This window comes from Myotis nattereri (assembly GCF_964212035.1).
Source record: "Myotis nattereri genome assembly, chromosome: 2".
NCBI lineage: Eukaryota > Metazoa > Chordata > Mammalia > Chiroptera > Vespertilionidae > Myotis > Myotis nattereri.
Window position 1 is genome coordinate 184,000,459 of NC_138076.1, and position 288,358 is coordinate 184,288,816.

The window sequence follows — 288,358 nt, forward strand, 5'->3', positions numbered from 1 at the left end:
TGTGTCATATCCTGTACATACACATTATTCTAATTCTTAAAATATAAAACTAGCTGGGTGGCATTATCTCCATTTTGGTACGAACAATTGTATACTCAGCAGAGGCCCAGGCTGATTTCTAGGAAAGCCGGAGTTTCCTTAACCACTCAGGGTTTACAATCAGCTCACACAAAGATTGGCTCCTTCCAGAAAAGCTACTGTTACCTGTGTCTCAGGAGCTGCTGTTGTTTCCTTTTGTGTGGATTCTCGAGAGAGACATGATCATTTAAAGCAGATGCACTGGGAATACAAGGCAGCTTACAGTATTTACAGTGTACCTCATCTCATTCCTTCTTCATTGCTGCTCCAAAGGTAAACTACACAATCTCAATACTTTGTTTTCTACACTCGCTATCCTACTTCCTTCACCTCCTGTTCTTTCATAATCCATGACCATCTGGCTTTCATCTCCTGATCTGCCCCTGAATTTGAACATGCCAATGATACAAGTATTGGATTGCAGTATTGGATATCTGGCAAGATTTTTTTATGCATATACGTAATTATTTTATACTTTTTTTTACATTTTTTCTTAATCCTCACTCAAGGACTTGTTTTCCATTGATTTTTAAAGAGAGAGGGAGAGACAGAGAGAAACACCTAAGTGAGAGAGACACATTGATTGGTTGCCTCCTGCATGGTCCCAACCAGGGCAGGGAGCCTGCAACCGAGGTATGTGCCCTTGACCGGAATTGTACCTGGGACCCTTCAGTCCACAGGCCGATGCTCTATCCACTGAGCAAAACCTGCTAGGGCCATAATTATTTTATAAATGCATAAATGGGATCATACATTTTTAAATAGTTTTACTTTTTTACCTGTTTCTCCTTACCCATTATATGCCTCCCAATCCAATGTTAATAATCTAGCATGTATTCTTGCATATAAAAAATTTGCTAATGAGGTATAATGTTTATTCAATAAAATTAATCTATTTTATTTATTTATATTTTTTTATTAAATCTTTATTGTTCAGATTATTACATTTGTTCCTCTTTTTTTCCCCCCCATAACTCCCCTCCTCCCAGTTCCCGCCCCACCCTCCACCCTCACTCCCCACCCACTGTCCTCATCCATAGGTGCACGATTTTTGTCCAGTCTCTTCCTGCATCTCCCACACCCCTTTCCCCCCCAAGAATAGTCAGTCCATTCCCTTTCTATGTCCCTGATTCTATTATAATCAACAGTTCATTCTGATCATCAGATTATTTATTCACTTGATTCTTAGATTCACTTGTTGATAGATGCATATTTGTTGTTCATAATTTGTATCTTTACCTTTTTCTTCCTCTTCCTCTTCTTAAAGGATACCTTTCAGCATTTCATATAATCCTGGTTTGGTGGTGATGAACTCCTTTAGCTTTTCCTTATCTGTGAAGCTCTTTATCTGACCTTCAATTCTGAATGATAGCTTTGCTGGATAAAGTAATCTTGGTTGTAGGTTCTTGGTATTCATCACTTTGAATATTTCTTGCCACTCCCTTCTGGCCTGCAAAGTTTCTGTTGAGAAATCAGCTGACAGTCGTATGGGTATTCCCTTGTAGGTAACTGAGTTTCTTTCTCTTGCTGTTTTTAAGATTCTCTCTTTATCTTTTGCTCTTGGCATTTTAATGATGATGTGTCTTGGTGTGGTCCTCTTTGGATTCCTTTTGTTTGGGGTTCTCCGCGCTTCTTGGACCTGTAAGTCCATTTCTTTCACCAGGTGGGGGAAGTTTTCTGTCATTATTTCTTCAAATAGGTTTTCAATATCTTGCTCTCTCTCATCTTCTGGCACCCCTATAATTCTGATGTTGGTACGCCTGAAGCTGTCCCAGAGGCTCCTTACACTATCCTTGCATTTTTGGATTCTTTTTTCATTTTGCTTTTCCGGTTGGGTGTTTTTTGCTTCCTCGCATTTCATATCATTGACTTGATTCTTGCGCTCCTCTGGTCTGCTGTCGGGAGTCTGTATAATATTCGTTATTTCAGTCCGTGTATGCTTAATTTCTAGTTGGTTCCCCAATATAAGATCGAGGGTCTCATTAGTTTTCTTGTAGATCTCCTTAAGTTTATTGGCGGCTTCTAAACAGTTCTTGAGAGACCTTAAAAGTGTGGTTCTGAACTCTATATCTTCCATTGACAATTTTGTCCTGCTTCTTTGTCTCCGCATTTTGTTATGCTTCCTTGGTGCACCCCCTAGTGGTCTTTGTGTGCAATCTTATAGCTAAACCTTGATTGTTGTAGCTAATTCCAGGGAGGGTTTGACCTCCAGGCCAAGTGGCTGTGAGAATCAGCTGTGTCAGAAGTGAGAGAACTTCTGTCCTCTAGGGAGGTGCTAATCTGGCGTTTGCCTGAGGCTATCCGGCAAATGCCTCTGTGCAGGGCTTGGGCGGGGCGGGTCGCACAGGATCAATAGGGTGGGCCGGAGAGAGCAGTTATGGCGGCTCTCAGTCCTGTCCCCAGGGGCTCTGCCTCTCTGAGTCCCAGCAATGGCTGCAAACCTTGGAGAGAAAGCTGCACTCGCTCTGACCAAAGCCAGACAGTCTTGCTTCTCCCGTTTGAGTCTGGGTCCCTAAGGACTTGCCTGTATCTGGAGCTCAGAGTCTGCAACTCCCTCCCGATTGAAAACGCCAACCGCGCCCTCTGCCGCCAGCCCGCTCCGCGCACTCCGCACCTCAGAATTTGACTTCAGCACTGCGCCTCCTCTGAGTGTCCGTATGCGTTTCTCTTTCCTCCTAGTTGTAGGACTTCCACTCAGCCAGCGTTCCTGTGGTTCTGGGTGATGTCCCTTCCGTTTTTTGGTTTCACTTTTGAAGTAATTGTTCAAAGCAGCAAATCCGGCGTTAACCTATGCCGCCATCTTGGTTCTCAATAAAATTAATCTATTTTAAGTGTATGCATCAAGGAGGTTTTTTTTGGAATTTACTTAAATTCTTCTTAATTTTCTCATGCAAAAGTTATTTTTTTTTCTTTCTTTTCTTTTTTTTTTGCATCAAGGAGTTTTGACAAATAGACTCGGTCATGTAACCAAGGTAACATTTCCATCTCCTCAAGAGTTCCCTTGTGTCCTTTGTTAGTCAGTCTATCTCCTCTACCATGTAAATGGGATCTTGTGCTTGTAACTTTCACTTACTCTCAGTGGCTCCGCATCAAATTTGCTACTCTTCATTATTTCTTATTAGATAAATTTCATCACTAATTAGCCAGTTTTAGTTTAAGTCAGATACTGCGGGAGATCCAAAGCCTATATATACTCATTCCACTACACCAGCCAGTCTCACAGAACAAGATGCATAAAAATGGGGAAATAAGAAAATGTATGTTGTGTGAAAGCAACTATTTACAAACACTGTTGTAGTTTTTTTCTTTTTTTTTCCAGGGTGGGATCTTTTCACAGAGTACTTTGAGAATCTGTTCCAAGCTCTGGAGCTTTCCTCCAGAAAAATAAGCAAACACATAAAATTTTGCACACTGCTTCAGGAGGTTTATTGAAATCCTTCATTGACCTCAGGTTAAATCAAGTATAAGATGAATGAAGGCGGGGGATAAGGAACCAGGCCAAAGGAAATGTTAGGAATTATTGGGTGGCTCTTTCAGTGACTGAGCCTAAAAGGCAGCCAGCAGGCAGAGGAGGATCTCTGGGTGCCTGGGACCTTTTGCTGACCTGCCCCTGGGCTTGGTGCTGGTGGAAGCCAGCCTTGGTGCACTGCTTGGTCCTTCCCACACACATCCAGGCCCAGCAGAGGCAGCCAAAAACTGGGTTGCTTTGTAGCTACAAACAGGTTGCCCAGGGCCAGTCATAGGCAACGTGTGACATTGACTTGCACCAGAGACACACCCAGTGACCAGGTTCAAATAACATCAGAGCAGGATCCAATTAGTTTCACAAAATGGCAAAGGTTAAAGACAGGCAACAGACCCTGCTGAGGCAAATTTCACTTCATGTGGTCAGCACCTACACAGCAGCTTGTATATGTGGTCAGGGTCAACTCTCACCATCAACTAGCCCGAGGGTCAATCCCACACACAAACGGGCCAATAGCAATCAAGACTCAGTTATAGTAGGAGGTGTCACATACACCACATAAGGGACATTCCTGAAGCACCCAGCTCAGGTAATCAAGGAGACTGTGCCACTGGGTTCCATACGACACCTACTACATAAGGCCACCCTACCAAGACTGGGAGATCTGCCTAATACATAGAAACAAACACAAAGAGGCAGCCAAAATGGGGAGACAAAGAAACATGCCCCAAATGAAAAAAAATAAATCTCATTAAAAAAATAAGTAAAAAGGAGCTAAATGAAATGGAGGCAAGCAATTTACCAGATACAGAGTTCAAAAATATGCTTATAAGAATGCTGAAGAAACTTAGTGAGAATTTCAATAGCATGGAAAAGGACATAGAAACCATAAAAAAGAGCAAGTCAGAAATGAAGAATACAATCTCTGAATTGAATACACTAGAAGGAATAAACAGTAGGTCGGAAGAAGCAAAGGATCAAATCAGTAATTTGGAAGACAAGGTTGCAGGAGAAACCCAATCAGAGAAGCAAAAATAAAGAAAAGAAATGAGGATAGTTTAAGGGATATGTGGGACAACATGAAGCGTAACAATATCTGCATTGCAGGGGTACCAGAAAGAGAAGAGAGGGAGCAAGGGATCAAGAACCTAATAGAAAAAATAATGGCTAAACACTTACTTAACCTGGTGAAGAAAAAAGACATGCAAATTCAGGAGGTGCAGAGAGTCCCAAACAAGATGTATCCAATAAGGTCCATACCAAGACACATAATTAAAATGGCAAAGGTTAAAGACAAAGAGAGAATCTTAAAGCTGCAAGAGAAAGACAGTTAATTACCTACAAGGGAGCTCCCATAAAACTGTCAGCTGATTTCTCAATAGAAACATTTCAGGCCAGAAGGGAGTGGCAAGAAATATTCAAAGTGATGAAAAGCAAGAACCTACAACCAAGACTACTTTACCCAGCAAAGCTATCATTTAATATTGAAGGAGAAATAAAGACCTTTCCAGACAATAAAAAGCGAAAGGAGTTCATTCCACAAAACCAGTATTATAAAAAATGTTAAAGTTCTTCTTAAAGAAGGAGGAGAAGGAAGAGGAAAAGGAGGAGGAGGAGGAGGAGGAGAGGAGGAAGTGGAGGAGAAGGACAAAAAGGAGCAGAAAATAGAACATAGTTATAAAGAATAACATGGCAATAAATACCTACCTATCAATAATCACTTTAGATTTAAATGGCTTAAATGCTCCAATTGAAAGACATAGCGTTGCTGAATGGATAAGAAAACAAGACTATCTATATATATATACTCTCTATAAGAGACCCACCTCAGAATGAAAGATTAAAGAAACTGAAAGGGATGTCTCTGGCTGGGTGGCTTGGCCAAGGCACATACTTATGTTGAAGGTTTGACCCCAGTTGGGGCATGTGTGGGAGGCGACTGATCACTATAAACATATCCCCGGATGAGGATTAAAAAAAAAAAGTAAAGGGATGGAAAAAATATTTCATGCAAATGGAAATGAAAAAAAGCAGAGATAGCAATGCTTATATCTGACAAAATATACTTTAAAACAAAAGCTATAGTAAGATACAAAGAAGGACATTATATAAAATTCTTATAAATTTAAACTCGAGATATATCAAGTTACAATATAGTTATGCTATTTATGGTGTCATTGAATATGAAATGTTTCCATAAACTTGGGATACAAGTACAGTCTTATTTCTTTTATTTTTTCAATTAATTTTTTCAATACCCATGCGACTAATTTAGCAGAAATCCAGAATCTCCTTCCTTTGAGGTTACCTACACTTAGAATTGTCCATTAACTCTAGGGGCTCAATGCAGTCCCCAGAAGTTAAATTTAGCTTTCACACCCAAGCTGTGACAATACGGGAACCTATTGCATTTGCTTCCCATTGCCACATGGTGTCGCTGTTGGAATGGGTTCCACACAGTAGAACAGAAAATGCTGGTCTTCAGCAGTTATGACCCCACACTGACCATGACTCACACAGGTTTTCAGGATTTTTTAGCAGGTAGACTGATTTTCTCCCTGCCTATTCCATCCAACGAAGCCTGGCAAGTTCAGGTCTTAGTACTCAACGTAACTGTCAATTGAATTGTGATGAAAATAAAATTCTAGTTTTTTCATATAAATTTTAGAATAGCTTATTAATTTTTATATGAAAAACTGCTGGCATATATACTTTTTAAAATTGAGGTTGTGTTGAATCTGTAGATAAATTTAGGGAGCATTCACAGCTTAACTTTTATTTATTTATTTATTTTTAGTCCTAATAAAATTTTATTGAGAACCAGTAAGTCAAATCCTTTACAGAACATAGAAATACATATGATCCCAGCTCTTCCCAATAAATGGCAATGTAACATTGGGGTGGGTTCCCTGAATATCCCAAACACTTAGTTTTATACCTATGGAGAGAAACAGTTCTACAGCTTAGTTCACAGCTTAATATTGACTCTTCCAATCCATGAATATGCTTCTCTATTTATGGCTTGTTTGATTAACTTTATTTTGTAGTTTTCAGTATACAAATATTGAAAACTTTTTTTGGGGGGGGGGTACTTTATACTAAGTACTTCCTGTTTTTTTATTCTATTTATAAATGGGTACTCTTTAATTTCCAGTAGTTATTAATTTTTAGTGTATACAAATACAACTGATTTTTCACATCGATCTTGTTTCCTGTAGCCACATATTGATTCCAATCCGTTTCCTTTGGTGATTTGGGAGGGGTTTTATGTAGACATTTATTGTCATGATTGTGCATAATTATGGTTTTATTTCTTCCTTTACAATCTGAACGACTTATTTTTCCTTACTAAATTGGCTTTATTAATGATTACCATATTGAACTATTAAATACAATGTAGAGTAGTAGGAGTGGACATCCTAGCTTTGTTCCAGATCTCAAGGGGAAGGCATTCAGTCAGCCTTTCAGTATTAAATATGATGTTATCTGTGGGTATTTCAAAGAAGCGCTAGGTCAGCGGTTCTCAACCTGTGGGTCGCGACCCCTTTGGGGGTCAAATGACCCTTTCACAGGGGTCGCCTAAGACCATCAGAAAACACATATATAATTACACATTGTTTTTGTGATTAATCACGATGCTTTAATTATGTTCAATTTGTAACAATGAAAATATATCCTGCATATTCGATATTTACATTACAATTCATAACAGTAGCAAAATTACAGTTGTGAAGTAGCAACAAAAATAATTTTATGGTTGGGGTCACCACAACATGAGGGACTGTATTAAAGGGTCGCGGCATTAGGAAGGTTGAGAACCACTGCTCTAGGTGATGGTATAATTCTTGACTCACCACTACATATATATGCATATATTTATACCTGGAAAATCCCTAAATATTTGAAAATTATACAACATTCTTTTAAGTACACCATTATAAAAAGAGGAGATGAAAGCTGAAGCATTATTTCATAATGGGTGGAAGGATGTGGGAAGCTGCTGGGTTTAGCAGACTGATTGTTGTTTGTCCTCTTAGGCATTTTCCAGAAAGGCCTTTCATATCTCTTCTCATGTTCCAGAGGCATGAGCCTAAGTAAGGGATTGCTACTTAATGGTCCGAACTAGGGAGCAATTTTCTCTAATACTGAATAGCATGGACTAGGTATTACTTTACCCTCAAATTTTAGTTCTTAAACTATTTTTTAAAAAATATATATTTTATTGATTTTTTTACAGAGAGTAAGGGAAAGGGATAGAGAGTTAGAAACATCGATGAGAGAGAAACATCGATCAGCTGCCTCCTGCACACTCCCTACTGGGGATGTGCCTGCAACCAAGGTACATGCCCTTGACCAGAATCGAACCCGGGACCCTTCAGTCCGCAGGCCGACGCTCTATCCACTGAGCCAAACCAGTCAGGGCAAGTTCTTAAACTATTAATAACCTGTTTACATTGCTTTTATATTGCTTCAGCTGATCTGGGCATGTTAAGAAGTGTTCTGTCACCACCAGCACAGTGATTGTACATTATAAGGGCACAGTAAATATTTATTACAGGTAAAATGAATAAATGCTTTTATTTCTTCCTTAAAAAACTCAAAATGCTATTGGTTAGGGTCCAAGATAAGCTTTTAAGTATAAATCTGTTTAAGCTAAAAACCAGTTAATTCCTCTTAGTGTTTATGTGTCCCTAAAAGCTTATTACCACTTTAGTATCATAAGTTTTAATCTATTTCAGGAGTTACCTTGTATGTCTTTTTTATTAACATTTCATTATTCTTTGATTCCAACATTTTAGGATGTTTCTGAACGTCATTACTTCTTTCACAGGCTTGTTTTTGGAATCTCAACCTGGTACCTTAAAATAGGTCACTGGCCAAGAACCTTTTAGATAATCATAATAATAAAGAGCTAATATGCAAATGGTTGTGACACCCTCACGTGCAACGACCAATCAGGAGGCTGCATGCACAGCAGGAGCAGGTGGGTGAGGACTTGCGCGAGGCTCGCGTCCCTGCTCCTGGCGCCGGCCCCAGGGACATGAGGCTTGCAGAGGCCTGTCTCTTTGGGGTGATGGATTGCGAGGCTCCCGCACTGTGACAGAGCACAGGCCAGGCTGGGGGACCCCCCCACCCTCCCAGTGCACAAAATTGGTGCACCCGGCCACTAGTCTATATTATAAAAGGCCTGTGGCCCTAATGCCATAACAACCAAAGACTGCACCCTAACCAGTTTGGCTCAGTGGATAGAGGTCCCAGGTTCGATTCCGGTCAAGGACATGTACCTTGGTTTTGGGCACATCCCCAGTAGGGAGTGTGCAGGAGGCAGCTGGTCGATGTTTCTCTCTCATCGATGTTTCTAACTCTCTATCCCTCTCCCTTCCTCTCTTTAAAAAATCAATAAAATATATTTTTTAAAAAAAGACTGGTGTGGGTGGGCGGGGCTGTGAGTGTGGCGAGGCATGCATGGGTGGGCTGGGCTGCAAGTGGGGAGGGACGGTGGGTGGGGTGCATGCAGGTGGGTGGGGCCGCACAATTTCACACACTGGGCTTCTAGTTCTTTTATAAACACCCTGGTTTTGTATACTTGCTATATAAACAACAATCAATCAGGAAAACAATAAAAAAGCCAGTTAGGTCAAATATCCCTTTACTCAAACTCAGAATTGATACCTTCAGTTCTGATAGTGGTTTTCTCTAATTATGTAAAGCTTTGGCAAAGGTTTTGATGAGTAAGAATGTTGACCTTGTCTTCTTTCCTTCTTTCTCTCCTCCTTCCTTCTCCTCCTCCTCCTGCTTCTGCTTGCATTTCACAGGCTTTTCAAGATTTATCCTCCCAATGTCACTTATTGCATCAAAAGTTGAATGTGTTTTATTGCATAAAATACCACCTATCTAAGGTAGTTGTGTTTCCTCTTAAAATGACCAGATAAAGGAGTAGTTTGCTCTAAAGTCCACATTCACTTTGAAATAAAAATTATGCCACCAGTGTGAAATGAAGAACTGTGAGTAGACTTTTGGCACAATAATGCTATCACCAGGCTGCGGAGATGTGTTGGCCAGAGCTGGTATTCAGGAGACTACTCTAGTCTTGGCTCTTGCACCCATCTAGCAATATTACTTCTTCAGCTTAGAGTCACCTCCAGGAAGAGAGAAACCTGATCATTTAATGAAGCCACTCAGTCCTCACTACCACCTTACCTAATTCTAATTCCCTACACAGCTCTTATCACTCACTACTTGATATTTTGTTTGTTTCTTTTGATTACGCTCCTAGAATTTAAGCTTTAGAGACTTTATCCATCTTTTTTCATTGCTGAATATCCAGTATTTAGAAGAGAGCCAGGAATGTACCATATCACATGGAATCCAAGATGACATCAATTGTAGGATACACCATCAATGTATGTACATATAAAAAAAAGTAAATGCCACCATTTAAGCTATGGGACATTGCCTTCTTGTCACTTTAGACTTTTTATTTATGGAAGAGCTCTTTTAGATTCCTTTCGAAACAACATGGATTTATCATTTATCTTACTGTGCATTCTAAAAATGAGAATATAAGCAAAATAAAATGGTTAAGCAATTTCCGAAACAACTTTCACTCCGAGTCCAACTCTTCAATATCAATTTTCAGTGAAAAGTTGCCAATAAACACCATTTTCCACAGTGTCATTGTCTGTCCCATCAAGAGTGTTGGTGAAGCAATATTGCTTAAAAGATTGCTCCGATTTTGTCTTTGAGATTCCTCCACGCCCCCCGCCCCCCTCCTGCCACACACACACCAGATAGTGACATCTTCTCTGCAGGTTTTGATGTGCATGGGCCGTCAGTGTCTGGCCAACAGCAATTCTAAGGCTCACCCTGATTTCAGAGATGTCAAAATGTGAAAATTACACATCTTAAAGTCACAAAAATAGGGTTGTAGGGACTCGATAAATAAATGATTTTTGAATGCTTAAATAAATGGCTGTTGTCAACTCTGTGTCCTTAGGCAAGCCATTTTACTCCTCGAGCTTTATTTTTCTCATTTGGAAAACTAGTGCCCTCTAAAATCCTTTTTTGCGAAAAGAAAACCATCGCAGGTGTTTTGTAAGTGGCTGAAGTTGTATAAACGCCAGGCAATATACTTTTAGAGAACTATTACAAAATAATCTGTCCAATCTGCTCTTCACGGGTCCAGGGTTCCAAGTCAAACATTGAGAATCCCACCCAGCGTCCTTTCAGATCATTGGAGAGAGGTGCAGGAGCTCAGCGCAGAAGGTGTAAGTTATGTGACGTGCAGGGATTTTTGTCACACGGCTGGCCCCATCTCTCTCTCCTGGGTTGTCTCGGATTAGTATACATCCCACACAGCACTGCCATTAGAGAGAGAAAAACTAATCAATGAGGGGATTTACAAACAGGAAGGAATGTATGCTTGGCTTTACATTATGCTAGATGACTCAGTTCCCAGGGTGTAGGGAAGGGATCACCTCTGGACTCTTTTCTCAAGTTAGAAAGTATTTGGAGGCACCAGGCCAAGGCCAGGCCCCTGTTTGAAGCCACGGTGGCCTCTCTAGCCAACATCTGGCCTGGCTGCAGGGGAGTCTGTGGGCAGAAGTTAAATATTCTTAGTTGGCAAGTTAAGACCTGTCTATACACAGCTCTCAGGGTCCTGTATCTCTAGGTGTGTCTGAATTTCCACTTTGTACACACAGAATTGTTTTTTTATCAGCCTGAAGTCAATGCCTACGAATTTGGGGAGCACACCCATAATCCACCAGATGTCGAGTGTCAGTGCACACCATTCAGCTAAAGATGGCTAAAGGCCCTGCCCAAGGTGGCTACCTACACCAGTTAATCTCTATGGCCTGAAACTTGTTATACATCTCACTGTGTCTCAAGAGGTCTGACCTTGGAGACCATGTTTTCCCACACATCAGTGAAAAGACTGAACTAGAATAAGAAAAATTGGGATTGGTTTCTACTGTTTCTTCTATTACTGAAAGTATCTGACTAAAGTATAATTAATAGCTCCCTGCCTGTTTCTTTCCTTCAGTTATGAGATATTTCCCCAGAGAACTGAGGAAGAACAATGGAGTCCATTAGCTAAAATCATCACATCCCTTTTTTATACCCATCATGGATCAAGTAAGTTATCATAGTGTGATGCCTCAGGAATCATCCCATTTGGTTACGTGACAGGGAGAGAAGCTTGTCTTAAACTTCCCTCACAGACTCCTTTGGATACTAGGCATGATGCTAATGTTTCACACTGGGGTGGGAATCTTCTCTCCCCAGCGTAATTTAAATTTCTACTTCTAGGTCAGAGTCAAAGAAGAATCAGAAAGCAGTTCATTTCAAGATTTAACGACCACCATATTCTACCAATTATGCATGCATTACATTTACTAAAAATTGCTAAGTACGCTGCCACTTTTTTGTTAATGTGATAATCAAAGATAGTAACTAGTATTGGCATTTTTGCAGCCACTGACAATGCCATGCAATTATAGAGAGAATATATTTTCTCCTTTGAAACAGCAAAGCCCAGAGGTTCAGACTAATGGCCGTGCTCTTCCAGATATATTTATTATTCATTATAAATGAGAACCCTACATTATGGAAAACTAATTACCTGTCATAGTTCCAGAATCTTATATTATGGAAAACTAATCACCTGTCACATTTTCAGCCACATGTATGCTATTTTATATTAGGAGCATTTGGAACAATCTTTCACTCCTGGTCAACTGTTGTTTTTTAATAGTAAAGGTACTGAACATTTTTTGGTAAAGCTTAAAATATAAGAAAAATAACACATTAGGGAAATTTGACTAACAAAGGATTTGACACAACTCACTCTTAGATGCATGATAAACAAGTAAAATGGAAGATGGATACAAGATTTATGTTCTGCCCTGGTCGGTTTGGCTCAGTGGATAGAACATTGGTCTGAGGACTAAAAGGTCCTGGGTTTGATTCTAGTCAAGGGCACATAACTCAGTTGTAGGGTTGATTCTCTCTCTTTCTCCCTTCTCCCTTCTCCCTTCTCCCTTCTCCCTTCTCCCTTCTCCCTTCTCCTTTCTCCCTCTCGCTCTCCCTCTTCCTCTCCCTTTCTCTCTGAAATTAATAAAAATACATTTTAAAAATAAAAAAATTAAAAGATTTGTGTTCAGAGTAAACTGTTAAAATGTGTTTTTATTGCTTATGATTCTGTGTAAATTAGGCCTGAAATGGAGGTGATGGGAGATGTGTCTCCTGAGACATGAAAGACACCACTTACCAGTTACAGGCAACACTTAGCGAGGATCGGACGGGATGCTTTTGCCAGGTGCCCTGCTTCCCACCCAAGGAAGTTTCCCAAAGGATAATGGATGGAATTATATGCCTGGAGGAAGCTGTTAGGTCATCCAGACCAATCTCCTGTCCATTAAGTTCATCCTTTGCTACAGGTTTTAGGGAAAGATGGTTAAAACTAGTCTCAAATATAAATGTTCAAAACCCTGGGAAATCCTAAAATGTTATCATATACAGAACAAATATAGCAAAAAGTTAAATAACAACAAAAAAATGGGTACAATTGTAATAGTGACATCTAGAGCACAGAGCTGCTCCAGTCAAGCTCTCTCCATCAACCCCCTCACTCTGCTCTGACGTCTCATCATACTTAGGGTGCAGTTAAAATCCTGCAACATTCTATAAGAATTGTCCCGACACTCTCTCTGACATCAGCTCCTGCCACTCTCCTCCCATACTTCCTGCTTCCTCTGCTTCAACTACCAAAGGTCCCTCGCAAAATAAGTATTTAATAAATATTTATACAACTCTACAAAAAAATGAAAAAGTTTTATATATGTAAAATATGTTTATAGGCACATATATGTATGTTATTATTTAAATAGAGATGCTTTATAGTTTTCAAAGTACCTTTACTTTTTTCTGATTTCTATCTTCTTTCCAGAAACTTTCCACCAGATTCTATTAGTTTTTTAAAAACTCCCATATTCCTCTTTTTTTAAAAAATTAATCCTCACCCGAGGATATTTTTCTATTGACTTTTAGAGAGAGTGGACGGGAAGGGAGAGAGAGAGAGAGGAAAACATTGATGTGAGACAGACACATCAGTTGGTTGCCTCCTGCACTAGCCCTGATGGGGGCGTGGGATCGAGCCTGCAATAGAGGTACGTGACCTGGACAAGAGCCTGGGACCCTTCAGTCCTTGGGCCAATGCTCTATCTGCTGAGTCAAATCAGCTAGGACTCCCATATTCTTTCTTTTTTTAATACTCATCCGAGGATATCTTTCCATTGATTTTTAGAGAAAGTGGAAGAGAGAGGGAGAGACTAGAGAAATATTGATGTGAGAGACATACATCGATTGGTTGCCTCCTGCACATGCCCTGACCAGGGCCTGGGTCGGGGAGGAGCCTGCTACTTAGGTACATGCCTTTGACTGGAATCGAACCCAGGACCATTTTGGTCCACAGTCTGACGCTTTATCCACTGAGTCAAACTGGCTAGGCTAGGGTTCCCATATTCTTGATATTAGATTATTAGGACATTAGCAGTTGGTAGAAGTAATTGATAAAATAAACGAGTCAATCGATGTGGCCTGTTGGAGGCCTTGAAAAAATTAATTGGTACAAAATTAGGTGGGAAAGGTGTGTTTATTGCTGTCAGAAAAGATAAAAAAGTCAGTGGCTCCACTTAGTCTGAAAGTGAGAATTTTAGCACCATCCTTCTGAAAGCAAGGTAACGGAGTGCCTCAGTCAGCCAAGATTCAGTTAGTGTAAGGTAAAGAAGCCGTGTTTAGGGACACCTGGTGACTCACTGACATCTTCAAACTAGGGCAAAGTTTCACACATCCTTAGATTGGAAAGTCTGTGATGTCCTTAAGTCTCACTTGTATGCAGGTGGTGTGATCGCATATTCTCTCACACACCACTGAATGAGATTAGAAAACCCAGGCTGGTGTGCCGTCAACAGGAAGAATAACTAACCTGTGTGTTCAGATTTTGTTTGTGCTTCTCCCATGAGGGGAAGTCACTTTCTAGGTCGAATGGAAACAACCTTACCTGCTTCATCCTGGCTCCAGTTCCAGCCTCTGAGGGAGCGGGGTATTGACCACAGGGGCTGTGCTCCCTTGCTCAGCGTGAGCGTTCCCCTCTTCACAGGTGATATGGCAAAACACCAACAGAAAGTACTTCTGTGCATTTGGCTTTTCTCTGATGGTGAGGTGTGAAAGTCAATGGTTTGGTGTAAAAGCCAGATCACTGTTTGAAGAATGTTCAATGGAGGGACTATAAATAAACAGGAGGGTGAGACACCGTCCTCACTCTCCCACCAAGTTTAATAAAAGGTATGTTTCTGGCTCATCATGGGACTAGTCTGCCATGAGTTATTGTGTGGCAGGTTTTATTTCCCAACATGGACACTATAATATTTCCAGTTCCACATGCTCTTCAGAACATTGCCTTTCCCTACCAAGAAGTGAAGTATTTCTTTTCCACTTGAAATTAGAAATAGAATCAAAGGAATAAAGAAAGCAGAGAAGACAACTTTTAAAAATACATTATAAAAAGGTGATATAGTCCGTTCCTACCCCCTCCCACACCCCCACTCTTTCTCTCAATATTCAGCCTTGGAATCAAAGGCACCATGTTTTGAAGATGCTCAAATGGGCCATCTGAAGAGACCATAAAAAGAGGCCACCAACCCCGGACAGCCAGCATAACTCCCAGATATAGGAGTTGATCTCAGACCTCAGTTTGTTAAGCAGTAATCGATAACGAATAGAGATTTCATGCTCTCTGTTCGTTTTGGAAGCTTGCCATAGCCAAATTCTACATCATTTGCTTTGGGCTTCTGAGTACGTCATACACTCCACATGGACTGTTATTTTCCTCTTATTCTAAGCAAATACACATTCTTCATTTTTATTCCCTAACAAAATTCGAAATCTCTCCTATAGGGACTAGTGCTATTCTCTTTACTCTGCGCATCTCTATGAACAATGAGCTCCTTTATACTGTATTTGTCTTCATTCATGTATGCTTTGTTTGTTTTTCCCCACAGGGCCAAGTCTTGAATATTCAGTTTGACTGGAATTTACTTACAGGAGGGGCAGTGTGGGATGGTGGGTTAAGAGCACTGGTTTAAGGCTCAGACCACCCAGGTCAGAATAGTAGCTCTACCACTTACTGGCAGTGTACCATTGAGTAAGCTACATAACGTCTGTATCAGCCAGAGTCCTACCAGAGAAACCAAACCACTAGGATACATGTCTATGTCTATGTCGTCTGTATCTATGTCTACACACACACACACACACACACACACACTTATTTCAAGGAATTATCTGAGTGTGTGGTCTGGCTGGGCAAGTCTAAAGTCTGTCTTCTTGCCATAGCAGCTGACAAGTTCCCAATTCTGGACCATTCTGGCTCTCTACACTTTTCTTGCAAATTGCTGGAGCAATTTCAGCTGGACAGTGAGCATTTCACAGGAGACCTCGTCCTGTCTCTGGCCCACTCTCTTTCCCCTTCCACCCAGTAGCAATTTCAAACCTTACCTGTCTCTCCTCTTTTCTCACCCTAGTTTCTGTGTTTCAACCTTGAATTTTAAGTCACATCCATGCAGTTCCCTCCTAAAACTCCTCTTAATTCTAGTCCATCTGTTTTATAGTCAAGATTTCCTGTCTAGTTCTTCTTAATCTCAACATACAAACATGCTCCCACTCTTCCCTAGGTCAGTCTTTAGCTACTGGGTTTCCTTTTGTCGAACAAACGTCTTCAGAAAAATAGTATATTTTGCTCTCTTTATTTCCTCACTTGCCATTTAGCCTTTCCTTCATTGAACTCTGACTTCTACCTCTGAAACTGTGCTCACAAGGTTGATGACCTAAACCATAGGTCCGCGAGATGGCGAAAGCATCTTTCACAATCTTGTTCAAATCTCAATAGCTCTGGACACTGTTGACCACTATGCTCTGCTTGAACCCCTCTCTTTTCTTGGCTTCCATGGCACTGTCTTCTCATAAGAATTATCTCCTTTAATCTTCACAGTAATTTCTCAGTCACCCATTTGCTCAAATTAGCAGGACTTCATGCATTTCTCTCCTATTCTCCCATCACCTGTGTAAGAACTAAGGCTTACTTAGTCCGACAGGGCCAGTCCTATGTCCAAGTGCTAGGTGAGGAAGGACCCGAAGACTCAAATGGATCCATTGGGAGACTCATTTTTCAGCTGCTATTACTTCTGTTGCTGCCACTCAGCATCCCTGTGGAAAGCCTGTGAGATGTGGAGCCTTGAACAACAACAACAAAAATGCTGAACAAGTTGAAAAAGTGGGTTCACCTAGAGAGAAAAGAAGTTGGAAATTTTAAATGGCCAGTTTTTTTTTTAAAATCCTGCCTAATTGGGCATCATCACATGTCACATAGAAATTAGTTCTTAATTACGTGAAAATATAAATATTTCTCAAAATATAGCCACTTTATATAGTTTGGATATGTAATATATATAATTATATATATGTATATATACATATATAATTGTTATATATATATATAATTTTATATTTTGGGGATGTGGTCAAGCAAATTCTATTAGCATGAACTCCTTTGGCTATTATTTATTGACTGTGATTTGGGCAGTTCCTGGCTTATGCAGTGTTATTAGTGTTAAATTCGTGGGCTGTAACCTTCGGGTATAAATTTTATAATCCACCATCTGCTATGAATATATGAGATGAGTTTCAGGGATGTGAAATGACCAAGTCTAGAGTAGAGAAAGCTATCGTCTGTCTAATAATTACCTCCTCTGGCTGATGGGTAGCTATGAAGAAAAGGCAATCAATGAAAAGGGGAATGCGGAGGCCTTGAGGTGAATAGAGGGAGTCGGGAGTCTTTCTGAAGGTCAAATAGGAAGAAATACACTATGGTCCTCATAGAAGGTAGGACACCAGCTTCACCTTTCTTGTCCTTTATTTCTACCTGAACAAAACACAGCAAGAATAGCTGGCATTTATATCATGCTTGTTATATACATTCACTACTCTGAATTCTTTACATCTAGGAACTTTCTTATCCTCACAACAATTCTAGGAGGGAGGAGTTTTACTCTCCTTGTTTTTTTTTAATTTTTTTTATTTCATGTGCTCCATGAAACACAAAGAAATTAATCATTTTTCCTAAAGTACCACAACCAGTAATGGCAAAATTATCATTTCAATTTAAACTCTCTGAGTTCATCATTGCCATAAAGACTGAGCAAAGTTCTATGGCTCCATTTTACCAATGTGAGTGACCACAGCTACCTCTGTTTTTATTTTAATATCCTTTTATATTGCTTTCTCTTATGCTACAAGGAAAAGAAAAAGGCCAAGTGATACAATAGAACAAGCAAGTTCTTCTCCCCTGGGATACCAACTCGATACCCAAAAAGCAAAAGAACAAGAAGTTACTGATGCTACTCCAGGGGCATGGAGTTGAGAGAGGAAGGAGGTGGCTCGCCTAGGGGGGTGGGGGAGGGAGTCAGGGGTCGGGGGAGGGTGGATGGAAATGCAAGAGGGCTGGAGGGTTTCCAGGGCATCTGCAGTTCTCCGGAATCAGTGGCATTTCAGATATCTATAATTCTTTCAAAACAAAGATGCACACTGGCGCCTATTCCACATTAGATCATCGGAAGCTAAAACAAATTGCTGTGAATGCTCAGCAGATGTGGAAAAAAGTCTTCTGACAGCCTCTTACTGGCTACATACAAATTAACTTCTTGTTGGTACTCTTTGTGGAGGCCAAGGTGCTCTGATGTTTGTGTTGTTGGGTTATAAAAATAAAGGCTTGGGGAAATGTTATGAGGAACTAACAAGAGCACTTCTTAACTATTGAATAATATCTTTCCATTCTTTTTTTTTTAAATATATTTTATTGATTTTTTACAGGGAGGAAGGGAGAGGGATAGAGAGCTAGAAACATCCATCAGCTGCCTCCTGCACACCCCCTACTGGGGATGTGCCCACAACCAAGGTACATGCCCTTGACCGGAATCGAACCTGGGACCCTTGAGTCTGCAGGCCGACGCTCTATCCACTGAGCCAAACCAGTCAGGGCTATCTTTTCATTCTTAAGAGCAAAACTCTTTTAGAATGACATGATTTTTTTCTTTTTTTTTAAATATCCAAAGCACTTATTTTGTCCTTTTGCTCTTTTGGATTGAGATCCCACAGGGCTATAGATCTTGTAAAATGTACATTAACAAGGAATCTATTTTCATATTTCAACAGCCTCTGTTTGAATACTTCCCGTGACAAGAAAGTTATTACTCAGAGGCAGCTAAAAATATAGCTCAAAGAATCAGAACGTTGGTATTAGGTAAGTGTCAGAAAAAGTTTTCATGACATGTAAGTACAAAATATTCCTCATGGTTCGTGGCTAAGCAAACGTTTATTTGACAAAGGTGTAGTGAGGATGTTGTTTCAGATCTTTAACTACCAGTTTAGAGGTCTCCTCATCTCCTCCCTTTCTCCTCACACCCACTGTTTGACCCCGCGGTTGCCCAACCACTTCTGCTCACTCGAGACTGGGACGTGGACACTGGACACTTCCGTGCAGTCAGCGACACTGCCCTGCCGAGTTCCAGCACAGAACAATTCTTCACAGTAGAATTTAGAATAGCAAACCGCTACAATGATGTTTCCTAATTTTCTAACTGAGATTGCTTTTTAAACTCTAGTAACATTGGTTAATAACATTATGTAAATTTCAGGTATACAAAAAGAAACTCATAGATTCAGACAACAGATTGGTGGTTATCCGAGGGGAAGCGGGGGGGGGGGGGCGCGGAGGCAAAATAGGTTAAGAGGAGTCAAATCCATGTAGGAAGTTTTTAGTTTTTCTGTTCTTAAGAGCCAGACTTCTAGCAAAAGAGCAGGCTCATTTCAGAAATCCCATTAAGAAATCATACTGGTAAACAAGAAAATGTGACCATGTGACCTCTTAGTTGTGATACTGACATAAACAAGTTAACATTCTAGTAAGGCAAGGGCTCTCTTTTTCTGTATATATAGAAAATAACCAAACTCATGCTCTCAGTGTGGCTCCAAGACAATGGACACTACTCAACACTTACCTGGGAAAAAGGGCCAGAGAAGTAATTATGGGACGTTGATTGTGTTATATTGGATTTGATAGCCATCCAAGATGCTAGCCTTGTCCTGGAGGGGAAAGTTAATGATATCCCCAAATACCAACGATAACATCTGTTACAAGTGGTACTGGGAGAACATGTGTGGGAATGAAACATCATCAATACTTTTAGCCGTTTTCCTTAAGAGTGAAATAGATATGCATTTGAAACAGTGACATTGTGTATCTTCCTTCCCTTACAATGTCTGTCACCTAAGAACCAGGGTTTCAATGCTTCCGAGGAAGGACAGAACAAGCTATTCATTGCACGGACACCTTTAGGGCTCTGGTAAAAGCGGGCTCCTGAGAGGCAAGGGTTGTTGAGAGACAACAGGGTTTCTACATCTTCAAACTCCTTCAGATTGAAGCTCTGACATTTAATCATTCTAGGATCTCAGGAAGAGAGAGGATACAGGCAGTGAGGTCGGAAGGCTGCTGTTTGTGTAGGAAAGAATGAGCGATCTCCAGGGTAAGTGCCGAAGAGGAAAGAAAGAGAATGTGCTTGGATCTATGCCTTCCTCCTCCCTGCTTCAGGGCAAGCCCTGGGGTGAGAGGCGTGAAAGACAAGAAAAGGTTCTGGTACAGAAGAGAAGAGGGGCTTTCTGCTCATTTCCCTGGGCACAGGCTGGGGTTTCAAGCCCTCTCGGAGGAACAACCAACAGGGTGCATCCCAGGTGGCAGGCTGCAAGGGTTAAGGGAGGCTCCCAGCGGAAAAGTTCCTCTGCTACCCAACCAAGACCAAGTTCAGTTCAACACTGAGCAACACTAGCTATCAGTGTTCTCATCCTGGGACAGTGTGATATCACAGAGAAATTCTTCTGTCACTGCTCAGCTCAACCATCATATATTCTCAATCCTCAATTGCCATTTGTATTATTACATTTTTTTCCAGTCCCCTTGAATTAGAGTGTCTCTGTTAGTGGTTTCTAAGAGCCTGTTTATGACTAAAGATGTTAAGCATTTCTCATGAATACCATGTGTTTTTTTTGTTTGTTTGTTGTTATTATTAGTTTCCCTTCCTGTGGGTTTCAGCAGCAGATACCAGAAAAATGCCCAGTGCCCAGACAGGATGAGAAACAGCGTCACATGCCCAGCCAACGTGGCTCCGTGGTTGAATGTTGACCTATGAACCAGGAGGTCACATGCCCAGGTTGGGGGCTCGGTCCCCTGGGGGAGGAGAGGCATGCAGGAGGCAGCCGATCAATGATTCAGAGAGAATCATTGAGGTTTTTCTCTCTCTTGTTCCCTCTTCCTTCCTCTCTGAAATCAATAAAAACGTATTTAAAAAGAAAGAAAAGAAACAGCCTCACAGAGGTCAGGGAGGGCCAGGCACACAGTGCAGGACCCACGCCCAGAGCCCCTCCCCCAAGTTCTTCTTCAACTCCACACTCAGACACCTTCTGACAAAGGAGACAATATGAATGACTGAGCAATTATGGGAAATAAAGTTAAACCTAAATAGACTGAAAAGGAAAGGGAGCCTAAGTTACCTTCCATTGGTGAGTTTAGTTTCACGTTTGCTTCCAGCCTTTACAGGAGAAGGCCTTCTTTATTTTCTAGAGAAATAGAGAATGCTCCATCTTCTTTCTTATTATTTCACTTGTCTGACAATCTTGTGGAAATGCTGCTTCCTTCACACAAAACCCCCACAAAACTCGAAGTATTTGCTGATGTTATTTGGTCCGGGCACTAACTCCCATCGAGTCCATTCTAGTTCTAAAAATTTTTTATTTTACTTATCAGACCTACATGAGGAACATCACTATATCCTCTCCAAGACCTGTTTTCTTTTTTCGTGGCCACACAGTTAAGTTATATTTAAATTAAACTTCAGCCTCCCTAGTAGTTAGGTGGGGTAATATGACTATATTCTAGGCAATGGAATGTGGATGGAGGAATAGATACTTCTCCCAGGCTTGGCCTCTAGAAACCTCAGTACAGTCCATGTTGGTCCTTCCCTCACCTGTCAACTTAGGGGCCTGTTACTAATAAATTCTTTTTTGCATCCATTTCCTGATGGCTGTAGCTGAAGGGCATCAGCTATGCTAATCAGAACCACAAGGGCCAGTCCAGTTGTAACGTTGGTTTAGGAAGAAGTGAAGTCTGTGGGAAGCTAAACCCAACCAGGTCAGTGCCTCCAGGCATTTCTCGCTGATAACATAACTCCTCATAAGCTGAGACCCACCCAAAATAGTAATGCCTTGTGCCATGACTTTAGGACACAGCCATCACTGGGGGATAGGATATTTTTCCTCTCCAGGATAATCTTATGGGACCACCGTGGTTTCGGTGGTCCTTTGTTGACTGAAACATCGCTGTGCAGCACATGACGATATTACTACTATTATTTACTTTAAAAGTTATTCCTTTTACTCACAATGGAAAAGTCAAGTGCTAAAAATATTGTGATGACAAGTGTTATGGAAAAGAACTAACAGTATGATGTTTTGTAATCTCCAGGGCAAGCTAGCAAGATCATTAGAACATATTTCTTCTTCATGAGCTACTATGGTGAGTTCTTTCAATGTTTAATGCTGAACTAGACAAATTCAAAAGAAGACAGTTTTCGTTTCCTTCCTTCCTTCCTTCCTTCCTTCCTTCCTTCCTTCCTTCCTTCCTTCCTTTTTTCCTTCCTTCCTTCCTTCATTCCTTACTTCCTTTTTTAAGTTGGTGGGGTGGCTCAGTTGGAGGAGAGGTTATCTATAGCGGCGAAACCAGAGCCAGATATTAAGCAGCCAGAATGCTACAGTAATTGAACATATGACCGTCTCTCTGTTAGCACGTTCTTTGTTCTCCTCTTCTATAAGTTGTAGACGTCGATTGAGTTTGATTATCTGTCGTCTTAATGAAGCTGCACGTACAACAGTCATGTCATCTAAAGTTCCTTCAATTGTGTCTGTATTTGAGATGCCATACCTGACACACTCATTGTGAGGACTGGAAATGATGGCCACAGACCCATCAGTCAACACAGGGCTTTGACCATGTATTTCAGTTAGTCTTCTTACGGTGTACCCTGGTGCAGAATTCAGTGCCTGAAACCTTGAAATCTTATTTCTTGGGACAAAATCTGACCTGTGACACATGGAGTCAGTTCTGACCAGCTGTCTGTTTGGAGAAGCAGCATTTTCACTCATTGAGCGCTCTCTTTTTAGCCTGCCAACTGCATGGATTTCTTCATTTTGAGGGTTTGGAGGAGGTCTTTCTGAATCCAGAATATTTAGTGGTCTTCCACTTACGTCAATTATAGGAGGTGGTGTTCTTAGTGCCAGGAGTTTAAAGATTCTTAGTGCCAGAGGTCAAGACCTGCTGGTCTTGAAAATGGAATGTCTTCATTATTCCCTCTCTGGAACCTACATAATCATAGTAGCATTTGGAACTCCTCTTTGGAATTCTTGTTTCAGGTCAGCATTTGGTGGTGTCGTTTTTAATTTTAATGGATTCACATTGGCTGACCAATACCTTACTAGTAGGTGTATTTCATTTTATACTGAATTCCTCTAATTCCCACCATCTCAGCAGCAGTGTGAGAATAAAATGCTGCCCCATTCACTCTTCCTGTTGGTGTGTCCCTTGGTTTTCTTTTACTCGTTTTTTTTCTTACTTATTTTTAAATCTTCGCCCAAGGATATTTTTCCATTGATTTTCAGAGAGCAGAAGAGAAAGGGAAAGACAGAGAGAAACATTGATGTGAGAGAGACACATCGATTGGTTGCCTCCTGCACTTGCCCAACCAGGGCCTGGCGGATGAGGAGCCTGCACTGAGGTACGTGCCCTTGACTGGAATCGAACTCTGGACCCTTCAATCCACAGGCCAACGCTTTATCCACTGAGCCAAACCAGCTAGGGCTACTCATTTTTTTAATATAGTAAATACGCGTCTATAATAGCTATTAAAATTCTGCTCCCCTGTAGTTCACTTTACACAACAATTCCCCTACAGATCTGAACTTCTGGGGAGGTGTACATAATAACACGGAAATTGCTTTTCCAGAAATGTGTACCATTACTACTTGATATTTGGCCTTATTTGCTTCTGTGCTTCATATGAAGTCCTTTAATTTGCTTCAATGTACACATACTGGATTTAGAGCTACTTTTGATCCCTTGGGCCAATTGGAGGGTCCCTGGTGAGGGCCACTGACCACAGGCTCCAGCAGGAGGTATTGGGGGCAAAGGAGCATCAGCAGGGAGCAAGGAGGGATGCAAGAATGGTGGGGGAGCTGGAGGAGTTCGTGGTCAGGTGAGAAAGGAAGACAGACCAAGACAGTATTCGATAGAAAATAGTGGGAGGTAAGCTATTATTAGGTCCTACGTGGTATCTCTATCTCATATCAAAAGCAAAACAGCAGGTAAGATTCTTGAAATAATATTTAACATTTTTCCCCCCACTGATAGGAGTTACAGGGATCTTCTGTGTTCGTAATGATTGGCTCTCTTTCATTTCCAAAATGACTCTACTGACCTGCCATCTGCAGAATAAGCCATTTGAGTAGCTTTCCAGCAATAGAGATAGATTTATTGTCATATTTGAGGGCAAATTTACAACATTGGCTGAAAACAAACAGACAAATGAACATTGGCCTACCAAAGGATTCAGCATATAACTTTTGGTCTCATTATTGGTCCCTCCGTGCAGTATCATTTTCTACTCAGAAGGGTAACTGTCACAGCTTCCGTGTACCTGCCACTGTGACAAGTATGTTTTTCATCAATGTTCTGTTTTCACAGGGCTCCATGCAGCCTGCACTGTGACTGCTGCACACTGAGCTATATTTCCTCTATATTTCAAATATAGAGGAAAATTTTATTTTTTTTCCCCTAGAACTGGTCATTCTGAGATCTTACATTTTATAAAAACAGGAATTTCCTATCTGTTTTTCTGGATGACTTACTTAATTTATGGCTATTGTACCAACTTCAATGACTGATATCCACTGTGGCAAAACTAGTGACTGAGTGCTGTATGGACGGATGCTATTCCTGAAGTGATTTGTTGGTGTTTGTTTCCCCAGCAGATTTATGGTGCCTATTAAGTCTTCCACCACCATCTGGTATAATTAATGACTTGTGATACTCGCCTCTTGTAGCACAAAACCCATCGCCTGGCAGAAAATGCAGATGGGCATTCTATGAGATGAGCCAAGATTTTGAACACAAAGGCTTCCTCTGCAGCTGAAAGCAAATACATGAAAAGCCCTTGCCACCTGGAATTTCTCTTCTTCCTCCTTCATGGTCCCAGGACATAGGACAGCAGCTAGAATGTCACTGGGACTGAAACTAAAGCTTCCGTTAGCAACAGTGGGAGCCTAGCCCACTACGGCATCATCCAGATGTTGACTTCAGATTTTATTATTGGCCAGAGCCTTTGTTTCCTTGTTCTTCATTCACAGCTCTTTCTTTTATTCAGTTCTCTGTTCTCCCTTTTATCTCTCCCTTGACCTGAGAAATCACCATTTTCTTTTTTTCACCACTTTTTAAAAAAATTTAAATTCTTTATTGTTTAAAGTATTACGTGTCTTCTTTTCCCCCATTGACCTCTCCCTGGCTGCTCCCACTCCCCAGCATATGCCCTCCCCCCTCCCCCCTACTGTCTGTGTCCATTGGTTATGCTCATATGCATGCATATATGTTCTTTGGTTGATCTCTTACCCCCCTCTCCAGCTCTCCCCAGACTTCCCTCTGAGGTTTGATGGTCTGTTCAATGCTTCTGTCTCTGGATCTATTTTTGTTCATCAGTCCACCTCTTTTTTCCGGAAGTAATACTTGCTCATGATAAAAACATTCAAACATAGAAAAGTAATATAAAGCAAAAGTTGGATATGCGAAAAAGTAAACTTTGTTAAGTTATTTTTTCTTTGAATAATTTTTCTATGCATATTGCAATGTAATATACATATGTGTGTGTATATAATATATCAATTTTAAAATCTTAAGAAAAAACTGGAGTAGAAAGAGTAATAATGTGTAGACAGATGGCCTTTTATTGGTATTTGATTGGTGCCTGCTTTTAAGTGTAAAAGCTGAGAAGGCAAATCATGCAAATCTAATATGCAGGTAATAAAACAAAGTGAGACTCCAAACCCACTATGTTGCAATAGTTCTAGATGCACTGCTAAAAGAGGTTCATAGATATTGGCATGAAATCACTAGGAGAAAGACCACCATGGCCTCCAATGGTGTGGGGGGAAAAGAAACATACAGAAGAAACCTTCAAGGGTGGGATCCGAAGACGGGAGAGATCTGGAGTATAGGCAGAGGAAAGGAGACACAATTTCAAATGAAGAGGCTTAGGTAAGTGGAGCAAGGAAAAGAAAGGTAGGGACGTGGGTGGAATGACTTGGTTGGAGGCACTTGTTTGCATGGGGATGTACGACTGCGCATAAGGATTGCTGAAATTGTGGTACATCCTGCTTGCTAAGCTATGGGTTTTAGATACATATATGAGGGTAACTGGGAGTCCTTATTTAAGAGCAGGATGGTATGATTAAAAGAGTTTCTTATAAAGATAAATATGTCAGTGGTACACAAGACGTATGAATGAAAAGATTGTGGGCAAGGACTATGTTAGGAGACCAAAAGAAATCAGAAGCAGAATTGAGATGGTAACAAAAGGGAAGATTAGATTCTAAAGACATGCAAAGAAATGCGTGGGATGCCGGAACAGACTTGCTTCTGTCACCACCTGAAACACCCGCCAGCCAGGCTTCAGAGCGGCCCAGAGGTGCCTCTTGGGCGTGGCCATGGACACTCCCTGCCAGCCTGACAGGAGTGAGCGCTCGTGTCCAAGGTGACCCAGCGGGGGATGGCGAGAACTGTAAGCAGCATGTTGACTGTTGTCCTTGTTGCTGTGGGACTGGCACCAGGAGATGGAAAGCTGGAGACCTTAATCCCGAAGGTGATTTCTCCATAGCCCTGGCAACTATGCAAAAGGTTTCCCGTGTCTCCATCTCCCTTCTATTTCCAGAGCAGAAGAGGTTGGGCTGGTTAGTAGTACTTTGCAGGACTTCAGGTGATATTCATTTCAAAGAATCTTTATTAGGTTCCACGGTGGTTAAGAACCTAACCACTGACTTACCTACAGAAGAGAGATTTCTGGGTCGTGCTTCAGGTGGAGGGCAGTGGGCTGTGTGGGAGGGGATAGTTTCCCCCTTCCTCTCTTGGTTCTTAAGACTGGCCCAACAATTAAAATGACTTAAGACAGATTAACAGGAGAAAAATCAATTTTAATACGCACAGGAATTCACATAAGCGTGAGAATACAAAGCCAGTAAGGCAAGATGAGGCATATATGTCATTCCAGACTAAGGAGACGAAGGCAGGGGTCATAGGAAGGTGAACTACGGTCTGGGGTGGTAGTTCTTTCCTAAAGCCTGGTATCAGACTTCCATCTTAAATTCGTTTAGGAAGGTTAAAAGTTCTTCACAGAGCTTTCTGGGCCTTAAAAAGAACCAGCTTAAAATAATCACTATCCCAAAGAGGCATATTTTTTGGTTGCAGACTTCTGCTTTTCAGTGTCATGCTCCTGAGAGAGCATGGTAGTGCTGGAAGAATGAATCGAAGATGGCTGGTTTTGTTGGTAATTAACTTTATTAAGTTCCACTTGTTTGTGGTGAAAGGTGCTGGGGAAAGAGAGCAGGCCACACAGCTGTCAGTGCAGGTTGCACTGGGCGCTGCAAACTGGTGGGCTGCGCCAATGGACCTCAGGCGTTAGATTTTGGTTTCGTGATGACGAAGCCAACCTGGTTAGTAGGCAGCCGCCTTTCTCCTTTGTCCTTGCACACTTTGCGCTCCACAAGATGCTTAACCAAATGACATAAGCAACCGCTAGGAGGTATCCGAGCTGTGCGTCGGCCGCCGAGGCAAGCATAAATGGCTCACGTTGGGTCCCTCCGCTCCGCGGGTCCAGGCGGGTGGCACTTTTCCAAGGTGGCGATGAACTAGTGCGTGGAGTGAGAAAGACATCTGAAAGCAAGGGACCTTTCATCCAAAAGGTGGAGTTGACGGCCGCGCCTCCAAAGCATCGTCGCGTCGGGAGGTCTGCGTGCGTGGGCACCAGCTGCCTGCACATCTGGATGCAGCAGCGCTTTCCCCTGCAGGGCGGAGGCGAGGCGGAGGACCGCGCCGTGCACGCACCTCCTCGTGCGCGCGCGCGCGGGCCCGGGAGCGTCGGTGTGTGTCTGTGTGCACGCGCGCGCGCACGGTTGCTGATTGTAGCTGCGGCTCCCGGACCCGGTACCGGGGGTGGGAGCACAGGAGGGGATAAATCTCCGCCGGCCTTCTCGAATCTCACTGCGGGTATATAACCAACCAGGTAGAGAGAGAGAGACCAGGGTGACAGTTCCTGCAGTAGCGGCTGCGTGTCCAAGGGTCAGATTGTCAGACCTTCTCTGTCACACTGAGGGATATTTATATATTTTGGGGGGCAGTGTTTTTTTAAATGTAATTTTTATTTTTATTTTTTTTTGTTTGCCTCTATCTCCAGAGAGCAAGGGCGGGAGAGGGGCGCGCGCTCCAGCCGGGCGTCGCGGATCTGAGCGGGTCGGAGACGGCAATTTGGCGAGTGGGGGAGGGAGGGGACCTTGATTTCCACCAATCCCCGGGCGTCTGTCTGCGAAGTCCGAGGCGCAGCGGAAGGCTGCGGCGCGCGGCTGAATTCACTGATGAGAGCGAGTTCTTTTCTTCTCGGGGAGGGGCGGGGAGCGAGGGTCCTGGCTGGCGAGGCGGAGGAGCCCGGGGCTGGATAGCGGTCCCGGGCCGCCGTGGAAATTTCCAAGGACTTGGCGCGGCGCGGAGAGCGCGTCTGGGGGGTGCCTGGCGGCGCCGCTGCGCGGGAGGCGGGGAGAGGCGGCGAAGGGCGCAGGAGCATCTCTCGGAAGGGGACGCCGCGGGCCAAATGTCTGGGAGGGAGCCGGGCCGCTCCCCGGACCCACGCCGCGGGCGACGGTGATGCTGCAGAACCCGCGGGAGCCACTGGCCGCCGCCGCTCTCCGCGCCGGCGGAGAACCCAGCGCCCGCCTTCTTCAGGGAAGCAACCATGGCCGTAGCTCGTGACTTGCCCCCCGGCCACGTCCCCTAGAAAGACATCCTTGAAAAAGTTGCATTTCAAAAACAATCCTTACTCTGACCTCTGGAGCCGTGGGGGCCGACGAAGCGCTTGTGCGAGTGCGAGCAAGAAAGCGAAAGGTGTGTGTGCATGGGGGGCCACTTCGCTTAGCGTTGTGCTGAGGCTCTGGTCTTCGCCGACCCCCCACCCCCGCCCCCCGGGACCCCGGGGCTGCGATGAGCCCCTGCGGGCGGCCCCGGCGGCACACGTCCAGAGGGGCCATGGCTGTCCTGGCGTGGAAGTTCCCGCGGACCCGGCTGCCGGTGGGAGCCAGTGCCCTCTGCGTCGTGGTCCTCTGTTGGCTCTACATCTTCCCCGTCTACCGGCTGCCCAACGAGAAGGAGATCGTGCAGGCGGTGCTGCAACAGGGCACGGCGTGGAAGAGGAACCAGACGGCGGCCAGGCTTTTCAGGTACCTCTGCCCTCGTGGCTCCTCCCCGCTCGTGTCCTTTCCTCCCGGTGCGCGGAGGACAGGGTCACTAGCGAGGACCGCCTCGCAGAAGCACCCCTTTCATCCAGTCCTTCCTTCCCATTCCTGACCTGGAGACTTGAGGCAGGAGCTCTGACCACCCTTTACCTCAAGAAAGAGGCAGACACCTGCTTTGCCCGTGCACAAAGCCTGTACGCATTTCTGCCCAAGCCCGATTTGCTGTCTCCGATTTGGTGATAACTGGCGGGAAGGGGGGACCCAGGCGAACTTTGTGCCTTGCCCTTAATGAGAATTGCTCTCTTGGGCTCTGCAAGCCATCTGAAGCTATAGAGAACTAGAAGCAGGTCGGGTGTGTTTGAATGAGGTTCGGTGAATGGTTGGCAACACACATCCCTGATGAGGGACTCATGGCCAAGTCTTGGGCAGTGAAAACATGCACACTCAGCCAGGATCCAGTGGCTTTGTGCAGTGTGACTGTCACAAACACAGGGCACTTACTGAGAGCCGGTGCTGTGTCATTTTTATGTTGAAGTCTCAGCAACTTTCCAATGACAGCTATTAGCCCCATCTTACCAACCACAGACTGAGTCTTCAGAAGGATCTTTTCCCAAGGTCAAGTACCTTGGAAGTGTCCCTGCTGGGCTTTTCATCACAAGAGCTCTAAAGCTCCTAGATCTTTCTCTGGTATTAGGCGGGGGAAGCCTTCTGAAGGATGGAAGATTGCTTTAGGGAGGGACTTGACCCCAGAAGACAGACAAAAAACGGTAACCAGGTTGGATACCAGAACTCTGAGGGTCCCTCAGAGGTTGTAGTTTTCCTTCCTTTCTGGGAATTTCAGCTTAACTGTCTAAAAATAAGTTCTTGGCAGCAGGGGTTGCCTGTGGATTGGAGGGAAGACAGAACTGCTTCCCACTTCCTTTCCGCCTCCCAGGGCATGTTGGGGGACACACTGGTGCTTCCACCCCTGCCAGATGCCCCTTTCACCTTCCGTCCCTGGGGCTGAGGATGCTGCGGTTGGCTCTTCTGGTGACTGTAGTGGTCTGGGCGGGGAGTGCTTTCCTCTGCTCTGCATAGGACCTTTCAGGCAGCTCATGGGCAGGTGAGAGCCAATTTAAACATTTTTTGTGACTGTTCCAAACGTTCAGAAACATCTATAAATTTTTTAAAAAGCACTTGAAAAACATACGGTTTCCTCCCTCCTCTCAGGCCTGGTCCTGGAAAGAAGGTCAAAGAATTAGGCAACTCTTTTGGGGAAGGTTGCTAAATTCTCCTTTAAACTGGGAGGGAAGACTTTTCTCTCTCTTTTTAGACTATTGCTCTCATTAAGTTTAAAATTACCCCTCTCCCTTAAAAGGATATGAGGATTTATCTTCTCTGACCTCCACAGTATTGATTGTTGGACTCAAAAGCACTCAAAAGGCATAGCATCCAGCAATTCTTTTCTCTGAAGACAGAAAGCACTTCATTTGTAATATAAGGAAATGAGTTAAGAGCGTCCCATTGGTTTCCAATGAAAGAATCCCCCCGCCCCCTTTTTTTTGTATAGGAGGAGGAATAATGAAGTTCCATTGGAGAATAGATTTCTTTTGGAAGACATAATCAAGTGGAAAATACTTGATATTCTGAGACACATAGGCTGACAGTTTTCGGAGACACATGTGCCCCTTGCTATCTGTAGCCTGGAGTAGTCTTTGGTTGTTTAGCTGTCATTTGGTCTTGTCTCTGTGTGCAGAAAATTACTTACTGAAATGCACACACTATACAAACTGCCTAAACACCGATCCTTCCAAGTTAGTGCTGTGAAATGGCGTAAGAGGCACCGCTACTTACCGAAAAGAGTGCGGCGCTTCAGAGAAGCCTGAATTTTTAGACTGCCCATGCCATGATTAGATAAACAGCAGAGCATCTGCGTCAAGTTATTCTATCTCTTTGAGTCTCGGTTTTCTTATTTATAAATGAGATAATAACATACCTTGCAGGGTTGGTATCAGGTTTAAATAATAAAAAATAACAACCTGCACATTTGTAATACCTTAACTAATAAAAAAAAAATAACAACCTGATGATACATGTCTGGCATAATCCAGTCAATAGTGTTATAATTTTTATAAATGATATCTGTTATATGTTACAACTTAAATAAGAACAGCTTGCCAGCCCATATGAATTTGGAATATTTCACCTGCCAAATTTGTAGAGAAACTTTATTGGTCCATATTCTACCCACACTCCCTTACACCCCTTACACTTAAGCAAATAAACAGGGACAAGGAGTTTTAAATGAGAGTAAAAGTATCATGGTTTGGTAAGTCAATTTTTTTTTTACTCTCATGTTTGCGAAAATCCATTCTCTCTCTCTCTCTCTCTCTCTCTCTCTCTCTCTCTCTCTCTCTCTCGTTTATTTTACCATCTGGATTTTTAGTATGCAAGTAGTAGTGTATGTTCTCTAAATATTAGACAGATCAGACAGGTTAGAGGTGGTTTCTGTGCACCCGGTTCTTGTCTTACTTGTAGGAAGGAGTTCAAACAAGAGACAGTACCAAATAGCTGCAAAGCATGCAAGAGTTTATTTGCAAGAAAAAGAAATACCCTTAGACATAGAGAGCAGAGTGGGCAGGTTAGCTGGCTGACGCAGAACCAGGTGCCCTGCTCCTTTGAGCATTTTAAATTTTATACCCTGGAATTGGGTTGTGGGGGAAAAAAATACCTCCTCAGGTTTCAAAGCTACCCCACCTGGATGTTGCTCTATCTGTTAGACCACATCCGGGAGGAGGTTTCAAGTCTTCCTTCTTGCGTCTGATAACTCTTGCTTAATTCTTGTGTAAGCATCTCCCATGCCTTCCCCTTGCTCTTATCCATCTATCGCCATTCATGTCTATCTAGCTACCTATTCTAACTTTCCCCCCTTCAAGTGATACCAGTCAAATTCGTTTGAAAAGTTGAGGGACACTAGTCTGGCTTCTGACTCTACTGCTGAATTGGACAAGGGAGCTGTGTTGGCTCGATATCCCTTGCTCTCTGTCTGGGGTGGCTAGATTGGGGTGGAGTGGAAGTGCCGTGTAAGCCTGGTCCAATGGATTTTGATGTATGAGCTGACAGCCTTGTGAACCATCATTTGCAGATGTATTGCCTGTATCTGGGAGGAAAGAAAAGTTGTTAGTTTGTTTATTATGCAGGGACTGAAGGTGCAGATAAGTATGAGAGTTATTAGTGGATCTAACAAGAGTAAGAACCAAGTTAAATTGGGAAATGCCTGCTTAATTGTATTCCAAATAGTATCTTTCATGCCTTCTAGATTAAAATTTCATAACCAAGTGACATGTTTTAAAATGGTTTGAATGTCTGCTTCAATTTGGCCAGTTGTATTGGTGTAAGAACAGCACGAGGTGTTTGCTAGGGCACATACGCCTCCTTGGGAAGCTATTAAGTAATCGAATGCTGTGTGGTTTTCAGTGACCATGTTGGCTATTGAATTTATGGATTGAAAAAATTATCTTAAGTCTCTGCCATTAGGAGTAGCAATAGTGGTCATTGAAGCGGTTATATTTTTGGCTGGAACAGCACTGTAGGTAATGCTCCCTGCTAGCCCAATTAGGCCTCCAATTAAGGCTGAGAGGCCTAGCACAAGGAAATCTATGGCCCTTTTGCACCTTCTGTGAGGACAATAAATCTGAACAGTTTTCTCTGGGGATGTGGCGTAGCCTATTGTCCCTGTTCCTGCAGTTGCAGATGGATTAATGTATTGTTGAGCTATTCCACTTTGGGGTGTTAGTCCTAGGAACATAAGTCCTTTGAGTAAGCAAAGATATCCATTAGTATCATTAGGTTTAGTGGGGTCTAGGGAGGAATGATTTAATCAATTAGTGACTGACGGCAGTGCCGATGTATTGCATCCAGGGTAGTGTCTTCTTGTTTTTCCCTTAGATGGGGAAAGAATGGTTCTGTTGCAGTTTTGTCTAGTCTGTATCTGCAAAGTGGTATTGCAGGTAATAGAGCTATTAAAGGGTTGGAGTGTATAGTTAGTAGCATTTGGTTCTGCTTTAATAAGGGATCCGTTGCAAATACCTGCTGATTTGTGTGTGCCATTTTATAACAGCAGGTAGCATTTCGGGTTGTGCTACAATTCTAGGAGGTTTTGTTTTCTGTCTGAGAATTTGAAAGTGAGGCCCGCCTGGTCACAATGAAAAACACTTCTGTCTGCCAGATGGGAGAAATTCTTGTTAAGCTTTGTATAGAATATAGTGGACAAGGGCTGGTAACACCAAGGTGTTACATTAAGTTTTGGAATAATTTAAAAAGTTGGGTTGTGCTTAGACAAGTTAACCTGTTAGGGTCTATGGAATAAGATAAGAATTGGCCAGGAGTCCCATTAGAGCATGGTCAGTCCTCGTTCTAGGCTGCTGATGGCAGATCCAACAGATTTCAGTTATATTGGGAACCTGTAGAGTTAGCTCTTGAGTAAAATAAGAGATAGCTCTTGTTTCTGCAGCCTAGGCCTAGCACATGAGTAAAAGTTAGGGGTAAGAATAGGAGTTTATTCATTGTGTATGATTGCAGAAAAGACCAAAACAAGCTTCAAATGGTATGTCTGGAAGTGCACAGGCAAATGAGCAAATAAGGAGAAAAGTTATATAGAAAACTGTTGACCTGTAGAAGAGCAATTCTGAAAAAGGAGGCATTCCAAGACAACAAAGAGTAAAAGGCCAATCCAAAAGAACATTAAGAAATTTGTAAATAACAGTATAAATTGAGACATGGGTGAATGGGAACTACTGCCTCATTGGTTATCCATAGATCTTGAACAAGTCTGTTCAGACCAGTGTGTTGCCTGACAATGTTGGAGAATATATGCTTTTTTAAAAATTAATCTTTATTGTTGAGATTATTACAGAGGTTATTCTTTCCCCCCCCATCCCCCCCATAGCTCCCCTCCACCCAGTTCCTCGCCCCAGGCCCTCGCTACCCTATTGTCTGTGTCCATAGGTAATGCATACATGCATATAAGATCTTTGTCTAATCTCTTCCTGCAGCCCTCCACACCCACTTCCCTCTGAGAATCATCAATCTGTTCCATTTCCATGCCCCTCATTCTATTCCATTCACCATTCTGTTCATCAGATTTTTCATTTGTTTGATTTTTTAGATTTTTCATTTGTTTGATTTTTTAGATTCAGTTGTTGATAGATATGTATTTCTTCCACTTTATTGTTCATATTTTTTTATCTTTACCTTTTCTTCTTCATCCTCTTCTTAAAGAATACCCTTTAGCATTTCATATAATACTGGTTTGGTGGTGATGAACTCCTTTAGCTTTTTCTTGTCTGTGAAGCTCTTTATCTGACCTTCAATTCTAAGTGATAGTTTTGCTGGGTAGAGTCATCTTGGTTGTAGGGTCTTGCTATTCATCACTTTGAATATTTTTTGCCACTCCCTTCTAGCCTGCTTAGTTTCTGTTGAGAAATCAGCTGACAGTTGTATAGGCACTCCTTGTAGGTAACTAACTGTTTTTTTCTTGCTGCTTTTAAGATTCTCTCTTTGTCTTTTGCTCTTGGCATTTTAATTATGATGTGTCTTGGTGTGGTCCTCTTTGGATTCCTTTTGTTTGGGGTTCTCTGCACTTCATGGACTTGTAAGTCTATTTCTTTCGCCAAGTAGGGGAAGTTTTCTGTCATTATTTCTTCAAATAGGTTTTCCATATCTTGCTGTCTCTCTTCTTCTGGCACCCTCATAATTTGGATGTTGGTATGCTTGAAATTGTCCCAGAGACTCCTTACACTACCTTCATATTTTTGGATTCTTGTGTTTGTTTTTTTTTTTGCTCTTCTAGTTGGGTGTTTTATGCTTCATCATATTTCAAATCATTGATTTGATCCTCAGGATCCTCTAGTCTTCTGTTGAATCCCTGTATATTATTCTTTATTTCAGTCAGTGTATGCTTAATTTCTGACTGGTCCTTTTCCATTTTTTTGGCATTCTCACTAAGATCCTTGAAAGTCTCACTTAGTCCTTTGGAGGTTTCTAGGAGATTCTTTTTTTTTTTTTAATATATATTTTATTGATTTTTTACAGAGAGGAAGGGAGAGGGGCAGAGAGGTAGAAACATCGATGAGAGAGAAACATTGATCAGCTGCCTCCTGCACACTCCCTACTGGGGATGTGCCCGCAACCAAGGTACATGCCCTTGACCGGAATCGAACTTGGGACCCTTGAGTCCACAGGCCAACACTCTATCCACTGAGCCAAACCAGTTAGGGCTCTAGGCGATTCTTGAGTAACCTTATAACTGTGCTTTTGAACTCTATATCCAGTAATTTTCTTTCTTCCATTTCTTTCATTTGTGACATGTGGCTTTGTCTCCACATTTTGGCTGCTTCCCTGTGTTTGTTTCTGTGTATTGGGTAGAGCTTCTAAGTCTCCTTGAGTTGATAGAGTGGCCTTGTGTAGTAGGTGCCCTATAGGGCCCACTGGCTCAGCCTCCCCAATCGCCTGAGTTGGACACTCTAGGTGCACCCATTTGTGGGCTGTGAGCACAGTCTTGTTGTAGTTGAGGCTTGATTGCTGTTGGTGTCACTGGGAGGAATTGACCTCTAGGCCAATTGGCTATGAGGACCAGCTGCAACTACAGTGGGAGAGCTGCTGTGCAGGAGACACCCTATGGAGCAGTACTTACTTCAGTGGGGCTTTGGGGCTTGCTGAGTCTGCCCCTTGAGTGTGTCACTTATGGATGTAAAGAGTTCTAATCTGGTACGGTCTCACACTGACCACTGGGTACACTGGCTCTTCAGTCTCCAGGGAGGTGCAAGTCAGCTATTGCCTGGGGCCACCCAGCAGGAGCACAGAGAGATCTTCAGATTCCTCCTCTTTGTATAGGGTTTGGAAATACCCAATGAGGCTCAGCTGTGAAGCAAGGCAGGCTGGTGCTGGGTCTTGGGCCTTTTATTAATAGGTTTGGGGCTCCTGACCCAGCTGCACCTTGTTCGACAGGTTTTTAGCCTGAGGAAGGACAGGCCATTCATTTGCAAAAGCTGCTGTGCACAGCTTGGGTGGGATTGTAAATTGGGTGGGGCGGGGTCTCAGTGCGGAGCAAACAGAAATGGTGGCCAGTCAGCCCTGCAACCTGGGAGGTTCCTGCACGGGAACAATGACCGCTGCAAGCACCTTCGTCTGGAAGAAAGCCACCCCGGTGTTCCTGCCCTGATGCCAGACAGTTCAGTTTCTCCTCCTGTGTGTCTGGCTCCCTCAGAGTCTTGCCTGGCACTGGAGCTCAGAGGAAGTACTCAGAGGAAGCGGGAGCTTGTAAGTTCAGTTCGTGGTGCTGGCCTTTTAAGAGGAGCAGCTGGGTCTCAAGCACTTAGCCCCAATCTGCACTGGTTTTTACAGCCTGTAGGGACTTTTCCCAGCTCTGGGAGCCTGGGCTGGGTGTCTGATGTAGGGCTGGGACCCCTTGCTCCTCTGGGCAGCCTCTTCAGAGGCGATCTCCCTCTTGATTAAAAAAGTGGCGCCCACACACACACGTGGGTGCTGGGCCAGCCTTTTCGTGCCTCGGCACCTCCTACCAGTCTCAGTATGCTTTCTTTAGTACTCTAGTTGTAGTCCTTCCATTCAGGCAGCTTTCCAGCGGTTCTGGATGATAGTTGTTCTGTATATTGACTGTAATTTTGATGTGGTTGTGGGAGGCAGCGAGTATAGGCATTTGCCTACACTGCCATCTTGGTTCCCCTTGAGAATACATGTTAAAAGTGAAATCTATGTAGTGTTCGCAGGGAAGAATCCTTTGAACATCTCTGTCCTGTGATGTTTCCTTCTAGCTCTTTGGAAGATGCAACATAAACCCATAACACAATTTCTACATAGAGGGACCCATGAATGTAGATGCAGGAGCAGGTTGGACAGACCAGGCACATCAATTCATGGCAATTCCTATGGGCCAAAATAATATGCTGAGAATGTGGGCATGAGGAAGTCATAACTGCTAGCAGAGTTCTCAGGGCTCAATGTAATGGGTCAAAGTGTGCTGCTGGCGGAGGGGGCTCCCAGAGGCCATGACATCCTTGGCATCCCCACTCCTCTCATATGTCTCAGTTTCTCTTGCAGGCTGTCTAGAACCACTATGAGGACCCTGAGAGCTGGATGGCCAGCCCTTACGTGTGCCCCACGGGCAGGATAAAGTTTAATTACAAATGTGTTCTGAAGTCCCTATTAGGCCTTTATCCGTTGCAAGGAAGACCCTCCAACACCTACACAGAAACCCTCAGTTGCCTGAGAGTGTCCACTTTGCAGACCTGAGGGGATGTGTCTCTTATCTTTGTGCCAGTTCATCACCAGGCACTCATAATTACTTTTGCTTTCCTCTCACAGTCATTTCTCCTTGATTAATTTCAATTTCTGCCTCATCCTCTCAATCCCAGATAAGAAGAAAAAAACAAAGTAGTCCTCTTTCCAGCCTCGTGGCTAGAAGACTTACAATTTGCCAAACCAAGTCATGGCACCAATATGTTAGAGGTGGTCTCTGCGCCCCTGGTTCATGTCTTGCTTGTAGGAAGGAATTCAAACAAGGGACAGTACCAAATAGTAGCAAAGCATGCAAGAGTTTATTTGCAAGAAAAAGAAATGCACTCAGATATAGTCCGAGTGGGCAGCTTAGCTGGCCGAAGCTAACGAAGTGCCCGCTTGTTTGGGCATTTGAAATTTTATACACCAGCTCACAACTTGTTAAGTACTGACTTCTCAGAGGGGGACCTTGACAAATCTCATAGTAGAGGGCAGCAAGAAAGTAACAAAGCTGCAAGAGTTTTGAACTAAATAGGGAATTTCCCTAACATCCTTAAGAAAGTTTCTATGTGACTCTTGTTGCTTTTGATTGAGTAGTCAAGTAGTGGGGAAATGCCAAACCAAAGTGACATTTGGCATTTCTGGTCCTTAGATATTTCATTTGCTTCTCAGAAGAAAACCTCAGTTCAGAATTTATGTGCAAGGCGTTGTTTTTAGTACCTGACATAGTAACAACCATCACAACAAATTATTTGGCTCTTATTATTATTATGGCACTATGGGTGCTTTAAGTGTATTGACTCATTTAATTCTCCCAAGAACCTTGTATAAGTGAATACATCTATACATGAATATGCCCTGGCCCCTGTCATCAAGGGATTTGCTGTAGTCCCATGGGACAGGTGTATGTTTATAGTTAACTAACCAACTGGAAATGGGGCCATCAAAGAGAGGCAACAAAGCCCAGCGAAAGACTTAGGGATAAATTAAGGAGCTGTTAGAATGGTTGGAATTCTGGATGTATCCCTTTCTCGTTGTGTGATCATTGGTAAGTTCAACTCAGAGCTTCAGTTTTCCCATGTGTAAAATAGGGTTTGTAATCATTTCATACAAGTTTATGAAATTACATGATAGCATACAGAAAGTACCTAGAATGATTCTCACCACATACCTCTGTTTAGTATAAGGTAGTTGTAAGAATAGAAACACAAGCAAAGTGTTGGGCTAGTTTGTGGAACATGGCATGTCATCCTATCAGAAGGAGGGAAATCACAGAGGTGGTGGTGCTTGTACTAAGCCTTGAAGGCTGGTAAGATGGGGCAGTAGTAGGAGGTGAGGGCAGAAGGATGCTCCTGGCAGAGACAATAACAGAGGCCAAAGCAGGACGGTGTGAAGAGCCTGGTGTGCAGCCTGTATGCAAAGTTAGTAAGTGGCCCACAGAGACTATAGCAGGTAATGTAGACTGGAAGGTAGGTGGAAGCCAGGCCAAAATCTCTGAATGGTCTTAAGGTATGGCTCAGGGTAAAGGGGGGCAGGCAAATATATGGTAACAGAAGAAGATTTGAATTTAGGTGGTGAACACTCAGTGCAATATACACATGATATAGATTTGTGCCCTTAAACCTATGTCACCTCAATAAATTTAATAAAAAAGTAAAAAAAAATTACCAATTCCTTACTTTACACTAGGCACTATGATAACCCATTAAATACACGATTTCATTAAAAAAAAAAAAGAAAGAAATGAACAAACATCAAGTATCCAAAGACACTGGTATGCCAATGTTGTTGGTTGGTTTGGGACAAGGGTAACACACCTGCTGGGGTCCAGCCCCAGTGGGTCCAGGGGTTCCCCAAGGTGTGGACGGAGTCGGCGAGGAAGGAATGACAAGGAGGCAGTGTTCAGGTGATCATCATAGCCAGGTTCTTCTTTTTTATTGTCATCTAAACATCTGTATTTATACTATTTGGTCCCAATCCTATTCATTCTATACAAAAGGCCAGGGGGCTTCCCATCTCCATTTAAAGGTTACTTACTCTATTGCTCCACTAAGCTACAAGGAAGTAACTGAAGGAGGTCACTCCAAGCAAAGATCAAAGCGACCAACCACCCCTCTGGGGAAACAACCTTTCTCAGGGAGGTGGTCCTGTTTAAAACACATAGCTGTTAAGAGGGGAGCAAACATATTAAGAACAATATGCCATATACCCAGGTCCCTTGAAACATCCCAGCAGGGACTGCCTCAAGCAGCCAGGGTGGATCGGCTTCCAACACACACCAAAGTATTTTGAATATCCTGTCTATTTACTGGGTGGTAACCATTACTCTGAGCAGCGGTGTTTTTCTTTCCTTTCCCATATTCTGAATGAAACACTAGTGCAAACAGTTCTAGATTTATGTGGCTTCTTTTCTGTCCCTATTTTTGAATCTATGGATATCAGAAGCTTCAGGTATTTTCATAGTTGCCCTGGTGGGCACAGAGGCACTATAGAGGGGATGAGATGTAGGTGCAGTGATACATATAATATATATATATATATATATATATATATATATATATACACACACACACACACACACACACACACACACACACACACACATATATTAGAGGCCCGGTGCACAAGATTTGTGCACTCAGGGGGTGGGGGAAGCCCTCAGTCCAGCCTGCACCCTCTTGCAGTCTGAGAGCCCTCGGGGGATGTCCGACTGATGGCTTAGGCCCCCTCCCCACTGTCAGGCGGATATCCTTAGCACTGCCGTGGAGGCGGGAGAGGCTCTCACCACCACTACAGTGGTGCTCTTCCTCTGGGAACGCACTGACCACCAGGGGGAAGCTCCTTCCTTGAGTGTCTGCTCCCCCCCCCCCCCTGCCCCCTCAGTACGCGTCATAGCGACCGGTTGTTCCGCCATTTGGTCGATTTGCTTATTACCCTTTTATTATATAGAAATTCACTTTAAAATTAGTTAAGGAAAAGGATGGTTTAATAAGTTGAGAAAATAAGCTTCAATTATGTTGCAGATTTACAAATGTGAAAAACTTCATTAACAGCAACCACAATGACAAAAACAGTCATTAATATTTATTGGACACAAAATGCACCAAGCCTGGTTCTTAGTTCTTATATTTGTTATTTTTTGTTCCCACAGTTGCTTAATAACATAGATATTTGTATGTTCTTTGTTTTACAGGTAAGGAAATTGAGGCTAAGTGAGATCCTTTAACAAAATGATGGGGTTGGCTTTCTAACCCAGAACTATTTGATTCAAAGCCTGTGCTCCTTCACTGATAATTTTGGTTAAAGGAAACATTGCTCTATAGAATATATATATCCCTTATGATCTGGCCATGATTACTTCTCCAGCATCATCTTTCAGCAGTTAAGGGTTATAGCTTCAGAAATAAGCCAAATTGTGTTGGTTTTTCTCATGCCATTCCCTCTGCCTGGAATGTTTTCCTTCAAGGCCACATCTCCCGCTCTTCACCTTGCCAGTTATTACTCAGTTTTTGACCATGCAGTGTAGAGGTTAAGAGCAAAGGATCCGAAGATAGCTGTGCTGAAATCCTGATGGCACCACGTGCTGTGTTCTTCAGCAAGTCAGCCTTTCATTGTCCATTTTCTGGTCTGTAAAATGTGGCTTCTTTTAGGATTTCTGTGCACATTAGAATAGATAATGTGTTGAAAATGCTTAGAACTGTTTCTGGCACATAATGAGAGCTTAACCATGTCATCGCTCCTCCAGGCAGCATCCTTTACTCCTATGTGTCTACCACTTTTACTGTAGAAGATACTGGAACTATAATAGTGAACTTAATTCTTACTTTCTTGAAATTTATTGGCTAATGAAGGGAGAAATAATGAACAGAAAAATATACAAATATTGAATATCTGCTAGTGACAGATGCATTTTCATGCAGTATCAAAAGTACTAGTTTGCCATCCTTTTCTGCTGATTCATTCAGATTTGCATCCCCAGATTCATTCAGAGCTGAGCATAGGTCCTAATTTTTTTTTAAATTACTGCGTAGTGAACGTTTTTAGGAAGGTTTGGGACCAGATCGCTAGTCAGTCAGGCAACAAATACTTAGTGAGGTCCAACACTCTGCTTGGCCATGTGGGGATCAAAGGAGTAAATGGCATCCTGTCTAAGAGTTTTTTTAGAACATATTTTTATTGATTTCAGAGAGAAAGGGAGAGGGACAGAAAGAGACAGAAACATCAATAATAAGAGAGAATCATTGGTCATCTGCCTGCTATACACCCCACACTGGGGATCAAGCCTGCAACCCAGGCACGTGCCCTGACCAGGAATTAAAATGTGATCTCCTGGTTCATAAGTCAACACTCAACCACTGAGCCACGCTGGCTGGGTCCTAAGAGTTCTTTAGAGCAGCGCTTCCTAGGCTATGCACTGTTAAGTCTCAGCACTACTAACATTTTAGGCTGTGTAATTCATTGTGAAGGGCTGTTCTGTACATTGTAAAATGTTTGGTAACATCCAAGCCCCCTGTCCACTAAATGAAATAACCATAAATGTCTCCAGGATTAGCAAAATGTCTCCTGGGGGGCAAAATTGCCCCTGGCTGAGAACCACTGCTTTAGAGAAACAAAACAACCCAGTTGAAAGGATTTTAAAAACCCAGAAACTATCATGCTATTAAAAGACAAAATTAGAGACTATAAACTATAAATGCTTGGACTACTGGAAGGGGAGTGAATGAATTGTACTTTGATAGATGGCCAGGTCTTGGTTAGGGACGGGTAGGGAGAGGGAATGCATTTAGAGAGATTTACTCTAAGCAGCTGTCTCTATTGAAAGCTTGTGTGGCAGCTGGGGAGGGTTCTCATCAAACCCTGGCAAGAGGAGCCCATGCTCTGTGCTCTAGTTTTTGGGGGCCTCACTCTGCTGCTCCTGTGGTCTTCCCACTTCTTAAGAAGGCAAGGTGTCAGTGAGGCCTTTGTTGACCCTGGAATTCCCTGCCCAAATGACCCAAGCCTGCCTGCCTGCCTATACGATGTATTTCCCCATCCTTCACCCTTAGTGTGGCTTGCCCCACTGCTGTGAGCACTCCTAGGCTCAAAGGATAGCCAAGGAATGGCTCTGTGTGGGAAATGAAGGCTGTGGAAGGAACTTCCATATGGGATTGGGGAGTCACATGCACACTTGGGGGCGTTCTCTCTCTGTGTTACCGTGTCTAGTACCAAATGTCCTGGAATCTGAGAAGCCTAAATATGAATTTGGCATTCCAGGTTGTTATGCAGGTATATTTGGCCAGGGAAAAGGATAGGGGGATGGAACACATTTTTAATTTGTTAACTTGATTGTAACTAAAATATTTAGATATATCTGTACTTCTGTCCTTTGCTTTACAAATGGGAGTGGTGTTTTGCAATTTGGGTGCTTATTACTCTTCATTTTGGAGAGGAGGAGAGTTTAGGAAGCTAGTTGGATCAGCTGAACAATTATATATGTTAGTGTAGAGTATGGCCAGTTTGTCTTTTGACAGAGTTGTGAGTCATCTTGGAAGTGGTGCTGACTATATATCATGAGTGCAATCCCATATGATGGAGGTGATAGATATTCATTAAGAATTCTTTCTAGTTTGTCATTCCATTTTGGCTCTATCGGGAGCTGTGTGGCCTTGGGCAAGCTGCTTAACCTCTATTTCATTTTGTCGCCTGAGAAATGGTATACTATGCTAACCCACTTCATAGGGTTATGATGAGAATTAAGTGAGATAATTAGCGTAGAACCCATAGCCATCTGCACCTGACGGGGTCAGATGACAGGATGCTTCTCCCCCTGCTAAACAGAGTCTGGACTTTGGGGCCTCAGAGAATCAGGGTTTGGCCCTGGTTCTGTCATTTGTTAACTCTGTGACCTTGAAAAATTGACTTGGCCTTTCCGAGCCTTAGCTGTGGGTAGCATTACTTACCTTCAGAGGATTAGGTGCTGAATAATTGCCAATTATTAAGCCGTAATGATGAGCAAAGCTGCTTCCTGGGACATGTCCTATGCCTATTATTTGTACCTTCAGTAATGGAACATATGACCATGAAACGTGCCCTTATGACACACCGTCTTCTTCCACAGTGGTAGCACTAAGGATGTTATAAAATGACCAGCAGAATTCTAAGGAAGATAGCAGAGCCCAGCCATAAATCACCTATTCGTTCATTCATTCGTCCAGATTTACTATGCCTATTATGTGCCAGCTAGGTGCTGGGATACAGTGATGAAAGTAGGACATGGTTCCTGAGTTTATAACATTTCCAGTCTGGTCTAGTGTCATTAATTAAGGCAGTAAGAAATGGAGTGAGGTAGCCTATGTTCCAAGGTGTATAGTTTGCCTGTTTCGGATAATTATGCTGAGTTTCGAAGCTATTGATTTTTTCCCTTTCTGTTGGACTGTCTTGTAGCTATAGCATTGTGTCAGGGGGGAGTAGCCAAGAACAGAAGAGCTGTGTCACTCCTTTAATTAGGTGTCCAGGAGAAGCTGAAATGAATTCAGAGCTACACGTTCTCCATTATTCAGGGCTTAAGTAACAGAGTGCACTACCAGAGATTTTCAAGTGAGTGTAATGAGAAGGCACTTTTTCGAAAAAGTGTTTGTTTCAGTTATTGACACAACAAATATATACATGATTTTGTGTTCCCCGTGCTTATTTAAAATGTTTATAGTGTTTATTATTTGTCTGATTTGGGAGGTAATAGATACTAACTGTAGAAAAATATAAAATGTGGTAAAAAGGAGAAAAACCATTCATAATTTCAGCCCTCAGGAGTATTCATTCTGAACACTTCCTTTTGTGCAGTTTTGTTTGCATATGCATGCATTACTAAATTGTGTGTCTTTTGTATATTTAGTTTTTTATCCACTTTTGTCCGTTCACTGTTACATCTTTAACATTTTCTCATATAGTTAAGTTATTTTTAACTTTTAAGTTTGTGTAAAATAGCTTTATGGTTTTCATTTTGGAAAAACAAATATTTACAGTGAGTTTAAAAAATGTTGTTATATTGGAACAAATAACTTTTTTTAAAAAGGATATTGAAATTTTCATGTTAGATTTTTTTTTATTTAAAAATTTCTCCAATGTATTTGGTAAATACTGGACTTGGGCAGTCAAATAGCCTCTTAAAAGAGTTTTACTTTTTCAAAGTGGGCATTTAAATAAGTGCAATTCTGTTTTCATTTGTAAAAAGGACTGTCATTTAATCACCTAGAGACCATTCCATGCCTCTGTGTGTATGTATAAAACAAAAATATAATGAGTTCAACAGTACATTGTGAATATTTTTCTGGTAACAATATATGTATATCTACATCAGACTTTTTTAATGGCTGCAAGATTTTCCTTTGTTGGGATAGTTAATTTATTTAACTAATCCACTGTTATTGGCTAGTCATATTATTGTAATCTTGCACCTTTATAAATGATGGTGAGACGAACATCTTTGTGTATACATCTTAAATGTTTATCTGTTTATTTTCTTAGTATAAATTTCTAAAATTAGCTTCTTTTTAAAAATATATTTTTTATTGATTTCAGAGAGGAAGGGAGATAGAAACATCAATGATGAGAGAGAATTATTGATTGGCTACCTCCTGCACACCCCTTATTGGGAATAGAGCCTACAACCCAGGCATGTTCCCTGACTGGGAACTGAACTGTGACCTCCTGCTTCATAGGTTGATGCTCAACCCCTAAGCCAGGCTGGCTGGGCTAAAATTAGTTTCTTGACAGGTTCTTCCCCGCTTTACCATCAATGCTTAAATCTGGTTTCTTTGGTTGTTATAGAAAATCTTTGACTTCGGCTCAGGGCAGATTTGAGGTTCCTCTATTTCAGTGTGAATAGTGATTATTACATACAAAGCAGACATACAATGATTGTTAACATTATGTGGTGGAATTCCCCTTAGGGAATTTTTAAGAGGCCAAAGCAACTGAGAAAGATTACCATACAGCTGGGTATGTACAGTGGCAGCCGCCCTCACTGAGCATGGAAGAGACCCAGCTGTGAGGAATTTACCTAGTGCACTGTTTGATCTACATTTAAGAAGCAATGCCTTTATGGGACCATTGCATCATTTTTCTAGGACTTCAGTAATTAAATAAAACTGTAAAAATAAAACTGAACTTTTGCTTCATCATATGGTAGACATTTAAAGGAAAAAGAAAACTATCTTAAGTAAAACAATTGTATTTTCTGACCCTGTTATTTTAAGAGTTATTTTCCTGCCCTAACTGGTTTGACTCAGTGGATAGAGTGTCAGCCTGTGGACTGAAGGGTCCCAGGTTCCATTCCTGTCACAGGCATGTGCCTGGGTTGTGGGCTTGACCTCCAGTGGGGGGCTGCAAGAGGCAGCCGATCGGTGATTTTTTTCTCATCATTGATGTTTCTATCTCCCTCTCCCTTCCTCTCTGAAATTAATAAAAACATATTTTTTTTTAAAAAAGAGTTATTTTCCTATTTGCTGTAATTAAAAGTCTTGGGCTTGAGTCTGGAGCAGATTGTAACCACCTAGGTAGAGGGTGAGGGTGCGGTAAAGGCACAAAAATCCCATGATGGTAGTTTGTTGGGTTGGTTTGTGTCCCTCTCTGCCCTTGCATCTGGTTTAGATCCCTCATCACAGTCTTATTAAGTGTTTAATAAGTATTTGCTATATGAGTACAAACATTAGATTGTCTGAAAGGCCTGTAGACAGCTGTCTGAACACCTTTCAGGGGTAGTTTCATTTATTGCCTCAAATTAAGACTCCATGCTGTACATATTCACTCCCCATTCATTTATTCACCCCTCCATTCATTCTGTTCAGTGCCTTCTGTGTGCCAGGCCTGTTGCTAGGTGCTGTTGGCCAGGAAGACATGCCCTTCCCTCACAGAAAATGTAAGCACACGGCACACATTATTTATAGGGGCTGCAATAGTCTCCAAAAAGCCTCTCAAACTCCTTTTTATGGAGGAAAAACAAGCCAGAGTTTACCTTCAGTTTCAGGATCTAGCTGTGTACGTGTGCGTTTGGTACCATCCTGAGAGTCCCCGCGTGCCTCTGAGCCTGCCGGTGCGTGGCCTGCATGGTGACTGTGAGGCAGAGGCCTTTGTGCAGCTCAGTGGGGTAATGCCTTTGGACTCGGGCTAACCTGTGCAACCTGGGAAATGTTAGCGAGAAAAGCCCTTTAAAACACTGGTAAAAGTTACATGAGTCCATGGGGGAAAGCAAAGCTCAATTACCCGTAGACTAAAAGAGACCAAAGGCAGGCCAGCGTGGATGGGGATTGCTGACTTTGTAAGCAACAGGCCTCCACTCGACCAGCCCGCCTGCCATAATACAGCAAAGAGAAGGCGCAGGAGCTCACCAGGAAGGGGAGGGCGGGAAACAGGTCATGGCCACTGCGGATTGGGGGAAAGACACCAAGGCATTTTAATGTGTCCTAGTTACTGCTCCAACTCTGCCTTGTCCGTCTACCTCCCGTCTCCACCTCTGCTCCAGTTTGCTGGCCCTAAAGTAGTGGCTCCCAACGAGGGGCACACTCCCCACAGGGGGGGCAATTTGATTTTTAAGGGGGCAATTCACGAATGAGTTATTAACAGTGAATGTTCTGCATTTCTTATGGTTCTCGGGGCCTCATATACAGTATGTAAATGTATATTGTGACATATTTATGCATTTCAGTTCTCTATTATATGTTTTGAAACTTTATTTGCTATTTTTTCATATCACTTCATATTATTATTTTTTTTTTTTAACAATTTCTTGGCGATTTCTTCCTCAGTATGTCACCTGTCCTTTCATTCTTTTATTTTTCTCTTTCATGGCTGCCATGTTCTTTGGAAGCTTGTTTAGACCATGTTAATGGCCTTTTAGGCTTCCTCTATGTGAATAGGAGTTTACTTTTTGAATAGTAAGGATTATATGTCACGGGGGACAAGGGGGCATCAGGATTTTAGAGATGCTTAGGTGGGGCCTGGCCAGAAAAAGGTTGGGAACCACTGCTCTAAAGGATCTCTGATCAACTTCGCAAATGTTGTCAGTTTGCATCCACCTTCATTTTGGGACAGTCTTATTCTGGGGTTTAGCTCAGTTTTCTTGATTTTAGAGCGCAATGAACACTCTTGGGTCTGTTTGCTTCGGCACCACCTGAACCTCCAGCAGCTCTGAGTGGACGTGTGGAGGGCATTCTGGGATGTAGAGCCCCATCCCTCCCGTCTAGCAGCTGCTTCTTCCCCCCTGGGCAGAGAGGACCTGACTATTCCCAGTCCTTTCTCTTGGTGATTGAACCTACTCAGGTGAACAGTGACAGGCTGTCCATGTCCTCTAAGAGCGGTAATCATTCTGTATATTATATCCCCAGGACTTACTTATTTTAATATGGATGTTTGTTAACTTTTACCACCTTCACACATATTATCTTCCCCCCCCCCCCCCACCTCTGACAACAACCAATCTATTCTTTGTATCTATCACTTCAGTTTTTTTTCCATGTTTAAATTGGGTTGTTTTCTTATTAAATTTTAAGAGTTCTTTACATATTTTGGAGAATTATTTCTTTCATGGATTGTGCCTTTGATGTTGTATCTAAAAAGTCATACTTAGCTCTGTCCTGTGTCGCTCAGCGGTTAAAGCATCGGCCCTCACACCAAAGGTCGCAGATTCGATTCCCACTCAAGGGGTATATTACCTGGGTTGCCCTCTCTGGTTGGGGCATGTGCGGGAGGCAACCAATCATGTATCTCACATAGATCTCTCTCTCTCTCTCTCTCTCTCTCTCTCTCTCTCTCTCTCTCTCCCCCCCCCCCATTCCTTCTATTCTGTCTAAAAATCAATGGAAAAAGAATAGCCTCAAGCAAGGATTAAAAACAAGAGCAACGAAGAGTCATACTTAAAAGCCATCTAAGTTTTCTCCTTACGCTATCTTCTAGGACTTGGATAGTTTTGTATTTTACATTTAGGCCTATGATCCGTTTGAGTTCATTTTTGTGAAGGGTGTAAAGTTGGTGCCTAGATTTATTTTGTGTGTATGGATATCCATTTGTGCCAGCACCATTTGATGAAAGACTAAGATAGTTCTATTTTATTGATAGGAAACGGAAACAAAAAGAGCTTCAAGGACCTTGCTCAGGGCTATGCCGTTAGGAAACGGTCTCTCTGGCTCTAAGGCTCATGGGCTTTAGGGCTCTAGGCTCCTTACTATGCCGGACTGCTCCTTTGCAGTGAGACCAACATTGGCATTCAGGGCTTCAAGTTACAGCCCGATGCCTCCTTAGGCTGCAGTCTAAGGAGATGATCTTAAATGGTAAAATTTCAGTCTGGGAAGGTGCATGAACACTGGCTGCATTTCACTATTGTTAATATCCAAGGCTGTTTTTAGGATCCTACAAATAGAGCTATGAGCCCAAGTTATGAGAAGGCTGCCTCTTCTCTTTCTGCCTAACATCTCTGATTCATCCCAGTGGTTGGTTTAGTTTTCGTTTTAGTTTTCTCTCTCTTACCTAGCTGTCGTAATTCCCTTGCCGAATTCCCCTTTACATTCGTGAGATGGATGCCAAGAAATGATACAACTGTGCTACGGTCAGGAGAACTGAAATGTGTGCAGCTGTGAGAAACAGGAGTGGAACAGCCAACTGTGGGAGACTTTTACTGTTACTTGAAAAGGGGACTTATTCTTTCTCTTCTCTCCAGTGCTGACATCCCTGGGGGCTTTTCTTTTGTGGTCAGGTACTGTCTCTGGAATGGAATTCATGTGATAATATTTGAGTTATTCTGAAAGATAATCTGGACATCTAACGTATAATTTCTGCTTTTTAAAAAAATTCTTTATTAAGGTAATGCATTTTTATTGTAAATGTTAAGCAAATATAAGTCTTCTCAATCTTATTGAGAAGTGTGTATTAAGCAAATATAAGTCTTCTCAATCTTATCTCTTAGAGGTAAACAATGTTAATGTTTTGGTGTGTATGCTTTCAGACATTTTCCTATTCAGAGTATAATTTATTATCTAAACTGGGATACATGAAGTGAATACTATCATGACTCCAGGGCACCAGGCATTAACCAGGACTACTTCAAACAAACTGGGATGTATAATCCTCTTGCTGTATGTGAGTTTTTATATTTACATCTAGAAACATCTAGATATACTCTTTCTATATGATCTACTGGAGTCCCAGTGCATGAAATTCATGCACGGGAAGGGTCGCTAGGCCTGGCTGGCCATTGGGGCTGATCGGGGCCTTCCTTGTTCTGTGCTGCCCCTGGTGGTCAGTGCACATCATAGCGAGGGATTGAACTCCCGTTCTCCCGGTTGAACTCCTGAGGGGACACTTTGCATATTAGCCTTTTATATATATAGATATATACTTTATGGTGATAGCCTCTGAGATGGTTCCGAGCAATCCCCATCTCCTGTATCCATGTGTCATCCGTCCCTTTGAGTGTAGGCAGGATTCAGTGACTTACTTCTAGAATAGAATGGAACACTGCAGAAGTGATGGTACTTCACTTCTGAGACTATAGAGACCGTGGCTTCTGTTTGGGGTGCTCTCTTTCTCTCTCTCTGTTGGATCCCTTGCTCCGAGTGAAGTCAGCTGCAATGTTGTGAGGACCCTTAGGCAGTTTAGGGAACTGAGGTACGGTACATGTGGTAAGGAACTGAGGTGTATGGTCAGCAGTCAGCGAGGATCCGAGACCACAGACAACCAGGCAGGTGAACTGACAAGGGGGTCCTCCGGCTTTAGGTGACTGCAGCCTCAGCTGACAGCTGGTCTGCAGCTTCATGGGAGCCCCTGAGCCAGAGCCGTCTAGCTGAGACATCCTGACCCTCAGAAACTATGTGAGAAAATAGGCCTTGTTTGGAGCTGCTGACTTTTGGAGTAATTCCTTATATAGTAACAAATAACACATATTTAATAAGTAATAATGAAATCATATTAAAAATTGTTTTTAACAACATCCTTCTTTTTCCACCCACAACATATCTGTCAGTAGCTATCTCATTTTAGGATACGTAGCACAAAGCTATACTATCTCAAAAAAGATGGAGAGAATAGAAAATTCCATTTTAGGGTTGAACATTGTGTTTTTCTTTCTTTTATTTATTTTTTTAAAGAAAAACAAGGATGACTTAACAAACATCCTAGAAATATGTTTTTCTTCTTCTGCAATTGTCTCCACAGGAAACCTTCCTAAAGAGAACATTTCTGGGTCATGAGGCAACATGTTTAATTTTAGGTTGATATTTAAAGATTGTCTTCCAACTGAAGTCATCTTCATTGTGACCAAGAGCCTGTTGGCTTTTCCAGTGCTGAGTATTACTGATTTTAAAATGTTTTGCAAGTATATAGGTGAAAAATGATAACTTTAATGACTGGTGAGATTGAACTTTATTTTACTTGTTTATTCCTGAGGATTTCCTCTCCCATGAAGGACACTTCCATGTCTTTGTCTACTTTCCTGAGTTGTTCCTCTCTTCTTTTTTAAAAAATATATTTTTATTGATTTTAGAGAAGAAGGGAGAGGGAAAGAAAGTTTGAAACATTAATGATGACAGAGACTCACTGGTCAGCTGTCTCCTGCACACCCCCCCCCACCGGGACCAGACCAAGCCTGCAACCTGGGCATGTGCCCTGACTGGGAATTGAATTGTGACCTCCTGGTTCATTGTTCATAGGATGACACTCAACCTCTGAGCCACATTGGCCAGTGGGCCTCTCTTCTTTTTGATGTCCAAAGTGTCCTATGTTTGTTAAGGGAATGTAGTTGTGGGTGGTTTTTTTTTTGTGGTTTTTTTTTTTGTCATATCTGTGGCAAATATTTTCCCCAGTTTGTCTTTTACTTTGCTTATGTTTATGTTAACATTTTTTTTTTCTGTAAAGACTTTATAAATAACCAGGCAATCAACTTCATCAGTTTTTTCCTTGATGGCTTTTGAACCTTTGTGTCATAATTCCTGTGGCCAAAAATATTTTTATCTGATATTTTTATGATTTAACTTTTGACATTTAAATTTTAGATCTCTATCTGTGATTTATTGTTGTATAATTAGGTAGGGATTACATATTTTTCCTATTTGTTCTAACATCATTATTCACAAAAACCAAACACTTCCCTTCCTCCAGTGATCTGAAATGCCAAGTTTACCCATGCTAGATAATCCAATGTGTGTGTCTATTTTTGGAAGTCCCTTTTTTCTTCCAAAGTTTTGTCTCTTTAGTTCTATTCTACAGCCACACTGTCTCAATTACTGTAGCTTTATAGTAAATTTTAATGTCTCCTAAAGCCATTCACTGTTCCTTTGTTATATATATATTTTTTGCCATCCTTTCATATTTTACTCTTTGGTACATTTGAGATTGCTTTTCAAGTTCAAATGATTCTTGTTGATATTTTTATTAATTGATATCCTACATAATAAAAGGTAATATGCAAGTTGACCCCAACGGTGGAACGACTGGGAACAACCGGTCGCTATGATGCACACTGACCACCAGGGAGCAGACACTCAACACAGGAGCTGCCCCCTGGTGGTCAGTACTCTTCCATAGGGGGAGCTCTGCTCAGCCACAAGCCAGGCTGATGGCTGCAAGTGCAGCAGCAGTGGCAGGAGCCTCTCCTGCCTCCTCGGCAGCACTAAGGATGTCTGACTGCCAGCTTAGGTCCAATTCCCCGGGGAGCAGGCCTATGCCGGCAGGTGGACATCCCCTGAGGGGTCCCAGATTGAGAGAGGGCACAGGCTGGGATGAGGGACCCCTCCAAGTGCACGAATTTTCATGCACCGGGCCTCCAGTATTAATATAAGATTGAGAACTTCTACCTAAGAATAAGACATGCTTACTTAGATATTCAAAGCTAAACAGAATATTTAGTTTCTTTGCTCAGATCCTGCACACTTCTTTTTTTTTGCGGGGGTGGGGGGGTGGTTAATCCGCATCTGAGATATCTTTTCCATTGCTTTTCAGAGAGAGTGGAAGGGAGGGAAGGAAGGAAGGAAGGAAGGAAGGAAGGAAGGAAGGAAGGAAGGAAGGGAGGAAGGAGGGAAGGAGGAAGAAGGAGGAGGAGGAGGAGGAGAGAAACATTGATGTGCGAGAGACACATTGACCTGCTGCCTCCTGCATGCACCCCCACTCCCAGGGGTCAGGAAGCAAAGCGGCAACCCAGATAGTGCCTTGACTGGGAAAAAAGCAAGACCCTTTTGTGTTCAGGCCAATGCTCTAACCACTGAGCAATGCTGGCTAGGGCTCTGCACACTTCTTATTGAGATTACTCCTAGATATTTTATATGTTTTTGATGCTTCTATTTATATACTCAGTAGCATATTATTTTCATAATCAGTTCTGTGATTATTGTTTATATTTTGGAAAGTTATTTTTTATTTATAGCAAGCCACCTTATTTAAGTTTCTTAGAGTGTGTTTTTGTTTATTCAGTTTATACTCTTGGGTTTCCCAGTTTCATTGTATATTTATATATTTTATGAATAATGATAATTTGTTCTTTTTTCTAGTATTTTGTTGTTTAAGGGGCATGCTTTTATCAGTGCTGGGTTTCTTTCTCCTTCCTCTCCTCCTCTCTCTCTCTTCAGTTGAATCTTACCCCTCATCAAGTTTCTAGCTTGACCTTGGACAAGCTACTGACATAAGAAGAAAGTGGAGCTTAGAGAGTTAGTGATGAGAGCCAGGATGAAAACTCGGGAGTCCCTGACTTCAGGGCTCCCACTCTAAGCACCCTCTCTTATGGCCTCAAAAATGATTTTAGAAGCTTGCTTGCTTCCAGTATTTCTCTTTTTTTCCCTTGTCAGTTTGTTCATCTCCCTCCTTCCCTCCCTCCTTCCCTCCTTCTCTCCTTCCCTCATTCTCTCTTGTTTTAAATTTATTTTTGCCCTCCCATCTTTCCTTTTCCTCCCTCCTCCTTCTCCTCCTTCTTCTCTCCTCTCTCTTCCTCCTTCCCTTTTTCTCCCTAACCTCTATTTCTTTCTCTCTTTTTCTCCCTTTCATTCCACCTCCCTCCCCTCCATTTGTCATTTATTGATTCTCTAAATCTAGTCACCCAATCTCATCCTAGAATGCATCCTGTTTGAGTCATTGTGGTGGAAATCTACAGTTGATATAATAGGCATCAGCTATGCCATTATGGTGATTGGAAGCAGGTATAGTGGACCTTTGTCTTTAAGAACAACGGATTTCATCATGGAGCATTGCGCCTGTGAGGGGATTTTGTTATTGGGGGCTTCCTGAATTGGTTTCTTTGTTTGCCCTAACCACTTTCATCTCTTCCAGGTTATACCAAATTCTTAATTCTTTCACTACTTCAAGAACTCTTGGTACATATTCTCCTCTTACCTTCCACTACCATAAGGTCTCCATTTGACAGGAAACACAGCTCACTGTGAGAATCTTAAATCAAATGACTCTGATTTCTGGAAATGTCATTATTTTAGGAGGGAGCACAGGAGGGAGGGTAGGAAAATAGTTTAGATTTTTGTGGGGAAATGGAAAGCAAGAGGCAAAATAGAAGTTCTGTTCAGAAGACAGGAAATGGTGATAAGTTTAAAAAACCAGTGTGTGTTAATTCTGCCGTATTTTCTCTGCATGAATCTTGCATCAGAGAAAGATTGACTGCTCTAAACCAAGGCTTTTGTTAGTAAAGCACACGTTTATCATAGGTGCTTGAAATGGGGATGGATGAGGAGTAGGAAAAATGACAAAAATAGAAACATCTTACTTGCACGTGACAAAATTTACAACTCTGCTTAGCACAGAGGAGATATAAAGAAAGGGTAAGGCATAGTCCTTGACTTCCAGTGTTTGTGCCCAATGGATCAGACAGCCGAGGAGTGGTACCTGGGAACAGAGAGAGTGCTGAACTTGCTCATAAAGGCTAAGTGGGAGTTGAATTGGCACATTCTGAACCTGTTGAAAGAGCATGAGAAGTGGTTTTTGGGGTTTCAAGTTAGTCCTGAATGGGTGGTTTGAGCAGAACATGTGAGGGTGAGAAATGAAAGAAAATCTTGGACAGTTAGGATGAGGTTTAATAGAAGTTTGAGAGCCACGGTAAGTTCTTGGGTACAGAAGTAACTTAAGAACTGTGATTAGGAGCACGAATCTGGTAGTGGCATTGGGGTAGACTGACAGAGTCAAGGACATGAATTAAAAGACAGTCCTGCCAAGAGCCCAATCCAGAGTGCAGACAATGGGAAAAGCATAGAACGGGCAGATCTAAGAGACTCAGCAGAAAACCCTCCAGATTAAAACATGATTGGCTAGGGCTGGGATGCAGAGGAATGTCCCAGCCCTGGCTCATCGAGATGCTCATTGTGCTTAGCCTTGCTGGCTGGTGTCTGCAGGGCCTGAAGCTCACCACGTCCAAAATGGCACAGTAGTAGTCTGACAAGGCCATCAACACCCTGGAAAAGATCCAGAAGCACAGCCACAGCACCTGGCTGATCCTGCACCACAAGGTGTATGATTTGATCAAATTTTTGGAGGTACATTTTGGCGGAGAAGTCTTAAGGGAACAAGCGGGAGGTGATGCTATTGAAATCTTTGAGGATGTTGGGCACGCTACAGAGGCTAGAGAATTGTCCAAACAGGTATCGTTAGGGAGCTTCGTCCAGATGACAGGTCAAAGATAAGCAAGACTTTGGAAACTCTTATTACTACCGTTAACTCGTAATTCCAGCTGCGGGCCAGCTAGGTGGTCCCAGCCTCTCAGCCCTGGTTATGGCCCTGATCTATCACCTCTACACAGTGAAAGACTAAACATATCCTTGAAGCCAATGAAAGGAAAGACTTCTTTGGATCAGGGAGAATGAAGCCAATGTTAACTGCTTCAAATCAGAGAAACCTTTACCTGAAAAGTGATTTTTCAAAAAAATATATTTTATTGATTTTTTACAGAGAGGAAGGGAGAGGGATAGAGAGTTAGAAACATCGATGAGAGAGAAACATCAATCTGCTGCCTCCTGCACATCCCCCACTGGGTACTGCAACCAGGGTACATGCCCTTGACCGGAATCGAACCCGAGACCCTTCAGTCTGCAGGCCGATGCTCTATCCACTGAGCAAAACTGGCTAGGGCTGAAAAGTGATTTTAATGCACCCATTTCCCTTTCCTCCTACATTAGAAACAAACCAGACCAAGAAGAACTGTTTTATGTTTTCTATGCTTGAACTTTTGTAGTGTGCCTTTTTATTCATCAGCTTTATTTTGATGTTCAATATACTTGACTTTTTGAATATAAAAAAAAATGATTTAGTAGAGAAAGAAGATACACAATAAATAAGGTTTGAGCCTCAAATGCTACTATTCAAGACTGGACTGACCGGAAAATTTGACTTGTATTTACATACTCTGGCCCTGAGTCAGAATATGGGCTGGAATTGAGGTTTCTTCTGTCAATTGAGCCAGTTATTTCATTAAAAAAGTTACTTCCAGTTGTTAGATGGGAATCTTCATGCATTCCCATAGACCTTTCATCAATGTTGAATGGTCTTCCAGTGATCCTCCAGTACATGCTCCAGTGAGTGAAAAGCAAAGCTGTCACCATGATGGCATAAATAGAGGAGGAAGTGAAAACCGGTGTCAGGAGACATACTGGCTGGCTTCCCTCTCTTTTTTTTGGATAACACGTGATAACTGTTTGAGAGCTCTTTTATGATTATCTACAATGAATGCTGGGACTAATGAGCAGGGAGAAGGGAAGGCTAGACCACTTCCACATTAGCCACTTTGTCAATCCCTCTGTTCTCTCCCATTCTGCAGAGGATGCTGGTACACCAGGTGGGACTGAGCCTGGGGGGTCTGGATGGATGGGAGAGGCAGGCTTCCTGACATACTTACCCCCTTCCTTTATCCCTCCCCAGATAAAACAGCGCAATGCTCCCACGACCACAGCGTGCTTATTCCAAGTGTACCCCCTGCCCTGTAACACACCCAAACATAGACACTCACAGTGGAACAAATACAACGGAAATATTTTTTCAATAGACAGACATTTGAAGAAATGAAGGTCTCCAAATTTGCATTATGAACAAATACCAAGGTATAAATAGAATCTATCTGCTGGTGCCAGGTATTTGACCACTGATTGGTCAGCCCATATGGCTAGAGACAGCTTCCTGCTGGCAACACATGCTCTTGGCTCCATGGACATTCCTCGCATATTCCAGATACAAAAGCACCTGTGCAGAAAGTTCAAGCTCTTACCATAAAATTGGTAAATTGAGCTTATGCATAAATTCATCACTATTGATAGAATTAAATGTACATTCCAAAGAGTCTCTTTCGTTGTTGAACATCACGGGTATCTCGCTTAGTTCTCTAGGTTCACTGAAATAAGGTGACGTTTGCGGACAAGTGGTTACCCAAGCCATTTGGTATGTGCTGGAATCCTCTTGTTTCTCATTTTCAGCTCACTTGGAAATTGTTCCACTTTCTATCCTTGTTGGTTTCTGTGTGGAAATAACTTCCAACATTTATTCTGTGCTTCTTTTGTTTTCTTTGTTGACAAAACTCAAGTGTGTTTATTTGGTGGCTTTAATACACTGAGTTTTCTTGACCTCCTTAGTTCACCTATTTTTATTTACATTAACAATGAATTTAATAATGATAATAATAGTGGTAATAATAATGATAATAATAATAATGATGATGGCTAACTGAAAAGTGTGACAGGTTTGATGCAAAGGGATTTATATGTATGATCTTATTTAGTGGTCTCTGCCAACCTATGAGGCAAATACTATTTTATTTCTATTTTCTATTTGAGAAAATGAGGCTTAGAGAGTTTTATGAGACATACCCACGCATATGTTGTAAGAAATAGGGGCAGAATAGAAATTTATAATAGCTTGTTTCCAAAGCCTACTAACTATGAGCTATTATTATACCAGCACATTTACGGATGATTCATAGTTGAATTCTAACTAACAAGAATATACCTAGAATTTAAGTTGTTCAAAAATTATTGCATAAAACATTGTTAATGTAAATATTCATCTGTACATACCAAAGGGTTAGTTCAACAATGCACAGAAAAAACTAAAGAGTTTTTTTGCTAAATTAATAAAAAATATAATATGGTAGTCTTGATTTAGCAAAGTTTTTTTGAATTTTCCCATAAGGACTACTTCAAAGCTTTTTAGGAATTCAAGTATCAAATTATTAAAAATTTGTTTTGGTAATTTCTGTGATGACCCTATTTGGTTGGCATACCAAATACAAACATAGTCTACTTTTTAGGTAATTCAGCCATGACTAAAGTAATTTATATTTACACACAAGAGCAGCAGCAATTAAAAATCACAGCCAATTCCCCACAACACTGATGATGCACCGATAAAACATGTCTTTGCTAACAATCGTGGGAATTTCAAAACTGCATGTGTCAGGCACAAAGAAAGCATTGTTATTCAGCCAAGTGTTGCATGGCAGCCAGGCTTCCCTGTAGAATGTTGAGTGAGAATCCTTGGTAAACTTGAGAAATGTGGTCATTCTAGTATTTGCATACGAAATTTTAATAATTCTTAAAAATTACAGATTCTTAGTAGGTAGTCCTTTGTCACAATAAAACTCAAGAGTCTATGTGGAGACATGCATTTATCTACTAGAGATTAGTAGTTATCTTACTGTTTTCATCATTTCATGTCCAACACTAGGATCTGTTGGTTTAGTATCCTGACTGAAAGTGATGAGGCAAAAAGAGCAGGCAGTGAGATTTTAAAAGCTGGTTAGTTTATATATTTATTTAGAGAAGAGGGAGGATCTTATCAATATTAACCCTTTTCTTTTAGAGTATACTCTAGACTTCACGGAGTAGCTCATCAACTCCTCTTCATTTTTGGTTTAAGCACCCATAAGTCTGGGAGGTGGGGTGATTGCCCGCATCAGCATTTTACATATAGGCACCAGAGAAAGAAAATGACTTGCCCAATAAAAACTTGCTAATTCCACACCTTTTGAATGCTCCTCCGCTCCTTTTTGCCTACGGGATAGACTAAACTTCTTCACCTGCCATTTAAAGCCCTTCATAATCTTGTCTCTGCCTACTTTTTGATTGTAATCTCCTTTGTAAACTATTGCGTACTTATTTGCCAGGTGTATTCTGCCTTCTAACCATGCCAACTACTTGTGGCTTTATCGCTCATACTCAGGACTTCCCAAATTTATGATTTAATGGGTTAGAAAATTACCAAATAAATTAATAAATGGACAACCGATTCATGAAAGACTTTATAGGTGGACATCAAAATGTAGAAAGGATATAATCTTGGAGGGGAAAGGCTGCTCATTAACATAAAATTTGAAAGCCTCACTCATTGCCTGTATTTTCCTCTTTTAGCCACAGACTGTTGAAAAAAATTGTTCTGGACTGGCATTGGCATTGTGGGGTTTGAGAACTTTGTGCTTTTGTACACACTGTTTTCTCTGACGGGAATTCTTCACTTTACCCATGCCACTAGCCTTTGGCCTGTCTGACTAAAATCCTCTCAGTCCTTCAATTCTCAATTTACACGTTGACCTTAGAAAATCTTTTCCCATCTCCAGTCACCTGTTCTCTCTCACCCTACCCAGCCCTCCAGTTACCACCTCCTTGGTGGTCTGTGCATCCTCTTCCATGCACCCGTCACTGTCCAGGGGTTATTTGCTGCTCTCTCTGGCCACAGGCCATGAGCGTCTAGAAGATGGAGACTGCATCTTATTTTCCCTCATCCTCAAAGTTTAGCATATGTCTTTTGCACATACTCAGTGCACAATAAGTATTTAATAGATGAATGAGTGAATGAATGAAGGAGCGAGTAAATACTTGGGTGCTCTTCATGCTTTGTTTGTGTCTTGTATGTCTTCTCTGACCTGCAGTTTGAAGCACAGACAATTTATTCCAACAAACACACTCACTGAATTGAATTAATTTATGAGCTTTGACCTCATCATTTCTTCTATTTTTCTTTGTCAGGGAAAACTAATTATGTTCTCCATTATCAGAGTGTCTGGGAACAGTCTGCAGCTGCTGTCTGAAATGCTTCCACGGACAATATGCTTCTCTCGGCTCTTCTGGTCAGCTTGCGTTTTTCTTTTATTCTGTTCACTTTTGGTTCACCATGTTGATTTTCATATTTGTATTTATTTTTATGGCAAAAGCAATGTTAAGACATGTAAAAAGTACATATGGAGAATAATCAGCATTTACTGGTAATCTGATCTTTCTAAATCCACAGAGGCTTATGACATCTTGCTTTTTTATTGTTGCTTTTTAAAACCATACACCCATTTAAAAAAATATATTCTTATTGATTTCGGAGAGGAAGGGTGAGGGACAGAGAGAGAGAAATATCAATGATGAGACAGAATCATTGATCGGCTGCCTCCTGCATGCCCACACTGGGGATCAAGCTCATAACCTGGGCATGTGCTCTGACCTGGAATCGAACCATGACCTCCTGGTTCATAGGTCAATGCTCAACCACTGAGCTATGCTGAGCGGACAATATAGACATTTTTTTTTTTTTGCCTTTTAAAGAAAATTGTCAAAACATCTTATCCGGAAAGGATAGCCACAGCTTCTCATAAGATTCAGTAGTGATATGAGCACCCTCATTTGGGGAGATGATATTTAATCAATATGAATTATGGGGTTGAACATTTTTCCAGACAACTATGACTCATGTCATTCCACTGACTTTTGCTGTCACAAGGGGAATGCTTTATTGCCTTTCTTATAGAGAAGCTCCCTGCAGAATTACTGAGAGCTTTTCTCTAAGGCTGTACAGCCACAAAAAACCCCAGGCATGCTTCAGTCTGGGCTTGGGTCTACATCTTAGAAGAAACATTAATCCCTCTCCTTGAAATTCTTTCTTTGCCTTTCGTAGTCTTCTCTTTTGTTATGAAAGTAACCTGTTTTTTATAGAGTCAGAATAATAATAACCACAACTACTTAGGAGCACTAAGTACTAGTTTTGTACTACCTCTTATTTACAATTCTTTCACTTGTTATCAACCAATTTTGTCCCCATTTTATAACTGAGAACTCTGAAAACCAGAATGTTAAGTGGTTTGGTCAAAGCCACGCAGCAGTAAGTGGTGGCGTTAAAGCCACGTGACCCCAAAGCCCCTGTTCTTTCCATTAGACCATGCTGCCGCCCTCATCAGACAACCTCCATCACGGCTCTTTGGTTTTGTGCTTCTGCTTAACTCCTGTAAAGATAAAGTGCCCGATTCACAGGGTTGTGCTGAGAACTAAACGGGGTAATATATATGAAAGAGCTTGGCGTGGTGTCTGCATCGCAAGAAATGACTATTTTTCTTAATTTCTTCCTTTTCCTCTGTGTCTTCCTTTCTCCACTGACTTAATCCTACCCCACCTCCAATTTTAGACATCTCCTCACGGTCCTTCGAGTCTGTTCTGTTTTGGATCTCTTTAGGAGACAGTATTAGTTTAGTTCTCTTGGGCTGAATACAAGGAATATGGCTATGATTCAGTCTTTCATTGTTATTCAAATAAAAAATGCTGAGAACCAAAGTTTAAGCCTTGGGACATACCACATGTAAAGGATGGGAGGAAGAAGTGCTGTTTTGTCAGAAAAGAGAGGGAAAGTAAGTAGAGAGGGGGTGGTAGGGCAGGTTGATATATTGCCATGGATATCTAAGGTGGAGGAGCTTATAAGAAGGAAGGAGTTGGTCAACTATGTCAAATGCCAGAGTGGGCACAATGACTATGAAATGTGGAGGGGTGGGTGGAGGTGGGCAAAGCGGGGGCGGGGGGGGGGGGACGAGGACACCTGCAATTATGTCACCATTAAAAACATTTAATTAAATAAAAGAGAAATGTGACCATGCCATTTGATTTGGTCATTTGAATGTATTTGAAGGCCTGGGAGAAAAGTTTCAGTAAAGGCCATCGGCTGGAAGCAAGTGAAGAGGCTGATGAAGAAATAGAGGCAGTAGTGATTTAATGTTTGGTTTGAAAAAGCCCCTGGAAAGATTTTTGATACCTTAAAGAGGCGGCCTATTTGAGGGAATTTTTTTCTTTAGCTTAGGACACTTTTCAGTTAACCATGATGTTGCATGATGGTCCATCCATGATGTTACAAATAGCAAGATTTCATTCTTTTTTATGGCTGAGTAATATTTCATTATATATATGCACCACATATTTTTATTGTTGTTGTTAAGCCTTACTTGAAAATACTTTCCCATTGAATTTTAGAGAGAGTGGAAGGGAGGGGGAGAGACACACAGAGAGAAATATCAATGTGAGAGAGACACATCGATTGGTTGCCTCCTGCATGCATCCCGACCAGGGCCAGGGATTGAGCCTGCAACCGAGGTACATGCCCTTGACTAGGAATCAAACCTGGGAACCTTCAGTCCATGGGCCGACACTCTGTTCACTGAGCCAAACTTGCTAGGGCTTTATCCATTTATTGACAGACATCTAGGTTGCTTCCATATAATGGCTTTTGTAAACAGCTCTGCAATGAACACAGGGGTTCCAATATCTTTTCAATTTAGTATTTTCACTTCTTCAGATATATACCCATAAGTGGAATAACTGGGTCATAAGGTAATTTTGTTTTAAAACTTTTGGGGAATCCCCATACTGTTTTTTTCCCATATCAGTTGTGCCAATTTACATTCCCACTAACAGTGTTAGGGCACCCTTCGCTCCTCAGCCTCACCAACTCTTGTTATTTCTTGTCTTTTTGATGATACCATCTTGACAGATGTGAGGTGATAGCTCATTGTGGTTTTGATTGGCATTTTTCTGATGTTTGTGAAGTTGAGCATCTTTTCATATGTCTTATGGCCATATGTATATCTTCTTCGGAGAAATGTCTATTCAGGTCCTCTGCCCAATTCTTCATCAGATTGTTGTTTTGCCGTTGTCACTGAGTTGTATGAGTTCATTACATATTTTGGATATTAACCCTTATTAGATACATCATATGCAAATATCTCCTTTTCAGTAGGTTGCCTTTTATGTTTTAAAACCAGAAAACATTATTGAAAAGTCACAAGTAAAGAAATTAAACTGGAGTCTTTAATCAGAACCAGGGAGAAACCAAGATGGTGGCATAGGTAAACACCGGAAATTGCTGCCTCACACAACCACTTTAAAAATACAACTAAAAGATAAAATAAACATCATCCAGAACCACAGGAAGGCTGGCTGAGTGGAAATTCTACAACTGGAAGGAAAGAGAAAAGCACACTGAGACTCAGAGGAGGTGCGGAAGTAAAGTGCAAAGGTACAGAGGCGCGCGGAAAGGGCTGGCAGCTGAGGACAAGGTTGTCTTTTTCAATCGGGAGGGAGTTTCAAGCTCCTGACTGCTCTGAACTCCAGTTCCAGGCCAGTCTCTGGGGACGCAGACTCATACAGGAGAAACTGGACTATCTGGCATCGGTCGGAACTCGAGGGCGGCTTTCTCTCAGAGGTGCTTGCAGCGATTACCGGGACAGTGAGAAGAGGGGCTCTTAGGGCAGGACTGAGGAGCAGCAATAGCTGCTTGCTCCGCCCTGTTGATCCCCTGAGACCTTGCCCCACCCAAGCTGTTTGCATATGAAAGGCCTGGCCTTTTGCAATCTAAAATTACCTAACAAACTGCAACTGAGTCAGAGAAAGCCAGAACATCCAAAAGAAGGCCCAAGGCCCCACAGCAGCTTGCATTGCTTCACAGCTGGGCTCCTGCTGAGTAGCCTCAAGCAGAGGCTAAATTAGCACCTCCTTAGAGATCCAAGAGCCAGGGTACCCAGTGGTCAGAGTGGGACCATCAAGATTACAACTCCTCATGTCCATAAGGGAGACACTGAGGGGGCAGACTCAGTGAGTACCAAAGCTCCATTGAAGCAAGTCTTGCCCCAGAAGGGTGTCTCCAGCACAGAAGTTCTCCCACTGCAGACACAGCTGATTCTCACAGCCAATTGGCCTGGAGGTCAATTCCTCCCAGTGATACCTACAACAATCAAGGCTTAACTATAATAAGACTGTGAACAAAGCCCACAAAGGGGTGCACCAAGAGTGTCCATCTCCGGTAATTGGGGAGGCTGATCCACTGGGCCCTATCGGACAGCTAGCACAGAAAGCCACTCTATCAACACAGGGAAGCATAAAAAATGCGGAGACAAAGAAACAGGTCACAAATGACAGAAATGGAGGAAGGCAAACTACTGGATATAGAGTTCAAAACCACACTTATAAGGTCTTTCAAGAATTTTCTAGAAACTGCCGATAAATTTAGTAAGACCCTCAATAAGTCTAGTGAGACCGCCGATAAACTTAGTGAGACCCTCAAGAAATCTATTGAGACCCTCGAGGTTATGAAAAAGGACCAACTAGAAATTAAGCATACACTGACTGAAATAAAGAATATTATAAAGACTCCCAACAGCAGACTAGAGGATCGCAAAAATCAAGTCAAAGATTTGAAATACGAAGAAGCAAAAAACACCCAACTGGAAAAGCAAAAAGAAAAAAGAATCCAAAAATATGAAGATATTGCAAGGAGCCTCTGGGGCAACTTCAAGCATACCAACATACGAATTATAGGGGTGCCAGAAGAAGAGAGAGAGCAAGATATTAAAAACCTATTTGAAGAAATAATGACAGAAAACTTCCCCTACCTGGTGAAAGAAATAGACTTACAAGTCCAGGAAGCGCTGAGAACCCCAAACTAAAGGAATCCAAAGAGGACCACACCAAGACACATCATAATTAAAATGCCAAGAGCAAAAGACAAAGAGAGAATATTAGAAGCAGCAAGAGAAAAACAGTCTGTTACCTACAAGAGAGTACCCATATTACTGTCAGCTGATTTCTCAACAGAAACTTTGCAGGCCAGAAGGGAGTGGCAAGAAATATTCAAAGTGATGAATACCAAGAACCTACAACCAAGATTACTTTATCCAGCAAAGCTATCATTCAGAATTGAAGGTCAGATAAAGACCTTCACAGATAAGAAAAAGCTAAAGGAGTTCATCACCACCATACCAACATTATATGAAATGCTGAAAGGTATCCTTTAAGAAGAGGAAGAAGAAGAAAAAGGTAAAGATACAAATTATGAACAACAAATACACATCTATCAACAAGTGAATATAAAAATCAAGTGAATAAATAATCTGATGAACAGAGTAAAATGGAGAATATAATAGAATCAGGGGCATAGAAAGGGAGTGGACTGACTATTCTTGGGAGGAAAAGGGGTGTGGGGGATGCGGGAAGAGACTGGACAAAAATCGTACACCTATGGATGAGGACAGTGGTGGGGGTGGTAAGGGCAGAGGGTGGGGTGGGAACCGGGTGGAGGGGAGCTATGGGGGGAGGGGGAAGAGGAACAACTGTAATAATCTGAACAATAAAGATTTAATTAAAAAAAAAAGAACCAGGCAATCATGGTTAACAGAGCATAATTAATATTCTTTATAACTATAGCTAGTTCCCAATATTCTATTTCTGCCCCCAATATTTCCCCACTGCTATTTCTATCATCTCATATCTATGAGATTATTTTAGATGAAAAGTCTCATCCTATTGGACGACATTTCTTTGCCTTGAAAGCAGTTCCCACGGATGGAATACAGAGAATGCAGGATCTAAAAAGAGGAAGACATTGAATACAGCAGCAACAATTAGACTATAAAGAAATAAACAAGCCCTAGCCAGTTTGTCTCAGTGGATAGAGCATCGGCCTGTGAACTGAAGGGTCATGGGTTCGACTCCAGTCAAGGGCACATGCCCAGGTTGCAGGCTTGATCCCCAGTGGGGGGCGTGCAGGAGGCAGCCAATCAATGATTCGCTCTCATCATTGATGTTTCTATTTCTCTCTCCCTCACCCTTCCTCTCTGAAAATAAAAATATTTTTTAAAAAGTAAACAAATAAACAGGAGAAAAATTAAAAATAATTCCTGTAAAAAAAAAAAAAAAAAAAAGAAGATGGGTAAATTCTAGCATGGCAAGATCATGACCTTTGTCCTTTCTCTAGAAAGTATTTACTGGAAGATGGCATAAAACGGGAAAATTGGTGATAAAAAAATAAATTAAAAAAAATTTTAAAAAGAAGTTAAACTGGAGAAGGATAATATCACCTGGCATCTGGTTTTCTGACTCCTTTTAAAAGACTAATAAGATTGCAAGAGAGGCATATAAACAGGAATGAACTTGTGAGAATGAAGGGAAGGGAAAGGAGACAATAGCCGGCAAAGGACATCAACAATATTTTAGGAGATGAAAAGCAGATGGCCCAGTGATTTCTCTGTAGGAGAGTACAGAAATCTAAAACTCGAGTGCTTGCAGCAGGGAAAGCCAGCAAGAAAGGAAGGCAGTGTATGTTGCAGAATTCCTGAAAGACTCAGCAATGAGAGGTGAGTGCTAATGAGGCTAAAAACAGGAAAATTGGTTAGAAGCGCTCCAAAGCTTCCTCTCTCTGCAGACACAAGGAATTACCCTTACCCTTGCCGCCGGCTCTGTTAGAAGCTTGGAGATGAAACTTAGAGACTCTGGATCTGGGACATCAGCTGAAAACAGGGGAATGAAGAGAAATGTATTCTGAAGAGTAAGGCCTCAGTCCTCCCCCTCTCTCTCCCGCTCCCCTGCTCGCCCACACCACTCTATTTTCACTTAGCTCTCAGAATGTTGTTGACTAGGCTTATACCTTATCAGGACAGTGGAAGGTTCCTCTCTGGGGAAACTGACTAGTGTAAGAGAAAAGGCCTTTCTTCAGTGAAAGGGCTGAGTCCTGATGGATCACACTCTGATGAGGCCCAGCAGTAGGTAATCGCTGCTTAAGCATAAAGAGCTTTCATTCAGCTGTTTAGTACCTCATTCTTAAATGTAAACGGACAGCTGTGGATCTGTAAATACTTCTAGGGAGCCTCTAACAGAGGCCAAAACAAACCAACAGAAAAAGCACACACAGAACAGACAATGCAGGAAGGAGAAGAATACCTCACAAATGCTATTAGAGTTATGATTTTCACTAGAAAACATATTGCTTTCACAAAGGCTAGGAAGCTATGAAAATAAAAACTTTTGAAGATACGAAAGACCTTTCTGGTTTTATAAATGTGGTCATGGAAATTAAAAGGTCAATAGATGGATTTGTAAAACAATGTTTAGGAAATAATTCCCCCAAAGTACAAAAGGAAAAGAAAGAGGTGAAAAATGGGGAAAAAAGTTTAGTTAGTAGGAATTTTATAAAGGAGGATAGAAGTTATTAAAGACATAATAGAAGGCTGTTTGCAGAACTAAAGGACTTATCTCCTCATTATAAGGGACCACCAACTGTCCAGCACAGTGAATGCAAAAAGACCTCTCTGAGGCTTATCATTGTGAAATGTCAGAATACTTAATTTAAGATCTTAAAAACTTTCTAAGGTGAAAACTGATTATAATCAAATGATTAGATTTAAGAGTGAAGCCAGATTTGTCAACAGAAACACTGGAAGTTAGAAAACAATGGACAATTCCTTCAGAACCCTAGAAAAATTATTTCTAAACTAGAATTTTGTGCTCTGCCAAATATTTAAGACTCAAAATATGTACTGTGCTTGCACCCTTTCTTAAAAAAAAGAAATAGCGTATATGCTACACCTCAATGAGGAAGTACCAAATAAGGACAAAAAGTCGATAGAGGAAACTAGGCAATACCATTCTGAAAAGGGGTGAAGGCAGTTTCCAAGATGACAGGTGTTTATCGAGGCAAGCAAGAAAGCAGCCTACTTTAGCGCAGTGGATCAGAAGGATCTGGAAAAGAAATTGAACTGACTGATTACTTGATGTGCACTGAGAAAATTTTACAGTTCTTTGAAGAAGTAGAAGGGGAATTATTGAAAAGTACATGACAAATGAAACAAATGAAAGAAGACAGTAACTAACTCCAGGAAGAGCAAATGTTAGAAAGGCTGCAGCGATAGTGAGTCATACAGTGATAGTACAGCTAGTAAATAATACTTAGAGACTTATCCTATATAATAAAAGCATAGTATGCAAATTGTCCCCTTGACCAGGAGGTCATCTGGGAGTTCAATCAGGGGGCGGAGCTGGCTAGGGGAAGGGAGGGAGGCCCCGGCCGGCAGCAGGCAGCTGCTAGGGACCCCACCAGTGCACAAGTTTCATGCACTGGGCCTCTAGTCCTATTATAAGAATAATTGCTTTAGCTAAAAGTTTTTATGTAATTCTGTAGGGAGTGTGGAGTGCAGAAAAGTCTGTTCATGTCTGTTTGGGGTAGGATGAAAGTGATATCTTTATCTTTCATAGGAGTAAGTTGTAAGATAGTACAAAAAATTGGGAAATCAAAACAGCACTATTTAAATCTTAATCAGAAATAAGAAAACCATTGCCTTTTTGTTCCAGACAAGGGGGTCAGAATATAAAAGGAACTCTTTTTGTGTTGCCTTATAATAGTTTAAGCTCAGTACCTATTTTACTTTCCTAAAAATAAAAAAGGGAAATCAAAGATTGTGTGAACGCCATTAGTATTTACTCTTTAATTCAGCAAATACTCATCAAAATTTATCCCAGTAAAATAATCATGGATGTGTTCACAAATCTAAGCATGAGAATGTTTACCCCAGAGTTGTTTGTAGCATCTCTAAATCATAAACACACTACATTCCCACTTCAAGGGTGCAAGCAGTGAGCCTATCATGTTCACTGCTATTCTTCTGTTTCTAGAATTGTAAAAGAGACATACTACATATGCGATAAATATTTGTTGAATGTTTATTAAGGAAATAATTGAATTAATGACTAAGGAAAATTCACACAAAACAATCTACTAATAGTGATTATTTCTGTGTGGAAGGATTACTGTCGTATTTATTTTTTGTCTATTTTTCTAATTTGTAGTTGTGAAAGTTTCTAAAATTAACGTTTTGAAGTTATAAATTTAAAACTATAGTACACTGATGTTTTAAAAACAACCATTAAAAAAGAAGAGAGCCCAGTTTGGCTCGGTGGATAGAGCTTTGGCCTGAGGACTGAAGGGTCCCAGGTTCGGTTCTGGTCAAGGGCATGTACCTTGGTTGCAGCACATCCCCAGTAGGAGGTGTGCAGGAGGCAGCTGATCGATGTTTCTCTCTCATCGATGTTTCTAACTCTCTATCCCTCTCCCTTCCTCTCTGTAAAAAAATAAATAAAATATATTAAAAAATAAATAAAATAAAAATAAAAAAGAGGAGAGGGCTAGCAGTCCATGGAATTGAGCCTGAGATAGTTGTATAAATGTACTGTATTTACCTCTGAACTCCCCAACAACTCAGACCAGAGGAATATTAAATGAATGGGTCACAATAATTTTCATTGTTTGATAAGGAGAAGTGTACATTTCTCTGTAATTATAAAATATTTTTCTGACACTAATTCAAGGAAGAACTTATCATGCAGATAAACAAGATAGTGGATACTTAGTACACATTATCTTCAACTTCATTTTTATGGAAAACTGAATGCTATTCTTGATGTAGTTGTTTATTTTGCTGAACCTTAAGAAAAGCATAATTTTATAATGTAAGTTGGTGAAGGTATTTCTACAAGATGGTTAGTTAATTCAGAGACTTTTCAACTTTCATATAGGTTACAGTTTCAAAAGTCGTTTTTAAGTCTAAAATCACCCAAATAATTTTTAACCTTGCTTTCCCCAATACATTTCTATCAAATCGAGCATGAGTCTGTCCTTTGAAAGCATGCTATTCTGCTCTTTGTTCTGTAGCCAGTTGGATACATTTCCCCCAAATCCTTAGATTTTGTCTGCATTGAGGCAGCTAAGCACTTCCCTTGATCTTAGACTTAGATGTTGGGAGGGATTCCTCCTTAGCAGGATCTCCATAAACATTTGCCCTGTCCCCTCTAATGGGCAGACTCAGAGTGACCTTAAGGTGAGGAAGCACCCAGAGCTCACTATCCATTTTCATCAGCGGTACTTGTACTATCTCCTTTCAGTTTTTTCATGCCTGTCATTACCCTGAATTATCATTGGGTTAAGAAGAGGCATTTGACAGCTATGCTTTTTCTTTAGCAATAAACTCGACAGTTTTGTACTTCTCCCCGTCTTGGTAGTCTCTGAGCACTGCATCCATCCTCGTAGGTTTATCTGGTTTCTAGTTTTTAGCCTCTTCGACTCTTTTATTGACAAACTAAAAAAATGACCCATTTAATCTGTAGTTTTCCTTCTCTTTTGCTTACGTTTCTTTCTTCACTCTTTGTCAAATGACTCATTCCATCTACCCTTGTAATATCCTTTATTTTCTCATGTTTTTAGTTTTGAAAATTCATCTCTACTTTTGTTTCCAAGCTTTCGCTTCTCTGTAACGGTTGCTGTCAACTCTCTCAATAACTCTACACTTTTCTATCATGATGGGGGTCAATGATGTTGATACGACAATTCAAAGCTAAGTACAAATGTAGCTAACATAGCAGCAAGGTGGGGGATTGCTGCCTGGCTGTGTTCACATGTTGGTGGTAAGCTGAATTGACACATTTGACTTGAAGAACAGCTCTGTTCTCATCCATGAAAGTTCATAGGATGGACATTTAAAAATGCAAATTGTTGACTTGCTCATGGTTTGACTTGATATAAAGAAAGAGTGTAAAGAATCTAACTCCTAGGGGAAAATCAGCTAACACATCCCTTTGTCTCTCCCAAATACCCATTCCTTTAACCACACATTTAATGGAAACTAGATTATAGTCCATTAAGGGTTGTTGACAACCTGAAATGCTGATATTCTGTGCTGAGTAAAGAGAGAACCATATGTTTTAGACAAGCAGGTGGCACAGTTACTATTCTGTTAAGAAAATTGAGAATTTCTGGCTTGTGTTGTTACGCAGAATCCCATCCTGTGGAAATGGGTCATAACGCAGAGCCAAAATTTTTCTCAGAAAATAATTTTGAATCTGTTCAAATACTGGAGCAGTTACAGAAATACCAGAAGTCTGTACCGTAAATCATGAAAGAGGCAATTGTGGTCTGGGAAAAATTTGGGACGAATGCCCCAGTCTTGCATCTATCTAGTAGGGAGTGGAGCTGAGCCGAATCCAAGGAGCTTGACTTCTGGACTTCACCTTTTAAACTTGACCACTCCCCTGCTCATCTCATGTTCATTGGCTCGGTTCCCTGGTTTAGAAAAATCTGTGTAAATTTGGAAAACTCATAAAGCAGTTTCTATAACCATTGTCTCCTTTTTATTTGCTCTGCCTTCCACTAACTTCTGCTCATCCTTCACAGAAATAACCTCAGACCTTGGTGTCCTTAGAACAAGAAAGATGGTCCTGAGTAGGGTTCTTAGTTTTGATGCATAATGTCTTGCCCCCTGCTGCTATTCAGGAGCACCGCTGATTATGATGACATAAAGAAACCCCGCTGCATCCCACCCTGCTGTGTAAACTTGTGCGTTGGAGAAACAGCTTACTGGTAAATCAATGTAATTTGTAATTTGGAGTATCTGCCACTTGGGCACAAGTTTAAAACTTAGTGGAGTATGGGGGTTTACTTATCAGTATGGACTGATGCTTCTGATCTGGACCTCATGTTCTCACAGACGACTGGTTGCCCAACTATTTCTCTCAGTGGATGCACCTGCCCCGTCCCTATGCTCCTACCTGAGCCTCCCAAAGTGAATTTGCTGCATTCCCTCAAACCTGCGTGTTAGTTTCAGGCCACTAAAAACATACTATTCAAATTTGGTATATGTCCATTTAGCTGTTCTAGTGTGATCCTGTGACTAGACCAAGAGAAAGATAATTTTATTCTTAAAGATTAAACATATATAACTGAACATTTCTCAATGTCTTTCAAATTCTTCCATTCTCCAAAAGAGAAAAAAAATCCAAAAAGAGTTTTCTCATACCTACATATGATGCTAAATGATTATGAAGGGAATCAAAATTAGAGAGCCTAATAGAGTAAAAATGCTCTGATGAGAGAGAGATGTGATGGAGAGAGGGCAGGCTTAGGGGTGGTTAGAGAAAATGATAGAATTGTGTCAAATGATAGAATTGTGGCAGAGACAGATGTTCACTGGGAGATTTTATGAAGTTTCTGCCATGTGGGGACCCCACCCCCATTACAACTTCAGTAAAATCCAAATGACTTTCTATGGTTTTGGGGCTGGATTTATTCCTGAGGGTCTGTGGATGCTGCCACAAGAAGGTTGGTGATGAGTACGGATTTTATTCCTTTCCTTGGAATAAAACCAGCCCTACATGATCCAGCGACACATCACCCCACATTCTCTTTACTCCAGTTGCCTGGTTTCCTGAAAGTTCTTTCGACATTTGCTCTTGTCGAAATACAGTCTCTGAATGCACTTCTCCCAGATACCCATGTGGCTTACTTCCTCACCTCCTTCTGGTCTCTCCTAAATGTCTCTTACCCAGTGAGGACTGACTTAGCCCCTGTTGAAAACTGTACCCTCACGTCCTAACCCACATCTTTATTTATCTTGTTTATCTGGCTTCTCCATTAGAATTTAAAGAGCAAGATATTGATTTGCATCTCTCGGATGATTAGTGACTTTGAGCATGTTTTCATATGTCTCTTGGCTTTCTGAATGTCCTCTTTTGAAAGGTGTCTATTTAGGTCCTTTGCCCGTTTTTTGATTGGATTGTTTATCTTCCTTTTGTTAAGCTGTATGAGTTCCCTATAAATTTTGGAGATTAGGCCCTTATCAGATATGACATTGACAAATATGTTTTCCCACGCAGTGGGCTTTCTTGTTGTTTTGTTGATGGTTTCTTTTGCTGTGCAGAAGCTTTTTATTTTGATGTAGTCCCATTTGTTCATTTTCTCTTTAGTTTCAAGTGCCCTAGGAGCTGTATCAGTGAAGAAATTGCTTCGGCATATGTCTGAGATTTTGTTGCCTTTGGATTCTTCTAGAATTTTTATGGTTTCCTGTCGTACATTTAAGTCCTTTATCCATTTTGAGTTTATTTTTGTGTATGGTGTAAGTTGGTGGTCTAGTTTCATTTTCTTGCATGTATCTGTCCAATTTTCCCAACACCTGTCAGAATGGCTATCATCAACAAATCAATATAAACGACAAGTGCTGGAGAGGATGTGGAGAAAAAGGAACACTTGTGCACTGCTGGTGGGAATGCAGACTGGTGCAGCCACTATGGAAGACAGTATGGAGCTTCCTCAAAAAACTAAAAATGGAATTCCCATTTGACCCAGTGATCCCACTTCTAGGAATATATCCCAAGAAACCAGAAACATCAATCAGAAAGGATATATGCACCCATATGTTCATAGCAGCACAATTCACCATAGCTAAGATCTGGAAACAGCCTAAGTGCCCATCATTAGATGAATGGATTAGAAAACTGTGGTATATCTACACGATGGAATACTGTGCTGCTGTAAAAAAGAAGGAACTCTTACCATTTGCAATGGCTTGAATGGAACTGGAGAGCATTATGCTAAGTGAAATAAGCCAGTCAATGAAGGAAAAATACCACATGATCTCACTCATTCATGGATAATAAAGACCATTATAAACTTATGAACAAAAATAGATACAGAGGCAAACAAACAGACTGTCAAACTGCAGCAGGAAGGCTGGGGGGTGGGGGAAGGGAGGTAGAAGGGGGGTGGGGGGGTAAGAGATCAACCGAGGACTTAAATGCATGCATATAAGCATAACCAATGGACATAAGACACTGGGGAGTAGGGGGGGCCAGGGGATTGTCAAGGTGGGGGGGAAAAAGGAGACATATATAATACCCTTTGTAATACTTTAAGCAATAAAAAATAAAAATAAAAGAGCAAGGTATTGCCTGCCCCTCCTCTTCTCACCCTAGTGCCTAGTACAGCCCTGGACATATAGAAAGTGTACAATAGCCCTAGTTGGTTTGGCTCAGTGGATAGAACATCAAGTCAGCCTGTGGACTGAAGGGTCCTGGGTTCGATTCCAGTCAAGGGCACATGTCTGGGTTGTAGGCATGTAGGAGACAGCCAATCAATGATTCTCTCTCATCATTGATGTTTCTCTCTCTCCCTCTCCCTTCCTCTCTGATATCAATAAAAATATATTAAAAAAAGAAAGTGTGCAATAAATATTGGTTGAGTGAATCAAATAGTGACTGGTAACTAAAACAGCACTTGCGGTAATTAAAACAGCAAACAGGTGATTCTCAAGGATAATATTAGAATTTTTCTAGCTACACAGATAAGTGAACATAAGAAGGACGACTGAATTTAGGTGTTCATTGAACTATTTCCTGGAAACATTTATGTTCTTTAATTAAAATAAGCATGTATGCTTGTGAAGTACATTACAAAACAAATATGTACTAGGAGGGAAAACAAGACCATCCTTGAAATATTTGTGTTTTAAAGATTTCTCCTTTCAATCTGCTCAGCCTCTTTGGAGAAATGCAGACTACACCTGGCACTGATATACCTTTCTTTGGAACAGTTTTCCTTTATTACGCAGTCACTTCAAATGTGATAAATAAAATGCTGCCAAATAAAAGGATTACCTGCTATCTTGAGTAGTACGTAAGAGCTACTTTTCTCTGTTTGTATTTTTTAGTCCTGGCAAGTTATCCAGAAGATTAATCTTTGAAAAGACTTTTTATCTGTAGAAAACATTATTTTGAGCAATAATCGAATGACAGTACTTTTTTTCACCATTCAAGATAATTTTGTGGAAAATTAGATGAAATCAAGTCAGTCAGTCAAAGAAGGACAAATACCATATGATTTTATTTATATGTGGAATCTAAAGGATGAAATAAACAAACAAACCAGAAACAGACTCATGGACACAGAAATCAAACTGATGGTTGCCAGAGGGTAGGGGGATGGGGGACTGGGTGAAAAAGGTGAAGTAATTAAGAAGTACAAATTACAGTTACGAAATAGTCACAGAGATGTAAAGTACAGTATAGGGAATGTAGTCAATAATGTAATAACTACAGGGTGCCAGGTGGGTACTTGGAATATTGGGGAACATGTTGTAAAGTATATGATTATCTAACCACTATGCTGCACACCTGAAATTAATACAAAATAATATTGAATGTAAACTGTAATTGAAAAATTAAATAAAAATAAATTAGATGAATACAAAACTCTACCCTATTTCGAGTGTGTATTTTGAATCTCTTAGATCAGTGATGTAAACCATTTGTTCCCACTGCCTTGCCACGGGCAAGCCCTACTGCTTGTTGGCTCGAGGATGAATTCTGAAAGTTCCTGCTTTAAATCCTGGGCCTTCAGTCATCAGTGACTCCTGGTTTTTAAACTTCTTTCGAAACTGATCATTTAAGACAAAGATTTCTTTAAGTCAGGGTAAAATAACTTTATGATGGCCCAAACTTTACCTTCCACCATCTCTTGTCCTAAGTCTGCCATTTGAATATGAAACTGCTCCGATTTCTTTGTAGGCCACCACGTTCTTCACTTAAAGAAAAGCCCCCTCTTATTGGATGCCAACTGTTTAGCTTCTGCTCTTAAAAGAGTGAATATATAATCTATCACCCAAGTAGGGATGTATTTGGGAATGGAAGAGGGTAACTATTAAAAAATTATGTCTAATAAAATAATAATAACTTAGAATTCTGTGAGGCAAGCAGAGTTATATGCTTCCTAACTACTAAAGAGAAGGAAATGAATGCTTATGAAGACCATGTAATGTACTTAAGACGCTTTATATATAATATCTCAATTTAAAAACCATCTCTGATGTGGAATGTGGGAACATTTTCAGCAATAAATCTGAAGCTCTGTGACATTAAGTCAGGGAGTTAACATATAATAGTCTAAAAGGAATTTTAGGAACTTGACTCACGACAGTTTACAATAAAGGCTATTGATTTGGCTGTTTGGAGAAAGTACATTAGATACACATTTGGCCAAAAGCCAAAAGTTAAAATCAATACTTGACTGAAATGATATATTAATGGAATAGAAAGAAGTGTTTGAAGACAAGATTAAATCTGAAGCCTTATTAAACATTGTAAAGTCAGATTTTGAAAGTTTGACACTTTGGTGAAGGGAACAATTTATCAGCACCCTCAGCTGGTGGACTGCTCCTGTGGTCCCCGAGATGCAGGTCTGCAATCCTAATGGATGCTCGCTTTAGTCAGGCTGTCCTAAGTGTTTCCTTCCACGTCCTGTGTGGTTCAGGGTTCGGGTCTGGAAGAGGAGCCGCACAACAAATGAAAAAGAAAAGACACAAGATAATTTGGGAATATTGGGGGACCAGGCGGGGGAGTCCAACTCAAGAGGAAGGACTAACCCCTGTGCTGAGGCCTCACCAAGCTTTTTATAGTGAGAGGTAAACAAGGTAGTGGTTACCAAAGTTACACTGTTCTTGTGAGTTTCACTTGTTTTGTTCTTGTGAGCTTCACTTGTTTACACCATGGTTATACTTCCTGCACTTCCTCAGCCAATTAGCTTCCCAGATAAGATCTAGGGAGTGTTATAAGGTCAAGCCTAATTATGCTAAGAGGACTGTGCCCTCTAAATTGGGAATTATTTGTGACTTTGCCCACAGGTCAGTCCGAGGCTTAACCCTATATCAGCTTCCCACATCAGGCTAATGTTTAATGCACCGTATATGGAACTTGGGATTCACCCGTCAGCAAATCCAAAAAATCCTGGGTCGGCCTCTAGTGGAAATGCTTACTAGTCTACAGCAATTATTTTGACAATCTTTTGGGGTTTTTTGGTCTCCATAGGCTAGAACTATAAGGAATTGACTTCTTCAATTTGAATTTTGAGAACAAAACGTGCATTGAGATCCTCTTATTTCTCTAATGTTTTCTTCTTTCTTTCCTACTTGTTATTTATTCATTCAAACAACATTTATTAAATTTCTGTTCAGTGTATCAGCCACCATTTCAGGGGGTGGGGACCCAGCGGTGAGCAGAAGACAAAAGTCCCTCTCCTCATGGCGTTTATATTCTGGGACTTGGGGAGACAGATAATAAGCCAACCTATAAATTAAACATACAATATGTAAACAGTGTTCAGTGCTGTAGAGAAGAACAGAGCAGGTCAGAGGGCTATGAGGAGTCTCTGTTAAGACTAGGTCATGATGATTTCTCATGATTTTTTTAAGAGCTTTTTTCCCCTCATGCATTCTTTAGGGGCAAATGTGACATTTAACTATTAATTCCTCATAACAAGATATGAAGAGTTCCCAACTAGGACATTTCCCTCACTGAACATCTCATTGTCTTAATGGAATTAAATAACTGAAAATTAAATATAGTTTTTAAAGGTTATTTTCTTTAATGTTTTGAAAGTTAGTACACCAAATAATTCTATGACTATTATTATGCCTTGTATTATTTTTTAAAATGTTATAAACATAATTGGCAGAAAAATATAGTATCTTTCCTAAGGTTATCTATCTTCCATTCTCTCTCTCCCTCTCTCCTGAACTGAATTTACTTTATTTAGCGAATACTTATAATGTATCACTTATGTATAAAAGGACATAGAGCCAGGAATAGTTCTAAGAACTTTACTCTTAGTCTCTTCACAAGCCTATGAAGTAAGTTAACCATCCCAAGGATGAGGGCTTGAGAGAGGTTAAGGAGCCTGCTCCAGTATACATACTAGTAAATGAGACAGCCAGGTTTCAAACGCAGGCAGTGTGGCTCCAGGGTCCATGCTCTTAACTGGGTTGCCTCATTACCCAATATTTTTCCTTGGCTAGGCACATGGATCAGAATCTACTACTAGTTGACTCTCACTTAGCAAGGTTCATCAACTTGGCCTTTCCTTTCAACAGATGTTTACAGCTTTTGGTAGTATTGCCATTTTAACAATATTAATTTTTCTGATTTGTGAATCTGGGATACTTTCCCAGTTATTTGTGTCTTCTTTGATATTTTTTCATTAGTGTCTTGTAGCTTTTAGAGTAAAGCTCTTTTACCTCCTTAGTTAAATTTATTTCTAAGTATTTAATTTTTTTTTATGCTATTGTAAATGTGATCCATTTTTCTCCCTGGAAAATTTGTTGTTAATGTAGAGAAACACTACTGATTTTTGTATGTTAATTTTGTAATCCGCAGCTTTACTGAATTCACTGATTAGACCTAATGGTTTTTTGGTTGAGTCTTTAGGATGTTATTGATGTAAAAATCATGCCATCTGCAAATAGAGATAATTTTACTTCTTTCTTTCTAATTCTGATACATTTTATTTCTTTTTCTTCCCTGATTGCTTTGGCTAAGACTTCTAGGACTATGTTGAGGGAGAGTGATAAGAATGGGAGCTCTTGTTCCTGATTTTAGAGGAGGGGCTTTCAACCTTTCACCGTTGAGTATTAAGTTAGCTGTGGACTTGTCATACGTGGCCTTTATTATGTTGAGATATGTTCCTTTTATGCCTGATTTTTAAAAAGTTTTTATCTTGAATGGATATTGAATGTTGTTGAATGCTTTTTCTGTGTCTGTGGAGATGATTGTATATTCTTTCATTCTAATCAATATGTATCACATTGATTGATTTGCATATGTTGAACCATCCCTGCATCCTAGGGAAAAATCCTACGTGATCATGGTGTCTGATCCTTTTAATGTACTGCTGAATTTGGTTTGATAGTATTTTATTGAGAATTTTTGCAATTGTGTTCATTAGGGAGTTGGGCCTGTACTTTTCTTTTTTAATAGTAGCATCTTGTTCTTGTTTTGGCGTCAGGATAATTCTGGCCTCATTTTATCAGTTTGGGAGTGTTCCCTCCTCTTGAATTTTTTGGGAAGAGTTTGAGAAGGATTGGTATTTATTCATATTTAAATATTTGGTAAATTTACCAGTGAAGCCATCTGTTCCTGGGTTTTTCTTTGGGAGGTTTTTTGTTACTTATTTAATCTCCTTACTAGTAATTGATCTATTTTGATTTTCTATTTCTTATTGATTCAGTCTTAGTAAATTATATGTTTCTAAGAATTTTTCTATTTCTTCTAGATTGTCCAGTTTGTTGGCATATAGTTGTTCAGAGGAGCCTTTTGTGATCCTTTGAATTTCTGTGATATCAGTTGTAATGTTTCATTTTTCATTTATACTTTGTTGGGGGTTTTTTCACCCCTTGGTTACTCTAGCTAAGGGTTTGTCAGTTTTGTTTATCTTTTTAAATAACCACACCTTAGTTTGGTTGATATTTTCTATAGTTTTTCTATTCTCTGTTATATTTATTTCAGCTCTAATTTTATTATTTCCTTTCTCCTGCCAACTTTGTTCTTCCTGTTCTAGTAGTTTACGGTGTAGAGTTAGGTTGTTTATTTGAGATCTTTCTTGTGTCTTAATGTCGGCATTTATTGCTATGAACTTGCCTTTCAGAACTGCTTTTGCTTCATCCCACAAGTTCGGTATGTTGTGTGTCCATTTTGGTTTGTATCCATAAACTTTTATTTCCCCTTTAATTTCTTCTTTGATCCATTGATTGTACAAGAGAGTGCTGGTTATGAGTTTATGAATTTTCTAGTTTTCCTCTTATTATTGATTTCTAGTTTCATGCCATTGTTGTCAGAGAAGATACTTAGTATATTTCAGTCTTCTTGAATTTGCTGAGACTTGTTTTGTGGCCTAACACTGAATCAGCTTATTCATCTCTACAATGAGGTTGAGGTTATGGAATAACAACAACATGTATTGAACCTTTACTCTGTTTTCCACATGAACATTCTCAGAAACAGTCTCTGAAGCCCGCTCTGAAGCCCAGTAACATTCCCCAGTTAAGGAGTTAGTAAAGGGCAGAGCCAGGATTTGAACCCAGCACTCTACATTACTGTCTCCTTTCAACTCTAAGCTTCTGTACCATGGGTAGCTAAAATGTCTGAGTGAGCATGTCTGTGTGAGGTTGCCATTCAGAATTGGCTTATGTCAGCAAGTCCTTTTAGAGGTGTCACTGGAGAATTAAACTCTGTTACTCAGGAGAGTTCAGTGAGTAAATGGAATGAGTTTCTGACAAAACTTTTGGTTAGAGGAGAATATAAAGACTGGTCTATAGAACAGTATCAGGGCTTACCTCAGAGGGTCAGGTAGAGGAGTAGCCTGCACAAAGGGTGAGGTGACTCAGGCGACCCTGGTGTTCCAGACACTAAGGGAGTGAGGAGATCTTTGCAAAGGTCAGGGTGCTCGATTGTGTTGAACACTACTGAGAGTTCAGACAAAATTCGAGCTGACAAGCCCCAGGAGATGTATCAGTTAGAAGGCAGGCTGCTTCCCTAGTGTCTGAAATCACATCAGTCATCTCATTTTGTTTCTATTTAAAAAGGTTTCCCAGGAGTTGTTCTTTAATCTTGTCCACAGATGGGGAATGCACCCTCTTTTGGACCCCTGTGAGCCATTCCCTGCTCCACGTGGCTCATTTAAAGTCCCTTGTCACTGAACTGAACTACCTGATTGTTAAACCACCATAGAGGTGCATTTCTGCTGCAGCTGAATAGCTCTACAGTCTCCACAGTTAGCCACCTTCTGGAACTGGATGTTTAAATCAGTCAATAACTCTGCAGTTACCATGATGCTTTTTGCCTTTGGACATCTTTCACCTGCATCTGAGAGATGATGTATTTTTCTTAAACTTATTTTTATTGTGAAAAGTTCCAGTCATGCATTCTGGTGGCTGGAAGAATGAATTAATAGTAGTCTAATCGCCCTGGAGACACAGATGCTTTTGTGAGTTAGCACTGAGGTAAAACTGCACATCTCTGTGGGGATGACAAGTGAATGAGTCTGCTGCTCACTTAACCCAGTGTTCTTTTCTCTCCCTATTTTTTCTCCTAGGAAACAGATGGAAGACTGCTGTGACCCTGCCCATCTCTTTGCTATGACTAAAATGAATTCCCCCATGGGGACGAGCATGTGGTATGATGGAGAGTTTTTATACTCATTCACCATTGACAATTCAACTTATTCTCTCTTCCCCCAGGTTAGTATAGAGTCTGTTGCCTTTCAATATAGCCTTTTACCTGTCTTGATTTTACAGGAAAGGTGTAATTGAATTTCCTAATGACTCAGGTATACTTTTCATAATTTTAATTTTTATAGTTATTATTTTTGTGTGTGGGAAGGAATCACACGGTATTTTGATGCAAGAGCAGAAGTAGGATGCTATAGAGCAGTGGTTCTCGACCTTCCTAATGCCGTGACCCTTTAATACAGTTCCTCATGTTGTGGTGACCCCCAACCATAAAATTATTTTCGTTGCTACTTTATAACTGTAATTTGCTACTGTTATGAATCATAATGTAAATATCTGATATGCAGGATGTATTTTCATTGTTATAAATTGAACATCATTAAAGCATGGTGATTAATCACAAAACAATATGTAATTATATACGTGTTTTCCGATGGTCTTAGGCGAGCCCTGTGAAAGGGTCGTTCGACCCCAAAGGGGTCGCAACCCACAGGTTGAGAACCGCTGCTATGGAGTAACAGTTCCCCTTCTGATTTGAGTCATATGAGACTGAAGGAAGCAAACTGAGAATGAAAGTAAGGGCAGGGAATTGTGGAATTCCAGAGTTGTGAGGTTGGCTGTGATATGATCTCAAAGCACTAGCATGCTGGTTTCGGGTTGATGTTGCTCTCAGGGAGTAGGGACCATAGGGTCAGAAGTTTGCTTCTTAGAGCTCTTGAACCTTCACCCTGTTGTTAGACTTACTGCTGTGAAGTGAAGGAATGGTGGATAATGGAGAGAGAGAATCTGACCACTTTTGAAGTGGTCTAAAACAAGCTCTGCCTACTTAATGTTTTTCTTCTTGGTTTCTTGAGCATTGAAATAAAGTGTTTTACTAAATTATATCTATGTAACAAGTGGGGGAAAGGAAATCTTTTTGGGGAGCCCTTGTTGGAGAGGGAGTGGATCTTAGGTGAAATTGCCATCAGGGAGAAATGGAGAAATGAATCTTGGCCTCCCCAAGTCTGCTAGCCACTCTTGGTTTAGCCAAGATAATTATGCAGAAGGAGAAGTCATGGTCAGAGTTGGAAAATGGGGCTGAACCTCTCATGTATCTGAATTAACAGCAAAGTGTCTTCAAAGGGAGGATCCTGTGAACTTGAGGCACAGGCTCTGCTGGATCCAAAGCCACTCTCTGTGAAATAGCCCATATTTGCTATTTCGTCCTTAGGTGTTTCAGTTTAATTTAATGATTTTTAGGGTGTAATGATGTTTCATTTTTCAGTAAGAAATAGAAGGTTTAGCCGAAACCGGTTTGGCTCAGTGGATAGAGCGTCGGCCTGCGGACTGAAAGGTCCCAGGTTCGATTCCGGTCAAGGGCATGTACCTGGGTTGCGGGCACATCCCCAGTAGGAGATGTGCAGGAGGCAGCTGATCGATGTTTCTCTCTCATCGATGTTTCTAACTCTCTATCTCTCTCCCTTCCTCTCTGTAAAAAATCAATAAAATATATTTTTTTAAAAAAAAGAAGAAATAGAAGGTTTAATCATTGCTAGCATCTATGTGCTCTCTCCCCCTCTTCATTTGCCCTTGGGAGGCTTTCTAGTATCAAAGGAAAGGATTGAGAGTCATAATCACAGGTTGTACACCTGAAACTAATAGAATATTGTATGTCAAATGTAATTTAAAAAGAAAAGAAAAGAGTTATAAAATGTGGGGTTGAGTTTTGTCTCCATCTCTTACTAAGTAAATGTCTTGCTAAGTCACCTAACTCTTCCGAGACTCAGCTTTCTCATCTGTACAATGGGGAGAGCAGCCCCTGTCCCACCACCTCTCAGTCTTGTGGTCAGGATTAATGTAGATAATTTATGTGCATGTACTTTGTAAACTGCAAAGCATTATGTCAATACTAGAGACCCCGTGCACAAAATTCATGCATGGGGGATGGGGGTGTGGTCCCCTCAGCCCAGCCTGCACCCTCTCCAATCCGGGACATCCCTCTCACAATCCTGGACCACTGGCTCCTAATCGCTCACCTGCCTGCCGGTGTGGTCGCCCCTAACTGCCCTCCCCTGCCAGCCTTATAGCCCCTCACTGCCTCTGCGTGCGTACTTGATCATCCCTAACTGCCCCCCCTGCCAGCCTAATCACCCCCAACTTCCCCCCCTGCCGGCCTGGTTGCCCCTCACGGCCCTCCTGACAGCCTGGTCACCCCACGCAGCCTGCTACCCAGTCGTTTGGTCATCCCTCACTAACTTCTCTGCCGGCCTGGTCGCCCCACGCAGCCTGCTTGTTCAGTTGTTTGGTCGTCCCTCACTACCCCCATGCTGGCCTGGTCGCAGACAGCCATCTTGTGAGGGCATGAGGGTTAATTTGCATATATATTACCTCTTTATTATATAGGATTATTAGGTATTAATGCTGTTCTGGTTCATATATTGCGCCATCAGAAGAGGGAATGGAGACTATATATTAGTCAAGGTTTAGGCAAGGAACAGAAATCTTCCTAGGCATTTTCACAGAAAGTTATTTCATATGGAGAATTGGGCACTTCAAAATCATTAGAAGAATAAATATGTGGGAGTCAAGAGTCAAGAGGTGGCTCCTGAAATTGATTAGTTCAAGAACCTGCTGCCCTAACTGTGGTTTAGGAATTAGAAAGCCCCAGCTTCTGTTGCCATTCCTCTGGCCCAAACTGCCTCCAGCAGAAATGGGGCCAGATAGATGGGTTCCAACTCCCTCCCTCCTTTCAAATCTCCCTCAAGTGCATCTAATAGGTAAGATTAATTTGCATCTGGAATAGTAGTTGCTTAGCAGTCCAGGAGAGGCAGTTTTAAATGAAGCCTCAGCAGGGAGCTAGGAAAAGGGTGGAATAGAGGACGAACAGGCCAATCCACAGTATCCTCTGTTCATAACCCCATATCAACTCACTATGAAATGAAGAGAGATAAGGAAGCAATCACTTTAACAGCTCATCAAATAGGAAAGAAATTAAAGAAGCCCCAAATAGGCTTTGTGTACATGAAGGCTTATGAACTGACTTTTAACTCTATGCTGGAAAACAGATTTGAAGAAAGACGGTTGAAGAAATAAAAACTAGCTCCCATCTTATCTGTCAGTTGCAGCCGTAGGATAATAGGAAACATTTCCTTTTTAAAGGGCATGCACAGTATCCTGTGCCTCTTTTTGCCAGTAGAACCATTTCTTTTACATTTAATTGAATTTTATTTTCCATCACCGTTTCTTAATGATAAAGAAAAAATGCTTTTTTCTTATGAAGCAGAAGTTATGACATCACTGTGTGTGCTCATGGTCAACACAAACAGTGAGCCAGTTCAATGAATAGATTTTAAAAATAGTCGTGTGTATTTTTCCGCTGAGATTCTGAGAAGACTAATTTATAGAAATCCTGGAAAATCACTTTGCATCAACAGAAAAAATGGCATATCCTCTCACCCCATTATTATTTCTTAGTGAAATATTTCTAGTTTGTTATCAGGAAGCTAAGTAGCCAGTTCATTGATGTGCTTTCTTCATATTCCCCATGGGAAGGAAGGTGTGTGTTGGCCAATTAGGCAGAAGGGCAGGTGAGTGGGCTAGGCTCAGTGTTGTCAGTTGAACAAAGTGTCCCTTCTTTCTGCGAGTTTCAGCAAAATCGTGCCATATCACTCATTCTCTAACTCAGATGTATAATTTTATATTATATCTTTAATCATATATTTTAATATATTTATTTTAATTATATGTTACACTTTCTCCCTAAATGCTCAGTATTTATTAGCCATCATCATTATTGTTTTTATTCCTTTGCCTACCTTTATCCACTGTTGTTATTATTGTTGCCAACATGCAGTACAAGATGCTCTGTGTGCTGTGGAACGTTAGCAGGTGCTGAATCAGCGCTGGAGGGTCTAGGAGGGTCCTACTGAGATGGTGGGCACTTGGAGATGCTACACCGAACCTCCGGAATTGCAATTAGTAGCTCTTATTTGGATCTCTCATGACTTCCCATAACTTTGTTATTAAACTTACTCAATTCTGCCTCATACGAATTTATCTATGTTAACAACATATTACGGTTTTCTTTCTCTTTTTTCCCCTTTTTTTGTTATAGTACGGTTTTCTTAAAGTCCTTCTCTGCTGATCTCCATACCTCTTGTGAGCTTTTGAGGAACAAGAACAATTTTTCACTTCTGTGCCTAGTGCAGTGCTTCCCACTGAAACATGTTCGTTTTCAGCGGCTCATGTTTGCCAAGGGCTCCCTTTCGTGTCCCACCCGGGCTGGCCACCTGCAGTGCCCTTGCCTGAACTGCAGGAGGCCACGCAGGACATACGGATGCAGCTCTTTCCAAGACGGTCTATATTTTGATAAAATATTTGTCGAATATTATTAGGCATGAAGGGCAGAATTTTAACCTCACATAGGTTTTTCTAGAATATTCTGTGTGAGTGTGTTTAGAGAGGGCAATGTGATGGCCTTTTTACTTTGAGACTCTCCTCATCCCCTGGGTTGGGGTCAGCTCCTTCCCTTTTTTTGCCAAGAATAGTCCCTGTTAAGCCTGCATGGTCTCATGTTTGTAGATATTACTGAATAAATAGTATTTTGGCCTAAAACATTTATACTAAAAAAGAGCATATATTTCCTTAGAAATGAGTGAGGGAGGAGCAGGAATGTTAGAAACCACAAGAGTGCTGATATAATTTGAAAAATATTTCCTTTTGGTGTAATAAAAACATGGTTGGCTCATCATTCTCTTACATTTTGCTGAATAATCATGTGATATAAATCACAAACTAGTAATTTTTCCTCAGAATAGCCACCCAAGGCCATATATAAAGAATCACAAAACATCATTAATGCATCCCAAATGGACACTCATTTCTAGCTCTTCTGGTCGCCATAGCTCCCTGACATATTCCACTCAGCCTGGACCCACAGTGCTCTTGAACCTTAAAAAAACCAAGCAGGAATGTTTCAAAGTGGTTTTTATCAAAGTGACTTTGTTATAATGAAAATACACATTTTCTCCCCTTCACAGTAATGTGCTTTCTAGAATCCTTTCACCTCCTGAGTATGCCTGAAGCACATTTTCCTAAGGAAATTTGGATCATACGATATAATCTACAGCATTTGGTAGCTTGCATTTTAACTTATTGATATTATTGTAATCATCTTCCCAAACAAATATATTTTTTGATTGGAAGGAAACTAAGGGGACTAAGATTTGTTAAAGATTATTAATGAATAATCTTTGTTAACTGTGTGTTAGGTTCACACTGTCAGGTTAATGTTTAGTTGCTTTATAACAGACGCCTGTCACAGGGGCTTGACCAAATAGGTGCTTATTTATCTCAAACAATAATGAAGCAGGAGGTGAGAAGTTCAGGGCTGGATGCTAGCTACACATTGCCATCAAGCTCCCAGGATCCTGTTTTGCTGCTCGAACATCCTTAGCTGATTCAGGCCAACGAACCTCCGTTTTAGGTGAGGAATCCAGTAGGAAGAGGGAGGACACAGAGAGGAAATATGATGGACTCCTGGTGATGTGTCATTGGTCAGGACTGAATCACATGGGCACGTCAAGCTGCAAGAGAGGCTGGGACTTCCAATATTTCAGCTCTAGGCAAATGCACTATGTGTGTTGACATGTACTATCTGCCTCAGTTTCTTCACATGTTACTCTATCTGTACAACAACTCTGCATGGTTATCATTATTGTCTTCATTCCATGGATGAAACTGAGACTGAAATGGGTTCAGTAACTTATTGGAGATTTTAGGGCAGGAAAGTAGAAGGGCTAAGATATGAAACGTGGACTGTCTGATTTCAAACATTTATTGTTACTACTTTTTTTTTTCCTTAGGAAGACATGGGTTTTAGTAGATCCATTGTTTATTTTTATCAGTCAGTCATCTTGAAACCATTTTAAGCTTTTTCACCTTTCTTATATGAATACTCACAGAAGAAATGGAGACATTTCTTTTATAGATATTTGAGAGGAAAAAAGAGTGTAGATATGCAGGTTAGAGGGTCCTATATGGCATTATAGTTTCCCTTGACTTTGAGCTTCCTAGTGGTCCACATTAAAAGGACAAATAAGACCAGTTACAGTTTGATTTCTATAATAGAGACTTCTAGGTTTTCAAAGGAAAGCAAATTATCCTTTGCTCATTGTTTCTGTATTATAAGAGTCCAGAACAGGTTTCACTACCATTACATAATTCAGTCATTTACTCTATCATTTTTGGCCAGATGCGAACATTAGAGAAAAATGTAGGGAATGGAGTCAAAAAATCAGGGCTTTACGAGTCTACCCTATGGACTTTCTATGATGACATGTAGGATCCCATACAAGCCATATAACTGTTTCCAGCCTGAATTTTACAGTTTTTCAACTCAAGACCATTAACGCCTGGTCTTCAGATTTCAGTGTTATTATGAGAAACAAAGTTAAAATGAGATTATGGATGTGAAAGTACTTTGTAATTAATGCACTGTAAAACATATAATAACTAGAGGCCTGGTGCACAAAAATTTGTGCACTCGGGGGGTCTCTCTGCCTGGCCTGTGCCTTCTCGCAGTCTGGGACTCTTCGAAGGATGACCACCTACTGGTTTAGGCCTGCTCCCTGGGGAATTGGGCCTAAGCTGGCAATCAGACATCACTCTGGCAGCCCGGGAGCCCTCAGGGATGTCCACTTGCCAGCGGGGAGCAGGCCTAAGCTGCAGTCGGACATCCTTAGCACTGCTAAGGAGGCGGGAGAGGCTCCTACCACCACCGCTGTACTGGCAGCCATCAGCCTGGCTTGTGGCTGAGCAGAGCTCCCCCTGTGGGAGTACACTGACCACCAGGGGGCAGCTCCTGCATTGAGTGTCTGTCCCCTGGTGGTCAGTGTGTGTCATAGTGACCAGTCATTTCCAGTCTTTCTGCTGTTAGGGTCAGTTTGCATATTACCCTTCTATTCTATAGGATAGAGGCCTGGTGCATGGGTGGGGGCCGGCTGGTTTGCCCTGAAGGGTGTCCCAGATCAGGGTGGGGGTGCTCGCTGGGGTGCCTGGCCAGCCTGGGTAAGGGACTGATGGCTGTTTGCAGGCTGGCCACACCCCCTCAGGGTGGTGGTCCCCACTGGGGTGCCTGGCTAGCCTGGGTGAGGGGCTGATGGCTGTTTGCAGGCTGGTCAAGCCCTCCCCAGTGGGGACCCTCACCCCATGGAGGTTTGGCCAGTCTGGGTGAGGGTCTAGTGGCTGTTTTCAGGCTGGCCACACCCCATTTAAGGTGGGGGTTCCCCACTGGGGTGCCTGGCCAGTCTGGGTGAGGGGCTGAGGGTCGTTTTCAGGCTGTCCAAGCCCATTGGCAACGGAAGCTCCCAGCCTCTCCTTTTTTTTCTTTAAATTCTGGGATTTATTTACCTTCTATAATTAAAACTTTGTGGAGCTTAGAGCTGGCTCCTGCTTGCTCCAGCTCCATGGCCACGGCCTGCTGAAAGCAGGTATCTGGGGTTTATTTAGCTTCTATTATTGAAACTTTGTTGCTTTGAGTGGAGCTCAGAGCCAGCCAGGAAGCTTGGCTTCCTCCATCACTGGAGAAACCAAACCTCCTGCTCGCTTCAGCTCCGTGGCTGCCCACCGCCATCTTGGTTGGGTTAATTTGCATATAGGTGCTCTGATTGGCTGGTGGGCGTGGCTTAAGGCATAGCGAAGGTACCATCAATTTGCATGTTTGTCTTTTATTAGATTAGATGTTACCACTATTACCTGTTAAAGCATTTGTGGCACATACATATTTCCTTGGCATTTTGGTAATGCCAGGAACCAACGGAAAAAAGAAAAAATACCACCAGAAAAGGGGTGAAAAAAGTATTTCCAGGCCCTTTAATGGTGAGAAGAGAAAGTCTCTTGAGTCTGGGATTTAGGAAATATAAAGTAGTACATAAAGTAATGCTAAGGACTCTGCCAAATATACATTTGTATCATTATAGATGGAAAATTATTATGATCAACTCAAAGTGCAATGTGAGGTAAATTATTAATTTCCAGTAAATTAAGATTGTATATGTGAACAATGGATTAATATACACTATTCTTCAAATTGCTCTGTAACTAACTGAGATGAGGAGAGTGGATCATCATAAGATTTCCAAATATCTGTTATCTTCGCAAGAAAGGAAAGCAAATGATTCGAAGTGAGGTGGTACAATGGAGTTGCCCCGCAGAGGAGCTGAAGGATACCTTGTCTTTCAAACTTAGAAAATAATTACAAATCAAGACCCCTCTCTAATGAAAATTCACAGGTTACCCACAAAATAAAAATTAAATGTAATGAGTGGCTTATCTTGCCATGGTGTAGACCTTTCTAAAATATTTGACAGTGTATAAAATTTAGTACAAAGACTGATTATGGTTCAGGTGTGTGGCTTCTGCGGAACAATAGAAAAAGTTGCATGACACCACTTACCCCTGTGTCAGCTCTCATCCTGTAGGCCTGATGGAGTGATAGCTTTTTTCAGGAGGTGTTAATGTTCCATACAACATTTACTTCTAAAAAAAAATATATAACATTTACTTCTTAGGTTTGGTGACATAACAGGGTGCGTTCCTACAGAAAAAGTTGGTATATCTTTATTTTTCCCTTTCAATTGGTTTTTTCATCTTGGTCTTTCTTACTGGCAAAGGTCCAGGTGTAGAAAGGATTTTCCATTCTATTTTGATATAGTTTTCAGCATTTGTTTGTATACTAGAGGCCTGTTTCATTTACACTGTTGATATGCTCATTTGCACTTCTTAACCTTATAAGAGAATCTCTTAAATACATAATGATCCAGCTGATTAATTTATAAAGAGATATATTAACACTGAAATTTTCTGTGGCTTAATTTGATCAGGGAATACAAAGATACAAATGAGTATAGAGAACATTTTCTTAATATTTGCATTTATTCGAATCAATTCACTTTTTTTTTTCTTCTTCCCATTGACTTCTAATCTTTTTGATCACAAGACAGATAGCACGATATTCTTGACATCCCTTGTGGCCTGACCAGTCATACCCTGTTACCTGCAGCGTTGAGAAATTCTGTGTAGACTTGCCCAACAGATGGAGGAGGGGTGGGATGGGAATGAGGCAGAGGAGTAAACTTAGCTGTAGAGGCTTAGAGGAAGTCCAGCCAGTCGCCAGAAGGGGTATGTTACTGTTGGCAGTAACCAGAGGATAATAAGGACTAACAGGATGTGCCAGTAGTGTGCACAACTCGGAGATGAGGCATGGGGGAGGATGGAGCTATACCCAGAGATCTAATTTAAATAGCAATTGACTTCAAATTCCTACCCACTAGCCTGACGTTTTAACAGGTGACAGCTTCCAGGAGTGACTGGTCAGAAGAAGGCAGGGCCCACCCTTCTAGAGGCTTGAGAACTGATCAAGTCAGAGCTTCCAGGGAACAAAGTGGAGGTCCCCAGCATTGGGGTTAAAATTAAGGACTGTTTTTGAGAACAAGGCTGAAGCCCAGTTCTGGAACTGGGTATGAGCTGAGCACCAGGAATCTGGAAGGGCACCCTGGGGCTGTTTTGAAAGTAAGACAGAAGCCAAATTATCAGAGCCTCTCCTCAAACCCAGGGCTATAAGAAAGCAGGTGTCATTTGGTGGTGATTCCCACAGCTTCAGGTGACCACTTCCCAAATCATTCCCCTGAAGCCAGGGTTGACCCACATTTCCCAGGGCTTGAGCTGGACCCAAGTTTGCTCCAGATTTGGGCTCAGGATGTATATAGAGCAGTGGTTCTCAACCTTCCTTATGCCGTGACCCTTTAATACAGTTCCTCATGTTGTGGTGACCCTCAATTTCATTGTTACAAATTGAACATAATTAAAGCATAGTGATTAATCACAAAAACAATATGTAATTATATATGTGTTTTCCGATGATCTTAGGTGATCCCTGTGAAAGGGTCGTTCAACCCCCAAAGGGGTCTCAACCCACAGGTTGAGAATTGCTGATGTAGAGGTTGAGAATTAGGCCTGATGAAGTGGAGTGTCTTTAGACAAAAGCAGTAGGTTCTTACCCTCTCCTGTGACTAGCTCGGTGGAGACTGACAGTATGGAGGAAGCAGAAGCTAATGAAGGAAAGAATCTGGGCAAAGTTAAATGACACAATATATTAGCAGCTTTGTCAGAAAAATAGGGTAAGTGTGGTGGAGAAATTTAGGATAGATGGGGTGTGGGTCAAGATCTGCTGACCATAATGGAAACAATTGCTTTTAGAGGATAACCAGCTTTTTGTACTCTGAAAACTACAATGCATAGGATTTCTCTTGCTAAATTTTATTTTTCCTGTCTAGACTCAGAGTTTTTTTAAAAAAATATATTTTATTGATTTTTTACAGAGAGGAAGGGAGAGGGTTGGAGAATTAGAAACATCGATGAGAGAGAAACATCGATCAGCTGCCTCCTGCACACTCCCTACTGGGGATGTGCCCGCAACCAAGGCACATGCCCTTGACCGGAATTGAACCTGGGACCCTTCAGTCCGCAGGCTGACGCTCTATCCACTGAGCCAAACTGGTTAGGGCTAGACTCAGAGTTTTAACTTTTTGCTAAGAAAAAAGGGCTGAGGAAAAGGCAATTGCAAATTAAATCAATTTTTTTTTTAACTTAGGTGGTCTGCTATTACTAAAACACTGGCTAACAGCTCCTTATAAATATAAAATATACATCATCTGATTATTTTGCTTAAATTTTTCTTTCAGTCTTTTCTGAGTTTATATACATTTGGGGTCTAATTTATTCGATGATAGTATATTCACAAAGTATTGTCAATTCCAGACCCGTAACTTCTGAATTTTTTGTTTTGTTTTATTTTGTTATAGCCTGACACAGACTTTGTAATATGCCAAGTCAATAAGAACTGAAGTAACTGGTTTTGCAGGTGCTTCCAGATGCCTGAGAGGGCATTGTTGGAGAGTTTATTTAAACTCAAAGGCCAGTGATATTTATGAACTCAGGAGAAAATATAGGCATTTTTTTTGTTTTTAAAAATTTTTTCTTTATTGAAAGTATTACAGATAAAATATAGTACGTGTACATGAACCATAAAACTTAGTTAAATAGAAAATGTACAAAATAAAATCAGTTGAAATTAAAATTAAAATAAGGATTTATACATCAGAAATTTCCTTTCTTATTTGTTAGCGTTGTTGACCAAATGAATATGTTATGCTGCCAGCAAAACTATGCTTTCCTAAAATCCTGTTGAGTCTATATAAAACAAGTGTTCAACCATTCATTCATCAAGTATTTATTGAGCAACTACTATTGTGTGCTAGGAGCTGTGCTGATTTCTGGGGGAATAGTGGTGAGTGAAAACAGACCCAGCCCCTTCTTCCATTTTTCCCATTGGATACTGTCTTCAATGTCGCCCGCTGCCAATGTTGTCCTTATAAAAATCTGTTTATTTAAATTCTGGTAAGTCACTTCTCACTATTGCTTATGCAAACAAGACACTCAGTGACCAAACAGCATACTCACCACGCCTGCTGGAGCGTTGTTCACTGGAGAAAACTCGTGGAAAAGGATGAGTAACAAGCAACAGATACTCTGAAGCTTTTTCATGATTAGAAATGATAATTCTAGATCTAGACTCCAGGAGAGGGATCCTGAAATTGCGTTGGGGTTTCTTGTTATCCAATGAAGTATACACTAAGTCCTCCCCTGATATAATTAAAAGGCTGTGATTTTATAGCACTAAAATATGGCAGAGCCATGGCTTCAGCCTGGCTTATTAGCGTTTCTTTACCGTTGCCTTTGCCATCTTATTTCAAACTACAGTGACCTCTTACTTAGAAATCTATAATAATCTCTTATTGGCCTTCGTGTGTCTAGTCTTGTGTCCACATTGCAGCCCAAGTTATTGTTTTAAAATGCAAATGAAAGCCCTAGCTGGTCTGGCTCAGTGGATAGAGAGTTGGCCTTCAGACTGAAGAGTCCCAGTTTCGATTTTGGTCAAGGGCACATGCCTGGGTTGCGGGCTCAATCCCCAGTGGGGGACTGCAGGAGGCAGCTGATCAATCATTGAGGTTTCTGTCTGTCTCTCCCTTCCTCTCTGAAATCAATAAAAATATATTTAAAAATGCAAATGAGATTATGCCATCACTTTGCTTGAAACTCTTGATTCACTTCCTAGGGCCCGTAAGGCTCTGCTTGGTCTGGTCCCTGATTGTGGCTCCACCATTAACTTCCATAGTGTTCCCTCTCACCCTCTTCACTTTCCCTTGCTGGTTTTCTTTCAGCTGCCGAAAAACACTGTGCTCTCTGTTTCTGTGGGACTAATCAGTACACTGTTCCTTATCCTGAAAGACTTGTCTCCTTCTGCTTCACTTACTGTTAATCCTTCAGGCCCTGTTTGAAGTATCATTTCCTCAGGTGGGCTTTCCTCACAGCACTGTACTTCCCATTTGCAAATGTGTACTCAGTTGTTTAAGTACTTAATTCTGAGTTCTCTCTCTCCCTAGCTGGGAAAGTGTTTAATTTTGGGTGAATTGGGAGCTATAGTATCTCAGTTATTATTCAGTACATTTTAGTGGAATGACTGACTCACTGACTGAATGAATGAATGAATGGAATTGCTTGGTTTTGCTATATAAAATCAGCAGTTGTAATCCTGGTAGAACACCCCCTGCCCCCAGCCTATGTTTTGGTATAAATACTGGTATAAAGAGACTTAGATCCTGACTGGCATGGCTCAGTGGTTGAGCGTCAACCTATATGAACTAGGAGGTCACGGTTCGATTCCCGGTCAGGGCACATGCCTGGATTGCAGGCTCGATCCCCAGTGGGAACGTGCAGGAGGTAGCCAGTCAATGATTCTCTCTCATCATTGATGTTTCTATCTCTCTTTCCCTCTGCCTTCCTCTCTGAAATCAATAAAAATATATTTTAAAAAATAAATATATAAAAAGACTTGGAGCTCATTGTCAGAGAGTGGAGGGGGAAATCTCTACATTGGAAGCAGCCCACTTGGTCAAGTGGGCTTACAATGAGCTCCTTTTGTTACCACAGCTGTGTTTTGCCCTAGTGCGGTTATTTATCTATACAGGGTTTCAGGTGTTGCAATGAAATCAACCTCACAAGACACCACGATGGAGAAATTGCTGCCCTTTCTGAAGATAAAATCACTGTCAGAGATGTCAGCTTGGCCGGTCTCTGCCCTCTGTCCAACCAGAACTTAACGGCAGAAACAGTGATAGAATCAAAGAGGGGCGACTCTCGAGTCTCCTCCCTGTCACAAGGTGGCATCTCCCCCCCCACACACACACACCCCGGGTTGAGGCCTGGGTGCATTCTTTTCTTCAGTCTCCTAACTATGAGATATTCCTGCACCAGTTTTTCCCTGAATTTGCATGTTGAAGGCACAACCATTATAAATCACAGTCTTTCAAGCGAACATGCTGCTTCCTCGCTTGTTTTCAAGTCATCCTGGCTCAGCTGCGGGAGGAAAAGATCTTCTCGAGTTTGTAGCACTTTGGAGCCAGGATGTTTAGTAAACAAGCCAACCAGTTTACCTCCCGAATAACCTCTTGCCAGAGACAGTAATAATTTTTTAAAAAATATATTTTATTGAATTTTTAGAGAGAGGAAGGGAGAGGGATAGAGAGTTAGAAACATCAATGAGAGAGCAACATCGATCAGCTGCCTCCTGCATGCCCTCTGCTGGGGATGTGCCCACCACCAAGGTATATGCCCTTGACCGGAATTGAACCTGGGACCCTTCAGTCCGCAAGCTGACGCTCTATCCACTGAGCCAAACCGGTTAGGGCCAGTAATAATTTTTTAACCCTTTGGAACTCTTACCAGGAAAAAGATTTCAGCCAGAATGACACTAGATTTGTGTGTAGTGTGGGGAGTTAGAACAATCATCCTTTAACTTGAACAATCATCCTTTAACTCTGTGACTTTTCTGGAACTTTAGTAAAGGACATGAATCAAGTAATCCTCTAAGACTTCTTTTTCATACTGTAATCACATTCCATGGAAATGGCCTGGAAACAGAAGTAACAGAATGCTCTGCAAAATCCAGAAGGAAGAATATAACAAGTCAAAAACTAAAAGTAAATAACAGTCTTCACATTCTTAAAGCATGTTGTAATTTCATTGTTGACCTTTTCCGTTATGAACGACTATTGGCATGGGAGGATTTAGATGATTTGGGTTTAGGGAAATGACTAGTTAGCAGGGAGGATTTATAGGATGTGAGGCGGATGAAATGAGGGCTAGGAAACCTTAGGGAGAAAGGCAAACTATTATCATCTTAATAAAAATAGTGGCAATAAAATGCCATAGATAATGTGGTGTCTTTAAAAAGCGAGTGCCTGAGGAAAATACAAACTGTGTTTTAGGTTCTGTTAAAAAACAATATTCAGCCCTGGCTAGTTTGGCTCAGTGAATAGAGCCTCGGCCTGCTGACTGAAGGGTCCCGGGTTCGATTCTGATCAAGGGCACCCACCTCGGTTGCAGACTCTCTCACATCGATGGTTCTCTTTGTCTCTCCGTCTCTCTTCCACTCTCTAAAAAAAAAAAAAAAAAAAAAGAATCAATGGAAAATTCTCAGGTGGGGATTAACAACAACAAAAATTCAACTGAGTGCTGTGAAGGGTTTGGCTCAGTGGATAGAGCGTCGGCCTGCGGACTCAAGGGTCCCAGGTTCGATTCCGGTCAAGGGCATGTACCTTGGTTGCGGGCACATCCCCAGTAGGGAATGTGCTAGAGGCAGCTGATGGATGCTTCTCTCTAATTGATGTTTCTAACTCTCTATCCCTTTCCCTTACTCTCTGTAAAAAATCAATAAAATATATTTTAAAAAATTCAACTGAGTAAATTTGAAGGTCTAAGTGGCTTTATTGAGCAATTCATGAATCAGCATTCCTTCTAGCAAGTAGAAGGGCACTCTGAGGGGTTGTACAAAATGGAAATGTTTTATAGGAAGGAAGGTGTGGCAGAGGCGTTTCTAGCAAAAGAAAAGACAAGATTATTTTAGACCAGGGCATCTTTGTTTTCTTGGGGGAGGAGCGGGGAGGGGGAGGAAACAGCAGAGGTTTCATCATGCAGACGACCGTCCTAGTGCTGAGCAGGAAATGCCAGATTGCCACACCTCACATGCCTGGGATAGTTTGAAACTACCTTACTAGTAAGTCTTGGTTTGCTGTCATGGAGCAAATCACTCCATTTGGGCCTGTTATTTCTTTTGTAACGGTTGTATTATGTTTAGTATAATTGAAAGGAAATCATTCTAACCTTGAAAATCACCCTGTCAATGCACATTTCTCTCTCTCTCACTGTGTTAGTCAAGGAGTGTGTGAGCCAGCTAAGTGGTCCATCAAAACCACTGCTGACAAAACAATGAAGGCTGCATTTAGTTGAGAATCCTATTGATAAGTGCAAAAAAGGAAATCTATGTATTCTATGAGAAAGGCAGACATCATGAAACTATCCTATAGCTAGGGAAGGTGAAAGGCTGCCACAGTTGCAAGAGAGACGGGGTGGCATTGAAGGGCGGATGCAAGTGAGTACGGCAAATAAATAGGAAAAAAGACATTTTAAGGAAGTTCCAAAGATGTTTCAAGTTGCTAATTATGATTCGGTATTCATGACTATAAACTGCTTATGACTTCTATAAAAGTTTCTTATTTGAAATATTTCTATTTAGGAGAAAAATTATATTGAACACATTTTTGTTCTAATTCAGTGTTTTTATTTTAAATTAGAAATAGTAGATAAGTTTATAAGTAAATTTTAAAATTCAATTTCTAAAAATGTAGTCTTTAGGTAAAATGTCTAAGAAGTATTAATGGAAATAAAGTGTATTAGAGAAAATCTACTGAAGAGCAGTTTAATTATGTTTTTAAAATTTGATTCGATTTTGTGAAAACACTCTAGAGCTATAGTTTGCTGAGAACTCAATGTGTTTTGCATGCATTACCTGATAATTCAACATAAAGGCTGGTATTATTTTCTCCATTTTACGTGTAGAAACTGAGGCTGAGAGATGTTAAGTGACCTGTTCAGAGCTCCCAGCTAGACACTGGTTCCAGGCTCGGATTCCAAGCTGAGTCAGGGTTTGAATACAGGCCCATTGAAGCCAAACTATGGGTTTATGCTGGGGGCCAGCCCCAGCGGGTCCAGGGGTTCCCAAAGGTGTGGGCGGAGTCGGCGAAGAATGTTTTACACGGAGACAGTGTTCAAAACTCTCTAGCTTTCCTTAGTCTCCGTGGATCTTCCCTGTGCCTGGCTGAGGCCACAGAGAGAGATCCCAAGGCAAGCTGAGCCTTTATTTTATAGTGAGAGGTAAACAAGGTAGTGGTTTCCATTAGTTACACAGTTCTTGCGAATTTCACTTGTTTACACCATGGTTATACTTCCGGCACTTCCTCAGCCCATTAGCTTCCCAGATAAGATCTAGGGAGCCTCATAAGGTCAAGCCTAATTATGCTAAGAGGACTGTGCCCTCTAAGCTGGGAATTGTTTGTGACTTTGCCCACAGGTCAGTCCGAGGCTTAACCCTATATCAGCTCCCTACATCTCACCCTTCTTTTATTTTTTAAGCTACTATAATGAGAGTTTTTAAGCTACCATAATGACAGTAAAACTTAAGCATCAAGAACAAAACTCTGGCTATTAAAGCAATAACAAAAAAATGCCAATGCAAAACCCAAAACATTTTAAAACTTGAACATAACATTTTTAAAACTAGTAATAATAATAAAACAATGGCAATGCAAAACAGCAATAAGTGAGAAATCAAACCACAGTAACATTTTTCTACCAAATGATAGTTTCTTTTGTCGAGTTACTCAAGAGTCCTCTGACTTGGCCGAGAGAGTAGCTTCCATTTCTTGCTTTTCTACCATCTGCTGGGCCTCAGTTGTTAACTTCTTCAGCTGACCCCAAGTCAGTGGTTTGGTTGTCCTTGTTGATCTGGCTAGTGGGCGATGTCACTGGCAACGGGCTTCCCAAAGTGTCACCGTGTTGTATGGCTGGATCAAAGGGTCCATCAGGGCCGTGTTTGATGGTGGTGTCGGTGTCTGGGGAGGAGTCAACTGTGACCTCTGGGTCAGCTGAAATGGATGATACTGGGGAGGAGGAGGATGAGGCAGAGATGGAGGGTAGTAGAGAGAAAAAGAAGAGAAAGTAAAAGAACTACAAGGCATGGAAGTGTTTAGAAAAAAGAGGAAGAAGAAAGGAAGAAGGCAGCATCCTGACACAGCCCTTTCCTTCAGCTGCCCCTTTCTCTGTGGTCCAAGGTAGAAATGGGAAACAAGTCCTGTTGCAGTGAGAGGGCAGCTGCTGTCAGCCAGTCTCTGTCTTTACCTGGGTCCCGATCTGAGCTGGGCCAAGTCTCTTTCTGTTCCCGATCTGAGCTGGGCCAAGTCTCTTTCTGTTATCTGGGTCCCGATCTGGGCTGGATATGGGAAGCGAGAAGCAGCCATGGGGGCAGGAGACCTTCCTCAGAAGGGGCGAGTCTTCAAGCCCCTGCACAATTGGGGGGGTGAGGATCTGTGCCCCACCTCTGTTGAACCCCAAGTTCTCTCCTACTGGCCCCCGGCTGTGCCTGTCTTAGGTTGCCCCACCCTGTGGGGTCTTACCCGTCTTTGACTACCAGCCATCTCTGGGCCAAGTAGGGTGATGTGAGGTTCAGTTCTGTCTCCTTGGTAGCCTATGCCCCTGTGGCCTCCATTCCCAGCAACTACCTTGGGATCCCCTCGCCTGCTGGCGGGGCCCCAGCATTGATCACATATCTTGGGAAACCCAGGTTTCTTCTCCAGAGAGGGCCCAGCTTACGCCATTGGGCGAGAGACAGATCCATGGTACCAGCCACCGTGACCTCAGCAAGAACAGAGAACTCAGGCAACAGCTGTGGGCCCAGGACAGGGCTTTCTCGGCCCATGATATCAGGCTCTTAGTACAAGACAACTTCACGTATGGGGCATATACAAGACACTCCCAGTCACGGCAGAAAAGGGAGGTGCCCTTCCTGGAACAGTAGGGTAGGGAGATTCTAGAAAAGGCTGTGTTCAGGAGAGAAGGAGAAAGGCCAAAGAACCAGCAAACAAGTAGTCAGGTTAAGAAAAAAAGAAAAAGGAAAGGAGATGTGGGGCAAAGCTGGGACAAAAGGACAGACAAATAGGAGGCACATGCGATCCTTCCAATGGACAGGTGGTTCCAGCTCAGGGCTGCACATCTGCTGCAGACGGGCACTGGTCAGGTGTGCTAACTCAGCCTCCCAGGGGTGACAGTCCCCAGGAGGGAAGCAGAGGCTGCTCCTTCTGGAAAGATACAAAACACAACCTCTTCCCCACATCATTACTAGATCTTGTAAAACTTTTGTCTGGTTTGCATCCTTCCACTGGGCTAAGTCGGCAGAGGCTATTGTACAGGAGGCCCGACGCCTTTTGGCTGCTGTACAACCCTCTGCAATGTATTTCCAAAAAGTCTAACATATAACATTATTCTCCCCCCCCCCTTTTTTTTTTAATCAGACTAATGAGTAACATATTTCCTGGTGGTACTTGCCTCAGGGGCGGGAAATTTCAAAAGAGCTACTTTAAATCGCCTTGGAAAACCAGCCTGTATTTCTTTCTCAGGTTCATCTCCGCCATTTTTAAGGCCAAAACAGTCTTGGGTTTTTATTCTGTACACAGCAAAAGGTCAAGTTCAGCTCAAAACTATGCGCACTCGTTTTTAAACTGGCCTTTTCCCTTTACATGTGCACAGAAATCCTGGATGCATTTCTAAATTTTGTAAAACTTTTCAATTACAAGGACTTTAAATTAGAATATTTGGGGAGGGGGCGTCCACACTGGATGGCCACATGAGCTTCTTTCTTCCCTTCCCCCACATCCTGCTTTGGGGGAAGTTTCAGCAAATGACTCAGATGGCGTATTTTTCCCAAAGTCATGCTTAATAGAAAAAGACATTTTAAATTTTTTCCTATTTCTCTTTCTAAAGTCATGGCTAGCACCCAAGGTAATCTTAGCTAAAGTTTGGTTGTCATAAGATGTTCTCCGGTAATTTTTAAATAAAACATGGAGTAATCTCATTGTGGGAGAGCTTATAGCTCTGCCTTTTCTTGCCACCTTTGAATCTCTCCATACCAGAGGCGGATTCGGCAGCGGGGTTTCATTTCTTATTACAGATTTTAGATTCCAAACACAAATTAAGATATTAATTTGAACAAGAAACCACATTGAGGTGACCATGGCACTCTTTTTTTTTTTTTTTCCAAGTTCTGATTAACTTTTTGGCAAACTTTTAATATCTAATGTACCTCTTTCAAGAAAACAAGGGTTATGTTCTATAATAACATGCAAAAACTGTAAGAGATTACCTTCTGAAACTTTAACTCCTTAAGCATGCAAATCAATAGTTTATCATAAAGTTTCTTACTTTTTTTAAAAGCCGAATGTACTTTTTAAAAGCCAAATCCTGCCCCGTTAGCCTGGTTAAGAAAACGTTCCCAGCCTACTTACAGATCTGGAGAGCTAACTTTGATATGTTAAAACTAAGTAAAATGCACTTACTCAATCCAAAGCAGGCATTAAAAAGAAAAACCCCAAATGCTCTCTTGTATCCATTTTAAGAGTAGGATTGGCGCTTTCCGCTATTACCTGAGTCCTGATCTATCACCCCAGGGAGAGCTTGCCAATCCTGCACTTTCCCGGGGTGGAAAGGCTGCAGTGGGGTTAAGGATAAGGCTCCTTGGGCCTACCTTCTCCCATGCCTCTACATTTACCTTTCCAGCACCTTTCCTTCCTCAGAAAAGCATGGACACACTTGTATAAAACATTCCTTTTGACTGGGCGTAACCTTAACTCCTCTGCTAGCAAGCACATGTGTTTAAAGATCAATACAGAGTCTTTTTCCTTTAGACTCAGTATGGCACATCTTCTCAATCTAAGTTCTGTACTATCCACCTTCTTACCCTACTTATCCTCTATAGGGGGGTCTGCCGCACCCTATGGTGGAGTCCTATCCGTCCCGAGTGCGGGGGTTCTCAATGTGTGTGTGTGGGCTTACCTAGGGGAATCCTGTTCAGGCGCCACATGCTGGGGGCCAGCCCCAGCGGGTCCAGGGGTTCCCAAAGGTGTGGACGGAGTCGGCGAAGAATGTTTTACACGGAGACAGCATTCAGAGCTCTCTAGCTTTCCTTAGTCTCCGTGGATCTTCCCTGTGCCTGGCTGAGGCCACAGAGAGAGATCCCAAGGCAAGCTGAGCCTTTATTTTATAGTGAGAGGTAAACAAGGTAGTGGTTTCCATTAGTTACACAGTTCTTGTGAGTTTCACTTGTTTACACCATGGTTATACTTCCGGCACTTCCTCAGCCCATTAGCTTCCCAGATAAGATCTAGGGAGCCTCATAAGGTCAAGCCTAATTATGCTAAGAGGACTGTGCCCTCTAAGCTGGGAATTGTTTGTGACTTTGCCCACAGGTCAGTCCGAGGCTTAACCCTATATCAGCTCCCTACAGGTTTAACCACTTGAACTGTCTTGCCTTTCCTCTCAGATTATGTAACACACCATTGAGTGATTACAACAGTAGAGCCTCTGCCCTCATATATCTGAAATAGCTGTCATGGTCTATAAGGAGTTCCCCATTGTGTATTTTTTTTCTTATGGGAATGGATATTTGCTCTGCTGCTAAAATTTATTGATATGATCCAGGTTGTTTCCAGGTAGTCAGTGTGCTCTCAGGCACACTGGTGCCAATAAACCTGGTATAATTTTTCTGGTTGAGTCATAGCAGTGTGTATCAAAAGCCTTAAATATGTGCTTATGATCTGTCTGTCTCAGTAATTCCACATCTAAGGATTTTTTCTTAAGGAATTAATTGGACAAATGCTTAAGGTTATGTGTATCAGGCCAGTGACAGTGCGAGGAATTCTATGTGGAATATGTTAGAAATGGCAATCTTGTTGAAAGGTGGTGTTGCCCTAGCTGGTTTGGCTCAGTGGATAGAGCATTGGCCTATGGACTGAAGGGACCCAGGTTCGATTCCAGTGAAGGGCATGTACCTAGGTTGCAGGCTCAATCCCTGGCCCTGGTCAGGGCACATGCGGGAGGCAACCAATCGATGTCTCTTTCTCATATCGATGTTTCTTTTACTCTGTATCTCTCCCTTTCTTCCACTCTCTCTAAAAAAACACACACCAAAAAAACCCAAACAAACAAAAAAACAATGGAAAGATATTCTTGGGTGAAATCAACAAAAAAACAAACAAAAAAAGAAAGGCAGTGTTGAAGAGGCTCTTGCACAGTGCTTTGCATAAAATGAAGCCACCTGCATTGTCCATGCCAAATGAGAAAGAAGAGTGAGCTGGTCCCTTCTTCCCCTTCCAGCTCCCTAGATTTACCGCAATCCGAAGATGTCTATAGCAGTGTGCTTTCTCCTAGTGAAAAAACTGAGAACCACTTGAAATATTCACAGCAAGGATTTGGTTAAATAATGAACCACCTATTTAATCAAATAGTATGCTGTATTAAAAAATAATTTAAAGGTGTCTGTGCATCTTAGTCAATAAACATGCATGTTGCAACGTCATGGATAAGGTGATCCCATTTTGTTGAGAAAACGAAGTGTTTAGGAAAAGAGGCCTCAGCCACAGAGGGCTGAGAAAGCACTGTGGGTAATACCGGAATATTCATTAATGTTATTTTGAACTGAAATTAGGAATGCTTTTCAATGACCCCTTGGTCTGGCCTTTGTCACTTAGAATCCTGAATTTTTCACAAACAGAATTTTTCACAAACATGGTTTATACCCTTGAGCAGCTTATGAAAGGACCTATTATTAAATTTGGGCCTGGCAAGGAGAAGAGGGTCTTTCTCAGTCTTTGGCTACAAATTCCCTAAAGCATGTAGTTTTCCTATATGCTTTTGAATAATTGAAGATTTACACTCATCTCTGAATTAGTCTGCCAGGGCCCTGCCTGGGTTCTGGAATAAAAAAATTCAAACTGGTTACCAGCAAGCCCAAACTGGCCCTCAGATATATTTTGTTTGGTTTCTATTGTTTAAAAAAAAATCATCTGAACTATATTTGTGAATATTAAAAACTAGGAGATTTCACATAAAAATCTGGGCTTTGAGTATCACTTGGAAAGAAAAACCAGAATGTCTAGCAGCACTGGATACCATGCCCACCAACAGGGTATGAGCAGGTCCTGATCTTTTTGGTTTGCTCATGTGTCCTCTCTTAACCACAGTCCTTAGCACTCCCTGTTGTCTTCCTTCCACTAGCTTATGCTCTCTGCCTGCATTCTGTAGGTATCTGATTTTGCAACTCTTGTGTTCTAGGCTCTTTTAGCTCAGTTATGTATCCTTAATCTTCATACTAGTGGTCTGAAAAAGTTTACAGTATTTCTCTATTTGCTTATATACCTGGCATTTCTGGACCAATCAATTAATCTATCAGTGAAAACATATATGTACTTACTGTGGCCCTAATACATAATAACTGAGGACATTAAGAGTTATTGGACATGGTTTATACCCTTGACCAGCTTAGTCTCCCTTTGTGGGTGTTGGGCACATACACAAAATGGTAGCTAGCAAATGGAACCAAATGCTAAGTCTATAGTATCTGGTTAGAGGGAGTGACAGTATAGCTGTAGGTTTTTTTGTCTGTGGCAGTGGCAGGATTGAGGATGCTGATCCCAGAAGATGAGATTGGTCGGGGAAAGTTCTCGGGAAAGGAGGACCTTGGGTTGTATTTAAGAGTTGGTAGGATCTGGTGGGTCACAAACTTTACCATGCACATGAATTGTGTAGGGGAACTTTAGCTTCCTGAGCTCTACCCAGAGAGTCTGTTTCGAGAGGGTTGAATGGGACCAAGAATATGAATCTTTAATATGCATCTCAGAATGATTTTGATCTACGTGGGTCACAGTATGAAAAAAGGGGAGAAGGTACTCCAAGCAGGTAGGTTAAAATAGGTAGAAGTGTGAGTGGGGGATTTAGAGGCTACAAAATCCAGCTGATTGGAGGCTTGTATGGGGGAGTCCTGGGAAATGGTTAAGGGGGCAGTGCTGGAAGACAGGGCTGGTGGGCCGACAGCAAGGGCCAAGTATTCTCAAAGAGAATATCCGCTGCTTGATTTCTTCATTTTAAAATATATATTTTATTGATTTTTTACAGAGAGGAATGGAGAGGGATAGAGAGTTAGAAACATCGATCAGCTGCCTCCTGCACACTCCCTACTGGGGATGTGCCCGCAACCAAGGTACATGCCTTGACCGGAATCGAACCTGGGACTCTTGAGTCCACAGGCCAATGCTCTGTCCATTGAGCCAAACCGGTTAGGGCGATTTCTTCATTTTAAAACGGAATCGTTATGTATGAGACAGCACTTTGTGTCTGTGTTTTAATTTAATAGTTAATTAGCAGGCAGTTGAACCTGGTTTTGTTAGTTCAGGTTTTTAATCAGTTAAATTGGATTAACAATTTAACAATATGCTGCATTACTGAGTAATTGCACACTATTTATAGTTGAAAACAATTTATATATATATTTAAATTTATCTTTATTGTTGAAAGTATTACAGATATCCCTTTTCCCCCCTCCTCCATTGACCACCTCTACCCTGCACCTAATCCCACCCCTCACCCCCACCTCCAGGCCTTCATCACACTATTGTCTGTGTCCATGGGTTATGCATATATGCATATAAATTCTTTGGTTAATGTCTCCCCACCCACTCCTGTTCCCTCTGAGATATATATCTTAATTCATATTACATTTTAGTGGAACAAACCTTAAGCTAGGAGGTCAGGGTTTTTGCCCCAACACCTCATGTAGTGACTGGTATGTGGCTGGTTGTCGCTCAGTAAATACCTGTCAAATGTTCTTAACTGAAATCTGCTTGATGTTTGTAGTTCTTCATTTCTAAATGGGAAAAATAAAAAGGAGTTTGATTAGATGAGTGGTTTTCTGCCCCATCAAATTCCTTGCGGTATCTAAGTATCACTTTCAGAAATGAGGGAGACACTAAGAGATCAGGGAGGAGCACCCACCTTCTACCTCAAATAGCATCTTCTCTTCTGTTTTCTTATTTTTATTGTGTAATGGGTTTTCTGTATACGATCTGGACTTCCATTGCCAAACAAACAAAATAACATCAACGATAATAAGTTTGAAAGGCTCTGAAGTATTGAGGAAATGATTTGATTGAATCTCACCTATACTTACAAGTCACTGTGCACAGTTTAATACATGATTCTCATGACTCATCGAGCGTAAATGGATTTTAATATTCCTCTGATCTGTTTCCATTTTTGAGCATTCCTTATCGGGGAGAACTGGTAGGGGATCTTACTGAACACAATACTTGCAGACACTTTACAGATCTTAAGGGTGAAAAATAATTTGGTAGGCAATCACTGGAGTTGGGAAAGTAAGGGGAAGAAGGGTAGGAGTCATTATAACAGCCTCCACAAAAGTAGGGAGACAAGGAATTCAGATTGTGTTGGAGGAAACACAGATAAAGAAAATGGTGTAGAGGGAACATTAGGTGGGAGCATAGAAGATGTGTTGTGAGAAGAGAATGAGCAGCGAGGTTAGAGTGTTGGTGGGTCCTGGGTGCCTCAATGAAGATTGCAATCATTTTTTTTTTCTGTGGAAAGGGGCAAACATGGTACATTTTATACAGTTTTTTATAGGTTGAGTGACTTGTACTATCTTTTGTTTATTTAAAGATTTATTGAGGGATAATTGGTATATGAAGAACTGCACATATTTATCTGTTCATTTGATGTGTTTGGACATTTGCAAACATCTGTGATACCATCATCATTACATTTTAGAAGAATAACTGGTATATGAGAGTGAAGGATGGATGATAAGCAAGAAGTAGGAGCCAACTAAGTTATAAGCCATTTTTTAAAATACAAGGTGGGGCAAAAGGAGGTTTACAGTTGTGAGTATATGAAATACATACTTCTTAATGAAAATAATACAAGAATGAAGTATGTATTTCATATACTCACAACTGTAAACCTCCTTTTGCCCCACCCTGTATTTGCATTGAGGATAGACACAGGAGAACAGAAGAGCCTCTGTAGAGGTAGATGTTAGGATAATTTTGAGAGATGAGCAAAAATGACTCCAAGATCTCTGGGCTGTGTTGCTAAGAACATATTGGCCCACTGAAAATAAAAATAACAGTTATTGATCACTTACCTTGTGCCAGACAGAACTCATTTAATCCTCACAACAACTGTATGAGATGGGTGCCATTAGTACAAATGAGAAGGCTAAGGCACTAAGGTTACATGAGTTGCTGGTGGTCGTTGAGGAAAGATAAGTTGGGACTCGGATGCAGGCAGCCAGGCAGGCAGGCTCCAGGCTAGTGCTCATCAACAGGAAGACACACGGTATCTTCAGAGAAAGGATCCCCCAGTACCATTTCCATCTCTGGGGTTGAGAATGCAAAGTCTAGCAGTGTCATGAGGCTTAGTCCCTGCTGATGCCGTGGCCATTTCTTGTTACACTACTAAGAATCACTGGCTGCTACCTTTGAAATGTTGTGCATATTCTTCCTTTTCTTTTCATGAAAAAACAGCCTGCTGTTTGGAGGAATCTTAAAATGTGGTTAACATCTGGCCTAAACTATAGTCCTTACTGTCTGGGCATTCATAGGTCAGAAACAATATCAGTATCAAATTTCAGTTAACTGAGAATGGATTATGCAATCCTATATAATAAAGAGCTAATATGCTAATTAGACCAGAAGGGAGGGAATGACCTTCCGGAACAACCAGCGGGTGGGGGGCTAGCCGCAGCAGAGGCAGCTGGGGCTGCGAGGCCTACCCTTGCATGAATTTCGTGCATCAAGTCTCTAGTGTTTAATAAATCTGCTGAATAGTCACATGAACTGTTGTTATATTTGGCTTCCAGAGGTTATATACAGAATAACAGATTATGTATGCAAAAGTCACAATACTCCTTGCAACACTTGTTATTTTTATAATGGATTGAGTAAAAAATGTTAATAGGGAAATACTACCCATTACATAAATATTCACTTCATTCAATTTTCAGAGATGCATCCTGTGTACAGAGCATATTAATGCTGCACTTATCCTTTCAAAATCTCAATTTTATTAGTGGGATGCGGAATGCAAATCTAAGTAGCAGTGTTCGGGAAATTTGTTTTCATGTATTTGAAAAGCAGTCAAATTTTCTTGAATGGTAGGGATGTGCAAATATTCTATAATTAGTACCTATAAATATATATCCACAGGCAAAGTTTGGGGTAATTTTGTTAAGAGTTCAATAGTATCTGTAATGAGAAGCATTTGCCTCTTAAGTAAATTGCTTACTGGATATTTTTATCATAAAAATGCTTATACATATAGAGTAAGAAAAACAGCTGAAATTTTAATTTGGACTTCCAAGGGGCTAGTTCAGTGACCCAAAAAAAGCAAGTACATATTCACTTATTTACTGGAAAGGACCAAATCTGCTTTTGATTCAGCTGCATCTTGTCATTATTTTGCCTGTTTAGCTGGGTGCCAGGCCTACTAGGATTCTCTTGTGGGAAGTTGCCAATCCTTAGTTGAAATAATAAAGTGAGGTTCAGAGACAAAGAGATGTGCATCTGAGGAATATTGTTCAAGGGTTGGGGACTTAATTGATGCACTGGCTATAATGTAAGTAGGTCCTTGAGTGGGCAGTACAATTAAACATGTCAAGGAGGGCATAATTAGATGGGTGGCTGAATGAGGTAATTACATTCATAAGAGGGGGGCTGTAATTAGATGTGAGGCAGGGGGTGTATTTAGATGCCTAGGTTGAGGATATAATTGCCATACGGGCAAGAAATTAAATTATGTGTGTGGGTGGAGCATAATTATGTGTGGGAGTCCCTGTGGATATGTGGGTGAGGGTACCTAGAAATGAGTGGGTTGAAGTGCAATTGGATGTGTGAGGTCATGTTCTTATGCACAAAAACTTGAAATTTTCATCAATAAGGGCAAGCATATGTTTGACATCATGACTAATGGCAGCTGGCATGTAGTGACAGCTTTTCAGGCCACTCTGAAAGGTTGCAAATCAAAATCTCTGCTTTTCCATTAAGACTTGAGACCCACGTCTAACATTGACATTGATCCCTCTCCTTAATAGTGGCACTTGATGGTGTTCTAAACACTGAATGGCATGGTAATTTTGCTAGCTGTAAAACACAACTGCAGGACCAGGAAGACTTGCTCCCCCTTCCTGTCAAAGAGAAGCATTTGGAGGATGTAGTAGGGCAAAACAAACAAAAACAAAGAATTTTCCTTTGAATTGTGAAATGTGAAAATAACAGTGCCAACTCTTCTAGCTGAGAGGTAAAGTTACACCTTAACAAAATTAGCAAAATTTAGCTTGAAAGCCTCACTTTTTTTTTCTTAAGCTATGAAACAATGTTTATTTGGAAATATTTATGGCATTTCTCCTTTCCCTCCAAGTATAAAAGCACCAAGGCATGAAATGTCAGTTAGATGTTAAACAGGAGCAGGGAGTGGTAGAGGGAAGGTAGAGGAAGAAGAACCTAGAACAAGGTAGGTGAAAAAGTTATTCAGTGCATCTGAGAAATAGACATTGAAGCAGTGAAGTTCAGTATGGGGAGTTATATCTGATGTAATCTGATAGATCCTGTATTAACTTTAAAACACAGTGCTCTTTGTGGTCATCTTCAAAAGCAAGAGAGCATTTAAAAATGCTTAGATGAGTTCTTGGAATTAAAGATATTGAGTTGGCCACCAGTGTGCTTACTCTCACTTATACTATTGTTCAGTTCTCATAAAGCGGTGTGCCTTAGCGCCTCCTCTCATCTGCTCAGGACTGTGATGGTTTCTAGAAGACGCTCACTATGGATAGCGTCCTAGTGGGCTGCTTCTGGAGTTTCAAAACTTTTTGGCTTCCTTGTGTTCCCTTGTGCTTCCTAGATTTAAGGTTGCTTTTTATAACTTGGATGTGGGGACATTGTAGCCTGCCTCATAATCTTTGCTCTTGTTCTATAGAATGTTATTCATTATTCGTTTCTGATTTTATATCAATGCATGATACTAATTTTTTGCATTGTAGACATGCCTCAAAGGTATTGTCTTTCTTTTTAAAAATTAAAAAAAATATGTATTTTTTATTAATTTAAGAGAGGGAGAGATAGAAACATCAATGATGAAAGAGAATCATTGATTGGCTGTCTCCTGCATGCCCCATGCAGGGGATCAAGCCCGCAACCAGGAATCGAATCATGACCTGGTTCATAGGTCAACACTCAACCACTGAACCATGCTGGCTGGGCAAAGGTATTGTCTTTCAAAGACTATTGTAACTTATTTTTTAAATCAGAGCTGCTTTTATGGAAATGGTATATATTACTGTGAATATAGTTATTATGTCATTGTTTAACTCAATTCTCTGTCTACTAAATGGTTTGCATTTTTCTTTTTCTCCATGCACCTCCTAACTTCTCCCCTTCCCCCAAGGCAAGCTCAGACTCTTAACACAATTAGTGATTGATGTTGGCTAACTCAGTTGCTTAGAGGGGCAGTGTCATCATTCGAGACATCTAGTCATGTCTGTGGGGTGGGCGATGACGGGCATGATAGTGCTGGTGGTAAGGCCACTGCTTCTTAGTGCTGTGTTGTCTTGTGCGGATGGCATGTGGGGAGGGGGACCAAGTGAGGTCTCTGGCTTTGGAAATGACTCTGGTAAATAATGCTTCATTCACTTAATTATAGAAACCATTCTGGGATGCTCAGGCATTATTTACATATGGCACACAGAAAATGAGGTTTAAATTCTTTAGCTATTAATAATATTCTTCCTAAAGACATATAGTCAACCTGGAATATTTTTGCAGTTGGATTTTGTGGTTTGTTTCCAAAAAAGCCTTCTAGCCTATAACAAGTCTTTTTGCCTTCATTCATACCACAAAACATTAAAGGCCCTAATTTATATTCATCCATGCCATAAAGCATTAAAGGCCCTAATTTTTGTTTGTCTTATTTGAACCTTCCCAAGGTTATCTATTAGAATAGAAATCTCAGCTACTTTTCTTATGTCCAAAAACTTCTGAGCTTAGATCTGTGTCACTTGCTCAGAGATATTCCTTAACCCTGCTGCACTCTGCCCTTTTCTTTCATATTTGTTAAATCCTGCTTTTCCTGTTAAAAGGTGAGCTCCACAAGTAGGGTACATGTCTATTTTGTTCACCAGCATATTTCCAGTATCCATCACAGCTCCTGGTCCATAATAGGTGATCAACAAATAGTTGTTGACTGTAAAGGAAAGTTGGGCATGAGGGCTATTTAAGAAGAGGCACAGGCAATGTAGCCTGTGGATGATGATATGGATAAGAGGTATCTCAGAAGCGAGAGTCTGAATGGATGTATTAATTAGCTCAGATTTAGGTAGTGGTGAGACTCAGATTTGTTGTTTAAGTTTGGGAATTAAATTATACATCCATTATGACATTAAGGAAGTGCCACATTGCTGAAAATTGATTAGCAATTTTCAACATAAGTCTGCTGATTAAATAATGAACTTATTGAACAAATTGTTTTAGATGAAAACATTTGGACAAAGATCCATAAGATGAATTAGTGCTCAGCAATATTTTTAGCTCATTGCTATAGGCAATCTGCCTAATTCAGCCTTTCATTTAGAGTAGTATTTTCTAAGGTTAGCAGGGAAAGTGTACTATATTCTCAGATCCAATGGATATTTTCTTACGAGGATGCATGAAATACATCTGAAAAGAAAGGATAGAGTGTTTTAATAAAAGTACTCCTTGCCAAAATCATAATATTCATGTGGAAATGGGTGATCAAAAGTTCTTTCTATGTAGTATATCCCAAAAGGAGAACACCTTATTCATACATTATTCTGGTAAGCATTGACCATTGTCAAATTGACATATGGTATGTTCTAAAATAGAATAATGATATTATCTCAATTAGTTTAAATAAATCCACAGTGTTTTCTTAATTAAATTTTTCCTTTTAGTGATCTCTTATTGTCCACTTGTGTATTACCAATGCCCGGAAGAGTGCATGCAGGCACTCAGGAAATATTTATGAAATGAAATTGCTTGTGTGAAGGCTAGTAGTTGATCAAATGAAGCAGCAAACAAACATTGCCGGAAAAAAGTCAGAAATGGCTTTTGTTTTTCTCACTGGCTTTTTGTTGGAGGGCTTAAAAAATATTTTTTATAGTTCACTGGTTTAATAGTTAAATGTTCTGCTAATAAAATTATTCCAATTGTTAAGATAGAGTTAAATAAATCATTATTTTACCCATGGAATTTAGGTATTTCATCGCTTGAATGAGTCAGTAAAATCTGCTGGAAGGAGGGAAGGGATGAGAGAAGTGAAGGAAGATGAGTAGATGACCATGCCAGTGGCTCTGAGAGTTGCCTTATGTACATCATCCTATATAATAAGAGGCTAATATGCAAATTGACCAAACAGTGGAACTACCAGCTGCTATGATGTGCACTGACCACCACGGGGCAGATGCTCAACACAGGAGCTGCTCCCTCGTGGTCAGTGCACTCCCACAGGGGGAGTGCTGCTCAGCCAGAAGCCCTGAGCCAGGCTCATGGCTGTTGAGTGCAGCTGCAGTGATGGGAGCCTCTCCTGCCTCCGAGGCAGTCGGACATCCCCTGAGGGCTCCCAGCTGAGCTGACCCTCCCGGCGCCCCCCCCCCCAACGCCAAGTGCACGAATTTTGTGCACCACGCCTCTAGTCTCATATAATCATAAAATCCTGTACGATTTTATCTCCTTTTAGAAACAGGAAACAGGTTTTTGCTGCTGTTGATGCTGCTTCCCAGATCTTGTTCTGGGCCCAGATTCTTGTCTGGAAACTTGGGATTGCCAGTCAGTCTGGTTCTGGAAGCTCTCTGACAACAAGGAGGGGCCTTTAAGTTGGGTTTTACAAAGCAAACTAAGTATTAGTTGAGAATGAGTGACACCTACTTTTCAAATAAATGATAGTATATTCAAATAGATGTGCAAATATACATGTTAACTCACTGAACTCAGATCAGTCTTCTGTCCTCACTACTGTACCTAATCTGTCCTTGGTAAGGTTACCACTGACCTCCATGTTGCTAAATCCAGTGGCAATTTTTAGCTGTTTTCTTATTTAATCTGTCAGTAGCATTTGATGCAATTTCCCCCCTTCCTTCTTTATATATATATACTAGAGGCTCGGTGCATGAAATTCATGCATGCGGGGGGCGGGGGTCCCTCAGCCTGGCCTGTACCCTCTCCAATCTGGGACCGCTCGGGGGATGTCCAACTGCCAGTTTAGACCTGATCCCCAGCAATTGGTCATCCCCCCTACAATCCAGGACCACTGGCTCCTAACTGCTTGCCTGCTGCCGGCCTGATCGCCCCCTAACTGCTACCCTGTTGGCCTGATTGCCCCCTAACTGTTCCCCTGCCAGCCTTATTATCACCTAACTGCTCTCCGCCTGGCCTGATCGCCCCTAACTGCCTCTGCCTCGGCCCCTGCCACCATGGCTTTGTCTGGAAGGATGTCTGGAAAACTTCTGGTCTAATTAGCATATTACCCTTTTATTAGTATATATGTTTAAACCAGGCTTTCAAGACACCACACTTTGCTGTTATTTCTCCCATTCCATTGGCCACTCTTTTTTAGTCTCCTTTACCGATCTCTCCTCATTCTCCTGAGGAGTGCCCCAGCATCCATCCAGATCCTACACCTCTTCTCTGTCTACACTCATTCACCAGCTAGTCTCCTAACTTTAAATACCTACTGTATGCTGATCACTCCCAACTTTCTATCTCCAGAGAAGACTGGTTTTCTAACTGTAATCTGATATATCCAATTGTTCACTTGACATTGCCACTTACATGTATAATGGGTATCTCACACTTGACATATTTAAAATTAAGCTCCAGATCATTCTCTTAAAACTTGCCCCTCTCGTAATCTTCCATATCTCAATAAATGGCAAGTCCATCTTTACAGTTGTTCAAGCCAAAAGCCTTGGCATGATTCTTGATTTCTCTCTTTTTTTCTTACCCTATTTCCACTGCATCAGCTCTTCTTCCCAAATATCTCCAGAATCTGCTTACTTCTCACTACCCCTACACCCTAGTCCAAACCACCAAAATCTTTAGTCTCTTGTTACACGAGACTCCTAACTGGTCTGTATCTTTCTGCCCATGACATCCTACAGCCTGTTCACACAGCAGCAAGTGATGGTCCCAAAATATGGAATATTGCCATTCCTTTACTCACCATTCAGTGACTTGATTCTCATCTTAGAATAAAACTGTAAGTCTTTACCATACCCTACAAGGCCCTACAGAATATGTTTGCCAACCTCCCCACCAGTTAACGCTCTGATCTCCTCGCCTACTTCTGTCTCCCTTGCTTACTCATCTCCAGACACAATGGACTCTTGGCTGTCCTTTCAAAGCCCAGGAATGTTCCCTCCTCCAGGTCTACACCAGTGGTCCCCACCCATATTGGTAAGGCTCACTCCTCATCTCCTTCAGGGATTTGCTTACATGGCTCCTCTGAGTTCTTCCCTGACCACTTTTTTAAGTTGCAGTTCCTCTTCAAAAGCATTTCCTGGTCCTCTAATGCCAGTTATTTCTTTCTCTCCACAGTCCAGTCACCACCTGGCATACTGTTCATTTTACTCATTTATCTTTATTTATCATCCATTTCCCACTAGGTAGAATATAAGCTCCAGTGGAACAGCGATTACCACTTACTCTCCTGCCACCCAGGACAATTCCTGGAATAGCAAGCACTTAGCAAATCCTTATGCAATAAATGAATAGCTAACTTGAACATAAAGACATAAATCTATATCTAACAATTTATAGATCTAATTAATGTGTTTCGAGTGTTGATTTCAAACCCTCTTCTCAGGAGTGACTGAGAAAGTGCCACGTATTACCCTAGATGTGTGAGTGCTGGCCTCTGCCCATTTCTCCTCTGTGCATCCTGCTCTGGAGTCCCCTGGACGGGTCTCTGTTGTGGTCATGCAGGGAATTCTTAATTCTGCGGGCAAATGCTTAGACTTTACACTTTGAGTATTGTATCTTTTTAAAATATATTTTTATTGGTTTTAGAGAGACAGGTAGAGGGAGAGAAAGATAGAAACATCAGTGATGAGAGAGAATCATTGATTGGCTGCCTTCTGCATGCCCCACACTGGGGATGGAGCCCGTAACCCGGGCATGTCCCTGACCAGGAATCGAACGGTGACCTCCTGGTTCATAGGTCATCGCTCAACCACTGAGCAGTGCTGGCTGGGCTGAGTACTGCATCTTTATTAACTGTATCTCCATAGCTCTGATTGTTCCATTTACATACTAGAAGCCAAGGAAGGGAAACTGTCTTATTGTGCTGAGTCCAGAGCCTATCTCAGCTACCAATGAGCACAAAGATGTCTCTAAATTTTTTTCTTGTTTGATTATTTTATGCCTAGGCAAGACTTTTATAGTATACATTGATGTATTTATTCCATTTATTCTTTTGGTATAACCCATATTATTTACTTCAGATTTATCCAGGATGGCCTACTTAATATCACTGTAGCTATTTTATGTGTCAGTTATATATAGTAAGGTAAAGAACTCCCACCGTTATGCATTGTTTCAGCCAGCAGGAAATTCTGTATCTGGTGGTTCTTGCTGATCTAGCTAAAAGAGACCGAATGACGCATTTCACTTTCAGGGGCTATTGCTGGGTTTGGATATTCCCTGGTACTATTAATAGCATTTCAGGGAACACTCAGGTACAGTGAGAATTTTTTTTTTTTTCAGTCCAGTTCAATGTTTGCAGAAAGAAAGTCACATGCTGTCTGGTTCAGTTACAAGTCACTTGCCTCTCAGTGCCTCCTAAGTTCTAAACAGACCCACCCAGCGTGTTCAGTTGCTCATAAACACAGCACTGGTTCTCAGCATACTTTTGTGCCTTTGTTTATGCTGCTTTCCCTGCCTGGCCAAACCGCTCATCCCTTAAGATTCATCTTGAGTGAGAAGCCTTTACCTGAGTCGACTTGGCTGAAATGCCTTCTGTCCTTCTCTAGGATTCTCCACAATATTTGGAGCTTACCTCTCTCTTCTACAGCAATTTCAGCGTTATCTTAGAGTCTGCTGCATAAATATATACGTCACACTCCATTCACGTCCAAAATTGTGAATCCCGAGGCATATGACTTCCGTATCCTTGTATCAGTCCACAACAATTAGCACAGTAAATGCTTAGCAACGTGTGTTGAATGATTATGATCAATTGTATGAATGAATGAAATTGCATTCATTTGCATTTGTTCCCAGCGTATTGCCTTTAAAAATATGTGTGTGGCTTGGATTTTCCCCTTTTCCTTAGCAGATGCTACTATGTGCATGGCCAATTTGATACAGGGGAAAACAAAAAAGGAAAATATACTGCAGAGAGTTTAAAAAAAATTTTTTTAACTTTAAAGGAACAAGCTAGTTTGTTCCTTAACAAACTTCCTGCATCTTTCTTTTTATTACATGTTCCCTTCGCTCTGCCCAAACTCGGACAAATTCCTCCAAAGGGTCTGCTGTAAACAATGATTTTGTGAGTAGTTGTGTGTTCTCTGCAGTGAAAACCCGCCTTGTTTTCTGTTGCTAGGCAACCCCATTCCAGCTGCCCTTGAAGAAATGTGCGGTGGTGGGAAATGGTGGGATTCTGAAGAAGAGTGGCTGTGGCCGTCAAATAGATGAAGCAAATTTTGTCATGCGGTAAGAGAGAGCACCCACAGCGTGGCCCCTGCCTTTTCTCCTTTCCCCCACCCCTCCCACAAGCCCTGGGGCCTTTGGAAATTAGTCGCTTGTGATTAATCAGTTGAAGCTGCTCTTTAGCTTCTCTTCAAGTTCATACACAAGTGAGTTCAGGAGAAGACCAGGGGGGCAAGGGAACGTGTGTGCCCCCAGAAAGTACAAAGCTGAGAAAGGTCCAGGGGTCCTGGCAGACCCCCAGAGTGGGAACATGCAGATTTTATTTTAGATTACACAGTCGGGTGCCTAAAACTTTAAAAATTGTTCTGAAGACTAACCCTGCGTGAATATTTTAATGTATTCATGTCATTCTATACCATTTTCTTCTTTGCTTTTCACAAAAGCGTTTGTGAGTAGCAGGTGGGATTTGAAGAGGGATTTGATCTGTGTCTGAGGAGGAAAACTGGAGGGAAAGCGAGGGGATAAATTCCGAGCAAGGAGTAAACTTGGAATAAAGGACTGAGCAGAGTAGTGATGTGAGCATCGCTTTCAGCAGCGAGTAACTGAATCGCTAAGGCACATCCCACCACGGGTACAAACCACCACACTGTACTGGCACCAACCTGTGCTGTCGGGTGATTTTGACCAGAGTGAGGACAGCCAGTGATTGGACTGACACAGTTGGGGATTGTCTGAATGAAAGGAAAGAAGGCCGGAGTGTGACAGCATGGAGGGTCCTGGCTGGAAAGCGTGTGAAGTGACAGACCTAGAGTCTGGGTTGAATAGGAAGCGGGGGACATAAAGGAGAAAGGAAGGGAGGAGCCAAATGGGGCCAAATGATAGGGTCATTCAGGGCCTGGCAGGGGCGGGGGGGGGGGGGATGAGGATGAGGGAGGGGTGGAATGTAAGAGCTGAAGGTGAAGAATGGCCTGCTGGAGTGTATAATTTTGGAGCTTACCTTCTCCTGGGATGCTCAGATGTGTTGTAGAAAAAGAAGACATTTGTTATTAAAAAAAAAAAAAAAATGAATGCACTCAGAGGATGGAATGCTGAGCCAAGCAAGGAAGTAGATTTGGTTTTTATGTTCATTTTGAAGGATAACAGGTAATGGTCTGAATGGGAAAAGGTAGCCCAGAGAACACCACACCACCTCTGAGCTAAGCGGAGCAGGGAGAGAAGAGACTATTTGGAAGTGTTTCAGGAGAAGCCATATTTGTGGGGAGGACCCGATTTCCTCCCAGAGAATGAGAGTTGGGCGTCTGGATGAGCCATCCCATCCTGGGCACACACATGAGTAGCCTTTTGGGAGACTTTACTGTGGGAAAGACACCAAGGGTTGTGGTAGTGTCCTGAGTCAGGAGGGTGACCCCAGGGTGGGAGGGATGGAGACCTATTTAAGATGTAGGAGTGGAAACAATCGCCTGGAGAGCAGAGATAGAACAGAGACCCTGGGTCAGATTCAAGTACTCACTTCAGTACATTGGCATTAAGTAGAGGCTGAGAAGCCAGCAAGGAAAATAGAGAGGTGGGAGGGCCCTTGCCACAAACTAGCTGTGGAATCTACAGCAAGTCTTTTTTCCTTGGCTGGGCCTCAGCTGTCTAATGTATTTGAAGAAGTGGGAGCAGACATTTCCTCAAGCCTTACCACTGTAGAAGCTCCGATTCTATCTGTGATTGTAGGAATATTGTGTAATTGTAACACAGTTCATGTAGTCATTTAAACCTTCAAATTGCTCTCAATTATAAATTAATTTGCTCTTTCCAAAGACTATATAAGGAAGAAGGAATGGATAATGTTATACTCACAGATTCAGGGAAGTTAAGTGGCTTCAAGAGATCTTAAGGCAATGTAGAAGGAGGCAGTACAATAAATGTCTTTTTATATTATTCTCAAGTGCATATGTGTGTGTCACTACATTTAGGAAGATGGATATTTTAAAGGTTACATGTGGAAGACTAGGCCCAAGCATCTTAGGGGGTTATCTAGGGGGGCCATATTTATTGCAAAAACCAGACTAAGTTGGCTTTGTATATAATCAGGTGTTGATATATTCAAGTTTAGAAATAATGAGTTCCTGTGATTAGAGTCCCAGCACAGTATGAAGAGGTATAATGTTCATAGATGGATGAGGGCAGTGAGGATTGAAAACAATTCAAAGAAGATAGTATTATAGCTAGAGCTATGTGTGCATGTACCTTTGATTTAATTTCAAGAATAGTGCCATTTCGCCCTAACTGCTTTGGTTCAATGGATAGAGCATCGGCCTACGGACTGAAGGGTCCCAGGTTCGATTCCAGTCAAGGGCATATACCTTGGTTGCAGGCACATCCTCAGTGGGGAGTGTGCAGGAGGCAGCTGAATAGATGTTTCTCTCTCATCAGTGTTTCTGACTCTCTATCTCTCTCCCTTTCTCTCTGTAAAAAAAATCAATAAAATATATTTACAAAAAAAAGAATAATGCCATTTTCAAAACATTTGATTTTTAAAAAATTCTTATTTATGGTTTATAATATGGAAGTCATTAAATGTTGATGAATTATTTTAAAATTATTTTTACTTGACCATTTATAGATCTCTTTTGGAGATCCTTAGAAAATTGAGATAGTATAATATATTCAAGATTAAACATTAAGTAAGGAAATTTGATTAAAAAGGACATGGTACATTTGATTAAAAAGGTGTCTGAACAGTTACAGTTACAGTTATGGCCTTACCTGTACACAGTAATATACCAGAGCACAGTTCCAAATGTCTTTTAGGATTGGAGTATAGCAATGCTATAATGTTCTTTGGTTAGACATTTTCAAATACATCTAATGCCAAAAACCAATTTTCCATTTTTCAAAGTAAACATTGGCTTTGTAACCAAAAATAAGACTTTAAAAAATAATATGTAGAATAAAATTTATCTGGAAGGTCTGCAAGACAGAGATAAGAGAGAAATTGGGTGGCTCAGGGACACATAATTGTGATGACTTTGGATAAGATAAAACGTGCATGTTTTGCATACTTAAGTACATACAGTTTAAAAAGCGATTTAGGCCCTAGCCTTTTTGGCTCAGTGGATAGAGTGTCAGCCTGTGGACCAAAGGGTCTGAGGTTCGATTCTGAGCTAAGGGCACATACCTTGGTTGCAGGCTCCACCGTGGCCCAGGCCCTGGTCGGGGTTTGTGCAGGAGGCAATCAATCGATGTGTTTCTTTCACATTGATATTTCTCTCTCCCACTCTCCCTAAAAATCAATGAAAAAATATCCTCAAGTGAGTATTAACTAAAAAAGAAAAAAAGTGCTTTTAGCATTTTTTAAAAAGGTTGAAGTCATTATGATTTTTTCCAAGGACATATTTTCATTTTTGTTTGTATAGACTGATTTCTTGCTGTGAAAGATGAGTTCGTTGGCCCAGCCACACTGACATGAACACGCAGTTCTGAAAATATTGTGGCCATTCTGTACCATTTAGTAAATATCAGCCACTGGACTCTCCCCAGGGCTCTCCCTCTCTCCTGGCTGCCCCATCCCACCACCAGGACCAACCCCAACCCCCATCTCTCCGGGACCCAGAGCTACAGGGGAAAGGGGACTCTGGTCCCCTCTCCCAGGTGCCTTCAACACACACCGTTTCCGCCCTAAGCAGCTTAGTTTCCATCTGTTTTATATAATGGCCATCAGGTAAGGCTTTGTTTGCAGAAAGTATTCAGTGTGTAAACTGCTTGAAAACCCCTGCTCAAGGTCAGCCCTCAGGCCCTTACAAGTTTGCACGGTAGGGATTTCTGAGAATGGAGGCCTTTCTCCCTAACACTCTAGCTCCTTATGAAGTCAAGTGCACGTCTGCATCCTGGTGTAATTACCTTGCATCCAAATGAGCAACAGACACAGGCTGTGGGTATTGGAGGCAACCCCTAAGCCGGCTCCAAATCAGATGAGGCTCAAGTGGAGGTGGCAGGAAGGAGTGGGCTTTGCTGCGTGCCCAGCCCTGTGCCAGGTGCTCAGGGTCCAGATCCTCTGCAATCCTATGAGAGGTGTTTTCTTTGCCCCCTTTCCTCCCTCCCTCCTTCCCTTCCTTCTGGATTTACTGAGCACTTGACTGTGCCAGGGGTTGGGGTACAGAGGCAAAGCTAGCATCCCCAAGACCTCACCGCCCCCGTGAGAGCATCATCCAGAAAACAGCTGTGACGGGTGGGTGCAGGGTGCAGGGGGAGCCCCCAGGTGACTCAGGGAGGGTTCTCCAGTGGAGTGAAAGTCGAGCCGGGATTTGAAGAAGAGGAAAGGCATTCAAGGTGGAGGAAACTGCATGTGTGAAGGCAGGGAGGCAGGAAAGAGCCCGCCTGGTCTGGGAACTGTGGGAGGGCGATGGAGCCCAGGTCCAGGAAATCTGCTGGGTAAGGTGGGATCCCAGAACCTACTACCTGGACCCTCTGCCTCCTTGCCTCCTTTGCTCTCGGCTGCCTGGCCAGGAAGAGGCCTCGCCTCCCTGCACAAAGGGAGGCTTTGAAGCTGGAGAGGAGTGAGGAAGGAGGGGCTAGCAAGCTGGTGTGTATTTTTGGATTGCTTCTCAGAAATCTCCTCCTCCTCTTCCTCTGCCTCCTCCTCCAACACCATGGCAGCTGGGTGTTGCTGGGCTGAGTTGAGGGGGAGGTGGGCTGGGGGTAGAGACTTCTGCTCCCCTTCTCTGAGCCTCAGTTTTGGCATCTAGGATTATGGGCACGACAACCCAGTGGCTGGCTCCTGTCAACCCAAGTGCTCCAGGAAGTGGAGAGCCAGGCTGGACTCATTAGGGGGAAGCCTGGGAGGTAAGGGTGGGGTTGGGGAGTACCCTGCATCATCCTGCAGCTGGGGGCTCGGCAAGGCTGTGAGGACTCACGTAGCCTGCACTTCCCACCAAGCAGCCTGCCCTGGTGCCCACTGCTCTGTCACTGCTGAGGAGCCCCCAGGGGAGTGGGAGACAAAGCCTAGGCACAGACACAGGGATGAATCTCCCTGTGAGCCCCTGCAGTGAGAAGTCTAGGGGGTCTCCTTTGCTGGGGCACAGGGCATAGCTGTTCCCAGAACCGGATCAAAGCCCCAAAAGGAGGGTCAAGGAGGGGTCTATTTCCTGGGGCTGCTGCTCCGATGACTACAGACTGGCCTAAACAAACAGGAACATGTCCTCTCCCCATTCTGGGGCCAGAATCTGAAATCAGGGTGTCTAGGGCTGTGCTCCCTGGGAGGGCTCCAGGGGAAGGTCCTTCCTGGCTCTGGGGACTCCTGGCCGAATCCCTTCAATCGTCACATGGCCCTTCTTTCGTCTTCTCGCGCCTTAGGATTTTTTTTTTAAATTTAAAGATTCCTTGCCACCCTATTCCCCACCCATCTCCACTACCCAGTTCAAAGAATATTTCATTTTTCATCAGTTCTATGATCACATCTTTTAGGGTCAGAAGCCAAGTTAATAAGACACTTTAGCCCAGTGATGGCGAACCTTTTGAGCTCAGCATGTCAGCATTTTGAAAAACCCTAACTTAACTCTGGTGCCATGTCACATATAGAAATTTTTTGATATTTGCAACCATAGTAAAACAAAGACTTATATTTTTGACATTTATTTTATATACTTAAATGCCATTTAACAAAGAAAAATCAACCAAAAAAATGAGTTCACGTGTCACCTCTGACACGTGTCATAGGTTCGCCATCACTGCTTTAGCCATTAATGTCTGTTAATTGTGACAACAAGCAGTAACGCCAATTTTGAAACACTTTTACACAATTATGCCTTATTAAAAACAATTTGACTGTCTTAAATGTGCCTTTTATGTAAATCTTCATAATGATCAGTTTCGGAGTTGAGCAGCTAAAATTATAGTGTGGGGGGGGCAGGAGGGGGGAGGGGGGTAAGAGATCAAACAAAGGACTTGTATGCATGCATATAAGCAAAACCAATGGACATAAGACACTGGGGAGTAGGGGAGGCCAGGGGATTGTCAAGGGCGGGGGCGGGGGGGGGGGGGGAAGGGACACATATATAATACCCTTTGTAACACTTTAAGCAAAAAAAAAAAAAAAATGTTGCTAAAGTCCTACAATTGGCTCCTCTCTGAGGGGGCGTGGCTAGGCTCTTGGGGCGTGGCTGGACTCTAGGGCGGATCCAGGGAGTTTGGCTGAGGAGCAGAGGCCCGGGCTTGTGGTGGCGGTTACACGTGGCGGCATGGAGGAGTGCGCTGGCCTCTGCGGCGTGGGCTCTTCGCGGGGACATCGGTGTCATCAGAAGGGCCAGCGCCCAGCTGAGACGCCAGCGGCCCACAGCAAGCCGTCCCCGGCAGAAAAGCACGTGGAGGTGGACGCGGGGAGTGGAGGAATCGCGAGCCCCATGCCGCCCCCGCCCCCGCACTGCTCGCTGCAGGACCTGCCGGTGGAGATGCTGGTGGAGATCTTCGCCTCGCTCCCCGGCACCGACCTGCCCAGCCTGGCCCAGGCCTGCACCAGATTCCACCACATCCTGCACATCGACAGCATCTGGAGACGGCGCTGCCGCGAGGAGTTTGGCGTTCGTGAAAACCTGCAGAACCCGGAGATGATGGGTATGTCTTACCGAGAATTCTATGCGAAGCTGTTCCCATACAGACACATTTTGGGGTTGTGGCAGCTAAATTTTAGCTGCAGAACACTGCTGAATGTCGCGGTGGACGGCTTATGCATTACTGGCGGGATGTACAGGCCTTCCCTTAAGCCCCGTGTGCGGGGCCCAAGACATTTCAAGCCCTCGTTCAGAATTCGCCTGACGGAGCGGAAATCAGCCGCGGTGGAGTGCATGGCCGGCCTCGGCAGGCCCCACCACGGCCACATGCAGATCCAGGAGGACAGGCTCACCATCCAGTGCAGGAGGACCGACCACCGAACGGGTTCACCAACGCGGCTCAGGGGAGAACGGGGGCCGGGGCGGGTGCAGGAGGACAGACAGCAGTATGACTGCCTGACCTACCGCCGCCTCTACCTCCCGCCTCGCTGCCCGGACGACCTCATCAGGCCAGGCCTCTTCCACCGCAAATACAACGCCTTCGGCCCGACGACCGTCATGCTCAGCTTCCACGGGAAGTACGCCAGGGTCACCAGGCTCATGGGGATCGGCACGAAGGCGCTAGAGATCCACCTCCTGCGCCGCATCCAGCTGCGAGATGGCGAGATCTTCCGCAACTTCAACGAGCTCTCCCGCGTGGTCCGGGAGATGGACGAGCAGGTGACCCGGGAGCAGCAGCAGCAGCGAGAAGACGGGACCGAGGAAAGCCAGGGCCATGGCTGGCAGAGCCCTGCCCAGCCCAGCGCCGGGGAGTCCGGGGCCGCAGCTTCGGAGGAGCAGCCTGTCCCGTTTGTGCTGCCTGTGGGCGTGCGCTCCAGTGACCAGAACTACCCCCGAACCTGCAGGATGTGTTTCTATGGCATGGACGTTGATCCCTTCGCCTACCCCAGGCACTGCTGCCCTGGAGTCTTCATCCTGTTCGATGAGGACGACTTCGGGTTCATCTGGTTGGAGGAGAGATACTTCTTCTGGTACGGCAGAGTCCACGACACCTTCCCGAATGTGGAGGCGCCATCCCCGCAGGCCTTCCTGGAGCTGCTCAAGGACATTCAGTCTAGTTTTATATTTTAATCTGAATAATTCTTTACTGGCAATTTTTTCAATAGTTTTTCTTCATTTATAAATCTTAAGTGGTTTCCCATTGCTTGTAAAATTAAAACAAAATCTTTTCTAAACAGCTGTATTGAAGTCTAATTACCTTATTATATAAATTACTGTTGATTTATCTATTAAGTCAGTTGAAGAAAAATATAAAATAAAAATAAAATTATAGTGTGCTTTTTCTGAGAAAGGAGCTACAGGGATGTGTCACAGACATTGCACTCAAAGAGAAAGTTGTCCCAGAAGAACTTAAAGCAGATATTCACACCAAAATATTTCATTATTTTACAGGAATGCATTTATAAAATGTTATCTTTTTTGTTTTAAGCATTTCCCTCTGCTGTAGGATTTGGCAGTACCTTCAAGTTTTTCTTGCGCATTTATGGTAGGAGGTATGAAGGAACCTAGACATCTGAGGCATGGATCTACCCACAAGGAACACACAGAAAAACAAACTGTTTGCTTCATTTAATAATGAAGCAGATTGACAGCACTCTTTAGCAACATTCAGATTTTATAGTTTTAATGTAGACTGGTTGGTTTTCATATGTTATGAAGGACCATCAAGATCAAAGCTTCTTCAAGAGGCAGATGTCCAGATTTTAGCCTGTGTTTGCAAAGATCAATTAAATCACAAGACCACAGTCAGCCCACTCCCAGATGAGCCTGGTTGCTAATGTATAAGCTCACCCCCTCCTGAGGGTCCTCAGAAACCACATGGGGTGTCATGTGACTGCAAGGCCGGAGATGCTTCAAGAGCAGGCTCTGGGACTCGGCTTCCCCCAGGCTCCCCACAGTGTTGGTTCTCAGTGGACACTCAGAAGTCACTGACTAGCTGACTAATCTGTGGGTAGCTGCCACAAAAACCAGTATCTCAGATGAAAGGAAGATTCTAAATCAACTGAGACAGGGTTCTACCTAGGATGCCCTGATGTGGTAGGAGTCACAGGGTGAGTAAGAGACAACACCAGGGAACTTGAGCTGATCAGCTGAGTGGGTGCCCGGAAAATTCCATGTCCTAGGGAAAATTTGTTTGGGAAAAATTTATTAGTTGGGGAACTGCAGAGACATTCATATTTGTAAGACCTCTTTACCTACAAACAATGCTTTAGTTTGTTGAAGTAATAAAAGTTAGTGATGCCCGGATGTGGTAGAAGTCAGGTTAGAGATATGGGTGGAGAGGAGAAACTAGGACACAGTAATAAAATAAAACCTAGTGGAAACTTAGATTCATTTGAGATTGTCATAAGTAATAGATGTATATTTAATTAATTGACGCTATTTCTGATATGTGATATTTTTGAGCTTTTACTATGTGTGGGACATAAAGGTAGGGGCTGTTTATATATTTCTCATTTTAATCTTTACAACAACCTTATTGGAAAGGAAGACACTATCTTCATTTGTCTAATGGGGAAACTGAGGCCAGGCTGATGAATTAGTTTGTCTAATTTCCCACTGTCAGAAAGCCATGGGATTTGGATTTGCAATTGCCGTATTTTCCATTGTAAACATTCATAAGACATGGCCACGAAAAGCAAAACGAGAGAGAGAGAGAGAGAGAGAGAGTGTGTGAGAGAGAGAGAGAGTGTGTGTGAGAGAGAGAGAGTTATTTTTATCATCAGGAAAGCATACTCGCTTCCTTGGCGGACCTGGGATGGTGGATAATCATTTCATTTCTCTAGATGACAGATCGCTATGTGCTGGGGGCCAGCCCCAGCAGATCCAGGGGTTCCCCAAAGGTGTGGACGAAGGATGTTTTACACGGAGACAGCATTCAGAATTCTTTAGCTTTCCTTAGGCTCCGTGGATCTTCCTGTGCCTGGCTGAGGCCACAGAGAGAGATCCCAAGGCACGCTGAGCCTTTATTTTATAGTGAGAGGTGAACAAGGTAGTGGTTACCAAAGTTACACTTTTCTTGTGAGTTTCACTTGTTTTTGTTCTTGTGAGTTTCACTTGTTTACACCATGGTTATACTTCCGGCACTTCCTCAGCCCATTAGCTTCCCAGATAAGATCTAGGGAGTGTTATAAGGTCAAGCCTAATTATGCTAAGAGGACTGTGCCCTCTAAGCTGGGACTTGTTTGTGACTTTGCCCACAAGTCAGTCCGAGGCTTAACCCTGTATCAGCTTCCCACAACTATGGCTTCACCAGTAGTCAACCCATAGACTGGTCACGTACACAAAAGGGGGACATGCATTGATTTAGCACATTATAATGGTACATTGAAGGCAGGTTTTGCCCTGAATGTACTATTATAATTTAGAATTTGGAAAAAAAAGGGAAAAAAACAAATACAATTCCTCCCTGTCTCTTGAGGTTTAGAGGTGTGCAGAGTACAGTGTAGGCCCTGTGTCCTCTTGTGTCCCACACTCCCCTGAGCTGCAATTTCAGGTCTAATATTCCCTGTCCTCCCACTTCAAAAATATTTTGAATGGAATAAATTCACTCCAGTTATTTCTCTTTCCTTTCATAGATCATTTACCTCTGCAGCTGATGTTTTCTTCTAAAATAGGACTAGTTTGTATGACAGTGTTTTGAAGGTGCTGATAGTCATCTGATGTCCATTAAAAGGGAGAGGTGATAAAAGTTATTTGTGAATTGAGCTAGACTTAGTGAAATTCCTATTTTTTGTGATAGCTGATAGTCTGAAGGTAGGTAATTCATTCTAAAATGTTTGTTTTTGTTTCCCTAGATGCAATCTTCCTCCCTTGTCAAGTGAATACACTAAAGATGTTGGATCCAAAAGTCATCTAGTGACAGCTAACCCCAGCATAATTCGGCAAAGGTAAGCATTTATGACTTCTGTTGGTGAGGGACTAGAGAGGAAAGCTTTTGAAGTATTAAACATCTAAAGACAGTGAGCATAGGAAACAAAGAAGGACACCATCTGGACAGGCAGGAAGGATGAAGAAGGGAATTGTAAATAAACTAGGCAGGATTATGGGAATCCAAACACCATTTCATGCTCCTGCTGGGATTCTGTTTCTTGTCTTCAGAGACGGTAGAAATAACATGAGGACCCATTGTTTTGCTCAAAGAAGCAACACAATATTCTGCTTACTCATTACTACTACTTTCTAATTTGTTGGCTTCAGTCCCAACTTATTGATTGGCATTGATTGTTGAACTGAATTAATACCAGTTTTGTTAAGAATAAAGATAAAGAAATGATCAATCTACTGCATATGCGTGCATAAAAATAACAATATTGTCAGAATGTATAGGAGTGCATGATGATATTATATCCATCAGATATGGGAAAGCACAATGGAAAATTCTTGCTCTAGTATTGATTCCAGAAATCTTGGCAGCTGCTGTGGGAGCTTCTGTGTGCCAGTCTCCAGTTGATGAAGCCCATCAGTAGGCTGTTTCTCCAAGGACTGTTCATTGTGGAAAATGACTCAGTCTCTGTGAAAAGCAGAGTCATACATTGCCTTTAGACTCTCTTGTGTAGCTCGCAATTAAGAGTGAAATATCCAGACATCTGGGCTTTGGTGCTTGTCCTCTAAGGAAGTCCTATGCAAGTGGCCAGCACTTGTGTGTCACTTTTTAAACACTGTTGCACTACTTGTTTTGGCTCTTAAGTAAGTATTCCCATAAAATAGATGTCTAGAAACACAACCAAATAATTTTTAATTTTGAGGGATATTGTGAAATTACCCTTCCAAAACGTACCATTTACTTCCTCTTCAGTAACAGGTAAAACTGCCTGTTTCCTAATCCTAATTATGTATTATTAACCTTTAAATTTTTAACAGTTTGTTGGGTGAAAAATGGTACATTACTTACTTATTTAATATGTATTTTTTTCTGAATACAAGAGGGTCTGAGTGGGTATTGGCTATTAGCACTTCGATGAATTGCCTATTTGTATTTCTTGTTTATTTGTGCTTTTAAAAATATCTCCCATTTGATTTAGAGGAACTGTTTATAATATAGATATTAAATCTTTGTTTGCTATGTATGAAACATATGTTTTCTCCTAATCTGTCACATATCTTTTAACTTATGTCCTGTCAGAACTTAACATTTTTATGTAATTTGTTAATCTTTTTCTTTAGAGTTTCTTTTTATAAAAAAAAAATCTTTCCTCGGATGATCTTTCATTTCCATGTCTCCTCCAATGAGAAAATATTATATTGTGTTTATCTAGTAAATTTATGGTTTCATTTTCCATATTTAAGAAATTTAGTTCATGTGAATATTTTTATTTTTATAACAATAATTTTATTGTTTTCAACAAAGACATGCTCATTATCAGAATTTAAAACAAAAGAGAAAAGTACAAAGAAGGTAAACAACAAATCATCCCAAACCTCCCCATTTGAAAAAAATGGTAATTAATATTAGGTAAACTTTTTTCAGATATTTCATATGTTCTTCAGGACTTTGAAGTTATTGTTTTATTATCTTCTTAAGTTCTAGTGTTGCCAATCAGAAGTCTAATAGAAATTTATTTTTTGTTCAAGGGAAATCTTTTCTCTCTCCACTGATAACTTTTTAAAATTTTATTTTTATCATTTGAATTCAGATAGTTTACCAACATTTATCTTAGAATGGGTCTTTTGAAATTCATGTTGCTTAGCACATTAATGAGAGGTTCTTTGAGTTGGAAGACTTGAGGGTTTAGTGGTGAAGATTCTGTACTCTAAGATGACTTGGGTTTACTCCCTGTTCACCACTTATGGACTGTGTGAGCGTGGCTCAGTTACTTAACACTGTCTCCATAAGCTTCCTCATTTGTAAAGCGGGGATAATACTTTTATTATAGTGAATTATACTACATGTGTATATATATGTATACATGTGCATATATAGGGGCATCCCCAAAAGTGTAAATACACACTTTGAATAATTATAAAGGCAGTGGATGTTAAAATACATTTTATTTTCAAAATTGAGCTATCAGCTGTTAAAGTGTGTATACATTTTTGGGCCCACTCTATATGTGTATGTGCATATATATCTACATATTTTAATTACATATAATGCTTAGAACAGTGCCTGGTATACTGTAAGCACTATATAAGTGTTAGCTATCATTAGTATTATTTTTTATCTCTGAATATTCTTTCTCTCTGATATTTGGAAATATGGAAGCATGGAACAATTAGTTTCTAAAATTTCACTGAAGCCCTGGCTGGTGTGGCTCAGTTGGTTGGGTGTTGTCCTGTGCACTGAAAGATGGCCAGTTTGATTCCTGGTCAGGGCGCATGCCCAAGATTGTGGGCTCAATCCCAGTAGGCAGCCAATCAATGTTATGCTCTCATAGTGATGTTTCTATCTCTCTTTCCCCTTCTCTCTTCTTCTCTCTCTAAAAATCAATAAACTAGTCTTTAAAAATATGTCATTGAAAATAAAAAATGGCCGAAACCGGTTTGGCTCAGTGGATAGAGCGTCGGCCTGCGGACTGAAAGGTCCCAGGTTCGATTCCGGTCAAGGGCATGTACCTGGGGCAGGCACATCCCCAGTAGGAGATGTGCAGGAGGCAGCTGATCGATGTTTCTCTCTCATCGATGTTTCTAGCTCTCTATCTCTCTCCCTTCCTCTCTGTAAAAAATCAATAAAATGTAAAAAAAAAAAAAAAAAAAAAAAAAAAAAGAAAATAAAAAATGACAGTCAAATTTGTGAATCAATAAATTGAATGACCAAAGATTAGATTGATACTTACTTTTTAGGGTGATTTGTTTTTGATGTAGCTAATGTAGAAGGAGAAAATAAAACATCACTCTCTTAAAGTTTAATTATTGACTCTCACTCAATTCTTGAATGTGTGTATTTATTTATTTATTATTTTTCATGGGGGTCTGATCAGGAAGTTGGCAGAAAATCACCAGTGATGATGGTGTCCTTTTGCTTCAATTAAGTGTGTTGGGGCTCTGGGAACCCTAAGGATGAGTAGTTTTTAAATTTGGGATGAGTTTGTCCCAGGTTCAAGAGAATGAACAAAAGGGCAAGAGAACTCACATAAATATTTTTTGATTATTTAAACATCTTTTACAAATAATTACAGATACAGAAGAAGTTCCAAAAAAAAGTATGGGAAGTTCCTATGTATTCTTCATTAATTTTCCCCAATAGAAACATCTTGCATAACCATAATATATTACTTTAACTATTATTTTGATTTGGGAATAACTTTTAAGGAGTAAGTGTTCTTGTGGAGTGAAATGAGACATCCAAGGGTAAAAGATTCTGTTTCCATAACTTCATATGTGGAGCTGATAGTAAGACTTTAAAAGGAAAGTGAACAAAAATATTTAGAGCAACATTTGGAGCAAGATGAAGGGAGAAGGGAGAGGGAGAGGGAGAGAGAGAGAGAGAGAGAGAGAGAGAGAGAGAGAGAGAGAGAAAGAATGTGTTATTGAGAAAAATTATGAAAACTACAGGAGAAAGGAAAGTGTAAACAATTAAATACTTAAGAGGCAAAATAAACCTGTTCGTTAAGACTCATGTTCAACATAAACAATTAATACAAGGCAAGAAAGAATCATTATGATACAAATCATTATGATTAATCATTTAGTCAGCATTTCCATGTGCTAGATTTTGTGCTATTTATATACATTGCAACATTTAATCCTCAAAACAATCCTAATAGGTAGAATATTTTAAATATGTATTTACAGGAAAAGGAAATGTGATGTGGTAAGTTTAGTCACCTGCTCATACTCACAGTTGCTAGTAATCATTCTGGGACTTCACCCAGACATAGCTCAATCCAAAACCCATGCTCCTAATCAGTTACCATCACACCAGGTGATCTTTCCAGGTGATCCATGCATTGTACAAGGAAACAATCGAGTTTTCTTTTTTTTTCTTCTTTTTTAATTAAATCTTTATTGTTTAGATTATTACATTTGTTCCTCTTTTTTCCCCCCATAACTCCCCTCTCCTAGTTCCCGCCCCACCCTCCGCCCTCACTCCCCACCCACTGTCCTCATCCATAGGTGTACGATTTTTGTCCAGTCTCTTCCCCCATCTCCCACATCCCTTCCCCCCCCCCCCAAGAATAGTCAGTCCATTCCCTTTCTATGTCCCTGATTCTATTATGATCACCAGATTATTTATTCACTTGATTCTTAGATTCACTTGTTGATAGATGCATGTTGTTCAGAATTTGTATCTTTGCCTTTTTCTTCTTCTTCCTCTTCTTAAAGGATACCTTTCAGCATTTCATATAATCCTGGTTTGGTGGTGATGAATTCCTTTAGCTTTTCTTTATCTGTGAAGCTCTTTATCTGACCTTCAGTTCTGAATGATAGCTTTGCTGGATAAAGTAATCTTGGTTGTAGGTTCTTGGTATTCATCACTTTGAATATTTCTTGCCACTCCCTTCTGGCCTGCAAAGTTTCTGTTGAGAAATCAGCTGACAGTCGTATGGGTATTCCCTTGTAGGTAACTGAGTTTCTTTCTCTTGCTGCTTTTAAGGTTCTCTCTTTGTCTTTTGCTCTTGGCATTTTAATTATGATGTGTCTTGGTATGGTCCTCTTTGGATTCCTTTTGTTTGGGGTTCTCTGCGCTTCCTGGACTTGTAAGTCTATTTCTTTCACCAGGTGGGGGAAGTTTTCTGTCATTATTTCTTCAAATAGGTTTTCAATATCTTGCTCTCTCTCATCTTCTGGCACCCCTATAATTCTGATGTTGGTACGCTTGAAGCTGTCACAGAGGCTTTTTACACTATCTTAGTATTTTCGGATTCTTTTTTCATTTTGCTTTTCTGGTTGGGTGTTTTTTTGCTTCTTCGCATTTCAAATCTTTGACTTGATTCTTGCGCTCCTCTAGTCTGCTGTTGGGAGTCTGTATAGTATTTTTTTTTTAAATATAATTTATTGATTTTTTACAGAGAGGAAGGGAGAGAGAGAGTTAGAAACATCGATGAGAGAGAAACATCGATCAGCTGCCTCCTGCACATCTCCCACTGGGGATGTGCCCGCAACCCAGGTACATGCCCTTGACCGGAATCGAACCTGGGACCTTTCAGTCCGCAGGCCGACGCTCTATCCACTGAGCCAAACCGGTTTCGGCTGTATAGTATTCTTTATTTCAGTCCGTGTATGCTTAATTTCTAGTTGGTTCTTTACCATAACATCGAGGGTCTCATTAGATTTCTTGAGGATCTCACTACATTTATCGGCAGCTTCTAGACAGTTCTTAAGAGACCTTAAAAGTGTGGTTCTGAACTCAATATCCTCCGTTGACAGTTTTGTCCTCTTTCTTTGTCTCCGCATTTTTTATGCTTTCTTGGTGCACCCCCTAGTGGTCTTTGTGCGCAGTCTTGTTGTAGTTAAGCCTTGATTGTTGTCGGCAATACCAGGGGTGATTTGACCTCCAGGCTAACTGGCTATGAGAGTCCGCTCTGTCTGCAGTGGGAGAGTTTCTGTAACAATCGAGTTTTCATAAGTGACAAGTTATTTTGGAAAGTTTAAATTTTTTCACTTAAAAATGTATTCAGTGTAGCAAGGTATTTGGATTAAAAATCAAAATGAATATAACTATTTTGTGAAATAAGGAAATGATATACCATTACAATAACATCAAGTGATATGATGTACTCAACACACAAAAAAGCAAGCATTCTATGGAAAAAATTTGGAATTTTATTGAGACATTTCAGACAACCTGACTAAATGTATGGATATACTATGTCCATGACTAAAAGACTCAGTATTGTAAAGGCATCAGTGCTATCCAAATTGGTCTATAGATTCATTGAAATTCCAATAACAACCTCAATATGGTTGTGTGTGTATCACTTGACAAGTTGAAATGCAGAGCCAAGAATATCAAAGGAGCTCTTGAAGAAAAAAATGGTTGGAAGAGTTACTCTATCAGATATTATAATCCAGTACCTATATATAGTTATTATAATGAAGACAATGTGGTATTGGTGCGGAGATAAACAAACTGATCAGTTAAGCAGAACAGGGGCCCCTCAATCAGATCCACATACACAGAGACTCTTAATATATGACAGAGGTAATAGTGTAGATCAATGAGAAAAGGAAAAACTTTTCAGAATGATGTTGAGACAGGTGTCTATTTGGAAACAAATGAAATTACATTTCTACCTCATACTTTATACGAAGCATTGTTTCTAGATAGTGGAGAATGAAACTTGAAAAGCAAAACGAAATCTTGTAGGAAACAGCACAGGCCTTGTAATTTCTTAAATAAATAGCACTAATTGAAAGGAAAAGACTGATACGTTTGATATATTAAAATAAGGAGCTTTTATTCATAAAAAGACATGCTAAAAGCAGAGCAAGTACAACCACATTATAGAAGAAGACAATTAACCAAGGACTGGCATTCAGAATATATAAATAACTCATTTAATTTAGGAAGAAATTAATATGAAAATCAAAAATCCCAATAAAACATGTCAGAACCAGATTTCAAAGCACTAGTCTAAATAGCAAGTAAATGAATGAATATATGCTCAACCTCATTAATAATCAGAAAAATGCAAATAAATATTCAAATGAGCCATTATTCCATATCCATCAGGTGGCAACAATTGTTTCAGCTGTTGGTGAGGATGTAAAGCAATAGACAGTAACATATATGCTAGTTGGAGTGAATATAATTACAACTACTTTGGAATGCATTTTGCCATTATCTAGTGCAGTTGAAGAAGAACCTACCCCATACCTTAGCGGTTCCATTCCTAGCAGTGGTTCTCAACCATCTGGCCCTTTAAATACAGTTCCTCATGTTGTGACCCAACCATAAAATTATTTTCGTTGCTACTTCATAACTGTAATGTTGCTACTGTTATGTATCGTAATGTAAATATCTGATATGCAGGATGATCTTAGGCGACCCCTGTGAAAGGGTCGTTCGACCGCCAAAGGGGTCGCGACCCACAGGTTGAGAACCGCTGCCTAGAGAAAAACAACAGTAACTATAGGGAGAAGTGCATGATAGTTGTTTATAGTAGTTAAACTCCAAAATAGTTATGACACTTGACTGTGTGGCTCAGTTTTTGGAGTGTCGTCCCGCTCATGAGTTCAATTCTCAGGTAGGGCACATGCTTGGATTGGGGTTCGGTCCTGGTTGAGGCATGTATGAAAGGCAACCAATTGATGTTTCTCTCTCACATTGATGTTTCTCTCTGTGTCTCTCTCTCACTCTCCCTTTCTCTAAAGTCAGTGAGCATATCCTTGGGTGAGTATTAAAATAAATAAATAAATAGATAGATAAAATAATTGATTATACCACTGTGCATCAGTGATAGAATGAATAAATAGGAAAATGTTTACAGAACAGAATACTTTATAGCAATGAACTATATAACTACCCATAATAAAATGGATGAAATTCATAAACCTGATGTTGAGAAAAAATAGTAAGTCATACAAAATACGGGAGAACTTTATATAAAGGTAAAAATAAAATTAACAGTATGGCTGAGGGACACATACAGAGCAAGTAAAACTATGAAGAACAACAGTGGTCCTTCCCAGGGGAAGGAGAGTACTGGATTGGGGAAGTTTTTTATTCATATCTTATACAGTCTTCTCTCAAAGCTGTTTAAACCCAAGATGTTGGCAGTATCTTGCACTTCCATGTGACTGAAAATTAAACTCATTGGGCAAAGCTGTGCAGTGGAAATGCTAAGTACCACTAATTTTCAGCTGTCCTCCAAATTCTTGATTCTTATAAAAAATATTCCACCAAGGTTTATAAGCACTATGAGTTTTCACTACAAAATTCTCTTAGAAAATATCAGTACAAGATGAAACAGGCTTGCCCAGCCAGGGTGGCTCAGTGGTTGAGCGTTGACCTATGAGATCACAGTGCGATTCCCAGTCAGGGCACATGCCCGGGTTGCGGGCTCGATCCCCATTGGGTTCTTGCAGGAGGCAGCCAATTGATGTTTCTCTCTCATCAAAGTTTCTATCTCTCTATTCCTTCCCTTCCCCTTTCTCTAAAATAAATAAAAACATATTATAAAAAGATAAAACAGGCTTGAGAAAAATTAAATATATATGAGGCCATATGATTATGGTACAAAACAATAAGGTTAGAGAACTTCATATTTGTTGATGAATTTAAGGGGGTAAGAGCTCAACCAAAGGACTTGTATGCATGCATATAAGCATAACCAATGGACATAAGACACTGGGGGGTAGGGGAGGCTAGGGGACTGTCAAGGGCGGGGGGAAAGAAAGGACACATTTGTAATACCCTTTGTAATACTTTAAGCAATAAAAAAATAAAAATAAAAATAAAAGAATTTAACAGAAATTACTATCACTTTTTTTAGGATACTTGTTTAAATGCATTCTTATTTTTTGAAAAACAGCTATATTGAGGTATAATTGATATTCAAAAGAAAAACTGCACATCTTTAATGTATACACTTCTATGAATTTGGGTCTATGCATACACCCATGATACTGTCACCACCTCCAAATGTTTCCTTGTGCCCTTGTCTGTGTGTATGTGTGTGTGGTGTGGTAACAACACTTAACATGAAGTATATCATCTCAGTAAGTTGTTATTCAATGGGTGTAAAATATGTTCTCTGTGACAGCACCCAGAACAAAAAGATTAGTTAGGATGCCTGTGACACAAGATGAGAAAAGGCTCTGATTACATTTTTATGGGCTGGGAGGAGAGAGCCTGTTCTAATATAGCTGCAGAGCCTGTTGGATGTTCAATTACTATTGTCCTCTTCCTTTCTTCACTGGGTTTTGCAGGTGGATGGCAGCAATGATCCATGCATAAGATTACTCTTTATCAACATACCAACTAACCTAATGGGTTTTAAATATTTTTGTTCAAATATGCCTTACAAGAATGTTTTAAATCCATCTTTATTTCATTGATCATTTTTAAATTACTTGATTTTTTGGCTGCAAAGTTAAATAGCTGGCAAGAATGTATGTTCAGGGCATTATATACTGTGCATAGGCTTTAAATATATACAGTCAAAATCTGAGAAATACAGATTTAACTCTTCTGATGTGTCATATCCTCGTAGCAATGTCAGTAATCTTTGTCAAATTGATTCAGTAAGTTGAGTTGACTTTGTGTCAGGAAAGGCAGACTACTTTTTAATTCAAGCACATGCTAAAATGTAACCCCATATAGTAATCTCATTTCTGAACTCTAATTATTGACTATATAAATAAGGTACGGAAATTGCCAAGAGTTTGTCCCCTGAATAAAATAAGGCACAGTCTTTCTGTTTCTTATGTTTTTTGAAATGTTTTTGCTTTCTCTCAAGGGACACTGCCTCAGGAGCTGTGTAACTTTGAAATATTTTTTTTGGTTTGGTGGTCTGGTGGTTTTTACACTCTGCATCCTTGTAATATTTGAGATAATAAGAGGTATGCTTTTATTTTGTAAAGTGGAAAAGGGAAAATTATGAAAGTAGAGTTTGGAAAAGAGAAAGCTGTTTAGACTGTCAAATTAGTCCCGAGCAGATGTTTTAGGAAAGTATCTATGTAGAAGTGGAGGATTTGGAAATTCCTAGGGGGAGAGGGAGATTAAGATTCAAGTGTCATGAGAACCAAGATGCAGAAGCACTCATTCAACTAATACCTTTTGAAATCTGCTCTGGAAGAGGGAATACAAAGTTGAGTGAAACATGACGCACACACTGGAGTTACTCCCAGTCAGTAGACATTGCCAAGGTCTTGGGGTCTACCTAAGGGACTTTAGGGGCTCCTTGAACCCCTTCTACAATTTATGCAAAATTTTCATGGATGTGTATGTAAGCATCTTTAATTTTCCAAGGGTTGCATTATACAAAAATGGCCCAGACTGAGTCATTATATGATAGCATCATCTAAAAGAAGAAATCAGAGTTCTCAAAGCTTATTTCTCGACTTGCAACAGAGTTGAAACCTCAGTAGCCATTTTTCTTATCACAGCAGTTTCATACATATTTGGGCAAATGATTTTAAAAGATAACAAGTTGAACTAAGTTGACCTATCATGACATTAAGAATTCATTTTTAAATATGAAAGCTCTAACTTGGGAAAGATTGTTATTTGCAGCCACTAAAACAGAGCAGCAGGATTCTGAATGTGTGTTTCTATACAGGCATATTCGAGAAAATAGTATAGGTGTGAGCAGTGTGGGGTCAGAATCTCTTACCTGTGCCATTGAGGTCCCAGCAAGTTGTTTGGCACACAGGGCATGCACAGTGTATGTTTATGGAATGAGTAAGTAATAGATACATTTAAAAATCTCCTCCAAACTGAATTTCTGGTTTAAATTGTCTTATAAAAGGAAATTCAATGAATTTTTTTGGTGTCAGTTAAAATGCATTTCTTATCTTAAGCTGAGGAGATGAATGTTTTAGTAACAGATATTTCAAAAACAGTATTAGTGGAATGCTTAGCAGGGAAAACTTGGTTATTTTTTTTTAAGTTGTTATGAATCTACACTAATAAAAGAGAAAAATTGTAATTGGCGTACAGCGCTACCCTTTTCATTGGCTAATCAGGGCTATATGCAAATTAACTGCCAACTAAGATGGCAGTTAACTGCCAACAAAGATGGCGGCTAATTTGCATATGTAGGCACAATGCAGGGAGGCGAAAGAGAAAGCAGGAAGAAGCCCCCTGCCACTGACAGTGATCAGAAACCCAGGGGGGAGCTAAGAGCTGGGGGGCAGGGCAAAGGCGGTCCTGGGGCCGCCTTTGCCCTGCACCCCAGCCATGATCGGAGAATCAGGTGCCTTTTTCCGCCCTGGCCAGTGATAGCAGGAAGTAGGGGTGGAGCCAGCGATGGGAGCTGGGCACGGTCGAAGCTGGCAGTCCCGGGAGCTAGGGGTCCCTTGCCTGGGCCTAAAGCGGAGCCCACGATCGCGGGGCGCTGCAGCTGCGGGTCCCCGCTGCCCGGGCCGGACGCCTCAGCCAGAGGCGTCCTGCAGGGGCAGGGGCAGAGCCTGCGCGATCGCGGCGCCCCCCGCTGCCCGGGCCAGACGCCTAGGCCAGAGGCATTAGGCCTGGGCAGGGGCAGAGCCTGCAACCGCGGGGAGCTGGGGATCCCCTGCCCAGGCCTGACACCTCTGCCGGAGGCCTCAGGCATGGTCAAGGGGCCGATCCGGTGATTGGTGATCGGAGGGTGATGAGGGTCAACTCCTCTGGCCGAGGCATCAGGCCTGGGCGGGGGGCTGGGGATCCCCTGCCCAGGCCTGATGCCTGGGCCAGAGGCATCAGGCCTGGGTGGGGGGCAGAGCCAGGGATTGGAGGGATATGATGGTCCCCTTGCCCAGGCCTGAAGCCTAGGTCAGAGGCGTCAGGCTTGGGCGGGGGGTGGAGCAAACGATCAGACGGAGATGGGGGTCCCCTGCCCAGGCATGATTCCTGGGCCAGAGGCCTCAGGCCTGGGCGGGGGTCAGAGCCAGTGATTGGGGGGAGATGGGGGTCCCCTGTCCAAGCCTGACACCTCTGGTGGAGGCGTCAGGCCTGGGCAAGGGGCCGATCAGGCGATCGGAGGTTGATGGGGGTCTACGCCTCTGGCCGAGGCATCAGTCCTGGGCAAGGGGCAGAGCCAGCAATCGGAAGGGTCTGGGGGTCCCCTGCCCAGGCCTGACGCCTGGGCCAGAGGCATCAGGCCTGGGCTGGGGGCAGAACCAGTGATGGGGGGAAATGAGGGTCCCCTGCCCAGGCCTGACGCCTCTGTCAGAGGCATCAGGCCTGGGCAAGGGGCCGATCCTGCGATTGGAGGGTGATGGGGTCAACGCCTGAGGGCTCCCAGTATGTGAGAGGAGGCAGGCTGGGCTGAGGGACACTCCCCCCCCACACACACACACACACCCAGTGCACGAATTTCGTGCACCAGGCCCCTAGTTAGGAAATAAAAAAGCTTCAGAACAAATGCAGTATAAATCACGGTGGAGTTAACCTTTTAAAATTTGTAAGCCTGTAGCTTTTGATTCACTGGGTGAACTTGATATGAGACCCTGGTATTTATTTGAGGTTTCTGTATCCAGTAGAGCCTGGATAGTCTTTCTCATACAAGAGGAAGAGACTTTATCCCATGGTTATTGCCTCTATTTACTAAAGGCAATTGGGAATGTGGAGATATTACCGGGAAAAACAGTTGTTTATTTTGTGTACTTTTTATTTTATTTTTCACCGTTTTTATTAATTAAAATTTTTTAATGTTGACACCATTGCAGATGTCTTACATTTCCTCCCCCTTTATCCATCTCCACTGACCTTCACCACCGAACCCTCCCTTGGCCTTCACCACACTATTGTCCCTGACCTTGGGGTCTGCATATATTCTTTAGCTAATCACTTCACATTCTTTATCCAGTTACCCTGCCCCTCTAGCACTCGCCAGTCTGTTCCATGTATACATGTTCCTGGTCCCATTTTGTTCATCAGATCCCACATATTAGTGAGATCATATGTGTATTTATCTTTCTCTGACTGGCCTTTTTTTTTTTTTTTTTGCTTAGCATAATACTCTCCAGGTCCATGCATGCTATTGCAAAGGGTAAGAGTTCCATGCTGAAGGTCACAAATCATAGAGAGATGCAAATTAAAACCACAATGAGATATCACCTCACACCTGTCAGAATGGCTATAATCAATAAATCAGCAAACAAGAGGTGAGGATGTGGAGAAAAGGGAACCCTAGTGCACCGTTGGTGGGAATACAGATGGGTGCAGCCACTGTGGAAAACAGTATGTTTCCTCAAAAAATTAAAAATGGAACTGCCTTTTGACCCAGTGATCTCACTTCTGGGAATATATCCTAAGAATCCCAAAACACAAATCAGAAAGAATATATGTACCCCTATCTTCATAGCAGCATTATTTACAACTAGACGCCCAATGCACGAATTCATGCATGGGTGGGGTCTGGCCGGCCCCACCTCCAATTGTGGTGGGGAGGCCAGTCAGGGGTGGGGCCGACTGGGGGGAGGGGCCATGGGCAGTTGGCTGGCCGGCCCCACCCCCTGGTCGAACTCCCAGTTGAACTCCCCGTTGAGGGGACAATTTGCATATTAGCCTTTTATTATACAGGATAGCCAAGATCTGGAAATAGCTCAAGTTCCCATCAGCAGATGAGTGTGTGCTTTTTAAAAAAATAATTTGAGTATTAAGGAAAATAATTTGGGTCCAAAGAAGATTATAGCAGTGTGTCTTTAAAATTCTATATGACTCACATCTCAGCTTATGTTTCTAAAACTTCCATATCTACTCTGCCAGCTGACTCTTTTCTCTTCAGACTTGGAGCATCTTATCAGTGTTTGCATCAAGGCTTGGCATCCATTGATAGCATTCTAACACCTGCCATAATATAAGGGAATTCAGAGGTGGATGCTAAAACTGGAACTAAAGAGAGCAAGTAGGAGATAGAGAGGGGATGCTTCTAAAAGGATATAGATCTGTACGGAGTTTGTGTCTGAGATGCAGTATTGCACTGTAATAGAGGTCTTGGCTTTAAAGAGATGTATGTTCAAATTCTAGTGCCAGTGCACTATGTTGCATTGGTTGCTTAACCTCCCACCTGTCAATTGAAAATAAAATTGTTTACCTTGAGGGTTGTTGAGAGATATAAATGAAATAATGTGGCTGCATCCAGTAAAACTACTCTGATTGATATTCAGAATGGCTACTCAGGAAAATTCTTCTGTTGGAATACATTTTGTTCTTGGCTAATACATTTTAAAATCCATTAATGGGCTCATCAAATTTAGGAAATTTCCATGGTTATCTGCATAACTTTTCCTCCAAACAAACAAAAAAACTGCCACAAAACAGAAAATCATGGACCTAAAACCAGACCAAGCACTGTGAACTATACAATTTGGATATCAAAGATGAGAATAGGAGACCATGTTACATATTAATGGGTGTTTCATATTAAGCCATGATAAGGGATGATAAGGAACCTAATGTGGTCTCAGGTCATTAGCAGCCCCTGGCTCCCAATAGAAGCAAACACATTTCTTCTAGAGCAGTGGTCGGCAAACTCATTAGTCAACAGAGCCAAATATCAACAGTACAACGATTGAAATTTCTTTTGAGAGCCAAATTTTTTAAACTTAAACTATATAGGTAGGTACATTGTTATTAACTTAATAATTTTGGATTGATGACTTAGTATTAACAACATGAGTTCAATACACTAATATATTTATGGAATGCCTATTATGTGTCTAAGGCTAGAGATAACATGACATCCTTCTGGAACTTACATTCTAGTGAGGAAGATCAACTTTAAATAAATAGTCACATCAAATAATTGCAGTTGTCATGAGTGCTAAGGAAGGAAATAAACAGTAAGCGAGAGACGTTATTTAGCAAGGTTAGGCATTTAAACCCCTCTAAGCAGACAAGTTTCATTTTATAATAATAAAGCCACCAACACAAAAGAATTACAATTCTTAAATTGATGACAAAAATACCTGTAGGATTTGCAGCTGGTTGGAAAAATACAGGTAACTTTATGCTTCGAGTAGGTACTTTTGTTACCCGCACGTGATTTGCGGACGCGACTAGCACTAACCACTGCACAATGAGACTGCTGACTGACTGGCTCACTCAACTCCTGCATGAATCGAGCACGCATCGCCCGACCGACCGACATCCCCCACTTCTTCTAACGCCACTTCTTCAAAATAGACTCGCCCAGGCGGAAAACCCACTTCTGCGCTTGGGCCATGAAGTTTCAATCGCACTGTACGTGCGCGCCCGCACGTGGTATTTTGGGTATTTTGTGGAAGAGCCACACTCAAGGGGCCAAAGAGCCGAATGTGGCTCGTGAGCCGTCGTTTGCCAACCACTGTTCTAGAGAAAAGCTCTTGGAATTCCCTTATATCACTTTTAAACAAATACAAGCTCATTAGCAAACACTGAAATTCATACAGACCATCAATATTGAGAGTCCTCAGAGACAAAAAGCAAACAAAAAGTTACAGATGCAAATGCCTAAGAATGTATTGGAATTATCAGATGTAGTATATAACTAAGAATAAAATATTTATAAAAATAAGAATAAGTCAATAAGAGAACATCAAACATCAAAATTTACTAGATAATTTTGAAAAAGAACTTTTGGTAATGAATATTGTACTTGTTTAAATGAGCACACAATGATTATACATAACTAAAGAGAGAACTGGTAAACTGAAAGATAGGCAAATAATTTTCCAGATACAAGGATATAGAAAATATGAAGATAAGATTAAAAAAACACACATAGAACGAGAAGGACTATATTAAAGTATAATTGGGGAATCATAAAATAGAGGTAAAAGTTGAGACTTATTCAGAATTAAAGAATAATGTAATCCACAATTACAACACAAAATATAAAACATAAATACATTTTAAAAATGGCAGACCTAGACCATTTTAGTAAAACTAAAGAAGGTAAAATGCTGTTAAAAACAGCCAGAGAGAAAAAATAGATCACTTGCAAAAGATTTATAGACTAAAAGCAGACACCTTCCAACAGTAATATTGATAGTGAAAAAATATTTTCAAAGTGCTAATATATAAGCAACTATCAACATAGAAATGCATGCTCAGCAAATTACTTTAAAAAATATTTTTCTAAAAAAAAGACATAAAGATTATTTGCCATCAATAGACCATCACTGGAAGAAATTCTAAAGAATATATATCAGGAAAAAATAAATTACTTCAGAAGAAAAATCTGAGATGCAAAGAAACCACTAAGCAAATAAACCTAAACAAACCTCATCTATATAAAATAATAATTATATACACAATATCTTTGCATATGATTTGTAGTGTCAAAATAAAAGGCACAGTTAAAATACCGGAAAATAACATCACATTCGGGGAGATTGGAGTTGAAGTGTTTTGAAGCTCTTGTTTCAGTTATTTATTGCTCAATAACAAATCACCCTTTGTGGCTTAAGCAACAGTAATTTTAGTGTCTTTCACAATTTCTGTGGGTCAGCAATTCAGGAAGGACTAGGTTGAGCAAATTTGACTCATGGTCTCTCATCCGGTGGTTCAAGTTGAAATGGTGCAGGGCTGGAGCAGCTGGCGCTGACCCGGCACCTCGCTTTCTCCGTGTGGTCTCAGGGCTCCCCACATGGTCTCTCCTTGTCGGCTAGTTTGGGCGACCTCACAGCACGACAGCCTCAGGACAGTTGGACTGTTAACGTAGTAGCTAGCTTCCCCCAAACCTTGTGTACAAAGAGAACAAAGCAGAAGTGCATGCCATTTTTATAACCTCTCATCAGAAGGGATTGAGCATCAGTCCCATCATACTCTATAGCAGTGGTTCTCAACCTTCTGGCCCTTTAAATACAGTTCTTCATGTTGTGACCCAACCATAAAATTATTTTCGTTGCTACTTCATAACTAATGTTGCTACTGTTATGAATCGTAATGTAAATATCTAATATGCAGGATGGTCTTAGGCGACCCCTGTGAAAGGGTTGTTCGACCGCCAAAGGGGTCGTGACCCACAGGCTGAGAACCGCTGCTCTATACGATGAAGCAATCACAAAGGCCCACCCAGGCCCACAAAGGCCCATCTTGGCTGGTTTGCTCAGTGGATAGAGCATCTGCTTGTGGACTGAAGGGTCCTGGTTCAGTTTCAGTCAGGGGTGCGTGCCCAAGTAGCAAGCTCAGTCCCCGGTGGGGGGCATGAGGGAGGCTGCCAATCAATGATTCTCTCTCATAATTGATGTCTCTGTTTCTCTCTCCTCCCTTCCTCTATGAAATCAATTAAAAAAAAAAAAAGACCCACCCAGGCTCAAGGGGGAAAAGTCCTAGCATACATCCATCTCCTATTAGGATTAGAAAGTCACATTGTTAGCAGAGTGTGGTTAGATGTTGTTGTGGTCATCTTTGGAAAAATATCATCTGCCACAGTCTACCCTTAGGCCAAAGAATTCATATCCCTCACACATTCAGTAGTCTCAGCCCCTCCTTGAAGACCTCCCCAAACTTATCCCCTGATAGTATCAACTTAAGGTCCCAGGATCTCCAAATAATTGAGAAAAGAACAGCGACAGAAAAAAAACAACTAGAAATAATAACCTAAAAACAAAAATACAAGAGGGGAATTCAAAAAACCAAAGTAGATTTGAAAAGTTGATAAATAAAAATTACTTAAAAATCAACTTTTTATTATTTTTCTACAAATCCATCCTAAAAACAAAGAAAAAACTCACAGCGTATGCAAATATAAATATGTACAGATAATTTGAAAATAATGAAACTCTTTAAGCATATAAAAATATATCAGTTGTTTTATAGTTTATGTTACATATGTATTAATGGAGTAATACACAATGGCATTTTGGGATAATGTTCCTGAATAACTTTAATCATTATTAAATTACTCATAATATAAAGTGGAAGTAAATATATAAATGCATATGCTTCAACTATATAATTATATGCATAGGAAATCTCTAAGGAAAAGAATCAGTAGTTTCTAAATTTGCTGCAAAATTGTATAATAGAGCAAAATCATTTAAAGAGCTTGCTATTTTACATTTTCTAATAAAAATTTATTTTGACAATACAGCAGCTCTATGAGCTAGAGGGATAGACAATATAAATGAAGCCCCAATTGTGTGTGTGTGTGTGTGTGTGTGTTTTCCTGCCCCTCTAGATCTAAGGGAGATTAGTTCGGACTCCAAATTTTATGTACTGAATTCAGAAAGTCAGAATGTCCTTTGCATCTTTTTAGTAACATTGTCCTGGGAGCAGAGGAAGCGAGCATGGCACCAAGAACCCAACTCCTGACACAGAGTAGTTATTACATCATTGTCCATTTGTTCCCTTTCTTTTTCTTTCCCTCTGTGACCCTCTAATCCTCAACATTAAATAGCAGGTGAGGTCAAATGATTCTCTAAAGGCATAATTATTACATAGTTATTGGAATAGACTAAATTCTCACGGTACTTTCATGCAGGTCCATTGAGAGTGGGTTGCAGCCCAGTGAGAAAACATTACAGGGTGGAATCAGCAAGGGTACCAGGTTAAGAATCTTTACATAACTGGGCCGGCATGGTTTAGTGGTTGAGCTTCAACCTATGAACCAGGAGGTCACGATTGGTTCCGGTCAGGGCACATGCTTGGGTTGTGGGCTCGATCCCCAGTAGGGGGAGTGCAGGAGGCAGCTGATCAAAGATTCTCTCTCATCATTGATGTTTCTATTTCTCTCTCTCTCTCTCTCTCTCTCTCTCTCTCTCTCTCTCTCTCTGAAATCAGTAAAAACATATTTTTAAAAAATAATCTTTATATAGGATTTATGACATGCAACATACTGAGACTACCAATTATTGTACTCACTTTCTCTGACCTGCCCTCCTCCACCTCCTTTTCAATATTTACTTCAGTGGTATAATTATTCCTGATCATCAGAATGTCAGTGAATTTTAATTTCATTGGAAGGAAAAATGTGTGGCGTGATTTCTGGAAATCAGTAGGGCAGCATTGGCTGTGTGATCTAAGATAAGTTACTTAACTACATTCTGCATGTAACATGGCAGGAAAAAATTTGTTAGCAGTTGGCACCAGAATTCTGTTTAGGGAGTGTGCTGTTTGTGTCTGGAACTACTTCTTGCTAACTTCTGGGTCAGGGAGAGACTAAAGGGTGTGATATTGTTGCAAAGTTGGATCTGAAGTAGCAGAGGGTAGAACTGTTGGGATGAGCCAAAGAGAGGACATAAGAAAGCAAAAAAGGGCTGGAAAAGGGAAAAGCAATGAAGGATTAGGAAAGAAATCTTTGGGAGCTTTAGGCAAGTTTGTTAGAAAATAACTCAGATCTCTGAAATCAATTGTAAATTATTTTTCAGAAATTATGTGTTCTGAGATTATTTCCCCTTGACATACCCCTCACCATCTTTGCCCTTCAAATTTCTAATATATCTGCATTTTTGTATATGGTATCTGTGTGTACGCACGTGTGTATAAATGGTAAAGTGACTGTTTCATCTGAGATTAACATGGTTTGTGCTGTGAATAATGGCTCCTCCCGGGTAGAGAGGGCCTTGAAAGTGTAACCTTCCTGGGAATGTTCAGAGCATCCTTCCTGGCAAGTGCTTCATTTGTACTGACTGCATGGACTTTTTGGAATGTAGGCACTCTCTTGATTCACAAAGAGATTTTGTTACCGCTGAAGCACTTGTGCCCCAGCTTAACTGTGGGAGGCAACCTTAAAAGTGAAGCCCGAAACTCGCTAATTATCTCACTAAACTCCTTATGTGCTCAGAGTTTCTTCTGGCAAGATGGTAGGCCCCCATCTGTGAACGCTTCCATTTCACACAGTTCATTGTGGTTCAGGGATTTCAGATTGTTCAGCTATTAATGAGCTTTCCTAATATCCTCATAAGAAATAATAGGGTAGGAATAATTATTAGTATGTATATGAATGTTTCTATAGTCTGAAAATTACATCATTGTTAAGTTTATATGTGTAATTTTACTGGTGAATATAAACCAAGTTGAGTAAATAGAATATAGTTTTAGAACTTATTAATTATAACTGTTTTGGTTGTATATTAGTTAATCAGTTATATGTTCTTATTGAAAAATGCTTTCCAACTTGAAATATAAGAATGTTCTTAGAGAACACACATTATATTATAGAGAAGTGTAGATACATGGTCTCTACAAGTTCTGTTACTAAACTGCCTTAATTTGTTTAATAGAAAGATTTTTTTGGAAGGCAAGGAGGGATGGGTGGGAAAAGGTTACCCAAAGAACTTACTTATATGCATACTAGAAGCCCGTTGCACAAAGATTCGTGCAATAGGCCTTCCTTCCCCTGGCTGCTGGCATCGGTTTTCCTCCGGCACCCGGGACCCAGGCCTTTGGTCCAGCCGCAGTGGAGAAGCCAAGCCTTGAGGCTAGGCTTTTCTCCTCTGGCCTCAGTGAGGCTTGGCTTCTCTGCTGCAGTCTTCAGTCTTCACTCTGACCGGAGCCTTTAGTCTTCGCTCCACGCCTGTGTATGCAAATTAACCGCCATATTTGTTGGGTTAATTTGTATAGTCACTCTGATTGGCTGGTGGATGTAGCGGAGTGACACCAATTTGCGTGTTTCTCGCTTATTAGTGTAGATATGCCTAACCCATGGACACAGACAATAATGTGGTGAAGGCTTGGGGAGGGGCTGGGGGAGATGGAGAGGGTCAATGGGGAAAAATGGGGACATCTGTAATACTTTCAACAATACAGATACATTTTAAAAAATCAGAATTTTAGCATTTGGTTGGCCTCTAAATTGATATTCATTTTAGCTTAAGTTTTCACTATTATCTTTTATATCTGTAACAACCAGCACAACAAAAATCAGAGTCTTGATATAAATGATTGACAAGGGTAGAATGTAAGTTAATGAGAAGATAGCATATTTGATAAATATAGTTGCAAGTACTAATGAAGGGAAAGGCAAAAGGAAGGGATGCCCACAAGATAAAATTACATATTTTATTGATTATGAGATATACAGTTTTCATATTTTAGCATCTTTAAGACTGAGCTGCCTTTTATAGCTTCTGTTGACCAAATAGAATCTTGGTCGACCGAAGCTGTACAAGGTCATCTTTGTTGCCTGAACAAAGATGACCTTGTTCGTAGCTGCTCCTATATTGTCATCTCAGTTGAAGTTTGTGCATCATAGGTTCTGTACATGTTGAGTTTGATTGGCATTTAAAATATCTCAAAAAAGATGCCAAAACTATAATAATAAAAGCATAATATGCTAATTAGACCAGACATCTTTCCAGATGTGCTTCTGTCCTTCCAGACAAAGCCAGGGCTGCGAGGGAAGCCCGGGTCCAGAGTGCCTGCCCGTGGCCTCAGGGAAGCCCGGGTCCCAGGTGCCAGAGGGAAGCTGGTGCCAGCAGCTGGGGGAAGGAAGGCCTATTCTTGCACAAATTTTGTGCATTGGGCCTTTAGTTGTGTCTAAAGAAAGACACGGAAGCAGAGCAATGGGATGCCAATTTGATTTATAAGGAAATTATTATTTCAGAGAAATGATGGAAGCATTCTGTATTTTCTTATAAAGCAACAAAATAGGAAGAAAATACCCACAAGTAGATGAAGCTGTATTAGAGATAGATACTAAAATGTGTGCAGAATAATTGTCTATAGCACATGTCAAACAATGTAAGTGAAAGCAGGAAAAACCTCTGTTTCTTAGAATAGATGAAAGAAATGCCAAAACAAGAGGTTAGTGCAAGACTATCCATGGTGCTATTATAAAAACATTGGCTTATAGTTCCATTGGCTATGTTCTGTGTGTGTGTGTGTGTGTGTGTGTGTGTGTGTGTGTTATTGGCATATAATATGTTAGCATCTTAGATTTGATGGAATATGATTTATTTTAAATAAACAATACCTGCCAATTACTTGGAAAGAAAAATGATTAGTTAGAAAAGAACGGCTGACTGGTGTGGCTCAGTGATTGAGCATCAACCTATGAACAAGGGGGTCACGGTTTGATTCCCGGTCAGGGCACATACCTGGGTTGCTGGTTCCATCTCCAGTTGGGGGTATACAGGAGGCAGCTGATCAATGATCCTCTCTCATCATTGATGTTTCTCTCTCTCTCTCTCTCTCTCTCTCTCTCTCTCTCTCTCTCTCTCCCTTTTTCTCTGAAATCAATAAAAATATATTTTTAAAAAGAGAAAAGAATGAATGTTTGGAGGCACACAGAAAGAAAACAGTAAGCATTGTATAACCTTTAGGTACATAGAACTGATACATGGAGAGGCAAGTAATGCAAATGTTAGCATTATCCTGATTTTTCAGTGAAAAACATTAGTGATAGACAAGGTAAATGATTTGCTTCAATCAGATAGTAACTGGAAGAACTGGCTTGAACCTAGGTCTTTGGACTCTTTTCAGGAAAGTAGTTGAAGAGAAACCAGCTAGGGGTTATGGTTGAAATCATGGCTTAGCCAGGTCTCACTGGGAGAGAAGAGAAAATTCAAGAGGCCAAGACTGAGTTTACCACTTAGAAAGGAAAGGGAAGATTTATTGATGTGAAGATAGATGGGGAAACTCTTGAAGAGGCAAACAAGAGTGATTTTATATTATTGCATAATCATTAATTCCATTATTATACAATATTATATATTAATGAATTTAAATAAATGCTATCTATGTTCTGATGACTCCTAAATTTGTCCTCCATCTAGTACCTATTTCCAGACTCACATATTCAACCCTCAGCTTGGCTAACCTATTTGGATATCTAATGTGAGTATCAAACTAAACTAATCAGAAGTCTTAATCTTCCCCCCCACCCCCCGCCCTCTTTCCCATCTCAATAAATGGCAACTCCATTTTCTAGTTGCTCAATTCAAAAATCTTTGAGGTTTCCTTGACTTATCTCTTTCTCTCACACTTCACATTTGATTAACTCCACTGCCAAATTATGATGAACCTACTTTCAAACATTGTAACTATTTCTCATCTCCTCCACCGCCACTACCTAGGTCCAAGCCACCATCATCTCCCTCCTTGAGTTATTGCAATTGTCTCCGAACAAAACTTTATGCTTCCACCTTTACCACTTATGCCAGAAACCTTGACTGTTTTAGAGGTGGGCACTGGGAGTCATTTTAGGTGAAGAATTGGATAGGAATCTTTAGTGTTATTTAGATCGCACCAATTTATATGGCCAGTTAGCCTAGGAGGGCTGGTTATCCTGCTGCCAAAAGATTAATAGTGGCTTTTGGAGAACGAATGGGAAACAGCCCCCAGTTTCTGTATTACAAAGCCCCATAGAGGATAGATTCAGAAGCCTACTGCAGCCCTCTAAGACCAGAAGCTCTTAAAAGGGTGTTTTTATTTTGGGTTACACCTCATTCTAACAAACCTGTGAAACAGAAAGGCTGCATTTTTAGAATATTTGCTAGATAATAACCTGTGGCTGATATCACTAAACAGCCCAGAAGACAGAGTTTTCATAACACTAATTCTCATTGGCTAAAAAGGTTTTCTCATTAGAAGCATTTGTTATTTTGCAAGAGCTTTTGGTTATTATTTGTGTAAACACAATTCTTCTTATTTTTATTTATTTTTAATATTTTTATTGATTTCAGAGAGAAAGGGAAAGGGAGAGAGAGAGATAAATTTAGAAACATCAGTGATGAGAGAGAATCATTTGCAAATAGAGATGTCATAGAAGACTGATACTGGTGATTATTAGTATGTATATTATTTGACCTCTGCTGCACTTAATACTGTTATTTCATGCTTCCCTGAAATTCTTTTCTTCTTGAGTCACAACACATCTCTTTGTCTTGTTTCTTGTTAGCTTCCTTTGCTGATTTTTTAAAAATCTACCCCCTTACTGTTGCTGTTCTCCAGTGTTGCCTCTAAGCTCTCTTCTTTGTCATGTATTTGCCTTCCCTTGGGGAAAACATCCTTTAGCTTTCTCACTCAGCCATTAGCATTATCCCGGCCTTGCTTCTCTGTGCTGCAGACAGTTATCTGTCTTCTGGCTGTCTCCATTTAGAAGCCCCACAGGCACACATTTCAGTGTGTCCCCAAAGTGAATTAATGATCTTTCTCACCAAACCTTCCTTGTCCCAGGAGTCCCTATCACAGTTATGAGCACCATCCATCAAATCACTGAGGTGGCTGACTTTTGAGTCATCTTTGTAACTCCTCACTTTATCATCCAGATCTACTTAAACTACAAAGCCCTATCAAAATTACTTTCATATTATTTATTAACTTTGTATTATCTCATTATTTCCACTGCTGTTGCCTTTATGGTAGTCATAAAAATCCTTTGCCAGGGCTCAAATAGTGTCCAGAAATCTTCCTTCAATCGGATTTTTTTCCCCTACAGTACGAATTTGTCTTCTAAAATCCAAATTAAAATTTGTCACTGGCTCCCCATTACTTTCTAAATGAAGTCTCAGCTTACCATCCTCCCCACACTATCTCATTTGCCTCAAATGCCAGCATCACTCTTCACTCCTCAAGACCATGCTCACCAGAACCTCTGTATACATGCAGTGCCCTTGGCCTAGAGCAGGGGTGGGCAAACTTTTTGACTCAAGGGCCACAATGGGTTCTTAAACTGGACCGGAGGGCTGGAACAAAAGCATGGATGGAGTGTTTGTGTGAACTAATACAAATTCAAAGTAAACATCATTACATAAAAGGGTACGGTCTTTCTTTTCAATAGTTTTATTCATTTCAAATGGGCCGGATCCGGCCTGCGGGCGTAGTTTGCCCACGGCTGGCCTAGAGTGTCCTTCCCCTCAGTATCTCTTATATGACTTAGCAGTGACTCTGTCTTTTTCATCTTTTTATTCCCAGAACCTACCAGAGTGTTTGACACAGACTGAGTCTTCAGCAAGTAGCTGGGTTAATATGTATCATTATGATGCAATGTTTTATTCTAACTTTTAAATTAAATCATCATATATGAATACATGGACCAAAATATTTACAAGAGAACTGAAAAATAAGGAGAAAAGGAAGTCAAATGCTAGAATCTTCAAGGAATTTTCACTAACTGCAGTGAGGAGAGAGTTGCGAGCCATAATTTTGACCTAAGCCTGCTGAACAAGAATAGCATAGAAATCTCAGAAGAAGATGGGGAAAGGCTGTGACTCAACCCCATTCTACCCACTGGCAAAGAAACACAGAAGATCCCCAGGTCGTGTGAACTCTTAGCTTGAAGTCATTGCCCTTCATCAGTTTCTCTTTCCTCAATCACTTGGAAACCACCTTTCACAATACATAGCATGTATGGGTAGAGAGTGACAGGTAGAGGCAGTAGCACTTTGCAGGCTAAATTGTGTGAAAGCTGGCAACTGTTCAAAAAGGGAAGATGAAGATGAGAGGAAGAGCCCTAAGAATAGTGTCTCTGGAGGTAAAATTTTTATTTCTATCTCTGATTGGAGAAGAACTGAAGCCTACATATGACTCCCTAGCAGTCAGACAACAGGCTAGTTGGAGAGGATGATCCTTCCTTAGTCCAGCAAAAACATGAGATAAATGCTTGCCGGACACCAGAAACTAGGCTCTGGGCTCAGCCCTTTAGTATTCTGTGTAGATCTAGATCCAAAAAAAGTGCAACACGTAAATGATCAGTAATGGTGGGTAAGAGGCTATCATTCACCCATGTAGCCACATATTGTTTTGGATGTGTGTGTGTGTGTGTTTACTATTTAAGAAAAATTAAAATATATACATTTGGGGCTAGCCGGTGTAGTTTAGTGGTTGAGCATCGACCTATGAACCAGTAGGTATGGTTTGATTCCCATTCAGGGCACATGCCCGGGTTGCAGGCTCAGTCCCAGTAGGGGACATGCAGGAGGCAGCCGATCAATGCTTTTCTCTCATCATTGATGTTTCTATCTCTCTCCATCTCCCTTCCTCTCTGAAATCAATAAAAATATATTTTAAAAAGAAGAGAGACAAAATGTAGAAAAGAAAGCAAGAACATACCTTTCCCCTTCTCCCTTCCTCTCTGAAAGCAATAATACACACACACACACACACACACACACACACACACACACGGTATAGATCCTACAAAACATTTTGCAACACAAGAAAAAGTAACTGAAAGTCTCAGAGGAAAAACACAAATAAAAATTTTTTTTCAGAGGGAATAAAAGAAATTCTTTCAAAGCCTTAGCTTTATGTATTTAATACAGATTGACCCACGGGGTGCCAGAAATGTTTAGAACAACAGAGAATGAGTTGAAAGTGGAGAGGCAAAGGGAGATGACTGAGAGCAGGCAGAACTGCAAAGAAAGCAATACTTAAAGAGAGCAATACATTTCACATCAGATGCAGCAAAGAGCAGAGTTAGAGTGCAGAAAATGAAGTTTGTAATATTTCAACTTTATAAATGTAGAGCAATTAAAAAGAGGTACATGATAAGAAATACAATGGAAAAATAAAGGAGATTCAATGTATATATTACTTTTCTGAAAAAAAATAAAAAAAGAATAAAAAATAAGTAATCATCAGACTCAATCAGGAAAAAAAGGCTTAGAAAATACCTTTCTCAAATACCCTTCTTGAATTACTTATGATATGTTCTATGAATATATGCATGATAGCTGTGAGCCAAATACTCAAGATTAGGAAATTTGCTGTCTAAAGTACTAATAGTAAAATTGAAAAGCAATTAAAATGTAGGGATCACAGTATGGTGATTATAGGAGGGAAAAGGGCATGAGCGGGGTTAAAAGAGGATAAAGGGGATAATGGTGATAGGAGACTTGACTTAGGGTGGTGAACATAAGTATAATATGCAGATGATGTATTATAGAACTGTACACCTGAAACCTATATAATTGTGTTAACCAGTGTCACCTGAATAAATTCAATTAAAATATAATTATAAATATGTAAAAAATGTAGGGAATTAACAGTGGTAAATATTTTAAAGCCAGTTTGGTGGTGGAGAGTAAAGACATTACTTGTAGTTTGCCCACTTCTATGGTTTAAGTACATTGTCAGTGTGGCTAACGTCCAGCTACCAGTGTGAAGTCCATGTGGAGTTGGAGAGAAATGTGCACAGTTGAGTCTCACATGCCTTTAAGGAGTGAGCTTCGGGTAGACCCATCAGTTCACAATTTGGTAAAACAATTTAAAAATTGGCTCAGTGGATAGAGCGTCGGCCTGCGGACTGAAAGGTCCCGGGTTCGATTCCGGTCAAGGGCATGTACCTGGGTTGCGGGCACATCCCCAGTCGGAGATGTGCAGGAGGCAGCTGATCGATGTTTCTCTCTCATCGATGTTTCTAGCTCTCTATCTCTCTCCCTTCCTCTCTGTAAAAAAAATCAATAAAAATTTCATCTCATACTGTATAAAAAAATCAACTTTGTACTCATTGTATTAGCTTCTTAGGGTCACCATAAGAAATTACCACAAACAGGGAGGTTTAAACTAGCAGAAATGTACTCCTGGACAAGTCTGGAGGCTAGCAATCTGAAACCAAGGTATAGTCAAGGGCATGCGTTCTCCGAAGTTCTAGGGGCGGATCCTTATCTCTTCCTAGCTTCTGAGGGTGGCCAGCAATCCTTGGCATTCCTTGTCTTACAGACTCATCACTCTAATCTCTCTCTGCCTCCATTGTCACATGGTGTTTCCTCTGATTGTGTCTGTCTCTGTTTTGTTTTCTTATAAGGATACCAGCCATTGGAGGAGAGTCCATCCTAATCTGCTATGACCTAATTTTAATGACTTACATCAAAAAGGCCCTAATGCCAAATAAGGTTATATTTTGAAGTTCTGCGTAGACGTGAATTTATAGAGGACACCGTTCAGACCAGTATAAGGATTAACACATAATATGTAAAACACAAAAATTAAAAAGAGCGCCAATGTGAATTCTTATTTGTTCTGAGGATGGAACACTTTCTACTGGAAGAATTCACAAAAGGTGATGTACACATTTCACATTAAATACATTTTAAATTAGTTCTTGTCAGTTACATAACCTAAATTTAAAAACCCCAACAATAATCTAGAAAAAAGAACATCAGATATAAACAGAAAAATGCCGGGGTCCAACCCCAGCAGGTCCAGGGGTCCCCAAAGGTGTGGACGGAGTCGGCGAAGAAGGAATGACACGGAGACAGCGTTCAGTTGATCAGCAGCCTAGCCAGGATGTCTAGCCAGGATCTCCAGCCAAGTTCTGTTCAGGATCTCCAGCGAAGTTCTGGTTAGGATCTCCAGCCAGGTTCTGTGTCCATGTTCTCTTGCTAGGTTCTCCAGCCAGGTTCTGTCCAGGTTCTCCAGCCAGGTTCAGTCACCAGGTTCTAGTCAGGTTCTCTTGCCAATTTCTGTAGTCAGGTTCAGTCCAGGATCTTTTGCCATGTTCTCTCGCTAGGTTTTGTCTCTAGGTTCTGAATAGGTTCTGTGTCTAGGTTCTGTGTCTCTTGGTTCTGTCTTCTAAGTTCTGTCTCCTGTTGTCTTGTTACATCTGTATTTATACCAGTTTATTCCAGTCCAATCAATCTCTATTACAAAGGTTAGGGCGTTTCTTATCTCCATTCCAGGGAGTAAAGATTATGTAGCTTAAGCATGATTGTTCATAGTTAAAGTGATTAATTACCCGCCTGGCACTTAGTTGAGGGGTTTTATTCCCTCCCTAACTTCAGGGGAAAATCCCTACCTGGGGAAACAACCTTTCTCAGAGAGGAGACCTTGGTTAAAACACATAGTGCCAAGAAGGTGAGCAAACATATTAAGAACAGTATGCCATATATGCCAGGTCCCTTGAAACAGCAAGGATGGACCGGCTCCCGGCAGAAAAAGCATAACTCTCTTTCATATACAAAGGTAGTATATATAAATAGATATGAAAAATATTTCAGTCTTAGGAAAAATTGGGCATAGAGGTAACAAAATCATGAAGGAATAGATACAGATAGCTTATGAAATTCATAAGTATTCAACTATATTAATAATTAAGTGCAGTTACATTAAAATAGCAGCAAACTATTTTTAACTATCAAAGCAGCAAAAATAAAGAGAAGAGATAACAATGATGGTGAACATTGTCATGGGAGAATAATGGAAGAATAAATAAGTACAACCTTGTAGAAAAACAAAAGAATTGACATGTATCAAGAACCTTAAAAATGCTCCTACCTTTTGAATTTGTAATAACACTTCTAAAAGTCAAACCTAAAGGAATAATCTTGAAATCTATGAAGCATAAAGAATTAGAAATGAAAAATTGGTATCAAAGAAGGAGGTACTATCTTGAACAATTATAAACACTATTGTTGAGCATTTATTGCAGAGAATGTAACCCATTCTAGTTCATTTAAGCATAAAGTGAGTTTATTTAACTGAGTTTAAGTGAGTTTTAGAGTTGGTGGGAGGGAGAAGAAAGGCTGAGGGAACAGAGATCAATTCCGAGAGCCACTGGCAGAAGCTGCTGCAGTCAGTGGAGTGCGGAATCAGGCAGCCGCCTGCCACGCTGGGAAGCTGCAGCCCCCGCTGCTCACTCCAGACTCACACTACGTTAGTCTAGTGATAGTCAGAATCTGACTTTGAAAACAGGCCCCTGATCTCTCATTTAATTCAGTTCAGATTTCAAGACACACAGTTACATCTCAGGCTGAAACCTACACCACAACTAGAACCCTTGCTGTAAAGAGTTCAGGAAGTGTAGTTAGCTCTCCAGATTCTGAGTAGAGCATGTCACAGAGGGAGGTTGAAATGGACATTGTGTGAGCCCATCCATGTATTTGCCACACCCCAAACATCCAAAATATAGGAAATGCATTCAATGGCTTTAAATGACTTTGCAAATACTTTTGATTTAGTGTTTACTTAAGGAGCATGAGATGGAAGCATATATAATGCATGATCTCAACTGTGTAAAAAACATATAGGGGACAAAACAATGTAGAGAAATATGCCAGTGCATTAAACACATGAAACTATGGGAGATTTTCTTTCTCATAAGTATACCTTTTCTACAATAATCATAAATTAATTGTAGAATCCTCATTTCTCCTGAAAACAAGCAAATTCATGTTTGATAAATAAATGCAAGAATTAGTGACATAAAGAGAAAATAAGTACCCATTGCTATTTGTTTTGCTGTTTTAGGGTTTAAAGAAATCAAGGAAAAGCTTTTTCAGTCCCCTCTAAACTTGGCTTTTTCACAGCAGCCTTGAGTGGTAGCTGCTGGGATAATAGTATAGGTAGCACAGTTTAGCCATTTAGATAATGCATTTAGGTCTTGTGTGTATGTGTTTGTCTTAGACAATATATAGATAAATATATGTAAATATCAATCTATAATATTAGTACGTGTAACATGCAAATATATAATTTTGTATAAATATTGGTATACATAATATTTATGTTAAAGTATATGACTAGTATATTAGTTAGTGTTCTCCAGAGAAACAGAACCAAAAGGAAATATATAGGTAGATAGATGAGACTGAATGACAGAGAGATTGATTTGTTATAAGGAATTGATTATGGGGGATAGGAAGTCCCACCATCTACTATCTGCAAGGGGAACCTAGGAAAGCTGGCGGGTTAGCTCTAGTATGAGCCCGAAGGACCAAGAACCAAGAAAACCAATGGTGTAAGTTCTAGCCCAGATCCAGAGGCCTGAGAACTGATAGTGTAAATTCTAGTCCGAAAGCAGAAGACTGATATCTTAGCTCAGTAAGCAGGTAGAGGGAGTAAATTCTCACTTTCTCTGATGTTTTGTTCTATTCAGATACTCAAGAGATTGGACAGTACACACCCACAGTGGAAGCACCATCTCTTTTACCCAGTTCACCATACAATGCTAATTTCATCTGGAAATGCCCTTGTAGACACCCCAGAAATACCATTAACAAAATATCAAGGCACAAAAAAAAATATCAAGGCACCCTGTGACTTAGTCAAGTTGGCACAAAAAATTAACCATCATAACTACATAGAATCTTAAGTTAATCTATACTAATAAAAGAGTAATATGCTAATTAGACCAGGTTGACCAGACATCTTCCAGATGTCCGACTTCCTTATGGACAAACTACGGTGGCGGGGGCTGAGGCAGAGGCAGTTAGGGGCAATCAGGCCGGCAGGGGAGCAAGCAGTTAGGAGGCAATCAGGCCAGCAGGGGAGCAAGCAGTTAGGAGGCAGCCAGGCTGGCAGGTGGGCAGTTAGGGGGTGGCCAGGCCAGCAGGGGGGGAGTTAGGGGGCAATCAGGCTGGAAAGCAGAGGCAGTTAGAGGTGATCAGGCAGGCAGGCAGGGGGGCAGTTAGGGGGTGACCAGGTCGGCAGGGGGGCAGTTAGAGGTTGATCAAGCTGGCAGGGACCAGTTAGGGGGCAATCAGGCTGGCAAGCAGAGGCAGTTAGGGGCAACCAGGCAGGTAGGCAGGCATGCTAGTGGCTAGGAGCCAGTGGTCCCGGATTGTGAGAGGAATGTCCAACTGCCAGTTTAGGCCCCATCCTGGCAGTTGGACATCCCCTGAGGGATCCTGGATTGGAGAGGGTGCAGGCCAGGCTGAGGGACCCCCCCCCCCCCTTGTACGAATTTTGTGCACTGGGCCTCTAGTATTAATATATAAAGAAACCAATTTTATTTATTAATCATAATTATAAATCAATGAGTAAAATATTGCTTGTAAATAAAAATGAAACCCAGAAATGCAGTATGTATATGGTCTTTTCAGAGTTAACTAGCGATATTATATACTTTATGTTCTCATAGAATGCTGCTTTTAATTAAAATTCCATTGGTAGTTTGGAGTGAATAATTTTTATTGTTTAGCAACTATGATAAAATTCACTCATTTTTCAGTGTCTTTTCTCTTCGTTAGATATTAGAGATTTTCTTTTTGGAAAATTAGCAATTTTCTAATTTAAATCATTTCCTGGAATAGAACTATCTAAGTAGAGTGAATGTTTTTTTTCCCCCTATTATCCTTCCTTGTGAGGCAGCTTTTATTGCTAAACAGCTGTCTGAACCATGCTTTCCAACTTAGCATATGACCCAGCATGTGACTTTCCTCAGATATTCTGGGGGATGACTTAACTGCCCCACCTTATTACAAGACATCCCTGCAAGGTGATGCCAAAAGGTGTAGACTAACATGTGAAAATAAAAATAACCCAATAACAGATATAAATAAACTCTTTTCCTTAATTCATCCTTCATATATTTGGTCTCTTATCCTAATACATAATGATTATAGGGCATGCTATTAAGAAGGTTCCAGTATATGCACTGTTCTGTTTTTTGTTTGTTTGTTTACTTTCCCATTTTTGAACAGTGAGCAAAGAATGATGTTATTAACCCTATTTTAGAGAGATAGGAGAATGACTGCTGTGTATATGTAACATAAAATGTGTTACTCAAAATACTTCTTACTATAGACAGACAGTGACGAAAGACAGATAGAAATGGCAGAAATTGCCACGTGCCTTGCATCTAATATAGGTGTAAGTAGGGAAAATGGTTTACTTTAAAAGCTGATGTAATCTACTTGGATCACAACCTGAAATGGAAATAGATGCTCTGTTTTGAACAACTGTAATATAATTAACTCTTGGGCTCTGTTTTTACCTAGCCACAGAATCAACTGCTTTGCAGTCTCCTCAGGTTTGTTAGGGGATGTTTGCAGTTCATGACTTGGGAGAATTGAAGGTGAAATGAAATGAATATATGATTAGTCCTTGAAGTTGAAGAGAACAAGCAAAACACACCTCATCTCCTTCTTTGTTATTTTCTTCACTTTGCTGTTTCCCTCTCCATCTTTGTTCAGTGTGACAGAAAATAATGGGATCAGTGATTGGGAGGGGAGGGATTTTTGTTCCTTTTCTCTCTTTGTATCTCAGTCTCTGTATCACACAAGCTTCTGATTGCCTGATTTTGTCTTTCCTTTTTTTTTTTTGCATTTTAAATTAACATTCTCTTCCTTTTGTCCCTTTGTTTTCTATTGTTATGTTCTCTCTTTTTCTTTCCTTTTCCATCTGTCCCCACTCCTCCTCTTCTTTTTCCCAGATGATGGGATAAATTGGAGAGTTAGGGCAGTGATGGTGTGATGAGCAGGTTGAGTGTCTGAAAGGACAAGCAGCTCAGGTGAAGTCCATCTTGGTTCTGGGAGGTACATTAAATATGGCTGAAGGGATTTCCCAGGAATAGGCTTGAGATAGTATCTCTAGTATGTGATATAGTCTGCATGGGATGTTTTGGGAACCATGACATTCCACACTTCCAGTAGAAGATACAAAATCACTGAAAGTACCAGTGGAGAAGAAGGGGCCCAAGGTTGTGAAAAGCAGCCATGAATTACTGGGACAAGAGAGGGGGCCACTGACTTCAGTTGTGGTAGCCAACTTGGTGTCCAGAAGAACCAGAGGTACCAGCCACAGTTCATGGACAGCAGTGCTGGACCCGAAGGACAAGACAAGATCAACCACACTAGAGACAACCTAAGGATCCACCATTTCTAGGAGGAGCCAGAAGGTGAGGAGGAGGAGGAGAGATCTCCTGACGGGAAAACCAGCTCTGGCAGAGTTTTCATTTTAAGTAGATGTGCTATTTACCCCAAAGACTGTTTTACTTCAAAGACACTGAATTTCTTTTAATTGACAAATTTAAGGTTTTTTCATGGCATTAGCAAGAATGGGAGCACCAGAATAAGATGAAGGCACTGTAAGGCAGAAAAATTAGTAGCCTTTTCAAACAGGAGTTGTGTGTAAATTTCAATCCTGCTACAAGGGGTGTGTGTGTAAGATAGAAATCAGTATGTTAATAGAGGTCAATGATGAATGGTAGAATAGGAGATTATTGATTTATTTTTCCTTTTCTCTTTCATATTTAATATATATATTTTTAACTACTATATGCCAAACATACTTCTTTGTGCTTATCTTTATGTTTCAGTTGCTCCATATTTGTACAAGTACAATTTTTTTTTGCTTTTGTAAAGAGAAGATTATAATTCAGTATTATTTAAAAATTATCCAACTCCCTCATTGTGGTATTTGAATGAATCATATCCCACCATGTGAGTTATAAACCAGACCTTGGAGTTGACCTTCTGTTCTTGAGTATATGCTTTTGAGGTTGGTTAGTTGTAAATTCAAGGTTTTCAGGAATCACTTTGTAGAACTTTTATAGAGCTTAATTCTCATGCAAACCTTTTCAATCACAATTTGAGACCTATCATGTTGTGATTATGTACAAACCAGCAATCTGTCTTGATCTTCAGAAGCAGAGCACATTTGCCAGTTAGCACGATACCCTTGTGCTCAAATGGTCACACCCAAAATGGGTTAGGAGCTTCATGTGAAAGTCAAGTCTAGTAGTTGATTCTGTTTTTGCGATAATGATCTCTCTGTACCACACCAAATACAAGGGGTTTCCTTGCAGGTAGATCATGGAAACCCTGAAATGTCGTGGCAGCCTGCAAAAGTAGCCTTTGCAAGGTACAGGTGGCACATACTAGTGAGATGGTCCCATCTGCTTTCTCATGGGTATCAAATGCATCCTCTGATGGCTTTTGGGATTTGTACATGATTAGTTAATGATGATTTCCTTTTTAAAAAGCTCTCATCTAGAAGTCTCCCCAAATTAGTTTTATCTTTTGGCTTGCAATAGCCAGCATTCACCCTGCCAAGCCACCCAGCCAAAGGCAGCATGGATGGAATATTAGGTCCTCTTTTTGTTTCTCAGATTTAGTCAGTGGGCCGCACCATGAGGTCACATGTCCTCACATTCCACTCTCTCCTGGGTCTTAAGAGCAGCTGGCCTCCCCTCTCACTCCCCAGATCTGAGGGGAGAAGGATCCCTGCCTTCACACCCTTCCTAGATTTTCAGTTTCTGTTGAGTTTGTATCACAATAGAGAAATTCAAGTTACTTTCTAACTTTTCAGTTGAGAAATAAAGAGAGACTCTAACCCTAGGAATATAATAAATTTAAAACGCTACATGATTTAGATTTATAACAAAGATTTTACCAGCACATTTTTAAAATGAGTTATAATTGAATAATGGAATATGTAATTAAATAAACGATACCTAGAATAAATGTGCAGTATATTAAAACTGTTCATGCAAGTAGTTTCATTAATTGCTTTAAATTACATTTAGGAGGGCATAGATCAATTCTTTGTGACAAAATGGATGGTGTATTTTATAATATTTTGGAGAGATCTCATTGTTTTCTAAAACTCTGCTTATATTTAGGTTTTTTATTATAGAAAAGAGATTCTTTGATATTCTCTTTCTGCTTTAAATAAGTCTCTGATAAACTACATGAAATTGACCGTTTTCTCTAACTCCCTACACTTACTCTTTTCTTGTCGTTTCTGTTTACTGATAGCTTGGAATAACAGTCACATATTAAAAATTTTCAACAAAACAATGAAAAATGAGCATACAATTATACTCACCTCAGTATTCTAGTAATGTATATATAAACACATGCCAGCTATATCCTGCCTAGAAAGTATTTTTTAAATTGTTTATTTATAACTGGCATCCTTGGAGATAATGTTTATTTCTGTAGAATTCTTTAAGAATTTATTTCTCATCACTTGTTTTTTCACAGAGGAGAGGAATGGTGATGATGATGATGATGATGATGATGATGATGATGAAGATGATGATGGTGAAGTTTTAGATGAAAGCCAAAAATTATAAGACTTCTTATGTGCCAAGCACTGTTCTAAGTGCAGCAGCACACATATGAAGTCATTTAGTGCTCACAGCAACTCTATAAGTAGGTGCTCTTAGTACCTCCATTTTTTTCAGATGAGAAAATTGGGCATAAAGAGATGAAGTAACTTGCTGAAGGTTGTAGTTTGCCTGTGGAAGAGGCTGAACTTGCAGTCTTCTCAAAGTACCTTCTCTATTATTAGAAGCCACATTTTGAGACCATCATCTATATTAGAAAATTTTGTAAGATACATGTGGCAAAATCAATGGGCTTCCAATATGCAATCTGTTTTTTAGAATACAAGGTGATTGATTGCTTTGTGTCAACATTGACATAATTTTATTTTACTTAAAGGTTGAAATTCACAGATTAGAATATACCTCACTTAATTTTATGTCTCAAAAGGAATTAATATATGATTTTAAAGTTTAGTATACCTTAAAGTTCATATTGAAATTTAGGGAAATAAGAATAATTGCTATTTTGAGAACTATAAAAGTGAGAAACCATAAAAGAACACCTATCAGAAAAACAAGCATAACTTCATTTGTCCTGGAGAAAATAAAATTAAAAACGATTATATGATTCTTGGATGTTTGTCAAAAATTACCTTATTCTGTTTACAAGAAAATGAATTGGTATCTAGTGAGAGATTTATATTTCAGAGTGCTATTCAGTTTCTAATTACCCATTTTCTGGTTAAAGGCAAGGAAATAGTTTGCATAAAAACCATGGAAAGAAAATATTGCTTTACAAACAAGAAGGCAACCAAAAGTGTCTCATATTATCTTATTTTTCCTAAAAAATCATTTTATGTTTTTTTCTGTGGCATATTTTGAAATGAAACGAATGAAATGCATTTTGTGAAAAATTACAACGATGCTTAGACATTCACTCATTCTTTATGCATTCATTCATTCCACAGGGAATATCTACACTGTATCAGGTATAGTGTTATGCTTAGGGAACACAAAGATAAAGGACATTAGCTTTTTCTGAAGGAACTCAGCAAATGAGCCATAAAAATTAAAGAGATAATTATATTAAGTTCAGATTTATCCATCTCTGAAAGGATTGTCTTAAATTTTTATCTTCTTAGAAGCATCCCAGTTCAGTTTGGAATGCCCATCCTATAAATATTTTAAAAGTTTGCATTCTTTTTTCCCCCAAATATATTTTATTATTGTTTTTTTTTACAGAGAGGAAGGGAAAGGGATAGAGAGTTAGAAACATTGATGAGAGAGAAACATTGATCAGCTGCCTCCTGCACACCTTCCACTGGGGATGTGCCTGCAACCAAGGTACATACCCTTGTCCAGGATCGAACCTGGGACCCTTCGGTCCACAGGCCAACGCTGTATCCACTGAGCCAAACTGCTTAGGGCAAAAGTTTGCATTCTTAGGACGTATTTTAACATGAACTGTGTATGAATGGAATAGTTTGGTATGATGTGTTTTTTGCAGTCTGGTAAAATATTCTCCTGTGGAAGAGACACTCCCACAGGATAAGAAGGTACAGAGGAGGAAAGATTTGTAAATCAACACAAAATTAACGTTCATTGACAAAGGAAAAGGAAGCAACAGCTGTGTAAACAAACAGCTGTGCAAAGACAGAAAAATAACAGTGAGCAGCCATGAATATGGCAAATGGTCTAAAATATGAGAAAAGCAAGTAAATAATATGAGGAAATGAGTTAAGCCACTGGAAATTACTGACACTTTTGAACAGGAAGTAAATAATAAGGGAAGTGTTCAAATAAGAGTTCTTGTAGAGAAAAATTAGAAAAATATTTTATGTAGATGTGAACTTTAAAAATGAAATATGCTTAAGAGATGAATTAACTTGCACATTTATGAATCTTTTGTAAATGTGCTTTATATGGTACAAACAACAATATAATAATATTAAAAACTTAAGCCCATTTTGGCTCAGTTGGCCTGTGGACTGAAGGGTCCTGGGTTCAATTCCAGTCAAGGGCATATGCCTGGTTGTGGGCTCGATCCCTAGTAGGGGGTGTGCAGGAAGCAGCCGACCAATGATTCTCACCTATCATTGATGCTTCTAGCTCTCCCGCTCCCTTCCTCTGTGAAGTCAATAAAAATATATTTTTTAAAATGTAAAAGAATAAAATTACAACATAGTCCTAAGTTATTGTGTTGAAAGAGTAAACTTGAAACTCACAATTATTTTGCTTTGCATTTATGTGACTACTAAGGTGCCTGACTTTTCAAAGGGAAATATTTAATAACATAAGTAACTCATAAATGTATTCACCTTCTAAAAAATGAAAGCATTCCAGATGAAGCTAACATTTCCTTTGACCAATTAGCCAAAGAACATAAATGCATAATCCATGGACACAGACAACATAGTAATGGTCTGAGGGAAGGCAGGGCCAGGGCTGGGTGGATGGGGGCAAAGTGGGGGAAATGGGGACATCTGTAATAGTGTCAACAATAAAAATAAAGACAAATAAATAAATAAAGCTTCCCTTGACCCTTTACCCCTCCCCCATACTTACTACTCTCCCCATAGGTAGTCATTATTTTCAGCTTAATATGAATCCTAACCTTTCCCTGTGTATTTACACATGTATGTGTTACTATAGAAAATATACATCTTTATCTGGTATGATAATCCACTATACAAATTGCAGTAGTCATTATGGAATTTCTTTGTTTTTCATATAACATCTTGTCTTGGAAATATTTCCATTTCAATACAAATAGAGCTGTGTTATTAAGAGAACTGCTTTGTATCCATAGTCTGGATACAGCTGCTTTGCTATTCATGATCGACTTCTAGGTTGTTTCTGATTTTCTGCGTCCTTCAGCAAACATTCATGCATCTTGTCTTAGTGCCATGTGCCCAGCGCCCTTCCTGGCGCTGTGGATTTAGCAGTAAACAAAACAAAGTTCTCCTTGTGGACATTCAAGAAGACACAAACAATAAACAAAGACATGCACATGTAATAAAATGTCATGTAGTGACAGGTACTATGAAGAACTGCAGCGAAGGTGAGAGATGAGGTCAAAAAGGCTTCTCTGAGGGCTTTCATTTGAGTCAAGACCTACGAGAAGTGAGGGAGGTTGCTCTGTAAATAGCAAGGGTGCCAGCTGAGAAATGGAAGTGCTGGGCCAGGAGGTGTGTATATTGAAAGTGCCAAATCACCTTCTGAACTGTCTGTGACAATTCATACTCTTATTTGAAGCATGAAAATACCCATTTCTCACATTTTTCCTAATAATTATTAACATGCTTCTTAATTTTTACCAATTCAGTGTGTGGAAAACTGGGGTGTTTTTGTTTTTTTTTTTGCTGTAGTTTTAATTGGTATAAATTTCATGCTTGTGATTGTGCATATTTTATTTTAATTTATTTTATAAATTTATTTTTTCTAGTGTCAACTTTTTAAAAAATCTTTATTGTTGAAAGTATTACATAGATCCTCTTTTTTCCACCCCCGTAAACCTCTTCCAGCCCACTCCTGTCCTCCCTACCCCTCAGGCACTCACCACCCCATTGTCTATATCCAGGGGTTATGTATATATACGCATACAAGTTCACTGGTTGATCTCTTCCCACCCACCCTCCCCTGCCTTCTGTCTGAGATTCAACAGTCTGTTTGTGCATATTTTAATATGTATATTGGCCCTTTGAATTTGCTCATCTCCGACTTGGCAGTTCTAAATTTATAATATATCTTTATTATATATTTCTAAAATGTGATTGCTATTGTGTAAAGAAGCTATGATGTGGTTTTTATTTAAGACTATGTTTTTAGAGCACTTTTACGTTTGCAGCAAAATTGAGAGAGGAAAGTACGAAGATTTCCCATATACCTCATATCCACACACACACAGCCTCTGCCATTATCAGCATCCACACTGGAGTGGTACATTTGTTATAATGGATGAACCTACATCGACACATTATAATCACCTGAAGTGCCTAGTTTACATTATGGGTCGCTCTTGGTGTTGTACATATTGTTGGTTTGGACAAGTGTATAATGACATATTTCCATTGTTATAGTATCATGCAGTATCTTTTCACTGCCATAAAATCCACATTGTTATAGTATCATGCAGTATCTTTTCACTGCCATAAAATCCCTCTGGGCTCCACCTATTCATTTCATTCTTCCCTTCCAGCCCTGGGCAACCACTGATGGTTATACTGTCTCCATGGTTTTGCCTTTTCCAGAATGTCATTAAGTTGGAATCATGTAGTCTGTGGCCTTTTCAGATTGACTTCTTTAACTTAGTAATATGCATTTAATGTTCCTTCCTGTCTTGTCATGGCTTGATAGGTCATTTCTTTTTAGTGCTGAGCTATCCATTGTATGGATTTAATAGTTTTTCTATTCATTCACCTACTGAAGGACATCTAGGTTGCTCCAAGTTTTGACAATTATGAATATGCTTGTACAGGTTTCTGTGTGGATATACAATTTCAACGCCTTTGGGTAAATACCAAGGATTGCGATTGCTAGATTGCATGGTAAAGTCTAATTTTGTAAGAAACCATCAAACTGTCTTTCAAAGTGGCTGTACCACTTTGCATTTCCATCAACAATGAATGATGAGCCCTGGCTGGTTTTGCTCAGTGGATAGAGTGTCGGCCTGTGGACTGAAGGGTCCTGTGTTCGATTCTGGTCCGAGCACATGTCCAGGTTGCGGCTCAATCCCCAGTAGGGGGTGGGGGGTGCAGGAAGCAGCCAATCAATGATTCTCTCTCATCATTGATGTTTCTATCTCTCTCTCCCTCTCCCTACCTCTCTGAAATCAATAAAAATATATTTAGAAAAAAGAAAAAAAAAACAATGAATGATGAGCAACAAGGGATTTATGTATGCAAAAAAAATGGAAAGGTGCACGTACAGGGATGACTGGAACATAGGGTGAGGGCATGAAGAGTAGCTGAGTTATGAGGCTGGAGAGATAAGCTGGACACCACTCTTTTATAATTCTGATTTAATTTTATAATAATTTGGTAAAATTCAAAACCATTTCTGTTAAACTCTTGATTAGGATAACATTAAATATAATAAGTATGCCATAAATAGTTATTAAATTGAGTTAAATAATGCCATTTATTGAAGAATGGAGTAGATAAAAGTAATACAATACAATATACAGTATGGGCTGGTTTTTAAACAATGTTAATAAAATTAAGATATAGTAAATCTAAGACGTGTGTTCCTTTTCAAAGTTAAAACTCAAGGAAGGAAGACTACCCTCTTCAAGAATAATCAGTCAGCTTTAAGACAGGGAACAGAAAATCAATTGCCCTGATTGTATTGAAGCTGTCTATAATTCACCTTAGTATGTGGTCCACTACAAAAATAGGGAAAGTTCCACCAGCCAGCAGAGCCCTGTGGAATAGGAGTTATTTGGCGCAGCAATAAGGAAGGAATTGTTTAAGGAAACAAAAGGGAACAACTGGAAGTATACTAACTGCTCTAGAATGTTGCTGGTGGAATGAGACCTAGAATGTATCTCTGAGAACAGAATGGACATCGGAAGAATTTTCTCTTTTAAGGTCCAACAGTGTTTGAAAGGCAGAAGGGGATAATTCAGTACAAGTGGAGAAGTTGGATGTTTTAAAGAGAGGAAACCCACTTTGAACAAGAGTTCTTTAGAAAATGTGAAATAGTTTGTTCCATGACACAGTGGGGAAGAGGGACCACTTCTTCCTCTTAGAATTGCAACAAGGATGTCATCCTATATAATAAAAAGCTAATATGCAAATTGATCAAACTACAGAACAACCGGTTGCTATGATGCACACTGACCACCAGGGGGCAGATGCTCAATGCAGGAGCTGCCCCTTGGTGGTCAGTGCACTCCCACACAGAGGAGCGCCACTCGGCCAGAAGCCAGGCTCACGGTTGGCGAGCGCAGTGGAAGTGTCAGGAGCCTCTCCGGCCTCTGCAGCAGCACTAAGGATGTCCGACTGATGGTTGCAGGACTGTGAGAGGGTGCAGACCAGCCTGAGGGACCCCCGAGTGCATGAATTTCGTGCACCAGGTCTCTAGTTGAAGATATAAAGAAAGAGGTGTTGAAGGATAGATGCTGAGAGCTAGACAAATTACGTTAATGGCTTTGATCTTCTAAATAAGTATATCCCCTGGACACTTATATCACAATCAATAGGGAGTGCTGGATAAAAATTCATCTCCCTGGAAAACTCTCATCAGAAAGTGATACCACATCATGCCAACTATAGTTTGAGAACCACTGTTCAAACAAAGAAGAAAACTATCTGCAGTGTGTGTCTACATTATTGAGAAAGAATTACTGTTTAGGAGGAGAGGTAGGGATGGGCAATTAAGAAGATGAAAGATTGCCTGGGAAGTGTGGCTCAATGGTTGAGCATCGATCTATGAACCAGGAAGGTCACAGTTCGATTACTGGTCAAGGCGCATGCCCCAGTTGCAGGTTCTATCCCCAGTAGGGGGAGTGCAGGAGGCAGCCAATCAATAATTCTCTCTGATCATTGATGTTTCTATCTCTCCTCTCCCTTCCTCTCTTAAGTCAATAAAAAAATTTTTTAAAAAGGATGAAAAATTTAAAATTTTCTAAGCAGAGCCTATTTGGAAGTGGGGAAGTGGGAATTTCTGCTGGAGAAGCTAGCTCAGTTCAGTGTGCTTCCATGACTTCTTCTATGGTGAAGTGATTCCACCTAAAAATGCTGCGATCACTTCTCTATTTGTCAGAGCCCAGGAAATATTGCTACAGCAGGCTGCTGAAGTGAAGTCCAAACAAATTAGAGATGCTGAATCAAGGCCATGAAGAAAACTTGAGCAATTTCCCTTCCTTTGGACTTGAGAAACACACCTTTCATGGACGGCAAGGTTAATGGCACTGGTTGCTGCATAAAATCCTGTGGATTTGAGTAGTCAGAATTTTGGTTTCACATATTTATGATGAGCCCTGCCAAAGTGTCAGGCCGGACTCCTCCTGCTAGTTGTAGCTCAGCGCCATTCTCAGATGCTGCTGCTCCTTCTTCACATAACCTGAGAGGGGCGGCTCCCCTTCCCGGGAGAGAAAACAAGGGTTGCAAGGCCCTAGCCTATTTTATTGTCTTTTTCTTTTTGTTTTCACTTGAGCTACTCCAGCAACTTCTTAATTGGTCTTTAGTTCACCAGCCTCCTCCTCCTTCAGAACATCTTCTGAATTGCCAGAGTCACCTTTCTTGGCATGGACTGACCATTAAACAGATGGTGAAATATTTGTAACCCAGATAGTAAATCCTGTAAGTACTTACTGCTGTGAAGACGCCCCATCACCACAGAGTGAAGTCCAAACAAGTTAGAGATGCCCAAGTTTTTTGCCACATGCCTCACCTGTCACCACAACCATCATTCCAGCCTTGCTTGTTACAGGAACACTGAATCCTCATCACTGTTTTAGTACACTGTATGCCCTTGTCAGTGACCAAAGTGTCCCCAAAATTGGGTCATTAGATCTTTAATTCTCCAATGTCTGACACATAGGGCGTGTGCCATAAATTTTACGTCAACATAGTTTACCTTTCACTTCATATAATCCAAAGTGAAAGAACATAGGAAAGAAGTGTTCTTTGGTGCAAGCAACATGGGCAACTCTTAGCATCATTTTATAACAAGTCTTTTTTTTTTCTATGTAATATTATGGTTATAATATAGCGTTGATTAATCTGAATACTTGTAGCATCATAGAATTTCAAAGTGAAGGAGTATTTTAGAAGGTGTTCCTTTGATTTGCAGATGAGGAATCAGTCCTGTGCTTATGTCAGACCACACAAGTAGCTTTTATCAAAATCCTATTCAATAACCAAAACTTTTTGAATTCATAGGTATTAAATCATCCTTACATTCTAGGCAAATAAAATGTGGAAGAGAACAAAATGTGCAATGTACTTTAGTTAAGAGGAAATCTCATTAAGGACTCTTAACCTGAGTCTAGGCTGCTGAGGTGGGGAAAAGCCACGCTACTTGATGAGAGATAATTGGAAGTTCAAGGATATATGAGCTATCAAGTCCATCAGAAGAACAACAGAGTGGGTGTTGATGATTTTCTTTTCTCCAGGGTAATTGAGCCTCTTTTTCTCTTTAATAGGTTTCAGAACCTGCTGTGGTCCAGAAAGACATTTGTGGACAACATGAAAATTTATAACCACAGCTACATCTATATGCCTGCTTTTTCTATGAAGACAGGAACAGAGCCATCCCTCCGGGTTTATTATACACTGTCAGATGTTGGTGCCAATCAAACAGTGCTCTTTGCTAATCCCAACTTTCTGCGTAGCATTGGAAAGTTCTGGAAAAGTAGAGGAATTCATGCCAAACGCCTGTCCACAGGACTCTTTCTGGTGAGCGCAGCCCTGGGCCTCTGTGAGGAAGTGGCCATCTATGGCTTCTGGCCCTTCTCTGTGAATATGCATGAGCAGCCCATCAGCCACCACTACTATGATAATGTCTTGCCCTTTTCTGGCTTTCATGCCATGCCGGAGGAATTTCTCCAACTCTGGTACCTTCATAAAATCGGCGCACTGAGAATGCAGCTGGGCCCATGTGAGGCTACCTCACTCCAGCCCACTTCCTAGGGACAGTGGAGAAAGGAAGAACTAAGCCAGGGTATTTTTGCTAGGTTTTCTACAGGACTGCAAAAGGAAGTGGTGCAGTTATTTCATGGATTTGCCTGGGCCACTTGAAAACAGCAACCGCAATCCAAAGGAAACTCTATTTTTAATGTTGGCTTGGAGGACAAATAGGAAGATGTTTTATGAAGTATTTGATAGCACATTGTGGATTTGCAACATTCTGATGAAATGATTGTTGGTCAAGCACATTTACATGGTTTAAATCGAGAAGGTACAGTTCACAAATAAGGCGGAACTCTAGTTGTTGAAGTTGAAGAGTTCATCAAGGTTAATAAAGGAAATGCCAGGGCAAAGTGTTACTGATTATCAATATAAGCTGGCTTAATTTAAAAAAAATTACTTACGAAGACTGAAATTCAAACCATAGATTTTTTAAAAGTTATTATTTATTTTTGTCCTATTTAGGGGAAGTGAATAGGTAATGGGGTAGATTTTTTAAAAATCCCTTACTGAGTATTAAGGACACAAAACAGTACAGCTGATATTGTGATTTGTTGAACCAAGTGTATGTTAACTGTAGTCCCCCTCCATTTAAAAAATGTTAAATAAGAATTACCTCCTCCTCCTTTGTCAAGTCTACTTAGACAATGTGAAACATTGTTGAATTTAGACTGTGTTGGTTCACAGTCTGAATAACATGAACCATTTTTCCTCCTCCTCAGAATGTAGGGCATACATTCAATTTTAGGTCTGCATTTTATAAGCCTGTTTGCATTATTGTTATTTTAGTGCACAGAGAGTACAAATGTGAATGCGTTATTTATTTGCAAATTATTTGCATAATTGTCTTTATAATTTAATGTTCAGAGATGAAGTAAAGCACAATGTGGTAAACTTAGTCTCTGGAAGACAGATTGGAAGGCTCCTCCCTTTTCTATCTATCATGGTATATTCACTCTGAGAAAAGCATATGCGCGCACACACACACACACACACACACACACACACACATACACACACAACTTAACAAAGCTCATTCCCATGAATCCACATGACTGGTATTTCAAAAATCTGTAACTAGTGTTGGAGAGTTCCAAATGTATTATGTACCTACCCCCCACACCCTGTTATAAGACAAACCAGCTTACTGGTTGCTGCTCATAATGCTTATACCAGCTTGAGATGCAAACTTTACCCCCAAATGCTTACCCCAAATGAACAGAATTGTTTTACTCATTCTGACTCTCTCCATCATATCACAAATGGACCCTGTGTTGAGTATGATCATATTAGATAGATTCATACAAGTAAAGGGGTGTGAATTAGTAGCTATCTATTCTCATAGTAGCAGATAGGACTACTTTGAAAGCCAAACTCTGACAGACTACAAGCAGCCAAATGTGTTTACATATAAGAGAAAGGTAAAGGAAGCCTTTTATTATCTTTGTTCTTTGAGATGCCTTATTCTAATAGGAGATGCTAGAAATCACTATCTTTATTTTTTTAAGTATCACCAAAATTTAGGTAAATTGTGCCAAAAAGTTTTTTTATATTTTAATGGTAGAAATTTAGTACACAGTACAGATTAAGACAGGTGGCATTTTAGGTAGGTTAATCTAAAAGTTATCAGGATAACAATGCCCTTGGGAAATATCTACATCATTGAAATAGGCAATTTCTAAATAAGATTGAATATGAAGGTTATTATAGAAATCAACAGTTGAAATGTGAGTGGTTGATAAAACACACATTATACTGATACTTAGAAAGTTAAGAATTTTAGAGTATTGATTCTGTGCAGAACTGATTGGCTATTTTGATGCAATATGGCAGGAAATATGTAGTAAGAATGCACTATTGAGTAAGCTGTGTTAAATATGCTCTATACATGCAATCCTGAATATATTTCCTCTTTTGAGCTATTGTTATTATTTAATAATTACCTTAAAAAAGAATGCATTGTAACCTATATACTTACTCAGAAGTATAAAAGGGCTAAAAAAAAAAAAAACCACACATACAAATGTAAATAAAATATGTCATTCAGATTAGTGTTTAATTGTTAAAATGTAATTAATGAGCTCCATAAAGCCAGAGAATCACAGTTCCATTGAAAGTACTGTCTGGAAATGTTTCATCTTGTTATGATTCCTGGGATAGATTTGTGCAATAGGTTTGTACAATGTTTAGTTATAAATTTGTGGTTTCTGAAGGACAAGACCGATCCCAAACTCATAATGTTTACTTGGACCATTGCTTCTCAAATGGGGTGATTCTCCTCCTCCATCTGGTGACATTTGGCAATGTCTGAAGACATTTTTGATTGTCATGATTTGGAGAGTGCTACTGGCATCTAGTGGGTAGAGGCCAGGGATCCTGCTAAACACTCACAATGCACAGGTCAGATTCCCCACTAGAAAGAATCATGCAGTCTAAAATGTCAATAGTGCCAAGGTTGAGAAGCCCTAGATTAGACCAAAATATTTTGATGGTTCCATAGTGTTTCCACTTTGTGATACATACACATGCTCATGTCATTGAAAGTGTGATGACAAGTTAATGAGAATATTGTCTTAGGGTAGATTAAAGTTTGGCATTACTTTAGAGATATGCCATACATATTTCTGTGGTTAGTTAGATGTATCTAAACCTAAGCTTGTGAGTATATGTGCTTATGTGTGTGTGTATGTGTGTGTGTGTGTGTGTGTGTGTGTGTGTGTGTGTAGAATAAACTTGTGCATCTATCCTTTTAAAATACACGTATTCCTAAGTAAGGATGTCTCTAGAATTATCCTACAGAATACTCTGGAATTCTCTATTACTATTAAGAAACTGAATTCTAAACTCTCATTATTTTGTGTTTCTGAAATCGAGGACTTTAGAACTGTGCCTCAAACTTTGCCAAATTTAGTCAATTACATTTTTATATTACTGGCCCTTAAGATTCATCTCAGAAGATATTCAAGTTATGGTAGACACATTCAATAAAAAAGTACTTAATCACTTTCAATGCATCTGCCAAGAGAAGGCATTACTATGTCTAAGTTTTAAAGTTATTTAGTGAAAAATTAGATGGCTCCAAGAGGGCTAAAGAAAGGGTGAAAGAACTGAAAATAAGTTCCTGATGAGTCTTTTTATTAGCTCTAATTTGAGAATTGCATTGATGCTAAGGATCATGAATGAGGATGACCTCTGTTTAATTTTTATTGCACTTCATAAAATGAAGATAGGTGAAAGATTAATTCATTCATAGAAAGAAATAATTTTTTAATTTTAACTTTATTTTTATTGAATTTATTGGGGTGACATTGGTGAATAAATTTACATGTTTGAGATGTATAATTCTATAATACATCACCTATATATTGTATTGTGTATTCACCATTCCAAGTCAAGTCTCCTCCCAACATCATTTATCCCCACCCCACCGCCACACCCTCTTCCACCTCCCCCTCTGATAATCACCATACTTTGTGTGTATGAGCTGGGATTAAGAAAAGAAAAGCAAAATAATTTTTATATAAAAGATTTTTATATGAAGAGGACATTGGACATGACAGCTTTGTATAGAGTATTTGACCAGCAGTTTATAGGACGCTGTGCATCTAACCTGCAACTAGCACAAGAAGTTGACGCGTTCTTCCTGAATTTTGTTTCTGCTTAATTCACTTTTAGCTATTTTAACAAAGACAAATGATCCAAAATGATCCAGGTGATCCCGAATGGCAGATGTTCAGACAATACTCTGTGTTTGGCTTTATGTTGCCTCATGCCCTTCTTTTGGCTAAAAACTTTGTTTAAGTTAAATATAAATTATACCTGAAGCAATGGACAACATGGCTTAAAATCTACTTGGGCCCTGGCGGATTTGGCTCAGTGGATAGAGAGTCGGCCTGCGGACTGAAGGGTCCCAGGTTCATTTCTGGCCAGGGGCACATGCCTGGGTTGCAGGCTCGGTGCCCAGTGGGGGGCATGCAGGAGGCAGCCCATCAATGATTCTCTCACATCATTGATGTTTTTATCTCTCTCTTTCTCTCCCTTCCTCTCTGAAATCAATAAAAAAAATTTTTAAAAGTCTACTTGGGCCACCTGGTGTGGCTCAGTAGTTGAGTGTTAACCCAGGAACCAAGAGGTCACAGTTTGATTCCCATTCAGGGCACATGCCTGGGTTGCAGGCTCGATTCCCAGTGTGGGGCGTGCAAGAGGCAGCCCATCAATGATGTTTCTCTCTCTCATTGATGTTTCTGTCTCTCTATCCCCTCCCCTCTCTCTGAAAATTAATAAAAGCATATTTTTAAAAAAATCTACTTGGAAAATAACTGAAGAAATTCTAGAATTCTAAATTTACCAAAAATATTTTTAATTAGTCAAAATATTTACAGGAGTATTACAGATGATTTCAAGTGGAAATGATATCAATAACATTCCTTTTGTCAGCAATGATGATAGTTGCATACTTTGCACAGCCTCTTATTTCTTTGTGTGAAAAATTGGTGACCTGTCATTTTAATTTGTATGTTTAAAAATATGGACTTCGTGTAAATTTTTAACTGTGAAATCTTGTTAAGAGCAACTTAAGAGGAAGAAATGTCATAGTCCATTTAAACTTTTATAAAATTCTTATTGTGTTGTATGAAAACTTTCTCACCAGAACCAGGGAACATACCTGTTCTATGTTTGTAGAGTTCTAGTGATCAAAGCTATAAAGATTTTTGTGGGAACTGGGGGACAAGTATGTGGAGAAGTAAAGACTGAGAGCAAAACTATGCTTTATATTTCTTCATCTTCCAGTGTAGGTAGAGGTTGACTCTCCGAGTGTATGACTTCCGGTGGGTACACATCAGGGCTGGAAGCGGGTAAATCACTCCAGGAACCTTTAGCTTAGGTCAAGCTTCTAACACCGTCAGCAGTAACTATAAATATGACCAGCGGTTTTGACAACTTCAATCCACTGTGTGCTAGGCCGTGGATGAGGCAAGTGGAAAGGAGGAGACAGCCCTGCTCTCAAGCTCTCAGGATACAAAGGGTCAGAGAAGACACTGTGCTTGACCTTGACTTTCAAGCACTACCTTTCTCTGTGCAATCCCATGGCCTCACTGTGGGGAGGAGCTAGTAGCCTTGTGACTAGAGAGCTGGTGTGGAAATTTGCTGAGAAGCTTAAAATTTTACACTGTCTTATATAGGGTGTTCTTTTTTGTTGCTGTTGATTTTTCCCCCTTAAACTTGTGCTTCTAAATGTAGGTGTCTTGTGACAGAGTTCTAGTCACCCTGACCTAATTATGGCCCTGCCAGTGATTATTGAAAGTGGAGCTCCTCCCAACCCCCACTTTCAGGTGGATTTTCTGAGTCCTTGAAGATAGGGACACGGTAATATTCCACCAGTTCCTACAGAGCCTTTTCTAAAGCCCTGGAGAGGAACCCAGAGAAATCCCGAAGCTTAGAATGTCTGTTTATAAACTCCAAAATGTGAGGCCATATAATACTGAGGTTGAATAAGTAGAAGGAAATATATATGAATCTACAATTGCCATAACCTTTTTCCTTCCTATCTTAAGAAAACGGTTACTATCGGCAATACCCTCAGCCTAGTCTTGTCCTTCGAATTTTTTACATGCATCTTAGAGGTGAGAGATTGAAGCAGGTGCATGAATGGAAAGCTCATTCAAACACAACACAACCTCTGCTTGCCATTGCAATAGGAAAATATATGGTTATGTTTCCTTCTAAGTTTCTTGCTTCTGGTGCCTGCATTTCTGATTTATTCTATCGCTAACAAACAAGTAATAGATAACTTATTATAAATTGGCTTATAATACCTGTGAGCATTTGTGTGATAGCCAAAGCCTATAACTCTACCTTTTTTAAGATAAAAATAAAAGACGAATTATATTTTGTTGATGCTCCCTCATGTACCTACCTCCTCTGTATTCCTATTGATCTGGACTTTGTGGTGAAATTCTTTGTGATTTTGCTTTCCTTTTGAAGTTGTGGGATATAAGCAATGTTGCAGAGCTGTCTAGGAGTTTTATAGAATAATACTCCAATATATTGATCATGTCTCTTTCTGCTCTTATGTAATTAGATTTTCTCTAGATATTTGCCATTTTAAAAGCACATGCTTCACACAATACCAATATATATCTACAAGATGTGACTTTATCCAGGGTAGAGAAATTCAGGACTCAGATATGTCTGTTTTTCTCTGCACAGTAAGAGAAATGGATACTTACAATATTAAAAATAGTTTAACCAAAATGGAAAAAAAGGAAGATAAAAATCAGGATTTTAGTTGTGAAGGACCATTAGGAGGGATCTCAGAAGGTAGCTAAGCAGAGCGCACAGGGGCTTTTGTCCTCCAGTGCAGTTCCCAAAATAGAACTTTTTCGGACATTTTAAAGGAAACGTACTGTCAGGCAGTTGCCGTGCCTAACGATGAAAGGTGCTGGAGGAAGCAGTGTGAGAGCCAGACTGTGAGACACTTGGGGAAGAAAACAGAAGAGGGGGACCTGTTTACCTCCTAGGACTCTCACAGTCCGTCGCTTCCCCACTTCCGGCCCCTCTCCAGGTGTGCTCTCCTTGGTATTTGAACCTGGACATGCAACACTCCCATGTTCACGTTCACATTTAGATCTGTCACGATGAGGGAGCAATAGGAGGAAATTGACACCTTGAAACATGGTTGCATGGCCACTGATGCTACGCATAGTGAGTTTAAAAGCTTTATAGCCCTCTGTTCCCACTGTTACTTCAGTAAGAGGCTTTTCTATTCATCGTTATGTAAGGAAACGTAGATGGGTTTTCTCCCCTATGTTCTTGTGTACATACACATACACACACTTGCGTTATTTATGCTCATTGAAGAGAAAGATGGTTGTCCTGGTGGGAGGGGGGCAGAGGATACATCCACTTTTTCTGGCTTGGCTCCCACTTTCTTATCTATTTTCTTCATGTATCCAGTCACTTTAAAGGTGTAACCATGTCTGTTCCAAGTTGTATCTTTGTCATCAGCAAGAACTCTCTCGAATGTAGTGAATGTGACTTTTATATAAATGCACAATATAGTATTTAGGGCTTGGAGACCTCTGATAACAGTATGTAAATATCCTTTCTTGAAGCTATAGAACCTTCTCATCGAGAGCTATAGGCGATAGTTACAGGAGGATGCAGAGATTAAGAATGTTTTCTCCAGCAAATTCTAGCATTCTTGGAAGCAAAGAATCAATTGGCTTCTGTTTCTCATTCATTCATAAGTACCCATTCTTTGGGCTTTCTTGTTGGTAGGTTGGTGTAGATACTCCTTCATAATATACAGGATTGATAATTTGGGATGATTGATGGCCACAGGGGTACAACAGAGTCAGAGATACTAGCAGGAAGACAGAGAACATACAAGGGTAGCTCCATTGCAAAGCTTGCTTAATTTTTTAAAGGTCTGGAATATTCTAGAACTCTAGTTACCGTACAGCATAATTGGTCTGAAAATCTTTGAAAAAGAAAGTTTCTCTAAGATCTCTAATTCAATGATTGCACATTATATGTCATTCCACAGGTGTGCAAGCTATTTTTCAAGAGCAAATTTGCAGAGGCTAGAGGGAAGAGGCAAATAGAAAAATTCAATTCTTCTCCTTTCTCAAACAGTATATAGTCTGACTACTAGTTGATGGATACAATTATTCTGGAAAAGGCTTTAGCTTAGAATATAAAATGAAATCACCCTTGAAGTGTACATGGAAATACTTCTTTCTAATGAAGTCACAGTCTGCTGGCAGGAGGTGTAGGGGAAATCAGTGCTCTTCATTCCTTCTTTTTCACCTAAAACAGAGCAGGTAAGAAAAAACTTTAATTGGTACTTTTTATACTGTGACTTGAAAAGAAACACAGTACCTATCTCTGTTGGTTCTGCTTGAGTTATTTCTTTCCACAGACTCTAAATGCAATGTCATAGGAGGAGGTTTGCTGTAAAAACATGTCTTTTCCTTTGGTGTGTTCATTGTAATTATGGCTGGTAGTGAGAAGGTTCACTAGTAAGTCTCAATTGCTCTACCTCCCTTACTTGGAGAAAATTTGGAAATGTACCCTGTGAATAAAATATTTTTTAAAATACTTTGCCAAGTCTTTTTATTTCCCTGAAGTGAATGGGTAGTCCTATTTCCTTTTCCATTCCTCCTTTATTTCATATCCATATCAGCTATACTGATTTTATTTTTTTCTTCTGGATGAAAACTCATGCTGCTTAGTGAGAAAATTACTTTAGAAATACAGAATTATAGATGCCATAAATAGAACATGTAAGAGCACTACTGGTACCTCTTACGTGGGTGAAAGAAACTATCTATTGGGCAAGTTAAAATAGAAAGAATTGAACATTTATTTATTTAATAGGACATGTACTCGAGCCTAATTTTTACAGCAGTAAAATGTTTCCTGTACGTAATGAGTCAATATCTGTATGTGTGTCCTAGAGATACTTTAATAAATTCCTAATAAGATTTGAAACATTTAGATTCCCCTTCTGCTCATATGGGTGACTCTGACAAACCCAAGTGTGCCTTCTCGTCTGAATTATTTAGGTAATTGCTTCAAACTCCCATTTCCCTTGGGCTCTAGTGGCCCAATTCTGCCCGACACTTTCGCAGAGGGAGGGACATCAGAAGAGTGACCTTGGTCCATCTTTGATCATACGTTTCTCCTCAGATATTGATCAAGGTGTTTATGCAGATCTTACTAATTCTTTGACTTTATTCTCACATAACAGCCTTTTGGGCTACAGCTATTTTAGGAAAGGACATTCTATTACCTAATGTTAAAATTCCATTATGTTAAATCTGAGTCATTTGCGAGGGGAGGCAGAGCTCTAGTATAAATGTAGATATGCTAACCTATTCTCAGACCATATGAGGGAAACAGATTTAACTTGTTTTCAACAACTATCATTAAGTAAAAAAAAAAAAAATCTAAATATTGCTGAGTCCTGCTGTTCTGCTTTGTTTCGATTTAAGCATTCAAAAACAGATATTAAGAATCCAAAGGCATTAATTACTCAAGAATTCCTAAACCTTAAAGGAGGGTAATTACAAGTCACAGACTATATTTTTACTTGAAAACTGATTATTTTGGATACACAGTCAGATTCTTGATGATATGAAGAACTAAAGATGTAGGCTGATTGAGTTGAATCTTGATCAGGAGACCATGGGATGAAGTAGAGGCTATATCTAATTACATTTAACATTTGTAATTCTAAGACATATCATCTTGTTTTGGGGATTTTGAAAATATGAGGAAATAAGCCCTTTGTTATTTCTTTCATATAGAATGAAAGTATTTCTTTCCTTCTCAAGAGTTATAGTTTGTAGACATGAATTTTAAAAACCTCAATATTTGGGAATATTTTCATGATAATGCAATCAAGAGTTAGATTACAAAGCAATTAAAAGTTTATTGGTCTTGCCCAGCCAGCATGGCTCAGTGGTGAACCAGGAGGTCACAGTTCGATTCCCAGTCAGGACACATGCCTGGGTTGTGGGCACAATCCTCAGTGGGGGGTGTGCAGGAGACAGCCAATCAATTATTTTCTCTCATCTTTGTTGTTTCTATCTTTCTCTTCCTCTTTCTTCCTCTCTGAAACCAATAAAAATATACAGTATATTTTTAAAAAAGAGTTTATTGGTCTTAAGATAGACTTCAATCAAGAATATTCCAACCGTTTGTGTAGGGAAAGGGGAATAGTAAGAACGGATGAGATCTATTGGGTGGGTCCGCCATAATCAATTTTCCATGAGGTGTATTGCTGATCTCCTGGAAAATGGTTTCTACTGAGGGTTTAACGTTGGCTTTGCTAATATTTGTTGGGCACTCAGCAGGGGTGGAAGCCAGATGATTGATTCCATGCAAACATACCTGCCACTTTGTATAGAAGTCTGTTGAGAAAGTGGTGGAGTGTTTAATGCCTTGAGAGGTCAAGAGTAGTTATCATGGAGCATACACAAATTTCTCACTGAAATAGGCAGTTATTTTGGATTTGCCTTTCTTGTCCTCAATTCTTCTGCCAGTACCACCATCTATGCACTTACAGAATGACTTATTTGCCATATTGTGATCATATTATAACATGCAACATACTTTTGACCAAAGGACACATTTTATAGCAAAAAGAAGTATAGAAAGGACCTATGCTTATGGAATTACCAAGGTGGCAGCGCCCATAGCCACAAGATGGTGGCACCCAGTCCTCTCAGCCCTGCCGGAGTCCCCCAGTCTTGGGGGCGGTCGCTGAGAGTGGGCAGCATGAGCGGCCTGGCAGAATGCTTGCTTTGTGCGATGAGGCAAGCATTCTGTGCCTGACCATGGAGGGAGGGCCTCCTGGCCAGGCCAGGCGTAGATGGGAGGAGCAGCCCTGCAGGGCACCTGGCTGGCCTCACAGCCCTAGGTGGGTCAAGGATGGGATGAATTATGGAGCCCCAAGTGCAGCTGCCAGTGCTGCTAGATGATCGCCTTGCCAGTGCATTTGGAGAGCAGGGTCTACAGTACAGCCCTCCTCTGAGTCTCATGCTGTTAAAACAGGCTGGAGGTCCAGGTGACGCATGTCAGAAACCACTCATGCAGGGGAAAGCCTGTACTGCCTGCTGCCTCATGGTCACCTTTTGGGGAGGACCCTACCTTTCATGGCCGCCCGGCTTTTCTTCCCACCAGGGAGGGTCACATGCTCACCTGCCAGGAGTGGGAGCTCTCGGGAGAACCCATTGTATAGAGGGCCTCTTGCTCCTGCTTTTCCCTGCTGCTGTGTGCCCACAGGAGAGGCCAGCCTCCCGTCAGCAGGTGGCATAACGGAGGCGGGACACATCCTGGAAATGGACTGCAATAGGCTTAGGAAGTTACAGTCTGGAGCCAGTCTCCTGCCAGTCATTACTCCTGAGGTGTAGCTGCCAACTCTCTTGATTTTGTGTGTCCTTTGCCTCGGCACACACATGCATGCACATCTCTGAGATAGATAGATATATATATGACACACACATCCTACCTTTTCCCACATGCGCAGCTCAGACACCTGCAGGGAATCACCAGGCATTATTCCACAGGTTCCAGGTAGTTGGCATTTCCTACTGAATGGAGTTGGGTGTGGAATTTATGATGTAACTAACCCAATTGCATGCAATGACAGTGGATGTTCTGCCAGGTGGCCTGGCTTCTTGGCAGCGCCCGGCCACGGAGGGCCTCTGGCCAGGGAGGGCAGTTGGGGTCATCAGGCTGGCTGGGGAGGGTAGTTGGGGCCCATGAGGCTGGCAGGGGAGGGCATTTGGGGGTGATCAGGCCAGCGGGGGGGCGGGGAGGGCAGCTGGGGGCAAGCAGGCCAACAGGTGGGGGGGCAGTTGGGGGCAAGCAGGCCAGCAGCAGAGTGGTTAGGGGCAATTGGGCAGGCACGCCAGTGAGTGGTTAGGAGCCAGCAGTCCCGGATTATGAGAGGGATGTCTGACTGCCGGTTTAGGCCCAATCCTACAGGGACAGCCCCCGACAGTTGGACATCCCCCGAGGGGTCCCAGATTGGAGAGGGTGCAGGCCGGGCTGAGGGACAACACCCCCTCGTGCATGAATTTTGTGCACCAGGCCAGTATTGATTCTATAAAAAGACTAGATTACCTTGCAGGCTTGGTTGGTCAGATCTTATCAAGTCCATCAACTAGGAAATTCTAATACTGAGGATACCCCTTCACGCATGTTTTCATTCACTCAGTTATTTAATTCATTGGATAAGCTATGGGATCTGCATTTGAACAGGCCTTTGGAAGCCTAGAAACATATTCAAAGGGTCACATGTTGTTTTTGTAAAATTTAAATGAGATTTTAACCACAACCATTTAATGACTGTGTCTTTTTCACTTTATTGTCACCTGTGTCATACTTTCCTTGTGCTCAGTAGTAACGAAGTGGTCACAGGCACTTTTAGGATCTAGCCAAGGGAAATTGAATTGGAAGACCTATGTAGTGAGGGAGGAAAAAAAAGTTAGAGAAATGCTGATTTAGAAGAGCTGCCTCACAGAAAGTTGGCAGGGCCTGATTTAGGAGGTTGTGGTATGATCTTACAAAGTGTGGTACATGTTTCAGACAGTGACCAATTTCTCCCATTATGATATTTGGAACATATTTAGAATATTTGAATCTGGGGACCAAGGGACGAAAGTAGAAGAGACTTCCACAAATTATGATATTTTGTGTGTTTGTTGTTGTTTAATTCAAAATATTTTTAAATTACTGTGTGATTTTTTTTAACCCGTGTTTTTAGAAGTTTGTTTTAATTTCCAAATATAGAGTGTCTCCCCAAAAGGTATTCAGACAAAGTATGTAGACTCTGATATATTTTGAAAATGAAGTGTATTTTAAATACTGCTCTATAATTCAAATTGTGTATACATTTTGGAGGACACCTGTTTATAAGGGATTTAGTACTACCTTTAGATTCTCATTGTTTTATATTTCTTTTTTTAAATTTTTTTTTAATTGATTTCAAAGAGGAAGGGAGAGGGAGAGACAGAAACATCACTGATGAGAGAGAATCATTGATCAGCTGCCTCCTGCATGCCCCGCACTGGGAATCGAGCCCACAACCCAGGCATATGCCCTGACCTGGAATTGAACCATGACTACTTGGTACATAGGTCAACACTCACCCACTGAGCAACGCCGGCTAGGACTTTTATCTCTTCCTAATATAATTCTGTCATGATCAGAAAATATAGACTATTTTAATTTTTTAAAATTTATGGAAACGACTTTTATGGCTCAGCTTTGATGAGTACTTCAAAAGGATGCACATTCTACAATTGTTGGCAGCAGTGTACTGAACAAGTTTATTAGCAAGTCTATCCTCACTAACATTTTATCTATTCTTCTATCAATTCCAGAAAGAAAAGCCTCCTAGTATTATATGTCCACTTCTCCTTTAGTTCTATAAACTGTAGCTTTATATACTTTGCAATTCTGTTGTAAACTACATACACCAAGGAGTCTGACTTTATGCTAAATAACTATGTGTGATCCTTCATGCCCATCCACAGGCAATTACAAAGCTTTGCCTGGCAGGCCTCATTGGGAAGCTGTCTTCCCCCACCAGATTTGTACTCAGCCAATGTATTGGTTTTCTGGAGTGGATTGCAATCAAGGACTCAGGGCCACCTGGGACAGCCATTCTCCTATGCATGCCTACATTCCCAGCCCAACACCTTCATTTGAAGGCCTCTTTATCAGGGCTCTCAGCTAAGGCACCTTTTTCTACTCTGACTTCGTACCTTTTGCTCCTAGCCCTTCCCTCTCCCCTTCTTCCTGATCCCCGTGTCCATACAGATGCAGGAGCCTTTCGTGTAGGCCTCCTTGGCAGGGAGCCGATTTCCCCATCGACTCTGCATCTACCTGGCTCTCACCCAGTGCCATTCCATGAGAAAAAATACAACCCTGTTTTGTCTAATGTTATTTTTAAATTACAGTTTACATTCAATATTATTCTGTATTTGTTTCAGGTGGGCAGCAGTGTGGTTAGACAGTCATATACTTTACAATGTGTTCCCTACCTGGCACTGTGCACAGTTACTACAACATTAATGACTATATTCCCCTATCGTGTACTTCACATCTTTGTGACTGTTTTGTGTGTGGTGTTTTTTTTTTAATTTTTGTTTATTGATTTGAGAGCGAGAGAGAGAGAGAGAGAGAGAGAGAGAGAGAGAGAGAGAGACATCGATTTATTATTCCACTTATTTATACAGTCATTGGTTGCTTCTCATATGTGCCCTGACCAGAGATGGAACCCATAACCTTGCTGTATGGGTACGATGCTCCAAGCAATTGAGCTACATGGCCAGGGCCTTCGTGACTGTTTTGCAACTACCAATTTGTACTTTTAAATCCCTTCACTTTCTTACCCCATCCCCCAATCCCCCTCTGCTCTGGCATCCATCAGTCTCTATCTATGAGTCTGTTTCAATGTTCTTTGTCTATTTTGTTTTTTCAGTGGTGCCTCTTTTTGCTTCTTGCTTGCAATATCATAAGGATAGTAAGTGAATAAGGCTTGATTGTTACCTTCAATTTGGCTCATTGTCCTAATTGAGCACCTCGACACTTGATTGCTTGAAATATACATGACATATTTTCTTCATGAATTGACCATTTTATTATTGACATTTAGGAGAATATAAATATTATAATATAAATAAATATTAAGATAAGTACATAAAATTCTCCTTTTGAAATCTACTTTGTCTGACATTAATAAAAATCTATGAGATTTCTTCTTATTATTTTTTTCATGGTATATCTTTTTACTTTCAGCCTATTTTTTGTATTTCTTTTTGAAATGCATTTCATATAAACTCAACCATGCCAGCACCCTGATCTCGGACTTCTAGCCTACCCAATGGCATTTTTGGAGATCTCATTCTTAGATTTCACGTTGTGGCTTAAAATTAAATATATGGAGATAATTGTCCTCTCATCAGTAATTATGCATGTTATCATAGTGACATGCTAATTTTTATAACTTTACTCACTATCTTGATCTCTTTCACACCTTTAACATTGTCAAGATAATTTTGAGGATGTTTTTGCCTTATAGTTTCACCAGAATTTTCAACTTACCATCATTACTGTTTATATATATTTTTTTCTCAAATGAATCATGTATCATTGCAAGTAAACAGCTTCCGTTCTAAATTGTCAGGAAGGTGCTGACAAATTCACATATTATTGGCAGTCTTGCACAATGCACGAATAGATTACATCAGTTTGTCATTGCTCTGAAGTTTCTTTTATCTATTCAGAGGGACAGATGCAAATTTTCCTCCCTCTGGTTGCATTGCTTGACACCTGATAAGCAATCTTTTTGCAGAAATCTCAGTAATTGAATATAATACAGCTCTATCAATTTATAGGTATCTTAGTTGTTTTGTAGCAAACCTTGAATTCTCCCCAAAAAAGGATCAGTTTATATTAATCAACTTACATCCCACAATTTCCTGCCTTTTGCATAGACAATAGGTTTATGTCATAATGCCAAAGTATAGCTCTTTCTATATGTATATGTATACACATGTATATCTACATATGTAGATATGTATATATTAAGATACATCAGCCGAAGCCGGTTTGGCTCAGTGGATAGAGCGTCGGCCTGCGGACTGAAAGGTCCCAGGTTCGATTCCGGTCAAGGGCATATACCTGGGTTGCGGGCACATCCCCAGTAGGAGATGTGCAGGAGGCAGCTGATCGATGTTTCTCTCTCATCGATGTTTCTAACTCTCTATCTCTCTCCCTTCCTCTCTGTAAAAAATCAATAAAATATATTTTAAAAAAAAAAGATACATCAGATGGCAGTTAAAGTTTAAAGAAATGGTACAAACAATGTCCATAACTCAGCTGGTGCTAGATTTAGAGATTGAGAAGTATTACAACTGAGTTTGCACACATGTAGGCAATGACAACTGTCATAATTACTGCAGAACTGAGTGTGATAGTAAGAGGCATCAATTGTAAGATGAAGTTTGATGGCCTAGCTGACATGGCTCAGTGGTTGAGCACTGACCTGTGAACCAGGAGGTCACGGTTCAATTCCTGGTCGGGTGGGTTGCGGGCTCGATCACCAGTGTGGGGCGTGCAGGAAGCAGCCAATCAATGATTCTCTCTCATCACTGATGTTTCTATCTTTCTCTCCCTCTCCCTTCCTCTCTGAAATCAATAAAAGAATCTATAATAATAAAAGGGTAATATGCTAATTATACCAGATGTCCTTCCTGACGAAGCCGGGGCAGAGAGGAGCCAGTCCGGGTCCCTCTTTATATATATATTTAATAATAAAATTAATATATTATATAATATGTATATTTTATATATATATATTAAAGATGCAGTTTGACTTCAGGGATGTTAAAATGTGAAAAGGTGTGTCTTACAGTCAATGACACACTTTATCGTCCATCACTGGGGTGAAAGGAAAGGCTTTTGGAAGGAGACTTACACACAAGTCAGTGGGCCGTCGTGGAGAGATAATGAGTTCTAAGATTCTAAAACTGATCTTTCCCCTCTGAAGAAGAAATCTGGGAGGTGAGAAAAGAAAAGAATCTGGAATGAAAGGAGTGATTCAGAGAACTGTTAATTCTTGTTTATCCGGGCTCTTGCAGACAGCTGTTTTTGCACACTAGGGGGCTCTAAAACACAACACGTCAAGTGAAAATATTGATCGCCTGCTTTTTTCTTTTTAAATGTCATTTTCTCAACAAATATTTATTGAGCATAAATTTGTAAGCTTATACTGTCTTTTGTGAGGAATGTAAAAATTACTATGATCTGTACTCAGCCTATAAAAGATTTATGATTTGGTGCAGGAGATAAAGCTTGTATAAAAATGAAAATAAAGGGAGGCATAAAACAAGTGTTGGGAAACTAGAACAAAGAATTCTAAAAATGCCAGAGTAGTGAATCTTTTCCCAGATCAGTGCAAATTTTCTTTGACTTGGGGGGGAAAAAATCGAACATTTCCCTAATGAAAGTGGCCAGGCCCTCTATTTCAGGGGATCCTCCTGACTGGGGTTTATGGGAAGGGTAAGAGCAGAAGCAAAGGCCTCTTACAAGTGCCCTGGAGGGTGGCCGGGGCACATGCTTATTCCACACCACAGCCCTGCTGGCTTTTCTCTCATTTCCTTCTCCCTTCTTCCCCTTTCTTCACGGAGTTCCCTTCTTTCTGTGTCTTTTTTTGGGGTGTCCAGGCCATCATGATCTGGCAGTCACTCTTATGTGCAATCTTAGTCTTGCCGCTGGCATTCTGGACTAAAGAAGTTGCCCGCCCCAGTTCCAAGGTCAATTCTGGGACACGTTTTTCTGCCCAGGAAATCACGGTGGCCATCAACACCCCTCACTAAAATGACTGTGTGTGCATTTTCCAATGATGCCAAAATAACAATAGAATGTTCATAGCCTTCTGAATTAGAGAGGCAAATTGGCAGAGCAGGGAAAGAAACAGGGCTACAGAAATCCTGACCTCTTCCCTTTACCGTCACAAATGCAGATTTTTTGCGCACTTTCCGCCCAGGCTTATATGCTGGTCTTTCTGAGCCCCTAGCCCACCCACAGTTACAGTTTTGGGACATTTCAGTCATCCAAGGACTCTACTAAGTTCCAGGATCCCAAGGCAAAAAAAATTCTCTGCTTTCTCATTTTGACTTTCCTTCTTAATAGAGAAACAGCAATTGAAGATTCCTTATTTATTTATTTATTTATTTATTTACTTAAAATGATTAGTTTAAAAGAATCACCAAACTTAAAAGTTATAAAAATTGTACTCCCAAATAATCTTTACTCAGAGCCAAACATAATTGATGTTTTGCAATGTTTGCTTCATCTCTCTAATTTACTATTGATGAAACATTTATTTGAAAGTTGCAGCACCATAATCCTTTACTCCCAAGCACTTCAATGCATATTTCTAACAAGGATATTTTCCTGCATAACCATAGTATAAAAATAATTTCAGAAATTTAATGTTGATATAATATTATCTAATGTAAGCTCATATTCAAATTCTATCAATTGCCCCATTAATGTTATTTTTAATTTTTCTATTATTTTATATTAATTATTTTATATTAATTTCAGGTGTACAGCATAGTGGTTAGGCAATTATACAAATTTACAAAGTGCCATTAATATTCTTCATAGCTGTTTTTTTTTATCTTGTCCTGATCTCCAATCTAGAATCACATATTGCATTTAATTGTCACATCTCTTTAGTTTCTTTCATTCTGGAACAATTTCTCCATAACATTGAAAATTTTTAAAGAGTTGAGGTCAATTGAATGTCTCTAAATTTGGCTTTATCTTCTATCTCCACATGATTAGATTCAGTTAATGCATTTTTGGCAGGAATGCTACATATTTATTATGAGAACGTTATATCAAGAGGCATAAGATTCCCCTCCTTAGAAACGGAACCACCTGTTTATTTCCCAAGCAATATGAGTACCTTAGCCTCACCAACAGTGTGTGTTGTCAAGGTTTTTAATTTGCTGCCAATGTGATAGGTGAAAAATTGCATCTTAATATTGTGTTTTTTTAATTACCTTATTGAAGTAGAACTCAAAAGCAATAACATGAATCCATTTTAAGTGCACAGTGTGATGAATTTTGACAAGCCAGGTAAGACATAGACTATTTACATCACTCTAGAAAGTTTCTTCTTCCCCTTTTCTGTTAATCCCTCCAAATCCTGACCCAGGCAACCACTGAAATGCTTTCTAACACTATAGACTAGGTTTGTGTACTCTAGCACTTAATATAAATGGAATCATATGGTATGTACATATTTGTGTCTAGAAAGAAGATACCAGTGGTATCCATAGGGTAGACTAAACAAAGAAAATTAGATGTATTAGTTTTGGGGTTTTTTAAAAAATATATTTTTATTGATTTCAGAGAAGGGGGAAGAGGGAGAGAGAGATAGAAACATCAATTATCAATGATGAAAGAGAATCACTGATCACTGCCTTCCCTGACTGGAAATCGAACTGTAACCTCCTGGTTCATAGGTCGGTGCTCAACCACTGAGCCACACTGGCTGGACAGATGTATTAGTTTTAATATGGTCCTATTTGTATGCACAAGCTAGATGGCCTTTATATACATAGATTATAAATAAAACTGAATTCCTCTAATTTTAAATAAAATACTCTCGGTTCTAAATTTTCTTATTGTTCTCACTATGCCAATCTACTAAGCCCTCAAAAATGGCAGAATTTAAAAAGAGAATAAAAATTTAGAATTGTAGTATCTACAGGAATCTCATTTTTATAAGTTTTAACCTTAGTAGCAAATAACTTTTCATAAACCTTATGTGACAAGGACTCTGTATCTTCCAAAGGATTTTCATCTCCATTTTAGCAAAAACTTCCCGTACCATCTTAACTTCTTCCTCTGCCATGTGTCTTTTCCAAAGCTCATGAGAAAACAAGGAAACTTGACAGCGTTGATTCTTCAGTTAGCACTGACTTCATTAGGTGTTAGTGCTGCTTTTAGCAATCTTTCACAGTGGGTGTGAGCATGGTGTACAAACTGAGCGATGCAATAAAGCAGGATCTGCTTGATTGAAACATCTAATACTCTCTCCCAACTCAGTCCCAACACTACTTCATATTCCTCGCTGAGCTTTTTCATAGCTATGAATCAATATGTGTGTGAGATTCAAAAGAAGAAAGGCAATTAATTTTCAGTACCAAAGAGAAACGCCCACAGTCCGGGTATAAAATAGTTTCCAAAACTGAATCTCATTTGCCTAAAGTATATCTCTGAATCAAGAGCAAAATGAGGATATAAAGCCTGATATTTAAAGTCTGTGATGTTTTGGTTGAGTCTGCCTTTTGACATGGTACATTTTTTTTTGGTTGGTAGAAATGGCAGACTGAAGGGCATGAGGCAGAAGATGGAAGTGTCAGGCCCGGAGGGTGGAGAAAATAGGACATATTTAGCCACTGAGAGGACAAACATAAAAAAAAAACTTTTGCAAGAAAGACGCGAAGATAATTACATGGTATTTCCAATAGTTTTGCATTATGAAGACTACTAAATTTTATAACTAAAAAGACGTCTAACAACTTATAAAGATAAGTAATTCATTAGATAATTTCAGTAACAATATTCAAGACCCACTTTATATTGAACATACACACACATTAAATAGCAAAGAGTATTACCTGGATCCCTGATGGTCAGGTTCTGGAATTGAAATACTTTCCTCAATAATTTTAACAGCTTCATTGCGGTGTAATTGGAATGTAATAGACTGCCTGGATTTGAAGTATACAGTCATCATATGTACACACCTGTGAAATCTTCACCATTGTCAACATAGTGAGCATATCATCACACCCAAGAGCTTCCTTGTGCCACTTTATATTTCCCCTTCCTGCTTCTCGGGCCTCCTTCCCAGCCCTAGGAAACCACTCCTCTGTCATTACAGACAAGTTTACACTTTTTAGAACTTTCTATAAATAAAATCACACAATATGTACTCTTTGTTTTCTGGGTGTGTTTTTTTAATCAGCTAAACCATTTTGAGATTCATCCATGTAGTTGAATGTATCAATTGTTCATTCCTTCTTTTTTTCGTGAACATTATTCTATCAGATAAATATGACATAAACTATTTATCTATTTACCTGATGATGGACTTTTTTTCCCCTCCAGTTTCTTCTATCACAAATCAACCTGCTCTGGGCTTTCATGTACCAGCCTCTGTGTGAATGTTTGTTTTCATTTCTCACACCAAAGAGTGGGATGGCTGGATCATGTAGCAGGGATATGTTTAACATTTAAGATATACTTAACATTATTACTTTTTTACTGTTCTTCTTGTGGTTATGAGAGTTCTAATTCCTTTACATTCTCTCTAAAACTGGGCATGGACACTCTTTAATTTTAGCTGTTTAGATTTAGTCATTTAGTAAGAAATATGTGGTAGTATCATTAGGATAAACTATCCTTGCCCAATGTCCAATATCTTGAATATCATTGCTCCTTATATCCTCATATACACAGGGTGTCCCAAAAAATATATACACACTTTAACAGCTGATAGCTCAATTTTGAAAATGAAATGTATTTTAATAAACACTGCCTTTATAATAATTCAAAGTGTGTGTATACTACATTTTGGGGAGACACCCTAATTTTTTATTGGTTTGTTTTGTTTTTTAGTTGTTTCAAATTGGAAAGTAAGCCAGCTCCCCATTATTTCATCTTTGCCAAAAACCTCCGTCAACATATAGCAAAGGCAAGCAAACACTCCATGAGAGAAAAATAAAACAATGAGGTAAACAAATTAAAAAACAAATTTTCACTCACTAACACTGCATTTTAATCATGGCTATATATATATGTGTTCAGCTGAGAATTTGCTCTCCTGGTGAGAACAGTAACAGTATCAGAGCTCTCTTTGCAAATTCCTCAATATCTGTACATTTTGGCCTGAGGCGATATTCTTTTCACTTGCTTCTATAATACATGCTTTTACTCTCAATGAGGACCAATGAAACCTTCCCTGACCATTCAAACTAAAGTAGCCTCCCTGTGGTTCTATTTTGTATCACCATGGTTTTGCTTTTGCTATTTTATGTATCATTACTAGATATTTTCTTGTTGATTTTTTTTAAATTATCTGTCTCCCTGAACTATGAAATCATGTCCCTTTCTGTCTTATTCAGAGTCTAATTTCCTGTAGCCAGAAGAATGTTTGGCCCATGGTAAGTGTTCAATAAAGTATGTTAAAAGAGTATTTTCTGGTTCTGTTCCTTGGAGCCACTGTTCCTTCATAAGAAAGTGTTCTAAAAGAAAAATAAATTTATAAAAATATTAGTATCACAACATTGCTACATGTTCACTTATATCTACTGTGGACCAAAAAAGGGGGGGCATTCTACTGAGAGTAACCTCATACATACAATTCTAACAGGGTGTCGGGGTAGCCATGCACCAGGCATATAACTTTTTAGGGAAAAGTTTTAAGCAAGCCCTGTCCCTTGTTCTGGTGCATCTGAGTTACAACGCCTTTGAAATGCCAGCAGTAACCCCCCTGCAAGGCATAACCACCCTCAGGAGAGCACGTCATCTTGTTAAGTATTCCGTAATCCAACCCCCATCCCTGCCTTGCTTTCTCTCACTTTCATGTAATCTTTTTAAAATTCCCTCCTAATTCCAAGTACATGAGTCAAAGAAAAAATTGCAAATTGTAGTCCCGGAAGCATTTGAAATCTTGCTTCCCAATAATTGACGACAGTTTGGGCTCAAATAAACTCTTACGAAAACTCTCTACAGGTTTAGACATTTCTTATGTTGACACTGCACTCTTTATGACTTTATTGCTTGCATTACCTATGAACCTTACCTGATATTGCCTTCTTATCTGATTTTTTTTCCTGCTGGTTACTATTCTTATTTTTTCACATTTCCTGTTCTGGAATCTGTTTTATCCTGGCACTTAAAGTTACCATTAAAAAAAAAACAAAAAAAAAACTACAGGGAAAAAAATACCTTCTTTCCTTGAGTTCGTTATTTTTTATAAACAATACTGCACATAATGTTGGGATATTTTTCTTTACATCCCACATCCTGATGCCAAATTCCAAACATTCTTTCGTCACAGTCCTATTTATGAAAATGCCTTTCCATTTCCTTGGCTTCCTACTCAGTTCAAGCTAAGCTTTTTGAAAGGTGCTTTAACTGAACTTCAAATGAGAACAGCTGAGCCCAGTGACATTATTAAACCAGGAGATAACATACATTACTGTCTTAAGACACTAATTTTAGGAGTGGTTTGTAATTCAGCAAATTCATCCTCTCCCTCATTCTCTCCCTCCAAAAACCTGCTCCTGCTCTTTCTCTCTTGTCCTTGACTGGAATCAAACCTCAGGCTCTTCAACCCCCAGGCCAACGCTCTATCCACTGAGCCAAACCAATCTGCGCTCTTCTCTCTCTCTCTCTCTCTCTCTCTCTCTCTCTCTCTCTCTCTCTCTCTCATTTTTTTTTTTTTTTTTTTTTTTTAGGGCATAAGGCAGAGGGTTTTCAAACCGTACCAAAATGAAGGAAAAACAACTCTACTTGGACACAGAGCAGTCCAGGTAAGACCCAAGAGGCTTGAAATAGTGTACAAGTTCGGGAATTATGATGTGTTCCAAGGATGGAAGTATTGGTTTTGGGTGAAGATCCAAATTATTGTGATAGGGCAAAGTTCACTCTTACACCTTTTTTTTTTTCTGATAGATTCAACTGAGACCACTTGTTGAGGTTAAAGCACTCACATTTGCCTCTTGTTGATCACTGAGAGAGAAAGAATTCTACAGGGCCCCTGTAGTTACATTGTGAAATCCCCACATGAGGGGAGAGAAAAGGAGAATATGTCATTTTTTTCCATGTCTGTAATATTCAGAAATATTCCCCTGAGAAAATTGGGGAGAAGAGACAGGGAATAAGGTTATGTGTGCCTAGCTCCTGATAAGCCTTCTCAAACTCTGAAAGAGTAACAGGATAAGTCCCTGTGGACTAAAAGGCATCTCTGGTCAGCCTCGGTCTTGAAGAATGTCTTGGCTTAATAGTCCTTTTCCAGAGAGCAGGTTGCCTAACTTAGTGAAGAAGTTGCACCATGTGTATGTTTTCTATCCCATTCCTCTGACCTCTTAGATTTCTTCTCTGCAAAGCCAATTTGACAGTTGTATCTCAGACTTGGGCTCAAAAACCTCTCGGATGAGTTGTCACACCTGTATACTACTCTCACCTCACCCTAGCATAACCATGTGCACATGTTTATCTAGATTAAAAGATGGTGAGAACATCAAGAGAGAATATTGGGAGAGCTATGGGTATATTGACTACTTATTATCTCATCCTAATCTCTAATTTATTATTGAAGTTCTTCCAGAGCAGTCCAAATAAGACCCCAGAGGCTTGAAATAGTGTACAAGTTGGGGAATTATGATGTGTTCCAACCATAAAGTGAAAGAAAGGATGGAAGGAGATAAGGTTGGAGAAAGGGGTCCCAGGCTGTCCTCACATGGAAGTCATTACAAAGCCTCTCTTTCCCACACTCCATCTTCACTTTCTTTCTCCCTTTCACCAGGTTCATCTATTTGCTTTAAAATAACCCCTCAATTGAAAATTGAAAACAATTCAGACCTTAGTCAAGATTTTCACCTTTATCCTGAGAACAATAGGAAACCATTTGGCAGACTTAATTAAATGAGTGGTCAGAGCAGGTTTTCTTTTTAAGTTTATTCTCGTGGCTGCATTGAGAATGGTCTGAGAAGGAATGGACAAGAAAGATTTGGACAGAGCAGTCAGGTGGTGATAGGTAAGAGAGAGCATGGTGAACTGAATGGTGGGAGCAATAAGATAGAAGGAGTATTGGACAGGTGTGGAAAGTATTTCTAAGGTAGAATTGATAGGTCTTGCTGATGGGTTGAATGATTGTTTACCCTCTCTGCATCCACCCCCTTGGGCATTTAACTTTGAAGTGTCCTCTGCCTCTGTCTCTGGACTTGACCATGTGCCTGGCTTTGGATAATAGAATGAAGCAGAAGTGCAAGTATGGTGCTTCTAAGTCTACAATATGAGAGGCCTTGCTCTTTCTTGTGTTTCTGTCATCTCCATGAGGACACTCCTGAGGTAGCCTACTGGCATGGAACAGATATGTGGCAGAGACTTGAAGTGCCCAGCAGCCCAGTTGAGACTCGTCTAGATCAGTGGTCGGCAAACTCACTAGTCAACAGAGCCAAATATCAACAGTACAACAATTGAAATTTCTTTTGAGAGCCAAATTTTTTAAACTTAAACTATATAGGTAGGTACATTGTTATTAATTTAATTAGGGTGCTCCTAAGGCTTAGGAAGAGCCACACTCAAGGGGCCGAAGAGCCGCATGTAGCTCGCAAGCTGCAGTTTGCTGACCACGGACTAGGTGAACACACCTTTGACACACCCTAACCACCCTCAAGAGAGTGTATAATCTTAACTATCCTGTAATACTTTTTCCTACCTCCATGTTATCTTTTTTAATTTCAAATGCATAAAAGAAGCTGCAAAACTGTTATTCTCCAGAGCATTTGAGATCTTGCTCTTCAACATGTGTCATCAGTTTGCATCAAGTAAGCTCATAAAATACAGGTTTGGACATTTTTATGTTGACACAGGTAAGAATGACTTTGAGACTAGACTTGAGCAGAAGCTTGATAGGCCAGGAGGAAACTTTGCAAACTCTTTTGTTTTTATACTCATTCTTAAAATATGTTTTTATTGATTTGAGAGAGAGAGAGAAAGACATTGATGTGAGAGAGAAACATCAACTGGCTGCCTCCCGTACTCACCCTGACCAGGGATTAAACCTGCCATCTTGGTATGTCCCCTAACCTGAAATCTAACTGGAAACCTTCTGGTGCACAGGATGGTGCCCAATCAAATGAGCCACACTGACCAGGGGGGAACTTTTCAAACTCTTGATGGTCATTGAGAAAGTGACTATTGGAGGCTGGATGAAAGAGGGTGTGAGTTATGAATGGCAGACCAATTAGCAACACCATCCCTTGAGTAAGTATGGAAAATGGGAAGAGTACTAAACAACCATGTGGCTTTGCTAAGGAGATTTTCAGGCAGAATGTTGAAAATGATAACTGACCTCTCCTAGTGCCCATAAACAAAAAGAGAAGAAGAAAGAGTTTGATGAAGAAGGAACTGTTGAGTTTTGTATTCAAATTTGGTGGAAATTGGGTCCAAGACAGTTTTTCCAGCTAGCAACAGGTTATCAAAGTAAGAAATGGCCTCAGAACAAAGATCACATCCATGGCACTACCAGCAAAACATGATGTTGGAGTAAAGATGAAGTCGAGAGTGTGGCCATAAGATCCTTTGTTGACATCTCAGAAAGATTATAATATGTTTGGGCCTCATAGACCTCCCAGGCAGACAATAGGCTTCTAAGGATACTAAGGGCATGTCTCTCAGACCTTATCTGCTAGACGAAAAGCTTCTAAGAATCTCAAAGGCATCATCTCAAAGCTCCGTGATGCTCCTTCCAAAGGAGAATATATCTTATCATGAAGATATTTATGGGTGTGGCTTTTGTCTCATGAAGGGAGCACCAATAATATTCACAGAAAACCTACACCTTTTTTTTAAGAGCATTGTGTTGGAAAACAAGAAACAGATAAGCAAATAAAACAAAACCCAAACCAATCACACAAACAAACAAACAAAAACAACTACTCACTTATTTGGACTTAAACGTTGCTAAAATACAGAAATACAATTTATTTTCATGTGTTGACCTCATCATCCAGAAACCATACTCAATTTACACATTCATTCTAATTATTTTATTTTTATAATCCTCACCTAAGGATTTCTTCCATTGATTTTTAGAGAGAGTGGAAGGGAGAGGTAGAGAGAGAGAAACACTGATGTGAGAGAGACACATTGATTGGTTGCTTCCAGCATGCCCCCGACTAGAGCCGGGAGCCTGCAACAGAGGTATGAGCCCTTGACCGGAATTGAACTCAGGACCCTTCAGTCCACAGGCCAATGCTCTATCCACTGAGCAAAACTGGCTAGAGCCATTCTAATTATTTTTAGATTCTTTGGAATTTTCTATGCTGTCAACATAAGAAATGTCCAAACCTGTAGAGTCTTTTATAAATATTTATTTGAGTCAAACAAAGGATACACCTGGAAGGAAGACCTCAGCAGAGTGAGATAAATGTTTCTGAGAATAGCAGTTTCTTTTGTGCATTTAACATTAAGGAGGTAAAGTAAGGATGTTCACACAAACGTGGAAGGAAGTAACAGGATACTTAAGATTATGTGCTCTCTTGGGGTGATTATGCTTATTTCAAAGGTGTGTTCATATAGGTGCACAAAGACAATGGACAGGGTTTGCTTAAGACAAAGATAAATCTTTTACTAAAACATTATATGTCTGGGGGTATGACTACCCACTATGACTTGCCTAGTTAGGGATTTATGATCAGATCACCCTGTGAGGTGACTTCCCATAAAACCTCCTTTTTTTGTGTCCACAATATGTAATCATTCTAAATTTCATTTCTGCCACTGTTAGGATGTCTTTCTTATTCAGTTATTACTTACATGGTAGACCTCTACTTTTTTTGTGCTCAGTTAAAATGCTGATCATTTCTTTGTTGATATATATTTTTTTTAATGGTTAGACAGCAAACAAAAAAAGATTCAACTGTGGTTCACTGAAGTAACTGGGCACTTTATTGACATATCTTATTGAATCCAGAAGATTATATTAGTGACAAAAACTAAGAATGACTCAGACAAGTTATTTAATCCATCAAAAACTTCCTGTGTGCGTCATAGCTGTGTATGTCTCTTCTTTGGCTTGGGTTTCCTGATTGTCATGTTGTCTTTTGTTCCTGTAAGGTTTATGTTAGTCACAGATTTGTATGCCAGTTCCTAGAAGAATTTATTTTTTCCTCATTCTATTCCTCCTCTCTTCCCGAAATGCAATATTAGCTACTTCCTCTAGTGTTTATATTAACAAGAAGTTCAATTTTCCCAGTCATTTCCACAGTGATATAATTCATTATAGCCACTAAAAGTCTTTCCTTATTTAGGCCAAGAGATTTAATTAACTTTAGTCCCTTTAATGACTACATTTTAATAGCTTGAAAACTGTATATGTAAATTATTCTGAGTGACAAGTGCAGGAAATATTTGGTCCTATGCGTTATCAGTGAAGTTCAGATAACATCATTTTCACAGTAAACTTTGGCTCGGTTATGGTTTAAAAATTACACGTGTGAAAATTGCAAAAGGTATATATATACACATGGTTCTCCAATTGGAATACCAGCTCAATAATTCTAATGTTACATTGCTACTGAGCTAGGATAAAAATCAGTGCCCGTGCTTGCTCTGTGCTTTGTGTAGAGTGAGTGTTTAGTAAGTAATTTTTGCGTGATTTGATGAAAGATGTCATCCCAGGACCAGCCAGGAGTTCTTCATAAATTCAAGGGGGCCCTCTTTTCTACTTTGTCTTCAGAAGAGCTTCTGAATTCCCTGGATTCTTTCCACGCAAGAGAAGATGATGTATTTCTGGTGTCCTATCCAAAATCTGGTAAAGTTTATTTTAATGTATTTTGTAAATGTAGGAATACAATAATAATTATAAATATAATAATCATTTTTACAAATCATTTGTTTTTCAGAATTTTCCACAGGAAATTAAATTGTCCTAAACCCATAGTCTAATGAAAAAGTTTGACAGTAGAGAGGCAAAAAAAAAAGTGCTTTGAAAAAATTCAACTGGAGAAATTAGAGCTTTACTACACTCTTGTTTCTATTTTATTCATGAAGACATACAAATGTTGACATATATAATAAGCATGATATCTGTAATATTATAAAATTATATTTTTCTAGCACTTTGTACCAGGCATGGTGATAAATAGTATTTGCTCCATTTATAGTTAATAATTGATTTATAAATAAATATTATTTTTCTAGGTTAATAAGAACCATAAATACTTTTTATTATTAAGGTTTATGCCATATCATTTAAATTAATAATATATTACTTTTTATTCTTAAAAGTGACTAGGATATATAATATCCAGCTGCCTGTTGTTATGTCCAGAATAGTGGCTGTGTGTGGCTGAACACATACCTGCTCTCCTGGATTTAGCAACTAAGAGCCAAGCTCCCTTTGAGCTGTGTGTTTACTAAATCCTTCACTGGACTGTAAGTCAGGCCCAAGAAGCCCTTCCTTCGGATAATGCAGAGCTCACACAGGGGTGTTTTTGAGAGTAAATATAAACCATATATTTATATATCTTTTATTGGAAAATCTTGCTGCAAATGGAAATTAAATGATTGCCTTCAAAATACTTCAGTATTCTCCTTTTACAATAGGTTGCTCTGTGAATAATTACATCTTGTCTTAAAATAATATATTAGTTTAGAAAGTAATTAGTGATACTTTTAAGATTCTTGGAACAGGTGGTTAATTTATACTAACATAAACAACCATATATAAGGCTTCCACTGTACATACTGGTGCCCATAAATTGACATCTTCCCACCGGCTGCTAGGAGGTCTCCTTCAGCAGCACAAAACTGTGTGGTCTCTCTTCTTCATTAGAAGGAATCAATATATTTTGTTAAAATAATACAATTGTCACTACTATATGAGTCACATACATGAATGCTATATGTTTATATTTAAAACATATACCCCTACCAGTGTGGCTCAGTGGTTGAGTGTCAACCTGTGTACCAGGAGGTCACGGTTTGATTCTCGGTTAAGGCACATGCCCAGGTTGCGGGCTTGATCCCCAGCTGAGGGGGAGGGAGCATGCAGGAGGCAGCCAATCAATGATTGTCTCTCATCATTGTTGTTTCTATTTCTCTCTCCCTCTTCCATCCTCTCTGAAAGCAATAAAAATATATTGAAAAAATAAATTTAAAATATATAATGCAAATGAAAGTTCTATTTAACCTATGAATATTTATTTGTCTGTAAAACTTTAATGAGATAAATGGAAACTAAGGCAGATTTAAATTCTTCAGGGACATTGCTTTCAAATTAGCAAAAATCCTCCGCACCCAAACTTCTCCTTCCCTGTTTCCATGTACAGTGTCTACCCAAGCATGTCAAACTCACAGCCAGCCCTGAGTTTGACATGTTTGGTCTACACCATTGGAACACATCTACATTTGCTTTATGTAAACACTACAGGCCCGATGCATGAAATTCGTGCAAGGGGCTCGACCCTTGTGGCCTCGGCTACCCCTTGGCCCTGCCCACTGGTTGTTCCAGAAGGTTGTTCTGCCATCCGGTCTAATTAGCATATTAGCTCTTTATTATATATGATAAAGTGGTATTCCTTCCAGACTTTGAGGTAGCAGGCTTGCATCTCTATGGTTTTTGAATATGCCATTTGTTCATTGTTCTAATGCTTTGTTTGCACAATTATTTTGTATTTATACACAAAAAAAATTAGATCCACTGTCTATCTTCAAGGAGGAAGTGGGAAGATAGACATAAATACAAGCAATGGGGTCTGTTCCTTTGGAGGGACTTGAAGGGTGAGCAATTATTCCAAGGGAGTGGGGACTCAGAAGACAGTTTATAAAAGAGCAAGATGCATGTGCTTACAGGACTAATGGGAATTATGTGTAGAAAGATCTTTGTATTTGTGAATTAGAGAAGGTATTAGAGGTGAGTGGTAGCATAGAAGAGTATTTCAAGCTGAGGAAATAGTACACACAGTTCTCATATTGCTTCATATTTCAAAATGTGATTTTTCCTATCTAATGAATTAACATCTTAAGTATTTCAACAGGTTTCAATGGGTGTCAAGAGGTAAAACTATTATAATAAAATTAATGCATTCATTGCCTTTATAACCTAATGCTAATTTTCTAAATTTTATTTTATTTTTATGTGAAGGCACTCACTGGATTGCAAAAGTCATTGAGAATATTCCCAATGCTGAAATTACTCTAACATCTCCAATTGAATTGGGAGACGTTTCTAAATTTGAAGAGCTAAAAATGTGTTGTAAGCGAAGAGTCATTCCAACACATTTGAGCTATAACATGCTACCAGTGGATATTAAACAAAAGAAATGCAAGGTAAGTTCAATGGTGAAGGGCAGAAGGTTGGGAATACCACAAAACTGAGCTTGGATTCTTGCTCTGCCACTTTCAAGATGTGTGACCTTGGGAAATTGCTGATGCTCTCTGAGCCTTAGTTTCCTCATTTGATACGGGAATAATGTATCAATCTCATATAGTGTGGGAAAAATTAAACAAGACAATGCATGTATAGGTCTGACCACAGTATCTAGTTTATACAAATTATTTTAATAATCTGTCGGTAATGAAAGAAATGTGAACTATAGTTACACTAGACAATGTCTTATTCCATTCTGAATTTGGTTTTAATATTTTTGCTTTAAATAGTGATGTCTAGGAAAAGAAAAATTGCCTTAATGTTATTTTAATTACTTTACCATTTGTGCAAGGGATTATTATAGGAAGGGAATAAAAAAATTTTATATAAAAATTAGTTGTATGCATGCATATAAGCATAACCAATGGACACAAGACACTGGGGGGTATAGGAGGCTAGGGGAAGGTCAAGGGGAGAAAAAAAAAGGAGACATATAATACTCTGTAATACTTTAAGCAATAAAACAATTTTTAAATAAAAGAATAGTTACCTCAAGTTATTTTAAAAATAAAGTTACCACATTGTTATTATTTTAAAAGTTAACTATAATTTAAAAGAATATTTATATTTTCATATATTTCATATTCAAATTTATGTTCCCATGGAGAAATGCTTAATCTTATGGAATAAGATTAAGTATAAAGCATGTTTTAAATACATGTATACTGAATAATCTCAATTAAAATATACATATACACATAAGAAAAGATCTAGATGTAAATATAACAACATGCCAAGTGGTTTTCTATGATATGACATTAGAGTTGGATTTTATTTTCTACATAATGTCTACATAAGGAGCATTTTAAAAATTCTGTTTTGATCAGAAAAATAAATTTGAAAAGCAAAGGCAAGATATATGTGTTTATTGTAACAAGGTCCCAGTACTGAAGCCTCTTTAGACAATGTCAGCCATATTCCAAAAATAACAAAAATTACCTAGCAGTCAAATGAGCACAAACCAAAGCAGTTCTTCCTATGATTATAGCTCTATGATCACAATGTGATTGTGCACACCATCTATTCTTCTGCCCAAAGAAAAGTAAATGTGATAGTTTTATCTGTATCCCCAGCAAATCTATCAGAACAGGCGAAGGTGTACCTAACTTGATTACACTTTCACTCCCCCGAGCATTTTCATTTCAGACCGTCTCTAAGACAGACAGAGAGAGAGAGAGAGAGAGAGAGAGAGAGAGATCGATCTGGGAGGATAAAGAGTCTGGTGAGCCCTAACCGGTTTGGCTCAGTGTATAAAGCGTTGGCCTACAGACTGAAGGGTCCCGGGTTCAATTCCGGGCACGGGCATGTACCTTGGCTGTGGGCACATCCCCAGTAGGGGGTGTGCAGGAGGCAGCTGATCGATGTTTCTAACTATCCCTCTCCCTTCCTCCCTGTAAAATATCAATAAAATATATATATTTTTTAAAAAAGAGTCTGGTCAGCTCAATAACCCTTACTCAGGGCAATGCAATTACACTGACACCAAATGCCTACTAGAGATTGAGCTGTGTTTTGTAAACACATTACAAAGGTGAGAGGAGTGGGTATCTTTTCATAAGCGAAGAAACTGAAGCTCAAAAAGGTTAGGGTGCTTCTTTAAACAACCACACTAAAGGTACAGCCTTTAGGTACAACCCTTTTCTTTTACCCCTACTGGGGCCGGAGACTCTGGTTGCCCCTGGTCTCCCAGGAGCATGAGCTGCCTCTTGCTGATGGCCTAGCCCTCAGGGACCAGCCGGACAACCTTCACCTGGTTGATGAGCTGGCAGCATCCCCTGCTGGTTCATATGCACATTAAGGGTCAAGAAACACTGGCTTGAGTCTGTGTTTAATAATTAGTTGAGGCTGCCAAAAAATCGTGCCTGTCATGGGTAAGTTTAGCTTCTACTTTCTCTATATATTTTTATTTAAACATTTTTTCAAATACAGTTTGCTTTTAATATTATTTTGTTTTAGTTTCAGATGCACAGCATAATAGTTAGACAATCATATACTTTACAAAGCGTTCCCCCTGATACTTCCAGTACTGGCTCTTACTTTCTTTTAGGAAATGTTTTGTGGTGGGGCTATTTTCACCCAAAAATAAATTTATATTTTTTAACAGATTATCTACATCGTTAGGAATCCAAAAGACACAGCTGTGTCTCTATTCCATTACTACAGAGATAACCCTAATCTCCCTGGCGTGGAAACCTGGGCTGCGTTTTTAGAGCTGTTCCTGAAAGGAAATGGTAAATATGACAATGGTTTTTTCTCATAATATACAGTGAGCTTTTCTGCTCAGAATGAAAGCATTTTCTAAAAGTTTAAATGGATGCCCATGTCTACTTTCAGAAGTACTCTTTGAATAGATGATTTGTTTGCTTCCAAGCCATTCTTTCTCATTGTGCTTCTTCACAGTCTTCCTTCTCACCCATGGATAGTACATATTAGCAGTTTCTTATTAGCCTTAATCCTGGTCAATAATCTATCTCTTTTTTTTTAATATATATGATTGGTCATTTCAGTGAAATAATATGCACTAATAGGAGTACAGTGAGATACAGTTGAGACCTAGACAGGTAGCCCAAAACATGCCTTATATATACCTGCATGGATAATAATGCAACACCAGCAATGCACCCCCGAAAAGAACCCTCAAATTCCCCAAATAAAACAAATGTGAAAGAATTAGCCATCTTGGCATTTGGTTTCATGAAAACTAACAGGAAGTAATTTGTCCTGAAAATACCACAATGATACGTCATTTGATTGAGCTGCATAGTATATGTTGGTCCTGCTATCTCTTGGTCCTGTATGACCTTTGAATTTACTCATTTTTTCCTCTGAACAAATTCAGTGGTGTCTGGAGCTTTTAAAAAAGAAGCAAAAAACAAACAAACAAACAAAACAAGCCTCCTAAATTCCCAAGGTATATTCAACAAAAATAATATACCAAGGCAATACAGAATTTAAAAGAGACATGATTCAGAAATGGGAGATTTTCTCTCCTCCGGGGCTTAGTGCAGATCTGAATTGTTAGCTTCACTATTTTACATGGTAATTGTTGTGCTCTTGCTTGTTCATTTAAGAGAGGCCACAGCAAGTGTAACCTTAATATAAGGACATTGAGAAGTCGCCAGCAACAGATATATACATATATTCCCTTGGGAAGAATATACTGGTCTCATACTACTTCAACCCTGTTTCCTCATTTAATGGCACACATCTATTAGAATCATAACGCTTCAGGGATGACAGATACACTAAAGGTCATCTGTTTAAAACACCCTCCCAATGTTTAATTCCCTTTACATCTCCAAGAATTGTAGAGCCTAAGCTTGAACCACTTAACCTTGACAACAGGTTCACACTCCACATTCCTGTTCCAAAGGAGCACTTTTCATCTTGGTACTTCGAAAATGTTGGGGGAAAATTCTTACCATGTGATACAGACACTTAGCTAAGTGCTATGCACACATGATCTCTTTTCATCCTCACTAGACCACATGAGGTAAGTGTTATTATCCTCCTTTTATAGGTGAGGAAAATGCAGACCTTGGGAGGCCAAATAACATGCCCAGAGACGCATAACTAATAAGGAGTAGGGCCAAGATTTAAATTCAGATGTCAGCTCCAAAATCTTTGCTCTTACCACTGTGCCGTAACTCATCCAGCCAAAAACTTGTGCCCCAATCATTAATTCCTCTTCCACATGCTAGTCTTCTAAATATTTGAAGATAGTTAACATGCCTCACTCTGCCTCTTTTCCATTTTTGGAATAAGCAGAGTTTAAATACATAAATTAGTTTTTTAAAACAGATCTTGAGCCTGCTTTTTCTCAAGAAGAAAATAAGTTGTGTTTGTCTCCCATTATTATACACTGTGGCTCACTCTTCCTCCCTCACCACTGCATGAGCTCTGATTTGGCCTTCTCTGTAATTTTTCAGTGTGTCTCAGGGTATGGTCTAACTGATTCTGTTGGAGAGATTATTTTTCTATAAATGTAGGCACAGAGCGCTGGCCAGTATGCTAAGTGGTTAGAGCATCGGCCCATGCACCAAAGGGTCTTGGGTTCAATTCTGGGTCAAGGGCACATACCTGGGTTGCAGGTTCGATCCCTGGCCCCAGTTGGGGTGCATGCAGGAGGCAACCGATCAATATGTCTCTTTCACATCGATATTTCTCTCTCTGTGTCTCTCCCTCTCCCTTCCGCTCTCTCTAAAAGTGAATGGAAAATATTCTCAAGTGAGAATTAACAAACAAAAAGATAAAGATAGTGACACATTTATCTAATCATCTAATTTGTCTTTCACACACTTTACAAATACACTTTAGGTTTTCAAATGAAACAATAACTATAAATTGTATCCTGGAGATATCCTGGCAGATTAATATTTCAATGAAACATGTATTAGCATTTGCTCCTTATTCCCTGTAACCCCCTCTCCCGTTTTATATTAGAACTCTGTTTCCTAGGCCACTTCATCCCAGTGAGTTTTGTTTTCTGCGCAATTATCTATCATCAGAATGCTTTGTAGAAACTAAACACTAAGGTGGCCATTATAACTGGATATAAGAGGGTTTGCAGAAATTTATGGGAGTTTTGAAACAGCAGAAGAATAGGAGAATGTGTTAATGCAGGACAAATCGGTTTGCCAGACAGCCTTGGCGCCCTTGAGACTGGAAAATGAATCCGCAGTGGTGTCAATACAGAATGGTATGAATTTTTTCAGCAGAACTCAGCCGTCGTAGGTGAGATGGAAAGGAGGTGAAGTGATTTGATCCAATCCTGAGTGTTTCTTGGATGATTAAAACAAACTATAAGGGGGCTAGGAAATGCAGGTATTGATGAGAATATCGTTGAGGGGATGTACAAAGGGAAGCAAGTAAAGGGAGAAAGGGAGAAAAATAGTCAAAGGAGAGCACCTCAGCAACTATCTAATAAAGTTGCTACAGTTGGTAGTAAGACCTGAGATGCCACAGCAGATTATCTTCCAAAATCCGAGTCTTCAGTGAGTGTAATGGAGAGATCAGGTCAATTTCCGGCTGAAACCAGGATGGAAAGGGTGCTAGATTCCAAGGACATGTTAAAGGAGCCTGGATTGTCTAGGAGGGAGGAGTTCTGGAAGTCCTTAGAAAACAGAGACTGCTGACTCTCTCTCCAGGTCCTAAGATACATGAATTGTTTGAGAAAGAGCAACTTGTATTCAAGGCCATTGAAGGGGAAGGAGTAATTTGTGGGTAGCAGAAGAAAGGCCATCCAGGCATATGTTAATTAAGGCCCGGAGGTGGTGGAATAATTTTGTAATTAAGTGAAGGATAAGGAGAAAAGTATTTCCCATAAAAGCAAGATGTCAAATCTCAATTTTGGAAACTACATTTTCTTTAAAGCTATTGACCTGGTCAATGAGGGTTCTGATTTAAAAATCAACACAAACTGTAATTTCCTCCACTCGTGAGAAAGGCCCAGGCAGACAATTTCTTTAGATTCTTTTGGCTAGTTTGAGTCCGTTTGGAATAAGGGAGAGTCTAAATTAATTAGTTAATAATAGAACAGCTGGCTCTCAAATTATGATCAGGCTAGGATCCAAAGGTTTCTTCTTCAGTCTATTTTGGGTATGTTGGAATACATTTTCTACTGAATAACCATAATGGGCAGGTCAGTCACACTGCACCCCACCCCACCCCACCCCCACCTTGCCCAGCCCACCCAGTGTGACTCCTAGTCTCTGTCCCTGCCTAGCATTCAGCCACAGAAGCATGGGCTCCCCCAGACCCTATTGAAGGCTCCACATTATCAACTCCGGGCAGTGATATTACCCACAAGGGCTGGGCTGTGGCTGCTGGTGGGAGTCAGAGAGGTCCGTTAAGACTGTGAGGTCGTCTGGCAAACTAGAGGACTAGTTAACTTCCTAAATTTGTGTGAGAGAGAAATCAGTTTCCCTCCTACATGTGTTTGTGCTTGGGAAAACGTTGGTAATTCTTAGAAGATAAACCCTCATGACTGGTATAGCAATTTGGGTAATTCTAAGACAAAGTGTTAGGTAAGGCTCTGAAATTGCAGTGAGATCGCTGATAACCAAGCACTGTATCTGGACAGCTCTCCTGAGAACCAGTTCTGATTATACAGCCCTAGGCTCCTGGCTCTAATGATAGCACTGCAGTCCCTTGTTTCAAAAAATCTGTTCTAGTTATTTTCTTGCCTTTTGCTTCCTCGGGAGCCGAAGCCATGAAAAACTGCCCTTAGTTTGGAGTTAATTTTACTTGTATTTATTCAAAGCTTTAATGTTCAAACTGTACTAGTATATAGCACAGTGCTGGCTTAATAAATGTTTTTTATTAAAATGAATCAGTAGTCAGCAGATCTTCAGGAAATCACTAGTAGAGTAGTTCTTTTATGACTGGGGCACTAGCTAGTATTAAATCTTTACATGATAAAGATTCCTGGAAAGATGTATGTTAAATTATTGTTTTATGCTTTAGATTGTCAAACTAGTCACTTTTGTGTGTGTGTGTGTGTGTGTGTGTGTGTGTGTGTGCTGACAAGTTGCTCACTGTTTGCTTTTAATCATCACAACTATAGAGGTTACGTTGTATGATAGTATTTTACTTTGAAGATTTTTAAGTCTGTCAAATTAACAAAATATTAAAAAGACAATATCAACTACTTACAAATCCCTGAGTCTGTAATTCTCAACTTTGAACTAAGATGCCTGATAGAATTATTTTTTGGGTGGTGGTGGTGGGGAGTTTATAACTTTTTCTCCTAAGCACTTACAATTATGAAAAGCATGTCACATTACAGAAAGAAAATGACAAATTCTCAATGTTTCTCTATGTCTCCCAAGATCTAGAGCAGTTATCAGAACACAATTATTAGGAAAATGTGTATCTGTATTTCTGCTGTCACTTTTCCTGATGATAAAAAAAGTTATTAAAAATAAGGAAAAACCCTACACAGCTTTATTAAAAGGTGTCACTACCCTGCTTCATTTCACAATATTGTATTTAGTTGAAACAGTAGTGAGACTGAGCTCTTCTAAGGAAAACTTTTTCATTCCGGTGTCTAAGATGTATGTGCCTTGCTTTGACAACTTTGCAGAAGTGGGAAGACCCCAGGGACCCAAAGCCATAATGCTTGGTATTAACTCAGCAATTCACTTTTCTCCTAGTTGTGTATGGATCCTGGTTTGATCACATTTTAAGCTGGGAAGACCACAAAAATGATAAAAACATTCTATTTATATTCTATGAAGAAATGAAGAAAGTAAGTCTTTCCTAACATTTCAACAATCAAAATTTAAGTCAAATTCAGCTAATACAGGATATCAATCAATGAATTCTGTTTTCAGGTTTGAGGGAATGAATTTCGTGTTTTGATGAGTAACATTTATGTATTTGCTTATTGCTCAGGATCTTTCTAAAAGCATAAAGAAAATAACGACTTTCCTCGGTATAAATGTGAGTGAAAGCGACATCAATCACATTGCTTGGAAATCATCGTTCAAGGAAATGAAAAATAATGCAGCCAAAGAAAACTGTGATCCAAACAAGACCATCTGTGCCCTCACATCGAATAAGAACCTGGTATTTAGGAAAGGTCAGTCAGAAAGGGCGGTGGTGCTTTGCCTGGGGCTTCTGTTTGGAAGTAGCTCTATTTTACCTTTTCAGCCCCCATTTCACCATCGTGCATCCCGTTGCTTGCACAACAGCTTACACAGTGTCATCCATCAGTGATGAGATTCTCGAATTGCATTCTTTCCAGACTTCGAGATGTTCATGCCCAATTAGGACCCAATTGAGAGAAAAACACAGGTGGCAAATAGAAATGACACAGTTATTTGAAGAATGTGTCTCAGATCTTCAGACCAATGTGTTTGCTAATAAGTTGCCCGGAATTTTATAAACATGCTACGAGTCACAGTGAATCAAAGGCAGTCCTGTCCCCACACTGGAGCAGGTCGCTTAGAGCACAGGACATGACATGTTTTCTTCAGGAGAGAGGAACAGATGAGTGTGGACAGTGTCTCTTCCCAAACTCACCAATCAAATAACTTACCCTGCAGAAGTAAGTAAGGGGTGGAGAGAGAGAGCTGGGATTATTATTTAAGGACGTGCTTCTGAATGGAAACACAAAGAGAAGGAAATAAATCTCTGCTAAGTCCTAATGTGTAACCTAGAAGCAGGTTGGGTAGTGAAAGCTAACAGCAAGAAAAGAAGCTCAGAACCAGCATGCACTAAAATGGTGTATGATGTGTGAAGCAGAACGAGGAAGATGAAGGGATGGGGGCCATAGAGCAAAAGCTTTGATGGATTTCAGTGGTCTTTTTCTTTTCCTGGCCTGTTTGTTCTTTTAAGAAGGGACCTGATATGGTCAGGCATGTGTGGAAAATTGATTAGAAGAGATTGAAAGCTGGGGCAGAAAGTCCAGTAAAGAGGTTGTTGTAATAGTCCAGGTACAAAACATTGATGGTGGTAATCTGGGCACTGGCAGTGAGCCTGTTGAGAGGAACTCAGCTTATAAGTCAGTGTAGGAGCCACTAGCAGATTGTGGAATTTGGTAAAATTGTTCAGGGTGAGTGGGAAGGTCTAGTAGAGAAAGGGACAGAAGGGGAAGCTGCAGGAACCTGACATAAATGGGAATGAAACAGCCCAAGACAAGCCGAGAAAGGAGATCAGCCAGCATTGAAAAGAAAGACAGGGTCAAACATGGCCATTTATCATTCGTGAATTCTGAGAGTGGGAATGGGAGCCAGGTTGAGGGGTTTGAAGAAATGAGAAATAAAGAAAGGAACAGCAAATAAGGGGCACTCTTTAAAGAAGTTTGATAGTAGAGGATGAGACAGCATGATATGGGAGCTTGAGATAGACTCAGGGTCCAGAAAAAGTTAGGAGTGGGAGAGAGAAGATAAAGGGAAGACAAAGTGTTTAGAAAAGGATGCATGAAGGAAGGTGAAATGAGCAAAGGGGAGAGAAACAGGAAGAGATTGGGAGCGACCATGGTAAAGAGGATGATGAGAAATGAAGTTCTGATGGCTACTGGAGTCCAGTGCTGCTGCTGACATCTTCCATCACTGCCCTTTGAGATCTGATTAGCTAATTCTCAGTATCCACACATCTTATCATACAAACTTGAGAACTTTTACTCTAATGACAATAGAGTTAATCTCTGACCTGCCATGCCTATGATCCTAGCAGGTATTTCCAGGTGAAATCATATCAACAACGTTGTGGCTGATAACATTCATTGGAATGCATTTACGTTCTATCTAACAGTGGTTTCTTTATCTTATACCTAACAAAGCACAGAGGGTTGATAGTAGGAAGTCCTCACTGATACTAGCCGCCGTGAGCACCAGTGGTAAATTTGGACTATGCGAGGAACTAAACAAAGGATGTTTGCTGGATGGGGTGGGGGTGGGGGATCCATCCTCTGAAAGTAAGAGTTTCAAAGAATCCGTGGCACAGAGAGATAATCCTCACTTTACAGAGGAGAATTCGTGCCTGCAGCATCTTTACGTTAAACTCAGAAATAGAGCTGATATTCTAGGAAATGACTATGGGGCCAGGATAAGGTGATAAGCACGGCTAGTCTTCATAAATGTCAGAAGTTTGAGGGCTCTGACATACTAAAATCTAGGGGGAGAATTATAGGTATGGAAAGGCATATGGACAGGAAGTATGTAGCAATGTTGCTTATAAGAATAAAAACCTAGAATGTACTTAAAAGGTCACTAATCAGAAACTGTTAAACATATTAAGTAAAAAATAAAACAGGAAAAAATAAAATAAACGTATTAAGTCACATCCATATAGGGGTTTCCTATGGAGTCATGAAAGTTATAGAGTAAAAATAACTAGCATTTGCTGAGTGCTTTGCTATGTGCCAGGCACACTACTTGGTTTGTCTGGATTTTGACAGCAGACTTCTGAAAGTGGTATTTCTATTATTCACACTTTACTGAGACACCAAACACCTGAATAATTTGTCCAAAGACATGCAACTAGTAGCTGGTAGAGTCAAGACTTGAATCCAAACAGTCTTACCCTACTCTCCCTAATGTTCATTGTTGGCACATAAGTACTAATATGGGAAGATGATAAAGTATAAGTGGGGGAAACTTAGGTTATAACTGTGTGACTTAAAATGTGGTTTATATGCATTTATATGTTTGCAAAGAAGAACATCTGGAAGAATGAATGCCAACCAGTTTTTTAGCCATGTTAGCTGAGTACATTTCCTTGACTTGTTATCTTCTTTTGCTTCTATGTAATTCCTCTAACCTACATATATAGCTACTATTTTATTTTAAAAAGATTTTTTTAAAAAAAGTAAAAAAAAAAATCAGAGTGAAAAAATAAATCAAAAACCAAGCAAACAAAAGTCAGGTCAAAAGAAAGAAGGTAGCAGTGGGGTGCTTTAGAAGCAATGTCATTATGTCATTTCCTGACTCTGGGATCTTCCCTCTGATCCTTTCCTTCCCTTCCCTTCCCTTCCCTTCCCTTCCCTTCCCTTCCCTTCCCTTCCCTTCCCTTCCCTTCCCTTCCCTTCCTTTCCCTTCCTTTCCTTTCCCTTTCTTTCCTTTCTTTCTTTCTTTCTTTCTTTCTTTCTTTCTTTCTTTCTTTGTTTTTTTTCAAACAGAAGAGTTCTACTTTACTTCTTTTTAAACTCGGTCTTTTGGATGAGGAATCAACACCAAACATTTCTTCAGTTGTAATATAAATAAATTTCTTTACTGTAGGTGACATTGTCTGACATTCAATCAAACCAGAGGTTTTACTGAGCATCTACTCTATAGTCAGCACTGGATTCAGTAATGCAGGAATACACATGAACAATAATACATCACAGCCCATAATTCAAAAGAGTTTATAAACTAGTTGGCAAAAATATATAATAGAGAATGACTTATGACTGTCTGCAATGAGGGGGGAGTGGTGGGGGGAGGCAGTGCTCCAGTGCACCTAGACCCCGGGATGAAGTGTAGGGCCAGAAAAAACAATAGACCAGGGTGGGCAAGATCTAGGGGTGGGGCCTGGCCAGTGTGCCTAACGGATGTGAGAAGGGCAGTTCTGATGCTGTGCCAAGGCTGAGAGGGTGACTTGAAAGAACAGGAGAGGCTGATGGACTGCGTGAAGTACAGTTGTCCCTTGAATAACATGGGTTCAACTGCGCAGGCCCACTTATACACAGATTCTTTTTTTCAATAAGAACTGTAAATGTATTTTCTCTTCTTTATGATTTTCTTAATAACATTTTCTTTTCTCTACCTTACTTTATTGAAATAATACAGTATATAATGTCTATAATAGACAAAATATGTGTTAATCGATTGTTTATATCATGAGTAAGGCTTCATCAGTAGACCATCGGTAGTTAAGTTTTGGGGAACCAAATGTTATACATGGATTTTTGACTAGGGAGAGGGTGGATGCTTCTAATCCTTGCAGTGTTCAAGGATCAACTGTATTTATCTTATTTCAATTCTCTGTTATCAATATTGTAAGATAAATTTCCTCAAAATGAGGCCAATTACCCACCCCTGTGATGTGTTATCAGCACAGCTGTTGCTCTGGAGGTGCACAGACAGGAAATAAATGAAGCATCATTCTATCCACCGTCTGCCTTAGGTTTTGATTAGGTTTAGGTGAGATAATTTTTGCCTGCTATCGTAAAACTTAGGACATTTGTGTATTTTTAAAATATGTTGTTGTTGATTTCAGAGAAGAAAGAAGAGGAAGAGAGAGATAGAAACATCAATGATGATAGATAATCATTGATTGGCTGTCTCTTGCAGGCCCTCCCCACTGGGGATCAAGCCCTGACCAGGAATGGAACCGTGACCTCCTAGTTCATAGGTCAATGCTCAACTACTGAGCTATACTGGCTGGGCACATTTGTGTATTTTTAATCTTCCTTTTTTTTTTTTAAGAAATAACTTTTAAAACTCTACAAATTGACATGCAACTATTACTAAAGAAATTAGAAACAACAGATAAGCAAATGAAAAGAATAATTTCCCCATCATCTTATCACCAGGAGGTGAAATTGTCCACACTTTATTATAAATCTGACATTTTTCTTTTGTGACTACTATACATTTAAATTGGTTCTTGTCTGATACATTTTCAATTTTTTCCAGGAGCTGTGGGTGATTGGATAAACTACTTTACTTCAAAGCAGAAGAGAGTATTTGATGAACTATTCACAGAGAAAATGAAACACAGCGAACTAGCAAGACACTTTGAAGATTACTCTTAATATAAATGGAAAATGAAACCAATTTCCATTTTACGCGATACAGCGCTTGTGGAATACATAAATATGTTTTACCAATGTGGAAAGCAGAGATTTCCTTCAATGAGAAACAAACACTTTATGAATGTGTCAAAAGTGCCATGTGTGAGAGACTATTATTATATTTTATAGTAGCAGAGAATTATTAATAAAAGAAAGTATATACTTTTTGAATAGCTAAATTATATGTCTGCTTTCAGTATATTTATATGGCAAGGAGATTACTGTTATTCAGAGAGCATATTACTGTGGGTGTCCTATAAACTGCATTAATGTACAACAAAAGAGGTGAGGGATTATCTAAAATAACCAGTATCTGAAAAGAATCTATTTCTTGGCTGTTTGGACCATCATGACCTCTAGACACACATTTTTATTTCAACACTCCCTGGTGCCCATGTGGAAATATTCTCTAGTGTCAAAGCAATGACAAACACCATCTACTAAAGTGAAAACACCTAATAGGTCAATTATATCAGATGATCACAATCTGGTATTTTGGTGAAATGAAGAATGAAAAGATACGCCTTTTGCATTAAATTAACACTGGTGTGGCTTTCCAGTATGTCCCTTATCTTAAATAAAGTCATTCAAATTACAAAATTTATTATTTTCCAGTTTTGAAAAGTATAATTTTCCTGTAGCTTTAGCCTAGAGGACATTGTAATGGTATTTCAGTGAACTTATTTTAGGATTATTGCCTTAATTATAATACATTGGTTATGAACCAATGTATGGTCCATATTGTTTACATTTGTGCCATAGTATCTAACTCAAGGCTAATGGAAATCAAAATGTATACTGTATATGACTCTGAGCTATGAAACCAAAACAATGGGTTGAGTGAGTTAATTCAGCCAAACACCAATGTATTGTGAATCTTATTTTTAGTAACACATCTGTTGGAGGTTTTTGTACCAAGTTTAATCACAATTCAGCCAATATTAGATCTTCATGAATTTTCTATATATACATATTTGCCACAAATAAAATGTATTCCTATTGACTTAATGCAATTTGTGTTTTTCTATTTTTTATAAAATTAACATATACAGAGATTTACTAAGACACCTACCTTCCCCAAATACATGAGGTTAGAGAGTGAGGAAGGCAACCAGACGAGATCTTGGTCAAGTCCTCATCTTCATGTTGGAGCTAAAATCACACTTAACCTTCCCTGAGGTTGATGTGCAGAGAATGAGAAAGCAGTCAGTCAGGTGAAGGGAATCTGATGAGACTGCAGGTAAAGACAGTGACTGTTGTGCCAAAGGCACCAAATCCCATGAGGCTCCATCACCTTCTCACAAGATTAAAATGACCATTGAGATCAAAAGAAGTGAAACAGGACTTTATTTGCTGGCATCTTGTATTTTAGATCTATCTGTAAGGTACCTTTGCGGTCATTGTAACCCAATGTTAATAGGAAATTGCTTAATGTCAACAATCTACAGGTATAACTAAGAGCCTTAGTTTCCAGACTATTATCAGTCAGTCAAAATATTGTATCTGTATTTATAGCAGCATTACTCACACAATCCAAGTGTCCATCAATAAATTAATGGATAAACAAAATGTGGTATATACAAGTGGTTGGCAAACTCATTAGTCAACAGAACCAAATATCAACAGTACAACGACTGAAATTTCTTTGAGAGCCAAATTTTTTAAACTTAAACTGTATAGGTAGGTACATTGTTATTAACTTAATTAGGATACTCCTAAGCTGGCCTTTGCTAAAATAATAATAAAGCCACCAACACAAAATAATTACAATTCTTAAATTGATGACAAAAATACCTGTAGGATTTGCAGCTGGTTGGAAAAATACAGGTAACTTTATGCTTCGAGTAGGTACTTTGGTCACCCGCGTGCGATTTGCGGACGCGATTAGCACTAACCACTGCACAATGAGACTGCTGACTGACTGGCTCACTCAACTGGTGCATGAATCGCACGCACCTCCCCCGTGCTGTGTATTCCGGGGCCCGCCTGCACCGCCTCTTCTGTCGCCCAACTGACCGACACCCCCCACTTCTTCTAACGCCGCTTCTTCAAAATAGACTCGCCCAGGCTGAAAACCGACTTCTGCGCATGGGCCATGAAGTTTCAATCGCATTGTACGTGCACGCCCGTACATGGTATTTTGTGGAAGAGCCACACTCAAGGGGCCAAAGAGCCAAATGTGGCTCGCGAGCCACGGTTTGCTGACCACTGGTATATACAAACAATGGAATATTATTCAGCCTTAAAAAGGAAAGAAATTCTGACACATGCTACAACATGGATAAACCTTGAGGACATTATGCTTAGTGAAGCCAATTACTAAAGGACAAATACTATATGATTCCACTTATAAGAGGTATCTAGAGTGGTCAAATCCATAGAAACAGACAGTAGAATGGGGCTGGGGAAAGGAGAAGTAGGGAGTTGGTTAATAAGTATGGCATTTCAGTTTTGCAAGATGAAATTCTGGAGACTGGTTGCACAACAATGTGAATATACTTGATGCTACTGAACTATACAATTAAAAATGAAAGATGGTAATAAATGCATATTTTTTTTCAGCCCCTTCTATGCCAGGTGTTAGTGTAGACGGTAGAGACACATTAATTTGAGAGAACCCCTTTTCTCATGAAGCTTCTATTCTAGTGAGGGTAAATATATAATTTTTAATAAAGAAAACATCTGAGTTATGCCAGGCACCATATGTGCTATGAAGAAGATAATAAGCCCAGCTGGGTAGGGTTCAGTGGTTGAGCATTGACCCAAGACATCACCTGTTTGATTTCTGGTTAAGGCACATGTCCAGGTTGTGGGCCCGATCTCCAGTGTGGGGTGTGTAGGAGGCAGCCGATCAATGATTCTCTTCATTTCTATCTCTTTCTCCTTCTCCCTTACTCTCTGAAATCAATAATATATATATGTATATGGTTTTTTTTTAAAGAAGATAGCATAAGGTAATAATATGGTAGACAGTGACTAAAAAGCTGCCTTAGCTGGGCCATTGGGCCGAGGACTCTGAGGAGGTGACATAGGAGTTCAATGCCATTGATGAATCGGGCTCCTTGGACTTGGAGGGATAACGAGGAGTTTAGCTTTCATGCTAGTGGGGAGATTTCCCACGAGTGAGACATTCTGACAGACACTTTCATAAGATCTCTCTGACCACTAGATGGAGAATGGGTCTAACATAGGAGAGGGGCATGAGAACTATACAAATCAACTGAAGTCAAACATGCTACATGCTGCCTGACAGAACTCGGCTGGCCTCTGAGATGCAAGAAGGCCACGAAGAGCCTCCAGACAAAGAATATTCCTGCAAAGATTCATTGAAGCTACTCACCCATCCCTTATCTTTTACTCATACCATAAAGGGAAAACCGACCACAAAATACACCTTGTAAAGGTTAAAGTTAATCCCAATAGTTTTTGTTTTCCCATTCTATTTTCCCATACCATCACTTTTCTATAGAAACTACAAACAGACATAAGCTCGACCTCTAGAGACAGCTGAGGTCTCTTCCTTCTCTGGTGAGGAGAGTCCGCTACTCTGTCTATGGAGTGGCTTTTCCTGCTTGTCCTCTCTGCTTGATAAAACCCGCTTTCCACTTTAACCTTTTGTTTGGCTCCTGTCTTAAATTCTGTCCTGCATGAAGCCAAGAGCCCTAGGCTTGAATGAGTTTCCCTTAGGACTTGCCCCTCTGGCATCAGACCTAGGGATCACGGGAGAATGGCTGTTACATGTTGTAGGTGAGAGAGGAGGGGCACGTGGACAGTGGTTGTAGCAGTGGAAATTCTGAGACATGGCCAATTTCAGGATATAATATGAATCTTGAGCCAGCTAACCTATCAGTACAGGAGTGAGAGACAGAAAGGAACAAATGAAGCCTAGATTTTTGGCTAATCAATTGAACATCTGAAGGTACCATTTATTTAGATGTGAAGCTTGATAGAATGATTTTGATGGTGTTGGTGGTGGTGGTGGTAGTGGTGGGGCTATGGATCAAGACTTCTGCTATGGCCATGCTGTTTCAAATGTCTACTTAGACACTGGGTAGTTGGTTGGATAGAAGAATCTCTGATGACCGCTGTGTTGTTCCCTGGGACGCCCTGGGAGGGTTTAAGAAGGTGGGGGCGGGGGTGACTGGGAGATTGAGGCAGTTTAGGTTTATAGAGCACTATGGAAATGAATATCCCCATGACGATGGGAATTGCTGAGGATGTGTTGCAGACTAATTGCCTGGATATCCATGCCCAGCTGGGTTTTCCCCTTTTCAAAGGTAAGTCCTGTCCCTTCACCTGAACTCTGACCTACCACATTGCTTTTGCACTTCCTTGAAGGTGCAAAACCACTGGCATGCATTTCCTCACCCAAATTGCCTCCCACTATTCCCCTAATGAGTCTCTGTTTCTTATTTTTTACTCTTCTTCCTCATTCATTTCTCTGCCCTACCCCGCCTCTCTATAGTCAATAAGTAACTGCTAAATCCTAATGATTCTTTTAAGGTTTGTGCCTTAAAGGGAATTCACCCTATAAACAGTTTCACACCAGCTCAGTGCAAACCTGCTCTGATGCTCCCATCTCTTGCCCCCATTAATTTTATTTTTCCCCCATTGACTCTTCACTTGTATTTTACTTCCCACACTTAACCATTAGAACCTTGTATTTCTATATAAACATCTGCCTCCTATTCCAGGGTTTAAGGTATCCTTCACCACGCCTAGCCCAGCATGGCAGCACTCATAACACTAGATGCTTTACAAATCCTGGGCATGAATTGAGTTCATGGAGCAGTTTAATTGCATGTCTTCCAGAAAACTCAGTTCTAATACTAATAACCCACCACCGTGATCCTATTTTTGTATTCCCCTATTATTTCACGTCTGTATTAATCAATTATTTCTTAACCCAATTACTTACTCCTTCTATTATTACTCAACTGGCTCACATTATGCAAGTCTTTCCCTCCCAATTTTATTGTAGACTTACATGGAGAGCTTGTAGAAAGCTTCTTCAGTGACTGAGGCAGTGTATTGCCCTAAATTGTTCCATAAGGGTGTGTTAAATGGAATAATGAATTAGTGAATTAATGATTTAAAGAATGAATGAACAGTCATGGCCAGTATAGCTCAGTTAGTTGAGGGTCATCCCATGTACAGAGAGGTTGTGTGTGTGATTCCTGGTCAGGGAACATGCCCAGGTTTCAGCCTCGATCCTCAGTAGGGGGACTGCAGGAAGCAGCTGATGATGTTTCTCTATCTCTCTCTTCCTTCTTCTCTCTCTAAAATCAATAAAAACTTTTTTTGAACACCTTTCTGTCTATCTACCAGCTCAGTTTCCTGGTCCTGCAGGCATGAATGCGTAGAGTCATGTTTAATTGTTTGTCCCCATTCCCGCCCTCCCAAACACTTTTCAAATCCAACCAGAGACAAAATACTATTGATTCTTGCATTTCAGTAACTTTTAATTCATTCTGTGTATAATGAAAGATGTTATCAATCTTCTTTCAGACATAAAGATATACAAAAATCAATTATAAATAATAAGAATTGTCTGTAGCCGCCATCTGTAAGGTAAATAATGTGGGTGTTCATCTTCTTTCAGACATAAAGATAAACAAAGATCAATTATAAATGATAAGAATAGCTTGTGGCTACCACCTGTAGGGTAAATAATGTGGTTCTTCATATAATATGTATGTGCTTTTAACCTTTCCTTTTAAAAATTTTCTCCTTGTATTATATAAGACTGTAAACTAGAAATGCTTTTTGTCTTCAGCAGCATCAATGTAAGAAACATTCAAACCTGTGAAGAATTTTTGTGAGTCTATTTGAGCCAAACTGTTGACAATTGCAGGGAAAAAAATCTCAACAGATTGAGAAAGTGCTCCTGAGAATGGCAGTTTTGCACATTATTTTATATATTACAATCGAAAGAGGAGACGTATGTGGGTTACATGAAATCCATTGCTGATAGATTAGAGAGGCGGGAGAAAGTCAAGCAGGGAAACCTCTGGGATTGGATAAAAAGTAAAGTGATAGTTACACACTTCTTTTACTTAGGTGGTATAGGATAGTTAACAGTCAACAATAAACTCAATGACAACGAGGGGATTTGCGGTCTCCGTAGAAAAGTGCCTTTTTCAGGGGTCTGGAAAAAGAAAAATTACTTTGACATTCCAATGATATGCCATCATAGATGCAAAAAGACAATAGACAGGCTCAGTTAAGGTAGATTGACTTTTGTCAGGGAAGACACTGGCCTAACACACGACTACCCACCATAAACTGCTTTTAGTTAAAAAAAGTTTTCATTTCAGAACATCCTTTGTGGTTACTTTAGGTCTCTGAGTTTGCAAGGCCGCCGTGCAAGCGTTCTCTGAGCTTGTCAGTTAGCACGTGGCCCCTCTTCATCCACACAAGTTCATTCACACATTTATAAAATATTAATTAATGTTAGGTAATTGAAAATCAGTGTCAAAGAAGACTAATACAGCATTGAAATGACATTCACATTGTTTTATTTATTTATACATTAGTATGATAAAAGAATTGTTGATCTTTCTAAGTGCACAGATACAGACCTAGATGAAATTTTGTAAGGAGTTAGCAAATGAGGAAGTAGGAAAAGGCCCTATGACTACTCTGCATGAAAAGCTCTTGAACAAAGTAAATAAGGAGTCATCAATCCACCCACCCTTTCCCCCACACCCCAGTGCCAATTAGGAAAACTAATTACAGGTACACACTGTGGGTACCTCATTTAGACAGTCTGAATTATTACCCTCACAAAGTGTGAGGAGCGTAATCTCAAGCCCTTACTACATAGATCTGGGCAAATTGGGCCATTCTTTTGTTTTGTTTATTTGCAATATAACCATTCATAATTTAAAATCTTTGTGACTATTGGTACAGCTATGAGGATTTACTAATCCTTAACTGTTCATTAGCTGGGTTGTCAGTATCCCTTGGATAAAAAGGGAAATCTCAAACTATAATTGATAATAAGAACACAAATCTGGATCACTCTATGTCTGTGATATACTAGTATATGTATAAATGTATATTTTTAAAACTAAATTATCAAAAACTTGTGCCTATTTTACTTTATTTTTCTTTTTTATTGAATTTATTGGGTGACGTTAGTTTATAAAATTATATAGGTTTCAGCCCTGCTGATGTGGCTCAGGAGGTCATGGGTCGATTCCCAGTCAGGGCACTGCCTGGGTTTCAGGCTCAATCCCCAGTGTGGGGCGTGCAGGAGGCAACAAATTAATGATCCTCTCTCATCATTGATGTTTCTATCTCTCTTTCCCTATCCCTTCCTCAATGAAATAAATAAAAATATATTTTAAAAAATTATATAGGTTTCAGGTGTACATTCTCTAATACATCATCTGTATATTGTATTGTGTGTTCACCACCCCAAGTTATATATTTCTAAAACTTTGATTTTGTTCAATTCAAATGTGCTATTTATTTCAATGATTTATATTAATCTACGGTATCAAATTTGCTCTAATAAAGATGAGAAAATATAGGTCTTTAGATGTTCTCCATTATTTAGATTGTGCCTTCACTTTGTGAAAGTTTCATAGTACCAGGATCCATATGAAGGATACCTGAAGGGAGATACAGGCAGGCAGGGCTGGCAAAATGCTCCTGTGATAATTAGCTAGATTTTAGGGCGAGAGGGTATGTTTCTTTGTAATTGGCCCAAAGAGAATTTTAATTAAAATAAATTAGTGTGATCAGCTAAATTTCCTGCTAGGTGCATACAGTTGGGCTGGAAAATGATCTAGAGAAGCGCATTCCCTCCAGACAGAAATATTTAAAATCATCAGGTAAACAGGCAAATTAATCATATTAATATTAATTTTGTTCCAGGAGGCAGTTCTATAGCCATTCCAATCAATGTCTCATTTCATTCTTCTCCTGCTTGCATAATGAAGGTCAAGGATACCCTGCTTTGAGAGAGCTCAGCTTCTGATTTCTGACTGAGGTTATGAGGCTTCGGTAGCCAGCGGGGTGAAGCAGAGTTTCTCCCCTGAGATTCATGAAACCTCAGTACGAGTTCCTGGAGGCCGGAGGGTGACGAGGCGGCAGTGACAGGCGTGTCACAGTGTTTTTTCTAGGATGTCAATTAAACAAAGGGCCCCATGTTCCAGGAAGGGCAATTCACAAGTGCCCTCGTGGGGCCTCTTTGTTATCTATGCTGCTGAGGACAGCAGTCTGCTGGCTGGAGGAAGCTCCTGGCTTCCATCAGATGTGCTGGCTTTCTAATGTGAGTCCAAGGCCTGGGTCTCCGCTGTGAAAGGAAAACGCTGAAGTTCAAAGAAAGAGGGCCTGGGTAGTAGTAATGTTTATTTCTATAAAATGAGGAGCGTGTAAAAAAAGACCCCGAGGGCCCATCCAGGTTAGCACCTTCCCATGCCTCCCTGCGGATAATCTCCCTGAGAAATGGGAAGATGTGGAGTGTGGGTGTGGTGTGGGAGAGGACAGAAGGAACTGGGCATAGAGATGGCATGTCCCCAGCCACACCGGGTCCTGTCTTTACCCCGACTCGCTTCTCTGTTGCTCTCCCTCTGTCAGTACTCCAGGCTTTCTGCTAAGCAAGCACCAAAAGTTTTCATCGAGGAGAATTAGTTCCCTATTTTTGCAGCGAGAGGATTGGGAACCCCGTAGAATAGACTTCAGGTACTGAACCAGACCCTGAAAGCACCGATGAATAAACCGAAGGTATTGCCTCTTCAAAGTTTACAAGTGGGGGGTGATCATTAAACAAGAAAAGTGCAATGACAGAGCTCTACAGGCTTGAATCTCAGTGTGAGGGATGGGTCCTGGGGTCCATAAAGGAGCCACGGGGATTGCAATTGGGAGGCAGGGGTTTCTCACCAAGGATGGAGATGCCTGATGTGCAGCTGTTCTGGTGGAAGGGTACCCAGAGTGCCCACAGAGCCAATCAGGTCTCATCTTTTGCAAAACACAATTCCCTGGCCAAGTGGGCCAGGTATGAGGAGAAAGAAACTTAGGCTGAGTGAACTCTCTGGCCCCCTGACTCTGGCTCTTTCCTCAATCTCTGACATGGGCTTCAAGACTGCCTGATCTCCAGGCCTGGAAAATCAGCCATCTACGATAATAAAAGCATTTTATTAATTAGACCGGACAACCTTCCGGACAAAGCCGGGCCTGCGAGGGAAGCCCAGGTCTCAGATGCCAGAGGAAAGCCGGTGCCAGCAGCCGGGGGAAGGAAGGCCTACTCTTGCATGAATTTCGTGCACCGGGACTCTATTACTTTAATATTACAGATAAGGGTCTTAATCTAACCTTTATTTCCTCATTATCTTGGCATTCTTTTCCCTGCTCCGACTTTTTATTTTTTAAAACAGTTTCTCAAAGTGTACTTTGCATAACTACATGCAAATAACCTCTAAGTTACTTGTTAAAGATTCCATGTGAGAACTATTCCTCAGAAACAGGAGGTCCTGACTCTGGCTGCACATGAGAATCACCTGAAAACAGCACCTTTATAAAAAAACACCAATTCTCTGGGTCCTATATCCAGAGCTTCTGATTTGATTGGTCTGGGTTGGTTCCAGGCACCTGCATGATTTTAAAGCCCCCCCACAGTGACCCGAGTATGCAGTCAGGGTTGAGAGCCCCTGAGTTAGAGGAAGCTTCCACAGATGAACAGGTGTGTGTCCAGAGGAGTGAGGGCTGGGGTGGGACGAGACCAGTGAGACCGGCTGGTAACCCGGAAGGTCTCCACGCACAGGTAGTATCTACTAACGTGGGTATGGGGTGCTTCCTGAACCTAGATTCCATCCCTGTTATACTTTCCGAGGCCCATCCTCCTTTCCCGGGTCTCCCCAACTTCTCTCCACTAACTAAAGGATTCTCAAAATTTAGTGTGCATAAAAGCCAAAATTTTACTAAATTTTACTAATATGCAGATTCCCAGAGGTTCTGATTCAGTGTTTCTGAGATGCGACTGGACTCTACATATTAAACAAGTATTATATTTAAGGATGATTCTATACCATTCTGATGAAGGTGATCGAGGGACCACCATACTCTGAAAACACTGCCCAGGCTTTCACCAAAGGTATAATCAGCTACCCCTGGGAATGTTCTCTGTTTCAAATTCTGGCTCTGCCATCTCGTATCTGATCTTGAGGATACTAACCTCTCTGTACCTCAATTTCTCCATTTGTAAAATGGAGGAAAAGTACTCACTTTATATGGGTTCTGAGGATTAAAAGAAGTTAAGACAGGTCATTTCTGTGGCCTGAGGTAACCAGGGACAGAGCTGGGTAGCTTTGGCAATACAGCTCTCTATTTAGTTGGATTTGGTCCTCTAATAAGGCAGTCGTGCAACTGTTTCCCTGGTGTCATTCAGCCTTAGCCTCCTGCCCCATTTCCCCACCCGCTCAAGGGCCACCACAATCACTGTTAGAAGAAACTTTATTTCCATGTGGTTTATTGTGAAGAAAAAAATTACTGAATGTGTGCTTTACACATACTTTCTTCTAGTGGATATTAATGTTTAATGTATAAAGGTTGAACAATAAAAATATGTTTTTAAATCTTATTAGACTCGATTAGTTATTTCTAATCAGCAGGCCTAAAACTCCATCTTTCTAAAAACTAGATCCGTGATGACACCCAGTGGCCAAAATGTTAACCACTGAGATTTTAAAAATATGTGTTTTCCCAAGCATACAAATACTTAACATTGCATCTACTTTACCTTCACAATTTGAGAAAAATTCAATAATGAAGCATGAAATAGTCCTACATGAGGAATAGCATCAACAAAATGTGGACAAACCAAAATCCTTTAGTACTGTTTTTAGTAGTACAACTTCCACAACCAGTTCAGGCAGAGAAGAGTACCAGGTCATCAAAGGTGCCATTGTAATAAAAATGTTTAAATTTGGAGAAAGCGATTTGTAACAATGTGTGGCAAATAAACACAGAGACGGTTAAGATTTCACAATAGTCACACTTGGTCCTTTAAAGAATTAGGGAATAATGAACAATTCAGCGAATGATTGGAGCAAAAATAGAATGTTGGGGAATCAGCTAGAATTGTAAGAAATATTAACCATGCTGTTAACCGTGGTTGTTTTGATTAAAGAAGGCACATTCTAACCTGGCTGGCAGCCTCACTCAGGACCTGGGAGCCCACCTGGAAGTTTAGTCCTTCCTCCCCATTTGGAGCTGCCTATTATCATGGAAAGATTAACAACTTTGTTGCAGAAACCAGAGCCAGAAACCAGAATTGCCAGCCCTTTGAAGACCCCAGACCTTGCATATCACTAAGCCCTTTGAAGATCCCCAGCTTTCTGCTTACCTGTTAACTGCCCACTTGGCATACCCTTTGGCTATTTCCCCTTGTACCCCAGCCCTTGCATATCTCTAAGCCCTTTGAAGACCCCAGTTCTTTTGCATATCTGTACACTGCCCATTTGCTCTTTAGTCTACTTTTCCATGTAATCTCTGTTCTTCTACCAATATAAGCAGCCAGCTTATGGTGGGGTGGAGAGCAGATTTTTGTGGATGTCCTGCTGATCTTCCATACTGCCAGCAATCCTATCTAATAAAAGAGAAACATGGTAATTGGCATATGACCGCTACCCTTCCATTGGCTAATCAGGGCGACATGCAAATTAACTGCCAGCCAAGATGGCGGCCGGCATCCAGGCAGCTTGAAACTAACATGAGGCTTGCTTGCTTCAGTGACAGAGGAAACCAACGTTCCCCACCTGCCGCTGCAAGCCTCTGAGCTGGCAGTTTGAAACATAGTAACAAAAATAGAAGCTAAACAAAACCCCAGAAACCAGCTTTCAGCTAGCCTGATCTCAGACCTGAAGTTGATACAGAGTTTCGATTGTAGAACCTAAACAAACCAGATACCTGCTTTCAGGAGCGGAGGCCTAAGAGCTGGAGCCTCAGAGCTAAAGCTGGCTCAGAATAAAAATAAAAAAAATTAAAAAAGGAGCAGTTGGGAGCTTCAGTCCCAGCCTGAAAACAGCCCTCAGCCCCTCACCCAGACTGTGGATCTGGTGGTGTGGGACCCAGAGTGGGACCCCCACTCTGAAGGGTGTGTGACCAGCTGCAAACAGCCATCATCCCCTCATCCAGGCTGGCCAGGCACCCCAGTGGGTACCCCCACCCTGATCCAGGACACCCTTCAGGGCTAACCAGCCGGCACCCACACATGCACCAGGCCTCTGCCCTATATAGTAAAAGGGTAATATGCCTCCCAGCACCAGGATCAGTGGAGCCGCGAGGCCTCCCGGCACCGGGATCAGCGTGACAGGGGGCAGTGCCCAAATCCCCTGATTGCCCTGTGGCTCCGTGTGTGACAGGGGGCGGGGCCACAACCTATCTATCGGCCCTGCTGTGTTCCTGACAGGGGAAGGCGCCCCAACCCCCTGATCTGCCCTGCTCTGTGCCTGATAGGGGGGAGCTCCCCAACCTCCTGATCACCCTGCGGCTCTGTGTGTGACTGGGTGTGGCGCCCAACCCCCCCCACCCCACGGGCCCTGCTCTGTGTGTGACGGGGTAGAGCCATAACCTCCCCATCGGCTCTGCCCTGAGTGTGAGAGTGGCGGCGCCCCAACCCCCTGATCGGCCCTGCTCTATGGGTGATAGAGGGTGGAGCCCCAACCCCCTGATGGGCCCTGCTCTGTGCGTGACAGGGGGGTGCTCCCCAACCCCGATGGGCCCTGCTCTGTGCATGACAGGGGGGAGCTCCCCAACCCCCTGATGGGCCCTGCTCTGTGCATGACAGGGAGGAGCTCCCCAACCCCCTGATGGGCCCTGCTCTGTGTGTGACAGGGGGAGCTCTCCAACCCCCTGATTGCCCCTGCTTTGTGCGTGACAAGGGGCAGCGACCCAAACCCCTGATTGGACCTGCTCTGTGCATGACAGGGGGTGGCGCCGCAACCTCCCCATCGACCCTGCCTTGAGTGTGACAGGGGGCGGTGCCCCAACCCCCCAATTGGCCCTACCCTGAGCGTGACTGAGGGTGGCATCACAACCTCCCAATCCGCCCTGCTCTGTGCATGACCGGGGGTGGCGCCCCAATTCCCCAATCGGCCCTGCTCTGAGCCCAACCAGGGGCTGCACCTAGGGATTAGGCCTGCCCTCTGCCACCCGGGAGCAGGCCTAAGCCAGCAGGTCGTTATCTCCCGAGGGGTCCCAGACTGCAAGAGGGCACAGGCCAGGCTGAGGGACCCCCCTCCCCCCCGAGTTCACAAATTTTTGTGCACCGGGCCTCTAGTCTATATATATAAAGAGCCAGGGGCCATCACATCTGAAACAACTGAACAGACAACTGAACAGGCTGAGTGGGGCGACAGGGCTGGCAGGGGGGTTTAATGAGGGACAACCAAACGACTGAGCAGCAGGCTGCATGGGGTGACCAGGCAGGCAGGGGGGTTAGTGAGGGGCGATCAAATGACTGAACAGCAGGCTGTGTGTGGTGACCAGGCTGGCAGGGGGGGCAGTGAGGGGCGACCAGGTTGGAAAAGGGGGGCAGTGAGGGGTGACTAGGCCAACAGGAGGGGCAGTTGGGGGCAACCAGGCTGGCAGGGGGGCAGTTAGTGTTGATCAGGTCAGCAGGCAGAGGCAGTTAGGGGTGATCAGGCTGGCAAGGGGGTCAGTTAAGGGCAATCAGGCAGGCAGGCAGGTGAGCAGTTAGGAGCCAGCGGTCCTGGATTGTGAGAGGGTTGCCCGACTGCCGGTTTAGGCTCAATCCTGGGGATGGGGCCAAAACCGGCAGACAGACATCCCCTGAGGGGTCCTGGATTGGAGAGGGTGCAGACTGAGCTGATGGGGCCTCTAGTATTTGAATGAATGCTCATATATGATTCAACCCTGTCTCTACTGAATTGGCTCAAGTAGTGACAGCACGGAACCATTGTTTGTCCAGTTACAGTAACAGTCATTACTTTGTCAGATTGGCACAGGATCTATTCTTTTGTAGATTCATTCACTTACTCACTCAAGAAATATTTCCTTGTTTCCCAGATTGAGAAGTAGACTCTGAGAGGGAGATTAGTATCCAATGGAGTTCATGTAACCTCCTTATGTCTCCTCCTTTGACGGTAATTTATAAAAATAGGTGAAAAACCGCCATTCTCCAGAGCATTATCTCAATGTTTGTGAGTTTGGCTCAAACAATCAAAAAAATTCTTTACGGATTTGAATGTTTCTTACATTAACAGTCTGAATCTGATGAATGCTCTTTCAATTTTTATTATTTTTAAAAAATATATTTTTATTGATTTCAGAGAGGAAGGGAGAGAGGGGAGCCAGAGATAGAAACATCAATGATGAGAATCATTGATTGGCTGCCTCCTGCACGCCCCCTACTGGGGATCAAGCCCACAATTTGGGAATATGCCCTTGACTGTAATCAAACCTGGGACACTTCAATCCGCAGGCCAACACTCTATTCACTGAACCAAACCAGCCAGGGCTGCTCTCTCTCTCTTCAGACTGATTTCTCTTGCCCTTTGATGTGCTTTATAACTTCTTTATTGTTGTTGAAAGTCATATATGTTTTTGGGTAGTAGGTACCAAGACAAATTGGTCTTTAGTGTTAATTCATTAATCTTACTGGGAGTTGGGCTGTATTTAATGTTTCTTCTACCAGAGACTTCAAACTCCCCGAGTCTTTAGTTTTTACTTGGGGACTTTCTTTTGTATTGCCTCTCAGTAAAAGTTTGTGTTCTGTAGCCTTTTCAGATGTATACCACTGTTATTGTACTGGCTACATATTGGTGTGGTACAGGGCATGAAAGAGAAGAAGCCTACATCTTAGTCTTTTACTGGGCTTGTCCTGGGAGTATGGCCTTCACTAGGATTTCTTCACTAGCGTTCACTACCCCCTGCTCCTACTTTCTTTCCTGCCTCTGTTAGGAAGAGTCTGGGAGAGTTTCACAATGGCTACTCCCCTCCTGGCAGGCTCATAGGGGAAATTTCCTCAGATCTTCAGATCCATCTTGAAAGAACCTGCTGGCATTTCTGGAGGGAAGTCTCCCCAGCCCCCCATGACTGTGGCCTTCAGGAATTCATTGCTCTCACATTAGTGCACACTCAACCTCTAGCAATTCACCAAAATTATAGTTAAGTGTTGATTAGCTATGCCACCAAGCAGCTTTTGCTCCAGGTAAACAAGTGTCAGGTGTGGTATCTCTCTGGATGTACCTGTCTCTTCAGATTTGGAGTGATTGTTTTCCCTCAGACTTCAGTTCAGAAAAGTTATTAAGTTTTAGTTTTTCCAGTTTTTCTTGTTTCGAGGAAGGGATTGGCAACTTCTAAGTTCTTTACGTATCAGAACTGAACGTGTCTTTTTTACTAAGATGCAGTACTATTAGGAATATAGGAAATAGAAGTCACAATGAGGAGTTAACTTGGCTTTGGGTCACTGAAATGAAACAAGAACTCCAGTATAATCTATACTATGCACAGTATTTATTTTGGGAGGTATTTTGGCAGGAGATTTTTGAGGAATGAGTGATTTATGTATTGGTTAAAGGTAGGACTCAAGAAGAATAGAAGGCATTGTAGGAGAATTACACAGAAGAGCTCAAGGGACCCTCAGGATCAGTAGGAACCGAGCTGGAAATACTAGGTTGTGTCTAGAGCAGGGGTGGGCAAACTTTTTGACTCGAGGGCCACAATGGGTTCTTAAACTGGACCGGAGGGCCGGAACAAAAGCATGGATGGAATGTTTGTGTGAACTAATATAAATTCAAAGTAAACATCATTACATAAAAGGGTACGGTCTTTTTATTTTTTATTTTTAGTTTTATTCATTTCAAACGGGCCAGATCTGGCCTGCGGGCCGTAGTTTGCCCACGGCTGGTCTAGAGTATGTTGGGACTGAGGAACATTTTACCACATTCTGTGGTCAGCCTGGAGTCACTAAAAAATTTTGTAAGGATAGCAGCAAATGTGGACAACTAAACCTAATGATAACATTGGATAAACTGAATGGACACTGAGTAGTAAGTTGAAGCATGCTCAAGATTTGGTGTCTGACTAGAGATGAAAAGGAAAAATAGTGAAAGACTGTGATTTCTCAATGATAAAATCAGACATTTGAGAGGTGAAGCCCAGGAGTCTGGTTCATGAGGAGTTTGAAGTGCAACCAGAACTCACAGCAGAGATTAGAGGCTACAGCTGAAACTGAATAGAGATGTGGTTTCTGGGAAGAACTGGGGTTAGAACCTTTGCGATATGTACATTTAAGGGATAGGAGAAAATAGTCAGCTGTGGAAAAGCCAGAAAGATGGGAGTAAAACCAGGACAAGATGGTAAGATCAAGATAAAAGATAATCCTTCTTTTCTCCCAATGACTGTCTGGCTTATAGGGAGCAGACTCTGAACTGTACAAATTTAACTAGGTGTGACAAAGGAAAACAGCTTCCAGCATAGCTTGGCCTGAATGAATTGCTTCTTGCCAGAGTTTTATATAAATTGTTTTTTTACTTGAAATAGATGCAAATGTCCCACAAGTAATGGTTAGTTTATTAGGTAAATGTCCATATTTATGAGATAATGTCCGATTCTTAGAATCTAACTAGGTAGGAGAGTAATTTGTGGTGGCTATAAAATTGTGATGAGAGCCAAATTTAGCATACATAATTACCATGACCTCAAGGTAACTGCAAACAATCTTTACAACATTTCTTTGGATTATCTGCACTTTGTATATGTGCTATCATCAGGAGTTTTACACCTAGTAGTTAGTGGTTTGTTTCTCAAACTCATTGCATGGTCAGTGTTTAAAGGAATCAGAGCATGTTCTATAGCAACAAGGCAGTTTTCATCAAGTCTGTGAAATGTATTTTTTAATTAATAGAAGAGCATGTCTTACCAGATACACTGCCCCCAAATAAATAAAATATCAGCATCATCAAAAGCACACAAACACACAGTTTTACAGGGTACAATACAAAGTCAATTTTGATCATGTTCTTACTTGCATTTACTAAAAATGTGAGAAAGACTGTAAATCAATCTCTAAATAATTATCTTGCATAAAGAGAAAAGTACAGCACAATTATTTCACAGAAGGTTTTGGAGAGACAACTTGAGAAGACTTTGCTTTAAAAGATATGAAGATATATCACAAATCAAGTCACATTGTCTATAACATTAAAACATGGAATTGTACTTAATCAAAAATAAAAGTAAAATAGCTGAAGAAGACTGTATACTTTCCCCCCCACATTATACTAACTTCTATTTTTGGCAGGAATTAACAACCTTTTCCATTAGTAGGAAAATGTGCTCTGCAAACTCTCGGAGGGCACCACGGCCACCATTACACTTGCAAATATACCCGACAGCCTTCTGGGCCGTGGAACAGGCATCAGCAGGAACAGCACTCAGGCCCACTTTCTTCAGGCACTCCTCATCAGACACTTCATTTCCTACCGCAGAAAAGAAACACTGGTTGACCATTTAAAGAGACAAAGAATATTCTTTCCAAATGATGCAAACAGCAAACAGTAAGTAATTCTAGTAAGTTTAGTAACCCAAAGTGCTGTATATACTACAGCTTAGATGGAACAAAAATATGTTAGAGTATTTAAAAGTATAATTGAGGTGTAGGGGTTTTCCTAAGCAATTCAAATAAACTATCAGTCAAAGGAGGAAAATGGAGTATACTTTCTGCTTGCCATGTACGTTACTATTACTATGAATTATTTAAAAGTTCAAATATATGCAACCTCAAGTTCTTATAGAATAATTATCAATGTTTTGGATCATTTATCAATATTTTTTCTCTATTTCCTGCCACCTTGCTTTTTGGAGGGGAGAAAGAAATCCCAAATATATTTTACCCCCAAAACTTTTCAGCATTTATCTCTGATACATATTTTTTTTAAAAAAGTGACACAGTATCATCAAACTAACAAAATCAACAGTTCTTTAATATCACCTAATAATCTAGTACGTATTCAAATATCCTCAGTTCTCTCAAAATTGGTTTTTAGTTGATTTTTGTGAATCAGAACCCAAAAAGGTTCCACATATTACATTTTGTTGATATGTATCTTTTTCTTTTTTTGATATGTATCTTTTTAAAAAATATATGTTTTACTGATTTTTTTAGAAAAAGAAGGGAGAGGGATAGAGTGATAGAAACATCGTTGAGAGAGGAACATCATTGATTGGCTGCCTCCTGCAAGGCCCCTAATTGGGGATCCAGCCTGCAACCTGGGCATGTGCCCTGACTGGTAATCAAACTCTTGGGTCAATGCTCAACCACTGAGCCACATCCATGGGCTGCTGTTGATATGTATCGTAAGTCTCTTTTAATTTGTAATAGTTCTGATTTGAGTAACACTTATTTGTTGAAAAATTACCATTACAGCCGAAACCGGTTTGGCTCAGTGGATAGAGCGTCAGCCTGAGGACTTAGAGGTCCCGGGTTCGAATCCGGTCAAGGGCATGTACCTGGGTTGCGGGCACATCCCCGGTGGGGGATGTGCAAGAGGCAGCTGATCAATGTTTCTCTCTCATCGATGTTTCTACCTCTATCTCTCTCCCTTCCTCTCTGTGAAAAATCAATAAAACATATTTAAAAAAAAAAAAAAAGAAAAATTACCATTACAACTAACATAACTACATCCCTTCTCACCTTGCCTTGCTTCTTCTCAACTCCCCGTTTTTTGACAGAATAAATTTCAGAAGCTCACAGTACCTTAGATTCCCCATTCTGAGTATAACTATTACTACAGTACTGAGCAAAAACAAATAATAACATGCTGTTTAAGAGTTTGTTTTATATTTTTCTACATTTATCTAGTCAAAATTTTCTCCTATTGGTAAATGTACTGAAATTTAAACTGTTTTCAATGAAAGATGATTAAAATTAGGGTATTTCTTTGTATTACCCATCCCTCAAATTAAGCTTTACTTACTAAATTTTACTTATAAAAGTGTCAATATTTTAAGGAACACATTGTTATATATTTATGTGGTCCATATAAAACACTGCTCTTTTTAAATAAAAATTTGGAGTTCCTTCTCTATTTTACCAATTTTCTAACTATTACTTTTTACACTTTTTTCTTATGTTATATAAATAATGTATATCTTGGTGGAAACATTTTTTAAATAAAGGCAAAAATATTCAAAATCATCCTAATTACCACTGTTTATGAACAGTCACTACATTTTGGCATATATTATAAATAGGTAAACTAAGGTTTAGAGAAGCTTGCTTAGGGTCACACAGATAATAAGTATAGCTGGGGTTTGTTATATGTTCCAATAAAATTGTTCTCTTCTTACAAAACCTGGACCATTTTCTACCAAAGGCTCTATAATGCCCTGACCGGTTTGGCTCAGTGGATAGAGCGTCGGCCTGCGGACTGAAGGGTCCCGGGTTCGATTCCAACCAAGGGCATGTACCTTGGTTGTGGGCACATCCCCAGTAGGAGGTGTGCAGGAGGCATCTGACTGATGTTTCTCTCTCATTGATGTTTCTAACTCTCTATTCCTCTCCCTTCCTCTCTATAAAAAATCAATAAAATATATATATTTTTTAAAAAGGCTCTATAGTATTTTTCTGCGTACAATCTGTACATGCAGTTCAAAGGCTATCCCTGAGTCCCCAGACATATGCTTCTAAAGCATTCTGTGATGCTTTTGACCCCCATATTAGCCTTGTCAATATTTATTTCATACATGGCGTATAGCTATTATATATAACTTGCCATTGTTATTTAAAATATTGACATCATTAGACTGTAAGTTCTGTAAATATTAAGTCCCAGGAACCAGTTCAAAACCTGCATATAGTAGACATCTAATAAATATATTTGCTTAATACTAACATGAAAAACTTGTGAGATCTGACCATTGTTTTTAATGGTTGCATAGTATTCAATTTTATGGATATTCTATTTTTGTAGGATATTTAGGTAATTTTTTTTTCCCTCTATTATTGCCACATCTGTTCAATTTCTTTCCTGGAATTGAAATTTTGGGGTCAAAACTATGTACATTTAAAACAAACAAACAAACAAACAAATATTCAGAGTGTACATTTTATGTATTAGGAATCTGCTAAATGCTTTACCCACATTATATCATTGGTAATAGACCAATGACAATAGGTACTTTTAACAGTTCCAGTTTACAGATGAGGAAATCTAGGCTTTCCTTACCAAAACTGGCATCAAGGTAGTGGTCTGACTCCACAGCATGTGTTGGTAATCACTCCTCTAGGCTACACTTGATAAATATTATTAAAGTGACCTCAAGAAGGGCTGTCCCAATTTAATTCTTTTGTCGGCAGTGTAAGAGAGTTTCTATTTCTTTATAATCATGCTAATTGTGGAAATTTTCTTTCTTATTTTTTTAAATCCTGATTCATTTTATTATGGCTGAATAAAAAGATACCAACCAAGATATGCCACTTCTTTCCAGCACAGGCCCATTTCTTTTCTCCATTCATCTACAACTGCTAGCTTGTCCGGTACATTGACTTCCATTTTGCAATCCAGTTTTAAGGAAGAGAGTGTCTGCTTTGAACAGGCCCTTTCTGAGATTAATCTCACCTTAAAAAAAAAAAAAAGGAGAAAATAAGAGAAACAGAAATCTTTCAGAATAAGATAATGCCTTGGTAAACAATACAAGTCACAACTGAGTAGTCCTTTGACCTTTTGAAGAACAAATTCTACTATGTCTAAGTAGACCCATAAAGGTGAAAGACAGTTTTCTACTGTGGAAAGGATTCTACCTACAGGTGAAAAGTGCAACATACACTGTCTGAAGCCAATTTAAGATTCTCCTATAATTCAATTTACCCAAAGAAAAGTCTATAATATGTTTCTTATGCTGCTTAGAAACACATATGTAAGAGTTCTAGTCAATTATGAAAAATCATCTTAGCCTTCATTTTTTTAAATACACATAAATATTAAGCTATTATAAATTAAAATTTTTAATCATAAGAATAAACTACATTTTAAAGTTCATAAGATATTTGCTTTATTTTTAAATACTGACACTTATTTTTTATTAAATCTTTCTTGTTGCAAGATCCTATGGCAACTAGAAAGCACCTATATAAAAACAATATGTTCATACTCATTAAATAAACATTTACTTGTTGGTTGACATTTTGTTCATCTAAAATTAAATAGTATGATAATTTTCTAGGCACGTGAAGGCTAAATTTCAGATATTTTAATAAATGATATTAAAAATGTATATCTCATTTCCTTTACATATTCCTTGACCCTGAATCATAATCTTAAAAAACAATGCTGTATTCAGGGGCACATACCTCAATACCACTTTTCTTTAATAAACTTATGCCAATAGCATCTTTTACATCATAAGATATTATTTCTTTTTGGTCTCCTGATACATAAATGTGGCCATTGGTGAGACATCCATCAATACTGCAAACCAAAAGTTTTATCTCCTTAAACTTCTCTTTGCCAAAATAGCCATATCTAAAAGAAACCAAATAGACCTTTGAATATAAGTGCAACACTAGTCACTGTCTCTCATCTGGCTAACGCCAGGAAACTTAACCCATTCCCATCCAATTATTCAGAAGTACCCTTCATATTCACTTAACAAATACACTTGAACTTACAGTGGAGAATAAGTAGTGTGGTCTAAGTGGACTATGTGTTTCTCAACATATTGAATAAGTCATCTAAAGGAATAGTTTATGTATATGTCTTCCTCACATGAGCAAATGAATTGCACAGATCCTTAGATGGTTGGAGTATCACAAATCAGTGTTCATAAGTACAATTAACATATCTACTAACAATATTGTTAGAGTCTTGTGCAAAGGCCATATAAGTCTTGTTTTTACCTTAATACTCGTTGTTCCGCAATAGGCCAATCAATATCCACATCTATGTCCACACTGTGCTCAGCGCGCATTTCATAGTAGGCCATTTTTCCACCCTAAACATAGTACAAATGCCATGAGTGCTGGTTTTTACATGCATTCACATATATTGAAAAGTTTCTAATATAGAACAATGAATTCATTTCTACCGTATTGAGAAAAATGAATAACTCAGAAATATTAATGACATATAACAAATCCCTTTTTTTTGAGGGAAAAGCTTATCTTTTTGTTTCCTATATATTCAAACTACATAAAACAAATAACTTTTACATTTTTCTTTTAACTTTAACATTTTTCAACTTTTATCCACAGTGCAAGTTCTCATTTTCCTTTGGATAGATTACTTTAAAAGATTGCAAAAATTGAAAATACCCATCCTCCAGTTTTCTAACCACAGGAATTTTCTGTTCTGGCAATCTATCTCATAATTCAAAGGTAATAGAAATGTTTTCGGAATTTGTTCCTATTTGAAACTAAGGGGCAAGATAGAAAAGGAAAAAATAACTGGAGTATCTAGTATATAGAATTATCTTAGATCCCTGTGCTCCAGATGGGAATGGGCAATACTGTCTGAGTCTTATGTGGGCAAAGATAGGGATGGTTTCCTGATCCCGAGATATGGGGGCAAGAATTGCTAGTCTCTTCACAACTTATGATGAAAGACTTCATTTTCTTCACACTTTAGGAAAGGGTCAAACCAGTTAGGGCGGGTGGTGTCTCTATCTGTCAAATCAAATTTTCTTTAACACTCAAACTTAACTAAATAGCCAGCCTACAGTTTGCCTAAACACTGACCAGAAGATTGGAAATACACTTTTCCTTCAGAGCATGAGTCACATTAGAATTTCTACTATAGAGAGAGTGGAGTTTTAGGGTGTGTTTTTTAAACGCTATTTTTGAGTAACATAAGAATCTGAATCCAAATCCTGACGCTACCATTTACTACTTGTTTTTGCCTTGAGCCAATTACTTCATTTTTCAAAGCTGCCACTTCTTCCTCTGAAAAACTGGGCTAGGAATGTCCACTTTATTCTGTTGCTATGCAGATTACAAGAGATATCCTATGTAGTGTTTCATGAATTGTAATGTAAATATCTGATATGCAGAATGGTCTTAGGCAACCTGTGAAAGGGTCGTTCGACTGCCAAAGGGGTCGCGACCCACAGGTTGAGAACCGCAGCTCTACAGGTTGATATTTTCCATTATGAACTGTGCCATACCTCTTCCTGAAACTCAAAGTATACCACAAAAGGGTTTCAAAGGTTTTTTAAAATGAAGGCACAAACCTGTAAGTAACCCATCTCTATCAAATGTCTCTTAGCAAAATAAAATGAGCCATTTTCATATAACTCTCCATCCCAATCTTGTCGACGAGGTCGTTTAGCTGGATTCAAATTCAGAGGTTCAGTCACTTCACGAACTAAAAGCAAAAAGCTATATTAAGTCCACATTGCTTTGGATACTAAAATTATTCATTTAGTAATTTTTTAAAAAGCATAAAAATGAACTCAGAATGTAGAATATTTCTATATCTAGATAAATATTTAAAAGGATTTAAATAAAATCCATAATAATTCTAATGACTTATCTTTATTTTCTAATAATAGCAATAATAGAAAGATAAAGTATTTCACAGTGGAATTCTGCATAATTAATATTTTAAAGTATTTATATAAATATAATGCTTTGGGAGGACACCAGGGAAACCTTAAAGTTGTCAAAAAACAGATTTGCCATAAACTACCCATAATCAATAACTGACCCCTTTAAACTATTTATCATTATTTGTTTCTATAGAAATACAATGTATGCATTGTTCAGCTAATGTGGTTGAGAAATGACAGTCATGGAATTATTATAGAAAAATGAAAATTTTCCTATTAAATTACCAAAACTTTTATAGTGACAAAAATGAATATATAATGTACTATGAATTTTTACCAGTGGTTAGAAAAGAAACTAACCATAATAATAAATGACATTTATTATTATTCTTGGTAATGAAGGCTCAGCAATATCAACATTAATTATCATAACACAATATAATAAATGACACCTTCAGTACTGGTATATAGGAATTCCTTTGCCTTTTCACTTAGTTTTCCCTAAATTGTGTTTGTGGATGTGTACAAGTATGTATATACTTGTGCTGTGTGTGTGTGCTTAATAACTGGAGATTCTTTAGAATCTTTCTTCACTTTTGGTTGTCACTTCTGTATATAAAGGCTTCTAGGAATAACCTCTACATACTTCTCTAACGAAACCATCCTCTGCTCAACTCCACCCCAATGTTTGGTATAATCTGGGAAAATATTCAGCAAACATATATTGAAATATGTGGTATAGTTTTATAGGCACTGGATACACAACAGTGAACATAACTCCTTCTACTCTCATGGAATGTGCAATCTAGTTGTGGAGATAGGCAATAAGCAAATAAACAAGATAATTCAAGTGGTACTTTGAAGAAAAGAGAGGGACAAGTCTTTCCTATGTGAACAAGGATCAGTGGCTGAATTCCCACTGGGGTGAGTTGCTCAGTCTGAGAAAGAGGTAAGAGAAAGATCAAGCTTGGCATAAGCAGAGGAACTTTGCTGGAATAAGGAGAAACCAGAAGAATTTTTATAGTTGCAACACTGCCCAACTCCTAATTAGAGCAAAGTGATTAGCCCCTTATCCTATCAGCCTGATAGAAGAAAAGGTTTGTCCTCCCTGGAGGAAAATAATATATATTTCAGTCTCTATGTCTGGCACATGATAAAATATGACACATATAAAGAAGCAGAAATACATGACCCCTAATCAGAAAAAAAAGTCACAGGAACAGAACTATAAATGACCCAGATGTTACAATCAAGGATTTTCAAATAACTATCATGAACATCTTAAAGAAATTAGAAAAAAAGATTTTTTTAAAAAAGAATGAGGTGCTCTCCCTCCCTGAGCATACCAGTGCCTCCCTCAACATCCCCCCCACCCCGCCCCAGTCTGATCACCTTTACCTTCCTCACTTCTAAGCTCCAAGGGCCCTTCCTTTGCCTCTATAACTTGTTTCTTAAGCCTATTTCTTTTACAAATCACTTGTACCTCTGTGATTTCCTAAATAAACTAAAGGCCCGGTGCATGAAATTCATGCACGGGTAGGGTCCCTAGGCCTGGCTGGCAATCAGGGCTGATTGGGGCCTTCCTTCCCCAACTGCTGGTGGGACCTTCCTTTGTTCCACACCGCCCCCGGTGGTCAGCACATGTCATAGCGAGCGGTCGAACCCCTGGTCGGTTGAACTCCCAACGGGACATTTTGCATATTAGCCTTTTATTATATAGGAAAGATGTTCTCTTATAGTTTGAAAAAAGAATAAGGATAAAAAGATGGAACATTTCAACAGAGAATGGAGTCTCTAAAAAATAATTTAAAGGTAGATTTTATAATAGGTAAACACACAGTATTTGAAATAATTCAATGGACAGAATTTGAGTACACAAGACAAGTTAGAAGAAATGATACATGAGCTCAAATATAAGTCAATCAAAATTACTCAAAATAAAGCACAAAGAGAAAAATAAACAATACAGAACAGACTATGAGAGACATGTGAACACTATAAAATTGTTTAAAATCCATTTAAATTGGAGTCCAGAAAAAGAGGAGAGGGGAAATGTGGCTGAAGAAATATTTGAAGAGAATTTTTGAAAGCTGATGACATATCAATCCATAGATATGAAAAGTTCAGAGAACTCCAAACAGGGTGAACACAAAGAAAACCGCAACAATACATATTAGAGTCAAACTATAGAAACTAAAGATAAACAGAAAATCTTAAAAGTAGCCTGAAGAAAATCATATTCAGAGAAACAATGGTCAGAATTACAGCTGATTTCTTATAAGAAACAATGGATGGTAGAAGATAATGAAATAACATGCTAAAGATACATCTTCAAAAGAATAACATCTTAAATTACACATGTTAGAGACCAGCTTTTCTACACTCAAAAGGCACATAACAGAAATTACAATGCCTTTCCTAAGTATGTTATATTTACCTATTTATGGGTGATTCTATGCTTTATTACATATTTTGCTAATTTATCTGGCTAGAAATGAGGCTCTACCTAAACACTATGGAACTCTTCTTATATAAAGGAGTAACATATCTTGGGAAGTAACTACACAATTCATTCTTGAGGTCCACCAAAACTCTTTGGTGGATGCTTTCTATTCCCATAATTCTATATGACTTATATGGAGTTTATCAAACATGTCTAGAACAAACATAAAAGTACTTGATCTAGAAAAATTATATGTCAATCTGAAAAGGCAAGTAAAGGGTTAAAATGTTCCTTTGTAAAAATAAAGCAAAGAATTAATTTTGACTCACTGTCTTCTCTCAGTAATCACAAGATTGAGAACTGATTAGAAATGTCATTACGTACTAGGGTTAAGAATCATGTTTTATTTTACTGCTCCTCTTTACTCTCCTCATTCCTAAAGAATATTTGTATATGAAAAACTGATTCTCCATAAAATGAGCTACAATAGTGACATAACAAATTACCTCCTTTCTGAATTTCACTCCATCGAAATTGATGGCGCCTCACAACAGAGAAAACAGAATCATATCCTTCTTCTCGAATCATTTCTGCAACTTTCTGAAGGTCAGTAGGATGTAAACATGGAGAAGTAGCTTGAATATTACCTACAATGTCAACCTCTTTAAAAAGACAAAACAAAAGGACATCAGAATAAAGTTCTTTGCAAGACAGTAATCTTACATGCAAATGTTAAAACAAGTCTTGTGAACTGACAAGCAAGTTATAAATTACATAAAATTTTGAATATACTATTAAACTCATACCATTGTGATAACTAAGAAATTCTACGATGGCATCTAATGAGGTAGAGCTGTCTTTTGAAACTTCAGAACTTCTTCGATGAACTTGTGCACCAAATTGCTTGGCCACATTCTCAATTTCATCATGGTCCGTTGAAACCCACACACTGTATAGATATTAAAAAGAACAAATAAATAAAGCCAAATCACTAAAAGAAATCATTAAAGATAAAAGGAGCTCTAAAACCCTAAAATACAGCTTACATAATTTTAGAATAGTTTTTGTATCATCAAAATAATGTTACAGCCGAAACCGGTTTGGCTCAGTGGATAGAGCGTTGGCCTGTGGACTGAAAGGTCCCAGGTTCGATTCTGGTCAAGGGCATGTACCTTGGTTGCGGGCACATTCCCAGTGGGGGGTGTGCAGGAGGCAGCTGATAGATGTTTCTCTCTCATAGATGTTTCTAACTCTTCATCTCTCTCCCTTCCTCTCTGTAAAAAATCAATAAAATATATTTTTAAAAAAATGTTACAGATCCAAAGTACTATAAAATTTAAAAAATACAGTATTTTAAATATAAACAGTACTTTTATTTATTTATATTTTAAACAGTATTTTTAAATATCTAAGTAAATGTCCTAGATTTGTTTATATTTATACATAGAAATATTTACACTACATACAACATATATTGTTATTTATATAAATAGCATTTATGTAGCTCTAAATTATAGTTTCATAAAATTGGAAATAAAGATACTTGGAACTTTTAAGGCTACTGGTATATTAAGCAAAACACTAGCTCTAGAAGTTCAAATCTAAAGAAAACAAAAATGATCTTGTTTCTTATTCCTCATCCAAATTTAAAATATTTATAAAGTATTTTAATATACTTGCTAAGAAAAAGATGGACTTGGCTTAGCCAAGCCATGAAGCTGAAAATTTCAAGCTTAGAAGAGACTACATGATAAGTCTGGGCTCAAAATAACAAAAATGTGCAACTCTTTTTTTTCTCCAATTAACAATGGGTATACATACAAATATTTGACATAATAGACTGGGTTACAATCCATTTGGTAACAATTAGAACAGGACCTTATTGGCTCAGGAGAGTATACTAGTAGCTTAACAGCTCTATTAACCACAGCTAACACAATTGCCCATTTAGACTTTAAATGAATGATAACTAAAATCAAAAAGCTATTCTGGAGAAGTGAACTAGTCTCTATTGAACTTAAGTTTCCTGGTCCTTTACAAATCCCCACTGCTAGAAACAAATGTGAATATTACTATAGCCACAAAATTTTAATAGTAAATTTAATGACTTAGTTGTTGCCATATGCATACATTTTTCTTTTATTCCCTTTATTCAACATTCTCTCAAGAGGAACTACAAGTTTCAAATGTCTGTTTTTAATTGCCAAGAGTGAAAAAATAGAAACTAAAGAAAATTTTCTGACCTCTCTTTAGTTCATTTATTAATTTCATTTTATATATTCCCTTTAATATTTGCAGAAGGAGAATTTAAATGTAAAGTCAATTATCCTTCCACCCCACCAATTTTTTTCTAAGGAATCCTAATGAACACAATGAGTCACTGGCTAGGGGTCAAGTGTCTCATACCTACTCACGTCACTCTGTGCAAGACAGAACACAGGGATCCCGTCTTCCTCCATCTCAAAATCTGAAGTAATCGGGAATAGGTTTTTCACTGGAGAAATGTCACAGTCAAAGGTATATAACAAAGTACCAATGAAAACGTAGTGAATTTTTTAAATAGAGAAGGCGAAGGGAGGGTGCTAAGATGGTAACAGAATATACCAGTAGTTAAAAGTGAACAGTGAAAGCAAAAACATGGGTCATTTGACATATAATTTACATCACTAACTGAAATAAATTACTGAAGCCATTTATTATCCTGCTCTTTACTGTATGAAAATTCAACACCACAGGATTCAGTGATCTTTTTGATTATTATTATTTTAATCCTCACCTGAGGATATTTTTCCATTGATTTTTAGAGAGAGTGGAAGAGAGAGAGAAAGACAGAGAAATATTGATGTGAGAGAAACTCATTGATTGGTTGCCTCCTGCACACACCCCGACCAGGGCCCAGGCCAAGAGGAGCCTACAACCGAGGTACACGTGCCCTTGACCAGAATCAAACCCGGGACCCTTCAGTCATGAAATGTGTACTTAGTCATAGTCTGTTTCAGGCACTAGGCACTTGTCTGGACACTGGGGATACACAGACCATTTTCTTAAGAAATTCTGGGCCTATCATGGAGACAGAGGCCAACACAGTGCCACAGTACCACAACTCCTTTAAGCCGTTAAGGAAGGAGAGGTGAGGAAGCAATAATTACTTTCTATAATGCTTTATCTTTTTAAAAAAATATATTTTATTGATTTTTTACAGAGAGGAAGGGAGAGGGATAGAGAGTTAGAAACATCGATGAGAGAGAAACATCCATCAGCTGCCTCCTGCACACCCCCTACTGGGGATGTGCCCACAACCAAGGTACATGCCCCTGACTGGAATCGAACCTGGGACCCTTCAGTCCGCAGGACAACACTCTATCCACTGAGCCAGACCGGTCAGGGCAATGCTTTATCTTTTGCAAAGTAATTTTACAGTGCTTGCTATATAACAGGTACTAATATATATTTGTTGAATGAAACAGTAAATGGTTGAGAGTATGGACTCTAATGGAAAGGGTTCAAATCCTGGCTCCACCATATGCTAGCTACATGACCCTATACAACATCAATAATCTCCCAAAAGACTCAATTTTCAGTAAAATGGAGGTGATGATAATAATTACCTCAAATGGTTCTTATAGGATTAACTATAAACCAGAACTCAGAATAAACATTAAATAAATGTTCCCTATTCAAAATAATAATAGAAATGGTAATTTTTAAAAAAATCTACAGTCTCATTTAATCCTCACACTGACTCTGTTGGAAGGAAAACTGGAGTTCTGCTTTCAGACCATCAAAGGTCCAAATGTCTAATTTGTATGTATAATATAAGGCAATGGCAATGGGGATATGAAAATAGCATCCAATATGTACACTTAAAATCCAAGGATCATCATCTATTATTAAAGGGTCTAAGTAAGTAGATAATTTCCTTTGATATGCAGTGGTCGGCAAACTGCGGCTCGGCAGCCACATGTGGCTCTTTGGCCCCTTGAGTGTGGCTCTTGCACAAAATACCGACTTCTGCGCATGGGCCACAAAGTTTCAATCGCACTGTATGTGCGCGCCCGCACGTGGTATTTTGTGGAAGAACCACACTCAAGGGACCAAAGAGCAGCATGTGGCTCCCGAGCGGCGGTTTACCGACCACGGATATGTGGAATCAGATGAGGAAGGGCAAAGGAGAAAGAATGAGCAAGTGAACAAAGAGGCCTAACAAAATTTAAAATCAAAGAGTAAATGTCAAAGTCTAAAAGCCAATGGCTTTATTCTCACATGAAATCATATAACATCTAACAGGATAAACAGGAATATCAACAATGGTGCCTATTAAAGTTATTTCAAATCATACACTGCCATTTTAAAGAGAACACAATTAGGCCTTTCATTAGTCCTAAGTCCACAACCGAGAAATGCTTATTTTTCACAAGTATGTCAGGCAATATTTTAAAAAATCAATTTGTTCTGAGGTTTACTTATACTTTTGAAAATCAAGCTTTTACAAACTCAGCTCTAACAGTAGCTTTTTACTAAATGCAAATAAAATTATCTCAGTATTTTTCTTGACTGCTTACTATCCAAGTTAGTAGCTTTTAAAATATTGCTAGCTTAGCCTGGCTGGTGTGGCTCAGTGGTTGAGCGTCGACCTATGAACCAGGAGGTCAAGGTTCAATTCCCAGTCAGGGTTGTGGGCTCTGATCCCCTGTGTGGGGCGTGCAGGAGGCACCTGATCAACGATTCTCTCATCACTGATGTCTCTCTCTCTCTCTCCCTCCCTTCCTCTCTGAAAATCAAATCAAATAAAATAAAATATTGCTAGCTTTGATTCTGAGCAGGCCAGGAAATTATGCCTCAACTGAGTCAAATCATTATTTTGAACAAATAATCTCCTGAAAAACACAAATCAGGCAGATTTCCTTCCCGGGGTAAATATTTGTTGAAGCAAGAAAGTAGAGGGAGGCTGCTCCAAATTCCAACTGCAGCTTCAGAATAAGTGAATTGAATTAAAACCAGCACATTTAATTGAGGTTCTATACATAAAGCGTACCAGAGTGAGAAAGGTAATACCTGCTCATAAGAAGCTTTTCACTTAGTAGAGCAGGGGTCTCTCCAGGCCAAATTTGGCTCAAAAGAATGTTAGAATTAAAAAAAAACAACTTTGAAGATAATTATAACTTTCCAATGTTACCAGTAAGGAAACTGGCCCATGGAAGAGATGAAGATTGTAGAAACCTTCAATACAAGGGGATAACGTCAAGGATAGATCACACACTATATGCCAGGCACTGTTCTAAGGGTTGCATACTTTATCTCACTTAATTCCCTCAGCAAGCCCACGAGATACACCTACTAAGCAAATCCATTCTGAAGATGATGACACAGAGGCACAGAGAAAAGATTAGATGATTTACCCAAATTTGCAATGAATACATTCTTACACTTTGACTCCAGGGTAGATCAGCAAAAACAAACAAACACACATGAAAGAAACTAGAATAGGTGTTTACTAGCTAGGGCAGGAACAATGAGTTTGACCTCCAGGGTTTTGCCCCTAGGTGGCTGGTGATGTTATTAGAAAATGCCAGGGTAGAAACTGTGAGCTGCAACCTGGGCATGTGCCCTGACAGGGGAACAGGCAACCTTTCGGTGCACAGGAGGATGCCCAACAAACTGAGGCCCACTGGCCGGGCTCAACCTGAAATTTTGATTTCTAGTTCATTTCACAAAAATAGGATTTTACTGCATCACTGCTGCCTGAATGCACTTCATCTCAGCCCTTATTTTTCAGTGTATACCCTTTGTATGGAGGTAAAAATCTTCAAACGTGGGCCTGCGGACTTCACAAGGAAAGAACCATGTCACATTCACCCTGGTTTTATTCTCTTGGATGTATACAGCAGAAATTAGGGCTCAGTAAATGTTTGCTGAATTGAACTAAATCCCTATCTCTCCTTTGCACACTTCCTGTTACGTTACTGTTATCTTCTGAGTGCCAGATCCTATTTACCTCTCTCCACCCAGGCTTCCTTTGGAGTAAGACATTAAAGAAATTAGTCAATGTATACCTGTATATAAATGTGGGTAATTAACATGCTTCAAAAAACAGCCATCTCTTTAAAAACCAAGACCCAACATAATTTACTCTCCACAATAACACATTCAAATATAATTAGGTTGAAGTTGCTATGTGTTAAATGTATTCTTGGCACAGGCCCCTACCTCCCATCTTTTATGAATGACATCAGCTTGTAACTCCTAACCATTATGGCATATGGCAACGTCCCTATGTGATGAACAATAAAACTGTCCTCAGGGCAGCCCAGGTTCCAAAGGTATGGTAAAACCATTTACGAGCCCAGCGGTGCGCTTTCCCACTGTCTCTCACCTACTAACCAATGCAGGGAGCCCTAGGTTGTGCTGACTCACAGGCAGATAGCTCTGAGCATTTTTCAAAGGTCAGGGAAGGTGTTCCAAGCTGAGCCGAGAATGAGAAAGCCTGTCCACCGCCTCCATTCAGGAACCCGCCGCCTCCCCAATCGATCAGCAGCACCAGTGGCCATCAGACGCGAGCAACAGTGGCACCCCGTGGCCTCTGCCTGGAGTTCACCGATTGCCGCAGACGTTTCACCGGAGTGGCCTCCTTTCCCCAGAGAGGTCGGCCGGGGCGGCGGAAGACGGCTAAGAGAAAATGTCCCCATTTAGGGGGGCATTCTCCCGGGCGGGTGGGGAACTGTCCCAGGTCATGACTACTGGCAGCTACAGAACAAGGAATAAGCCGGAGCCCGTTCTCCCTGGGCTCTCAGCCGGGGGCCCAGACCTCCCGATCCCGCACACCCCTCCCAGGAGCGAGCGCCCCCAGAGCCCCCGCTGCTCCGCCGCCCCCGCTGCTCCGCCGCCCCCGCTGCTCCGCCGCCCCCGCTGCTCCGCCGCCCCCGCTGCTCCGCCGCCCCCGCTGCTCCGCCGCCCCGCCCCCGCCGCGATGCCCGCCAGTCCGTGCTCACCTTTGGAAGACCCCCGAGTCCAGGGCCGCACGCAGGACCCAGCCAATGAGCGGGACCCCCGCCAGATGCTTAATGTTCTTCAAAGGGATGCCCTTGCTGCCGCCCCGGGCCAGAATTAAGGCCGCCAGATGCGGGGGCTTCTCCACACTCCGGCCCTGGCCCCCGCGGGAGTTGCGCTGCAGCTTCGGCGGCCGACCCCGGGACGGCCGCCCCCGCGGGTTGGAGACGGAGGTGGCGGCCCCCTTCTCCACCGAGTCCATCTTCCTCCCACGCCTCCTCCCCAGCTTCTCCACATCCGGGAGCTCTTCTCTCACCACCTCAGCTCGGCGCCGCCGGATCTCCCCGCCCCAACGCTCTCCGGGTGGCTGTACCTGGCCCCGCCCCCGGACACGCCCCGCCCATTTGCGGAGCACGCTGGGAATTGTAGTCCGTAGCTGTATCGCTGGGGTCTCTTAGGTCGCCTGGACTCCAAACTCAAGCCTAGAAGTGGAAGTCCAGAGATGACTGGAAGGAAGTGCAGCTTCCAAGGGGAGGGGGGTGTTTGATATTGTTAGAAGATTTCTAAAATAGGCAATATAGATTATTGATCTAAAGAACTTACCCACTTAAGAATTATACTGGGGCCCTAGCTGGTTTGAAGGGTTCCAGTTATGATTCTGATCAAGGGCGCATGCCCAGGTTGCAGGCTTGATCCCCAGTAGGGGGCATGCCTGAGGCAGCCAACCAATGATTCTCTCTCATTGATGCTTCTATCTCTCCCTCTCCTTTCCTCTCTGAAATCAATAAAAATGTATTTTAAAAAATAAAGAATTGTAGTGGGTTTCCCACTGCATACCCTGATGCACCCTAACACGAATCAATTTTATATTTAAAATTATATTTTAAACGTATATCTTTCTGCAATGCTTCTATGACTCATTGCTTCCAAGATATTATCTCATTCGAATGTCACCCTCAATTCAACATTTTAACAACTCAACTCTCAATATGGGCTCAAACTGCTTCTACCTCTGCATTTTCTATTAACATCACCAGTCACCTAGCAGCAAATCCTGGAGGTCAACCCTACTATTCCCCCCTAGCTAGTAAACACCTATTCTAGTTTTTTTCATGTTTGTTTGGTTTGGGATTTTTGGTGTTTTTTGTTTGTTTGTTTGTTTGTTTGTTTGTTAATGTTTTGTCTGCTAAAAATCTTTCCCTTTTAGGAGTTGTTTCTTACCTTACCTGGTGGGGCTTTCACTCACATCCTCTGCATTGTAACAGAAGGTGTGTAACCCAAGCTGGTCAATCTAAGTATCTCATCTTCCTGTACACAGCTGTGGTCTAGGGACAGGCATATGATCACGCAGAGCCCTTTGGAGTCCTACCCAGAGACCTTTGGAAAGAAAGGATCTTTCTCTTGCTGAGCTTTTGGGTACTTGGGGCCTTATAAACCTGAATCCTCAGAGCTGGATAAGGGAAGGGGGTTGGGGATTTGCTGTTCTGAAATGGGCTGGCAGGCTGATGTTCACACAGAAGAAAGCAGGACCATGATAGACAGAGAGAAAAGACAAAGAGCCCCAGTGGCATCATTTAAACATCTTGATTACTGACCTAACAATCATTCACCACTTTTGCAAGCCTGTATCTAGAAGTAGGGAATTTTCTTGTTTGCCCTAGGTGGAGACTAATACATCCAGACGCAATGGAAAGTAGTGGTATTGCTTTCCCTTCTCAAAGTGAGAAGGGAAAGCAATTTGTGCAAAAAAAGACCTTTGTGCTTCTCAGGTCTTGACCCTTTCTGAAAGAAACAGAATAAGCCTTTAGTGTTTGGGTCCTAGGATCAGCGCTGGAAACTTTAAATCTCTTTGCTTGTGAAGTACCAAATGGCCCAGCCCTTCCTGGGACTGCTTTTAGGAGAAAAGGCTGTGCTCCTCTTGGATATGGGAAAGGATGGCTATAAACAAATATCAATGCAGTTCCCGAAGAAAGGGCCAGACTCCAAGAACCATCCCATAACTACAGGTCTAGTGGTCAGTTTGCTCGTACACTAGCTCTCTGCATAGGACCTTTGCAGTTACTGTGCTTCAGAAACAGCAACACTGATTTTTTGGTAACCATGTGACAAGGACATCTGCTTCTTACATACCAAAAACTCCCTCTCCTTGCCACCCCAATAACAACCTTAGTTCCCACTAATAATAAAGTTGACATTCTCCATGGTAATCTCCTAGAAGCTCATAAACACTAATGGGCCACAGAAACCCCAGAAGTTTGACTCTTGTTGCACACTGGTGTCCTCCAAGTTGGGGACAGAGCAAGTGGCACCACAGTTTCTTATCAAAGGAGATTACGGCAATCTGAGTAAATGCTCTGAGACTGGACTCCTCCAAGAAAGGGACTGTTCCTTGTTTGTAATCACACCCAGAACAGAGTGTAGGTCACTGTATGTGCTCAGTAAATGTCAGTGAATTGCATTTCATATTACTTGTCCAGTCTCTTCTCACACATACTTTTGTACATAATAGTTGCAACCTTATGATAACAAAGCATTTTGTATTCTTTGTAGTGTTACAGTACAATTTTGGTTAGAGCTGACAACTGGTTGTCTCAAGCTTGAGAAAGAGAGGGGGGGGAGAGAGAGAGAGAGAGAGAGAGAGAGAGAGAGAGAGAGAGAGAGAGGGAGAGGATGGTAGTAAAAGTGGAAGGTGATTCTTCTAATTCAATATATGGCACAGAAAATTTTGAAAAATATTTTTTTCAATAAAATTAGAATATACTCATTTAATATATTTTCTTCTTTCTAATCAATGGTTATAAAGTTTAAGTTAAGCAAGATGAATGAACTTTACAGATTTGCTATACAACCTTGTACATATAATTGACACTAGTGTGTTGTACACTTTAACATTTAAGACAATAGATCTCATGTTGTGTTCTTTCAAAATAAAATTAAGATTAAAGAGAAAAGGTAAGAGAGAGAATTGCTGTGCAGGAAGAGGAAATGTTTGCTTGTCTTTGGATTACTTTGGAGGGATAAAAATAAACCACTCTTAAAGCAAATATTCAACTCATTCTTCCTTTAAAGATGTGTTAAGTCTTGCTACCAAAGAATCATTCATTCATATTTATAGTAAAAAATATCTTTATATTACCTCTTGTTTTATGAATCCATTTATGAACAAATGCAATACACAGAGGAGTCCTTTTATTCATTCATTTGCATACATTTATTGCATTCCACAAGCCAGGCTCGGTGCTACACTTGAGGAATTCCAAAGCAAGATGAGCAAGACAGAGCTCAGGGTTCTGAGGGTGAGACAGGTAAACCTCAGTAGAGTGTGTTTGTGATGTGATAGAATTTATGTGTGCTGAAGTAAGCAAGCGCCAGGGGAGAAGTATGTAGATTAGAATGAGATTTTTGTTGGCTGACATGACTCTTGAAATACTGTTAATGTGTAAGAATGTTCTAGGCTAAGAGAACACTATTAAGGAATGCACAATGGAATGATACAACATAATAAATATGAAGCAGATCACTACACTTGGAGCATATGATTCTTGTTAGTTAGTGGCAAAATATGAGAATAGAGAGGAACACGTGGGCCAGATGATATCAAATTAACATATTATGGGCCAAACATTGTCAAGAAAATTATAGAGAGTAGATATATGACATAATTCATTCATTCTTCCAACAAATTATTATTGCATGCCTACTGTGTGTCACGTATGTTTTTGGACACTGGAAATACACCAAAGGTAATGAAAAGTGCTCAATTTCTAGATATATCTTAAAAGTATAGCTCAGTGGTCGGCAAACTGCGGCTCGTGAGCCACATACGGCTCTTTGGCCCCTTAAGTGTGGCTCTTCCACAAAATACCATGTGCAGGCGTGCACATACAGTGCGAAGTTGACTTAAAACTTTAAGTAAAGTTTATTAAATTAATTTTAGGGAATGTTGTGGAGTGAAAGAAGATGTAGTGTTGAGGATTGAGAAAGGTATGTTGAGATGGTTCGGACATATAGAGAGGATGAACAAAAGGAGATAGACAAAACAAGTATACAAGACGAGTGTGGATGGGAGTGTTGGAAGGGGTCGACCTCAGCGAACACACCTCAATCAGATTGAGGACGTTTTTAGCAAAGGCCAGCTTAGGAGTACCCTAATTAAGTTAATAACAATGTACCTACCTATATAGTTTAAGTTAAAAAAAATTGGCTCTCAAAAGAAATTTCAATCGTTGTACTGTTGATATTTGGCTCTGTTGACTAATGAGTTTGCCAACCACTGGTATAGCTAATAGGATTTGCTGACAGACCAGATAAGGGGAGTAAAAAAAAGAGATGAGTGACAGCAAGATCTTTGACCTGACCATTAGTAAGAGGGACCTGCTATTAACTGAGATGGAAAAGAGTATAAAAGCACCAGTTTGGGGGCAGAATTAGGAATTCTGTTTTATACACAATGTCATGTAGGAAACACCTATTAGACATCCAAAGAGATATAAAAGTGGGCTATTAAATACATTGGACTGGAGTTCATGGGAGAGTTTTGAATAGAAATATAACTTTGGAATCATCAGCATATAGATAGTATTCAAAGTCCTAATACTCGATGACATGTAGTCAGGGAAGGTATATAGAAAAGAGAAAAAACTCTATATTAGCTACAATGAAAACGTTGATGGAAAAGTCCACAATCTGAGTCCTGGGCCCACTACCATATAGAGGCTAAGGCAATGAAAAGGACACAGCAAAAGATACTGAGATAGAATGTAGCCTGTGTGGTAGCTACCATTCTGTCTCATGAAAGTGTGGAAGGAGGAAAAAGTGATCAATTATATCAAATGCTATGATGATAATATAAAAAGGAACCATGGTGTTTAGCAATGTAGAGTCACTAGTGATCTTAAAGAAAGCAGGTCCATTGGTTGGTGATGATAAACCCCGACTGGAGTGCATTAAGGAGGGAATGGGATGAGGGCATGTAGAGATTGTGAGTATAGGCAACTAAATAAAGAGCTGTGTAAGGAACCAAAAGGAAAGAGGCAAAAAAAAAAAAAAAAAGGAAAGAGGCAATAGTTGAAGGGTTAAGTGAGGTCAAAAGAGGTTTTTATTTTATTTTTAAATCAAGAGATGGGAAATAATAGCATCTCTCTGTGGTAGCAATGGAAAGTAGAAAGGGAAAAATTAATGATGCAGAGGAAAGAATTGCTGAAGCAATTTCCTTGAGTAAACTACAGGGAAGCAGTCTAATCTTAGGTGAAAGGACTGGCTTTGGCTAAGAATAGGAGAAAACATACATTTTATGGGCACAAGTTCAGGTATGTGGGTTTTATGGCCAGTATTATCCTGGTACCAAAATCAGACAAAGATACCTCAAGAAAATGACAAATCAATATGCCTTATGAAGACATAAAATCCTCAAGAAAATGCTAGTGTGTTGATTTCATAGGAATGCTATAACAAAATTACCACTAACGTGGTGGCTTAAAACAACAGAAATGTATTCTCTCACAGTTCTGGAGGCCAGAGGTCCAAAATCAATATCACTGGGCTAAAATCAGCCACCTCCCTCTGCAGCTCTAGGGGAGAATTTATTCCTTGCTTCTTCTAGCTTCTGGTGGCAGCGGGCATTCTTGGCCTGTGGCTGGATTACTCCAATCTCTGCCTCTGTGGTCACACTGGCTTCTAGAATTCTTCCTTCTGCTAATATGTAGATTCGTTTAATGTGACTAGAAACAGTGGAAGGGGTATTGTAGGGAGCAGCTCTAGGGTCAAGCCTTGGGATGACCCGTGGCAGGGCCACAAACAAGTCCCAGCCTGGAGGGCTGAGCTCTCCTAGCATAATTAAGCCTGACCTTGTAGCCCTCCTTAATTCCTTCCTAAGTAGCTAATGGGCTGTGGGAGGTGCAGCAAGTGTTGCCAAAACAAGAACATTTATATACCTGTTAATCTACCCTTGTTTTAATCAGACTATAAAATGAAGCATCAGCTTTCAGGCTGGGTATTTTGTGTCCTCATCCAGGCACAGGAGGTCCACCGAGCCCCAGCTGCATTCTCTTGTCTGTCTTTTCTTCAATCCTTCACTACCCCTCCTCAGGTTCACCATTGGCCATGCTGGCATGGCACAGGGTATCATGTAGCAGCATCTGACAGCCATGTCTAAATCTCAGTTCTGGTTTAGGAATCATTTTTATGCTAGAATTAATTGAGATATTATAAAAGTTCCTAGCTCAGAATTTGGCCCCAAAAAAAAGACCAGTGAATTGTATTGCTCATTATAATTTTTTTTCTTTTAATTAAATCTTTATTGTTCAGATTATTACATTTGTTCCTCTTTTTTTCCCCCCCATAACTCCCCTCCTCCCAGTTCCCGCCCCACCCTCCGCCCTCACTCCCCACCCACTGTCCTCATCCATAGGTGCACGATTTTTGTCCAGTCTCTTCCCGCATCTCCCACACCCCTTTCCCTCCCAAGAATAGTCAGTCCATTCCCTTTCTATGTCCCTGATTCTATTATAATCAACAGTTCATTCTGTTCATCAGATTATTTATTCACTTGATTCTTAGATTCACTTGTTGATAGATGCCTATTTGTTGTTCATAATTTGTATCTTTACCTTTTTCTTCCTCTTCCTCTTCTTAAAGGATACCTTTCAGCATTTCATATAATCCTGGTTTGGTGGTGATGAACTCCTTTAGCTTTTCCTTATCTGTGAAGCACTTTATCTGACCTTCAATTCTGAATGATAGCTTTGCTGAATAAAGTAATCTTGGTTGTAGGTTCTTGGTATTCATCACTTTGAATATTTCTTGCCACTCCCTTCTGGCCTGCAAAGTTTCTGTTGAGAAATCAGCTGACAGTCGTATGGGTATTCCCTTGTAGGTAACTGAGTTTCTTTCTCTTGCTGTTTTTAAGATTCTCTCTTTATCTTTTGCTCTTGGCATTTTAATGATGATGTGTCTTGGTGTGGTCCTCTTTGGATTCCTTTCGTTTGGGGTTCTCCGAGCTTCTTGGACCTGTAAGTCCATTTCTTTCACCAGGTGGGGGAAGTTTTCTGTCATTATTTCTTCAAATAGGTTTTCAATATCTTGCTCTCTCTCATCTTCTGGCACCCCTATAATTCTGATGTTGGTACGCTTGAAGCTGTCCCAGAGGCTCCTTACGCTATCCTCGCATTTTTGGATTCTTTTTTCATTTTGCTTTTCCGGTTGGGTGTTTTTTGCTTCCTCGCATTTCAAATCATTGACTTGATTCTTGCGCTCCTCTGGTCTGCTGTCAGGAGTCTGTATAATATTCGTTATTTCAGTCCGTGTATGCTTAATTTCTAGGTGGTTCCCCAATATAACATTGAGGGTCTCATTAGTTTTCTTGTAGATCTCATTAAGTTTATCGGCGGCTTCTAAACAGTTCTTGAGAGACCTTAAAAGTGTGGTTCTGAACTCTGTATCTTCCATTGACAATTTTGTCCTGTTTCTTTGTCTCCGCATTTTGTTATGCTTCCTTGGTGCACCCCCTAGTGGTCTTTGTTCACAGTCTTATAAACCTTGATTGTTGTAGCTAATACCAGGGAGAGTTTGACCTCCAGGCCAAGTGGCTATGAGAATCAGCTGTGTCTGCAGTGAGAGAACTTCTGTCCTCTAGGGAGGTGCTAATCTAGCCTTTGCCTGAGGCTATCCGGCAAATGCCTGTGTGCAGGGCTTGGGCGTGGCGGGTCGCACAGGATCAACAGGGTGGGCCGGAGAGAGCAGTTATGGCGGCTCTCAGTCCTGTCCCCAGGGGCTCTGCCTCTCTGAGTCCCAGCAAAGGCTGCAAACCTCGGAGAGAAAGCTGCACTCGCTCTGACCGAAGCGAGACAGTCCCGCTTCTCCCGTTTGAGTCTGGGTCCCTAAGGACTTTCCTGTATCTGGAGCTCAGAGTCTGCAACTCCCTCCCGATTGAAAACGCCAACCGCGCCCTCCGCCGCCAGCCCGCTCCGCGCATCCGCACCTCAGAATTTGACTTCAGCACTGCGCCTCCTCTGAGTGTCCGTATGCGTTTCTCTTTCCTCCTAGTTGTAGGACCTCCACTCAGCCAGCGTTCCTGTGGTTCTGGGTGATGTCCCTTCCGTCTTTTAGTTTCACTTTTGAAGTAGTTGTTCAAAGCAGCAAACTCCGGCGTTAACCTATGCCGCCATCTTGGTTCTTCTGCTCATTATAATTTTTTAACGTTGATGAATTTCACCAGCAAGTGGGTGTGAATGAAGCCATACCAACTCCTAAATCCAGCATAGTCAGTGTCTGGTGATGCAAGAATCCCAGTTCTGTATAAAGTTCCCTTTTCTTTAGTATTTCTGTGAGTCCTCAAGGGATATGTTATACATGCCCATGAAAATGAATTACAGTGGCTGCAGTTATTAGAGGATCACAGACACTAAAGGCATCACTTCTATCTCATGAGTTAAGCTAAGACTTTCTTACTAGTTTTTTAATGAGTAGATTTTTAGAGTTGTATGTGCATTATATATGCAATTTTATATTCTGTTGTTGTTTGTGTCATTTCAAAGTCTTTCAACTTATTGTTAAAAGTCGTTTAAAATTACTTGAACTTGCCGAAACCGGTTTGGCTCAGTGGATAGAGCATCGGCCTGCGGACTGAAAGGTCCCAGGTTCGATTCCGGTCAAGGGCATGTACCTGGGTTGTGGGCACATCCCCAGTGGGAGATGTGCAGGAGGCAGCTGATCGATGTTTCTCTCTCATCGATGTTTCTAACTTTCTATCTCTCTCCCTTCCTCTCTGTGAAAAATCAATAAAATATATTTAAAAAAAAAAATAAAATAAAATAAAATTACTTGAACTTGACAGACCATAATTTATTTAATAATTCCTTATTGCTGAAGATTTTAATGCAAGGTAATAATCCTTGATAACTTTGTGTATAAATTCGTAATGATATAGGTGAAAGTTCTATAAATGAAATTGCTGTATTGCAATGTAGTGATTATCTTCCTTTGACTCCAAATTAAGATTCAATGCCATCTGAACGTGTTGGCAACTGTTACTAGTCATGTATAAGTTATCTCTTGCTACATAATACATTACCCTAAAATTTAGCAGCTTCAAACAACAAACATATATATCTCACAGTTTCTAAGGGTCAGAGAGTAACTTAGATGGATGATTCTGGCTCAGGGTTTCTCATGAGGTTTCAGTCCTGCTCTCAACTGGGACCACAATCATCTCAGGGCTTGATTAGAGCTGGAGAATCTAACTCCAAGATGGCTCACCCACATAGCTGTTGGCAGTCTCAGTTCCTTGCTGGCCATTGGCCAGAGGCCTCCTCAGCTCTTTACCCCATGGATCTCTCTATGGGGCAGCTCACAGTATGGCAGCTGGTGTCTCCAAAACAAGTGATACAATAAAAAGTGAAAAACAAAACAACCAAGATGAAAGCTCAGTACCTTTTAAAGACTGTAGAGAGAGCCTGGGAAGGCACATGGGCTTTTCTTTAATTATTGTCAGCTGAATCCAGTGGCATTCGCAAAACCACTTCCTGGAAACATGCTTTGCCAGAGGCAGGAGTGTTGTCAGCTTGACCTTCAGCCCAGGTGCCAGGGGGTGGGTTTTGTTATTTAAATCCAGCCAAGCACCAGGAATGAATACAACTCAGGCCCACCCAAGAATGCACATAATCTCCTTTGTCTTGACTTTTAGTAAAACTTCCTGGTTTTTGCTATATAAAATAAACATGCTGTATTGGCTCTGGGTCCCTGTCTCTCCATCAGAGGACAGTGGTCCCACCCAGCCCTAGCCTTTTCCTTCCATCTCTGTGTTTGTCTCTTTCTTTCATTTTCTCAATCCCCAGCAGCCCCTACTCAGGAACCGGACCGCTCTCTAGCCACTCTCGAAAAAGAGAGAAATATTCACAAAAGACTTGGTCTCTGAAGTCACATACTGTCACTTTTGTTTCATTTTATTTGTTAGAAGCAAGTCACTAAGTCCAGCCCGCACTCAAAGGGAAGAAAATTGGGCTTTACTTTTGAAGGGGGGAGCACCTGAAAGAATTCATGGACATATTTTTAAAATCGCCATAACTTAGGAGTTAGGCCTCTCTCCCTCTATTTCTTCTTTCCTCTTTCTTTATTAGCTAAAGAAAAAGGGGGAAATTCACCCTAGCCCCAGATTCCCAGGAAGGATCTTCAGAAGACTAGAAGAAAAATTTCAAATAGGCAATGATTGGTACTATATTTTTAAAGTCCCTAGTAAAGCCTCACATTGTCACCAAATCATAGATATTTCCACAAGGTATTCAGGGGCTGTGTGATGGCAGCCCCTGAAGGTGAGAAATTTCATCTGTGGCCAGACCCTATTGCTGGGACTCAAGATGCACGTCCCTCAAGCAGAATAATAAACAGAGCAAAAGGATTCTGATTAAGAGGGCTTCCACCATCACAAAACTGCTAATGGTTTGGTATTTGTCACCTTATAATTATTAAGAGTTGAATTGATATTTAATATCTGGGATAAACAGGATAATTTAAAAAAAAATTTTTTATTGATTTCGAGAGGAAGGGAGCAGGGAAGAGAGATAGTAACATCAAAGATGAAAGAGAATCATTGATTGGCTGCCTCCTGCACACCTCATACTGGGGATCAAGCCTTCAACCTGGGCATGTTCCCTGACCAGGAATCAAACCATGACCTTCTGGTTCATAGGTCAATGCTCAACCACTGAGCCATTTCGGCCAGGCAAACAGGATAATTTTTTTAAAAAATTGTATCAGGGTACATGATTTTTAAAAACATGGATATGTTTAATGTTAGGAAATTATTCCAAAAAAGCAGGTTGGAAAGAAGCTGTAGAAAAGGAAGTTGCATGGAGCAAGTAAGAGAAGGGTTACTCTGCAGGGAACTGCTCCAGTGGAAGCTCAGATCACCTGCAAGCTTTGAAGGACTCACTGGATCCTTATCTGCCTCTCCCTACCAAACTCTTGCTGATAAGGATTTTAGAAGGAGGAAAAAAGGGAGGTGCCTCAGAACTACTTAGCACAGAGCCAGCAGAGCTTTTAACTACCTCAGTCTTTGAACTCCAGGGGAGTTGGTAAGGTGAGGTCTGAAGGTGGCAGAGCTCTTATGGTATTAAAAACATCTGATGAAGATCTGTCCACAGTGAAAGAATTCCTGAGAAAAATATCAGGTCTTTATAGGCCAGTGATGACGAACCTATGACACGCGTGTCAGAGGTGACACGCGAACTCATTTTTTTGGTTGATTTTTCTTTGTTAAATGGCATTTAAATATATAAAATAAATATCAAAAATATAAGTCTTTGTTTTACTATGGTTGCAAATATCAAAAAATTTCTATGTGTCACGGCACCAGAGTTAAGTTAGGGTTTTTTAAAATGCTGACACGCTGAGTTCAAAAGGTTCGCCATCACTGTTATAGGCACACACAACCATTGTTCTGTGACTGGCATGAGACACCCACGAGAAAAGAAAAGTTGGAGGGAAGCAGGAATACTGTAACTGCCAAGGGAGCTATCCTCTGTTACTGAGCATACTTAGTGCTCCCTAAAACTATGGAACGGGTCCCTCAAAGACTAGATTTAAGGCCAACAAAACCAAAAAGATTTTGCCTGGACCTGAAAGGAAAATGCTTCTGGAAGAATGAATACTCTGCAAAGCAATAAATTAAAAATGCCCATTTTGATGATGTTAACAGTGAGGGGTGTACTCATAATTATAGTTAACATTGAGAATAGTGTGTCTTGCAGACTGCTGAGTCTTTACAGGCATTTTCTCGTTTCATTCTCATGACAACCCAAGTCACTTAACATCATCCCCAATTGCAGATTGTTGTGCCCAGATTTCAAGATTCCCAAGAACCCACAGGGAGCCAGCGAGTCCGATGCAAAAGCAAAGAGTTCTTCATTTCGAACTAGTTCGGCTCCCCGACCACACTCACCGATGCAACGGTAGCCCAGTGGCCGAGAGATCGAGGCCTGATGGGATTGTGGGTTTTATAGTAAGGGCAGGGGAGGGGACTGTGGGCCCCGCCTATTGGCCAGGCGCGAGTCGGGTCTTGTTACACAGGATGTGGTCATATTGATGGCGTGCACTTCCCTTGATTATCATTGGTTAGTCCAGAGAAATCCTGGGCGTGGCCAGCAGAGGCCTGGGCCTCCGGGAAGAAGCCCCCGCAGAGCACATGGCTCTGCCCAAAAATGGAGGACCCAGGGCAAGATGGAGGGCGCAGTCCTCGCCCCCCCAAGGGCAAGCTGAGCCCGGGCTCCAGGGGCCAGTCCCGTTGCCGGGGGTCCAGCAGATCGATCAGTTCCAACCCAGAAAGGAAGTCCACATCCTCTGTCTCGTCCCCGGGGGCGCCAGCGATCGCCTCCTCCTCTATCTCCTCGGGCAAGGGCACACGCCCCGCCCCGCGGGTCCGGTCCGGGGGCGGCGGGTGGGTGGCCTGCGCCGGGCTCCCGCCATGGGCTGGGGAGTCGGTGCCCGAGGCCGCCAGCAGCGTGGTCAGGCTGTGCCTCATGGGGCCCGGCAGCTGGCCCACGTCGGCCCCGCAACAACTCGCCCTTTCACAGATAAGATACCTTAGCTCTCCAAGTAACTTTAACTCCTGTTCAAAGTCCCACCACTGGCAAGTGGTCAAGGTGAGATTTGAATGTCGAGTCTCAAGCTCTATCATTCTAAACCCCTATGCTCTGTGGATTCTAAACCCCTATGCTCTGAGGGTTGAATGATTTTGTAGTTAAAAGGCTGACTTGATTGGGAGAAGGAAGAACAAAGAGCACCAGATTCAGAATAGGTAGGATCTAGTAACAGATGTTTTTGTAGCATGTTCACTTGTCTCATATAGATGGGGTTCTTGGGCAAGGCGGTGGAACAGCTGTGGAAACCATGAAACCTTAGGAGTGAGCTGGTGCTGATCATATCAGGTGCCCTCATAAACCACTTCCCAACAGGGGGCTGGTAGAGAATTCCGTGCACTTGCTGTAGAGGCACTAAGGCTGGTCAGGGTGGGAAGCAGGTATTCCAAAAGGAGCCATAGAGCAAGGCCACATAGGAGTGTGTAATCCTAACAAAAGGATAAAGAGGGTGGGTCATCTGATCAGATTTTTGTCCCCAGATGATTCTTAAGCAGAATACAGCTGCTGGTTCCAGGCCACAAAGGTCCAGCCCCATTTCTGAAGGACTCTGTAATGGGGAAAAGGAAGCTGTAGACAGAGGTGAGTAATCTATGAAGATGTCACAAAGTTGCCCAGTGCCCTGATCATGTGTACTACTCCTGCTCTGTGTGGGCATGGCAGCATTGCTCCACTCAAGTGTATGGGAGTCTGTGACCTTGGGAGGAGGGAAGACCAAAAATACCAGAGCACCCCAGTGAATACATTGTGCATTTCTCCAACTGCAACAATGATGTGTGGATGGGGTGCAGAAGATCTTTGCCTGGGATTGAAATGTTCTAGAAGACAGACTGTTTCCTGCACATGCTTTGTGCTCAATGGTCTATGTGTTCAGATCTTCCCTTTATCACTTATTATTTCTGTCACCTTGAGAAATTACTTAGCCTCTATGAGTCTAAATTTTCTCATCTGTGTCATAGATATTGATTCCCACATTATAAGATTGTTTTGAGAATAGGTGACAATGTATTGAAAGCATTTAACAGAGTGAATAACACAAGGGTATGATAATGGAGTTATTGAAATATTTATGTATTAGAGAAGAAAATGCTAATTTATGAGCTGGTACAATGTTTTATATTTCATAAGATATCTGAGCCTTCTTTTTAAAGCACAATGCCCTGAGAGGCTCTGGGTAGAAAAGTTGAAATTTTGGGTAGAAAAGGTGAAGAGCATAGCCTGGGTGAACTGGAGTTAGAGCATTTTTAAGATGTTTGCTGTGCTTTGCTGTGCTGTAAACACCTTCTGTGTCTTTCTGTCTTCAGAGTCAGCTACCCTCACAGCCTCTGGTAAGGCTCCGGGTATGGTTAGGGACGTGCAGGCTTCAGGGCCTGTCTATCATGTGGGAAAGAGTGGTAGAGCGAGATAGAATGCACAAGATATGAGATGTAGTGTGGGATTGGGAATCCTGCCAAAGCAAGAAATCAGAAGTAGGAATGAGCAGGAGAAATGGGAGCCTACCAAAAGTCTTCAGAGTTACTACATCACAGCTAGATGTAGTAAGGGAGTTTGAGCAAATATTCTTCAAATAGTGAAGTACAAGATACCGAAGAAGGTTCAAGGACTTTGAGAACTTATTTAAAATATATATATATATGTTTTTATTGATTTCAGAGAGGAAGGGAGAGGGAGAGAGAGATAGAATCATCAATGATGAAAATCACTGATGGGCTGGCTCCTGCAAGCACCCTACTGGGGATCAAGCCCACAACCTGGGCATGTACCCTAACCTGGAATCAAACTGTGACCTCCTGGTTCATAGGTTGATGCTAAACCACTGAGCTACACCAGCTGGGCACTTTGAGGACTTATAAACAAGTGGTACCTGTGTTACAATTATTCTCAGTTGGATTCCAAACTTAATCACGTTGACTTGCTAGTAAAAAATGATGATGGGTCTTGAAGTACTCAGTTTCATCTTTGTTTTCATAAAGGCATTTTTTAAAAAAAATCTTTATAATTGAGATGTGCCTTCTTTTCCTCCCCATTGCCCCCCTCTACCCAGGTCTTTGCTACCCTATTGTCTGTGTCCATAGGTAATGCATATACGCATATAAGGTCTTTGTTTAATCTCTTCCTGCACTCCCACCCCCCCTTCCCTCTCAGAATCATCAGTCGGTTCCATTTCCATGCCTCGGATTCCATTTTATTCACCAGTTCATTCTGTTCAATAGATTTCTTATTCATTTATTTTGATTTTTAGATTCAATTGTTGATAGATATGTATTTGTTGCCATTTTGTTGCTCATATTTTTATCTTATTTTTCATCTTCCTCTTCCTAAAAAATGCTCTTCAACATCCTATATAATAAAGAGCTAATATGCAAATGGTCATCATACCATCATGCCATCACACCATAACAGCACAGACACTCAACACTGGGGAGAGAGGAATGGGGACCAGCCAGGCACAAATAAGCTCATGAGAGAGGAATGGGGACCAGCCAGGCTGCAGCCCAGGAGAGGGACAAGCCGCCCACCCTGCAGTCTCTGGCGCCAGCAGCTGCACCTGCACCTGTGGCCCAGGAGAGGGACAAGCCGCCTGCCCCGTGGTTCTGGGCACCAGTGGCTGTGTCTGCACCTGCAGCTCAGGAGAGGGACAAACCACCCTCCCTGTGGTCCTAGGCGTCAGTGGCTGGGGCTGCAACCTGGGAGAGGAACAAGCTGCCCACACAGGTGAAGCCACCTACCCACAGTCCCCTGTGGCTATGGCCAGCCTGGGTGAGGCAGGCCTGGGTTCTGAGTGCTTGCAGCTGGCCAGAGGGAGGAAAGCCCGGGTCCCGGGTGCCTGTGACCAGCCAGAGGAGGGAATCCTGGGTCCTGTGTGCAGGGTGAGGCAGAGGCAGTTAAGGGCGATCAGGCCAGCATAGAGCAGTTAGGGACAATTAAGCTGGTAGAGGAGTGCCAGAAGCCTGTCCATCCTTGCTGCTTGACACAGTCCTGCAGGGAAGAAACATCTGCACAGCATATGTTTCAAGGGACCTGGCATATATGGCATACTGTTCTTAATATGTTTGCTCCCCTTCTTAGCGTTATGTGTTTTAACCAAGGTCACCTCTCCAAGAAAGGTTGTTTCCCCAGGTGGGGATTTTTCCCTGGAGTTAGGGAGGGAATAAAACCCCTTAACTAAGTGCCAGGCGGGTAATTAATCACTTTAACTATGAACAATCATGCTTAAGCTACATAATCTTTACTTAGGATAATCTCCTTCAGTTTCTTCCTTGTAGCTTAACACATTGTTTGCGGGTAGTTTTTATCGAGTGCTAACAGGTGGCACTGGCCATTTTTGCTAATTTTTTGCACAAATGGCAATGTTCAGTAAAATTACAATAACTTTAGTTTACGTATTTATACGTTACCAGCATTCTACCGCTAGTCTATAAAAAACGTATTAATCTGTGTCCCTCGCCGCTCTACTACCAGTCAACGTAAAACATATAAATACGTTTCCCACATACAATGTGTTAGAACAATAGAGTAACCTTGGAATGGAGATAAGAAACGCCCTAATCTTTGGAATAGAATTGATAGAATTAAAATCAACTGGTATAAATACAGATGTAACAAGACAATAAACACGGAACCTGGCTAGAAAAGAACCTCGCTATGATGATCATCTGAACGCTGTCTCCCTATCATTCCTTCTTTGCCGACTCTGTCCACACCTTTGGGAACCCCTGGACCTGCTGGGGATGGACCCCAGCAGGGGAGCAGTTAAGGGCAATCAGGCAGGCAAACAGAGGTGGTTAGGGGTGACCAGGCAGGCAGGCACAGGGGTTAGAGGTGATCAAGCAGGCAGGCAGGTGAGCAGTAAGGAGCCAGCAATCCTGGATTGCAAGAAGCAGTCGGACATCCCCTGAGGGGTCCCGAATTGGAGAGGGTGCAGGTTGGGCTGAGGGACCGCTGCCCCTGTGCATGAATTTCATGCACCGGACCTCTAGTTTCATATAATACTGGTTTGGTGGTGATGAATTTCTTTAGCTTTTTCTTGTCTGTGAAGCTCTTTATCTGACCTTCAATTCTAAATGATGGCTTCACTGGGTAGATTAATCTTGGTTGTAGGTTCTTTCTATTCATCACTTTGAGTATTTTTTGCTACTCCCTTTTGGCCTGCATAGTTTCTGTTGAGAAATAAGCTGTCAGTCATATGGATATTCCCTTGTAGGTAACTGTTTTTCTCTTGCTGCTTTTAGCCCTTAGCATTTAAATTATGATATGTCTTGGTGTGGCCCTCTTTGGGGGTTCCTCTTGTTTGGGACTCTGTGCTTCCTAGGACTGTTTCTTTCACCAGGTAGGGGAAGTTTTCTGTCATTATTTCTTCAAATAGGTTTTCACAGAAGCAGCTCTATGAACTATCCAGACTACACTCTGACTTGATATAGTATCCACATTCCAGACACATGCAGGCCAGATGACTGGGAGGAAGGGTATGTGTGTGTGTGGGGAAGCTGAGAGGACTTGGTGTCACCTAAGGACAGCAGGGAGGGCAGACTGGCCACCTCTCCCCAGACCTGTTCCTGCAGCAGCTAAGCATCCATGGGCCACAGTCTACTCCTCCCACTGCTGAGATTTGCCCCTCCCATCTCCCCCTCACTGGCCATCCTCCACTTTCAGACATGCCCTGTATCTCCCGCATTCACTCCGAGACCCAGTGGTTGGGGCACATGCAAGCTCTGTTCCAGCTGGTGTGGGGTTGACTTGACTGCCAACTCCCACATGACACAGACCAAGAAATAAATAAATTACACCCGACCCTGGCAGCCAGAGAGGTCTGGGGGCTCCCTTCCACCCCAAACATGGCCCCCCAGCCTGAGCAAGAAGGGATGGACCTGCACACTGGGACTGGGACCAGGCCCAGCAACCAACTCCCAGCTTGGCCTGGGGACCTGTATGCAGCATTGAGGCCATACGGGGGGGGGGGGGGGGGGGAGGACGGGGGTGTCCTTGAGGCCCACGCCACAGCAGCAGGTCAGATCTGCCTGAGCACAGAGTCCCCCCTAGGTCTGCACGGACACACAATATCTTGCTCTCTCTCTTCTTCTGGCACCCCCATAATGTGAATGTTGGTACAGTTGAAGTTGTCGCAGAGGCTCCTTACACTATCTACATATTTTTGGATTCTTTTTTCTTCTTGCTCTTCTGGTTGGGTGTTTTTTGCTTCCTCATATTTCAAATCATTGATTTGATTCTCAGAGTTCTCTATTCTACTGTTGAATCCCTGTATATCATTCTTTATTTCAATCAGTTTATACTTAACTGACTGGTCCTTTCTGACTGGTCCTTTTTCATTTTTTTGGAGGTTTCTAGAAGATTCGTGAGTAACCTTATAACTGTGGTTTTGAACTCTATATCCAGTAGTTTGCTTTCTTCCATTTCTTTCATTTGTGACATGTTTCTTTGTCTCCACATTTTGGCTGCTTTCCTGGGTTTATTTCTATGTGTTGGGTAGAGATGCTATGTCTCCTTGAGTTGGTAGAGTAGCCTTGTGTAGTAGGGGTTCTATAGAGCCCAGTGGTTCAGCCTCCCCAGTCACCTGAGCTGGGAGCTCTAGGTGCACCCCTTTGTGGGCTGTGAGCACAGTGTTGTTGTAGTTGAGATTTGATTGCTGTTGGTGTCACTGGAAGGAATTGACCTCCAGGCCAATTGGCTGTGAGGATCAGCTGCTACTACAGTGGGAGAGCTGCTGACACCCCTATGGAGCAGGTCTTGCTTCAGTGGGGCTTTGGTGCTCACTAAGTCTGCCCCTTGAGTGTGTTGCTTATGGATGTGTAGAGTTGTAATCTGGTATAGTCTGACACTGACCACTGGGTACACTGGCTCTTGGATCTCCAGGGAGGTGCAAAGTCAGCCACTGCCTGGGGCCACCCAGCAGGAGCTACAGAGAGATCTTCATATTCCTTCTCTTTGTATTGGGTTTGGAAGTGCCCAGATGAGTCCCAGCTATGAAGCAAGGCAGGCTGGTGCTGATGCCAGGTCTTGGGCCTTTTATTGATAGGTTTGGGGTTCCATGACCCCTCTGTAGCCTGTTTGAGAGATTTTAGCCTGAGACAGGACAGGCCATTTATATGTGAAAGCTGCTGCACTCAGTTTGTGTAGAGAGCACCTGGGAAGGCACGTGAGCATTTCTTTAATTATTGTCAGCTGAATCCAGTGGTGTTGGCAGAGCCACGTCCTGGGAACACACCTTGCCAGAGGCAGGAGTGTTGTCAGCTTGACCTTCAGTCCAGGCGCCAGAGGGTGGGTTTCGTTATCTAAATCCAGCCAAGCACCAGGAATGAATACAACTCAGGCCCACCCAAGAATGCACATAATCTCCTTTGTCTTGACCTTTAGTAAAACTTCCTGGTTTTTGCTGTATAAAATAAACACACTGTATTGTCTCTGGGTCCCTGTCTCTCCATCAGAGGACAATGGTCCCACCTGGCCCCAGCTTTTTCCTTCCATCTCTGTGTTTGTCTCTTTCTTTCATTTTCTCAATCCCCAGCAACCCCTACTCAGGAACCGGACCACTCTCTAGCCACGCTGGATGTGGAAAAGAGAGAAATATTTACAAGTTTGGGTAGGGTTATAAATTGGATGAGGCGGGGTCTTAGAGAATCACCAGGGTGTAGCAAACAGAAATGGCTGCCAGTCAGCCCTGTGACTGGGGACATCCCTGCATATGAACAATGATCCCTGTGAGCATCTCCACCTGGGAGAAAGCTGCCCCTGAGTTTTTGCCCCGATGCTAGACGATCACTTCTCCAGAGCCTCACCCTGGTGCTGGAGCTCAGAGGAAGCAGTACCTTCCTTGTAAGTTCAGTTTGTGGTGCCGGCCTTTTAAGAGAAACAGCTGGGTCTCCAGCAGTCTCTGCATCACTGAGCCCTAACCTCACTGTTTTTTTACAACCCGTAGTTCTTATTGCCCGAAGGGACTTCTTTTTCCAGCCTGGTGTGGGGCTGGGGCCCCTTGCTTCTCCAGGTGGCCTCTGCTGAGACAATCTCCCTTCTGATTAAAAAAGTAGCACATGTGGTGCCAGACTAACTTGTTCCTTGCCTCCGCACTCCCTACCAATCTCAGTGTGCTTTCTTCTTTACTTCTGTAATTGTAGGACTTCCATTCAGCCAGCTTTCCAGTGGTTCTGGATGATAGTTGTTCTGTATTTTAGTTGTAATTTTGATGTGGTTGTGGGAGGTAGCAAGTACAGGCGTTCACCTATGCCACCATCTTGAAATCTTCCTGGCATTTGTGTTTTGCTGATGGAGGATACAGAGCAGGCTGAATAGCAGCTCAAATCCTAATCGCTAGAACCGGTGAGTATGTTACATGGTAAAAGGAGCTTTGCAGCTGCAATTAAGTTAAGTGTCTTGAGATGAGATTGCCCAGATTATTCAGGTGGCACCAATATAACCAATAATAGTCCTTATCTGAGGAAGGCAGTTGTGTCAGAATTAGAAAGAGAAGCTGTAAGAATAGAAGCAGAGGTCAGAAGAGAGAAGATGCTGAACTGTTGTCTTTGAAGACAGAGGAAGCGACCACAGGCCAAGGTAAGCAGGCAGCCTCCAGAACCTGGAAAAGGTAAGGAAACAATTCTCCCCTAGAGCCTCCAGAAGAAACAAGGCCTGCAGAAGCCATGATTTATCCCAGTGAAACTAATTTTGGACTTCTGACCTCAAGAACTTTAAGATAATTCGAGCTGTTTCAAGCCACCATATCTGAAGTAATTTGTTTCAGCAGTAATGGAAACTAACACATAGGGTGAGCTTTGAGTATTTGGGCAAGAGTGGGAAGGCAGAGTGACAGTGTGGTGTCTGTTCTCTACCAGGCACTATGGGTTGGCATCTAGTCCTGTGAAAAGAAGAGGGTAGATGGCAGGGGAAGAAGAGTTTGAGGGATGAGGGCAGAGGCAGCAATGCTTAGGGCTCTGGATGAGACAGTATGACACACAGCAGGAAACAGGAGAGCTAGCGCTGCTCTTAGGCTAAGAGATTGCTGCTGGATTTGTTAGTAGCCATTCTGGGCAGAGCAGAGGGAAGCTTCAGAGTCTATGATGGGGTTAGGGATTGGAGGAGACAGGGCCAGGAGAACCAGCAGTGTCACTGGTGGGATAGGACTTGTTTGTAGAAATATTACACATTCAGAAATGGAAAGGTTTGAGGGACACTGATGGAGGGATAAATTGTTACATGTGCAGGGAAAGGCAGACCTTTTGAATTATTACCGTTTCTGTTCCTTCATGTGTAAGGCCTGGAGAAACTTGGGTAACAGCAGTTTTAAGAATCTTGATCCATATAGTCAAACTTCTTCCTAGGATTTAATTACACTGCTTCCAGGGATGGATGCAAGGCAATACAGAGGTCTTTTAAAGGTGAAATGTATTGAGAGTACAAATTTATATTTGTACTCTGTATATTCTGATCACTAGATGGCCCCATTTCTATGGGCTGGAGAATTTGTTTAATGACACCAAAGGGATTGAAACACATCAAAATGTTTGTTTGTTTTTTTAAAATATATTTTATTGATCTTTTTACAGAGAGAAAGGGAGAGAGATAGAGAGTTAGAAACATCGATGAGAGAGAAACATCGATCAGCTGCCTCCTGCACACCCCCCACCGGGGATGTGCCCGCAACCTAGGTACATGCCCTTGACCGGAATCGAACCTGGGGCCTTTCAGTCCGCAGGCCGACGCTCTATCCACTGAGCCAAACCGGTTTTGGCTGTTTGTTTTTAGTTCTGTAACCTCAGTACTTGTGTGCTCTGGGTATAATTTAAAAAAAAAAAATTGGTTTATAAATTTATATTAATACAGGAGCTTTTTTCCCCCACTCCTGCTTATGTACAAGTGTTTGGTCACCTGCACCATGAACAGGGTCTTCTTATCTATGCAGTCAAATGGTTCTGTGTCCCTCGTAGGCTTGAGATGTGGAGGAGAAAAGGAGAATGGCATTGAAATTCTCCTTTTTCAAAGATCTAATTTCTTTTTCCTTTTGCTAATGAGGGGATGACAGACAGAATATGCAAGAACTTAACTCTGTTTTCCACATTATACATTACTGGCCACAATATATAGGGTCAAAAAATGTATGTGCATACTTTGAATCAGGGGTCCTCAAACTATGGCCCACGGGCCACATGCAAATACAAATATTGTATTTGTTCCAGTTTTGTTTTTTTTACTTCAAAATAAGATATGTGCAGTGTGCATAGGAATTTGTTCATAGTTCTTTTTTAAACTATAGTCCAGCCCTCCAATGGTCTGAGGGACAGTGAACTGGCCCCCTGTTTAAAAAGTTTGAGGAGCCCTGCTAAAGGCAGTGTTTATTAAAATACATTTCATTTTCAAAATTGAGCTATCAGCTATTAAAATGTGTATACATTTTTTGAGGATACCCTGTATTCATATAGCTATTTACCTTGTCATCCAAAAAACATTTATTGAAGGCCTATTCTGAGCAGAATAAATTTCCTAAGCATTGTGGTGGGTGATACAAATTTAAAACAAAACAAAACAAAAACAACCCCCCCCCCCCCGCCCATAAAACCCACACAGCTCCAATTGGAAAGAACCTTAACATTTAATGGAGAAGAATAGATATTTAAATTAGTGACTATGACATGTGGGGAATAAAATGTGCAATGTAAACTTTCTTCAAACTTTATGCATTCAGTCTTTTTATGAATTTATTTTTACATGTGATACGTTGACACTTCCTTTCACTATCTTAGTGAAAGGAATAATAGCATTATACTAGAAAAATGTGCTTGAGTTCTAACAACTGACACAAAATTAAATCTTGAAACACAGCCATTTCAAACTCACCATCCATATCTTTAAACATAAAGAGAAATGACAAATATCTATAGAATTGATCTGAAATACATTAGAAAGTTCAGAAAATAGAGGAAATGGAGAATTTTATAGTACCCAAATAAGTGGAAATAATTAAATAAAAGGCTATTGTAGTGCGATACTATTTTGAAAATACTGGTAATGTTTGAAAAATACTGACATATTCTCCCCATTACTTGATTGTCTTTACCATGGGTTTGGCAAAAGATTTTTTTTCCCTAAGTTCAGGTGCTGATATTTGAGAAAACAGTCTACTGTTCATTGTTAATTTCATTATTATCAGTGATGATTTTTGCTTAAACTTTAGCAGCCACTAAATAACCCCCACACACCCCCTCTACTCATATATTTATGTCTGCATTCCTAAAGATTATTTCAAACCAGATACTTTATCAGGCTATTTCATGATGTTGACTGTTCTGGAACAAATTTCCCTGAAAGTATTTATCTTCTAATATTTCAGGAAACTTTTCTTGAATATAGCTTCGAATATATATTGTTATTTTATTGGTTTTATTTTAGATAGAAATTTCAAGGATGTATATGTTACCTGATCTATCAATCCATTTCTATTATTTTTTCTCATCATTTTAACTCTTTTTAATATATATATATTTTTATTGATTTCAGAGAGGAAGGAGGAGGGAGAAAGAGATAGAAACATCAATGATGAGAGAGAATCAGTGGTGGGCTGCCTCCTGAATGCCCCTACTGGGGATTGATCCCAGAAGCCAGGCATGTGTCCTGGCTGGGATCAAACATTGACCTCCTGGTTCATAGGTCGACCCTCAACCATTGAGCCATGCTGGCTGAGCTCATCATTTTAACTCTTCATTTTCATTTCATTTTGTGGGCGCATCTTATTTTGTTATCTTCTATGTCCTTCACCGTGTTTTCAGCAGTATCTGTATTTCTCTGTGCTTCTTCCAAATCACTTTTGTTCTGTGATGATTTTCTGTTTCTCTTTTCTGATTTCTCATAAAATATTTGTTAAGCTTCTAGATCTCTGTTCCTTATTCTTGTTTCTTAGAGGCAATTACGTATTTAATATTTCCATCTACATTAAGTATTAGGAGATAATTTTTATTTTCTCCTTGGTGACATTCTACTCAGCGTCCCTAACTTGTCAGTTGAGTTTCCTGTTCTTTTCTTCTCTTCTCCTGCTCATATCTTTGCATGGATCCTGAACAGATTTTCTTCTCATCGATGAGACAGGTCATTTCCTCTAGCTATTTGCTGCAATTTGGGAAGCAAGAGAGAACCCAGGCTTTGTGGCAGAATAGCTGGATAAGCAATTTGTTTGTTTGTGTGCTTAACAAGGTTACCTCTCTCTTCCACTGCGTCAGATACAGGCAGCTTCGTCATAAACCACCCTGTGTGTGAGTCCTCTCCTGGCTTTGCCAACACCAATATTTGGAACCAAACTGAATTCTTGCTGATAAGGCATGTTCCTTTTTCCTACTGTTGCAGATCAGGGATATAGGATTTGTACCTTAGGGTATGTACCTCTGTTTCAGGAAATGTACTTTTATTCTGGATCTTTAGAGCTATCCAGCTTTTTTTGGTGAGCATTTGCCTACTTGATCCCCATTGCTTTTGAAAGCCCTTTCACCTATTTTGTGGGTTGGCATTTAACTGTCTTCTCATTTTTCCAAAAAAAAAAAAAAAAACAACAACAAAAAAACTTTAGTGTTTCTGAGTCCCGTTTGCTTCATTGCTTTTGGACTTCCAGGGAGAGAAGGCAGAAATGCCAACTCTATGCCATTATTTTGAAACAAGATATTTCTGTCTTAAATTCAGACATCTCTTATCCTTGTTTTCTTTTTCCTCTCCCCTCCTCACTTTATATTCTTCTTTGTAATTTATCTGTGCTCACAATTTCTTCTGAATAAATTACTGTTAAGTTTTCATCATTATCCCTTGTTCTTCTCTTTGATTATTTTTCCACTGCCTATTGTCAGCTTCACATGGATATTACTAAGAAGCTTCCAATATTATTGTCCTTCTCTATACTTTTTATATTCCTGATATTGGTCAATGGTACCACAACTCTCTCATGTGTCTAGCTAAAAATCCTGGAATCATATTTGTGCCTCTTTTTGTCCATTCGATATTCAAGATATCTCCTGCCTCAGCTTCCCCATTTTATTTCCACTGATATCACTCTAGCCTGGACTGGATGGATACTGCAGACTTTTATTCTTGGTTGTCTTATCCAAAGCCAGTTCAGCAACATACTGAGCCAGAATTAACTTATTTAAGTACATCTGATTATGCTATTTCTTTCCTCAAAATCCTCCTTGGTTCACCAGCAAAAACAGAATTATCTCTTTAACCTTCCATAGATTGACATCTGAACTCCCGACCAACATAAAATTATTTGTTTTTTATAAAAATACTCTTCATTCCTTTATTACCATAACTTTGCTTATCTTTTGTTCTTTTCCTGGTAGGTCTACTTTTTCATCTTCATTTGCTGATGTCTTGGCTGACTTTCAAGCTTCTGCTTAGGAGGCACTTTCAAAGTATCTATTTGCATTTAACCACTCCTTTCCCTGCACTCGTTCCTTTTTTTTTTGTTCCCACGTGTTTGTCACGCACATTATTGTATGTCTCACAGGTGTTTGCCTTCCCCATTACTCTATGAGTTCCTGGCCACAGGTCTTTTTCAGCTTGTATTATCCACATCGCATAACATAGGTCCCTGCATAGTGGGTGCCATTCCTTTATTTAAATTTAAATAAGTTGCCCTAACTGGTTTGGTTTGGCTCAGTGGATAGAGAGCATCGGCTTGCAGACTCAAGGGTCCCAGGTTCGATTCCGGTCAAGGGCATGTACCTTGGTTGAGGGCACATACCCAGTAGGGAGTGTGCAGGAGGCAGCTGATCAATGTTTCTCTCTCATCGATGTTTCTAACTCTCTATCCCTCTCCCTTCCTCTCTGTAAAAAATCAATAAAATATATTAAAAAATTTAAATAAGTTATGTTAGCAGATATTTGTAGTTCATCCTAGTGCATATATGTCATATATGATTATCTATTTTACTAGAGGCCCAATGCCTGAAATTCGTGCAAGGGTAGGCCCTTGCAGCCCCAACTGCCTTGGCCTTTGCAGTCCTCCGCTCCCCTTGCTGCTGCCTTAGCCCTCACAGGCCCTGCTTCATCTGGAAGGTCATCTGGACAGTCCTTCTGCTGTTCGGTCTAATTAGCATACTAACTCTTTATTATATAGGATGTATAATACTATATTTTAATAATTTTTAATTTCTCCTTCAATTCTACTTTATTTGGTAAAACTCAGAAACTAACAGCCAACTCACATCTCCCCGCCTTCTTCTTTCTGAAGAAGGCAGTTCCCCAAAGAAAAAAAGGATGTGGTTTGGGGGTTGTCCACCATCTCCAGGTGTTATGCTTTGGCAGGCCATGGCTTGGTGATCAAGCCTCCAGGTACAAAGCTCTCAGAGGCAATAGAAGAAAATCAAAGGAAGTTCTCACTTCAAAGATAATGAAACCCTCTCTCCCCTCTTCCCTAATACCCATAACGTCCCCATACCTCCAACCTAAATAAAAAGATGGCATGAGTGTGCAACACACACACACACACACACACACACACAGAGCTTCCTTTCAGCTACAAAATTCCTTCCTGGAAGGACATGGGCAACACCAATCAAGACTTGGTGGTCCAGGATGATGGTTTGAATCATGTATTAGTGTGGACACAGAGAATGTCTGATTTGCAGAAGGGGGTTACTGATAACAAAAAAGATAACTGTATTTACTTTCTTTATCCCAATTTGCCAGTATGCTGTGATTTTACTACCAAACAGTAGATGGCACTCTAAGTATGTACTCATTAGATGACAAATTAATTTCTAATAAACTCCGACATGTAACTTATATTATTTAATATTTGAAATTGTGGTATCTAATGTTGTCGAAAAAGAACAGGTTTTTGCCTGAGGTCTAGAGATATATTTCTGATATATTCAGAATTTCTATTCAAAATTTATTTGAAATTCTATTAGTTGTAATTTCTAAGGGACTTTGTTTTTCTGTTTTTAATAAAATCTTTATTGTTCAGATTATTACAGTTGTTCCTCTTTTTACCCCCATAGCTCCCCTCCACCCGGATCCCACACCACCCTCTGCCCTTAACCCCCTCCCCACTGTCCTCATTCATAGGTGTACGATTTTTGTCCAGTCTCTTCCCGCACCCCCCCACACCTCTTCCCCCCCCAAGAATAGTTAGTCCACTCCCTTTCTATGCTTCTGATTCTATTATATTCACCAGTTTATTCTGTTCATCAGATTATTTATTCACTTGGTTTTTAGATTCACTTGTTGATAGATGTGTATTTGTTGTTCGTAATTTGTATCTCTACCTTTTTCTTCTTCTTCCTCTTCTTAAAGGATACCTTTCAGCATTTCATATAATACTGGTTTGGTGGTGATGAACCCCTTTAGCTTTTCCTTATCTGTGAAGCTCTTTATCTGACCTTCAATTCTGAATGATAGCTTTGCTGGGTAAAGTAATTTTGGTTGTAGGTTCTTGGTATTCATCACTTTGAATATTTCTTGCTACTCCCTTTTGGCCTGCAAAGTTTCTGTTGAGAAATCAGCTGACAGTCGTATGGGTACTCCCTTGTAGGCAACTGACTGTTTTTCTCTTGCTGCTTTTAAGATTCTCTCTTTATCTTTTGCTCTTGGCATTTTAATTATGATGTGTCTTGGTGTGGTCCTCTTTGGATTCCTTTTGTTTGGGGTTCTCTGCACTTCATGGACTTGTAAGTCTATTTCTTTCGCCAAGTAGGGGAAGTTTTCTGTCATTATTTCTTCAAATAGGTTTTCCATATCTTGCTGTCTCTCTTCTTCTGGCACCCCTATAATTCGGATGTTGGTACGCTTGAAGTTGTCCCAGAGGCTCCTTATACTATCTTCATATTTTTGGATTCTTTTTTCTTTTTGCTTTTCTGGTTGGGTGTTTTTTGCTTCTTCATATTTCAAATCTTTGACTTGATTATTGCGATCCTCTAGTCTCTGTATAATATTTTTTATTTCAGTCAGTGCACGCTTAATTTCTAGTTGGTCCTTTTTCATACCTCGAGGGTCTCACTAGATTTCTTGAGGGCCTCACTAAGTTTATTGGCAGTCTCACTAGACTTATTGAGGGTCTTACTAAATTTATCAGCAGTTTCTAGAAAATTCTTGAAAAACCTTATAACCGTGGTTTTGAACTCTATATCCAGTAGTTTGCTTTCCTTCATTTCTGTCATTTGTGACCTGTTTCTTTGTCTCCACATTTTTTATGCTTCCCTGTGTTGGTAGATTGGCTTTGTGAGCTAGGTATCCTATAGGGCCCAGTGGTTCAGCCTCCCCAATTACTGGAAGTGGACTCTCTTGGTGCACCCCTTTGTGAGCTTTGTGCACAGTCTTGTTGTAGTTAAGCCTTGATTGTTGTAGTTATCACTGAGAGGAATTGACCTCCAGGCCAATTGTCTGTGGGAATTAGCTGTGTCTGCAGTGGGAGAACTTCTGTGCTGGAGACACCCTTCTGGGGGAAGACTTGCTTCAGTGGGGCTTTGTTGCTCACTGAGTCTGACCCCTGAGTGTGTCCCTTATGGATCTGAGGAGTTGTAATCTGGATGGTCCCACTCTGACCACTGGGTACACTGGCTCTTGGATCTCTAAGGAGGTGCTAATTTAGCCTCTGCCTGAGGCTACCCAGCAGGAGCCCAGCTGTGAAGCAATGAAAGCTGCTGTGGGGTCTTCGGCCTTCTTTTGGAAGTTCTGGGTCTCTCTGACCCAGCTGCAGTTTGTTAGGTAATTTTCAGATTGCAAAGGGCCAGGTCATTCATATGCAAAAGCCTCCGTGCACAGCTTGGTTGGGGCGGGGTCTCAGGGGATCGACAGGGCGGAGCAAGCAGCTATGGCTGCTCCTCAGTCCTGCCCTAAGAGGCCCCGTTTTCAGTGTCCCAGTAATCACTGTAAACACCTCTGAGAGAAAGCCACCCTCGAGTTCCGACTGATGCCAGACAGTCCAGTTTCTCCCGTATGAGTCTGCGTCCCCAGAGACTGGCCTGGAACTGGAGTTCAGAGCAGTCAGGAGCTTGAGACTCCTTCCCGATTGAAAAAGACAACCGTGTCCTCAGTTTCCAGCCCTTTCCATGTGTGCGGCATCCTCAACTGCCAGCCCTTTCCGTGTGCGCCTCTGTACCTCTGCACTTGACTTCCACACCTCCTCTGAGTCTCAGTGTGCTTTTCTCTTTCCTTCTAGTTGTAGAATTTACACTCAGCCAGCCTTCCTGTGGTTCTGGATGATGTCTGTTTTGTCTTTTAGTTGTATTTTTGAAGTGGTTGTGCGAGACAGCAATTTCTGGTGTTTACCTATGCCACCATCTTGGTTTTTCTAAGGGACTTTGTATAGGTAAAGATGATGCTACTGGTACAAAGTCCAGACTTTTACTTTTTTTAAAAAAATTCTCACCAGAGCATATTTTTCCATTGATTTTTAGAGAGTGGAAAAGAGAGGGAAAGACAGAGAAACATTGATGGTTCCACATCGATTGGTTCCTCCTGCATGAGCCCAAACCAGGGCCCGGGCCAGGGAGGAGCCTGCAACCAAGGTATGTACCCTTGACTGAATTGAACCTGGGACCCTTCCACTGAGCCAAATGGGCTGGGTCTATATTTTTACGTTTTAATTAAGCAGTGGCTCTCAACCTGTTGGTCGTGACCTCTTTGGAGGTCGAACGACCCTTTCACAGGGTCGCCTAAGACCATCCTGCATATCAGATATTTACATTACGATTCATAACAGTAGCAACATTATAGTTATGAAGTATCAACGAAAATAATTTTATGGTTGGGTCACAACATGAGGAACTGTATTTAAGGCCAGAAGGTTGAGAAACATTGTAATTAAGGATGGTGAGTAATTTAATGGGTTCATCATTCCAGTGTTAGGTTATCTAAAACACAGACTGAGCATATTCCTTAGCCACTAACAAATGGACTACCTACTCCCTCCCACTCCCTGTTTTGCAAAGACTTTAATAACTTAAAAATTAAAGTAATCTTAATGTCAAAATCAGAATTTTGTTGGTCTTCCTTGACTTATAGTACAATATATATTCTTTTAGTTTGAAATTTTTTATGGTGTGTTTGCAAGGGTACCAATGGTCTCCATGTTGCTAAATTCAATTTATTCTTAGCTCTCCTTTTGTTTGACATGTCAGCAGCATTGCACACAGTTGATCAATGTTTTCTTCTGAAAACTCTTTTTTTCTTGGCTTTCAGGACACCACAACCTCTTGGTTTTCCTTCTCCCTCACAGACTATTTCTTTTCTTACTTCTTCCTAATTTTCTGATCTTTTAATGTTGGAGTCCCAACATTGGTTAACCTCTTTTTCTTATCTTTCTTACTGATATCATTCAGGCTTATAGTTTTAAATATAAGTAAAAATCCACATTTTAGGTGGTGTCCAAAAGATTCAAGCGTGTAAAAGGAATTGCTGGATTGTTTCAAGGCTAACCTGTTATACAAGAAGAGTAGTGATTGCTAATAGTGTTATATGTAAATTCCACAAAATCATGACATGTGTTATTTTGAGTTCAGTGTACCATCTGAATTCAGTCATTATCTCTATGGTGACAATATTTAAACATATGTATGGATCTTTAGTTTAGACCTCCTCTTTTTCTGACATGTATCTGACTGTTTATCTGGCAATTTTCCTTTAATATATAATAAAAATCTCAAATATACCCTAATGTTCTTCCCTCCTCCAAACCCCCTCTGCCATAGTCTTATTTATCTCAGTTGATGGCATTTTTGACTCCTCCTATTTCCAACCTGTCATGAAGTGCTGGCTTCTCTAACTTCAACATATACCAAGAATCTGACCATTGCTTACCACTTCCACTCTTACCACCCTGGTGTAGTCATTGTCTCTCACTTGAATTATTACAATAGCTTTCTAACCTCCACTCTGACTGCCTCACAATCCATTTCCAGCAGAGCAGCCACAGTGGTCCTCTTAACATGTGAGTCAGTTTGTTACTCTTCTGCCCCGAATGCTGCAGTGACTCCACATATCACTGCGAATAAAGCAAAGTCCTTACAATAAACTACAAGGTCAATAAGATTTGCCCTCATTTCATCTTTTTGGTCATCTATCAGTACTCTACCTCTCTCTCACTCCATTCTAACCATACTGGCCTCTTTACCTCAAACATAGCAAATGCTTGCCTATCTTGGGGGATTTGCACTGGCCATTCCCTTTGCCTGAAAGTTTCTCTCTTTAATATTTGCATGGCTTTCTCTCTTATCTCCTTGCTTTCTTCACTTCTCACACTGCAGAGTATATTGAGGGTCCTATTTATAATTTCAAACTTTATCCTTGGCCCCAGCAGCCCGTCTATCTTACTCAACTCTATTTTTTTCCAAAGCACATATCACCTTTGATGCAACATTTATTGTTATTTATTTCCTGTACTAAAATGTAAACTTTAGATCAGTAGAGATTATTGTCTTTTTGGATAACTTCTCTATAATTCTTAGAACAGTGCCTGGCGTATTGTAGGTAATGAATAAATATTTGTTAAATAATGCCTGAATAAATGAATGAATTGTAAGGGGGATAGTACACCATTATCTTTTCAGTATTTAAGCTCTCTAAATATCACTTAATTTTCACTTAGAAACTGCCACTCATTTTGAAGCATGGCTTGCTGTTATAATAGGTTTTTATCTTTTTAAATCAGATGAGTCAATAGTGGGCTCACTAGAATGATATTCCAAAATATGCAACAGCTGGCCTAGTTCAAAATACACCTCTCACAATTTAAGGTCTAATAAATAGGTGCCTAATGTTTGGGAAATGTTTACTATCTTGAATTGCCTAGTAAGGAAGGAAAATGACTTTAATTGGGCTGCTACCATATATATAGTCACTCTATGCCATTCACATATACATTAGCATTTACTCTCTGCAACTCACTGAGGTAGATATTGCCCCAATATTGCTGACTTGGAGGTGTTGACTAAGGAAGGTAAAATTTCTTTTTTTTTTTTTTAAGATTCCCCCCGCCCCAAATATCTTTTTTTTATTGATTTCAGAGAGGAAGGGGGAGAGAGATAGAAATATCAATGATGAGAGAGAATCATTGATGGGCTGCCTCCTGCATGCCCCCCACTGGGGATCAAGTCTGAAACCTGGACATGTTCCCAGACCAGGAATCAAACCATGACCTGATTCCTAGGTCAACACTCAACTGCTGAGCCGTGCTAACTGGGCAAGATAAAATTTCTTGACCAATAGCACAATTAGCTGGTAGTACAGCTGGATTCAAACTTAGTTTTGACTCCTAATTCATGATCTTTTCATGACACTCACTACCCTACCTCCCCTTTTAAAAAGTTTAAGGGGAGACCTGGCTGGCATGGGTCAGTGGTTGAGTGTCGACCTATAAACCAGACCTATGAACCAGGAGGTCAAGGTTCAATTCCCAGTCAGCACACATGTCCAGGTTGTGGCTCGATCTCCAGTATGGGGTGTGCAGGAGGCAGTCGATCAATGATTCTCTATCATCATTGATGTTTCTACTCTCTCCCTTTCTCTCTGAAATCAATTAAAATATACTTTTAAAAAATAATTTAAAAATTTAAGGGGAAATGTACATAGATATGTATGTATGTATGTATGTATGTATATGTATTGTACCAAAACCAGATATATTAAAAATCAGATAGTGCAGTGATTCTTGAACATGTATAGGCCAGAGGTGACTCAGTTTCTGGACTCACCTCTAATTTCAGTCTGATCCATGATAAACTTAATTTTATTTTATTTCAATTTAGGTAAAAATAAATTAAAAAGGAACACTAGTGTTAGGTCCCTTTATACATACCCTAAACCTGGATGAGTTGAGGTTGAATATTTCAAGTCATGTCACACACGGAACTCTTTAGTTCTTTTATAAACGACAAATCCGTTTAATCTATACACTAAAATTATCCTGATAAGGATCAGTCAATTTGGCTACTTTGACCACTGGAACAATCACTCTTAATTTTATTTTGATTCCCATAAAAATTTAACCTATCTCTTGACCTAAATTCGGATGGGAAAATAATACTGGAACAAAATACTTCTATCTGAAGTAGAGTGTTCTTCCGGTCCCAGACCCTGGCTGATAATGACGCACAGGGCAAAACCGGGGCAAAGGTCACATGCTCCCACAGCTGCTCCCACACCTGGACCTCTGGAGACCGCTGGTGATCAGATGGAGCCCAAGTGCTCCCCTCACCCGTTTTGTAGAAATAAACATCAGGAAGTGCTCTTCCCCTGACGCTTAAGCTATAGCTTGGAGTCACAGAAAGTTCTTTCCTCTCTCATGCCCCCCTGTTAGCAGAGTGACTTTTTAGGTCCGGGGATGTTTCACGTCACTTTTATTTTGAGATCCCATGTCTGGAGACAGCTGGGGAGTGTTAATGAGCAGGCCACAGTGCTCAGGTCTGCACGTCCACTTTCCTCAGAGCAGAACAAGGGAAACATCCTGGGATGTGGTTCTCACAACACAAAGGAGACACTGGAGCCTTGGGGTGACCCTCAGTGGGAGAGGAGCTATTTTTCAACTTGGCTTGGGACCAAGTGCCAGAAAAGGTGAAGCCATTGATTACATATTACTTCTTGTGGCCAAAAAGTAGAAATTATACAAACACACAAGAAAACTTATTATATTTTTCCCACATTCTTTCCCTCCCCTAGATATATTGTTTAAATTTGAACAGTGGTACAAAAGATCCCCGGGGAAAGACACTTCCCACGTGAATAGCTTCCTTGCTTATAAGATATTTAGTTCAATTCTCTGGTGGCTGAAGGGCTGACTTAAGGCTATAATTTAACCTCAGAAATCCTTACATGCCATTATTTGAAAGAAGGGAAGGAAAAGAAGAATAAATCCCACATCTCTATAAGTTGATTAAAGATTGCCCTGAATGGTGTTTAGTTTAGCATTATCTTTATGCCGTACATGACAGCACAAAGTCCTGGGGACAAGAGAAAAGGTGAGGAGGACTGAGATATGCTATATTGCAGTCAGACCAACAACCACATATTAAGATTCACATTCTAGGAACTAAGCTACTGTAGAAGATCCAAAGGTGAGTTATATTCAGTCCTTGACATGTGCTCTACGATCTAGGCAGAAATAATGGGCTAGAATGTAAAGACTGTACCTCACAAACCAAAAGCAAGAATCAAACTTAGAGTAGGTAGATGTGATGAATTACTTTTCAATCCCTTTAACACAGTGATACTACCCTTTTGGGCCACTGTGAATCACAGGGATGAAATGAATTAGCAATTTCAGCTGATGAACTAGCTGGATCAATGAACTATCCAAAGCAAATTGAAATATAGAAGCAGTTTACCTAGCTTTAGGACAGTGATGGTGAACCTATGACACACGTGTCAGAGGTGACACGCGAACTCATTTTTTTGGTTGATTTTTCTTTGTTAAATGGCATTTAAATATATAAAATAAATATCAAAACTATAAATCTTGCCCTAACTGGTTTGGCTCAGTGGATAGAGCGTCGGCCTGTGGACTAAAGGGTCCCAGGTTCGATTCCAGTCAAGGGCATGTACCTTGGTTGCGGGCACATCCCCAGTAGGGGGTGTGCAGGAAGCAGCTGATCAATGTTTCTCTCTCATAGATGTTTCTGGCTCTCTATCCCTATCTCTACCTCCCTGTAAAAAAATCAGTAAAATATATTTTAAAAAATATATAAATCTTTGTTTTACTATTGTTGCAAATATCAAAAAATTTCTATATGTGACACGGCACCAGAGTTAAGTTAGGGTTTTTCAAAATGCTGACACGCCGAGCTCAAAAGGTTCGCCATCACTGCTCTAAGAGATAACTGTTGTTGTTATGTAACTTTATTATACTCCTATGAAATTGAAGGTATGCTCCCTTCTAAACAGAAACATATTTGGAGTATGGATGAAAATAGAAAGGCTCAAGGAGGTATTCTGACTTTTTGATACATATTTTAATCATTATATTATCAGAGAATGAGAAAAATCTGATCCTTTTATGCTATCAGGACTCACTTTACATAACATTTTAATAGCTATCTTTTGAGCTACAGACTTCACCCTATAGCAAAGCCTATTGAAAAACTTATTGACTGTTACTTCATGACAGGTCTATGTCAAGTGCTTGTCCATATATCATCTTATCTACTCTTTATAGCAACTCTTTAAAGAAGCCAATATTGTTTCTGCCATTCAGGGGGAAAAGTTTAGAAATTAACTAACTTGCCATGGTCACTCATCAACTAAATGGTGGCCCTGGGACTCAGAGTCAAGATGTTGTAAATAGTAACCAAATATGATGATATAAAAAAAGTGCTCAAATGTTTAAAATTTGATCACAAATGTAATCTGTTATTAAAAAGCATTTTTTGCTTTATCTGTAATTGCTACTTGAGAATATCTTTGTATTTTCTAGAGTAGCCTTGAATTTCCCAAAGCCTTAATTCCACTTGAAAGGAGAACTTTATCAATATACTAATTAAGGTCAAACACTTCTCTTAAACAAACATGATTTCAAGAGAAATCTGTGTGTGTGTGTGTGTGTGTGTGTGTTTAATTCTTCCTTTTCCAGGAAATTAATTATGCTTTTTGTTGACATAATTTCTTTCAAGACTCTTAAAAGTACCGTATATCTAGGATATATATGCTCTATAGAACAGACAGGGAAAGGGGATACTTTCGCAGTGTTGTTTGAATGGGAAATGGAAAACCAGGCTTCAACATAGAGTTTGATTAATGATCCAATTAGCCTGAAAGCCTGTAAAATTTGTTTTTCCTTTTGCCATGCTGTAAAGAAAGCCTCTTTTCTTTACTCTTTTCCAAGTGTGGGTAAGAATTAATTTAATAAAACCCTACAGAGCACATTTATAAAAGACACACATCCTATCTAATAAAAGAGTAGTATGCAAATTGACCATCACTCAAACACACAAGATAGCTGCCCCATGTGGTCAAATATGGCCGCCCCAAGTGGACACAAGATGGCCACCACAATATGGCCAGCAAGGGAAGGCAGTTGTGGGCAATCAGGCCTGCAGGGGAGGGCTGTTGGGGGGGACCAGGCCTGCAGGGGAGGGCAGTTGGGGGCAATCAGGCTGGCAGGGGAGGGCAGTTAGGGGCAATCGAGCCAGCAGGGGAGCAGTTAGGCATTGATCAGGCTGGCAGGCAGAAGCAGTTAGGGGCAATCAGGCAGACAGGCAGGTGAGTGGTTGGGAGCCTGCAGTCCTGGATTGTGAGAGGGATGTCCAACTGTCTACCAGGAATGGGCCTAAACGGGCAGTCAACATCCCTTGAGGGGGCCCAGATTGGAGAAGGTGCAGGCTGGGCTGAGGGACACCCCCCCCCCCCGTGCACAAATTTTGTGCACCGGGCCTCTAGTGTATATATAAACCAGCGGTTCTCAACCTGTGGGTCGCGACCCCTTTGGGGGTCGAACGACCCTTTCACAGGGGTCGCCTAAGACCATCGGAAAACACATATATAATTACATATTGTTTTTGTGATTAATCACTATGCTTTAATTATGTTCAATTTGTAACAATGAAATTGGGGGTCACCACAACATGAGGAACTATATTAAAGGGTCACGGCATTAGGAAGGTTGAGAACCACTGAATAAACAATCCTTTGAAAGACAGAGAGCATAAACCAATCAGCTTTTTTTTTTTTTTTTTTAAATATATTTTATTGGTTTTTTACAGAGAGGAAGGGAGAGAGATAGAGAGTTAGAAACATCGATGGGAGAGAAACATCGATCAGCTGCCTCCTGCACATCTCCTACTGGGGATATGCCCGCAACCCAGGTACATGCCCTTGACCGGAATCGAACCTGGGACCTTTCAGTCCGCAGGCCGACGCTCTATCCACTGAGCCAAACCGGTTTCGGCAAACCAATCAGCTTTGTGCTTGTCCTGAATCATCACTATCTTTTGACTTTTTTTTTTTTTAAATATGGAATGCTTCACGAATTTGCATGTCATCCTTGCACAGGGGCCATGCTAATCTTCTCTGTATCGTTCCAATTTTGGTATATGTGCTGCTGAAGCGAGCACTATCTTTTGTCTTAAATCCCTAAGATTAGAAAGAGAATAGTGGGAAACAAGCTGAGTCTCTGGACGCTGGTGCTGGAGGTCTATTTATTTGTACCTGGCCACTAGTACATTATCTCATTTTACAGCTTCTGTAACATGTGGAGATATAAAGCAACTCCCTTTGAGGTCCTAGAGCTATGAACATCTGTGTGATTCCAAGGCACAGGGAAAGTGTATGTGTACTGTCATATAAATGATAATGGTAACCTTGACTTTTAATATAATTAGGTATTTTACCTTTACAGTAGATTTAGCTGTGATATTTAAATTAAGAGAAGAAGGCTTCTAGCATGCTAATAATTTCCTAATTCAACAGTTTTACAGGTTGAGTTATTTATAAATTATGTTTTATGTGTCATTAAGCAAGGAATTAGGATAAAATTTATCTTTGTATAATTAAAGGTATTGTATAAAGGTTCACTTGTCTTCCCAGCTTCAGTCTCTTTCTTTCCCTGTGTGTGCATTTGCGTGTGTGTGCTCATACATTAGACTTTTAAATTATAAATTAGATTCTAATTCTTTGGAAATTCATAGCAAACTAAGTTACAAGCGTGCTGGGCAATTATCCAATGGATTTAGTCAAAGGAAATAGCTAAGACAGATAATTAGCCGCTAGCTTATTCATTGCCTAAACTCAACTGATAATTGACCATAACTTTATTTTCCTTTGTTTATGTAATGTAGATTTAATCCAAGTGTACCAAAATATGTTGCTGATGGGGAGAGTTTTAAACATTCTAACACATGAACTTGCTTTTTTACTCTTCCTATTCTATGTAAAAAGTAATGATGAATAAGACAATTAGATACTTCAATTTATCATCTTATGATCCAGGCAAATTATTACTGGCTCATGGGTTCTCATTTGTATTCTCTACTTAAACTCTTCCCTGAAGCCTGAATTCTTCATTGAGGTTTACTGCATGGAAAGAATAAAGTGGGAATATTTGCAATTCATGGTAGCATAGTGATGTAGTGGCCTACAACCTTATGCCTCCATACCCAAGGGAAAGTAGGCAAAAACAGTAACGATAAAGCCAGACCAAGGATTCACCAGAAGAAACCAATCACAGAACAAGATTAGGGTATACATTTCAAAAAATTTATTTTACTTTTTTAAAATATATTTTTATTTTGATTTCAGAGAGGAAGGGAGAGGGAGAGAGATATAGAAATATCAATGAGAGAGAATCATCGATAGCTGCCTCCTGCACACCCACCACTGGGGATTGAACTGGCAACCTGGGCATGTACCCTGACTGGGAACGGAACCATGACCTCCTGGTTCATAGGTCAATGTTCAACCACTGAGACACACCGGCTGGGCAAAAATTTTATTTTTTGATAATGGAAGTCAAAGAACCTGAGGTCACGAGGCTTCTTTCCCAGCACCTCATTGAAAACCACAAAGGAAACTGACAAGATCCTGAGAAATATTACTTACACTGTATCTTTCAACTGGAGAGAAGCTGTCTATGGGGTTGAGAAAACAGTGCGAGGAAAGAATCCATGAATAGGTCCAGCAAAATCTCTCAATAGTAGAAATTCCTGCATCAGAGACCTTAGTAGAGGCTCAGTGCCACTGAGCTGAGATGGAGGAAATTAGTCACAGCACAGAAGATTCTCTGAACTAAATGAAGGGGATCTTTAAAAAGCAGAATCTAGGTCCTTAGCAAGTATTTTATTCAGTCCCATTTGGGTTCTCCCCCTTCCTTTCTCTACAACCATAGACTATAACCAATGTATAAACTATCTGGTACTTCAAATGTAGACTATAAGGGGACAAGAGAAAATAGTCTAGGATAACAGGGAAGGATATTTATGTTATCTCTCCCCAGAAAGTTTTCAAAACCAATCATTTAAGAAAATGTCTCTTGAGTATAGAAACCTTTGGGATTGGTTTACAAGTCTTTTTCACATGAGCAAATAGCCAAAGGAATACTTTTTACATAAGTCCTCCAAGTGTGTCAATACAACATAGTTATATTTTTCTAACCCCAAAAGTATTCACACTCTTTCCCACAGTCATTTTGACTTTTCTGAGGTTTCCTTTTAATCAAATTGTCATTAACATCTGTTTTAAGCAACATGACATTCTCACGGTAGCAAAACTATGATGAGTTTTCCATATGGAGAATATAATGGAAACACGTGAATTGAGGAAAACAACTTTAAAAACTTGGGATTGGGGGAAAACTTGGTCAATTAATATAAACCTTATTCTTAGGGGGGAAAGTGAGAAGGAGTCACTACTCACAGTACGTTCCTCTTTGCTAAAAGCTGCAGAGCAGAATCCACCATTAGCAGAATTTCAGTTATTCTCACATGAGCCTCAACTAACTCTTCTGTCTTGTTGCCCCTTCTGGGGACTTTCCCAAGATGTAAAGAGCCTTTCATACTTAGTCCTTATTGTCATTAGTGGGTCTTTATTGTCATAAGCTATGTGGTAAGACAAACACATTTTTCTTAAGCTTCCAAATGACAGGTGACTGGAGGACCTAAAAAGACTTGAGGTTGGAATGAAGAGGATTTAGCGTATGTGGATTTCAGCAGTAATCACTGGCTTCATGATGGCAATAAAAAGCCTAGATGTGATAAGTGACAGTATAGCAGAGGCTAGAGACTATAGTAATATTCTGTAAGTAATACTTCTGTAATTAATATGTTCTTTGGAAATTTAAGATTACTCTAAGGACAGGGATTAAGAAGAAGAAGAATGAGAAGACGAAGAAGAAGGAGAAGGATTGTAGTAGTAAGAGAGAAAATCTTGAGCAACTGAATTTAAATACTGAATCGATCACTTTAAAATCAGAAATGATGGCATTACTTTAAATTGGAAATTTTATTTTTTCCTGTCAGCCACAAAAATCGAGAGTTCATCATTTAGATCAAGTAGCCAAAGCAGAATAAAAAATAGTGCCCCCCCCATAAAAATAATACCAAAAACTAACAAAAAGCAGAATTGACTTTTAGAACATTGAGCCAATAAAGAGAATTTTTAAAACTGAGAATAAATGCAAGCACAATAATTAGGAGAGAAAAAACATTATTTTTATTTCCAGATAATAAGATGACTAACTTTAAAAGTCAAAGGTTTCAAGACTACTAAAACAACAAAAGAGCTCAGTAGGTTCTCTAGTTACAATACAAATAAAAACAAAACCATTAATTTCCCAAATTAAAAAATCAGAAGTTACAAAATATAACTTTAAGATGTTCTATTCATGTCAGTCTATCGCTGATATATTGCATTTTGTTGTTAATAACAGTTTGGTAAGATGTCTAGTTTATAAAATAATAAATAACTTTCCTACATAAAAAACCCCAAACTATGAAATGAATCTTCCCTTTACAGTACTGTATCAGTTATGAAATGGATATTGCTGCTAGTGACAGAGACTGAAAATAAAAGCTGCATAGACAAGATAGATATCTTAATCTTTCACTAAAAAGAAGTCTAGAGATAAGCAGTCGGGTGGTGGTATGGTTGTGCAATTATCAGGCTTCTTATCTCTTTCTGCTTTGTTATCCTTAGAGAATGGTTTTCTATCCTCCAGTTTCCTCCTGTGTTTATAATGGCTGCTTGAGCTCCAGCTTTCATATCCACAGTCTGAAGGCAAGAAGGTGAATGTTGAATGATGCATGTACCCTAGATGTATACTCCCACTTTAATAAACCTTTCTAGGAGTGTCATCTAACAACTTTCACTTATGTCCCATTGGCCAGAAATTATCCATAGGCCATACCTAGCTGCAAGGGGGACTGGGAAATGTAGTTTTTTAACTGAAAATTTTGTCACCTTGAATCAAACCAATATTGTTCTATTAAATAGGTAAAAGGGAGAATGGATATTAGTATTGGCAGCTAGCAATCTCTGCCATAATATGTTTAAAACTGCATAATATTTAGAATTATTGAGGACCTTTTCTTGGGCATATAAAATAAAATTTGAATAAATTAAATTAAAACGAAGTTGAAAAATATCTTTGATTATAGTTAGAATTGCAATGATGGTGTGGCCTTGGGTAGGGGAATCCTGAGGATGGGACAGATTATTATCAAGGTTCTAGTTTTTGTTTTGGGTGATAGATTTACAAGTGCTTATTTCATTATTAAAAATTACCCTCTACCTAAATAACTTGAAGTAGATTCATGAGCAAACGATGAATGTGCCCGAGCCAAGATTTATCATTCTGTTTCAAAAATTAAAGTGCAATTTTGAATCTTAATTTTTAACTCAAAAATGAAATGACTTTAACATGCATATGGAAGAGTAAATGGGTGGAAAAGCCAAGAAAAAAATGGAAAAGGGGGAATAAAGAAAATGTGCACCGACTGTCAGATTTTTAAAACTCCTAACGTCATTTCAATGAAGCACTTTGCTCTTGGAAGTAGGAACCAGACCTCAATCATAAACCTATGCACTCAGTCAACACTAGGGGGAGCAACAGTGCAGAACAAAAGCTGTGAAAATTTGAGCTTCACATTAATTCTAGGAATATTAAAAATTGCAAAATTTCAGAAATGAATGGCTGAGTGGTAGGAAGTCTAACAGTCTGTGATAGTGGCAACTTCTATAACCAGGCAGGAAAGCACTTTCTAAGTGAGTTGGATGGTGGAAGTTGGGGATGCTGCTTTGGATAGCTAAACTCTTTTTAAGGGGATTGTTTTCAAGATTGTGACTTTTCGCTTGGCCTGCATGGCTCAGTGGTTGAGTGTTGACATAGGAACCAGGTCACAGTTCAATTCTCAGTCAGGGCACATGTCTGGGTTGTGGGCTTGATCGCCATGAGGGCCATGCAGGAGGCAGCTGATCAGTGATTCTCTCTCATCATTGATGTTTATACCTCTCTCCCCTACCCCTCTTCTCTGAAATCAATAAGAATATTTTTAAACGACTGTGATTTTTTAAGTCTACACACTAAACAGTATCCAGGAAGCTGAGAAATATTACTCTCAAGGATTTTAAGGGCTTTGCTGCCAAGTTTTGCTAATAAGCAGGGGTAAGGCATGAATAAGTAGGTAGAAGAGCTTTGGCTAAGAACAATATAATTATGACCTGCTCTTAATAAGTAGAACCCTGAAAACAAGGACCCTAATGAGGTAGGTAAGGTCAATCATATATTTCAAATTAGAAAATAGGCTCAACATGAGCCAAGTAGTATACTAATGCTTCATTCTTTTATCATCACACTATAATATCCTATATAATAACAATGTAATATGCAAATTGACCCTCACACCCTTGCATCACAAGATGGCCACCCCCACGTTGTCACAAGATGGCCAGCAGGAGAGGGCAGTTGGGGGTGAACAGGCCTGCAGGGGAGGGCAGTTGGGGGCAATCGGGCTGGCAGGGGAGCAGTTAGGTGTCAATCAAGCTGGCAGGGGAGTGGTTAGGGGGTGATAAGGCTGGCAGGCAGAAGTGGTTAGGGGCAATCAAGCAGGCAGGCAGGCGGTTAGGAGCCAGCAGTCCTGGATTGTGAGAGGGATGTCCGACCAGCAGTTGGACATCCCCTGAGGGATCCCAGATTGGAGAGGGTGCAGGCTGGGCTGAGGGACACCCCCCCCCCCCCAGTGCACAAATTTCGTGCACCAGGCCTCTAGTATTTATATAATAGAGATGGTCAGAAGTGACACAAACAAAATTAACTTTATGTTAAAATTTAATACAAATACTAGAAGTGTATATTAGCTACTAAAATTTTGTAGTTTTTGGCATTTGAAATTTTATAGAAAAATTAGTAAGCTACAGTCTGGTTGGTGTGGCTCAGTGGATAAGTGTTGACCCATACACCAAGAGGTTGCTGGTTTAATTCCCAGTCGGGGCACATGCCCAGGTTGCATGCAGAAGGCAGCCTTTTGTTTCTATCTCTCTCCCTTCTTCCTCTACCTCTTTCTCTCTCTAAAAATCAATAAAAACATATTTTTAAATAGTAAACTTATTACCCAACAAGAGAGCTTGGTTCTTAGTGCTCTTAACTTTGAAAAGTGATGGTTTTAATGTGAAATTATTAGAGCTGAGTGTATAAATAGGATATGTTCATTACCAGTAGTTACTAGTACCCTATAAAGTTCCTGTAATTCTTTATGCTGATGCAAGTGATATTGATGTCACTTCCTATCATGGTTTCATAACATGAATGTGTTGATGTGGACATGAGGAAATGATGTACCAACTCAGATCCTTTCCAGTAACTCCCAGACATTACTGACTGGTGTGGAGGACTTGCTTAACTCACAGCTGAGAACAAAAGACATGATGGGTTCACATTTTAGGCACAAAGAAAGTTTCTATTTCTAAATTATGGCACACCTTACCATTGGCTTTACAAAGTGGTAGGAATGTCATTGATTTTCCATCTGGACATTTCTGAAAGTAGGAGATTCATTAAAGCAGGAGGCCAGCAGGACATGGGAGTAGCACAGTGTGCCTATGACAAGGGGGTGAGTGGGCCACCATATCCCTGTTCCTAGAGGGCATGGAAGCTGGTGCTCACGATTCTGCTTAAGAGAGAAAACACTGAGCAGAAGGACAAGAGAGACTTCGATTGTTGTTCAGCAGAAGTACAGCCAGAAGGATGTGGGCACCACTGGTGAGAGTCCGTGGGAGATGCACACTGGCTAAGAAATCCTCATATGCCACCTAC

At 40.6% G+C, this 288,358-nt stretch overlaps 4 protein-coding genes and 1 pseudogene across 8 annotated transcripts; 3 read left to right on the forward strand and 2 right to left on the reverse strand.

The window, feature by feature from the left end:
• Positions 1-22,411: 22,411 nt before the first annotated feature.
• On the reverse strand, positions 22,412-28,754 carry LOC308513962 (mitochondrial fission factor-like; annotated as a pseudogene). The gene is made up of 2 exons: positions 28,297-28,754; positions 22,412-23,296 (listed from the first exon to the last, which is right to left on the reverse strand). The product of its transcript is annotated as a mitochondrial fission factor-like (transcript).
• Positions 27,887-171,501, forward strand: ST8SIA1 (ST8 alpha-N-acetyl-neuraminide alpha-2,8-sialyltransferase 1). Of its 2 annotated transcripts, XM_081083330.1 has the most exons (5): positions 28,324-29,233; positions 80,264-80,408; positions 115,062-115,171; positions 125,499-125,591; positions 169,021-171,501. In XM_081083330.1, exons 1-5 carry the CDS (start codon positions 28,998-29,000, stop codon positions 169,505-169,507), a joined length of 1,071 nt encoding a protein of 356 aa, XP_080939456.1. In that variant the 5' UTR covers positions 28,324-28,997; the 3' UTR covers positions 169,508-171,501. The 2 variants fall into 2 exon arrangements, with proteins under 2 accessions (XP_080939457.1, XP_080939456.1); XM_081083331.1 differs by lacking the exon at positions 115,062-115,171 and having other exon boundaries at positions 27,887-29,233.
• Positions 121,314-122,772, forward strand: LOC308512386 (F-box only protein 31-like; the record flags this gene model as incomplete). Its single annotated transcript, XM_081082151.1, has 1 exon — positions 121,314-122,772. Exon 1 carries the CDS (start codon positions 121,333-121,335, stop codon positions 122,770-122,772), a length of 1,440 nt encoding a protein of 479 aa, XP_080938277.1. The 5' UTR covers positions 121,314-121,332.
• A 25,513-nt stretch (positions 171,502-197,014) lies between the features above and the next one.
• On the forward strand, positions 197,015-212,022 carry LOC308513360 (sulfotransferase 6B1-like; the record flags this gene model as incomplete). The annotated part of the gene is made up of 6 exons (XM_081083337.1): positions 197,015-197,159; positions 199,494-199,678; positions 201,883-202,009; positions 206,933-207,027; positions 207,174-207,360; positions 211,904-212,022. The coding sequence occupies 6 exons, from the start codon at positions 197,015-197,017 to the stop codon at positions 212,020-212,022; spliced, it is 858 nt and encodes a 285-aa protein (XP_080939463.1).
• Positions 212,023-228,912: 16,890 nt separating this feature from the next.
• Positions 228,913-245,363, reverse strand: CMAS (cytidine monophosphate N-acetylneuraminic acid synthetase). 3 transcript variants are annotated; one of them, XM_081115003.1, is made up of 8 exons: positions 245,011-245,363; positions 238,828-238,970; positions 238,528-238,683; positions 235,261-235,394; positions 233,933-234,027; positions 233,387-233,558; positions 232,502-232,655; positions 228,913-229,514 (listed from the first exon to the last, which is right to left on the reverse strand). In XM_081115003.1, the coding sequence occupies exons 1-8, from the start codon at positions 245,268-245,270 to the stop codon at positions 229,324-229,326; spliced, it is 1,305 nt and encodes a 434-aa protein (XP_080971129.1). In that variant the 5' UTR covers positions 245,271-245,363; the 3' UTR covers positions 228,913-229,323. The 3 variants fall into 3 exon arrangements, with proteins under 3 accessions (XP_080971129.1, XP_080971131.1, XP_080971130.1); XM_081115005.1 differs by lacking the exon at positions 245,011-245,363 and adding an exon at positions 244,436-244,852; XM_081115004.1 differs by lacking the exon at positions 245,011-245,363 and adding an exon at positions 240,428-240,509.
• Between the last annotated feature and the right edge of the window lie 42,995 nt (positions 245,364-288,358).

Coding starts and splice junctions, on each gene's coding strand:
- CMAS (XM_081115003.1), bottom strand. CDS start 245,270: ATGGACTCGGTGGAGAAGGGGGCCGCCACCTCCGTCTCCAACCCGCGG. Junction 235,395..238,527: donor GAGTGAAATTCAGAAAGGAG/GTAATTTGTTAT, acceptor TTTTGCTTTTAG/TTCGTGAAGTGACTGAACCT. Junction 234,028..235,260: donor TAGAGATGGGTTACTTACAG/GTTTGTGCCTTC, acceptor TACTATGTTTAG/GGTGGAAAAATGGCCTACTA.
- ST8SIA1 (XM_081083330.1), top strand. CDS start 28,998: ATGAGCCCCTGCGGGCGGCCCCGGCGGCACACGTCCAGAGGGGCCATG. Junction 29,234..80,263: donor ACGGCGGCCAGGCTTTTCAG/GTACCTCTGCCC, acceptor TTTTTCTCCTAG/GAAACAGATGGAAGACTGCT. Junction 125,592..169,020: donor CCCAGCATAATTCGGCAAAG/GTAAGCATTTAT, acceptor TCTCTTTAATAG/GTTTCAGAACCTGCTGTGGT.